The sequence below is a fragment of the Mytilus edulis genome, chromosome 9 (assembly GCF_963676685.1).
Source record: "Mytilus edulis chromosome 9, xbMytEdul2.2, whole genome shotgun sequence".
In the NCBI taxonomy this organism is placed as follows: domain Eukaryota; kingdom Metazoa; phylum Mollusca; class Bivalvia; order Mytilida; family Mytilidae; genus Mytilus; species Mytilus edulis.
The window spans coordinates 47,206,449-47,428,410 of NC_092352.1; the positions used below are offsets into that span (position 1 = coordinate 47,206,449).

The 221,962-nt window shown below is 32.7% G+C and overlaps 11 protein-coding genes, 2 long non-coding RNA genes and 1 pseudogene across 25 annotated transcripts in view; 7 read left to right on the forward strand and 7 right to left on the reverse strand.

Annotated features, from left to right (window-relative positions):
• The window catches only part of LOC139489725 (chondroitin sulfate N-acetylgalactosaminyltransferase 2-like), a 57,215-nt gene extending 27,546 nt beyond the window's left edge, over positions 1-29,669 (forward strand). For 5 of the 9 annotated variants that reach the window (XM_071276469.1, XM_071276470.1, XM_071276473.1 and 2 more), the window contains 3 exons: positions 5,270-5,448; positions 15,819-15,895; positions 27,948-29,669. In XM_071276469.1, the coding sequence (XP_071132570.1) occupies positions 28,020-29,636 (1,617 nt within the window). In that variant the 5' untranslated portion in view covers positions 5,270-5,448; positions 15,819-15,895; positions 27,948-28,019 and the 3' untranslated portion in view covers positions 29,637-29,669. Of the gene's footprint in view, positions 1-5,269; positions 5,449-15,818; positions 15,896-22,546; positions 22,672-26,117; positions 26,404-27,947 lie in introns of those variants that run through there. The other 4 variants (XM_071276475.1, XM_071276476.1, XM_071276478.1 and 1 more) reach the window with 3 other exon arrangements.
• Positions 29,670-38,074: 8,405 nt separating this feature from the next.
• LOC139488503 (uncharacterized) lies at positions 38,075-48,068 on the reverse strand. 4 transcript variants are annotated; one of them, XR_011656018.1, is made up of 4 exons: positions 47,672-48,068; positions 47,058-47,124; positions 46,581-46,796; positions 38,075-38,281 (listed from the first exon to the last, which is right to left on the reverse strand). XR_011656018.1 is itself a non-coding variant. In XM_071274188.1 (4 exons), the coding sequence occupies exons 1-3, from the start codon at positions 39,635-39,637 to the stop codon at positions 38,553-38,555; spliced, it is 453 nt and encodes a 150-aa protein (XP_071130289.1). In that variant the 5' UTR covers positions 39,638-39,665; the 3' UTR covers positions 38,075-38,281; positions 38,546-38,552. The 4 variants fall into 4 exon arrangements, 1 of the variants encoding a protein (XP_071130289.1); XM_071274188.1 differs by lacking the exons at positions 46,581-46,796; positions 47,058-47,124; positions 47,672-48,068 and adding exons at positions 38,546-38,764; positions 39,134-39,200; positions 39,464-39,665; XR_011656016.1 differs by lacking the exon at positions 38,075-38,281 and adding an exon at positions 46,084-46,311 and having other exon boundaries at positions 47,672-48,054.
• On the reverse strand, positions 42,289-43,889 carry LOC139488502 (uncharacterized). The gene is made up of 4 exons (XM_071274187.1): positions 43,681-43,889; positions 43,350-43,416; positions 42,762-42,980; positions 42,289-42,498 (listed from the first exon to the last, which is right to left on the reverse strand). Exons 1-3 carry the CDS (start codon positions 43,852-43,854, stop codon positions 42,769-42,771), a joined length of 453 nt encoding a protein of 150 aa, XP_071130288.1. The 5' UTR covers positions 43,855-43,889; the 3' UTR covers positions 42,289-42,498; positions 42,762-42,768.
• A 2,898-nt stretch (positions 48,069-50,966) lies between the features above and the next one.
• Positions 50,967-53,237, reverse strand: LOC139488504 (uncharacterized). The gene is made up of 4 exons (XR_011656019.1): positions 53,106-53,237; positions 52,607-52,673; positions 51,415-51,621; positions 50,967-51,186 (listed from the first exon to the last, which is right to left on the reverse strand). It is a non-coding gene; the product is annotated as an uncharacterized lncRNA (long non-coding RNA).
• Positions 53,238-59,609: 6,372 nt separating this feature from the next.
• Positions 59,610-90,552, reverse strand: LOC139488505 (cadherin-99C-like). The gene is made up of 15 exons (XM_071274189.1): positions 90,248-90,552; positions 88,783-88,836; positions 73,824-74,047; positions 73,011-73,076; positions 72,361-72,465; positions 71,466-71,579; positions 70,510-70,650; positions 69,686-69,853; positions 66,047-66,155; positions 64,578-64,711; positions 63,914-64,001; positions 63,386-63,502; positions 62,083-62,136; positions 61,216-61,258; positions 59,610-59,829 (listed from the first exon to the last, which is right to left on the reverse strand). The coding sequence occupies exons 1-15, from the start codon at positions 90,327-90,329 to the stop codon at positions 59,748-59,750; spliced, it is 1,581 nt and encodes a 526-aa protein (XP_071130290.1). The 5' UTR covers positions 90,330-90,552; the 3' UTR covers positions 59,610-59,747.
• A 2,803-nt stretch (positions 90,553-93,355) lies between these two features.
• LOC139490342 (toll-like receptor 13) lies at positions 93,356-95,701 on the forward strand. The gene has a single exon (XM_071277159.1). The coding sequence runs from the start codon at positions 93,356-93,358 to the stop codon at positions 95,492-95,494; it is 2,139 nt and encodes a 712-aa protein (XP_071133260.1). The 3' UTR covers positions 95,495-95,701.
• A 4,503-nt stretch (positions 95,702-100,204) lies between these two features.
• On the reverse strand, positions 100,205-110,434 carry LOC139489727 (uncharacterized). The gene is made up of 3 exons (XM_071276479.1): positions 110,332-110,434; positions 102,200-104,354; positions 100,205-100,835 (listed from the first exon to the last, which is right to left on the reverse strand). The coding sequence occupies exons 2-3, from the start codon at positions 104,292-104,294 to the stop codon at positions 100,480-100,482; spliced, it is 2,451 nt and encodes an 816-aa protein (XP_071132580.1). The 5' UTR covers positions 104,295-104,354; positions 110,332-110,434; the 3' UTR covers positions 100,205-100,479.
• A 16,012-nt stretch (positions 110,435-126,446) lies between these two features.
• Positions 126,447-132,229, forward strand: LOC139488506 (heat shock 70 kDa protein 12A-like). The gene is made up of 4 exons (XM_071274190.1): positions 126,447-126,812; positions 128,043-128,261; positions 129,442-129,595; positions 130,587-132,229. Exons 1-4 carry the CDS (start codon positions 126,501-126,503, stop codon positions 131,630-131,632), a joined length of 1,731 nt encoding a protein of 576 aa, XP_071130291.1. The 5' UTR covers positions 126,447-126,500; the 3' UTR covers positions 131,633-132,229.
• A 3,023-nt stretch (positions 132,230-135,252) lies between these two features.
• On the forward strand, positions 135,253-142,783 carry LOC139488507 (heat shock 70 kDa protein 12B-like). Its single transcript, XM_071274192.1, has 4 exons — positions 135,253-135,828; positions 136,585-136,803; positions 139,913-140,063; positions 141,619-142,783. The coding sequence occupies exons 1-4, from the start codon at positions 135,505-135,507 to the stop codon at positions 142,668-142,670; spliced, it is 1,746 nt and encodes a 581-aa protein (XP_071130293.1). The 5' UTR covers positions 135,253-135,504; the 3' UTR covers positions 142,671-142,783.
• Positions 142,784-145,074: 2,291 nt separating this feature from the next.
• LOC139488508 (heat shock 70 kDa protein 12A-like) lies at positions 145,075-152,866 on the forward strand. Of its 2 annotated transcripts, XM_071274193.1 has the most exons (5): positions 145,075-145,425; positions 146,371-146,695; positions 147,187-147,405; positions 149,392-149,545; positions 151,601-152,865. In XM_071274193.1, exons 2-5 carry the CDS (start codon positions 146,384-146,386, stop codon positions 152,644-152,646), a joined length of 1,731 nt encoding a protein of 576 aa, XP_071130294.1. In that variant the 5' UTR covers positions 145,075-145,425; positions 146,371-146,383; the 3' UTR covers positions 152,647-152,865. The 2 variants fall into 2 exon arrangements, with proteins under 2 accessions (XP_071130294.1, XP_071130295.1); XM_071274194.1 differs by lacking the exon at positions 145,075-145,425 and having other exon boundaries at positions 145,938-146,695; positions 151,601-152,866.
• A 3,663-nt stretch (positions 152,867-156,529) lies between these two features.
• On the forward strand, positions 156,530-161,237 carry LOC139489998 (toll-like receptor 13; annotated as a pseudogene).
• An 801-nt stretch (positions 161,238-162,038) lies between these two features.
• LOC139490000 (fibroleukin-like) lies at positions 162,039-178,336 on the forward strand. Its single transcript, XM_071276852.1, has 5 exons — positions 162,039-162,165; positions 174,869-174,999; positions 175,816-175,912; positions 177,399-177,563; positions 178,065-178,336. Exons 1-5 carry the CDS (start codon positions 162,039-162,041, stop codon positions 178,334-178,336), a joined length of 792 nt encoding a protein of 263 aa, XP_071132953.1.
• A 12,110-nt stretch (positions 178,337-190,446) lies between these two features.
• On the reverse strand, positions 190,447-193,975 carry LOC139488509 (zinc finger protein 502-like). The gene is made up of 2 exons (XM_071274195.1): positions 193,865-193,975; positions 190,447-191,761 (listed from the first exon to the last, which is right to left on the reverse strand). Exon 2 carries the CDS (start codon positions 191,642-191,644, stop codon positions 190,463-190,465), a length of 1,182 nt encoding a protein of 393 aa, XP_071130296.1. The 5' UTR covers positions 191,645-191,761; positions 193,865-193,975; the 3' UTR covers positions 190,447-190,462.
• A 1,660-nt stretch (positions 193,976-195,635) lies between these two features.
• On the reverse strand, positions 195,636-199,787 carry LOC139488510 (uncharacterized). Its single transcript, XR_011656020.1, has 3 exons — positions 199,516-199,787; positions 196,889-196,981; positions 195,636-195,874 (listed from the first exon to the last, which is right to left on the reverse strand). It is a non-coding gene; the product is annotated as an uncharacterized lncRNA (long non-coding RNA).
• Between the last annotated feature and the right edge of the window lie 22,175 nt (positions 199,788-221,962).

The window sequence follows — 221,962 nt, forward strand, 5'->3', positions numbered from 1 at the left end:
GCTTGACTAAAATTGAAATTCAGTTTTTATTAGGAAATATATACCGGTAGTCTGAAATATTCTGGATGTTTAATAGAAATAGGAAGATGTGGTATGAGTGCCAAATGAGACAACTCTCCATTCAAATAATGATTTATAAAAGTAAACCCATTAAAGGTCATGGTATGGCCTTCAACACGGAGCCTTGGCTCACACCTAACAACAAGCTATAAAGGGCCCAAAAATTACTAGTGTAAAACCATTCAAACGGGAAAACCAATGGTCATATCTATATAAAAACGAGAAACAAGAATATTCATATATAAATACACAGGGTTTGTAAGAATCTTTTTTTTTTATTAGTGTCTGATGTCTAATTCTTTTTATTTGGGGGGGGGGGGGGGTTGCAGTATGTAATGGCTAGGTTTTACTTTTCTGTGTTGCTCTCTTTTTGAATTGTTCCAGTGAAATGTTGGTCTATGGATTTACAAATATATAACAATCTTTACACATATACTATTATTATAAATGGACTTGATTTAAAATATAGAGGTGTGGTAGGATTGCCAATGAGACAATTATCCACTAGACATGCTAGAGACCAAAGGACTTTGATGTAAGCAACTAGCATTTATTTTTGTTTAGATTTATTTTGTCGGACAACAAATTAAAAAATACATAAGAGGTTCAGGAGATTTGGAGTAAACATCAATGAAGAGTAAATCTTTAAGATATGCATTGCTTTTATGCAAAATGGGTTCAAATTGGGTTCAAATTGGGTACTGTAATATAACAGTCTTCAATAATAGACACTACAATTGATCTCTTTTTCCGGTTGAAAATCAGTACAAATTTTGTTCTCACAGTATTTAAGTAATCTAGACAATTTAAACACGTTAATGCTCTACCAGACTGTACTATTATACCTTTAAGTTAAAAGTCCCTTTAAAAACATAAGATATTTAATCACAATAGTGACTTTAGTGGTCTTGCAAGATATTGAAAGATTTAAAATTTAATCCTATGCTAATATTTGCATATATAATAGAAAATGCTTTAAAATTGCAATATGGAAGGATTGAAAGGCCATATAATGTTATATAAGTATGGGTAAAAGTAGATGTTATAAGTGTGAAGTACCCAGGTGTCTTTGATTCTCGTTTCAGTTATAAATTTGTAATGGTTGACCCTAATGGCCCTCATCATTATGTTGACGTGTAAATTTATCACACTATTAAATTTATATTACATTTTTTTTCTTTAAATTTAGATTAAATGCTTCTTGCTACTTGTATTTTGTAGTTATAGTGCAGTTTAATTTTTATTCAGATTAATCATTGAATGAAATCTTGATACTTGTGTTTTGAAGTTTAATAATAGGGCAGTTTTTTATTCCTAATAAATGTAACGGAAGGAATTACTCTGGTAATCGTTATAGCCTCATATAACAATGCATGTGGTCCATGATCAAAGCTAGAAAGTATACATAAAATTGTAATCAGTTTTGCAACCAGGAGAACTAGATATTTTGAAGTATGCAGTTTGATGTGAAGTGGACAAACTTTGTTTTTAAAGCCTGGAAAAGTACACATTTCTATAAAATTTGGAAACAATCTGAATGGCATCTGAACAACTACCGTCCACTCTGGTTGTCTAGGTTTAAAGATTTTAACCACAAAACTATAACACCTTAATAGACTGGTGTTACTGTAAAATCTGTGTTACTGTAGAATCTGGATTAGTTCATGTTTTCTGTCTCTCTTGTTTGGCAACCTAAAATAATCCACAACTAAAGTCCTTTCTTAGATATTATTTGAGTTCCCAAAACTTTTATTCTATGGCTGAGGGATATTAGATATTATGCTGATATCATTTGAGTTTTCAAAACTTTGAGTGAGGGATGTTGTATATTAAGGTTATAATCTCAGAAACTTTTGAATAAATTTGAATTGTATAATAATGTATGTCTTTTAGCAAACTTTAGAGAACCATGACCTACTTTCCTTGCATGAGCAACTATCATCTGTTTAACACAACAGATGATCAAATTTTCAAAATTCACTGTAAATTTAATCAGTAAAATGTTACCATTTATTTCTTCTCTGTAAAACAACGGTTGGAATATTTCATACTCATGACCTATATTTTCTGTCAAGCTTTACAATATAGGTCAGTGTCATAAATTTTTCTTTCTTGTTTTTTTTTGGGGAATATATATTTTAAGAATTTCTAGTCATAAAAATAGCTGCATTTATCATATTAAACGTACAAAATTAGTTATGTTACCATACATGTATCAACTAAATCACGTTTATTTAGATATTGAAATCAGTTTTGGAAACAGTGAATGCTAAAATTAGCTCTGTTATACAAAACAGCACCTGCATGTATCAAAATACTTGTACTTTACCTAGATTAGACTGGGTTTAACCTTTTAATGATAATACCATGCATGCAGGTGGTGCAGAATGTTAAAACCAGTCAATTTGGAAACAGATTAATTTTCTTTAAACAAAGTAAGCTAAATTTTCTTAAACTGTATAACATAAAGAATAACCATGCATTGTCTAGAAAAATAAAATGTATTTGTTCAGGCCACAGTTAAAAATATTTTGGTTTGCCCAAACTCTACCCAAAGGTTGAGACAGTGGGTAGCATTTCTTTTTTTTTTTTTTTTGAAAAAGAGAAATTGAAGATTCGGGTGTTTATTAGTCTTCATGCCTATCTGATTAAAAAAAAAACTTCTTCAAATCAGGACAATAAAAGAATTTGAGTAGGCAGCTTTTTTTCTGGATAGGTAGCGTTTGGGCAAAAAAACCTATTCTTTTTTATGGCCTCAAGGCTTAGAAAAAAGTAGAATGTGTGGCCTTTGGCAAGCATTTCTATTTGTATTCCAGCCGAGTACAAATAAAATAAATTTTCAAAGTATGTTTGATTGTTCTCTAGACATTTCAACTTTGACAATTGTTCTGAATGAAATACCTTGGGTAAAAACTTGAATGAAATACCTCGGGTAAAAACAATCAGTTTGAATTTGTAATGGACAGCATAAACAAATAAATTAGTATTTTACCATGTAGGCCTTAAAATCAGTGTTCAGACACATAAATTTCATTTATATGTTTTTATTTTTTAAGTGCTAATCATTTCATTCTCGACAGTTATCCTGAATTAGTGTATGTAATATTTGCTGCTGTTACTTAAGCATCAACCAATCAGGGATGCAGTTTCAGCAATTTTTGTTGTACTTCTGTCTTTGACTTTCAAAACCTTTGATTCTGTTCATCTGATCAAGGTAATATGGTATAGCTCTTCGAATGCAACATTTGAATTCAATTTTTTCCAATTTTCACTTTGATTTTGTGCTTTCTTTAAAAAAAAAAATTGAAAGTAGCTTTGAAACTTGATAAGGGGAGGAAAAAAACATACACTTGAAAAGAAAGGCAATTAGTATTATGTGTTTGAACTGACTAGACATCAAGGATTTGCAATGGCAACAAAAGAAACAATTTAATCATGAAAAATGTAAAAAGGAAGTATTATAATGTCTTAAGCCCATTTGATGTATTGTGTTAAAATAACCACAGAAAAAAGAAATAAATGAATGTTTTTACTAGAGAAATGAAACAAATATTTTCTTTACCAAGCAACAGGGAAAGGCGTCATTATGGTAGAATTGATTGATTCTCTTTTAAAATTAGAGACAGTTACAATAAAAAGCTTTTAGAATCAAATGAAATATGTTGTTCTTAATAGAATAAATGACACATTTAAATGTGCACAAATATGCATACAAACGTGCCGAAATTTTAACATTCACCGAAAAAGATTTATATTTCAGTTACAGAGACATCTGATCTGTTAATGATTGTTCACTTTCTTTTACTCTTGGTTTTTGGTGTTCGTTTAGATCACTGGTAATCTTATTTTTATATTATTGAACAAAACTTAATCATTTGCATTCATATTGAGTAATGACATTGCAATTTTTAGTTAGAGACTAATTTTTTAAAGATTTTTAATAGATAAGGAAGTAAGTTGAGTAATTTAAAAGATTACAATGGTTTTCTGGATTTACCCTTTTGGCACCACCATCTTTTATTAGGTTTCTGCCTAAAACTTTTTATCAAGTCATGTCCAAATATATTTCATATGTAATTTAATGAAACTTTTTTGTTGTTTGATACAGAATCTATCAGACCAATCACTGATCCTCTTTCAAAGGCTTCAAAGAGAAAGTTATTTTTGTCTTTGTTTTTGACTTAAGAAAATTAGGACCCCTTCTCTAATGAGGCTAACATTTGTTACTTTGGATTTAAAAGAAAAGAACCACATTAATCATTCTCAATAAAAAAAACTTTGAAAAAATGTCTATTGTCTGTCCTGATGTTTTTGTTGGGTTGCCGTCTCGTTGGCATTTATCCTGCATCTCCTTGTACATGTATTCATTTTTCGAATGGAGTGAATCCCTACAAATTGGATCTCTTTTGAAATAAAATCATAAATATATGGTACATAAAGGACAATTTGGTGTACTACATGGTACTTTAAAGAATATTCAGTGTACAAATGCACATAAGAACTTTGTAAAGACAGGTTTTGGGTTAACAGTGTACCAGTAAATTCTTTCTTGCAGAATTTGTCGTATGCTACATGTATTAGGCATGTTTTTCTTTTAATATTAATATGCATAATTTACTTTTGATTCATGCAATATGCCATACAGAGAGTGTATAGAAATGCCATTGTTCCAAACTGAAAGTAGCTAGGTGACTGCTTGCATATCTTAGCCTACTTTTATAATACGGTGAAAACTATTATAGAATTGGAGTGAGCATCAGATGCATAACCATGCACTATTCATAAAACTTGCAAAAAAGAAAATTTATAGGTAAATTTTTATGGCTTTTTAAATGAAACTGAATAACTATGTATTCAAACTAAGTTTTTGAAGTTTTTAAATTACTTATTTAATAACTTAATTAAATTTTTAATATCTCCATTCATATGGATTATTAGAAAATGGACTTATAAAAATAATGAAACTGTATAACCCATATAGTGTGACGTGTAAATAAAAGTTATCTCCAAAAAGGGAATAAAATTCTATTGTCGTCTCTCAGTTTAAATATAATCTGGTTTTGTAAGAGTTACCCAAGTGAGAGAAAAACATCATATACTACCAGTGAAACTTTCAGTTATATGAATGGGAAAGAAATTGACCATTTCAATTTAGTTAAGGTTGACTTGAGAAGGGATTTAAACTCTTGCTTCATTTATATTTTATCAGAGTGTTGTGTTGAAGCGATAAAATGTACACAATGGACTAACAAGATCTTGTGTAAATAGAGGTCAATAGTTACAACTGACCATATACCTGCTGACCACTTATATTTCGCAATTCCACAGGATGAATTAGTAGAACCGGTCTAGACAAATAAGCCTCGACACATAAGCCTGGACTGCAAGGTAGGCTAGAAGTTTCAATATTCTCTTTCATACAATACATTTAATAGTATTAACTACATCTTAGTCAGAATCGTCAATGGTATTAGCATAAAATTTTATGAGTTGATTTTAAATTTGTATTTTATTCACAGATATACTTTACACAGAAGTGTCGATTTTAAAGTTTTATTATTAAGTTTTGTGTGAGAATCTGTTTGCGGTGATTGTTTGATGTACTTTACTTGAGCATATAACACAATGATAAAAAGTTAAAATTATTACCAATATATATTCAATTTGTATCCATACTTACGCCAGTGACACAGATTTTTTTTCAATATTATACGGTAAATAGTAAAGTTGTTTCTATGAAAAAGAAGATGTGGAATGATTGTCAATGAGACAACTCTTCACAAGAGACCAAATGACACAGATATTAACAATTATACGTTATGTTTATATAGCTTAAGCAAGGTGGGAAACTTTTACTTTTCATGAGATTGTACTTATCCATCATTTTACTGAAAAAGTATAATTTTTACACCACTAAAATGTAAGAATGCAACAAAATCATATTGTTTACTAATGAATCATTAGATGGGTATGCTGTTGGACGTTAAGCAACCAACAATCAATCAAAAATTAGATGGAAAAAAGGAGAAGGGTGTCAGCATAGAGGTAGACGATATGTTCAGGATTTTTTTTTTATAGTTATTCTCTTAACCTCCCTCTAAACAGAAAAAATGGGGTTGAAGCTATTTCTAAAAAATCCAATCAATTGTTTGCAGTGTCAGTTGAAGTTTAAATGCTCAGAGGATAAACAAATATTACAAAAAAAGATATGTTCAACAATAGTTTTTTTTTGTAAGCAGATTATATAGAGAACTATTGCGGATCAAATATGCCACAATGAAATGTAATTTAAGTTCAGTACGAGTTCATATTGTTCACTGGTAGTAATTAAAAAAAAACATGTTTACAGTGCTGTTTTAGATTAGTTTTTGAAAAAGTATAATAATGTTTTATTTTATGAGTGAGATGAAGGCAGGCTTATATATGATCTCTATTTTTTGTAAGAGAGAAATTATAATATTTGGCATTGTAATAGCATTGTTAGGTAATATTTATTGCATTGTGAAATAAAAAAGAAATGAAAAGGTTGCAATTACTTTTAAGTTCTCACATCAAATATTGTCACATATATTGGACTGGTTAACATTGTCTTCTAAATAATAAGTTGTTAAGTGATTGAGAGGTGTATTGGCACCCTTTGCTATCATGTCATGGTGTGATCTTGTAATTTGTGCAGTGAAGAAAAGTGGCTCCATGTCCTTTGACATTTTAGAGTAATTAAGAATTTTGATTGACTTTAGCATTTTTAGACATGAACCAAACACACCCTTGTAATTGTGATCTATTGCCATATCTATAGTATTTTAGACATGAATCAAACTTTCTCTTGAAATTTATATTTTTTGCTATTTGGGTTAGGTGATCTCAATTGCCATAACACTTGAAACCTGTCATCATTTGAACATTTAAGTTTGTTTTTATGGCCCCGCAAGGAAGTTGTAGGTGCCATATAGTTTTATCCTTGTCCGTAATTCCAAATTTCCATAATTCCATAATTCAGTCATTCCATCATTCCGCAACAAACCATTATACAGAGTTTTTTTCTAAACGCCATCAGATATTTGGCTGATTTTTGGTATGTGAGTTAACCATGATGAGTTACAGATCAAGTTTAAGTTTCGTTCTGCTCCACTAATTTTTGCTGAAATTACGGGCTTTGGACTGTGATAAATTGTTGAAATTCACAGTTATACAGACTTTTTTTCTAAACGCTTTCAGATATTGGGCTGATTTTTGGCATGTGAATTACTCATGATGAGTTACAGATCAAGTTTAGGTTTTCTTTCCACTCTGCTAATTTTTGCCAAAATTAAGGATTTACAACTTTGAAAATTGTTGAAAAACACATTTTTCTATACGCCTCCACATTTTAAGCTGATTTTTGATACAGAGACTACCATCATGTTTGTGTCCACATGTGTTATTGAAATTGCAGATTTTTCAACTTTTTGTCGCTTCGATACATCTAGTTTTCTCTTTGACCCCATAGGGTCAATATACAAAAATGTATAATACGCTTTAGTTGGATTTCATTTCTGGGGATTACTCAATTCTATCTGTTGACCAAACCAATGATTTGACTGAATCTTTCAATGGATTAACATAGAGGGAAAATATTATAAATGTAGATAATATATTCCTTAGCAATTACAGAGCCTGTGGGCTTGAACTAAATGAGACTAAAATAGAGTTGTGGTATATACCCAAAAAAAACAGCAAGCCAACAATAGGAAAAAGAAGAATATAATGACAATAGAAAAAAAGATGAAAGACACACAAACAGTTTTACAATATGCAACCCTGAAAATTAAAGGTAAAGTAAAATAAATTAGGTATTAACTTGATTGCTACGGTAGGGTCATCAGTTAATGTAAGGAAAGTTATTTTAAATAAGTAAATAAAATTTTCAAAGTAAATTACAAGACTATCATTTTCAGTGTTTTGTAAACCAATCAAGACCTACAATTTACACTGTGGTTTCTTACTGAACATAGATCAAAGAATAGAATGGTTATATATTTTGACTCTGTTCATGTAATGTAACTCTTCCCATCATGCATGTAGTGCATTGTATTTGTAAATTAAGCAGTCTTTGGGCTAAGAGGTGGATGAAACTGGAACACTGAACTTCACAGTCCATCATCCCTTGCTCTCCATTATAAAATTAGAAACTTTAGAGGGTCATCAGTTCAAATTGTATATTTTATAATGAACTGGAGGTCAGATCTGAATTAATGAACTTAAACTAGCCAGAAAATAGGACTAATGTAAATTTCCTAATTAAAATTATTGAAATGGAAAATGTATTTAAATTTGTCTCTTATTATGACCATACATACATTAAGATATAAACTTGACATTTTAAGTGGACTTATTGTCTTTCTAGATTTATGAGTAATTGTTTCTTAATTGTTTAAGTGATAATGTACCATTGTGTATTCTGGTTCAGTTCATATTTTTGACCTTTGCTGGAAAACTTCCACATGATTTGTCTTGGAAAAAACATTGTAGAATAATGTTTCTGAGAGGTCAGTGCAGCTTTCTATTGTAGATTTTTTTTGTACATTTAAATTGATTTTGATATATTGAGATGAAAAAAAGTAAAATCACAAAAATACTGAACTTAGAGGAAGATCAATTGGGAAAGTCCATAATCACATGGCAAAATCAAATAACAAAACGCATCAAAAACGAATGGACAAAAACTGTCATATTCCTGACTTGGTACAGGCATTTTCAAATGTAGAAAATGGTGGATTAAACCTGGTTCTATAGCGCTAACCCTCTCACTTTAATGACAGTCTCATTAATTTCCGATATTTTTACATTGATGCGTTAAATAAACAGACACAATAAATATAATAGTCAAAATATGGGTACATCAGTCATCATCGTTTAACAATTTTAAAAGGAACAATGACTTAAAATGATTTATTTTCCCTTATTTTTTTATTTCATTAGTTTCTTTTCGTTATCTAAAGCAATTCTTTGGATTTTTTTTACTAATTAATTTTTGATCCATCTATTAGTTAATGAGTTTAGTATGACGTCCATTTTCACTAAACTAATACACATTTTTGTTAAGGGGCCAGCTGAAGTTACATTGGGGTGTAGGATTTTTTCGCTGTGTTTTTACAAACTGTTGGTGTCCTTGGGCTGGTTCCTGCTTTTTGGTCTTGTTGCCTGGTTGACACATTCTAAATATTATACATGAACCCAACATTTCTTTATTTCTGTTCCTTATATCAACCTTTACAAAACTTTACATGATTTTTCTTAAAGAACCCAAACCATACAGCATGGTCAACATGTTTCTTGATGTCACCATACCATTTACAAATGTACCTTACAATATAGAAGTGTTTTTCTGTTGGTCTTCTCACTACCATTTTCAGCTTACCCAACTCAAAGTCATGTCAGCCTTTATCATCACTATATGTCTCTTTTCTGTCATCCAAAAACTTGGGTTAGTTGGAACTAGTCTTGACCATAATCATCATTGTGGTATGTAAAAATTGATTCTGATGATTTTTGCTTGCCATCCAACAAGGCAGTTTAAGGCCAAAAGTTGAATATTGGGGGTAAAATGCAAGTATTGCACGTGATCTTTTAAACTTTTAAAGATGAAAAAAAAAACGAATTTCGGCAGAAATGGGGAGAATATCAAGGTTTGTTAATCTACTGTCCATTTTAACTTAAATTGTCATTGTCCTCCAGGTAAGCAAAGCAAAGTATTAAGAGCCTTTAGTTTTATATTACTTGCATATCATTGCAAAATTTGTATCAAAATACAGAATTAATTTGTATGAAAAAGTTGTAGCTGATTTCAGTCTATTTATTAATGTGTTTTTTTATACCAACTGATATTTATACATTTCAAGTGTCTTAAGTGATCTCCCCAACACCATATTTAGTTAGTTCTTAATTATATGTCAGTTTGACAATCTGTTGTCATTGAATCAACAGACTTATCTTATATCCTGTGTAATGATGGAGATCATATCTCTTTCTCTAAGTGTACATGCTTCAAATTAATTTCCCATACGAACTAGATATAACCAGATATATTGTAAGACTTTCACATGACATTTGTTATAGAAAAGCTGAAGCAAAATGGTGACAGCCATTCATTGCTGTGCAAATGTTAAGAAATTATCAATCAATACAAAATCAGTATAAGGAACATCCATTTGTATAATAGGAAATATGGGTTATAAGTCTATAAAACAGAAACCCAATGACAACAAGCAACCAAAAAAAACATATAGATGGCAACATACAGTCTTCTACTATAGATAGATGACCATACAATATGTCAAGCTCTGTATTGTTTGATTGATTGCAGATGGCTTTACACTGCATCATCACAAAAACGCTATATCTCAGCAAATAGATGAATAGATTTAACAAAAGCAATCAAATATCTGCAATAAACATTCAATTCTCAAAAAAAACAAATATATCTAAGAACTGATGCTTCTTTTTATCATTTTATCAGGGTGTTAGCACTTGCTTTGTTAAAAAAAGCTAAGCTTTTACAACCCTATAAAATTATAAAGAAGCATTCTACATTTTTATGCTACAACCATGAAATTAAACGTTATATCATGCTTTTCTTTTGTTTTTCAATTTTATTATTTTCATTTTGTCATGGAAAACACATTCAGTCATTATAAGCTTTTGTGTTTTTTACGGAAAAAAAATATGGCATGAGATTGCCTGACGATTGTTGTCAGCCAATCAAAATTAAGGATTCAAAGGAAACATACATGTTATATAATTATTAGGATATGACAATAAAAACTACTGACTGAGTGAGGTTCCAGACTTGAGACAAACAAAAGACAATGTGTCTACATGTGTTTTTAGGTGGGGTTTGGTTGATTTTTTGCTAATATGTAACTCTCATCACCTTTTATTCCTATAAACTAAGATGTAATTGATAAAATCTTCCAATCCCAACCAAAATACATGCAACACTGGTGTATACATATCGGCTTACGAATATAAAATCAATTACTTTAATCTGTTTCTTTAGTCTAAATGTTATTTTTGTCCTAAATCAATATCATTGATATTTTTTGTCTGGCATATTGAAAACATATGTAACAGTGCTTAGCTGGAAGAATAGATTTAACAATGCAGATATCATTCTGCGGTTACATAATCTCATTATTAAAATGCAATACACATGATAAATGCGTCTTCCAGATGTAAATAAAGTTTAATGCCAAATTAACAACTGTTTCCTGGTATTTGATGTTTAACACTCAGGAATATTTATGTTTTTGATTACTGAGCTTTTTGATGAATAATGAAATCAGTTTGGTTGATATACTCTCTAACAAAACCAACATGAGAAAAAGATTATAGACAGTTTAGTTTGTTAAATGGAAAAATAACGCTTGGGATTTATATTATTAAATTGAAAATATGAAATATGATAATAAATTATCTGTGTTTGTGCATCCCTTTCAATATATAAATGGATTAAATTCTTTTTTGAAGATGCACTTTCTTGCCCTTTCCAAAATCTGTTGAAGAAACATCAATATATTAAACAAAATGAAAGTCTTGACTGTATGGTCAAAGAGAGACAACTTTTGAAATTTATACAGATTTGAATAAGATTTCCATTGCTTTGTAAGATAAACTTTTTAAATTGATGTATACAATTATTATTAAAATATACCCTTGCAAAATAAGTAACAGAGAGAATATAAGTGCTTTGAATCAAACTAGACTAAATCTTCTTGTTGTCATTTTGCTTTAGAGTTAGTTTTGACCTTGATATACATGTCTTGAAGCTCAAAGTCCAAGCTGATAAATCTTTTTGCAAATACATGTACCTGTTTGGACAAGCTGACACAATTGTGGCTTTTGACTTTTAATCCACTTTAAGAAAGGCATGTGAGATATTGCCATCTCTGAATGGCACCCTTCCAAGAGGTCAAGAAAGGGTCAATTTGGTCAATATTTCTTTAGCCAATTGCAATTAAACATATCAGAAATTGACCTTTAAAAGGTTATTGACTAACTAATGTTTATACCCAGATGCCCATCAGAAATTCATGATTTTTACTAGCATTAGGCTAAAAGGTTTATACTTAAAACACTGGAAAAGATACTCAAGGTTGAAATAAATTTGCATGGCAAACTAGCTATCACCTGATGTTTATGGTTCTGAAAAATCCATCAAAGATATCTCTTTCTTTGAAAGATCAGTTGCTGATTGATGCACCTTCCGAAAGCATGTTTAGACATAATAAATCTGTTAAACCTATGAATCAAAGCTTCTTTATTCTTTTTAAGCATATTTTGAGAAACACTAGTTGAGTATTCTCTAGTGATGAGAGTCATATGAAGTGTTTGAGGGTTTGATGGGTTGATTGACTGCTTTTAGATGAAGTTTGATGGATGAGAATACAAAATTAACACATTATTTTTCTTAAGGCTGATCAGTCAAATACAAAGTAAACATCATTAATTAGGACTAGATAAATAGATAATACTAGAACACAACGGTGATATTGCGGGTTCGTGACTGAATTAAAGTATATAACTATGTGCAAGCCTTATCTTAGTATAAGTACTGTCATCTGATAAAGTCATGCCGATTATAAGATACACAATTTTCGATTATAAGATACACAATTTTCGCTGCTTTCAAATCTTTCTGTTTGAACCCGTCGAACTGGAACTTATCAATTATTGGTAATTTATTAATTATTTGGAAAACAAAAGGTCCTGGAATGGAGTATTTTTTAATCAACAGCATTGTCCTATATTAGTTATAAATAAAGTTGAATTTTTTGATTCGCTGTTTTACGTCATGCCTGCTAACAAATTGAAACTTATTTTTAGTCCAGATTTTTAATATTCGTATTGTTATCTTAGGAAGTCTTACGGATTAAAATACTACAATAGGTAACAATTTGACAATTTAGTAGTGTCAACCCTGTGATTATGACCCGTGTATATAGCATGTTAATCCTGAATACACCGTTTGGTGGTGCGCCTGTCAGATGCGGAACGTACAGATAAGGTAATAGGTAACAGGTGATTATACTATTGGTATCGGTATCGGACTCGACCCGGAACTTCCTAATTATTGTCAATATTAATTACGTGGAAAACAAAAGGGCCTGGAGTGGTGTAATTTTTAATCTACACCTTTGTACTATATTAGTTGTATATAAAGTTGAATTCTTTGATTCGTCGTTTTTACGTGATGACGGCTGACAAATTGGACCTCGTAATTTTAGTATTATAGATACCACCTATACATTGGTAAACTGCAAAATTCAGGCTAGACATTTTGTAATATTTTTTTCTAAAATTTGATTTTTTTTATTTATTATTAAATACCCATGCATAGCCATGGGGTTTTAGAGTTTGGTGCAGACCCCCATCTGAAAATAAAAACAAAGACTAAAAGACTATTACAAACAAGATATGTATTTATATTGAGGTTTATGAACTTGAATTTTTACCCTCCCCTTTTCCCCTTTCGGAGACATTCTGGCTTTTGCCTTCATTGTCTATTAAAACATTCAAGAAAATGCACAAAACTTTCGTTAAAATAGATTTAAACTTAAATAGAGACCAGACATGAATGAACTTTCTGCACTTGCCATCAACACAATCAATTCGAAGAATGTGCTTAGGGGTCAATAACGGGTCTATCATGATGGACAAGCATCTCTACAATGTGTCAATGTCTAAATTCTTCTTCATGTCAACATGCTGCAAATGAATTTAACAGGGACAAAAGATATCTTACGTCAACACTAAATTTGAAATGGACAACTGATATTGAAATAACAATGAATGGCAGATTCTTGTCCTCTGTGAGGCACATTCATGTATGCCAGGGTTGAAGTTTTGTAAATAGTACATCCTCCCTATTATGAGATCAGTTAGAAGAGTTGAAAAAAATAAAGGAGAAAAATGTACAATAAAATTAAGTGTACTTAAATGATATCAGGATTATAGATCACAAAAGACGGAGTTACGTGAATCGAATACTTGATAATTTTAAAAATGAGAATGGAAAAGGGGAATGTGTCAAAAAGAAACCAACTTGACCAAAGAGCAGAAAATAGTACAGTTAGTGTACCACTGAACGTTAAGCAAACAAACAAACAATCAATCAATCAATCAATCATTCATATTGTGTGCTTGCAGTAAGTTAAAACCATGTCATCAAAGTACATTATATGTTATAAAACCATATCTTTTATTGAAATTTTGTACAAATACTATGTCGTAGATATCAATTTTTGTGGATTTAGGAAAAAATGTTTTTTTTTGTGGAAATTTGATTTTGTGGTTTTGAAAAAGTCTGCATATAATCTTACTGAATATTAGTTCTTCACTGTACATTTAAACTTGTGGTTCACCTTTATTTACTGGTACCCCACAAATAATATTAAATCTATAGTAGTTGGTTACAAGCATTCATGCATCTCAGCTTCATAACATTATAGCGTTTATGATGCCCATCCCAACACCCATTTCTTTATTGACTTTGGAAATTTTACTTTGTTCAAATGAGATGTTATGGAATAGAACATGATGGGCTATTGATATATGGTATGTTGTTTTGGAGTATATATTAGGGTAGATCTGATTCTTTACTTTCTCCCAATCAAAGACTGGAACTATACTTTTTCCACTAACTTGCATATATAAATGTAAAGCTTCTGCCCATATTGCACAGTCTTGTTAGTGAAATTTATTAAACATTGTCTAAATGTTAAGTTTTTCATCAAATTAATGTGTTTGTGAAAAAGTACTTTAATACAACAGACCATTTATATTTGATTTCAGCTTAGCATTATACTCATTAATTTTATTTTCAAGCATGTGCACTGCATTAGTGACTTTAGAAGTCTTATATTGTTCAAATAATTCAAAACATAAAATAAATCATTGCCACTTGTTAAGTGGTTTACAGGCATCAACTTGCCAATCTAAAGCAAAATCTTAAACAAGACTGTTATTCTTTTATAAAAAAAACTTTTTCATTATTCAAATATTAGTTTAATCAAGGTTTTGTACAGTAGTAGCTCAGACTATGCTGTATGTTCTTTGCTCATTGTTGAAGGCTGTACAGTGACCTAAACTTGTTAATTTCTGTGCCATTTGTTCTCTTGTGGAGAGTTGTCTCATTGGCATAATCATACCACATCTTCTTTTATATATCTTCTATAAAAATCCTTGGTATAATGCTTTCTGTGTATCCTTTGCAAGTAACTTTTCACTGAAAAAATCAAAAACATAAGCAAAGATTTGTTAAATGGAAGAAAGATTTATGGATAGAATTAACCTTAGCATTCAATTATAAGTTTAAATTATAGCAGAGCCAGTCTGTAGAGTATGACTCTAATCTTACTATATGCTCTAAAAAAATTTAAAAACTTAGGTGAAAAAAACGACACAACGGTGAATTTATATGTCTGTCCTATAATCTCCTCAGCATATAATGATTTTTACAGATGTAAATCAACAGCTTTCACAGTCTATGTTACCTTTCATCTCCTGATTATAGGGTGCAAAGTGATCTACACCATTCAAAATCTAAATCTATGATTTAAAAGGGGTTCATAAGCTATGGAAACCCTCTAATCCAGTGCTACTCATGGATGACAGCTGGCAGTTGCCAGTTATATTATCTTAAACTCTTCATTATGCCAGAATACATGATATTCAGAGTATAGATCAGACCAGATCAAGTGGTTGTGTTTATATTTCAGGAAGAGGCATATTTATACATGGGAAGATGTGAACTTCGTAGAATCTATCACTTATTCATGGACACTTCAAACTAATGGTAAGTACATATGCAGATTTGTGGATGATTTTTTTATTATCTAAAATAATGAAAGATAGTCTTTGATGTAATATCCTTTCATTTCTTTTTAGTATTGTTGTTTTTGAGTTTTTTTAATTAACACTTTACTGTCTCTAAGTTCTCAGTCTCCATTACAATGTCTTCAGTCTGGGTCACAGTGATATTTTTCAAGTTTATTCACTAATAAAAAGTGATAAAAAAAAATACCAAAGTATTGTTGTTTTTGATTTTTAATTAACACTTTTATGTCTCTAAGTCTTGTCTCTGTACCTAAGTATTCAGTCTGGGTCACATTTATATTGTTTAGAGTATATTCTTCCCTATTGGAATTTTGAAAACAAGGAGTTTATTCTTCAGTAAAAGATTTATTAGCTTGCTGCTTTCATGAGTTCCTTATAAAATTAGTTCTAAAGAGAGTGCATATTTTGAAATATTATTTACATTAAATAAAATGTTACTGTACAAATTGTTTCTTGTGGAAAAAAGTGTAGAAAATTCTAGGAACAAATATTATAGCATTGTTTATTATTGAAAAAATTTCTAGTGAAGTTTTGTCCAAAAAAAATTATATATCTTGACACTTTAATCAGCACATCCGGTAAAAGTGCTATGAATAATTTTATCCTTATAACTTTTACTCTATTACAAATGCTTTGCATTCATCTTTTCTTCTTCATAAATTGGTATGTGTTATATATAGATTAGATGGTTGTTTTTCCCATTTAAATGATTTTACACTAGTAATTTTTTGGGGCCCTTTATAGCTTGCTCTTTGGTGTGAGCCAAGGCTCCGAGTTGAAGACCATACTTTGACCTATAAGGTGTAATACCACCATTGATTTTCCCCTATTAGTCTTTGTTTTGATTTTGTACTTTTCAAAAAAATCTGTAGAATTTATCTTTGTTTCAAATAAAGAAATACTTGGCATGAGTAAAGTTTTATCCTGTCCAGTACTATAGAAAAAAAAATCACATAACATTTCATTGCATATAAGAAAATAACCATCTTTGGAAGTTAACCAATCAAATTTCTCCCCTTATTTTATCTGTGTACAAGGTTTCGTCACCATGTTACCTCAAGATTACAAAACATTCTATAGAAATCCCAATTAAAAAAATAATGGTGCTTTGAATGACCCAAGACATATGTTTATGACACAGAAATCTTTTACTGCAATAAAATGTAGGATTAATTACCTACAACTGTCAAATTCAAGGGAAATATTTTTTTCGACCTATTTTCGTATACAACCGGATGTGAGGTACCATGATTTGGTGGTATTACACCTAAATGGTTTACTTTTATAAATTGTGACTTGGATGGAGGGTTGATTCATTGACACTCATACCACATCTTCCTATATCTATATGTATCATAAAACTTTTTTTTTTTCAATTATAAATCAATAGAGACCAATTATCCCATAAATGAAATCTCATCTATATCAGTTGAATGACTTCTTCTAAAAAACAACCCCCAAGGGTGACTGGGGTATAGAAATATGGTCACTTGGTCTTCTCCCGACCGGCAGTAAAACGCGTATCGAAGTGGGGCGTCTCTTTGGCTGTGCGGGATCGTTAAATCCAATGCCTGGTGTAAAGAGAGTGCCATGCTCTTTGCACTTTAAGAACCCTTGCAACAACTCTTTTGAGGGGTCCGTAGGTGGCCTGTTGCAAGGCAAAATTTCTGTCCCTATCCAAGATACCCTCATTTCCAGTGGCAGTCCAAATTTCCCCGACCATCATCCCAGATGGCCTCTATTGTATTAACCTACCTATTGTATTTATTGTGAACTTGTTCTCGTCCTGAATATGCATGAAATATTTGCCACTGGACGTTAAGCAACCAACAATCAATCAATCTTCTAAAAAACAAGAGGTCCAGTTTAAATGCTATGATTTTATTTTACTTTAAGTATAGCCTTGTCCCAAACCTTAATATATTTCATAAGACCTCCCTTAAATTTTGTTTCACACACATTGAAAACCTTGAACTATTGTTTGTTGATAGAATGGCAAGGTTCTGTCAATCATTTGGATTATTTTGATTTTTGATTGACAAAACATTTGTTTATAAACAAATTTACATTTCACATAACCAAAATCCATAACCTGTAACAGATAACATGTAAAATATTTCATTTATACATTTCCCATGACATCTGTAAAAATGTTGGCACATTTTTATTTCAATTTTGCTTTCTGTTCTAGGGGATTAACATGTCTATGTAAACAATTTCTCCTGTCAATGAAAAAATTGCACTGCACATTACTTGGAGTATGGTGAATTTCCTGCTAATCAATTAGGTTTACCTAGATTGCAGAATCTTCCTATTGTATCAATAGATAATTTATAACATTTAAAACTTTTTAGTTAAACTAGTCCTTCAAAATTAATTAAAATGGAAATTAAAAGTTTTGTCATTTTTGCCTACATATACCTCCGTATAAATTTGTATTGGAACTCTTTTGCTAATATTCAGATGCTATTGTTTTAAACTCCTTATTCGTGATATCATCTTGTCATTTGACTTATGACCTTGAAGTACAATGACATTTAAATCCTCCTCTTGGCAATGATGAAGCTGAGATGCCAACTGAAACTTAATGGTACCTGGAAAATTTTGTCCTCATAAGTCATGTTGTGGTTTTGACCTTTGACCTCTGATGTTATTGAAAACTTTCGCTGTGGCAAAGCAATGAATAAGTATGACAAAATTAAGATGCCAGTTAGTCCTTTATTTTGCCTTCAAATTACTGAAAAGGAACTCCAATATGTTAAATCAAGGAGGTTATGCCACTTATTCTTGCAAGGTAATAAGAGGAACTAAAGAAAAACACAAAATTTTGTACTTTTAAATTTAATACTAACTATGTATTATGAATTACCTCAAGGATTATCTTCAGCAAAGACCTATATAATCTTTGAAGTAGATAGTTTATCATTGAAACATTTAAATTTGTAGATAACAATGATGTGTTTTCAATTAATTAATTACAGTATTTTAGAGTTTAAACAATTTACCTCCTCTTGTCAAATTAGCATAGATTTAAGAGAATTACACCTGGGTTAGAAAAGGTGATAAATTCGTTTAAATGATTTCATTCATGCAGGTGCGTTTTTAGATTTTCTTATGTAACATTTGTAAGTCCTTGAAACTGAATAATTTTGGTAGACCAAAGTTTAATTTTGGGAGACGTATATGATCTTAATTTAAACTCTTTATTTCTTCATGTTTATTTAGGTGATCTTAAAGGAGTCATCAAATCTAGACAAATCTTAATTTATTCGGTTATTTCTTCTGTTTCAAAAAATGAGAAATGGAAAACTTGAAACTGTGAACATACATAAAAGTAATATTAGAAAGAGATTGTTATGCAAATTTAGTGCCCCACTGACAATGATACCCATTAGTTAAGCTCTTTTTATGTACTGTGAAACAGATGATCTTTCTAAAAAAATACTGCAAAATGTAACTTATAGTATATGGTGCTTAATGTCTATCTTTTCCCAACCACCTTATTTCAATTGAAGACTTATAAAGATGGTATGAAATTTAACACACCTCTTCGATTATCTTTCCACCCTTGATTTCAATCAGCTTGATTTTAATATATCTTAAAATAAAGTATGTTTTTAGTATTATGTAATACAGGTGGTTTAGTTATTGTTGATTTAGGCGGCCTTGAACTGTAATAAAGTCCTTCACCAGGGGACCAGTTTTCCCTAAGGTACCACTGAAATAATCTGAATTAAATCTATGTAAATGATTATATTTTAGTTTGGTGCCGGAAAAATACATCTATAGAATTTATATTTGTATTTTTTCTATATTATAGATTATGCTTGATGACAAATCTCCAAGATAATCCAGACTCATCCTTCTTGTTTTTAACATTTTGGAATCCATATTTTGTACTCATTTGGCACTATATTCAATCAATGAAGGACATCTTCAATGTTATTTTGATTAATGTAACACCTTGCTAAATCATAGAAGAGTTTTGGTCCAGTTAGTAAAATCACTTTGATAAAATAAAAGGAGAAATGTAAAATGTTGTTCAATGGAAAATGTTTACATTCAAATATGAATTTAAATATATTCACATCAAGAGAAACAAAATAAAGGCGGCAATAAAAGGTGAATGAAAAATGAATGAAAAAGTTAAACGTTTTGACTCTGGTATTCATTCAAAATGAAATGTTCGATGTATTCTTAAGAATGTCACCATGATTAATGATGCTTAGGTTAAGGTAACCTGTTTGTAAATAAAAATAATGAATGAATTTTACTTTTGAGATCTGAAATGGGTGGGTGGTAGGGTGATAGCTTAATGTAACCACTAACATCCTGAACCAATCGTACGATTTATATCAGCATATCACCTGATATACCAGGTAACAATTAGTATTAGGTGGAATCATTGATTACAAGACAGATTAAATATGTTTGACAAATAAAAAAAATGCGTTAAAGGGATTTAAGATTATAGATATTGGAAAATCTTTAATCCTCAGACGAAATAAGTTAGACGCCAAGTTTGTTTATAGGTAGGACAACAGTGTTAGGTAGAATAATGACCATTTCAATAGTATTAAAGGATTAATAAGTACATTTTGTGTCAATAATTCTGTCCTAGTTGAATAAAAGGGACTATATTTTAATTTTCTTAGTTTTAATTTTAGCACAAATTTAAAAAAAGTTTCAATATCTTTTATCATATCTATGTTTTTTGTTTGAATGCGCCTTTGTTTTATGTATTTAACTAACATAACAAGTATTATGTTATCAGAAAAATCTATCTGCCCTGAGAGATATGTTTTGGTATAAAAAAAATTGTACTCTAAAAGTGAAATTTGATCCAAGGAACCAGCTTATTTACTTGTTAAAACCAGACATATTACATAATTTATTCTTTGATCTTAAAATTATCTACAATGCAGACTTACAGGATTTAATTGAAAATAATTAAGATACACACGAAGTACTTCATTGTGCCAAAGGGAGATAATCTTAATTTGGGGTTAATATTCAGTGTTAAATCACTAAGTATAGTGATATTTTATGGTGGAATTAATGATTATGTTACGATAGGTACCAATTTTTGTGGATAGAGAAAATTTAATTTTAAAAGGGATCCTTGATTTCACGGATTTACTAATCTGCATAAACTACTGAGCCTACGGAAAGTTATTCTTGTTTGAATATTTGAAATTGGGGTTTAGGAAATCCCAAAAAGTTACTGGAAAAGGGTGAATTAAAGACTTGTTAAATTAGCCTAAACTTATTCTCAAAAGTGAAATATGAAACAAATCAAAAGAACAGATAAGTAATCTTATTTTAATCCATAATATCCAGAAATAACTTCAGATGAAAATTATCAAGAACTTTATTAATTACAGACATGGATAAAAGGATGTCCAAATGTAATGGCTTTTTTCCAGGTTAGATTATTCCCCTTGCCAAATGTCTTACGTCTGTTGTAACAGGTGACCAGTCAATCATCGCTAATCAATTTGTTATTTTATGTACATAGGTAAATTGATATCAGATAATATATGTTTTATCTCAAGAAAAAGCAAAGTAGAAAAAATATAGGTTTTATTTGCATAGGGTAAATGAACTTAATACCTCTTGAATTGAAGGATATAATTACCAGTAACATATGATAACATATAATTCTGCAAATCAGACACAATGATAATGGGTCAGCAGTGCTGCATGTTGACTGTGGGTTTGGATCCAGAAGTGAACTGACACCCCTGCCCTTGAGGTCACAGTCATGTTATAAAATTGCCTCAGATCACCATGCAGTGCAAATTTGAAAGCATAGGTAGTCCACATTTCAAAATTTAAAATTAAAAAAAAAAAAAGTTCTTTTTAGATATATCTGCAGGTTGCCAGGTTGTTACCACCTTCTTGGTCCTTTTGCTGATTTGACCACACTTGAGCAACATCAATGACATGTTTTGTTTGAAAATATTTTCCTGTAAATTCCCTACTCATATGTTCAATGTGTAATTGTTCTCACTCCAGAGGTTACAACATTTTTTATGTCTGTAAACATTTTATTGTCTTGACTGATGCATGTATGTCAACATATACCTGTTCTGCCTATGACAGAAGTTTCCTGCAAATTTTGTTATAACAATGATATCTGCTCTTCCTGCAGTAACATATATTGTATACCCTTTAGTCTGTATGGAAGAAATACACTAAACTGTACTATTATAGAATATTTCTTCCTATAATGAAGGAACTTCTGTTTTATGACACATATAGATCCTACGTTTTGCAGATCGACAGTGGCATTGTCTGCATTAAGGTTCAGTTTGGGGTTTAAAGTTTTTTAAACATCAATAGTTCTTTTTAAAAGTCATATACTTTTTTAAGTTCAAGAATCTGGTGCAATTATTTTTTTTTAAATTGTCAAAAAGGTATTAAAAGGGAAATGAAACATTTTAAAAGTTGAATAAATGGGTTACTTGGGCACTACACTCTGTAACATCTGTCATTCCATGTTCTCTGTGCTAAGTATTTTAAGTATTATAGTCTTTTCTAATTTTCATGTTAAACTTGACAGTGTTGATTCTATTTATAAGTAGAAAAGTTTATGTTCTTTCTATAGAACATCCAGGATAAGAATCAATGTTGTGTTACTACACGAAGATAATCATTGGAATTTGCATGTTTTAAGAGCTAGAGCATGTTTTTGTAACTCAAGTGATTTTACGTGTGGAATATCTAATAATTGTAAGTAGTTTATGATGTTTTGTTTTCTGCTAGATTAGTTTCTGCCATATACATGCATTCTATATGCTTTGACAAAAAAAGGGGGTAACTTATGGTTAATGATTTAACTACGGTTAAAAATTTAACGGGTAAAATGTAAGATAAAATGTTTTATAACAAACTAGATAAATAGGTTTTTCCTTAAATCTCAGTCCGAAAATTATCCCCAGAAGGAGATCTCTTACTTTGGAGGTTGAAAAGTTGACTAACTGAATGTGCAGTTTAACCAGATTGATGTGATGGCTCCTTGAAAAATCTCCCCAATATATTTGTAGTAAAGATTAGTTCTTTTGTTCTCTTATACATTCAGTTTTTGTCAGATATACCCCTCACTAACATATTTAATATAATGCATAAAACATCTTACCAGACTGCATTATGTAAACAAAGTTCTAAGAAAGTTAACAAGTGCTATAGATATCTTGTAAACAAACTTTAATGTGGTTGTAAACAAACTTTAATGTGGGGTCATCTTTGCAGAGAATATTAAGGAAAAAAATATTTGAAACACTGCTGAAAAAGTTAAATGAAAAATTAACAAATAGTCCACATGCATTTCATGTCACAATTTTATATCACAATTTTATAAATTTGTAAACAACATTAGCTGATTGAGACATAAGACAATATAAAATCCGAAAATATTTTCTTTATAAAGTTGATGATGAAAAAGATAAATCCAAATAGTTTAGTAAGGATATCAAGTTCTCTTGTACACCATAACAGTTTCTCTGAGTTTTTCAATCTTCAGAAATACATTCTTGCACTTTACACATGTTTAACCCCTCTACACCACCAAAAAAAACAAACAAAAATATTTTTTTTTTTCAATTACTTGAATTTTTATCTAAATCTGAACTGGAGGGGTTGTGAATGTCATCAACAAATTCAAAGTGAAAAAAACTGTGATTTATTCTTAATTAATGTCAGTTTTATGTTTTAAAGAAATTTCAAGGCATACTACTATTAAGTGTTATGACCTAAACATTGTACAGATGAGTGGGAGTTTTAATGCTACTTGATTAACTCCTTGATTACTGAGAATTTTAACTAAATAAAATCAGAAAAAGTTGGTTAGGAAGATAGATTAATCGCAACCGGTATAAGCCTACACTTTTTCCTTTGTTATGTTTGTCTGGTTCCTTTGACCTTGTGGACTGATTCTATTAGTTACACAGTGTGTAATTGTCCTAATACGAGAATTTTATTGACCCGATAAATTCCGTATTAGGACAATTGAAAACCGTGTAACAAATTTATCCTGATTTTGTTATATAACATATAATTATATTTAAATTCAATATAAGGACAATATCAACCAAATATATTTTAGATATTTAATCTAAAACTGTGAAAAATTAAAATATTAGGACTATGAAGCAACTCATTTTTTTATTTTTTCATTTTGTCAATGGTATAAGGGAGATAATCCTAATTGACGTAATAAATAAGGGAGATAATTCCTATTGACGTAATGAAAAATTAGACTGAAATTTATTAGAACAATATCAGCCTATCAAATTGCGAGAAATTACACTAAATCAGGATAAATTTGTTTGTAAAGTGATTTGTTTGATTTGTAAAACTGATTCCATTGGTTTTGCATACTGATTCATTTGGTTTTGCAAATAGATTCATTTGGTTTGTATATGTTCATTTTAAAAGAATTCAAAACATGTATTCAAAAAATTTAAGTAAAATTACTGGATGAAATTTTAAAATGTTCTATTGTTTTAGTAACTATAGCATTAGTGAGGGGGGATAGGACCTTTATCGGGACTCCGGGATCGGGTGTTTTTAAGCTCGGGATTTCGGGATTGATCCTTTCGGGATCCGGGAATCCTTTTTTTCGGATTTCGGGATGTCGGGATTTGCTTTATTTAAATTCGGGACCTCGGGATTTCGTTTTTTCAAGTCCGGGATTTCGGGATCAAGACCCCTCCTATCCCCCCTCATTAGTTATTTTTTATTTTATAGAAAATTTAAGAATACAATTTTCAGTATAGATACCACAAAACAGGTTTAATTGATAGATTGCAAAAATGTTAAAATGTTAGCAGTTACACTCAGGATTTTGAGAAGTATCAAGTACTTATAATTCTTCAAATCTTAATTTAAAATCAATGGGAGCATTCCAAATGAGAAAAAATCAACTTAATTTTCAGTATGCACTTGAAGTTTATATTGTCATTAGATTAATTTGTTGATACAAAATGTCAAATTAGCTGTATTATATAAGTTCAATAAGTTTTATCAAGTCTGATCAGATAAAACCATTCAACTTTACTGTCTACACCCAGTTTGAAAGTACCATTTAGTTTTATGTGGATTATTGGCCAATCAAAATGTTTGAAAGTACATTTCTGATTTAATTGGCTTTTAAAAGACAATTAGCAAATCTAGAAAGGGGCATAACATATTTTTCTTTAAAAAAAACTCATCAAAGATACTGGGCCTATAATATAACACCTGTTTCATAGCTCTACAAAAGCCAAACATCAGTTGCACCTAAATCAAAAAAAGTTAGAATGCCAATTTAAATAAATGAAAAAGCTGAAAAGCATGAAGAACCCAAATTGATGAAGGTTTTTTCCAAATAGGCTCTTATGTTGTACTCTTATACCACTGTCCCAGGTTAGGGGGAGGGTTGGGATCCCGCTAACATGTTTAACCCCGCCACATTATTTATGTATGTGCCTGTCCCAAGTCAGGAGTCTGTAATTCAGTGGTTGTCGTTTGTTTATTTGCTACATATTTGTTTTTCGTTCTTTTTTTACATAAATAAGGCCGTTAGTTTTCTGGTTTGAATTGTTTTACATTGTCTTATCGGGGCCTTTTATAGCCGACTATGCAGTATGGGCTTTGCTCATTGTTGAAGGCTGTACGGTGACCTATAGTTGTTAATGTCTGTGTCACTTTGGTCTTTTGTGGATAGTTGTCTCATTGGCAATCATACCACATCTTCTTTTTTATATGAGCTAAGGTAATCTTTTCCTGGGGTCAAAAGCCTTTTAGTGTCCCTTCAAGATAGGTTGTTTGTTTTAACTTAAAGAAATGTTTTATGTTCTTGGCAATTTTTCAAAACAAGAATATACTGAGTGCTGCAGGTTTGTTCAACAGGTTTCAGTCAAATTTTTATCAGATGCCAAATGTTTCATCACTGATTAACAAATCCTTGTCAGTAATCAGTATAAAAATTATAAAATTTTAAAGATTTAGAGCACAAAAAATGCATCAAAGATATTCCAGGCTTATAAGAGATAGAGCAGGTTTTCTGTTCCTATATAAACATCCTGATGGTATAAGATAAACAACCACAGCCTTTGAAGACATGGAAAGCTTTGTTGTTAAGTCTAAAACACCAAGTCAAGTCTTGTGTGTGTAGTATTATGTCATAGATTTAAATCATTGTACAACTTAAAGTGTAGTGCGTTAGCTTTGTTTTTAAAATGTTATCGTTTCATGTAATCATGACTTTGATATCCTCTATCTATATAACTGTAACACAGCCAGTGAAAAACAGAATTTGTTTTGAATGGCAAATTGATTTGCTTATATTGCAAATCTCTTGAGATCGTAATAGAAACATATGCTGAACGAACACAAAATGTGTTATGAAAAAACCTAGTACATTCAAATTAACTATATATTTTATGACTCATTTGTGGGATTATATCTACAGATTTTAAATGGGTAAGGACTGTTAATATTGACTGTTAAGATGAACATTATCTTAATTTTATTGCTTTTGAAATGTATTATGTATTACTTTGATTTTTAATATGCAATTTTAGTTTTTTATATTATTTCTTTTCATGTTGTTTTATTTTGTTTATTTACCTTTTTCTTTTGGAAGTTATGTTTTCAATTGGAAGGCAAGTTTTGTTTACTTTTTTACTTTGCAGTATACCTACACTCTTTTAACTTTTTTAAATTTCTAACTTATTTTCTTCTTTTTTTACAGATACATGTACCTCAAAATAAAAGTCATTTTTACCCCTAAATTCCCACTTTTATTACCCCCTATATGCCTCATCCCATTTTGTTTTTTAATTCATAAATTATTTTTCTGAAAAAATGTATCATCTTTTCATAATATACTAGGAGCATCTGTATCTGTATCTATAAATTTTTAATGTGACCTACATTTTATGCTTCACTGATTTCCTTGCAATTTGTATTCATCATCATTCTTCAAAATAAAATGTCTGAAATTAAAGTGTGAGTTAGAAGGAAAACATATTGTTATCATTAACCTTTCATTAAAATCATAAAATAAATGTTGTCTCGATATTTACCATAATAGAAAAAGACTATATGTGTTCAAATGTGTTCAAATGATTGTATGCCCCACCCCCTTTTCTACCCTAAAGTGTTCCTCATGTATCCTCTTCTCAAGGGAACTCATGCTTTTAAGAATGCTTTGAGACATTACAATTCAATTGAAAAAGCATGCATAGTACTAATTCATATGACGTAGGAAAAACATGTTCTGACCATATGTCATTGTGTCTTATGTCATACCATTCCTCTGAAATAAAACAGTTGTCTAGGTTGTTTCCTTTATCATTGTAGATAATAGATCTGATTTTTTTTTTGTACAGTAGTGTTTATGACTAACATATGGTTCGATGTTTTGTTTGGACTTGCAAATTTCATAAGAATTAACTGTACTTGTCTAATTGTTTGGTGAAATACATGGTTTACCTTTATAAATTGTGACTTGGATGTAGAGTTGTCTCATTGGCACTCATACCACATCTTCTTATACCTATGTATATCTGAAGCTTATTTTTAGAAAGTGTATCTGTGGCAGATCCAGGATAGAGTGTGGAGATGGAGAGTATATGCCCACTATTGATGACCAAAAAAAATCCTCTGTTTATCACAATTGATATGATAAAATTGTCCCAAAAAAAATCAGTATTTATTAACTTTTCTTGAGTTACAGTCTTCCCCGTCCAGTAATAAATCCTGGATCCGCCCTGGTGTATAACGATAGTTTTCAACTTTTTATGACAACACTATCTTCAAGAAAAGTTAGAAGTTGTTATATTTTAGTCCTTTGATGGTTAAACCCTATCCTTCCTTATAATGCCAAAATGACCTTTGTGAACTTAGGCAAGATTAAAATAGCAAACCTAATATGTTTTGAGATTTATATCTGTAAAATATATGGGCGAAATCATTTGAGGAAGGATGTTTAAATTATTCATCTTATTTTTCTTTTATTTCAGACTTTACGATGGTACATGTATATAAAAGATGATTGTGAAGATATAACAAGTTAAACATCTACAGCTTGTGAGATGAAGTTAATGCCAAGATTTCTACTTCTGCTATTTTTGCTATCAGCACTGACCATGTTATTTGTTGCAAAGTGTGGCCTACATATTGACCTAGAATCTAGTCAAACTGGTCTGCCAATACCTGACCACGATCATATCAAATCTAGGGGATTATTTAGTGACGTTATAGAAGAAACTGAAAAAAAGTACCAAAATAAAATTGATGAACTTCAAGAAAAAATAACAGCATTGGAAAAATCTATCAGAGATCAAACTACAAAAATGCAAAATGTCTCAAGTCCGAAACCTAGTCCGTCCGAAATAATAATTGAAGGTGTGAGCGATGTGACCTTTAATCAGGTGAATGTTTCAAATGAAATGCAACAGTATTTTGAAGGGAAATTAAAAGCAGCTGAAATTTTACATGGTGTTGAAATGAAATCAGAATATGAAATAACAGCATTTAATAGATTTACTATAAACCGTATTTATCTTGTTGACCCTGGATTAGGAAAAAGGGTTGTTGAAAAACCCATAGGTCTAAAAAGGAGGGATTTACATGAAGTCTTAACATTTGCTATAAATATTTTAAACAAACAAAGACCAATGGAGTCTAAACAATTTAGTTTTAGTGATTTTGTTGAGGGTATTTATAGGACACACGCAACCTCAGGGACTCATTATGAATTATTTTTCCGAAATTTAGACTTTTTGACTGATAAAAGTAGATATACGAAAGTTGTTATAATGAGACCATTTGGACCACTATTTTCTGTTTCCACAACCCAAGTTAACACTGGACAGGAATGGATTAATTTAATTTTGCCGCTTAAAAATCGCCTAGATTCTTTTATGCAATTCATGACAAGATTTGAAGAAACTGTTATTGCAAAAGATAAAAGAGTTTTCTTAACTGTTGTATATTTTGGGAATGAAGGTTTAATGGGAGCTAAAAATATTATGTCTGCAACTGCAAAAAACACAGGATATAAACATTTACGACTTGTAAATTTAAATGAAGATTTCTCCCGAGGTCGAGGATTGCAAGTTGGAGTTCAGAACTGGAAGAATGGGGATGTTATACTATTCCTTTGTGATGTTGACATTGTTTTTTCACTAGAATTTTTAGAACGTTGCCGTCTCAACACAGAGAGAACAAAAAAAGTTTATTACCCCATTGTGTTCAGTCTGTATAATCCAAAAGTAGTTTACACATTGCAAGGTTATCCTATTCCACAAGAAAAAGACCAACTCGTTATTTCAAAACAAACTGGATTTTGGCGAGATTTCGGCTACGGAATGACTTGCCAGTATAGATCTGATTTTCTCATGACCAAAGGATTTGATGAAACTTTTAATGGATGGGGTGGCGAAGATGTAGCCTTGTATAAAAAATATGTGCGCAGCCACTATATGGTAATGCGAGCCACAGATCCAGGCATTTTCCACTTGTGGCATGAAAAATATTGTGACCCCAAACTACCTACCGAACATTATGAGGGGTGCATCAGATCAAAAGCATTATCAGAAGCATCTCATCCACAGCTTGGATTTTTAGTATTTCAAGATGAAATGAAAAATCGTCAAAACCAAACTAATTTATCTCTCAGGAATAATAATCCAACAGTTAGAAGATGACCAACAAAATAAAGTTGTTTTTTCTAAAAAAAATAGTTTATTTTGTAGTTTAGCTACCAAGCTTTTTTTTTAAAGAATTTCAAAATAGCTAATCCAAGAGTTCAAAAATAGAAAAAATATTTAAAAAGTTCCTGAACAGCACATTAATTCATAAATGCCTGTAAAGCAGAATTTAATTGTTAGTTTGAATTAGTCAAAATTTGAAAAGAAAAGACAAACAGCATGCAGTTTACAAAAACACCACAAAGAGAGCTCAAAATATAGCAACAAAAACCACCACCTTAATCTAAGGGGGTTCATTCTTGATCTCAAGAAGGTGTGGTTGTTCCTGCTCCTTGAGTGGTACATCTAGTAAAAATGTGGATTGTTAGAAATTGACCACAAATATAAAAAAAAAGAAGATGTGATATGAGTGCCAAGAAGACAACTCTCCATAAGAGACCAAATGACACAGAAATTAACAACATTAGGTCACTGTATGGCCTTCAACAAAGTTTATTAACTAAACTGCAGATAACTAAGGGACCTCTTTTATATTTCTATAAAGTTTCTGTCATTTAAAGCACCTCTAAACATTTCAGTTAAATGTTCCATTATAACTGATAAATGAACTAGGTTAAGTATCTGGTTAATAGGTAATCGTCAGTAGATGGTAAATATAAGTAAAGTGGTTTTGAAATTGAAATATGGATACTGGATGTGTAGATACATTTGTATGAAAACTGAAGATGTGTAAAACCATTGTCAAAATCAAAACGAAAAGCAAAGAAAAACAATTGCAAATATGATTTGGAGAAAATTCTAGATAGAGTAACCAAAAAAAAAAACAACAGTATAAAAATAACCAAGAAAACAGGATAAGCAATCTTTAATATATATTATAAATGTAGTGATGTCAAAAGTAACACTTATTTTAATATGCAATAGAATATAAGTTTGAGTGATTAAAAACTACGCTGAAGCAGCCTGCCTAGGAGGGATGACAAAACTGATAACTCAAAAACTCAAAAAAGAATTTGATAACACCATCTCAAAACAAGAGTACTCATGATGAAATATCTCACCTGCTTTACCGTTATGCTTGAATTTATGTTGAATGGTTTTACTACAATTATCACATAAACTTAATAAAATTGAGAATGGAAATGGGGAATGTGTCAAAGAGACGACAACCCGACCATAGAGCAGACAAAAGCCGAAGGCCTCAATGGGTCTTCAATGCACTGAGAAACTCCTGCACCCGGAGGTGTCCTTAAGCTGGCCCCTAAACAAATAAATTTACTAGTTCAGTGATATTGGACGTCATGCTAAGCTCCGATTTATACACAAGAAACTAAAATCAAAAATCATACACTGAGACTAACAAAGGCCAGAGTCTCCTGACTTGGGACAGGCGCTAAAATGCGGCGGGGTTAAACATGTTTTTTGAGATGTCAACCCTCCCCCTATACCTCTAACCAATGTAGAAAAAAACAAACCGCACAACAATACGCATTGTAAAACTCAGTTTACGAGAAGTCGATCAATGATCCATGACATTTAGGTCAAGTTCAAATGAACCATGCCAGACAGACATACACACCTTACGATTAATTCATACACCAAATATAGTTGACCTATTGCTTATTATATTATAGATAACGGTATAGTATCTGATTAACCGACAGAACAAATGAAACTTATCATTGTCCAATGAAAATAGGTCAAGATCGAGTAAAATCTACCAGACAGACATGTTTAGACATTCCAAACACAAAAATGCAGCAACCTTATTGTTTACAATATATTAGAAATATAGACCTTACCATAGAAACGAAACTGTCCAATGAACCGCATGAAATTGAGGTCGAGGGCAGATTCAATTATGATCGGCCGGTCAGACATATACTGCAACACTTTTACAATCATTCCATATACGAAATATAGTTGACCTATTGCTTATTGAATCTGAAATTCGGACTTCAATGTGCGAAAACTTATTTTTTTTTATCACTGTTCCATAAATGACAGACTTCTCGACCCTGCAAGGAATCAATACACCAAATATAGTTGTCCAATTACTCATTATAAGTAAGTATTTCTCATGACCAAATAAATGTAGATTTTGTTAAGCAGTCGCTGTCAAAATGAAAATTAAGTTAAGGGCAACGGACAACTTTGTAGCATAGGTATCTGCATAAAGGTATGAAGCATCCAGTTTTTATACGACCGCAAAAATTTTTAATTTTTCGTCGTATATTGCTATCACGTTGGCGTCGTCGTCGTCGTCGTCGTCGTCGTCCGAATACTTTTAGTTTTCGCACTCTAACTTTTGTAAAAGTGAATAGAAATCTATGAAATTTTAACACAAGGTTAATTACCACAAAAGGAAGGTTGGGATTGATTTTGGGAGTTTTGGTCCCAACATTTTAGGAATTAGGGGCCAAAAAGGGCCCAAATAAGCATTTTCTTGGTTTTCGCACTATAACTTTAGTTTAAGTAAATTGAAATCTATGAAATTTTGACACAAGGTTTATGATCACAAAATGAAGGTTGGGATTGATTTTGGGAGTTTTTGTTCCAACAGTTTAGGAATTAGGGGCCAAAAAAGGGCCCAAATAAGCATTATTCTTGGGTTTCGTACAATAACTTTAGTATAAGTAAATATAAATCAATGAAATTTAAACACAAGTTTTATGAACACAAAAGGAAGGTTGGGATTGATTTTGGGAGTTTTGGTCCCAACAGTTTAGGAATTAGGGGCCAAAAGGGGACCCAAATAAGCATTATTCTTGGTTTTCGCACCATAACTTTAGTATAAGTAAATAGAAATCTATGAAATTTAAACACAAGGTTTATGACCATAAAAGGAAGGTTGGGTTTCATTTTTGGAGGTTTGGTCCCAACAGTTTAGGAATAAGGGGCCCAAAGGGTCCAAAATTGAACTTTGTTTGATTTCATCAAAAATTGAATAATTGGGGTTCTTTGATATGCCGAATCTAACTGTGTATGTAGATTCTTAATTTTTGGTCCCGTTTTCAAATTGGTCTACATTAAGGTCCAAAGGGTCCAAAATTAAACTTAGTTTGATTTTAACAAAAATTGAATCCTTGGGCTTCTTTGATATGAAGAATCTAAAAATGTACTTAGATTTTTGATTATTGGCCCAGTTTTCAAGTTGGTCCAAATCGGGGTCCAAAATTAAACTTTGTTTAATTTCATCAAAAATTGAATAATTGGGGTTCTTTGATATGCCAAATCTAACTGTGTATGTAGATTCTTAATTCTTGGTCCCGTTTTCAAATTGGTCTACATTAAAGTCCAAAGGGTCCAAAACTAAACTAAGTTTGATTTTAACAAAAATTGAATTCTTGGGCTTTTTTGATATGCTGAATCTAAACATATACTTAGATTTTTGATTATGGGCCCAGTTTTCAAGTTGGTTCAAATCAGGATCCAAAATTATTATATTAAGTATTGTGCAATAGCAAGAAATTTTCAATTGCACAGTATTCAGCAATAGCAAGAAATTTTCAATTGCACAGTATTGGGCAATAGCAAGAAATCTTCAATTGCACAGTATTGTGCAATAGCAAATATTTTCAATTGCACAGTATTGCGCAATAGCAAGAAATATCTAAGCAAGAAATTTTCAATTGATTGGAGTTATCTTTCTTTGTCCAGAATAGTAGTTGAATCAACTTAAATCATTGTTTTATACAATATACAATGTATATTCACTTTTACTACCAACTGATAAATTAAAACCATCTTTACCATTCAGTGATAACAAGCATTTTATTTTACATTTTAATATTTTATGATGTATTTAAATGAGTAGTTATTGTTGCAAACTTCATTGGGAATTTGAATTGAGATCAGTTTTGGAAAAAGGGAAAGGGGGATGTGAAAAAAAATGGGGGGGGGTTAGATTTTTCTCATTTCAGATTTCATAAATAAAAAGAAAATTTCTTCAAACATTTTTTTGAGAGGATTAATATTCAACAGCATAGTGAATTGCTCAAAGGCAAAAAAATTATTTTAAGTTCATTAGACCACATTCATTCTGTGTCAGAAACCTATGCTGTGTCAACTATTTAATCACAATCCAAATTTAGAGCTGAATCCAGCTTAAATGTTGTGTCCATACTTGCCCCAACTGTTCAGGGTTCAACCTCTGCGGTCGTATATAGCTGCGCCCTGCGGAGCATCTGGTTTTCGTATACTACTATAGCTCTATACAAATAGTTTACGCCGCCTATGCTGGATTGTAATCCATATGCCTCGCATTCAGTGACTTTTGCGGCAGGCGAGACTACAAAACTTAAAGTAAAGACAAAGAAAAGAAAAACTAGTCTACAAAACTTTTTATATACTAGTATATATGATCAGACTGAGCAACAAATACGAAGAGTGATATCTGCGCAAGAATAATAGTTGGTTGCTTAATGTCCAGTGGCAAAAAGTTCATGCATGCTCAGGATGAAAGCAATTTACCAATAGATACAATAGATAAGTTCTATAATATAGGTCGGGAAAATTTGGGGTGCCATTGGAAAATGAGGATATAATGGATAGGCACAGACATTTGGCCTTTCAACAGCTAGTTACATACGGACCCCACAAAGAGTTGTTGCAAGGGTTCTTAACGTGCAGAGAATGCTTGGCAGAATGCTTGGCATTCTCTCTTCCCAATGTGCAATTCACATTTTAGGCCATTTGCTAAATTTGTTAAAAAAAATGCCTTGAAAAAATAGAAGACATTTTAGGAAATGCCTAAATGTATAAATGAAATGTTCTCTGAACAACTGAAAGTTTAATCAAGTATAAACTAATTCTATTGCATTACTGGTATTAACAAGTACCATCTGCACTGAACCCAATCGTTCATTTTTATACGACCGCAAATTTTTTTTTTTTTTTTGGTCGTATGTTGGTATCACGTCGTCGTCATCGAAATCAATAACATTTTACCACAAGGTTTATAACCACTAAAGCAAGGTTGGGATTGATTTTGAGGGTTTAGGAATTAGGGGCCAAAAAAGGGGTACAAATAAGAATTTTTGTTTTTGGTTTTCGCACAATAACTTTAGTATAATTTTTGTTACCGTTTTCAAATTGGTCACATTAAGGTCCAAAGGGTCCAAAATTAAAGTTAGTGGTTTAAACAAACATTGAATGCTTGGGTTTCTTTGATATGCTGAATCTAAACATGTACTTAGATTTTATTATGGGCCCAGTTTTCAAGTTGGTCCAAATCCAAAATTAAACTTTGTTTGATTTCAACAAAAAATGAATATATGGGGTTCTTTGATAGTTTGGCCTCTTTATGAAATTGGTCCAAATTGAGTTCTAAAGGGTCCAAAATTGAACTTTATTTGATTTCATCAAAAAATGAATTCTTTGGGTTCTTTGATTTGCTGCATTTAACCATGTATTTAAATTTTGGATATTGGACCATAGGTAAATGACCAATTTAATGTTTTTAAGTTCTTAGACAACATTCATTCTGTGTCAGAAACATATTCTGCGTCAACTATTTAAGCACAATCTAAATTCAGAGCTGTATCAAGCCTGGATGTTGTGTTCATACTTGCCCCAACTGTTCAGGGTTTGACCTCTGTGATCGTATCAAGCTGCGCACTGCGGAGCATCTGGTTATTTCATGTTCTTGTAATAAATGTTGGGATGTCAGGATCCGTCGCAATATATCCTGATTTGTTGGCAAACCGATGGTAATCGTCTGGTGTTATATGTGGTATTTACATAAGCACTACAATCAGGTAAGAATTTGTCAAAACTGATTTATTGATAATGTACTTTGTTTTCGAAAAAAGCACCAAAACATACTTCCTTGGTTTACACAAACAGCACTCAAGTTGAATATATGCTTCTATTAACTATGTTCCTTAAAGATTCAAAGTAACATGAGCATATTTTTGCTATTATTAGCAAGTCTTCACAAGATTGAATTCGAAAAGTCGGAAGAATCTCAGACGCTCATATTTTTGCATCACAACCACGCATTAAATGGTGATCTGTTGATATTTGTGAAATTTTGTTCCAACCCATTCCATTTTAACGACTGAACAGGATATGAATATGAAATTCATCTATCGGTCAGTAAAACCCATGCTATAAAGGAAAATGTGTTTGGCTGTACGGTCTGTGTGAATCTGAATTTTTCTGAATGGGGATATTTCATCTGATACCTTATGCAGGGAGAGCACCACGCCCTTAAAGAACTTTTTAGCGGCCTGTTGAAAGCTACATCGCTATCTATTCGAAATACCGAGATTCGATTGGAGATTTCTTGGCCATCATTTCGGTCAATCATTCGCATAACTTGCAAATTTGATTGATTATAAGTATGTGTTCGTCGTTGTTAATATGAAATATTTGCCACTGGACTTTAAGTCTCTTGTTACTCTAATTCCATGTTGAGCAAACGGTAATTCAAATATTTCTGTTTCTGCCGTGACAGTTCAATATCGGGTCCAATTCGCGATCTTTAATCTAACAACGATAATTTTTTATGCCCCATATATATCCTGTTTAAAATCTGTGTTATATATATATATTGTTTGTTTGAATGTTTTTTTTTTTTGTTTGTTTTTTTGTTTTTTTGTTTCTGTAAACATTTGTTTTATCATAAAACAAATTATGTTCCGTGAGATGATTGGAAGGAAAAGTAAAATGAAATCAATGATAATCCGTGGCACTGGAAGAAAACGACCTTCAAAATCCACTCACTGCGGTACTCCCGTCAGTTTTTGGTATTCCAAGTTTAAGAAGTTAAACTTAATAACATTAAAATATTTACAATGTTGAATAATTGTCTGCTGTTTGATCTAGTTGTTGTATCTTTGACACATTCTACATCTTCCTATAAGTTATTGGCCTTGCATGAACTTGCTTTCAGTAACTGAAAATACGCTTATATCGGTGATTTGTGCCTACAATTGCTTTTATGTTTGTATTTGTTCCTCGTACCGATCGCTTGGATTAAGCCAATTGCAACTGATTTGGACATTTTTTTCAGGGCCGTAACTAGCTTCTTTTGACAGTGAGGCAAAATATATTTGCCGAGCGTAGCGAGGCGAATTTTTTTGTTGTTGAGAAGCTGTGAGAAAAATAACGCAAAATCGTGCATTCTGAGCGTTTCCCAGACTCTTCTTGCATTGAAACGGCTTAATTAATTTTTGGCTATTTTTTTCGACAATATTCTGGTCCCAAAGCAAAAACATAGATTCATTGTAATTTAAGACTTTAATGTTCTAGATACAACATTAAAAGACCGATATGTAGGATAAAGCAAAAATAGTAATTCTCATAATTATTAATACCGGATCTGTCTGTCTGTTCTTGTCTCGTATTGTGCTTAGACTTTGGTGATTTTTTTTATAACTAGATTTAAATATAGTGACAGTGCAGTATTATACTTTAAGTACTAGTTCTGCTTAAGTCCACACTAGGGATAATTCTTCACTTTGTTTTACGGTATTATGATTCTCTCAAAGTATTGTTGAAGACCCTCCAGCAACTATCAAGATGAAGAACAGGAACAAAAACTTTGACTATTGATCATTTGTATTTTTTCCTTGTTGTTTTTTTCTTTTCCAAATCATTTGATACCGGGTAATAGGTGACCTTACTTTAATTCAAACCATGTCAGCTATCTAGTTTTATTTACAAAAAAACTGTTTTGTATTCTTTGATATCAATTATCCATACAGAAAGGACCATTTTTTTTTTGTGTCTTACTAGCATCGTATATTTTTAAAATATTTTCTCGCACAATGTCTGGACATCGGTGGACTTCTGCTGTTGTTTTTTTCTATGGTCGGGTTGTTGTCTCTTTGGCACATTCCCCATTTCCATTCTCAATTTTATGTAACATTGCTAAATTACGTTTACAAATGAAAATCAACACTCAGACTATAGTCATAAAGTAAGACAATAAATGAACAAAAGACAAACCCGGGACACAGAAGTACAAACAATTGACCATCAACTCTGAAAACTAACAGGAAAATAGAAACATGGATAACAAAAAACATGCAGGGGCGACACCAAAGAGTGAAGAGAACTTGCGTCTTGAAAGACACTTTCCGTGAAAACAATTTGATATGAAGATAATCTTTTGTTTCAGTTTTTTCAGGGGGGGATTTTTAACAGCCTCATGTGCCTCAATTTAGTAACGGTCCTGTTCTTATGGTGTGCTCTTCAACAACGGTCTTAAGTTATGAAAGGTTGAACTTGAACATACCTTTTAAACCCCACCACATCCTAATATATTCCTGTTCCAAGTCATATTTGAGCAAAAACTTTTAAGAGGAATACACCGGCCATCAACCAATGACAATCTAGCACAATTATATAAGTTGGAACAGTCCTTTGTGTATAATTAACCTCTGGAGTAGTTGTATTACAGATAATAGATAATATATAAGAAATCATTTTTGTTTTCAGCATTTATTTAAATAAGATATTACACTAATACTTTTATAGTGACATGACAGTCTGAATTAACTGGTTCCACTTGGCAAGCCCTGTCATAAAGTAGCTTCAATCTACTTGCCCCTGTACAGCAACACAAACCACAGGAACAGGAAATGTCTGTTCATCTTTCACATATGACATCTTGGTTTAGTATATATGTAAACCTGTCGAACATAAATAAGGAAAATATTAAAACATAAAACAACATCATTGAAGTACACTTTCTCTAAATAGAAAAAATAGAAATACGCTTTGAGAAAAACTATATAAAAAGACACCTTTAGACTAGCGTTTTCTTCATTTTATATACACATAGTTTTATTTTCTTCACATCTTTTTCAGTTAGATATCATTATCCGAAGAAGGTTTCAAAAATTGTATGTCAATAATATTTCCTTTTTGAAGAATAATAAAATTGTTATCCATACCTTAACTTTAAAGAAGAAATCCTTTCTTCATTCCGCCAAAGCCATTACTTTTATTGGTTTTAGGTTCAGCTTTGTTTTCAGCATTGTCAGTGTTCTTTGTATTAGATTTGACAACCGTGTCATTGTTGCCACTGGATGTAGACGGAAGGTTCTGTTCGTCAGTGCTGTTTGAAGTTTGTTGGATCTCAGCTGTTTTCTCATTTACAATGACAACTGGTTCTAAAACAAAATGTGTATAACAATGTTTTATAAGTTGTTGTCTACACAGGCATATGATTCTTGATTTTTTTAATCTGTGGAAATGTTTTTTAATATTTTCCTATTTAACATTATCCAACAATCACCGATAAAGTACCAATACCAAAAACAGACGCCCACAAATCATATGTGCTAAATTAAAAATTCGACATGATTGAATAAATTTTAAACTTATTCTAGAGTATGCCGGAGACTATTAGCTTTCGTTCAGTCACGAATTACATTTTTAAAACTTAATAGGGAATTGAAAATCATTCTACATAAGGATAATCTCATTTTTTTCTTTCGTTAAAAAGTTTACCCTTTTGATAAATAAGAAACATTTAATACCTTCTGTATTAAGCCATTTGTACATTTCCATGGCTCCTGCGAAAAGCTGCATAGCGAAAACAATCATCTAAAAACATAAAACATAAAGTGCATTTAAAAAAAACCAACTATAGGCGTCTTCTGTTTAATTCTTTTTTCTACCAAATATACTGAAATAAAATTTATGTTAACGTTTTTGAAGAAGAAAAAGATTACAACCTACTGACCACACTATATTAAAGAGTTATTAAAACGCTTTTATTAAGTTACTTTTCATTTTATAGTACTAAATTACCGTATAAAAACGCAATGATGCATGATGTTTGTACATTCGGTCAAGCATTTACTTACATTGACGTTATTCGGGGTAAAAGATAGCAGAAAATTCTGGAAAAAGATACAAGTCACGCTGGTGGCAGGCAAACAATTCAGATGACTCTCAGAACTGTGAAACGTCGTCCTTGGTAACAATAAGGAATTGTGACGTCTTTTTACAAGAAAGCATCCCAGTTCGAAAGTAACCATTATATTTTTAATCAGTTTTACTATTAAAATTTTGCTCTATCCTACTCAAAAGGAGTAGACTAATGATTTTGGCCAATATTGGCATATTTTTAGATCTCGATCGGGTCTTACTAATTTATTTTTTTTTGCTGTTCAAAATATCTTTCTTTTTTGTTATTATGGTTTTCAAGATTATGTAGCAAAAAGCACAAAAAAGGTAAAACTTTAATTCATAGAAAATAAATGAGTCTCCATAATAAATAAATCGACGATTACAACTATGTTAAAATATTTGTAGATTTTTTATGCCCCATTTATGGGCATTATGTTTTCTGGTCTGTGCGCCCGTCCGTCCGTCTGTCCCGCTTCAGATTAAAGTTTTTGGTCGAGGTAGTTTTTGATGAAGTTGAAGTAAAATCAACTTGAAACTTAGTAAACATGTTCCCTATGATATAATCTTTATAATTTGAATGCCAAATTAGAGATTTTATTCCACTTTGACGGTCCACTGAACATGGAAAATGATAGTGCGGATGGGGCATCCGTGTACTTGGAGCACATTCTTGTTTTATTTTATTACTTATCAATATGTAAAAGAAGACGTGACAATTAAATGAGATACATGTATCATAATTTGTCAACGCGTCTCTGCTATATCATGTCTCTGCCAGTTATATGCATATTTTCTTATTACAACATTGACAATATACGAAATATATTTAAAATAATGTAGCCGTCAAATGAACGCTAGCTGTCTTTTCTATCATTTAAACACATTTTCTGTATCAATGATCCGGGATACTTGCCACTTTTAACTCAAAACCAAAGAGCAAAGAACCAGCACAAATCCAGAACATTTTTCTCATCAACAGCATATTATCAAGACAATTTCAGCGTTTTCAAATGTACACACGACTCTTACAATAAAAAGGTATGTAAAGCAATTCAGCAACAAACTGTTTGTTTTATTTGGAGCTGACAAACAAACCCATCGGTACAAAATCAAGACACCAGCACCCTTCGGTTCAAATTGCCAGCACAGAACATTTTCTCGCAGAACAGCCTTACGGCACTACCGTGAGTATTGAACGTTTTACACAAACTGAGTGCTATATGCAAAAGAAGAAAGTTGCCAGAAACAAGAGGTCCTCATAAAATGTTTGATAAAAGAATAAAAGGCAACAATTGCAGCAATGTTTTACCAAAAAGTAAGAAAAGGCTCTGCTTTATCCAGATCAACTTTTAAAAACTTGAGGTCATTCACAGACAATAAATCAAATGAATTCAATTTATACGAATTCAATTTTACTGTCCATTTTCAAGTTATATTCTTTTTGTATTTTTACCAGCTCATGATATAAAGTAGAGGGATTTTTTTTCGGCTTATGAGTGTGTCTCTCAATCTGTTCCTTCGTTCGGTTGTTCGTTCGTCCAGTATAAGGTTAAAGTTTTTGTTCAAAGAAATATAATACGATGTTTATTTTTTTGTACATTTTATAAAACTATCGGCCAGTGAAACCCATGCTATAAAGGAAAATCTGTTTGGCTGTACGGTCTGTGTGAATCTGCATTTTTCTGAATGGGGATATTTCATCTGATACTTAATGCAGGGAGAGCACCACGCCCTTTAAGAACTTTTTGACGGGTCTTTAGCGGCCTGTTGAAAGCTTCATCACTATCTATTCGACATACCGAGATTCGATTAGAGATTTCTTGGCCATCATTTCGATCAATCATTCGCATAACTTGCAAATTTGATTGATTATAAGTATGTGCTTGTCATTGTTAATATGAACTATTTGCCACTGGACTTTAAGTTAAGTCTCTTGTTACTCTTATAACGATAATACAAATATTTCTGTCTCTGCTGTGACAGTTCAATATCGGGTCCAATTCGCGGTCTTTAATCAAACAACGATATTTTTTATGCCCCATATCCAGATTAAAATCTGTGTTATTAATATATTGTTTGTTTGAATGCTTTTTTTTTTGTTTTTTGTTTCTGTGAACATTTCTTTTATCATAAGACAAATAATGTTACATGAGATGATTGGAAAGAAAAGTAAAATGAAATCAATAATAGTCCGTGGCACTGGAAGAAAACGACCTTCAAAATCCAGTCACTGCGGTTCTGCCGTCAGTTTTTTGTATTCCAAGTTAAAGAAGTTAAACTTAATAACATTAAAATATTTACAATGTTGAATAATTGTCTGCTGTTTGATCGGGTTGTTGTACATGTATCTTTGACACATTCAACATCTTCCTATAAGTTATTGGCCTTGCATGAACTTGCTTTCAGTAACTGCAAATACGCTTATATCGGTGATTTGTGTCTACAATTGCTTTAATTTATGTTTGTTTTTGTTCTTCGTACCGATCGCTTGGATTAAGCCAATTGCAACTGATTTGGACAGTTTGCTCTTATGGTGTGCTCTTCAACAACGGTCTTAAGTTATGAAAGGTTGAACTAGAACATACCTTTTAAAACCCCACCACATCCTGCATATTCCTGTTCTAAGTCATATTTCAGCAGAAACTTTTAGGAGGAATACACCGGCCATCAACAAATGACAATCTAGCACAATTATATAAGTTGGAACAGTCCTTTGTATATTATTAACCTCTAGAGTAGTTGTAAGTTTTACAGATAATAGATAATATATAAGAAATCATTTTTGTTTTCAGCATTTATTTAAATAAGATATTTACACTTATACTTTTTAAGTGACATGACAGTCTGAATTAACTGGTTCCACTTGGCAAGCCCTGCCGTAAAGTAGCTTCAATCTACTGGCCCCTGTACACCAACACAAACCACAGGAACAGGAAATGTCTGTTCATCTTTAACATATGACATCTTGGTTTAGTATATATGTGTAAACCTGTCGAACATAAATAAGGAAAATATTAAAACATAAAACAACATCATTGAAGTACACTTTCTCTAAATAGAAAAAATAGAAATACGCTTTGAGAAAAACTATATAAAAAGACACCTTTAGACTAGCGTTTCCTTCATTTTATATACACATAGTTTTATTTTTTTCACATCTTTTTCAATTAGATATCATTATCCAAAGAGGTTTCAGAAATTGTATGTCAATAATATTTCCCTTTTGAAGAATAATAAAATTGTTATCCATACCTTAACTTTAGAGAAGAAATCCTTTCTTCATTCCGCCAAAGCCATTACTTTTATTGGTTTTAGGTTCAGCTTTGTTTTCAGCATTGTCAGTGTTCTTTGTATTAGATTTGACAACCGTGTCATTGTTGCCACTGGATGTAGACGGAAGGTTCTGTTCGTCAGTGCTGTTTGAAGTTTCTTGGATCTCAGCTGTTTTCTCATTTACAATGACAACTGGTTCTAAAACAAAATGTGTATAACAATGTTTTATAAGTTGTTGTCTACACAGGCATATGATTCTTGATTTTTTTAATCTGTGGAAATGTTTTTTAATATTTTCCTATTTAACATTATCCAACAATGACCGATAAAGTACCAATACCAAAAACAGACGCCCACAAATCATATGTGCTAAATTAAAAATTCGACATGATTGAATAAATTTTAAACTTATTCTAGAGTATGCCGGAGACTATTAGCTTTCGTTCAGTCACGAATTACATTTTTAAAACTTAATAGGGAATTGAAAATCATTCTACATAAGGATAATCTCATTTTTTTCTTTCGTTAAAAAGTTTACCCTTTTGATAAATAAGAAACATTTAATACCTTCTGTATTAAGCCATTTGTACATTTCCATGGCTCCTGCGAAAAGCTGCATAGCGAAAACAATCATCTAAAAACATAAAACATAAAGTGCATTTAAAAAAAAACCAACTATAGGCGTCTTCTGTTTAATTCTTTTTTCTACCAAATATACTGAAATAAAATTTATGTTAACGTTTTTGAAGAAGAAAAAAATTACAACCTACTGACCACACTATATTAAAGAGTAATTAAAACGCTTTTATTAAGTTACTTTTCATTTTATAGTACTAAATTACCGTATAAAAACGCAATGATGCATGATGTTTGTACATTCGGTCAAGCATTTACTTACATTGACGTAATTCGGGGTAAAAGATAGCAGAAAATTCTGGAAAAAGATACAAGTCACGCTGGTGGCAGGCAAACAATTCAGATGACTCTCAGAACTGTGAAACGTCGTCCTTGGTAACAATAAGGAATTGTGACGTCTTTTTACAAGAAAACATCCCAGTTCGAAAGTAACCATTATATTTTTAATCAGTTTTACTATTAAAATTTTGCTCTATCCTACTCAAAAGGAGTAGACTAATGATTTTGGCCAATATTGGCATATTTTTAGATCTCGATCGGGTCTTACTAATTTATTTTTTTTTGCTGTTCAAAATATCTTTCTTTTTTGTTATTATGGTTTTCAAGATTATGTAGCAAAAAGCACAAAAAAGGTAAAACTTTAATTCATAGAAAATAAATGAGTCTCCATAATAAATAAATCGACGATTACAACTATGTTAAAATATTTGTAGATTTTTTATGCCCCATTTATGGGCATTATGTTTTCTGGTCTGTGCGCCCGTCCGTCCGTCTGTCCCGCTTCAGATTAAAGTTTTTGGTCGAGGTAGTTTTTGATGAAGTTGAAGTAAAATCAACTTGAAACTTAGTAAACATGTTCCCTATGATATAATCTTTATAATTTGAATGCCAAATTAGAGATTTTATTCCACTTTGACGGTCCACTGAACATGGAAAATGATAGTGCGGATGGGGCATCCGTGTACTTGGAGCACATTCTTGTTTTATTTTATTACTTATCAATATGTAAAAGAAGACGTGACAATTAAATGAGATACATGTATCATAATTTGTCAACGCGTCTCTGCTATATCATGTCTCTGCCAGTTATATGCATATTTTCTTATTACAACATTGACAATATACGAAATATATTTAAAATAATGTAGCCGTCAAATGAACGCTAGCTGTCTTTTCTATCATTTAAACACATTTTCTGTATCAATGATCCGGGATACTTGCCACTTTTAACTCAAAACCAAAGAGCAAAGAACCAGCACAAATCCAGAACATTTTTCTCATCAACAGCATATTATCAAGACAATTTCAGCGTTTTCAAATGTACACACGACTCTTACAATAAAAAGGTATGTAAAGCAATTCAGCAACAAACTGTTTGTTTTATTTGGAGCTGACAAACAAACCCACCGGTAAAAAATCAAGACTCACCAGCAACCTTCGAGTCCAAATTGCCAGCACAGAACATTTTCTCGCAGAACAGCCTTACCTACCATGAGTATTGAACGTTTAACACAAACTTAGTGTTATATGCAAAAGAAGCAATCTGATTAAAATATTGATCTCTGATTACGTTATACTGCATATGTAGTATTTTAATTAGATTGCAAAAGAAGAAAGTTGCCAGAAACAAGAGGTCCTCATAAAATGTTTGATAAAAGAATAAAAGGCAACAATTGCAGCAATGTTTTACCAAAAAGTAAGAAAAGGCTCTGCTTTATTCAGATCAACTTTTAAAAACTTGAGGTCATTCACATACAATAAATCAAATGAATTTAATTTATACGAATTCAATTTTACTGTCCATTTTCAAGTTACAGTTTTTTTTGTATTTTTACCAGCCCATGATATAAAGTAGAGGGATTTTTTTTTCGGCTTATGAGTGTGTCTCTCAATCTGTTCCTTCGTTCCGTTGTTCGTTCGTCCAGTATAAGGTTAAAGTTTTTGTTCAAAGAAATATTACTTACGAAGTTTATTTTTTTTGTACATTTTATAAAACTACATGCATGTGCCAAATTACAGTTTGGGTCCAATTTCATGGCTCAACCGATATGGAATAACTCTCAACGCATATGTTTCGCTTGTTGTAACCACACATGTGATCCACCGAATTAAATCTAAAACCTGATTTGTTCTTATATGAGCAACAGGACTGGTGCAGCATGCTGAGCAAGATATATTAGCCCTCCCGGAGCACCTGAGATCACTCATAATTTTCAGTGGTGTTCGTGTTGCTCAGTCTTTTGTTTTTTATGTTGTGTTTTTTTTATACTGTTGGGTTTTTCTTTTGGTTTGGGAGGGTTTTTTTTGGCCTTGGCGTTGTCAATTTATTTTCAACTTACGAGTTTTTCGATTTAAACAATTTTTATTTGTTTTTAAATATATATTTTGAAACAAAAAGGACCAGACACAAGTCATCACAAGTTAGATAGTCCTATTATGAGTTTGCATATCCCTTTGCGACTGTATCTTTCACCTCACGTCACAGAATAAGCAAAATGATATTGCGAGGATATAGTTCTTTCGAAATTTTCAGATGGTCGTGTAATAAAAATATGCATGCATGCTTGAGGAGAACTTATAAAAACGGATAATTGAGAAAATAAATACACCGACTATCAAATAATAAAAAATCAAGCATTCTCTTGTTACAGACAAATTACAAGAATTATATTAGGTTTCATCTTTTATTCAAATAACTAATCATTTTCCTATATACACTTTAAAGACAACGCCATTGACCGGGTCCATGCATACGCTTGGCCAGCCCGCAGTAGCTTCTTTCTACTGGCACCCGTTCACCAGCACAATCACAGGAAATGTCCGTTCGCCATTTGTGACTTGGGTAAACCTTCAAACGGCATGCCAACTTCGTATAGTATATCAAAACTGAGACCTGTTGAACAAAAAATGAGAATGTATTAAAATATATAAAACAAATACATTAAAATACAATATTACTGATAATTTTAAATTCAGAAATACGCTTTTAAAAAAACCCACCTCCAATTAGAGTCCATTACATTTTTTTGTTACTGTCATTATCATCTAGTTTTTGATTTCGTCAACGCTTAACTCTATGCAAATAAATACTATCATCAGATGAAACATACTACAATTATATGACAATTGTATTTTAAAGAAAGTAAATATCTAAACTCATACCTAAACTTTAAAGAAGAAATCCTTTCTTCATTCCACCAAAGCCATTACTTTTATTGGTTTTAGGTTCAGCTTTGTTGTTATTCTGTTTGTTGGGTTTGACAACCGTGTCAGTCGTGTCGCCGGATGTAGATGGAAGATTCTCAGTTTTTGTATCATGATTTTCATCATTTGTGTCATGAATGTCAACATTTGTGTCATTAACAACGGCAACTGGTTCTGAAAAAAATGTGTAAAACAATGTTTTATTAGTTGTTATCTACACCAGAATATAATTCTTTAAAAAGTTCTTTTGACAAGTTGAACAATGTTTCTAATCATTTTTAGGGAAAACGGACCTATAGTTACGTTTCTGACTGTACGAAAGTAAATTAATACTTTATTTTATATAACACAATTATCCCAGTGTTTTTCTTTATTAAGATAATAATATTTTTGATAACTATTATAAAATAGAATAAAAAAAAGAATATTTAATACCTTCTGTGTTGAGCCATTTATACATCTCAATAGCTCCTGCAAAAATCTGCATAGCGAAAACAATCATCTGAAAACAAGAGGCAAACATTAAACATTCCAACCATAGAAATTAAAGGATATCAAAAACAAGTGTATCTCTAAGAAACCTATATGTCATCCTTACTTAAAATAGTATCCTCCAATATTAAAATAATATTTTTCACCGTTATTCGTCTGTAACCTGCTAATATATCAACTACAATTTGAAATCTGGACCGCAATAAACAACCGAGAATGTATGATAGAAATGTATCGAAAAGTTCTAGTACCATCAACAGATTAAACTAGGCATTTCTCATGACTTCTTCTGATTTGTTTTTGTTATTTTGAAGCTAACTCCGTACAGTGATCGTTTCCGTTCCGGAACTATTTTCCTTTACTCCATCAATCAATCACTGCCATGTAGTGTAGTATTCGGACCCGTATGCGGATCGGAACTGGAACTGCCGGGGAGTTTGATTTTGAAGAAGAAACAAAATCCGTGTTATTTATTTTTGTTTGCCTTCAGATATGTTGGTATTGCATTGTCAACTGTTTTACATCTATGTATTGAGATCAGTAAAGACTCTACTTACGTTGGCGTAATTCTTATTTAAAAAAGAAGCAAAATCAGGAACAATATACAACAATCCTCTGAGCTCAATCACGCTGATGTCAAGCAAACAATCCAGATGACTCTCAGAACTGTGAAACGTCGTCCTTGGTAACAATTAGGAATTGTGACGTCTTTTAAAAAGAGTCATCTGATCACCGCGCCAAAGCATCACTGTATGAAGGCAGATACTTAGACACGACCAATTTTCATGAAGTACTAATGCTATATATATTAGAATATAAATTTTAGTTCTCAATAAAGCAAAGATTTTAAAGCTATATTGGCGAAGAATCTGCTGACACTTTCAATACACACCATCAGTTTCGAATGGGTTTGCGGTGCTCAGTCTTCAGTTTTTTTGTAGCGTTTTGTGGACTTTCTTTTTTATATATATATATATTAGTAAGTCTTTAGTTTTTTAGCCATGGCGTTGCCATTTCCTCTTCGTCTTATATATTTTGAATGTTGCAATAGTATCTTTCTCTTGTCTTAATAGTTATATATGATTTTTTCTTTTCTTAAATTTAATTAATAAAAAAAAAGACTAAACATACCGTATAGTCGACTATAAAAAATATGAAAAAATTCAATTGCGAAAACTAACAGCATAATTTATTACAGAATAATCACTGCCCTATGTTTAATAGTTCATTGATCAATTACAGATTAAGCTCACAAGGACTAGTTTGGCAGATTAATTTTTTTTATCTATGTTTATCAAATCTTTTTGTCGTATTTTCTATCAAACGATTCCTGCAATTAAGCTAAGTGAGCCCAAATAGGCTTCTGTAATATACTGTTACGGGACGGGGGTGTCCCAAAAGTAAAAGTTATTACTACGAGGTTATAACCCTGGTTATTATATTCTTGGTAAATTCTAATATAGAGCTGTCAACTCTGGTGTCGAGTTACAAACTAAGTTATACTGGTAGCGTAGCTGGCAAAATGATCAAGACTATGGTAGCGTAGCTGGCAAAACAGTTAAGGCACTGGTCTAAATATGGTAGCACAGAAACTCATTAACATTGACTTACTAATTACATGTACAACAGATAACAAGATTAATAAAGCTTCACAATTTATTATATACAAAACATTCAATACTATTCCAAGTATAAATCACATGAAAACCCAATAGAACATTTAATAAAATATACAGAGACCCCCTTTTCGGTACGTTAATCGTTTGTCAACATCGTAGTAAACGTAGTAAAATATCTAGGTCAATTATGGTTTGGTCCATTTATTCAACGGGGATGCATGCAATAGCAAGGTACATGTATTGCATCGACTGCGGCACTTTTGGTTTGCCTTGGTAAGTTCCTTGGTATCAGGAGTGACTGCCCTGGTAGCGGGACGCAGTCTATCTGAAGACTGTTGTGCACTTGCTTTTATATCTCTGTCCCACCAACGTCTCGTGCCCCTATGGAGAATGTGGGCAAATTACGTTATGCTGATTGGATGCTGATCTCAGGTCATTAGGTCACTGACGTCAATAAACATAGTGATGCAAATGGCGGCGATCGGAATGTTGACATTCTGTCGAGTCGGGAAATGGACAAACGGGACTTATCTAAGCTTACTCTTAGCATGTATGGGCCCCGGTTACAATATATATGCCTAACGCTAATAAAATAACAAGGTAATAAAGCGGGAACGTGTAAAATAAGGGTAAACAGAAGATGGGAACAGTCATTCAGTCAGGGGACCCCCCGTGGTCAAACAATGAAGACGAACTCTATACTATTATTCCCAGAGACCTTACTATAACAATATTTACATACAATAACAATATATAAGTATCCACAATGTTCATTAAATGTCTTTGTATACGCGTTGGCTAACAGTAAACGACGAACGCGAAAATAGAATAGAGTGTTTACTGAGTAGCCTGAAACAGTCGTATGTACAAACCTACAGCTTATACCCTAAACCGTAACAATACCTCTTCCGTTAATGCGTTCGATAATATACCTCTTCCGTTTATGCGTTCGACAGTCATCCTCACGATATTCCGCTGCTTAAGCTTGAAGCTTATGGTCTCTCAACTCCTTCTTTAGAACTGATAAAAAAATACTTATCTAATAGGAAACAGTGTTTTCGAGTTGGCTCTATTCAGAGTTATTGGCAAAATATGTGCACAGGAGTACCACAAGGTTTGTACTCTTGGTCCTATACTTTTCCATATTTTCTTAAACGATATCTTTTACCACAGTTAACTTTACAATTATGTTGACGACAAAACACTTTCTTACGCAAAAAGAGATATAAACACAGTTATTTCCACACATGGAAAAGACAGTTATGCACTTCCAATCAAATTTCAAGCTTTGGCAATTGGCAAAAAAAAAAAAAAAACCAATAGGCAAAAACATTACATTTGATCTGGCAGGTGACGAAACAAAATATGAAAAAGAGGTCAAACTATTAGGCGTCACCATTGATCACACATTTATCCAAAATCTGCATATAAGCATCCAGACAACTGAATGTCTTTAAAAGACTTAGCAAATGTTTGAAACAAGCAAAATTATATATATCACCCCTTCATTATGTCAAACTTTCATTTCTGCTCATTGTCCTGGCATTTCTGCAGCGAAGCAACACTACTAGAAATGAAAAAGTACAAAAAAGAGCACTCTTTTTTATTTTTCAGGATTACAACAGCACATATGAAGACTTACTTTTAAAATAAAAAATGTCACATGCACTTAAAGTAAAACGCATTAGAACCATGGCAATAGAGGTATTTAAAACAGTCAGTTAGAAAAATCCAATATACCTTCATGATCTCATAAGCATTAAAGAAACAAAATATTCTTTCAGACATTAAAAAATAGCTCAGATTCCAGTGGCAGATCCAGAACTTTTCCTAAGGGGGGGGGGGGGGCGCTCCTGTCATGCTTCAATGATTCCCTATATAATTAACCAAATTTTTCCCACGAAAGGGGGGGGGGGCCCGGCCCCCCCCCAGGCCCCCCTGGATCCGCCTATGGATTCCTGCAGTAAGAACTACAAGATATGGCTTGAAAAGTTTTCAATGCATTGGTCTGACAGGTATACTTTCGAAGTTCAACTGGTGTAGAAGAATCGTCGTTTTTTTTTTAGCAAATACCACGACAGAAATTTCCACAGTGAGTTGTAGAACATGATCTTATTAGAGCAGATCTAAGACAAACGTTAGAATTGAAGAAACAAACACAGACAATAAACCAAATTGACTAACACTCTAGCATACTCGAATGTTGCAGTTTTTACGGATTAATGACAAGAAATCATATTTTGTTATTTTTATTTGAATTGACTTATGCTCATCTACACTTTAAGGAAAAATTACAGAGTGGAAAACTAAGTAGCTGGTTCCGTGCAAACTCAGTCATAAAGTAGCTTCATTTTACTAGCGCCTGTACACCACAATCACGGGAAATGTCTGTTCACCATATATGCTTTCATATAAAGCAACTCGATACAGTATATGTGTATCAAAACTAAGACCTGTTGGAAATATAAAAAAAGGAATATATTAAAACACATAACAATTCTTTTCAAGTACACTATAACTAAACATTTTAATTAAGAAATACGATTTGAAAAAAACTCGAAAAAATAGCTTGTTGTTAATATCATTATTTTAATTCATTCGCACCATGCGTATGACTCTAACTGGGGAAAAATAGAACAATTATTTTTCCCTTTTAGAGAATATTAGAATTTTACCCATACCTTAGCTTTAGAGAAGGAATCCTTTCTTCATTCCACCAAAGCCATTAGTTTGATTGGGTTTAGGTTCAGCTTTATTTGCCTTCTTTGTGGTGGATTTGACAACCGTGTCAGTCGTGTCCCTGGATGTCGAAGGAAGGTTTTGCTCTTCTATGCTGATGGAAGTGTCATGCTTTTCATCTTTTGTGTCATTTACAACGGCAGCTGGTTCTGGAAAAAAAGTTTTATTATTGTTGTTTTCTCCACTGGAGAATTAAAGGATTCTTGAACATTTATTTTCATCTCTGTAAGTCATGGATTCGATAATGCATTTAATTATATAACTGATACTTTAACAAAAATCAACAATGACAGAGACAGTATAACGCTCAAAAATATAACTTTACAGTTCTATTTGTTTGAAATGATAGCATCTGCATATTAGACAATGCACACTAAACAGCATATACGTATATGGATATGAGGTTATTGTAAAAGTTGCCCTCGCCGCGCCTCGCATGGAATTTGTCATACTCTGGATGTTATTTTTTTATTCGGAATCCGATGTATCTCATGTTTTTCTTTAAGAAATAATTCTTTCATGCCATGCTCTATGCTCATTTTAACATGGGTAGGCATTATATTTGTTAATATCTTAATACCGAGCGTTAGCATTATATTTGTTAATATCTTAATACCGAGCGTTAGCATTATATTTGTTAATATCTTAATACCGAGCGTTAGCGAGGTATTAAATGTTAACAAATATAATGCCTACCCATGTTAAAATGAGCATAGAGCATGGCATGATAGAATTATTTCGATTCTAATAGGAATATTTTGAACTTTTGTACTTCGAAGCGGACCTAAAGTAGACGATCGAAATGTCGCTATTTTGATTTGATGAACAAAAACGTTATAGAAAAATCAACAGTTTGTCAATAAAAAAAGAACAGAAACATTTAAACTTACTTTTAGAATGTTTTTATTTAATTTCCTAGCGAACAACACCAACAAAAATGTCCATTTTGATCTCTGGTGTTGTTCAAATTCATCTGACGTTGCAATTCAATTGTGACGTCAATCACGTGGAGCCCGTGTTCTATTCGAATTAGAACATGGATTTGTACCCAAAGCTAAAGAAGAACGTCATATTAGAATCCCTGGTAATACTAACAATTTGATAATAATAAATAAAGATAACAGTTTAAAATACCTTCTGTGTTAAGCCATTTGTACATCTCAATAGCTCCTGCGAAAATCTGCATAGCAAGTACAATCATCTAAATATAAAAACATAGTTTGACATTTCATCCGTAGAAATTCAAGGAAAGGAATAAAATTGTGTCTTCGGTAATCTATACGTGTTCTCCTTACTTAAACTAGTTATCAGCATTAACCAACAATAGTGAAATATAATGAATTTTCCTGTTTTTGAAGCAGAAAAAAACAGAATTTAATGACATTAATATTAACAACATTCATGATTTTTGTAAAAGTGACAATTCAAAAGTGAAATCAATATCTTTCAGTATTGAAAAGGTTCAGTCACACAAAGGCCTAAACCACGCTTTTCTCAAGACTCTATACATTTCTGTACTTAGAAGAAAATATTTGTTTGCGTGTTAATTTTATTTGTATGTCTTCAGTTATTTTGATTTTGTATTATGAACTGTATCGTATCTGTGATTTTTTTCACGAAAAACTATACTTACGTTGACGAAATTCTGTTTAAGAAATAGTAGCTAACTCTGGAACAAAGATATAACAATTCAGTGAGCTCAGTAACGCTGATGTCAAGCAAACACACCACTGATGACTAGTTCAGAACTAGGAAGCGTCGCCCTTGGAAATAATAAGGAATTGTGACGTCCCTTGACAGGAGCCATATGCATATGATCGCAGTGCCCAACTTTGTGAGTCAATGAACATCGGTGACGAATACCACTACGTTATGTCGTGTAGCAACTTCGTTATCGTGTGTAGTCTGGGTTCCTGACACAATATTCTCAATTCTGAAGGCCTGAGATATCGAAAAAATCTATACAGAATTCCAGGTTAAAATATGCTTCGGATATGTTATAAAATTAAAACAATTATGAAGTAAAACATTTTTTTTTTCGCTGTTTTTTTTCCAAACGTATGGTAACCTATATATGAAGTTGCTTACTTATATGTCATTTGGTGTCTGGTGGAAAGTGGTTTCATCTACAGTCCTACCACATTTTCTTATTTTGTATGAATTAACAAAATGTTAATATCTAAGCTTTAAATGAAGTTCGTTCCTCCTTAGAAAATAATTTTTTGTATCTTTGTAACATTTTTGTCCAAGAGAATAAAAAAGATGCGGAAGACACCAAGGGGATATTGATAACTCCTTAGTCGAAGAAAATAGGACAACGCCATATATATGCAAATACAATATTAAATCGTGTTCTATCATTCATGTTTTACCTCCTCCTTTAGTCAGTTGTTCATATGTTATGGGTATATTAAAGGATGGTTAAAGAGGTTGGGTTGCGGAATTGAACAGCAGCATACGGTAGCTGTTCCTTTGCTTTTTTTCGTGTGCATGTCCTGGTTTTGTCTCTAGATTGATACATAGTGGCCTTTCTTTTCCATTGTGCTTACATTTGAAAGAATAATAAATGACAGTTGATACAATATTATTCATTTTGCAAATTCAAGCTTTTAGCCCATGCACAATTGAAATCCGAAAAGAAATATTAAATTGCAGATGGTGGGGTTCTTGTTGCTTAGTCCTTAGTTTTCTATGCTGTGTCTTGTGTACTATTATTTAAGGAATCATATGACTGTAATATTTTTTCTGTCTATGAGAAATAACATCAAAAATGTGGTGTGGCGCACTCGAATAACCCGCGTAGAGTGTTATTTTATAGTGTGCACCACATTTTTAATGTTATTTCGAGTAGGCAGAAAAAATATTACAGTCATTTCTTATAATTTAATTCGTAATTCCATTTTTAGAATGGAGTAAATCATGAAAAAACGTTGATGACGTCACGGTCTCATGACAAAATTATGTCTATGAGCTGATAAACAAAACGACGCCAGCCAATCAGAAGACGCGTTTCATCCAAAACTTAATTATTTGTCTGTGTGTTTTTTTCTGTTTTTGCCATGGCGTTGTCAGTTTATTTTTCATCTACGAGTTTGAATGTCCCTTTGGTATCTTTCGTCCCTTTTATAGATTTTGTTTTCCTGAGAAAAAAAAGCAATGTGTGGATATACATTTGTTTAGAACCTTCAATTAAAAATCACGATGCCTTGACAATTTGACTGACTTATACAATGCACCGTATCAATGAGGATCTGGATTTTTGGGGTCCTTCAATTCTTCATTTTTTATTTTTCTCACGTTTTTTAATTCCTTATATTTCGTGTCCAGTAATCTTTACCTTTTTTATATTTGAGAACCATTGTGTTCTCTATTCATTATATTTTAGCATCCTTTTCTTCTCTTTTTTTTTCATTTTTGTCCTGTTTTCCTGTATACTTTAATTTTTTTAAACATTTGTTCTGCATATTTGGCTCATTATTCTCTATTCTGCAAATCCCATCCCAACCCTCATGAATGACACGTTTTTATTGTATGTCTATCTTCTTCCATCTTAATTACAACATATCTGCATTGTTTCACATATGTGCATGACAAATCCCTATAAAACATTGCAAATTACTAAATATGATCTAATAAAAATCAGTATCTTGTGTTTCTATCATCTAAACACACAATAAATTAGTTTTACTGTCAAAAATGTAATTTATAAACACATTTGGAACAAAATAATGGCTTTAGATGCACAATCAAAGATTACCGATTTAAAAGATTATTATATGCAATTTCACGGTTGCAGTTTTAGGAAGACATGTCTTTGATATATAATGCGAACAAGTACTTAAGGTTAACCAAAATACAATAGGCGTTTAATAAAAATACCATTGATAATGAAGTTTATAATCCGTTGAGTGATATAAATCTAATTGAAATTTAAAAAAAAATCCACACAGACGGCATTTCTCATCCAGCGATCTTCTGTAATCTTGTAGATCACATTGAAAACTCCGGTTATTACTCCACTACTGGCAGCATCGAAGGGGACCTTAAATTAGGTTTGAACTCCACCCGTCTGTCTGTCTGCCTATCCGTCAGTCTGGCAAATCAGTTTTCCATACTTTTTTCTTCGTGCTTGAAGATAATGATTTGCAATTGGGTATAAAGTTTTATCATGACAAGTTATAGATCAAGTTCGATTATGTTCTAGTCTGATAATTTTGTGCAGAGTCATGGGCCTTGGACTAAAAAAAAATCACTCAAATAATCAGTATTCAGCACTTTTTATGTCATGCTTGAAGATATTGTTTTACTAAGAAGTATATAGTTTTATCATGACAAGTTACAGATCAAGATAGAATTTTGTTCCGTTCTAATTATTTTGTGCCGAGTAATGATCCTTGGACTTAAAATATTCAATCTAATAATCAGTTTTCCATCCATTTTTTCATCATTCTTGAAGGTATTAACTTGATATTTGTTATAAAGTTTACACCATGACAACTTATAGGTCAAGTTAGCATTCAAAAGGCTCTAAATGTTCTGAAAATTTACAGAATATGTATAGTAACGCATATATGTGTGTACTTGCCTCCGAGTGCGGGAGTTTCTCGCTACATTGAAGACCCATTGGTGCATGGCCTTTGGTTGTTGTCTGCTATTTGGTAGGGTTGTTGTCTCTTTGACACATTCCCCATTTCCATTCTCAATTTTATCAACTGTTTGAAGTTTTCAAATTGGCTGCCGCTAAGTGGCAATGGGGAAGGGTGACAATTCTAGTTTTGTTTTTCCTGAAATCTTCCAGAGGAGTCCGTTGTTGGTGGTTGTTTATGCCCGTTGATCAGTGTCAGTAATACCGGTATTTGGTCATTTCTGTCAGTTTCTTTTTTTGTTTTGTTTTTTTGTATACTAGTATAGGATAATTGATAAATTAATCAACATCCCATTTATCCATTGACAATACTTTGTACGGAAGTTTTGAACTTTATGTCAAAAATTGCCTTTGAATTTTCTTGAATGGATTCTTTTTATTTTACAATCCATAATTTGAAGGCGTATTTTCAGTTCAGACCTGATAAATCTGTCTCATATCTATCGCAGATCTGATCACAATAAGATAATATAGATTTTTTATTTTTCTTTAGTTGTTTTTGGTTTAATATTTATTCTTACGTCATAAATATTGCATTAATTTATGTAAAAAACCCAACAACTTTAAACTGTAAATGTATGGTTACGACAACATTAGAAATTCCCCTTTATTCCATTAGTCTTGATGTGTACAGCATTCGTCAGCGTATTTCACTTTATACAGTCAATATTTTTCGTTGAAATACAAATTGTAATCTTAATTATATTTTCTCTTCTGGTTTTGTTCTGTTTTCTGTTTCTTGCATGAATTGATAATTTTCGTATAAAACTACACGAAGTGTGATATGAAAACCTTCGTTAATTTGATCTCGGCTTATCCAGCATCATAAGACGATTTGACGGCATTTCCATTGACTATTCGTTAGGTCAATGGCGACTTTCAAAGGTTAAGACGATGAACATTTCGTCCATGGTAACGGAAATATGAACATTTTCGATAATACATCTATTGTATCACGTCAGGGAGTCACGTGCAATATTGTTTGCGCGAGCATTATACAGTTTCAACATCGTGCAAACAAACAATGTTTGTTTGAAAAATATAATCTATCTACTATTCGTCAACTCTAACATCTACTTCATATTGCTCTACAGAAAAAGAGACAGAAGATAACAAAGGAACAATAAAAAATCAGAAGTGAAAAAAGACAATGTTATGACCTCAATGAAAAACGACAACAACAAACAATTGTACGATAAAACTTGCCATAGCACAAATATGCATCCCCTCTGACAAGTTCATCCTTGTAAGGGACAGTATAAAAACACTTCAACGATAAATAAAGACTAGGAAGCACGAACCCCATCACAAATCCGGGGATGATCTGCATTAAAGATACTGATTTATGACTTATAAAGAGAGGATTCACAGTGGCGTTGCTTTATCTGCTCACGAGAGGATTCGGATACAAAATTGTTTTTGCAATGTGTCATTTATGTAGATACAGTCGAGTCCATGTTATGCAAGGCAACACCAACACTTCCAACAGGATCGAAAAAGGAGACTTATCGAGATTAATTGATGATTTACAGAAAGCTATTATGTCTGTTATTTTTGTTTACACATCGTTGTCAATATTATGGAATTTGATGCAACTGTCATACAAGTGAGAGGTTTAGCTAGCTTTAAAACCAGGGTTAGTCCACTAGTTTCTACATGAGAAAATACCTGTACCAAGTCAGGAATATGACAGTTGTTATCCATTCGTTTGATTGTTTCAGCTTTTGATTTTGCCATTTGATTAGAGACTTTTCCTTTTTGAATTTTCCTCGGAGTTCAGTATTTTTGTGATTTTACTTCATAAGGACACACATTCAGTCGCTGAGGAGGAACTATGGATATAAAGTGCGAAGTAGTGGTTACAATGTTTGATTGTTCATGCAGTCAAGTAAATTAGTCCTTTAGATTTGTTCTAATAAATTCCTTTTGTTTCTTTGTTTACACTAAACTTCTAGACAGAAGTTAAGTATTACTAAGTTATTTTGTTAAATTTTCAGATAAGAAATTAACCACTGTTTTGGAGTTCGCATTATGGATTAATTACTGTATTTAACCAATCACTAAGGAACAGTACTTATTCAATTGATTTTTCTCCTTCATTTTTTTTGTATAATCTGCTGAGCTCAGTAGTTAGTACTTCAGTAAGGACATGATTTATATCATACTTTTAATTACATTTTCGTTGGCGTGTTTTTCACTTACAAATCATTGTCTTTAGTATTTGTTTTTGAGAGATCACGATGAAGATAACTCAAGAAAATACTGGGAAGCATGAACCCCTTAATTGAACATAGTGGGGATGATTTGCATTGAAGTTACAGTAGTAACAAAGAGACAGTGGCGTTTCTTGGGCTGTTCTGAAGAGGTTTCGGGTGAACAATAGCTTGTGCAATTTGCCATTTTATATGTAGATATGGTTAAGTCCATGTTTTGTTAGACAACACCAACACTTCCAAAAGGTACATAAAGATAAATTGTCGTTGATGATTCCCAGAAAGCTTAAGGACACCCATTCAGTTATTGAGGGAAAAATGAAGATATAAAGTCCGAAGTAGTGGTTTTAAAAAAATGGTTACATAATCATGCAGTCAAGTAAATTGTCCTTTATAATTTGTTCTTATACATCCCTTTTGCCTCTTTGTTTACACTATAGACAAACTTCAAGACAGAAGTGAAGTAGGTTAAGATGCTTTGCTTAACTTTGAGATAAGAAATTTACCACTGTTTCTGAGTTTAAATTATGGATATATGCAATGTCTTATAAATCGCTGTATTTTACCTATCACGAATACTTATTCAATTGATTCTTTTTCTTCATTTCTTTTTTTTTTATCATAATCAGCTCAGCTCAGTATCTGAGTATTAACATGATTAATAACATACTTTTAATAATTTAATTTTGGATGTAACGCATCTTCTGATTGGCTGACGTTGTTTTGTTTATCAGCTCATAGACATAATTGTGTCATGTGACCGTTACGTCATCAACGGTTTTTTTCATGATTTACATCAGTTTAAAAGGTATGAAGAATTAAATATTAAGAAATAACTGTAATATTGTATTTGTCTATTCGAAACAACATAAAAATGTGGTGCACATTTTAAAATTAGTGTGCACCACATTTTTTATGTTATTTCTTCATCGACAGAAAAACAATTATTATAGGTATTCCTTTACAAAATTTTCCGTTGACGAAATATAAAATTATTATTAAACAAGGGTTCCAATTCCTTCGTACAAAGTTGACCTCCGATGAATTTTGCTCGGCTGCGTAGAAACCTTATATTTGGCTTTGAGTGAAGATGACTCTAGAAAATACTTTGGTCGCATAAAATTTATATGGTGTTATTTTCATTTATTGCATGAGTATTCCATTAGGCAACTAATTCAAAAATTTCTTAAAAAAGTTTTTTTAAATGCGTTCTAGATAGATGGCTTGTGTACACAAAAATGTTAAACACATTCTATGTTATGACCAAAATACACCAAGATAACATCTTCACGTAGGCTACGGCGAATGATGCCATACCCTGAGTTTTATTAAAAAAAATCCTCCTCCAAAATTGCCATTTTTTAAATAAGTTGAATGTCAATAATATCACTGCTAATGGTGCTTTCCATCTAACAATTCAAATTGGTTCTAAATACTGGTCATTATGTAACTCGTCATAAACATTGTCTGGTGATTGCATTCCGATTTCATCATATTTTCTGCAAAAAAGAAGCAAGAGCACACTCATTATTTTGAATTGACGTAAACAATTGCTGAAATTTCTTTAATCCTAAAAAATAGTTGATTCTATTGTTAATGAAAATGATGGTATAGTCTGGTTATTCTAATGCAGACATGTCATAAGTGATTCCACTATTATCCCATAAACATTTCATAATTGGCATTTTGGAGTTGCTGAGTGAGTTGGCACTAACATGAAAATAAAGATATTGTTTTAATAAAATTTACTTTCTTAAAACTTTGTTCATCATTTTAAATTAAAGAAGTATCTCCCTCATGCATAATATAGTTTTAATTCCATGTCAAGGTTTGGCATTACCGGAAGACATTTATTGTCAAAATATGCATCTGGTGCAAAACAAAAAATGTTCCAATAGTATCATTTATATAGTTATTGAATAAAAGGGATAAAAGATGTCATCAAAGTCATGAACAAAGTGTAGTAGTTAGCTGAGAACTTTCGCGGGTAGTACGTCGACTGGCCATTCGCTAAAGCGTATGAGACACGGATCCATAACGGTTTCCAAATTTAGAATTTTTCTAAAAAAATGGTGTTTTCTGTCGAAAAAAGATTGCTTCAAAGACAAGACAAATTTAGGAAGTACAAAACACTACAGTTATACGTCATATCACAAATATTTCCGACTTTGTATTCATGGTTTCAGAGGAGTTGTGGCTAAAATCTCGGAAATCAAATAGAAAGATACAATTTTTAAATGCAACAATAAAAACCAAGGGAATCACATGAACTCCAAAGAAAAATTGAAAACAACACGTTTAATAATTTAATGCGTCCGAAGCGCTTTTTTTGGATTTACGCTCAAAGCCAAACATTTGAAATCCGAGGATGTATAAGTACCGAAACCGTTAAAAAGCTATATGTCAAAAATACCTAAATGCGAGACGGGTGCGTCGACAGGGTAAACTTTGACTTTGCTATGCATGCATCACCCGATCTTCCCACTCAATCAGAACGTCAAAATTGGGAATATAACACAAACAATAAAATAACAATTCAGACGCTTAAATGTGTACCTGAAGATCTCTCACCGCAAAAATATGTATGGAAGGCAGTTTTCCCTATTAATGTGCATAAAATGATGTTAAATTTTCTGTTAAATGGCTGGTTTGTAAGACGAATATTCAAATGTGTATTATTTCATATCTGACAGATCATATCAGAATATCTTTGATAAATTATCTCTTTATACCTTTCTTTTACTTTGTTTATCTTCTATAATACACACTGAATCAATCTCCTTTGATATCAACATACACCACTGTAAATTCTTTACTTTTTTCATTTCAGACTAAGGTAAACATCATCAAGTATTTTCTGTTATTCTTATATACTGATACATTACCTGGATGTTTGTCTGCTTTGAATTGTATTTCCATTAGAAAATCCTGAAAGATAAGAAATCATCAGACGTGGTTGAGAACGAGAAGGCAGGAAGAGGTTAGCCATAACGGAGACTTTTTGTTTTACATTTTTCTATAGTCAAAAACATAATTGTGCAGATTGTTTGTGGTATGTGTTTGTGATAATCATAAATCGATTAATCTGAAAAAATCCGGGTCACAAACCGAAACCGAGGAAAACACATCAACTTTTAAGAGGGAAACAACGTAACAACTGCAACCTTAACCAACGCAAACATACGTAGAAAGTCAAACGGACCTAAAAATGCGAGTTATTATTTCGAAATAATAAAAAACCTTTACAGTAACTAAAAGTGATATAATTCAAAATGGAATATCTAGTTGGTATGATAAATAAGAACTAGTAATGTACAATTACTCAAAGCATGTTTGAAAAAAAAGATATCTTTACAATGAAATTAAGACAAATGAGATTTAAAAATAAAGGAAGTGGAATTTGTTTTATTTTCTGAAGCAATAATTGATAATATTACCCAAGTCAAATGTATCAATATGAAACTTTTAGTTTAATATTTTCTGACACACGATGATCAAGTTTTTCATTATTTTTATTCAATAAAAAATTTATTACCAACTTGTAGGTAGACATCCTAGACAATAATATCATGTCAACAGTTATAACCCCTAAACTTATGAGAGAGTACTCTTTCGTTTATGAAAGTGAATTGTAAAAATAAGTATCTTCGAACACTTATTTTTTTCTCTTCCAGATAATGTATGTTATAATGTGTGACAATTTCATGGAAAATAAGAAATGACTTTCACTTCACCCCAGGGTAAGAACGTACCTTCATTTTGGTGTGCTGGAGTTCTTTGTTCTGGTGTTACAATTTCCCTGTCACCTGTACCAAAATATGAATGGATTAAAAGGGTAGCAATATAAAAATGAGCAATAAAGGCCATTAGTGGATAAATAAACTCATCATAGATACCAGGATTGAAATTTTGTATTGGCGCCAGACGCGCGTTTCGTATACAAAAGACTCATCAGTGACGCTCGAATCGAAAATAGTTAATAAAGCACTAAGTTGAAGAGCATTGAGGACGAAAAATTCCTAAAAAGATTTGCCAAATACAGCTTAGGTAATCTATTCCTGAGGTAGAAAAGCCTCTGTATTTCAAAAATTCAAAGATTTGTAAATAGTAAATTTATTATTATGACCATAAAAATGATAATTCATGTCAAAACAAAAGTGCTATTTATCTTTTAGCATAAGCTAGATACAAAGTCGATAATAATTTAACTAATTTAATAAATTTGGTGCGTACGAAGCGCTTTTCTGGATTAACATTTATCAGGAACGCCTAAACCGAAAAACTGAAAAGCAAGAATGTATAAATATCTGAATACGTGACTAGCTCTATGACTAAAACCATGAACGATGATTGAAAATGTGTTTATTTTATTCCCACCAGATTCATACATTTAATTGATTATGGTTTATTGTTCTAATGAACAGAAACAATCCTTTTCGTTTGTGATAAAGTATTGTGTCGTGAGAACTTGACTTGTTGTTATTGATGTTATGATTTTAAAAATGTTAAATAAAAAGAGAAATGCAGTCGTCTCATTTATTTTTATATGCATTTATTGTCTTTTAAAGATTTTAATATGTGATTTTATTGACTTTTGACAAAATGATATTCTCTGAAGCCAATTGCCTATTAAACTACATATTACCCGAAACAGGAGTCTTTTATAAAATTATTCCACATCCAAAGGGAACAGAATTTATATATGGCAACAACTTGCCACAAAAATTGTACATTATACATGTGTACGTTTGGTTTTGTTGCACTGTCCGACTCCCTGTTGTTCCTTTGTTTTTCCTCTTATACTAGTAGTTGATGTGTTTCATTCGGTTTTGTTTTGTTACCCGGATTTGTTTTCTCTCAATCAATTTATGACTTTTGAACATCGGTATACTACTGATGCCTTTAATTAACATTTTACTTGAACTATATGTGTGAAGGCAAATGATTAATAGCGCGGTGAATTTTTCTGAAAGGTAAATAGGCCGTTTTCTTCAAAATCGAATTCATATAAAAAAAAAATATGCTTTTCGTAGAAGATCAATATTATATAATTACCTTGTTTTCTCTGTTTCATTATGAGAGCTATAACAATGGTAATAACAATTGCCAAAAGAGTTCCTAAAACTGCCCCAACTATAAGGGCACCATTACTGCATGGTTTAGTTGTAATCACTGTGAATCAGAATACATGAGATACATTTAATTATTTTTTTAATTCACAAGTTATTTTTTAATACAAGCTTTTTGTTCTATGACTCGTCTTAATTTTGGCTTTCAGACCTTCACTAACTTTAAGTCTTAATAAGTATATTCAGAAATTTACTTTATTGAACTACAAACTATATATAGTAACAAGTCGTGGTTTGATAGCCAATGAAAATGGACAACCATCTAACAAGGTCAATTGAAGTTGATTAAAAAAATAATCTGGATGGGATAAGATTTTCATACATTCTACTAAATAATGTTAGACACAGCTTTATGAATATGTATGTAGATAAATCAATTGCTTTCACAAATTCAACCAATATTGAGTGTGAATCTCAAGTTTAAAAAGTTCAGTTTAACTTAAATATAAATCACCCTTTTCCGAGCAAGAAATATTGGATTGTCTTATGTGTACGTCAATTACAGCTCTATTGAACCGTCTATTGTTTGTCAACTCAGTAGCCTGTAATAAAGAAAAAGAGAAAATTTAGGCTTTCGAATAGTACAGTACTAGGCAAGATAAACTACAAAAACAACATAAAATAACTACGTCGTTATGCAGCAAAATAAAAAATCACAGAAATATTCGTCTGTCATCAGAAAATGTGAGGTATAGATATCAAATATTTTTTTTAAGTGACGATACAAAAAAAGTCAAATATATAGATGAAAAAAAGAAAAAAAGTAATGGCATTATTCTCTCTATATGCGATTCTACCATAGTTCTGAATTTTTTGACGACTTGTGTGTTTTAATTACATGTAGTTTTTAATACGTAATATAGAAAATGAATCTTTTAGTTGTCCATTCGTTTGATGTGTTTTATCATTTGATTTTGCCATTTTATTAGAGACTTTCCGTTTTGAATTTTCCTCTGAGTTCAGTATTTTTGTGATTTTACTCTTTAGTTTATTTACGGTTAACTTTATTTAGTTTAACTTATACATTTTGCGAGTCATATCCACCTTAGTTTTCAGGATATGTCATTGCCTTTTTAATGTTCTGGTATATGTGTCGATGTTCTACTGATATTGATTACCTTTATTATGATTTTCAAAATATTAACGTCATCAGGACCAATAGGTTTGATTTGCGATACTGTAGCACTGGGAAGTGTTCCGTTATTCGTCAAACTATACAGTGCAAACCTATCTTTATACCCAGGAGGCAAAGCTTTATGAAGAATAAAATACATAATCAAGATTATGGTCATGGTATTTATAGGGGACGAAACCGTTCCCATAATTCAAAACTTCCCTTAACTTGCTTGAGGGCCTAAATCGGTTCTTAAAATCCTTCATATCAAATCTAATATAATATTCATGATCTACATTTAAAAATTAAATCAATTCGAATTATATAATGAATAGATTTAACTATCCAGTGTTCTTATTCTGCATCTATGTAGCTGTTAAGAGTCACACCTTTTGAAGAAATGCATAGCTCATCGTAAACTAAATTAAATAATGACGTCTAAGTCAATGTGAACACAGATATTCAACTAAATCAGTTCATTTTTTTTTTGCGGTCTTTTTTGATAGACCGAACAAGACTGATATGGAGCTCTGCATTTTGTCACTATTAAGTCTAAGATTCAAGAGTTGAGCAATCACAAATATGTGTAAAACCCCCGCCACATTATGTACGTGCCTCCCCGAGTTTGCTATTTGATTGCTGTCTGTTATATTTGTTTTTCATTTATTGATATGCCAAAAATCCGGCTTTTGGATTTCCGATTGAAATTTCCCCTATTTTCTTTGGAAATCTTAGATACATTGCGTTTCCCTGAGGATAGGGTTATCTCTGAGTTTATCTTCTTTGTCTGTTATTGTTTCCATAATCATCATGCAAAAACTAAAAACCTAACTTTTGCAAACAAATATTTAAAAAAAAAATTTATGAATAATATAATTAGTTTTTGTTTAAATGAATTTGAATGTAACTATATCTGTTGTGGGGGTTTAAATTATCAGTGACCCAGCTTACATACTAGCGGTGGTATAGCTCGTACGAATTTCGAGTTTCCTTTATTTCACTTACGAAACCAAAAGAAAAAGGACAAGACACAAATTGATTAAACTGAGAACGACTTTTCCTTATATCAAATGCCTGTATCAAGTCAGGAATATGACAGTTGTTTTTCATTCATTTGGTGTGTTTGAGCTTTTGATTTTGCCATATGATAAAGGAATTTCCGTTTTAAAATTTGCTTTGTAGTGTGGTATTTTTTTTTTTTTTTACTTCATACAAATATCTCTAAGCAATACTAAATGTTATAATATAAAAGAAATATAAAATGAGAGGACAAAAATAAAGGCAGCAGTAGTATACCGCTGCTAAAAAAGAAAGGATAATAATTGGCGTGTTCATTAACATAAGTTTACTATCTGTTCATGACATATGCAGAAACTTTCATAACATATGAGAATGCAAAGTACTCAGCAGCCGCAATGCACAATGGAGGATAAGTACGAATTTGTATTTCTTTTATTACACTTCAATACTTACTTTCTACAATACTCAATTGTATACGAGCATTTAATGTGTCCTGGTCTCTTGCTTTTATGGAATCTATAATACTCTGATCTTCGGCTGCTCTTAGAATTAGTTGCGATGCCTAGGGAAAATCACTTAAATAAGAACCATTGGAACATGGAATATCGTATCGGTTAGTCAATTCGTGATAGTGGTCGTGAAAATTACATAGTGCCGATTTCATACGTTCGTCTAATAACTCTGTTGGAGCAGTTTTTGTATAAGGAGCACACATATGTAAATAAACTCGTCATAGATACCAGGATTGAAATTTTATATTTATGCCAGACGCGCGTTTCGTCTACAAAAGACTCATCAGTGAAGATCGAATCAAAAACTATTAAAAAGGCTAAATAAAGTATGAAGTTCAAGTGCATTGAGGACCAACAATTCCTAAAAGTTTTGCCAGATACAGCTAAGGTAATCTTTTCCTGAGGAAGAAAAGCATTAGTATTTCAAAAGTTCAAAGTGTAAACCACTGATACTATACAATTGTGCTGATATTAGCAAAGGGATCCAAAACACAATCATCCTATATAAAATCAAGTAGGAACGACCTGAACCAATATAAAATCGATACTGCTGCTAGTGGGGAAGATGTACATGTTGAGTCTGTGAAAGAGTAACACATTCAGAAGTAAGTGTAATTACCAAAACCATGTACGAGTCATTATGTACGTATTTGGACCGAGTTAAATCAAGGCGACCGTAGTTAACCGTTGTCCAAATCTTTTAAATTGATTAGGTAGAGACAAATCACTGTAACAAGCCAAATCATAGGGAATGCCAAGAACTCCGAAAGAAGCGAAACCGTTAAAACAGTCTAAGTAGTTACTACTGTAATCACTAGCCAGTCAACACTGAGGTGGTGAATTCGAACCCGATCGTGTGGTTGCACTCGACTCCAATCTTAATTGACCAGGATTGTCAGTTTTCCTATCGAAGGTCGGTGGTTTTCTCCGGGCACTCCAGCTTCTTTAGCCAATAAAAACTGGCCGCCACGAAATAGCCCCAAAGTGCTGATTAAAGTGGCGTTATTTATATAAAAAAAACCAAAAATCAAATCAAATCAAAACAAAACTTTCTGGAAAAAGTCCGCTTCATACAAGTTAACGACTGTTCTGTTTGCTTTTATGCCAACATTATTTGCACTCATTGGTATACCGACCGTCCATAAAACTAGTATTATCTTATCATTGGTCACAACCCCCAGCCCCCCTGCCCCCCAAAAAATTAGTGCAGAGACATGGCGATATCTAAAATAATGCCCCGCCCAGCAATTATTTAGAATATTGATTAAAGTTGATATGATTATTTTCTGATATCATCAACCCAGTAGTCAGTACTTCATTGTTGACGCGATTTGTCATTGAAATTGTCATAGTTTTCACAGTTTCGAAGTACCAAGAAGTTTCTACCGAAGAAATAGACGACCTAAGGTTTATTTGGCAAAACCTTTCAGAATTTTAGTTCCTCAATGCTCTTTTACTTCGTATTTTATTAAGCCTTTTTATTTATTTTTTTTAATTCGAGCGTCAATGATGAATCTTTTTGTAGACGAAACAATCAAATGGTCTACAAAAGTTCAATACTTGTATCAGTGCAGAGTTTATATTACCTGCTTGACCAGGATTAATTTCCATAGTGCACATCCTCGGGTAGTGTTCCTGTACTGCGTTATTATTATTTTTCAAGCCATTAAGAAGGAGTTGCTGATAAGGTGACAATGTACACGGACAGAGCAATTCCATTATATCCCCGAACCCACCCTCGCCAAAAAAAAAAAAAAATGTCTGCCAAGATGATAAAAAGTCTGAAAGATATTGATTTTTGTAGAAATAAAAATTACAAAAAAGGGAATGATAGTAATTCAATGTTAAAAGGCCCATCATTTGTTTTGTCCATTTAAAAGAACGGGTTTCGAGTCATACCATCTTTCTAGTAAAGTCATATATTAGAATGGTGTTTAAGAATTCATGTATTTCTTTAAATTTGTACCATAGAGTAACGTGAATAGAATAGACAATGTTAGGCAGTTAAACATTAAACGAAAGAGTGTATAGAAATCATCAGTCAAAGAAAGACAACTTTTTTTTTATCTGAACAGCTCTCATTTGACAAACAGTAATTTATCCAGTCATGTTCTGGCTTCTCAGCTATTGTTTTAGAACTGCCAGAAAAAGTACTGATCAATTCTGAATCAACCGCTAGCGAATATTTCTCCTTTTTAGAAACTAAAGGACTCTGGGTAATCTCATTGTTCGTACACCAAAATGAAAATAACGTTACGCCATTTGTTGAATTTCTTTTGTTTATCACGCTTTAAACAAATTACAACGTTTTGGTGTACAGTTTTGTAAATAGAACCCAGAATGCATCAGATTCTGAAACGACGGATTGTCTGAACAGTTTTATTAACTGTGATGAAGCATGGCGGTTTTCATGCATGCACATCAGGAGACGCTTACACTGTGGATACATTGATCCAGTCTCGCTCCATTGGCGCTCATGTGATTCCTTTAGTTTCTGCTGTAATATTGAATTGTCTTTTCCGTATCGAGATTTGAACATAAGTAAACTACTTTCGCCTATGATCTACTCATATATATGTAAATAAAATTAATACATAAGCTACGACTTTCGGAAATATTCTTTATTTAAGCTCGTTTGTTTAGAATAATGGGATTCTAGTTAACTTTATTTTGAGAGATTAAACCCTTCACACGTAGCTGATGTAATATAGAAGTTCATATAGTAAGACACAGTTTTACTGATTATAAACGAATTAACAAATCGTGGTGAATTACTTGCTTTTTTCATTCCATAAAATTTTAATGGTAAAAAGTAGATATAGGAAGATGTGGTGTAAGTGCCAATGAGACAACTCCCCATCCAAATAACAATTGAAAAAAGGTAAACCATTATAGGTCAATGTACGGCCTTCAACACGGAGCCTTTGCTCACACCGAACAAGCTATAAAGGGCCCCAAAATTACTAGTGTAAAACCATTCAAACGGGAAAACCAACGGTCTAATCGATATAAAATTAAAAAAAACGAGAAATGAGAAACACGTATAAATTACATAAACACACGATAACTACTGTACATCAGATTCCTGACTTAGGACAGGTGCAAATATTTGCAGCGGGATTAAACGTTTCAAAGGATCCAAACCTTCTCCCTTTTTCTGAAACAATAGCATAACATCACAACATAGAAAAACACACGATAAAATATCAATTGGCATGCTTAACTCAATCAAAAAACGTACATTAATACACTATAAACGAATAAATTTGATCTGTCAAAAAGTATCTTTCTGAGCATTTAAATTCTCAAATTCTGGTTAACTTGGAATGACAAGTTATATTTTTTTTGTATTTCGCTTACAAAGTTAAAAGAGGGGCGAAAGATACCAGAGGGACAGTCATAGATCGAAAATAAACTGACAACGCCATGGCTAAAAATGAAAATGACAAGCAGACAAATAATAGAACACATGACAAAACATAGAAAACAAAAGACTAAGCAACACGAACCCCATCAAAAATGGGGGTGATCTCAGGTGCTGCACCACATTTGTACCCGTCGTAATAGTACCAATACTTACAGTTGAATGGGGGGATATATCTGTCGTATATGTTGGATTAAAGCAAACATTATCAACTCGGAAGCAGCCTTGATAGTCAAAAACTGGGCCAAGGTCATCACCGTCTCTCACATCAATAGTCATGGTAACTGTACTTGTTCGTCTTTCAGAAATTACTAATGCCAGGTCCTAGTTAATGTTATTTGCGAAATTATTTACATAATTGACAAACACAAAAGAACAAAATATAGAGATTCGAAAATCACTTTGATGGCGTAATAAATAAAACATATGACTTATCTTTAAAAGTAAGGATAACATTCTATGTTCATGTTAACAAATAATATTTCAGTCACGATTTCAGTTATGTGTGATAGCATTTTGTGAATATTCAAATTGTAAAATAAAGAATTAGAATTATGAAAATATTGAATAGAACTACATACATTGCGTCCTTTTCTGACTGTAGACTTTATTAAAAGTTTGTAAAACCTCCCCATACATTATTGACACATTGTTGAATATTCATGGTTTTTGGATTTCTAGTAATCTGATTGGTTGGTTTGAAGATGGCCCTGAAAAGCGCGTTTCTTTGTTTTGAAAGAAAACGGGTAATGGATTTATAATGGACGGATGTTTATGACCAGTTATAGTTGAAATAGTTTGATAAATTTATAGACTGTTGTGTAGGATTTTACTGTGTGATTTATAAATACATATCCTAATACCTAGCTTTTTGTGTTGTATATGAAACCCAAAGACTGCTTTTACATGTGTGTGTGTTAGTTAAGTTGCTCATTTATAATGTGCAAAATTTCTAAAGTAATACTGTAACATTGACTTACTGTCACAGAAACTGGAAGAAAATATTTTTTGACTCTTTCAAAATCCAGCGGTGACTTTATTGCAATAGACCCGCGTCGCGGTGATAAGATTGTAAATTTCTCTGCCGCATCGTTTGAAATAAAAGGAGAAATAGGTTGCCCCTGGAAAAAAAATCAATATTTTCGAAATTTGTCAAAATGACTAAACTGATCGCTGAAATGTGAAACTTCTTAAACTGGAATAAGATATTAAGAATAGAGAGGATGACGTGTTGCTATCCCAGGTGTTATCTTAACATCAATTTCTCAACTTAGCTGTTTCTATGCTGTAAGTTTTCCAATTTAAAATCTTTCAGTAAAATGTAAATCATAGGCATTACTATAAGCTGACATAGAATTTATAATTTTATAAATTGTGGTTGCTAAATTTGATAGATGCTTTCTGTGCTTCTTTGTAAAATGCTTGTTTTTTTTGTTGTTGTTCTAATTGTGATGATGACAAAGTGATGACTGTTGTACGCCTATTTTGACATTAATACCTATTATGTATGTTTTGTTCACGCATCGTTGTAAATAAAATGAAATTTGATGCATCTGTCATACAAGTGAGAGGTTTAGCGCTATAAAACCAGGTTCAATCCACCATTTTCTACATTTGAAAATACCTGTACCAAGTCAGGAATATGACAGTTGTTGTCCATTCGTTTGATGTGTTTTATCATTTGATTTTGCTATTTGCTTAGGGAATTTCCGTGTTGCCTGAATTTTCCTCGGAGTTCAGTATCTTTGTGATTTTACTTTTTAGATTGCCACGTGCCTACGTGTTGTACAAAACTTCTACATTTTGTTATTGTTGGTACGTAAACTATATAAAATTTCAGCAACATTACAGAGTTGTCTAACATGTATTTGCAAATAATCGTATGCCTTAAGTTAATTTTCATATAATTAATTATTTAGTATGAAACGTTATTTACCGAACTATCAGATTGAACTATTGTAAATTCAAATTCACCATTTAAACCAGTATCTTTGTCCATGACTGTAACCAATTGCACCATTTCACCAATTACAACGCCCACTGGAGTCAACTGTTTAAACATTCCAAAAACATCTTGTTACAAACTTTCACCATACAAATGACAATTGCACATCACTGTGACGCAGCACGATTGTTTTGCCCAATGCATTCTTGGAACAAAATATTTTTCTATCAGATAGAAAATACAGCTTTTGTAACTAAATTATGAAATAACACACCTCCAACATAATCTTAACAAGCAAATTTCGAACAATCTGAATTTGATTTTTTTTGTGTACACAAAATTGACTTTTGTGACAAAAATGACTGTTGTGGCACAACATTGACTTTTGTGTTAAATTTTCACTTCTGTTTAACAAAGCTCAATATTGTCTACACAAAAGTAAACAAAAAATTGAATTGTGTGACAAAATATCAGTTTTGTATGCAAATTAGTTCACAGAATCCAAACTAAACTAATTTGCATCCAAAATACATTTCAATTTAGGTAACAAAAGTATACTAGTCTGTGTTACAAAAATGAATTTTGTCATGACAAAAGTTTCGGCGCCCCGTAGGATTGCGAGTCTCAAATCAAAATTGAATTAGCATTGGTATTTTCAAAAAACCTCAATTTACGATGAAAAGATAAGAAATCAAAAGAAAAATGTGTCTAAGGACATGAATGCACCCGCTGAAGCTTGTTTTTTTCAAATGGGACGTACAGACGGAATGACGCAAGCACAAAAATCGGAAAGACGGAAGGGACGGCCAAGGGTAACACGTAATGCCCCAACGGCTTTGAGACCGGGAGATAAAAAGATTCAAATCAAAGGATTATTGGTACTTACCTCATTCACTGAAATGGGTCGAGGACTTCCTAATAACTGAGGATAGTTATCATTCACGTCAATGATTTCCACGTTTACGGTAAAATACTTTGATACTGAGTCAACCTGAAGTAAAAAAATATCTGAATGAATATAAGAGATGCATACTGTCAGGAAAATAACCCAACTGTATGTAATACAATATAACTAGCTCTCTTTTTTGTGGAAAAAATAATTTTCGAAGTAATTTTTGAAGAAAAAAAGTGCAATAGTGAGGTACACCTAATACACTTGCATCTCAGTTAAACTTTTAGTTCTACTTCTATTGGGATAAACATAGTATGCCATCATCATAAAGATACACATCATAAAGAAGTGTTGTTACTTTATACTGACTCTATTATTCTACGATACGCCTAGGACTAAAACTTGAACTTTAGCATTTGGTCTACTTTTATTCATCTGCATAATAAGTTGCAGCACGCACTACCAAACAGAACCATCTCTTGGGAGTATTGAACGGGACGAGACTGTAATCGATATTTAACAGAACGACGAGCAGTTCAAAAATAATGCTTTCTCTAGATTTAAACGACTTATGATATGAGTCGTCTTTATTTTCCCCTTAATATTTCAATGCTTTTGGAACCCTGACATTACTTTTTACTCACCAGGCGTGTACACTTCAGCATAAATTGTATGCTGTTAAGATCATCGTTTGGCTCATATGAACGACCCTGTAAAATACAAATTTTGACATTAATTTTTCTAAGGAACCAAATGTTGCTAGTTTATTGATTTGTTTTATCCTGCTTACCCTTCATGCGCACATGAGATCAACTTTGGTTTTTAGATGAAATCGTGTTGATTAGTTTTTGGTTTTCTGTGTTCTTTATTGTATTTCGTTTCTGGCCATGGCATTGTCATTAGATATAAGAAGATATGAGTGCCAATGAGACAACCCTCCATCCAAGTCACAATTTTTAAAAGTAAACCACTATAGGTAAAAGTACGGTCTTCAATACAGACCTTTAAGTTGGCTCAAACCGAACAGCAAGCTATAAAGGGCCCAAAAATTGACTAGTTTAAACCATTCAAACGGGAAAACCAACGGTTTGATCTATATAGAAACGAGAAATGAGAAACACTTATGAACCACATCAATAAACGACAACCACTGAACATCAGGTTCCTGACTAAGTACAGATGCAAACAAATGCAGCGGATTTAAACAGTTTGTTTTTGACTAACGAGTTTGAACGTTCCTTTAGTATCTTTCGCCTATCTTTTAAATTTTTTTGACTTACGCAAGGTAATTTTTTTTCTGACTAGTATTTTTAATTTATGACAAAGTATGAGGTGGATTTCTAAATAAACAAATTAACTGCATATGTCGTACGGTGTCGCATTTCGGAATAGTTTTGGACGACAAGTTTATATCATTTTTTTCATATAAATGAAGATCTTAATAAAAGTTCTCCTACGTCTCTGTCTAGTGGTGCATTCAGTCTAATAAATGTTCTTCTTGTATAACCATCCTGTGAGGTAGGAATTGGTTTTGATTCCAATACAAACAGACTATTAACATCAATCTGTGAACCAGTAGCTCCTTGTATCTGTAAGAAAATCCCCGTAGCAGAATCTGTTCCATTTTGAATACCATTGATATGAGTGTCTGTTGTGTATTTGTCTGGATTAGACGAAATATCTGTAATATATTCAAATAATTTAATATAAACAATATATATATATGAAGGTGTGAGTTCGAATCCCGCTGAGGGACGGACAAAAATTTGTCAGTAGAAAATCTAACTCTAACACTGTTTGGTGTAATTTTCAGACTTATATAAATATTTGTATTAACCTTGTATCTATATCACTCTTAGATCCAGTGGACATGTATATTGTATTGTTTGTCACTTGTTTAGACTTGTTTGTAAAATATACTTATTTCTAGTGACTGTATAATGAAATGAATCATGATCCTATATGATATATAAAAATTGTTGAGTTAGATTGCTGACAAATGATGAATACATTGTGTATGAAAATAATAATATAACATCTACACACGCTTAAAAAACACGTGTCTCATGTCTATCTCTAGATTCATCTTCCGTGACAAGGTAACACTACGACTATTGAAGTTATATTTTAATATAGCGGATGTGGTCGAGTGGTCTAGAGCGCTGGACATGAGGCTAAGCGATTGGTGCTGTAGTGTATCAAAGGTGTGAGTTCGAATCCCGCTGAGGGACGGACAAAAATTTGTCAGTAGAAAATCTAACTCTAACACTGTTTGGTGTAATTTTCAGACTTATATATATATATATTCAAATAAACCAAATTGGATAAACCTGAATAAACTTCTAAATATTTGATAATTAACATTGACATTTGTGATAAATTTTCATTTTGTAAGTAATTAAACAAAGGCTTGGCTACCGAGCGTTCAAGGAAAATTGCCGCTCGAGTACCTATTTCTCAGGTTTCTGCTCTTTTCTCTTACTAACACACTCACTTGTAGCATCGGTCGATAGAGTGAAACTAGGTACCAGTCATACTTCTGCAGTTATGCAAAAGGGTCCATGCCGAGAGCGTGAGAACGTCTCATGCTAGTGCTTCAATATAAAGAGTTACGGCTTGTTGCTATTGGTATGAATATCCACTCATTTCTCCCGTATAAGGAGAGGGTCAAGCGTTTTGAATACAAATTAACCTTTGCAATAACTGTACGGTATCTTCAGATAACTTGTTTTTAGAAAAGAATTCCTTTCGCATATCCTGCTAGTTGATGTATAAAAAGTACCCTCAACAATGTGCAAGACATATTCTTTTAGTAAGTTTTTTTAAAAGGCCGATGCATGACCAAGAAACTGAAATGTGATTTAGAAAGGTAAATGCCAGAATAATCATATAGTCTAATGTAAGATGGAAATCCTTAATTCCAGGGTCATCAGACTTTGGACCCAGCAGAGCAAACTGTACGTCACTACTTGTATTGTTATTTATTGTCGCAATATACATTTATTCAGAATGCAAACATGCAGAACATTTTCTGTTATTGTCTTTGCATAGCTTTTGAGTAATGAAGATAACAAATTTTATCATATACTTAGACTAAATAACATACGATTTTAACTGTATGATAATAGCGTTAAATTAACGTAAATTCCATATTATCGAACTGGTGCTTAGCGGGCTGATATGAAAAGTTTATCACATGCTTCGATTGTTATTATGGAAAGCCTCAGCTGTCATATATAAGAGATTTACATAACTTTATGCTGAAGCTTCCATTGTAAAGTTAATACAGCGTGATGATGAACTAAATCATCAAAATGAAAACTTTAAATAATAAAATGCTAAGTTGAATCTGCGTTGTGTTGACTTGCAACTTCAAGTGTTGATGTTGTGAAATCATCGTGGTAAGCCATGGCGTTATGATGATATGCTTATAACACGTAACGTTGAGTCGAAACTACATATTGTTATGCCCGCGTCACACTGTCCCGATTTTTATATACGATGGACACCCGAATGCGAAAATTGTAAGTTCGTACGAAGTTGGTCCCGATCTCGTTAAAATATCAAAAAGTGACCGAAGCAAGTACGATGAATAACGAAGTCTATACGATGGTGCCGAAATTATATACGATAGCAGAAGATGGACATACGAAGGTTAACCGAAGACGGGTATTTAAGCTTCATATCTCAGCCGAAGCCGGCGCGATGGCCATACGATGTCTAAAAGACGTTGTGTACAGCTTACGATGCATTTAAATTATATGCCGAAGGCATCATGCGTTTTAAATTGTTTGATCAATATTGAATATATTTTATATTGTACATTTAATTTCTGGTTTAATCATAAGACGGAAGACCGTGGGCTTGAAGGGTAGAACTTGACTCTGAGTCTCCAATACGTTACATACGAGGGGATGCCACGCTCGGCATTGCCTTGTTTGAACTGTAAAATGTGTGCACTAGTCTGAATAATCACCCATAATTATGCCCATGTTTACTGATCTATCTTAAAGGTAAGGTAATGGGTTCGTTGATCCCTTTTATTCAAAAAGGGCTCTTTCCAGGAGAATATCATAATAATATAGACAAAAGGAAGGATGTGGGGAAAGCAACAAATGCGGCAAAATATGACATATAGAAAACAAAATGGTTATGGAGTAAACATTCGTGTGACAACAACTCAGACGATACATAAAAAATCAGAATAATGAAGAAAAAGTTGGTTTTCCTATGTACGTGTACCTGCAGTGTTGGTGTACGAGGCGCGTTTATGATTTTCATTATGTTACTTGATATGAAAAATTGACAAAAAATAATATTTTACTTGTAAAAGTAAATCCGGAGCCTGTAATAGCTGCTCTTCTTGTTCCATTTGAATTAATAGAAACAACGCTGTCGCCTTTCTTGTTCTCATAGAATCATATGATATGAGCTCCATGTTTTGTGAACGTCTTTCTTAACTGTCGTATTAGACTGACCAGTGCATATCGCGCATGGCACTTTAAATGTATTTTAGCGCGAAAATTAACTTACATTTAGCTGGATTTATTGCCGTCGTAGTTCCATCTTGTCGCCTTCGTACTTTTATTCGATGGCAACACGACGGGATTACGAGGTCTTCACGAAGTCGTGTTGCCATCGTAAGACCTTCGGGTAGCTTCGTGATTCATTCGTGTAGACATCGTAATGCCAAAACTGCCCAATGGAAACGATGGAAACACAAATGCAATACGATGTTCAAAGATGCATTCCCGGTGACATTACGATGGTGAGGATGGTGATACGAACTCAATACGAACCCTCAACATCGGACGCACCTTCGTGGATTTTTTAACATGTTAAAAAATTTAGAACCCTTCCCGAAGTTGTCCCCGAAGGCTAGAAAAAGTGGCCGATGATTCTACGATGGTCAAAGATGGCACTACGAATAGCCCAATCTGGATACGATCAGTCCCGATTTTGAAAATTTCCATAATCGTGTTGCCATCGGCGTAAAAATCGGGACAGTGTGACGCGGGCATTAAGTTGACATTGCACGATGTAAACTTGATACTCGATAAAGCTTAGACGTACTCTTAGATTGCTAGGATAACAAATAAAACAAAAAGTTGAACTTTATGATGTTGACTTATTATTGATGAATGTAAAGTTTAGATATCACAACGTTATATCATTATAATGTCACGATAGGCTTATCATAATGTATGTAGACTTTAAACTACACGATGTAAAGCTAAACTAGCATACTGTTATATTACTTTAATGTCACGATAAGCTAACCATACAATATGCTCACTAGAAATTACACGACGTAAAGTTGAAAGTACGTGTTGTTGAGGTAGGACTGCACAATGTTAAATCAGTATTATGTCATGATAAGCTACCAATGCAATATGCTCACTAGAAATTACACGACGTACAGTTGAAAGTACGTGTTGTTGAGGTAGGATTGCACAATGTTAAATCAGTATTATGTCATGATAAGCTACCAATGCAATATGCTCACTAGAAATTACACGACGTACAGTTGAAAGTACGTGTTGTTGAGCTAGGATTGCACAATGTTAAATCAGTATTATGTCATGATAAGCTACCAATGCAATATGCTCACTAGAAATTACAAGACGTACAGTTGAAAGTACGTGTTGTTGAGCTAGGATTGCACAATGTTAAATCAGTATTATGTCATGATAAGCTACCAATGCAATATGCTCACTAGAAATTACACGACGTACAGTTGAAAGTACGTGTTGTTGAGCTAGGATTGCACAATGTTAAATCAGTATTATGTCACGATAAGCTAACCACACAATATGCTCACTAGAAATTACACGACGTACAGTTGAAAGTACGTGTTGTTGAGCTAGGATTGCACATTGTTAAATCAATATTATGTCACGATAAGCTAACCATACAATATGCTCACTAGATATTACACGACGTACAGTTGAAAGTACGTGTTGTTGAGCTAGGATTGCACAATGTTAAATCAGTATTATGTCACGATAAGCTAACCATACAATATGCTCACTAGAAATTACACGACGTACAGTTGAAAGTACGTGTTGTTGAGCTAGGATTGCACAATGTTAAATCAATATTATGTCACGATAAGCTAACCATACAATATGCTCACTAGAAATTACACGACGTACAGTTGAAAGTACGTGTTGTTGAGCTAGGATTGCACAATGTTATATCATTATTATGTCACGATAGGCTAATCAAACATTATTTTGACATGAAACGACACGAAGCTGGAAAAACGGTCCACTGATGTTGGATCTGAGGTATCTTGCAAATAGTGCCGCATATGCGTAGTAGTTATTTGATATAAAAAGAGAATATATTCAAAATACATTATTCTACTTTCTTTTTACACTGTAACAGTACGGTCCATGTAATATTATCCTTTCAAAATTTGAAAAAGTTTTGAAATTTTGAAATTTTCACCAAATTATTAAAATTCTAAATATCGTTTTTAGATTTGATAGTTTAGATATTTGATCAACTTTTAAAGTACTCTTAACGTGCAGTTTTTGATTATTACGCTTTTGGAAAGTTTGATTTTTGAAAGTTTTTGATAAAGTTTTTGATGAAGATATCAAAATTAGAAAACGGGCGAAAAGAGGGGTAAACTGCAAAACGGAATAAAAGCGGAACGAAACAAAACAAAATGAAATGAAGAGCTACGGTTACTTCAAAGTTAATGTATAAAATAAGTCAAAAGGAAGGCAATTGTAAGCGGTGAAAAATTTGGGAACAAAATAGATGTTTCTTAAAAGCGGATAATTCGTGTTAAAACAAGAAGCACAGCTTTGATTATGATCATTCTTAATTAAGAATAAACCGCACAAAATAATTTTCAATTGCAAAATAAACAATTTAAAGAAGAAGCGTTTTTTTCAAACAAATTGAACATTAACATGAAATAACAGTATCCTGAAATGTGTTAAGGTTTTGCAAATATGGATTTTATTTATTTAAACCGATTCTCTTTTAAAAAAAATCTCTTATATAAGCTGAGCGTTTAAAATAATAGTTCAGAACTATTTTGTTTCCACAGCGCCCAACATTTCAATCTCATTTCAATCTCATTAAAATCCGATGTTCTGATACGCTACCCTCCACTTTAAAATCCGATGTTCTGATACGTATCAGAACATCGGATTTTAATGAGATTGCCAACATTTAGGAGTAACAGTGAAAACTCGCTGTAGGTTAAACAGATTTATACAAGGTTGATTATGTTTATATTTTCTTCTGCACTTTTGACAATTCAATAAAATTCCCTAAAAATTAACGGATTGAAAAAGTTTTACGTTAACAAAACTGATATCCGATGGGAGTCCGTTATGATGTACAGTACTGACAAAATAAAACGGACGCGTAACGAAGGCACAACGGACACACAGAATATGCAACGTACGAGAAACGGAAACGTACAAGACAGAACGGAATGCAAACATACATCCAACGGACTAGTACCGCATACAACGTACACTAAACGGAAGCATATCGGATAAAATGGAAGAACACATGTAATATGCGAAAAAAAAAGAAAGGCGGCAATAATAATACTTGTAAATCGCATAAATATTCAAAAAGTTTCCGTTTAGCTGGTCTTGGTTTGTTTTTCAAAATGCCGCCAAAGGGTAGTGTCTTGCCTGAATAAGAGATGTTTGATAGTGAAGACGTGCTCTTACTCTAAGATCATTTATGATTAATAAGCATTCATGACACACAAGAAATCTGACACACCAATAATTGCCATTTCTGACGCGAAATATGCAATGTCATTTATCCGTTCATCATCCGTTTTCTCATGCGTTTATCGTAAAAATGGGGAGGGGTGTAATTTGTTTCATACCTTTTTTTCTTAAAATTTTCTATTTTTCTATTGATTCATATTTCGTATTTGTATATTAAAGTAAACCAGATGCTCTGCAGGGCGCAGCTTTATACGACCGCAGAGGTCGAACCCTGAACAGTTGGGGCAAGTATGGAGTCCGACACAACATTTAAGCTTGATCGATACAATTTGGATTGTGATTAAATAGTTGACACAACATAGGTTTCTGACACAGAATGAATGTGGTCTAAGAACTTAAACTTAAAAACTTAAACATTTTAAATTAGACATTTACCTATTATGTTCCAATGTCCAAAATCTAAATACATGGTTAGATTCAGAATATCATAGAACCCCAAGAATTCAATTTTTGATGAAATCAAATAATGTTCAATTTTAGACCCTTTAGACCTCAATGTGGACCAATTTGATAACTGGGCCCAAATATTAAAAATCTAAATACATGGTTAGATTCGGCATATTGAAGAACCCCATATATTCATTTTTTTGTTGAAATCAAACAAAATTTAATTTTTGACCCTTTGGACCTTAATGTAGACCAATTTGAAAACGGGACAATACTGTGCAATTGAATATTTCTTGCTATTGCCCAAAACTGTGCAATTGAAAATTTCTTGCTATTGCGCAATTAGATATTTCTTGCTATTGCGCAATACTGCGCAATTGAAGATTTCTTGCTATTGCACAATACTGTGCAATTGAAGATTTCTTGCTATTGCGCAATACTGTGCAATTGAAAATTTCTTGCTATTGCACAATACTGTGCAATTGAAGATTTCTTGCTATTGTGGAATACTGTGCAATTGAAAATTTCTTGCTATTGCGCAATACTTAATATAATAATTTTGGACCCCGATTTAGACCAACTTGAAAACTTGGCCCATAATAAAAAATCTAAGTACATGTTTAGATTCAGCATATCAAAGAACCACAAGAATTCAATTTTTGTTCAAATCAAGCTAAGTTTAATTTTGGATCCTTTGGACCTTAATGTAGACCAATTTGAAAACAGGACCAAAAATTTAGAATCTGAATACACGGTTAGATTTGGCATATCAATATCTGTATTATACCACAATTGTATTTATGTTCATGTATATCCATACTCTCCTTAAGGAGGATAATAAATATATATAAATATATACATGTATATATAATTCATTTTTTGATGAAATCAAACAAAGTTTAATTTTGGACATTTTTGGCCCCTAATTCGTTGGTATCAAAACTCCCAAAATCAATCCAAACCTTCCTTTTGTGGTCATAAACCTTGTGCTAAAATGTCATAGATTTCTATTAACTTATACTGAAGTTATTGTGCAAAAACCAAGAAAAAATGCTTATTTGGGCCCTTTTTGGCCTCTTATTCCTAAACTGTTGGGACCAAAACACACAAAATCAATCCTAACTTTCCTTTTATTTCCATAAACCTTGTGTTTAAATTTCATAGATTTCTTTTTACTTTTACTAAAGTTAGAGTGCGAAAACCAAATGTCGTCGTCGTCGGACGACGACGACGACGACGACGACGCCAACGTGATACCAATATACGACCAAAAAATTTTCAATTTTTGCGGTCGTATGAAAATACTGATATATCAGGAGATACACACCGGCTATTATGTGTAAATTATTAAATAAAGTATTGTGCAATGGCAGGAAATATTCAATTGCATATTATTGCGCTATAGCATAGTATTGCGCTATAGCATAGAATTGCGCTATAGCATAGTATTGCGCTATAGCATAGTATTGCGCTACATCATAGTATTGCGTATTAACAAGAAATCTTCAATTGCACCGAATTGCGCATTAGCATTTACAGGGGCGGATCCAGCCGGTTCCAAACCCATGACAAAAGGGGGGGGGGTCCAACTATATGTCCACATTTAAATGCATTGATCGTCCAAAAAAAGGTGGGTTCCAACCCCCGGAACCCTCCCCCTGGATCTGCCACATCCAAGACATCTTCATTTTCAATCTATTGTGCAATAGCTCAATATTGGACCAGGAAGAAATCTTGGATTGCACATTATTGCGCAATAGCAAAACAAAAAATCGATTGAAATTGAATACAAATATTTAAACCCATTTCAAATTTTAAAGATCTTTCACCACATTTATTATGTGTCAGAAACCTATATTATGTCAAAAGTTTGATCACAATCCAATTTCAGACTGTATCAAGCTTAAATAATGTGTCGAAACTTGCACCAACTGTTCAGGGTTCGACCACTGCGGTCGAATCAGGCTGAGCTCAGCGAAGCATTTTATTTAGTTATTGTAGCACAATCAACCTTGAGCAAAGTACAAATACGCATCTATGTCCAGTCAGAATGGGGCGTGTAAAGAGAGTCAGTGCCACGATCTCTGCACAATGAATTTTGCCATTTTGGCCACACACCAATTGTGCTCTCGAAAAACCAGGACAATGTAAAACGCTGAATTTTTAAGTAAAGCATTTACCTACGGAACGCTCAAAATATTCGAATATTTGAAAGCCAAGTAAATATAAGAACCAAAACAATTTAAGAGGTGTTTGACCAAATGGAAAGTTGAAATATCAAATTCCAACTAAGTAGATATAAGAAGATGTGGTATGAGTGTCAATGTGAAAACTCTCCATCATAATCACAATTTGTAAATGTAAACCATTATAGGTCAAAGTACGGTCGACAAAGTTAACGCGGAGCCTTTTCTCAGATAGAATAGGACCACTTTGCCCAAGGGAGTTGAAACCCATTTTTTTTTTAGTAAAACGACCTATTCTAAATTATTGATTGATGGTTGCCAGTGGCAAATATTACATGTATGTTCAAGATTATAACAAATTAACATGATATACAACAGGTAGAATAGGTAAGAGTCGTATATGCCACTGGAAAAATGATGATATATTGAATAGGGACAGAAATCTTTCCTTGCAACGAGTCACTGCAGGGGTTCTTAACGTGAGGAGTACTTGGTCTGAAATTTGATTGTTGTGCGATAACTTAAAAATGGACAAATTACAAACACGGAACTAGCAAAAAACATCTGGTTCCCTTTATTGGCTTAACAGTGACAGTCCGTCGGAAGGGGACCATAAATTGCTGACCAGTGTTTAAGAGAGAGCCAAATCTCTTGCACGTAAAAGACATCCTTGTAGATCTCGGAAAAGAGCATGGCAATGCCGCTACAAGGCAGCCGACTAGCATCCGCAAAGTGGAAAGGGGTTAAATATAAACTTGTTTAAAATTTCAATTTTTAAAATGCCGACACCTAGCTACAAATAAATAAATGGGAGCTTAATTATAGCGGCAACTATTACATAGATTTGCAAGCTGGAAAATATTTATGGTAAACGTTTATATGATATGAATGTACCGAGCTTTAAAATAAAACCAGAACGATTAGTTGAATGGTAACGTTTACTTTATTTGGCCTTTTTGATTATATTTGATTTGGTCTTTTTAATTTTATTTGTTTCGAGCGTGACTGGTAGGTTTTTTTGTAGACGAAACGCGAGGCTGCTGCAAATTCAAAATTTCCAACCTGGTGTCTATCTATGATCAGTTTATTTACATATATTAAAACAGTTTCCTGGCACCAAGCTACTAATATTTGATCTTTTAGTTACTCTAAGCGGCTAATACTGTAAAACAGATATTAACAACCTCCAACATTCACGGCTAGCACTACGTTCATAGCGACACCATAGATTAAAAATGTCTTCCGTATCAATACTTTGAACTGAAATCAATGATACAAGGCAATATATTTTCAATATGCAATCGATAAAAAAATTGATAACAAAATGTTAAAAATTGCATGAGACCGAAGCGCTTTTTCTTGATCTACCCTTTCAGGAACGTCCAAACCCGAATATTTGAAAGCGAAGGTAATCGTTCAAAATTATGTACTAGTACTTGAATTTCGATAATTTCATTTGCCGACATGATTGCATATATAGTAAAAAGTCATAAAGCAACAAAAAAAAAAAAAAAAAAATGAAATCAAGTATAGAGCAATTTTATTGGTTACAGTTCAATTGAAAATGTATAAACAAGCTCAACCCTACCATACTACTCGGCCTATTGAGAGTTGTCCAGTTTTTACTGTTTTTCCTAAATGAGGAGAGAATAGTTCTGAGTTACATATCTGAAACCCTAAGCTTATAGAAATTTTTTTAAACGCAAATTAACTTTTTCGATGCAGGTTTAATAAGCTTACAACTGCCTGCCTCTGGTCTCATTCTATACATAAACTTTTGAGTAATAATTTGTTCATTTCATTTTGTTTCGTTTTGTTCCGTAGCTGACAGGTGCCCCGCTTTTGCGGCCCCTTTTTAATTTTGAAACTTTAAAAAATCAAACTTTAAAAAAATGGAAATAATCAAAACTTTACGTTAAATTTAGTTCTTTTAAAGATTAATCAAAAATCTAAACTATAAAATCTAAAAACGATATTAATAATTTTAAAATTTCAAGTATTAGTTGAAAATTTAACTTGAAAAATTCAAAACTTTTTAAATTCCAAAATTCTACAATTGGAAAACTTTTCACTATTTTAAAATGATATACGGACCGTACTGTAACATTGTAAATAGAAACTAGAATCATGTATTTTTAATTCATTCTCTTTTTATATCATATAACTACTACGCATATGCGGCACTATTTTCAAGATACCTCAGGTCCTACATCAGTGGTCTTTTTTTCCACCTTCGTGTCGTTTCGTGTCAAAATAATGTTTAATAAGCCTATCGTGACATAATTATGATATAACATTGTGCAATCCTAGCTCAACAACACGTACTTTCAACTGTACGTCGTGTAATTTCTAGTGAGCATATTGTATGGTTAGCTTATCGTGACATAATATTGATTTAACATTGTGCAATCCTAGCTCAACAACACGTACTTTCAACTGTACGTCGTGTAATATCTAGTGAGAATATTGTATGGTTAGCTTATCGTGACATAATACTGATTTAACATTGTGCAATCCTAGCTCAACAACACGTACTTTAAACTGTACGTCGTGTAATATCTAGTGAGAATATTGTATGGTTAGCTTATCGTGACATAATATTGATTTAACATTGTGCAATCCTAGCTCAACAACACGTACTTTCAACTGTACGTCGTGTAATTTCTAGTGAGCATATTGTATGGTTAGCTTATCGTGACATAATATTGATTTGACATTGTGCAATCCCAGCTCAACAACACGTACTTTCAACTGTACGTCGTGTAATATCTAGTGAGAATATTGTGTGGTTAGCTTATCATGATATAATACTGATTTAACATTGTGCAATCCTAGCCCAACAACACGTACTTTCAACTGTACGTCGTGTAATATCTAGTGAAAATATTGTATGGTTAGCTTATCGTAGCATTAAAGTAATATAACAGTATGCTAGTTTAGCTTTACATAGTGTAGTTTAAAGTCTACATACATTATGATAAACCTATCGTGACATTATAATGATATAACGTAGTGATATCTAAGCTTTACATTTATTAATAATAAGTCAACATCATGAAGTTCAACTTTTCGTTTCATTTGTTATCCTAGCAACCGAAGAGTACGTCTAAACATTATCCAGTATCAAGTTAACTTCGTGTAAGTTATAGATATTTCATATCTTTTGGATAGTTTTGTGGTGTATCGTAAATTATACCATAGCTTTTGTTGAAACTCCCGGCAATAACCTCACGAGACGAAGTCGAGTGAGGTTGCCGAGGGGTTTCAACAAAAGCTATGGTATAATTTATGAAACACCACAAAACTATCCAAAAAATATGAAATATCTGTTTTAACCTATCGCATATATTGCTGTTTAAAATGTGTATTTCATATATTTTTGTAAGTTTTTACTTTAAAAACACTTTAATAAGAATCAGTCAAATTACCCTTTTTGGACCTTACACATTAAGCTCCGCCTACTTTCTGAAATAAGCACGGGCTTCTGAAACAGCGGGAACATCAGTTAGACAAGATTTTTCGAAAGCGATGGATGTACATCTACATTGGTGACGGGTAACGTTACAGTCAAAAGAAATTGGATGTTCTGCATATGGCTGCAAGAGATATTTTAAAAGTTTTCCGGAACCCCAGATTAAAAGTTGAACTGCAAAGGGTTAGTGATTTTTTTATTTTATCAAAATGTTAAATGTTCGAAATGTTTAAAATTTATTGTTGATTAAAGGAGTAGGTCCGGTAAGGACTGATTTTGGCCTCAAATTCCAGGTTCATCTGACGAAAGATTTTGACCACTTTTTAAACACTTAAGTGTCTATTTCATTTGAATCAATTAGTTTATGTGAAAGATTTGAACTGATTCAGTCATTAAAAACGATCCGATTCAAGCTCAAATATGAAAAATCTACCAAATATGCCGAAAAATGTCACTTTTCATATGGTTTTTGTCAAAAATGAAAGTGGCCGCATCCGTGTTCATCCTCATCCTCTATATATGTTATGTATTATCATAAAATACAACTTACATTTCAATATTAAGGATGAACACGAATGCGGCCACTTTCGTTTTACACGAAAACCGTCTAAAATTTAACTAAAATGCTTGAATTGTGAAGATTTCAGTAATTTAGCATGACTTAATGGTGCTAGTACCCGATATATATGCATTGTATTGTCAAAAACAGCCCATATCTATGTAGAAAAAGCATTCTACTGTCCAATAAATAACTGAAAGTTTACATTTTAACAATTTTGTAAAACTGCTATATTTTGGGGCCAAAAAGGAGTCTTACTGGACCTACTCCTTTATAATTCTGTGGAAATTTGAATCTCAAGAATCTTTTGGTGAGTTTGGATGAATAATTCCACGTTTTTATTTGTACCAGAACCCCAGGTCGACGCATAAATTAACAGGGAATTCAAAATGTCCACGATTAAAATCGCATGCGATGTATATTCTAGATAATTTAAACAAAATGTTCAGCGTCATTTTAAGGAACCTTTCTATTTTAATTCTCAAACATAATTGTTATTACTTAAGCAACCTCGTTAACAGTTTGGATTTATATCAAATCGGATGAGAATCCAGGATTTTTAAAGGGGGAGGGGTTTAGCAAGTAACATTTAAGGAAAAACTATATTTAAAAAAAGGACTACGCATCTACCATACATGAAGCTCCTTGAAAAGGGCGTGCCTTCCGCTCCTTTCTCCCCAAAAATATGTGCCTCGGCAATTTAAAACCCTTTTACCAAATATATTCAGTCGTGTAGCTGTACAATGGAGGCTATGGGACTACACTCTAAGTAGACATCAGATTCTGAATCATCGAAAAACAACTTATATTTTCATGTATAATTTGATAATTAAATTTTAACACATTTATACCTTTTCTTAAATTTGTTGACAATTTTTTGTTTATTTGAAAATATAGGGACAACGGAGTTGGTGTACGTGGGTTCGATTCCCACCCTAGGCATTCATTTATATCGGCTGGTGCAAAGCGGGCAGTTTAGCTTAGTGGCCCCACATTGACTCTGTTGTTCATGTCAATTTAAAAATTCAGGCGGCCTCCTTTAGGTCTTGCCATCTGTGTTTTTCTTTTCGAAAATCATGCACCACAAAACCATGGTATAATTGTGAAAATTATACCATAGATAGCTATGGTATAATTTTCGGTTATTGAGATTTATACACTTGTTACATTCCCATAGGTTACATTGTACAGCTATAGGTTAATGTCAACTTAACAACATGTAGTTTCAACTCAACGTTACGTGTTATAAGCATATCATCATAACGCCGTGGCTCACCACGATGCTTTCACAACATCAGCACTTGAAGCTGCAAGTCAACACAACGCAGATTCAACTTTGCATTTTATTATTTAAAGTTTTCATTTTGATGATTTAATTCATCATCAGGCTGTATTAACCTTACATTGTAAGCTTCAGCATAACGTTATGCAAATCTCTAATATATGACAGCTGAGGCTTTCCATAGTTATCACATGTCTTTCCGTAACGTTATCGCATGGCATTCCGGTGATAATCGGCACATTCCGGAAAATACACCTTAAAGCTTCGTGTACAAAACAATTATTTGGATAACTAAAAGTATATTGTGTAAAAAACTTAAAATAAAAAATAAAAAACTAATTATTAGATAAATGCATTTTTTTAAAAGCTTCAAACATATTTTAGAAAGTTACTATGAAAAAGTTGACTTTTCCAAACCGTGTTCATTATGAATATTGGTAAATTTTATTTTTTTTTGTCGATTCGTCCATATCAAAATGTTTTTCTTCTCTGTTGAGGCATATGATAGAAAGATTTCATATCGAATGTACTAAATTTGGGGTCCTACGTCCGTGAATTTTTCACTCTTTGAACTTCTTTTTGGGAACCCCGAAATATGATCTTTATTAAATATTTGAATCTGTTATTTTTCTCCATTGTTGAAGCATATGATAAAAAGATCATAACATGTCATTTTTCATATCGCATGTATTATCAGCCCTAGGTTCAATATCATCCCGAGAGCCGCATGTAAGCTATGTATAAACATAAAACAATACCTTCAAGAGTTGCTTCTTCTAATCGTATATTGATTTCATGTTCTCCAGAGCACGCTAAAAGCAAAGATGTACATGATATAACATTATATACGGAGATTCATTAACTACAGTCACATGATATTGTCTTACTAGAAAAATTGTGTAGAATTATAATTTATATATATCAGTCATGCCAAATATGTTGTATAACGAATATTGTATATATTTTCATCTCTGTAACTATGTTATTTAGTAAATGAGAATAAAGATCTAATTTTCTATGTACATCAATGATATCCCCAGGCCGTCTATAAATATTCACAGCACGCTCTGAATAATAACACTTCTAGTGTGACTGCGGCTTTATACATGTAGTATTCCTTTTAATCAAATCATGCTTGCTGCATCAGGAGCGCATAACATGTTTGTTGACAAATGAATGAGAACTGATTTTAGATATATTTTTAAATGAAGGAAACTAGTGTTAAATTTAAATAGGACTTGTAAAAGCATATGCAGGTTCTTAGGGAAAAATTCCAAATCTATTTTCCCATATTTTGTGCATAACAAGCAAAACAGGGGCAAATTAATTAGCACAGTAAAATCAAATGGGCCATGAATTTCAAGTTAAAAGAATTGACTGATACAGGTCCAGTCGGAAAAATTAAACAAAATAAATACAACAGAAGCTGACAAGCGGAATACAAGACCTCCTTAACATAAAATTGTCCTTACTTTGAGCAAGAGAAGATGAACTTTATATCTCAAACTATAATTCATTCACAAGAAAGTAGTGCACTACACTGTTAAGATATTATTGATAGAGCGCAGGTGCGAGTGTTTGCATTTATTGTCCAAAAATTAACAAAAAAACAACCAACAATCAATCTAAAAGAAATTCTCTATAAAATTCCCATAACTCTAGAACAACTAATCTGAAAAGCATAAAAATCGACAGGTTGCTAGTTATCATGGAATCTAACAATCTGTAATAATTTGGTAAGAAATTCGGCTACGGTGAGTTATGTTCGGATAGACAGTTGGTAGAACACAAAATGTATGTCTCCGATAGAAAAATAAACCGTTTCAAATAGGACATATACAGGTGATAAGTGTAACGCCATTAGCTTTACGTTCGATGACCTGTAGGTTAACTTCTGCATCATTTTGTCTTTGGTAGAGAGTTGTCTGATTCGCAATCATGTCATGACTTCTTATTTATATATTTCTTTTATGAAATTGTTTAATAATAATAAAAATCTGAAAGTTTATAAAAGTTTTTGAAAACTTTAAACAAACCAAGTTACCCAATTGGTAATCGACCCATCCATGTCAATTATTTGCACGGGTAGAAAAAAGAATTAGGCACATGTCTATGGAGTAATATATATATATTACTACTCTTGTACTTAAATAAAATGCTAACTAAAGTCAATTATAAACAAAAGTACTTGTAGCATACAATGTAAGTGAAAATCATACTGACCAGAGCTCTGGGCTGTTACATTAGTCGTGCAGAAAACAACCACAGTCTGGAGGAAAGTATATATCACAAGTAATCCCGCCATATATCAATTATATTAAGAGATTATTTTGACCGTGTGAAATGACATACTCTTTTTAAAGTTTACAAACTTTTTTTTAATGTTTACAAGCCTTAGGGTCATCGGACGATCACCTGTACCATCTATAAAGTTTGAAACATCAATTGACCAAATTGAATAGAAAAAGGTCATTTTCCGGTTCGTTGGATGGCGTTTGTACATGTTCCTAGAGTAACCGAGCAGTTTCACTAAATATGAAATCAACACTGAAGAAAGTTTTAAATTCTCACAAATTAAATGTAATTTTATCTTGGATCGCAATCATTTACCAATGTAGTAAAAGGAAAATACTTCAAGTCCGTAATATTAAATGGCGTGAGACAAATAATTTGACCATTCATTATCATAATTATATAGTGGTATGAATAAATGTGTGTTTTTGTTAATTTTATGACTTTTTAAAATGAATGTATATTTAATTTATATACAGTTTCACTTTGATTACCAATTTAGTTAAGCATTTATTCGTGTACATGTATGCCGGACGAAACTGACACATAGTAGACTGGAAGTTGTCTCACTGGCAATCAAAATAGTAATTAATAAGGAGAATATTTACAATTTCAATAATCGCATCACACCCAGTACGTATAGATCTATCGTTTTATAGTGCTGAAGGTTTAATAAGAGTTGCAGCAGATGAATTTGTAATTTGTATGGAGACGCAAGCTACCATATAATGGGATATTCAAACTCATAATTCTTTAACAAACTGATAACGCCATGGTAAAAACACGAAAAAAAAACCCGGCTTAAAGACAAAAAAGTCTTTAACTATTCCTTGTTTCCATTCTACGTTCTGTTCAAAACACAACCTTGAAAACTAAAGACTGAACAACAGGAACCGTACCGAACTCGGGGTTATTTTTTTAATCATATAACAAAATTGTTGATTGATAAGATTTTACGTAATCATAGTTTTGAATGCCAAAAAGCCATTACAGTCAATCGAATTGAAAGGAACCCTCTTTGCACGTTTTTATCACAAACATGCAACGATTGTTTACACCCAAGAAGTTTTTAATGGAAATAAAGATTTCGTAAACAGCACAGAAAGATAACATCAACAAAAACAGAAGAGACGCTGTTTTCCTTTTTTGTAAAAATAATAATTTTTGAAGTTAAGCCATTATTAAAAAAACAACTGATGTTTCAACTTCATCAGAAAAAGGCGGCCTTAGATCGAATTAGCTATTATTTGTAGGTCATATTAATCTAAGTCGGTTCTTATACATCCTTGAATTTCACAAATACTGGTATTTAGCTTTCAGCATTCCTGATAGAAGACAATAACAACAAAGCACTCCGGGCGCATACTGTATTCTCTTTTTAATTTTAAATTACCACAAAACGTTTAAAACATGACTGAATGAGACTAATCCCCAAACTTGTATTTACTATGAACAATATGACGCGTACCAGCTTCCAAAGCTCATGAGAATAACTGTTTGTGTAGTATTGAAAAAATTTCCATCGACAGGGTTAGGTATGAATTTATCGTTATTCGTTGTGGAATTTTATTCTGTAAACTACTACAAAAAACGTTGCAATAATGTTTCTTATTACAATTTCGGCAGCAATATTTTGACATCATATTTTTTTTTACCTTCTAACTTTTTGTTTCGCGTGTCAATGATGAGTCTTATGACATACAAAACTATAAGCTTGGTATCTTTTATGATTCTTTTAAAGAAATATTCTATCAACATATTTTCTTCTTGATGGCATTCATACATACATTTATATCTGTTTTCGTATTTACATTCAAGGTAATGCAATTTAAATTTGACAAACTGAAAGTGATTACTTTCTATTAGATTAAACCATTTCCAAAAATCATCGTTAACGTGGTCTTTTAATTTAATTTAGAAATTTGTTGAGACCTAATGGTATTTTGAAATAGGTTTTCATGCCGTCACAATAGAAAATTCAGAGGAAAACAAGAAAATTCGACGTCATAATCGGATGTTAACCAATGAAGAACTGTGATCAAACGAACCACACGTTGATTATTTTTTTTTATACAATAGGTGCAGAAAGGGATAACTTGATGAAGAATTAGAGAAATATCGTATCACAAGAATATATATTTATCAAACATTCAAAATTCTGGTATTCTTCAAATATATCCAAAAAAATGAATTTATTGTATATACTTGAATGGCTAAGTGTTACTATAAAACATGTGTACATAGACCTTCTTTTCAAAGAAAGTACTTTTATTTTATCAACATCTGCAAAAAAAGTCGTTGCTTTTGATTTTTTGTCTTCCCGTACTATAATTAGCCGACATCTTTTCCGTAAGCAGTGACCTTCACCACTATACCTCTCGTTAGAAATTCGACAATAACATAACGCAAGTGACGAAAGAAAAAGTAAACAAATGTGTTAAGAGAACGGCATTAACCTATTCTAAACGAAACAGCTTAATATACCAAAACCATTTAATATCTGTTATGACAAAGTTCCATTAACAAATTGATAAAGGTTTGTCCGTTTTGAATTTTCCTCGATGTTCGGTATTTTTGTTATTCTACTTTTCACATGACGTCTTTCTAGTTTTCCACGTGCTCCATGTGTTTTTTTTTTATTGTCCAATAAGGACACGATCGACAAACATCGGCACCAACACCTAAACGTTAGTTTCCACAGTTTTCAATCAACATTTCCCGAATGAAATGTTGTTTTGTCGATTATACGTTACTGATTCGTATTAAATGTAAAAAAAAAAATTGCAAATACTAAGTATTTATTTAAAATTTCGTAGTATATCTATGGAGTGGTTCAATAATTTTCTTAACTTCCTAATCATCACAACACGTGTCATATGACTTTAAAGGAAGATAAACTTTGAATTCTTTATTGACATAAATCATATGAAAGATTATCTATTTAACTGTGTACAATTTCATTTCAAACACATTGCGGAAGCATATATTTATTCATATCTAATAAATATTTTTGTTGTGCAGAGTTTCTATCAGTTTACCATGTTTACTGAGGAACACAAAATGCTTTGTTATACGATATTCTATTTTGTTATTAATTTTTATTTTGTCGATGGATCTACAAGTTGTTTCAAAAATTTCTGTCACTGCAGCAAAAAAGATAACAAGACGTCGTGTTTTTCATTAATATTCATTCCTAAGATCCCAGAATATTCTTTTACGCTACAGTTAAAATCGAATACTTTCTTACATCTGGACAGAAATACGTTTCATAATGTAACAGACATCAATATTGCACATTTATTATTGCGAGAAAATGGTATTCTAACCGTAGCAAATGACACGTTTAAATTTCTGAATATCATGAAAGAACTGGAAATTTCATTTGAAGAGAAATTAAATCTATCAACTCTTGAAACATCCTTTTGCAGCGTAAATTCGTCTATCATTGAAGAATTGAAATTCGAAAACAATGGATGGGAAAATGTTCCGAAAACTCTTTTTAAGAATTTAGCTGGAGCTAATATTTCTACACTTTCGTTGGACTCGAACCATCTTTCTACTTTTGATGCAACTTCAATAGAGCTCTTTCATCAAGTGAAAAAAATCACATGTAAAAATAATGCAATTGAAAAGTTGTTTATCACGAACGGTTTACAGACAGTGGAAGAACTAGATATGACTTCGAATCAAATCGTACAGCTTCCGAACTTTTGTTTTAAAAATAACTCAACTGCTGCTCCAAAGCTTAAAAAGTTGATTTTAAATGATAATGCTATTCGGTCGCTTACTTACAGATCTTTCCTGTGTTTGGGCAAATTACGGGAATTAAAATTGAGCAATAATAGAATAAAGGAAATCGGGAATGATATATTTTTACCATTGACAAGTTTAAAAAGGCTTGAAGTAAATCATATGAAACTGATAAAACTTGAAAGTCGTGCTTTCAATTGTGTTTCTTTGCAAAAGTTGGAGTTTATACAAAACGATTTCAGATTTGATAAGTACAAGAGATTTGACGCAAAATCAATTTTTAGATTTTTACCTAATCTCACTACCCTCCAAATGACAAGGAACTATTTGCCAAAAGAAGAACATATTCTTCTTAAAATGTTTTCACCGTTGAAAAATTTACAGAAATTAACATTGCAAAAAACATCGTTGTCTTCATTGCCAGACAATTTTTTCCAAAACAAACCTTTTCTTCATACTTTAATGTTACAAGGAAATAGCATAAGTAGATGGAATTCAACTCTTTTCCATAATGTTACATCTCTTAAAAAATTAAACTTCAATGGTAATTCAATTAATCTCATCAATGAAACTTCATTTCCCGAAAGTATGCTAGCATCATTGGAAAGTTTAGACTTATCACTCAATCCGTTTTGGTGTATTTGCAATCATAAATGGTTTGTGGATTATCTTCGTACTTCCAAATTATCATCAAAACTGGTTAATTGGCCGGGATACTACGAATGTTCTTTTCCAGAGAAACTCAAACGTGTTAAATTGATAAACTACAAGCCAACAGACGAGACTTGCAGTGAATTAGATCCTACCAACACCATCATTGCATCTGTTTTATTAGCTGCCTTTCTTGTAATTTTAATAGGAAGTGTGACTTTGAAATGTCAAAACAATATTCGTAATGCGATATACCTCTATCGCCTCCGTCGACGTCGCCATCTTAGATCGGTTCGCTCTGACTTACCGGAAACTTACGAATTCGATGTATATGTTGTTTACTGTGCGGATGATCGTAAATGGGTCCACGAGGTTCTTTTGAAACGCTTAGAAGATGAAGGATTGAAAGTTTGTATTCACTTTCGAGATTTCGAATTGGGCGAAGGTATTGTTGAAAACATTGAAAGGTTTATGAATAAAAGCTGGAAAATTGTTGTCATCATGTCAAATAACTTTGCTAAAAGTGAATGGTGCCAGTGGGAAGTTAACCTTGTCCAAGAAAGAAGGCGCCGTCGAGGAAAACACGCGATGGTTTTGATAATGCTTAAGCAAATTAATTCAAAACATATGACAAGTGCGCTTCGTACATTACTTTATACAACGCCATATTTATCGTACACAAAGCGACTCGGAAAAAGATTATTTTGGACTGCTGTCATTAGCGGTGTTAACAAATCGTATAACGATCCTCCAATTGCAGTTTCGTACATTGCATAACTTCTGACGACTTTTTTGTATGATAATGATCCTTTTTCTTTGACAAAATGTGTTAACAATTTATTTCACCAGTCCAGAACTGAAACTAGCTCTAATGAATGGTCCCTCTAATCTGTTTGTTAGTTAGAGCGAAAATACAAGGTTGTCTTCTGCTTATGAACATAATCATATCAGCTATTAGTTTCATTAATAGCTAATTACATTCCTATCAACGATGAAATAAACAAATATATGTATTTATGGAAAGCCTCAATTATACTTCAAATCCAGCTTGTAATATAAGTATTGTTTCCGGAAATCTTTTTTTGCTATCATTGTTAGCTATAACTAACAATTTTGTTATCTCTTATGATTTAAAAAGAATGGGTTTGAGCTGTGAATGATTTAATTCTTACTGTTCAATATTTTTTTTCAAATTCTAATATGACGCCTATCAAATGCTTTTGATAAAATACAAATATATTGAATGTCAGCTGATCAAAGACGTTATGGTTTGCTGGATACAATTTACTCTCATGTCGTAGTCAGTTATATGTAAGCATACGAAAACATACACAAGTAAAGAATGAAAAAAATGAGGCGGTACCATTTAATGCCACCTATAATTTTCATCCTATACATGTAAAACCATACTGTTAGACTCACATCTGACGCATGTGTATAACCAAAGCATACCAAACAATGAAAACTAATACATTGACGATTACACTGTTTGCTAGAATTTTCTCAAAAATTCGGATTCGGACTAAAACCTTGAATAAACTAGTTATTAATCTATGGTAGACCATTTTCAGTAATCGTTTGTGCACTTCATAATTATATCTCTCATTCAAATATGTTTTCGACAAAAATGATACTTTAAAAGAAGTCAAACACATTGTTGATATAAATTAGAATCATTTCGCTAACAGCGTTAACAAGACCATTTCCTAACGCGTTCAGGTTATCAAATGACTCGCTGAGATTAGATGACCGTTCATCTGTTATGTGAAACGGTTATTCCATAACGGTCAACCAACTCGTGATGGCGTCCGTTTACCCCGTATCTCATATTATTCATACTTTTGAATTTAAATTAAGAGAAAGACATATATTTTTTTACAAATTGCAATATACAGCTACAGTAGAAATACATGACTGAAACCCAGTTTAGTGCATTGTAAATTGTCACTTGATCCTTATTAAGTGATTCAGTCTATTTTTAGTTTGATACTCCATTTGCTGCTATCGATAACAACAATGTCATGTGTACAGGAATACAGAATTGTTATTACATGATACAAAATTTGGCCCCTAATTGCACTTGTCAGAATTAAGAGGCAAAAAGAGGAAAATTGGGGGTTTTTTTTATTTTTTATTTTGCTCTCAGTTTAAGGTAGATAAATTCATATATGGCAAGCGATGAATAAATCCAATTCTAACTGAGCTAACTATAGATTATACGCACACGAGTGCAAAAGTTATAATCTTAAGTCACACTGAAACAACGAAGAAATGCCAATTATCCCTCATGTAGACGAATCACATGTATTGCATATTCATTTGTAAAGGAAACTAGTTTTGATACTTTTAACAAGGAAGTTTATATTTGTTTTTGCAAAAACTGTATATTTGGGTGTTTAAGGGTTAATTTTGTTTTACACATTTTAGATGTATTGTTGTTCACGTGTTACGTCCAAATAGGTGGACATGGCTAAAATTATTTCATGTTCAACGTAGATTCATTGATTTGTTTTTGTTTTACATACCTGCGAATCCAGTCAGTTCATTTTCACTGTTGTATGCGAGTATGTTCATTGTAGAATAAAGGATCATGGGAAAACATTATTTGTTTACGTTTCTGATGTAGAATTTTCGAAGATGCGATGAATTTTTATTGTAGATTAATGTGATAATTAGACCTGCAACAAATGAAAAACTTATTAGATTGCTTTAATATTTATATCTATTTAAAACTTATAAATAGATATAAATATTCTACATCAGAAATGAATGCCATACAGTGATAATTCATCGCATCTATAGTGAAAATGGATCGCCTTTAATAATTGATATTCTATATTATGTTGCTTTTATAACACATATTTGAACTTTAATACATTTATTTTACATTAAAAAGACACATCATAATGAAAATATGTTAAAATTTAGTTTCAAATCAATTATTTTGGTAATTTCAAAACGTAAACAAATAATGTTTTCCCATGATCCTTTATTTTGTATCATGTAATAACAATTCTGTATTCCTGTACACATGACATTGTTGTTATCGATAGCAGCAAATGGAGTATCAAACTAAAAATAGACTGAATCACTTAATAAGGATCAAGTGACAATTTACAATGCACTAAACTGGGTTTCAGCCATGTATTTCTACTGTAGCTGTATATTGCAATTTGTAAAAAAATATATGTCTTTCTCTTAATTTAAATTCAAAAGTATGAATAACTGGAGATATGGGGTAAACGACAAAGGGACAACAACCCAAAGACAAAAATAACATTTGTTTACGGACAACATATACTTCATTGATCTTCATCAAACTTGTTTATTTACGTTATATGGTAACTCGACAAACAAAAAAAAAACTACCACGATAATACTGATACAAATACATGCAATTCATGTTGAAAGAAAATAACCCTTAAGAACCCTTTCTTGTATCAATTCAAAAAAAAGCTTATTCCTTTGTTTTATACAATTATATAATATACAATTACTGTCTTTTGATGAGGTAAATGTATAGTTTTATTGACTTTTGAAAAACTGATATTCACTGAGGCCAACGGCCGAAGTGAATATCAGTTTTTCAAAAGTCAATTAAACCACATATTTACCGAAACAAAAGACAGTAATTGTTTTATTCCATATTCCGAGAGAAATGTATGTATTAGCAATTATTAACCAAAACCAATTGTACATCAATCGTTTTTTTACCAAAATAGTGCAGGTAAAAGCACGCGACGTTATGCGCGGTGAATATCCTTTTTCAGCAGGTGAATATGCTTATTTATTCAAAATCCCATTCATATAGAAAAACCTACTAAAGTTTTATCAATATGGAATAACTACTGTTATTTTATTTTGAGTTACCTACCTGATTCGATCTGACTCCATGAATACATTTGTACAAAATTTGTAGGCTATGACATATTCATTATTTATCCTCCAACTTACCCTTTCAGTAGGACTGAATATCTTCATTAAGGAGTATTGCCAAATTCTCTAGTGTTTGTTTCACTTACTGGGTCAAAATCTCCCTCTGGACATAGAATACTAAAGAGTCTTTATCTTAATATACCTAAAACATCCTTGGTGTACATTTTTTTCTCCACAAATAATATTTTCCACTGCTATTTGTATCACTGTATACATGCTTTTCTTCTATTTATCAAAACATTGTTCACAATATGCAGTCTATGATCTGTACATTATCTATTCTGCGACGTAATTTCGAAGAGAACATTATTAGTTACATAGTGTGCTCGAATCCCCATATGGAATTTACTGACCCCATATATACCATATTACGTCACTAGCACACTATGTAACGAATTTATCTTACCGACTATCTTAACGTGTAAAATTTAGACCACTGATCTATCAAAATGAGCAAGTCTTCAATAGATTATCATTAACACGATTACTCCATTGATCCTACCAAAACAGATGTCAACAATGTTAAATGTGTTTTATGAATTTATTTCAATCTTAATCATCAATGTCTTTGTCTGTTGAAACCTTTAAGATTTTTTCTCAGTACTGTTTTGTTTATCTAAAGGGACGTAACACCACTACTAACCGTGTATGAAATAAGCCCCGCCTCCCTACTACCTTATATGGAATATAAAGGGACGTATCTCCACTACTAACCGTGTATGAAATAAGCCCCGCCTCCCTACTAACCTAATATCAAATATACACGGTTTCCACGAGGTCGCTTTTAACCAATCACATTCCTAGAAATGTATAGGAGGTAAGATAAAATATAATGTGTGTTTCTAGTGACTTGTTAAGACTCAGGCTTAAGATGCTCTGTTGTGTACGTCATTATGATTTCTTGATATTAATGTTTTCCAATCTTTTTAAAACTACACCGTGAAAAAAAAATTAAAGTTGATTATATATCCCATTTATGAATAATTTATAGGGTTATACGTTTGTACTGGTTTTTTTTCACATAAGATTAACAATTTCTATAGATAGTACATTGTAACTGCTGAACGAAATACAGAAAATAAAGGGCCCAACCAAACCTTTAGTTGCCGACCATTCAACATCATAGGGAAACGAGAGAAAAACACATACACTATGTTTACACGAAACTAATATTATAATTTGAAAAACACGACCCCAAAACAACCTAGGGTTACCACAGGTGTTCTGAATGGGTTTTCAAATTCATCTCCCTGGTTGAAACTTGTCTTGAAAGTTATTTCTCGAGTTTGATCCATGTGACCAGAACGTGATTTTAAAGTTTCTTCTCTATATTAGATTTTAGACAAGGGAAGATCTAGACCCTGTTAAAATATAAAGGGCATCTGTTTATTGCTGCAAAGGTATGTAGGCCCGTCATTTTGTTATTTGTGTTGTCGTGTTGTTGTATAATTGGCGACCACACTACATATCCCTTTATCTATTACAGAAAACACTGATATGACAAACAAAATCATAGAATATTGCTTCTGCACCTTTCTTAAAAGCAGTGAATATCAAGATCAATCATGATTTAATCAATTTCGTTTGAAAGTAACAAAATACGCTCATGTTATTTAACATCGTATAAGATAGTGCAATATGAGAACGAGTTTTACTTATTAACTTTTGTAATGGTCACGTGTCGTTTAATAAATTACAAAATTATAAACCTGTGACAACATTTTCTGATCTGCTTCTTTAAAGTTGAACATCAATATGTCTAGTGTGACGATTGGTATTTTACATAACACATTTTCATTGTATTGTCACGTCTTGAGCTAAAATATTCACTTGTCTTCCCGAACGTATATAATATCATCACCAGGTGCATACAACAAAGCCCGCTTCAGTCTGCTTATTTCTTGAATCCTTGTACTTTCATCTGTCATATCTAAATATGTAATATTTTTCAAACAATCAGGATACTGCTCATCTGACAACGGTTCCAATAAAAGGGGAATGACACAGCTATCTTTATCATTAATATGTCTTACTAATGCTCTTTCCATTTCGTTCTCACACCAAGGGCTCGCAACAAAATTTCTTGTTAGCACAAGGATTATCTTACAGCTTTTACTGATTGCTTCTGTGATGTTCCTGATTATAGTTTTTCCCGGAACGAAATCCCTGTCCGCAATACAACCTGAAAATGATTTACACAATTATTACATATATATACGTTGACAATACAAGAATGGATGTTGTTCAGATATTGTCGATGACGTTATACCAAAATCTCATTTAGAATGCGTTACAAACAAAAACTTTCTTATATTGTTCACTTTATTTCCTTCAAAACTTCAATGACAATGTATCAAAAACAATTACTAGTTCAAAAATTCAAGTATGGAAAAATATTCAGCTCGTGACCGCACAACACTGATAATTAGTTCATACGTGAAATAATGTCTGGTTCGGTCAATCGTTGAATATTTGTTCTATATTTGAATTCGTGGATAAGAATTTCTATGACTCTTATTTATTTGAGCTAAGAGTTATCAGATACCCAAATTGTATTCACCATCAGATATATTTGCTGGTTATAATCGACAGGAAATCAATTATTATCATGTTAAATAATAAATTAAATTATAAAATATTTGTTTTTTTTTTTGTACTTTAGCATGTTTAGGAAGCAACCATTAAGGTGGTACCTAACACTACAGGGAGATAGCTCTGTAAAGTCAGCTAAACGTTTTAATTACGTTGTGTTGTAAATGGAATATTAAGCTTCTCATTGATCAAAATTGGTGTTTGTCAAACTGCTATATAACCAGTATAATTTTTCTGACAAAACGGTTGGTTCAAAATTTTTGAAATTTTTATATTTTTGTTAAAGGGTCAAAGTAAATACTTTGACATAATTTTATGAAAATTAAAAGAGCCAAATCAATTTTAGTGAAAGTGTTGGGTACCACCTTAACTTCAAAAAAGGGGGTATGTTTTTTTTTGTCAGAAAATATTTATTTTTTATTTTTTTGGACGCTATCAATCAAATCGTTTTTTTTTTTTTTTACCAAATTTAACACTATAAGGTATGGGGAAAACCTGGATTCAGAATAATTTTATGTAATCTGCTTGACCACAATATTTTTTTCATCAAATTGAGGATCAAAATATTTTTTGGGGAAAAAACCACACCCCCCTTTTCTTCATTGCCTGAACACGAGAGGTCTTTAACATTATTCGATACATTTCTTTCTTGTAAGCAGACGAAAGGTGAAAACATTACATTTTTCTATTGATTGATGGTTTGTGGTTAATGCAATTGTCAGCACTCTTTGTCATGTCATGACTACTAGTTCATGTTTAGATAAGAGTGGTGTATCCGGAATAAACCACGCACCTTCGACAGGAAAATAATCAATCAAAGACAATTCAGATCGGGAAAAACTAGCACCTTGAAACGATCGGAGTTTGAACACACAACAATAGTGTTGACAGCTGGCTAGCGGTAACTGTAGATTATCTACGAGGCTCTTTTATCTTTAGAATTCTATAAATTACCTTTAAAAGCTTCGTCTTCGTCTGAAAATTTCTTTTCTAATTCGAAAAGAAGCATATTGATAACCCAGTCACTGTCTCTCTTGCTATGAGATATGAAGAAACTGTATTGATATCCTTCGGGTACCTGTTGAGTCTCTAGAGAAATCGGAATAGGTGCTGAAGATTTTTCAAACTCTTCTTCGAGATCCATTTCAATATCGTCTTGTGGAACGACATTTGATATTTGTTCTTTGAACTGTTCAAGCTGCTTCTGTTGTCCTGTATCTAATTTTTTTATTGCTGTGTCACATTGCAAGATTTCTGTAATTATATCTATACCGGTTTGTTTTAACAATTGTTTTACCGTTACCACGTCGTGTATAAGTGAACACAAGTCGGAGTAGTCGTTCCTGATCATGTATTCATACACTTCATTCGTATTTGCCTGCTGTTTTTGGCATTTAAGCAGTATGTAAATTATTTCTCGGAGAATATAGTAGTGTTTGTCACCTCCATTATCATTGCTTTCAACGCCATATCGTTTTAGAAGATATAAACAGGTAACTTTAAAGTCATATGTCTTAACATATGAGGATAATGCTAACGCTCGTTTCATCCACTCAGCAGCTGTGACGAGTTCATCTAAGTCGTATAAACATGATGCCATTCTTTTAGCAATGTTGTATTCGCTTGGACCTGATAAAGCTATTCCGTGTTGCAAATAATCAAGAGCGTAGTGAAGAAACTCTTTATTCTTAACCACATAGGCGCCATATTTGTTGGTGAATGGGAACTTGGCAATCTTCTGACATATTCTTGCCAATATTTCCATATCAATTGCAGATCCCTTAGATTCGAAGCATTGATTTCCATCTCTTAATGCTGCTTGAAAGTATTGCCAAGACAATTCTCTGTTTGTCGTTAAATGCAAATCTCCTAAACTTTCGGTAACTTGCATACGCGTACTATAAGCGAACCAGTTCATGGTAAAACATTCTATTGATTTAGTAAGTATTGCCGCAGCCATTTCAAGTCGCTGTCGTTTTTCATGCGAATCTTTCTCTTTCGAAAGATGGAATAAGGCACGTCCATATTTATTCATTACAAATGAATCGGGTATTTTTTTCTGCATGTCATATGCCTTTCTTAATGGTATCCTTGGGTCTCTGATATATTTGACAAATGACTCATCTTTAATGAACTCAAAATCTGTAGGATTATTTTCAAGTGTCTTGTGGCGTTTTATTAATATATGGCCTATTTGTGCAAGTGATCTTGAAATGTAAGTTCTTTTCTTATCAATGTCATCTGTCATGTTTGCAACATTTAAAAACATTTCAATCGCCTTACAGGTAGCATCCAAGACATCTTTTATTCTATGTTCAGTTTTTTGCCTTTGTAGTGAATCGACATGACGATTCCATGCCTCCCCAATGTAATACGACCATACTATTTTGTATGGATATTTGCTGCAGATGATTTGGGCCCTTTCAAATTGTTGAAGGGCTGTAATTTTGCGGAGAAAGTATTCGTTTGTTCTACTGCATTGGATAGATTGTTCTAAATTACTGATAGTTTGTTTGTTGTGGAAAACACATTTTTGAAGCACTAATCTTCGTTCTTTTTCGCTTCTTTGGTGTTCTGCCTGCAGCAGCTTGTGTGCATCAGTTAATTTGCTGCTTGCAATGTTTTCGATATTAGCTGACATATCGTGCACCAATGCATACCCTTGTTCCAAAAGACAAACAGCTTTATTAACCATGTCTTCTTCTTGGGTGCTATTAATGATTTTTTCCATGCGTTGTTTACATCTTTCTGCGTCCGATAGTCTATGCAATCCCTTATAAATCTGTTCTAGATCGGACAATGCGTTTAAATTGTTTTTATTTTCCCTTAGAATATGTTCAAGCTTTTCTTTTGCATAACATCGCAATCTTGGTATTTTTGTTTTCAAAATAGCAATCATATTATTGAGAACATTATGTACACACTTATGCTCAACTTGCAGTCGTATTTCAAGTGCTTCTATTTCATCATAAATCATTTGGATGTCTAAAACATACATCAGATTAAGATTCAGCCCAAATAATCCTGGTATGATGGTACTATCCATCATGTTATGTATTCAAATACTATGGTACACTATTTGCCATAATACTCCTTAATTCTGACTCATCTGTAAAAAAAAAATTGCCATATAAATAATTATCATTGAAATGAATGTTTACAAAATTCCATGCACTCTGCTTAAGGTACAAATAAATATAAAAACATTGAATAAGATATAACAATTATCTCGCAAAAATTGCGACTAAAAAGCTTTTGCATAAAATAAAAACAACCGCAATCGAAAATGCAAAACAAATTATAGATTTCTAAATGTACAGTATGTCAAATGGATCATAATGAATATTTGTCATGTACTGTGTGGACCTATATACTGGCAGATACTTTCATTTATAATACCATCTACAGTTTTTTGTATGTTTGTTTTGTTTTTGCACGTCTCAGTGTAATTGTCGGGCTAAATCATGACAGAAATTTTAATGTTTGATTTCTTTGCCAGATTTGTTTCGTTGGTAATACTCTATTGCATTATTCTTCAAATTATAGTTGTGGCGTTCTTGATGTAGGTGGTATATAATCAAACCAAAGTTATAGTATTGGATTTTAAAATATTTTCGTATCGAACATGACTGAGGAGACATTGAATGCCGAAATGTACATCTGGTGCAGCAATATGTTTACCTTTAATATTGTTATTTGTAATTTTGTAATGTGTTGTTATAAATGAAATAAACTAGTAAATCAGTATATTTTGTATGCACTTCAAATAAATGATTAAACTGCCTAGTATGTACATATTGGTTTACAAACCTCACATTTGCTACTGATGCCAGACAATACACGACATTTTTTTTTAAAGATAGAAATCCAGCCCTTGGGCATGATGATCGTACTCAGACTCAGATATCAACAGCTATCAAAAGTAAAATAACAAAAATACCAAACTTCAAGAAAAACGTTCCTCAAAGGGCAAAAACCAAAAGCTCTAACACATTAAACAAATGGAAAACAACTGCCATATTCCTGACTTGGTACAAGCATTTCCTAGTGTCAAAAATGGTTGGTGAAACCTGGTTTAATAGCTAGATAATTAGAACCTCTCATTCTCATAAAAATCCATTATATTGACAACCATGTGTGAACAAAATCAAAATACTATGTATTTGTTGCTTCGAGCACACTTTTGTACTCCCGAGTACTGAGTAAAGTTTTATGACCGAGAGCCAATGAATGTATTAATTCATTTTTGTTTTCAACTTTTCATCTATAATTCATGTGAGCTTATCAATCATTTTATCATACATTCATGTGCAAGAAATATATCATTTCCATTATCTTTCTCTTTCTTATGAGTAGTTCTGACATTTGGGTAAATTTATTTATATTACTTTTTAAATGAAGTTAATTTAATGTGTAACCCCTTTTTGGTGGTATTACATGTAGTTGCCGATATCATGCCAATCAAGTCAACTAAAAATATCTAATTTTATTTATATACTTAAACGAATATCAAAATCAGACATGGATCCAGTGGTTAGCAGGTAGATTTGTTTTTAAAGATATGATAATCTTTTATCATACATCTAAAAACATGTACATGGTCGTTTTATTTTAAAACCATTTTACCTAATGAATTGCTTCCTTAGTTGCAGACTTCCGTTTTATAGTATCCATTACTGTCGAATATAATATTCTAATCAAATTGGCAATCGATCTTTCGTTTTTTTAAAGGTTTGAGCGTTCCGTATAATGGAATACAGTAAATCGGTAAGAATGCACACAACTTATTAAAAAAAGTGTTGATATTCGAAAAAAAATCTAAAGGAGTTTGCATATATATCAATTGCCTGTTTCCTGCCCTTATTCAGCATACACAAATTTCTATGGACATTCTAATTTTCCGAAATCAATCGTTGATCACATACTTTTCATAAGCTGACTATTTAAAGGTTTAATTTGTTATCGTACTTACATGTATAATTCTAAGAGTTATCAGTTATCATAAAAAAAAAGTTCAGAGTTTGGCAATTAAACCAGAAAAAAGACAAGATAGTTCAGCAATTCATATTTTGATTATGCAGTAATAATGTATTAATTTGATGACAGAAAAATAGACTTCATTCCAAATCAATAACTACAAAACATCTTCTTAAAGTGTTACTGCATCTGTAAAATTTGAGATGATGACACGTTTCCTGTTTTATCCAAAAAAAAAAAAAAAAATAATCACAAAAATACCGAACCCCGAGGAAAATTCAATCGGAAAGTCCCTAATCAAGCGACAACTGTCATATTCCTGACTTGGTACAGACATTTTCAAATGTAAAAAATGGTAGATTGAACCTGGTTTTATAGCGCTAAACCTCTCACTAGTACGACCGTCGCATCAAATTTCATTATACATGTATTGACAACGATGCATGAACAAAATGTCACAAATAGGGGTACAACAACAACACGAACCCCACCAAAAACTGGGGGTGATTTTGTAAAGCAAAATTATATCCGGGTGAAATTTTATCCGGAGGAAAAAATGTCACAGTAGTTGTTGTTATTTTTTTATCCTGAGGAAACTATTTCCCTGGGATATTTTATCCTTTGCCGTGAAATTCTATCTGGGTTGTTAACTTATTGAATAGTTATTAGAAAAAAATTATCCTTTAAAAATACAATGAAATAATAATAGTGTATTTGAAATAAAGCGAAATTGTTAAAAAATATATATCATAATGGGAAATAATTTCACAAATTATCCTTGAAAAAATTTCCTGAAATACAAAAAAATGTATTCAAGTCAATATCATCCTTTTAAAAAGAAAATTATCATGAAACATAGGGAAGAAAATCAGAAGTAATTTCAAAGATCGTAATTGTGAAAATAATATCATGATTAAATAAGGTTAGTGAAATTCATGTAAAAGTGAGTTGTTTTCAGATCTCAGTACAAATATATATGGATATATGGAAATCAGATAAATCATAGCATAACAATATATTGGAACAATAGTATGTTTAACAGCTGGATAGTTTTTACCTGTGAAATGTTATCTGTCTTATTAAATCAAGTTGTAAGTCATCTTTTTATATAAATGAATATATAAAAAATAAGATTCAAATAAAAATTTCGCTATAAAATAGATTCAGAAATATATTATATTAATGTCTTTAAAATATAAATTGCTCATAATTACCACCCTTTGATTAATCATGCAAATTTAGTCTACCTTTGTGAAACATTTTATAATTATAGTCAGGTATATATTGATTGTGAGTAACTTACATAGTAGTTAATGGGACTCTTTTTCACACGGTTCTGTGAAATAGATTACGGCAAATATATACCGGTACATTCTATCCGCATAACACAGATAGATTTTCACTCCTCTGGAAAAAATCAACCTGTGAAATACCATGCCTGGAAAAAAATTACCGGGACAAATTATCCTCAGGATAAAATATCACAGAGGAAGAAATAAACCGTTACAATTTCAGGTGCTGCTCCACATGTGGCACCCGTCGTGTTGCTCATTTTATTATAAAGCCGGTAAATAGTCTAATTCGGTAGGTCACATTCGTGAAAAGGGAACAGGGATTGCTCTTTTTATAACAAGAGAAAAGATAAAGCATTTATACGCAATGACGGGGTCGATAGAGACACTTGCTTTGATGTCTTTAGAAAGTATTCATATAAGCCGGTGATTTTATAAGTAAGGAAAGGGTCGATAGAGATTCTTTGGTGCCTTTAGGAAGGAGTCATATCAGCAGGTGATGTTATAAGTAAAAAAAAATGGTCGATAGAGACACTTTCTATGATGCCTACAGGGAGGGGTCAATCAGCAGATGATGTTATGAGTAAAAAAAAAGGTCGATAGAGACACTTTTTATGCTGCCTATAGGGAGGGGTCATATGAGCAGATGAAGTTATAAATAAGGAAGGGGTCGATAGAGACACTTTCTTTGGTGCCTATAGGGAGAGGTCATATCAGCAGGTGATGTTACTAGTAAAGAAAGAATACACTGTTTATGATGCCTATAGGAAGGGATCATATCAGCAGGTGATGTTATAAATAAGGAAAGGGTCAAAAGAGACACTTTCTGTGGTGCCTATAGGAAGGGTGACATAACAGCAGTTGATGTTATAAGTAAAGAAAGGGTCAATGGAGACACTTTCTATGGTGTCTATAGGAAATGTCATATCAGCAGGTGATATTATAAGTAAAGAAAGGATAGAAAAAGATACTTTCTATGGTGCCTATAGAGAGGAGTCATATCAGCAGGTAATGTTATAAGTAAGGAAAGGGGCGGTAGGGACACTTCCTATGGTGTCTATCGGAAGGGGTCATATCAGCAGGTGATGATATAGGAAAGGAAATGGTCGATTGAGAAACGTTCTATGATGTCTAAAGGAAGGGGTCATATCAGCAGGTGATGTTATCAGTACCAAAAGGGTCGATAGAGACACTGTGTGGTGCCTATATGGAGGGTTATATCAGCATGAGATGTTACTAGTAAAGAAAGGAAATGTAGAGACACTGTTTATGATGCCTATAGAAAGGGACCATATCAGCAGGTGATGTTATAAATAAGGAAAGGGTCGAAAGAGACACTTTCTATGGTGCCTTTAGGAAAGAGCCATATCAGTAGGTGATGTTATAAGTAAAAAAAGGGTCGATAGAAACACTTTCTATGGTGCATATAGGGAGGGGTCATATCAGCAGGTTATGTTATAAGTAAAGAAAGGGTAGATAGAGACACTTTTATGATGCCTATGGGGAGGGGTCATATTAGCAGGTGATGTTATAAGTAAAGAAAAGATAGATAGAGACACTTTTAAGGCGACGATAGGAAGGTCGTATCAGCAGGTGATGTTTATATTAAAGAAAGGGTCGATAGAGACACGTTCTATGGTGTCTATAGGAAGGTGTCATATCAGCAGGTGATGTTATAAGTAAAGAAAGGGCCGAAAAAGATACCTTGTATGGTTCATCTTTCACAAAAAAATACATAAAAAATTGAGAATAATTGTACATTCCATTCAACATATTTAATGCAAAGTATATTTTTATCAGATCTACATCAGGATGTCATCTTTAGTCATACTGTATGATATAAGAGCAAAGTCCTTTAAAACCGCTTTTAATATTTAAAGAATGATGATATTTGCATTAAGCCCAAAGGTGACTCAGGAACAGAAATATGGTCACTTTTGGTTTTTGATCCGACAGTAAAGTTAACGTGAATGTTTGAGTGTCCGTTTGATCGTGTTGAATGAATAAATGCGCAGCCACGTCTGGTCAAAAAGGAGATTTTTCTTCCTTTTTCTCGTGAAGAGATAGAGTGCCAGCTCTCTGCACATTAAGAACCAATGAAAGAACTCCTTGAAAGGTCCGTAGGTGGGCAAGTCTAAATTTCAATTTCTTTATTCAATATACTGTCATTTTCTAGTGGGATTTCCAATTTCTCGACATTCATTTTAATTGATTAAAAATATTTTGTTTCCAAATTAATTTATGTATTCTTATTGTGAACTATTAAAAAGACAAAACTGTCTACAGTGTATTCCAAATTTTACAAATCATTTAAATTCTTGCGATCTCACATAATTAATTTGTAGCTATTATTTATCTTAATTTAATTAATAAAGTAACATGGGATAAATTTTTCAATTTGTAATCGGTTAATGTACAAAGGGAAGCAACTTTAAATTTGCAGGTGAATGAGGCAAAATCAGCAGGTGCCGTATCAGCAGATGAGTGATCTAGACCCGTCTCTATTTACTTATCACTTCTATGTAAATCAGATGTAAACGTCTCATATCATCAGGGCTGACGCGGACGCAGACACGCCAAGCTTACATCTAATACTAGGACAGGTGACATTGCCATAACAATAATTAGTAATACAAGTATTGTTACTTATGAAATTTTGACTAATTATTGTACATTAATACATGTAGGACGTGAAAAAAAATCAGACGTCAATTTATATTAAAGTAAAAAATAGCAATCAATAGAACATTGTGAAGTTCATATTAATGAAATAATTATATAATCGAATAATAGAGGAAATAAATTTATTATACATACATGACTTCCTGATAGATTACGTGTTTTATTATCCGGTTATAAGTTTACATAACTGTATACTATACATGCTATATGTTTTCTGAAAACCAGTATTTAGGTCATTAAATCGATATTGTGCATAGTCTATTTAAATGCTCTGTTTAGTCTAAAACATGTTTAATCAACCTATTTTTACAGTATTGTTCAAGCTCGTTCCTTTATGTGAAATTATTATTTTATAATTTAATGAATTAAGTCAGATATTATATAATTTGTAGGTCATCAATTTTACACAAATACATATGCATATCATATGTGTACATTACTATGCATTGATTCATGCATTTGTAGGTGCCAATTTAGTTGCACGTTTATTTCTTTGCTAAATATATTATTATGTTCATAGCTGGAGATTGCTAAAATAGTTAGGTAAATAAAAAAAGAAGAAAAATGGTCACAAAAAAGAGAAAAAAACCCCGACATTAATGGACTGTAGATGGTGCAATCTTAATTGTATCTGTTTTTCTCTCATCAAATTAATACCATTATCCCTGCTTTTGTTTGCCAATATGAATTCCTTTACCATCTTGTATTTTTCTGGTTTGATTTCCAAAATCTGAGCTTTTTGCTTATACATGGAATAAAATAATTTATGAAAGATACAGCAATGCCCTTTGGTCGCTTTCTAAATTATCATGAATCATATAGAATAATGACATGGCGTACATAAGGGACACCAAATCGGCTAACGCCTCTTGGATACACAAAGTGCTCGGATGAAGATCATATCGTGTTTACATATTAAATTTTACTCTGAGTACAGATACGAGCACAGATAAAACCTGTGCAATTGGAAATGTTTTAAGGGATGCTGGAATGTAGAAGAATAAAACGTATATATATTTTGTGTTTCCCAAAATTTAAAATTTGAGTGTATTTGCTTTTTGTTACCTTCGCCCTGTCAGAATTTCTCTATTTATAGCAAAACTTTCATTTAACACCTATGTTGTATTTTAAGGCATGTCGGATGAAACTATAGGATTCCGAATATCTGTCAAAAAGTCAAAAACAAGAGAAGCAAACATCCTTAAACTGTGAATTTGAAAGCATGTCGTACTACAACATACATCGCATATATATATAACATCGTGGCCACAAGTTAATTGTTTTCTGTTTAGTATTAAATTTATATTAAGATCCATTTTGTTACATCTTGTGATCAATTTTATTTGGCAATCGCCAATGGCAGTCAGCAGGGTTAAAGAACATCAGTTGTTCGACCTGTTAGTCAAATGCGTTTTGTTTAAATATACTTCTTCACTTTTTTTGTTTTTTGGAAAATGTTGTTTGTGCTGTATTTAGACCCTTCTCCAACGAAATTTGTTTAACATGTACACGTATAAAAATTGCGGTTTTTATCCAACGCAATCATAGGTTTGAACGTAGTTTTCAATTTAGACTCGTATATATATATAGATAGATATATCCATCGAATCGCCATCAATGATGGTGATACATGGCTGTGTACATAATGTATATACAACTCGTCTAAACATCAACCCAACAATGTTAGATCTGTAAATTTGCTTTCGCAAATTTTTGGTTCTTCCCTCGCCGGGATTCGAACCCATGTGATATCGTGACACCAAATTGCCTGCACTGCAACCGTTTCGCTAGACCACACGACCACCTGGGCTCTCAAAAAAAGAGCTTTCGCTGGCCGTGTGTTACCTTTCCTCGTCAGTTTTAATCTAGCGGCGTACTACAGTACATGATATATAAGGCATGAAGATGTTATTGTTACAGATCAGCTAAATTATCTATAGTAAAGGATCGTACAAATTAATGTAATATACAGTCACAGAAAATAATTCTATTTATAAGAACGTCTGAGTCAGTGACAACTAGATTAAAACTGACGAGGAAAGGTAACACAAGGCCAGCGAAAGCTCTTTTTTTTGAGAGCCCAGGTGGTCGTGTGGTCTAGCGAAACGGTTGCAGTGCAGGCGATTTGGTGTCACGATATCACAGTAGCATGGGTTCGAATCCCGGCGAGGGAAGAACCAAAAATTTGCGAAAGCAAATTTACAGATCTAACATTGTTGGGTTGATGTTTAGACGAGTTGTATATACATTATGTACACAGCCATGAATCACCATCATTGATGGCGATCCGATGGATACATCTGTTGAAGAGTTGTCACTGACTCAGACGTACTTATAAATATAATTATTTTCTGTGACTGTATATTACATTAATTTGTAGGATCCTTTACTAAAGATAATTTAGCTGATCTGTAACAATAACATCTTCATGCCTTATATATCATGTACTGCAGTACGCCGCTAGGTTAATCAGCAGATGATGTTATGAGTAAAAAAAAGGTCGATAGAGACACTTTTTATGCTGCCTATAGGGAGGGGTCATATGAGCAGATGAAGTTATAAATAAGGAAGGGGTCGATAGAGACACTTTCTTTGGTACCTAAAGGGAGAGGTCATATCAGCAGGTGATGTTACTAGTAAAGAAAGAAGACACTGTTTATGATGCCTATAGGAAGGAATCATATCAGCAGGTGATGTTATAAATAAGGAAAGGGTCAATGGAGACACTTTCTATGGTGTCTATAGGAAGGGTCATATCAGCAGGTGATGTTATAAGTAAAGAAAGGATAGATAAAGATACTTTCTATGGTGCCTATAGAGAGGAGTCATATCAGCAGGTAATTAATGTTATAAGTAAGGAAAGGGGCGGTAGGGACACTTTCTATGGTGTCTATCGGAAGGGGTCAAACCAGCAGGTGATGATATAGGAAAGGAAATGGTCGATTGAGAAACTTTCTCTGATGTCTAAAGGAAGGGGTCATATCAGCAGGTGATGTTATCAGTACCAAAAGGGTCGATAGAGACACTGTGTTTGATGCCTATAGGGAGGGTTATATCAGCATGTGATGTTACTAGTAAAGAAAGGAAAAGTAGAGACACTGTTTATGATGCCTATAGAAAGGGACCATATCAGCAGGTGATGTTATAAGTAAGGAAAGGGTCAAAAGAGACACTTTCTATGGTGCCTTTAGGAAAGAGCCATATCAGCAGGTGATGTTATAAGTAAAATAAGGGTCGATAGAAACACTTTCTATGGTGCATATAGGGAGGGGTCATATCAGCAGGTTATGTTACAAGTAAAAAAAGGGTAGATAGAGACACTTTTTATGATGCCTATGGGGAGGGGTCATATTAGCAGGTGATGTTATAAGTAAAGAAAAGATAGATAGAGACACTTTTAAGGCGACGATAGGAAGGTCGTATCAGCAGGTGATGTTTATATTAAAGAAAGGGTCGATAGAGACACGTTCTATGGTGTCTATAGGAAGGTGTCATATCAGCAGGTGATGTTATAAGTAAAGAAAGGGCCGAAAAAGATACCTTGTATGGTTCATCTTTCACAAAAAAATACATAAAAAATTGAGAATAATTGTACATTCCATTCAACATATTTAATGCAAAGTATATTTTTATCAGATCTACATCAGGATGTCATCTTTAGTCATACTGTATGATATAAGAGCAAAGTCCTTTAAAACCACTTTTAATATTTAAAGAATGATGATATTTGCATTAAGCCCAAAGGTGACTCAGGAACAGAAATATGGTCACTTTTGGTTTTTGATCCGACAGTAAAGTTTACGTGAATGTTTGAGTGTCCGTTTGATCGTGTTGAATGAATAAATGCGCAGCCACGTCTGGTCAAAAAAGAGATTTTTCTTCCTTTTTCTCGTGAAGAGATAGAGTGCCAGCTCTCTGCACGTTAAGAACCAATGAAAGAACTCCTTGAAAGGTTCGTAGGTGGGCAAGTCTAAATTTCAATTTCTTTATTCAATATACTGTCATGTTCTAGTGGGATTTCCAATTTCTCGACATTCATTTTAATTGATTAAAGACCTTCCGATTGTACTCATTATGGATTTGTTATCATCATGAGCATGCATGAAATATTTGGAACTACTTTTTAAAGGAATATAAGTTAATTTCCTTCTATAAGTTCAAATATTTTCATTTCACCTATTTTTTTTCACTTTGTAAGATTAAAAATATATTGTTTCCAAATTAATTTATGTATTCTTATTGTGAACTATTAAAAAGACAAAACTGTCAACAGTGTATTCCAAATTTTACAAACCATTTAAATTCTTGCGATCTCACATAATTAATTTCTAGCTATTATTTATCTTAATTTAATTAATAAAGTAACATGGGATAAATTTTTCAATTTGTAATCGGTTAATGTACAAAGGGAAGCAACTTTAAATTTGCAGGTGAATGAGGCAAAATCAGCAGGTGCCGTATCAGCAGATTAGTGATCTAGACCCGTCTCTATTTACTTATCACTTCTATGTAAATCAGATGTCAACGTCTCATATCATCAGGGCTGACGCGGACGCAGACACGCCAAGCTTACATCTAATACTAGGACAGGTGACATTGCCATAACAATAATTAGTAATACAAGTCTTGTTACTTATGAAATTTTGACTAATTATTGTACATTAATACATGTATGACGTGAAAAAAAAATCACATGTCAATTTATATTAAAGTAAAAAATAGCAATCAATAGAACATTGTGAAGTTCATATTAATGAAATAATTATATAATCGAATAATAGAGGAAATAAATTTATTATACATACATGACTTCCTGATAGATTACGTGTTTTATTATCCGGTTATAAGTTTACATAACTGTATACTATACATGCTATATGTTTTCTGAAAACCAGTATTTAGGTAATTAAATCGATATTGTGCATAATCTATTTAAATGCTCTGTTTAGTCTAAAACATGTTTAATCAACCTATTTTTACAGTATTGTTCAAGCTCGTTCCTTTATGTGAAATTATTATTTTATAATTTAATGAATTAAGTCAGATATTATATAATTTGTAGGTCATCAATTTTACACAAATACATATGCATATCATATGTGTACATTACAATGCATTGATTCATGCATTTGTAGGTGCCAATTTAGTTGCACGTTTATTTCTTTGCTAAATATATTATTATGCTCATAGCTGGAGATTGCTAAAATAGTGAGGTAAATAAAAAAAGAAGAAAAATGGTCACAAAAAAGAGAAAAAAAAAACCCCGACATTAATGGACTGTAGATGGTGCAATCTTAATTGTATCTGTTTTTCTCTCATCAAATTAATACCATTATCCCTGCTTTTGTTTGCCAATATGAATTCCTTTACCATCTTGTATTTTTCTGGTTTGATTTCCAAAATCTGAGCTTTTTGCTTATACATGGAATAAAATTTATTTCTGAAAGATACAGCAATGCCCTTTAGTCGCTTTCTAAATTATCATGAATCATATAGAATAATGACATGGCGTACATAAGGGACACCAAATCGTCTAACGCCTTTTGGATACACAAAGTGCTCGAATGAAGATCATATCGTGTTTACATATTAAATTTTACTCTGAGTACAGATACGAGCACAGATAAAACCAGTGCAATTGGAAATGTTTTAAGGGATGCTGGAATGTAGAAGAATAAAACTTATATATATTTTATGTTTTCCAAAATTTAAAATTTGAGTGTATTTGCTTTTTGCATTGTTACCTTCGCCCTGTCAGAATTTCTCTATTTATAGTAAAAAATCATTTTACACCTATGTTGTATTTTAAGTCATGTCGGATGAAACTATAGGATTCCAAATATCTGTCAAAAAGTCAAAAACAAGAGAAGCAAACATCCTTAAACTGTGAATCTGAAAGCATGTTGTACTACAACATACATCGCATATATAATATATATAACATCGTGGCCACAAGTTAATTTTTTTCTGTTTAGTATAACATTTATATTAAGATCCATTTTGTTACATCTTGTGATCAATTTTATTTGGCAATCGCCAATGGCAGTCAGCAGGGTTAAAGAACATCAGTTGTTCGACCTGTTAGTTAAATGCGTTTTGTTTAAATATACTTCTTCACTTTTTTTGGTCTTTTGGAAAATGTTGTTTGTGCTGTATTTAGACCATTCTACAACGAAATTTGTTTTCCATGTTCATTACGTAGAACCGAATTCAAATTTTCGGACAACTTTTCTAGGGCACGATAATTTGAGTTAAAAAAAAATGGGGGGGGGGGGGGGGGGGGGGGGATGGATTTTTCCAAAATTTGATTAAAAAAAAATCGGGTCATACAGATGATTAGAATTAACAAATATTCTGAATCCAAAGTTTCCACATACATTATAGTGTTAAATATTTAATTGGTACCATCGAAAAAAAAAATATATAAACTCTCGCGAGAAAAAATTCTGACTCAGAACCCACCCCCTTTTTTTGAATTATAATAGTTGCTCCTTTAAGAAAGGCATTTTTGATGATTTGCAGTAGTTTAAAGATGTCTCGATTACGCATTAAAAGCGTAGGCTGCATCAGCGTGCTCACTGACGAAGAAAAAGAATTGCGATGTTTAGGATCACTACATTTCTTTCTTTTCTGTTTGTTTCAAATGTTATTTTTTCTCCAAGGAGTATTTGGCAAAGGCAAAGAACGACCATTTGACTATAAAAAAAGGGGGATGGATTTTTCCACAATCTGATTAAAAAACTCGGGTCAATCGTTGTTCAAATAAAGACTAGTGGCAAATATTTCTGTCAGTGTGTACGTCCGGTCGATTCGGGAAGAACTTTCCAAATGAATTATGTGTTCGGAAATGATGATGGATGAGTCTTGATCTGGGGTTGATAAGGCTACGTTTAAAGAGTTTATATAACAAATAGATATATCAAGTTTAGACAAATATTTCTGTAAAGAACTTTATTAATAAGTTTTATAAGTATCAATTTGATATAAAAATCGATTTTTTTTTTAAATATGTAGGACTCTAAAGTGCGATGGGGACGCTAAAGTACGATGGTCACGCTAAAGTGCGATGGTCTACGCTAAAGTGCGATGCTTCCATACGCTAAAGTCCGATGGTCCGAAAATATAGACGTTAGAAACGTAGTTCAATAATGACGTTAACACTCGTTAATAAAACCTAAAAATGAACATGCCGGAAGATAAAGATAAGGAATATTTGAATAACAATTTTAACACCAAATGTCCATGACTTACTAGTAATTGATTCTTTGTCAGCTGAATCACAATGTTTTTTTTTCGAGTCCTGGAAGAACGACTACAGTCGACCATTTTACTACAATTGTATATAAATATAATACAGTATACGCATACTTATCCAGCTTCTATTTGAAGCGAACGGATACATTTGAATCATTGTTTATGTGGCAGTTTACTTTGTGATCTCCGTTAAATAGATGAGATAAAATGAAACACTTCAAATATACTTGAAACTGTTGAAAACGTCTTCTATTTATTTTTATTTACATATGAACTTAACCAAACCAAATTAGACAAATATAATGTTACCGCTGCTTTCATGCATATAATGCTTCAAGTTTTGATTTAGTATTTTATGATGTTGAAGAACAGGTTGAAAGGGTTGTGGCTTAAAGACACATTTTATGCTTCCACCAATTAATATTAAGGATTGCTTAATATTAAATGAAAATCAATGTACTATTTGAATACACATGTATCAATGTACCATACCCTGTATTATTCTAAAATTGTATTTGTATGAGGAGTAAGACGGAAAATCCTTTTACCGACCAGCATTATTCAACATTGTGTCAATTGAAGAAATTTAATTAAAAAAAACTTCTACTTGTTAATGTCTGTGTCATTTGGTCTCTTGTGGAGAGATGTCTCATTGGCAATCTTATCACATCTTCTTTTTTATATCTCGAGAAATTGTTAAGTAAATCAAAATCTTTATAATATGCATACCTTAAGTAAAATGATATTATACCCTACACGGAATTATACCGTTTAGTGTGAAACCGTTAAACAGACCACATGTGTATTATAGATCAGAATAACCACGATAACTATTGATTTTATTTTTTTTACATATCAGTAGATGTCTGCTCCTGCATGCTTTTTTCATACATATAATTATAGACAGAAGCAAAGATTTGTATTTAAATGCATGTTTAAAAATGTTAGGCCGTGTTCTCATTGAACTAAACTCGGTGTTGTGTTAGTGTTACTCACACATAAACTAAACATAATTACGTTCCCATTGATAAAACTCAATGTTTACATGTAGTGTAAATCATGTTTTGTCTACATGCAGTCGATAGTCGATGTAGGCCTTGTGTAGGTTAAGTGTACACAAAACTAGGCATTCAGAACTTTAATTTTTCCATTTATATTTGAAAAAGAAACAATTTTTATATAAAATTGATACTTATAACACTTATTAATAAAGTTCTTTACAGAAATATTTGTCTAAACTTGATATATTTATTTGTTATAAAAAAGCTCTTCATAGCCTTATTAACCTCTTATCAAGACTCAACCATCATCACTGCCGAACACATAATTAATTTGAAAAGGTCTTCCCGAATCGACTGGACGTACACAACACTGACAGAAATATTTGACACTGGTATTTACTCAAACAACGATTCACTCATAAATGCATTACTGAAAAAGGGTGAGGTTAATTGTTTGTTTGTGTAGTATCTCAGATCCGTTAAGATTCAATTAGAAATAATAAAAAAAAAACATAACTCCCTCCCTTTGCCAAATACTCATTGGAGAAAAAATACCATTTGAAACAAACAGAAATGATAGAAAACATCGCAATTCCTTTTCTTCGTCTGGTCTGTAAGCAAGCTGATGCATGCAGCCTTCGTTTTTAATACGTAATCGACACATCTTTGAACTACGGCAAATCATCCAATATGACTTTTTTAAAGGAGCAACCACTTTACTTTTTTTTTAAAGTGAGGGGGGGGGAGGGGGGGGGGGGGGTTCTGAGTCAGAATTTTTTCTCGCGCGAAAGTTTATATTTAGTTTTTTTTTTCGATGGTACCAATTCAATATTTAACACTATAATGTATGGGGAATCTTTGGATTCAGAATAATTTTTCATTCTAATCATGTGTATGACCCGATTTTTTTTTAAATCAAATTGTGGAAAATCCATCCCCCCTTTTTTTACAGTCAAATGGTCGTTCCCTTACTGCTAGAAACGTTGTTTGAAAATTTGAATTCGGTTCTACGTAATGAACATTTAAATGACATATAGTTTACAAGTGTGAACAAATCTTATGTACAGGTAGCTAAACAAAGTGTATAGATGTGAACAAATTTAATGTGAAACTAGTGTAGATTACATTAAACCAAATGTGAACATGTTTACTGTACACGGCCTTAATGTAGGATTTCGTTAATTAAGGCCGTGTTCACACCAAACGGCGTGTACAGTAAACATGTTTACATTTGGTTTAATGAAATGTACACTAGTTTCACATTAAATGTGTTCAAATATATACACCTTGTTTAGTTACCTGTACATAAGATTTGTTCACACTTGTAAACTGTATGTCATTTATATGTTAATTACGTAGAACCGAATTCAAATTATCGAACTACTTTTCTATCAGTTAGGGAACGACCATTTAACTTTTAAAAACAGGGAGTGGATTTTTCCACAATTTGATTTAAACAAATAGACTAGGGTCATACAGATGATTAGAATGAACAAATAGTCTGAATCCAAAGTTTCCCCATACATAATAGTGGTCGATGGAAATATTCCGAACCCCAATTGGATAAAAAAAGGTCCTACAGATGATACAAAAATATTCTAAATCAAGAGTTTCCCCATACATTATAGTGTTAAATGTTGAAAAAAAAAATTGATTACCAGCATCGAAAAAAAGACGGAATAAAACGTTTGCGCAGAAAAATTTCTGGCTCAGATAAATAAACAACCCCCTCCCCTTTTTTTTAAGTTAAGTGGTTGCTTCTTTATGAAAGCCATTTTGATGATTTGCAGTAGTTTAAAAATAATAAAGATGTCTCGATTAAGCATTAGAAAACGTAGACTTGCAGCAGCGTGCTTACAGGCGAAGAATATATATTTTTATTCTCATAAAGCCAATGCATTACATCGGTACAGAGATTGAAGGAGAAGAAGGAATGATATACTAGGGATCACTATATTCCTATCTTTTCTGTTTGTTTCAAATGATATTTCTTCTCCAAGGAGTATTTGGCAAATGGAGGGGGTTATGTTTTTTTTTTAGTTTTAAGGGTTATATAACGGATATGAGATACATGTACTAGACAAACAATACATTTACCTCACACTTTTTAAGTAATGCATTTATGAGTGAATCGTTGTTTGAGTAAAGACCAGTGGCAAACATTTCTGTGCAGGTCATGTCGATTCGGGAAGACCTTAATTTTTAAATGAATTATGTGTTCGGCAATGATGCTGCTTTGAGTCTTGATAAGGGCTTAACAGAGCTACGTTAAGTTTAAAAAAAACAACAAATGAATATATCAAGTTTAGACAAATATTTCTGTAAAGAACTTAATTAATAGTTGTTATAAATATAAATTTTATTCAAAAATTGTTTCTTCCTTAAATATGCACGGTGAAACAAATGTTTTAAATGCCTTGTTTTGTGTACACTGAATCTACACAAGGCCTACGTCGAGTATCGATTGCATGTACACAAAACATGTTTTACACTACATGTAAACATTGAGTTTTATCAATGGGAACGTAATTTTGTTTAGTTTACGTGTGAGTTACACTTACACAACACCGAGTTTAGGTCAATGTGAACACGGCCTAAGATAAAATACATGTATACATCATGATAGCTCCACTGTTAAGGTTGCAGTCTTGTAATTGACTGCTCCATGGGCTTACATGCAAAACAGCTAATCTTTGAAAATAAAAAAATAAAAAATGCTACATAGAAATTTTTTTTCATGTTCATATCATGTATGTACTAATGTGAAATTGTGATTTAATCGAAAAAAAAGTGGGTCTTGCCACGAAGAATAAAAAGTTACGTAATCCTGAAGTGAAAACATTTTTTTCTACTTTCTGTTTGCTGTTTTTACTAGGCCGCACCACTTCCAGTAAACATGATATCCTTCCACTTTCCTGGATTGATATCCTCCAAAAGATGCAAGATTTTTTAAAAGTCTATATATATGTTTCAATTCAGCATAAACCTATAATCAAGCAGAAAAAATTGAGTTCAGAAAAAAATTCAGAAAAAAATGCACTATTTTGTTTCCCTCCATGTACCGGACGGAAACTGGAGTTGTAATACAAGGCTGGTACATTAAAAGCCTAAGCTATGATTACTATATTTAATTAATTTATTCATTTTACCATTTCAGTGGCATGGAACCTCCATGAAAATGATGCGTGCCAATGCGACAATTTTTTTTGTCGATATCTACATTCTTTTTGAGTAGAAGCAATATGAAATGATTGTTAGGAATATGACATTGACCTCATTTTCTTAGTTTGGACACACGTACCTCAAATAAAAGGACTGTAGGTATCACCAGCCAAGTAGTCAACACTTCGGTGTTAACATGAATATCAGCAATGTGGTCATTTTTATAAATTTCCTGTTTACAAAACTTTCAATTTTTTGAAAAACTAAGGATTTTCTCATTCCAGGCAGAAATTATCTTAGCCGTATTTGACACAACTTTTTGGAATTTTGGATCCTCAATGCTCTTTAACTTTGTACTTGTTTGTCTTATACATATTTTGATATGAGCGTCACTGATGAGATTTATGTAGACAAAACGCGCGTCTGGCGTACTAAATTATAATCCTGGTACCTTTGATAACTATTTACACCACGTGGTCGATGCCACTGCTGGTGGACGTTTCGTTCCCGAACCTAGTAGTCAACACTTCGGTGTTGACATGAATATTAATAATGTGGTCAATTTTATAAATTTATCCTGTTTACAAAACTTTGAATTTTTCGAAAAACTAAGGATTTTCTTATCCAAGGCATAGATTACCTAGGGCGTCACTGATGAGTCTTATATGTAGACGAAACGCGCGTCTGGCGTACTAAATTATAATCCTGGTTCCTTTGATAACTATTTATACGGATAACGGTTTATGAGTTACAAAAATAAACCGACAAATTTATTTGGTAAAAGTATATAACTCCTGTAAGATTTTACTGGATTGCTTCGATTCAAATCAGCCCAAAATGAGGACAAAAAAATTGTCGATATGGTTATGATTATGGAGGATATGCACATGATACACAGTAGACAGGGAGGTAACTTGTTCACGGAAAATTGATTGGCTAAATGGGGCCAAATTTAAAAGCGCATAAACTGTATGATAAAATGAATGAACTATCTGAGCGACATATATTGCACGTGGAAAAGTAATTCTTATTGAAGATACGTTGAAATGGGCATAATAAGCTAATCTCAAGATTTGTAGAAATGTAAAACACTGGATTTTTTTGATTTTTGATTATTTTATTTATTTTTTACATTTTATTTTATTTTTCTATCTTTCCCATTGTATCCTGTGAGCAGTTTTTATATTCTTCTCAAAACAGTTAGCTTATAATATCCTTTTTGCTTCTTAAGACATGTTTACTGACTTTCATTACTCCAATGTTTTATTTGTAATTTGTGTTAATTTGTTACGTGTAATACATTGTTTCACCCAGTACTCGTTTTATGGTAGGTTCATAGTAAATGGAAATTGTTATCTTCAAATTTATCCATAAAAAATGTATTGCTTGGTTGTAAGATTTCTATTGAATTACATGCATTGTGTAGCTATTGGCTGACGATATCTATAAATTTTATATATAGATTTACGATCTTATCATCCAATATTTCTAAAAAAAAAAAATTATTTCAACTATTTCAATTTTACATAGAATGTTGTTTATCTGTGAGTTTTAACAGTAGAACCTTAATTGTACATTTGATTATGACTAAGTGCCTTTTTAAATTAAGAATTTGCAACTAAAAAAAGCTTGGTTTTATATTTTGAAATTTTTATAAGAAAAAGTTCATAATTTGTTGGAAAAAAATGTACGAAATGATGACAAAGCTACTTTAATTTTTAATTGAAGTACAAAGTGCAGAGCTTTTCCCAACAAATTCCAAATTCATGTATATACTGCACAACAACAAAAAACGCACGACCATCATTAACACATGTATTTTAAATATATTCACATCTATGTCTTTTCAGTATGCTTTTATATCGAGAATCAAATTATTATTTTGTAAACTGATGAAATACTGAAAGTCAATTCTTTGCTTTGTAAACTAAAAATGATATCTCGTGTATAATGGGTATAGATTTCTGTTTTTCTTGTCGTATTTCTTGTATTTCCTCTAAAACTCTTTTTTTTTTAAGTATATATAATCACTGGCATGAATTTGGAATTTGTTGGGAAAAGCTCTGCACTTGTACTTCAATTAAAAATTAAAGTAGCTTTGTCATCATTTCGTACATTTTTTTCCAACAAATTATGAACTTTTTTAATAACAGAAAATACATTTATATTCTTTGTTCTAAACTCTGACAAATAGTGTATTTTGTGAATTGAAAATATAATAACTGTAAGAACAAAATTAATATCATAATATTCTAAATCATTTATTTTGTAACCCAAAATCAAATTTTTTAGTGTTAAAATGTGTTTTCCAAGTTTAACATTTTCTTACAGATTAAATATGTCTTTCCAACTTTTTAATTTATTTTCTTTCAAATAATTATGAACAAATTTTAGTATGTTTTGAGCTTTATTTTCTATGTTCTCAAAATTTAGTAGTCTCTTCAATTTGTAAAAGCCAATTGGCATTTCTTTATCTTGTTCTAATAATATTTTGTATATTTTACTTGTTTCTAATTTATTTATATTTTGTTTAAAGTTATCTTTGTCATAAATATACACAACATTATCTGTTAGTACATTAGTTGTTCTTGAACATTTTTCAGCTAATATTTTAACCCATTCTTTTGGTATAGCTTTTTTTAATTTTAAAATTTCAGTAATTCAGTTTGTCTTTTTATTAAGCTTTTGTCTAATAAATCTTTCTGTTAAATTTCCAGATTCATCTATGATATCATTTATGTATATTATGTTGCTATCTTTCCAGTTTTGGAATAATAATGTTTTTTTCTTGAAATTTTAATATTTCTTCAAAGGTAATATTATGAAACTACCTGTTTTTAATGTGGCGTGATGCGGATACTTTAAAAAAATCAAAAAGATATTTTAGCGTGATTACAATTTAAGACTCTTTCGTCATGCAATAGTATTAAAACATTTGAATTTTCTACACTTTACACAAATATTCCCGATCAAAACTAAATGACCAATTAAAAGAGTTGTTCCTGCTTTGTTTTATACAAAATGGCCAACATAGATACAGTTATCTAGTCTTACGGGGGGGGGGGGTGGGGGGATACATCCGACTTTGTAAAAAATCACTCTGATTCAAACAAAATATTCTCTTAATCTGACGCTTTATTTCTTGATTGACAACTTATCTATTACGTTTTTGAGGACGCGCTTTTCAACAAACAATGAGTATGAAACCAATTGTGCCCTTCTTCTTGCCAACTTGTTCCTTAATTCACACTGGGCTGACTTAATACAGGAACTTCTGAAGCAGAAGGGAAGAAGTAAGCAGCATCCATTAACTTACTTGCCACTATATAGAAAATGTTATGTCACGAAATCATTTGGTAACCAATTTGAACGCAACTATCCATCGAACTTGAGATAACGGATACAACATATACAGTTAATAAGCCAGATGTCTTGATTAAATCTAGAAATTTACAACAGGGTCGATTAAAAACAAGACAATTGTGAACTTTCCATTTCTATATAGCAACATTCAAGTCGCTACGATATTCGAAGGCTTTTTGTCCTACCATGCTTTCCTTAAGAGAGGGTTGCTGTTAACAAGGAAGCTATTAAATCAACAATTCCAAGTGGAGAAGTTGAAATCATCCCATCGCAAATTTCTTATCCTTTTCACGAATGTGACCTACCGAATTTTACTTATTTACGATTTTCTACTAACATGTGGACCAGGATATAGTTACCTTTCTAGAACACTTGAAATCATCTCCAGGTTTAGGTAGAGATTCTTTTTTTCAGTCTTTAGTTATAGGTATATTAATGTTAACTGATAATACAGATTTAATAAAAGTTTTAATTCCGTATTTGTTCTTAAGCCCCTCTTTTTTAGAGACCTTTTCACTGTGTGACGTTCATGCGTCACGTTTAGAATTTTCTAACGTTCAATAAGAAAGCTTGCTAAAAAATTTCGACAATTGATCATTTTATTTTTTAGCCATGACGTTTTCAGTTTGTTTTTGAGTTTGAATGCCTCTGATATCATTAGCCACTCTTTTAATGATAATTTGTCTAGTATAAACAGACAAAAGAGATTACGAAAATGAAATTTGTTTAGGAAATGTTTTCCTGTGTAAATTGTAAATATGTCATTATATAGAAGATAAAGTAAAAAGATTGATAAGCATTTCGTATACGTCTTTGTCCTTCTGGTTTGTGGTTGTTTGGGGTTGTCAATTGCAGTATGTAAGTCTTACATAGACGAAACGCGCGTCTGGCGTACTAAATTTTAATCCTGGTACTTTTGATAACTGTTTACAGACGTAATTGTGTGAATGAATTACTTTGTTTGTTCTTCATGGTTATTTGTGATCACTTACATTGTTTTTCGTGATGACTAGAAAGAAATCTAAAACTAAAAGGCTTTTTGTTACATTACTTAGATGTCTTATAATTCCTGTTTGATTGACAGAGAAAAATTAAGTTGTATAAATTTCTAAATAAAATTAGGAGATTCGGTATTAATTCTAATACTTCCTATCAATCAACGATAACAAGATACGAATGCAAACAACTTGATCGTGAAATCATTTTAAGAACGAATCGCGCCTGTGTTTCACACATGATTTACATTGGTCAACGATCTTGAAGATATAAACAATGTGGACAAAGACAAAAACATTTTAAATAACGCAAATATAAATAAACTGTTAAATTTGAGGAGTCAAACATTTATCAAAACATAGTCTTATTGATAAAAGTACACTAATACTACAATTTTCTTATTTGTTATCATATTTTGATTACGTTTAACACATAATGTGTCCTTTTTGTCCTTTACCTCCTCCAGTGGACTATTTATAACATACCACCATTTTGTTTTCTTATCTTTAGCATATAATCTAAACGAGAATGTCCAGTAACTCAAATTACCTTCTCGTAGCTGCTATTGATTTTGGAACAACATATTCTGGCTATGCATTTTCCATGAAAGATACATTCAATAATGAGCCGATGACTATCCATACGAATCAGGCCTGGAATGCAGGAGGAAAACAACTGCTATCATTAAAAACACCAACATGTTTGCTGTTAGATTCTAACAAACAGTTTGACTCGTTTGGATACGAAGCTGAGGAGAAGTATGCAGAAATTGTGATGGATAACGACCAAGACAACTATTATTATTTCCACAGATTTAAGATGTGCTTGCACACAAATAAGGTAGTGTTGAATTTTAATTATATTTGAGAAAATATTTGGGGAAATACTTTAAACTAGGCAAAAGTGAGAAAACTCCTAATAGTATTTAATTCTATAAAATAAGTCATAAATAAATCGCATGGTTCGAAAGCATTTATTCTGGATTTATCTTCATCAGGAAAGCTAAAACCAAAACCTTTTTTGAAACAACGGTCGCGAAATTACACTGCAACGTTATATACTGTATGACTTAAAACCGAAAAGCCTTATTTATCTACGATGAACTTTGTCTGAGGAAGTTTGAGTAATAACATTAACGGTACCAATTTTCCTGCGCCAGATGCGCATTTCGACAATATATGTCTCTTCGGTGATGCTCGTGGCCAAAATATTTGAAATCCAAAGCTTATATAAAAGACGAACAGCTATAATCCAAAAGGAAATCCGTGAAAGGAATCAGAGCTTTGCATGAGGGAGATGCATTCCTTAATTTATAATAATTTCTAACATTTTGTAACAGCAAATTTTAATAATACAAAAAATCCGTATTTTCATGCCAGTGCCGAAGTACTGGCTACTGGGCTGGTGATACCCTCGGGGACTAACAGTCCACCAGCAGAGGCATCAACCCAGGGGTAGTAATAACATTAATGGTACCAATTTTCCTGCACCAGATGCGCATTTTGACAATATATGTCTCTTCAGTGATGCTCGTGGCCAAAATATTTGAAATCCAAAGTTTATATAAAAGATGAAGAGCTATAATCTAAAAGGTCCAAAAAGTATAGCCAAATACGTGAAAGGAATCAGAGCTTTGCATGAGGGAGATACATTCCTTAATTTATAATAAATCTAAGCACTTGTAAGGAAAGGCTTGGTTGTGAACATCTTACATTATAAAATGTTGTCTTATGTCTGATGTGTCTCCCGTTTGCAGTTGGAGGCTTGTGTTAAAGATGCAAACACAACCGTCAATAATTTTTGTAACAAAGAATCTGACAATATAATATTCAAGACTTTGTATGTCCGTCAACTAGATTTTGTTATTACATTCCAAGGGACATTTAAAGTGCGATACTTCATTCTACCAACGCTAAACTTTTAGATTATACCACCAGTACCAAGCGGTTACGTTTTAATCTTTTGATCTCAAAAGAGTACCATGACAGAGAACCACATTTATACAATTTATGCTAAACATATTTAAAGAAAAAGAACAATATTTTTCAGTACGTGTGTTGTTTATTTCAGAAGATCTCATTGGAAATGTTACTAGAGGACATAACAGGGAAATCTATATCAGCAATTGATGTTTTTGCATTATCTATAATGGCACTGAAAAATCATCTAATGGCATCACTGGTAACACAAGGTACTGGAGTAGAATCGAGTGATATTAGATGGGTTTTGACTGTTCCTGCCATTTGGACAGATAATGCAAAGCAATTTATGAGAGAAAGCGCAGAAAAGGTAATACATGATGTACTTGTGTACTGAAATATTATTCATATGATAAAGAAGATGTGCCATGTGGTATAAGAGCCAATGAGTCATAATTTGTAAAAGTAAACCATAAAAGTACGGTCTTTGATACGGAGTCTTGGCTCACACCGAACAGCAAGCTATACAGTTTGTGTGACTGAAAGTTATAGTTCTGTTCTTTGAAATTGTCTTTCTTTCTGATATTTATTGTAGTATGGTAATGACTTGCCATCATTTACCAATATTACATATTTAATTGAAACACGATACCAGTTAGCTGAATTTGTTTGATGATTATATATAGCATTGTTAAAATGTAGCTGTAACTTTAGATTCACTCTGTAAATCAAAGTCAGAAATGAAATTTAAAAAAAAAGTTGGATTTGTTTTCAAAAGGTTTTAGTTATAGGTTTTTTTCAAGAGTACAAGGAGTATTTGGCCCAAAACTTACTGCAAATTTACAAGTTATCATACATATTCTTAAATTACTGAAAACTTGACTTAGGTATAAGGTACTAAGAAAAACAAAACAAATTTGAAATCGAGCACGTTACCATGGCAACAAGTCATGACTTAATTTGCATATTTTGTTAAATCTCGTGATTTTCCTTGTTTTTCATCAAATTTTAAGTATATTTTAGATTGAAAAAGTATGTGCGCAACCAAGAAACAACTTTATATTTGGTGAGATTATGCCAATAGTTATAATAAAGCTGCTGTTAAATTATTTTGTTGTTTCTCGGCTGCGCAGGATGTTTCCACAACGAAAATACAGATAGAAAACTGCATAAGTTCTGTATTTTTCATCGTTTTTGTGAAAATAGTACACATTATGACGTAATTGTGATGTCATTAGATAAAAATATTTATGTTTTTTATTTATATTTCTTGACCCTATGCATTTCTAAACATTATGTGCCTATTTGAAATAGTTATGAAACATTTTATTTTCTTGGGCCAAAACTAGGCATTAATGCCCCTACTAATAAAAGGACTTGTATAACTCGATAAACTTGATAATTGTCTCATTGGCAATAATCCCACATCTTCTCTTTTTTTAAGGAATCATGATACTTCGAATCGATAGGCAAAACTAAACGACATTTTAATATTTTACCAATTTCATTAAAATAATTTTTTTAACAGTACGTATTCTTTTCTTTGAAAGGCTGGTATACCAAAGGATAAGCTCCTCCTCGCCTTAGAACCCGAAGCGGCTTCCATATATTGTCAATACTTGCCCACAGACAAGCTGACTGGTATAGAACCGGGCTTCACAATGTCAGAACCAGGGACTAAGTATATGATTGTAGATCTAGGAGGTGCTTATATTGTTTTATATTATATCCCTACGACTCAAACATAATCATCTTTAATCTTTTCAATGAAAAAAAGTAAGAAAAAAACACGAACAAAAAACAAAACAAAACAGTACAGAACAAGCAAAATCCATATAAACATCAATTTGGCTATACTGAAGTTAAAACGTATACATTGTACAAATTGACTGTCCACAACTTCTTTGAACGAAGGATTTTAAAGTACTTTTCTAGAAACTTTTACCAAGTATCACAATATAATGGTTTTGCAATTGACAACAAAGGTTTTGCAATTGACAACAAAGGTGTGTAGTACACATTCGATGTGTGTCTGTTTACAAATCATAAAATTATTGTTTCTTTTTCTCTTCCTTACTCCGAAATTTTAAACTGAAAGTCCCTTATCAAAATCAAAAGCTAAAACACATAAGACGAAAAAAAGCCAAATATCATATTCCTCAACTGATACAGGCATTCTCTGATGTAGAAAATGATGGACTAACCCTTATTGTACAGCTAAACAACTGTCGCCAACAATTCCATAACAGTTATAACAATGTGTGAACAAAACAAACAGACATAATAGCACTCATACCACATCTTCTGATATCTATATAATAGGTTCAAATGTGAAAAATAGGGATACAGCAGTCAATATAGTGTTTAATCTTAATCACTATAAATCAACAAATAAAAAGAAAAGCATATAGACAAAGCACATCAGCAAAAAAGAAAGACAAGAATACAAAAATGTACACTAACATTATAACACAATGACGGGATGTATAAGTATCGAGCCACGTCAAATGTATATTGCCAAAAATAGACTAAACAGTAAAAATAATAATTTGCATAGATAAATAAAAGAACTCTAAAACACTTCGTTAAGATGATAAACAAAGTCAGAACTTTTTGGTTATAAAAGACCGAGACGTTGTTTGACATATGTGTGATATTGATGAAAACGGTTTTAAACGAATCTCAATATTTTTAGGTGGAACAGCAGACATCACAGTACATGAGAAGTTGTCAGACGGTTGTCTGAGGGAATTATGTAGAGCTACTGGTGGAGACTGTGGCGGAACTGGTGTTGATGCAGAATATATACAAGTTTTAATTAAGATAGTTGGTGCGCCTCTCATTGAATTGATGAAACGTGAAAACCCTGAATCATACCTGGACTTTATAAGGGAATTTGAAACAGCAAAACGGAACAGACCTTCAGACAATAAAAAAGTAAACATGATAATACCATTTACAACTTTAAATACGCTTTGTAGAACACATTTGAAAGAAGACTTCAAAACTGCTATTGCATCATCACCGTTTTCAAATTCCATAGTTATAAGGGGCGATAAAATACGTATTGACGTTAAGGTCTTCAAGAAAATGTTTGAAAAAACTGTTGAGAATATTCTCCAGCTTATTCGGGACATTTTTCAAATGGAAATCGCACGCTCGATCAATCAAATTCTCCTTGTTGGTGGATTCTCTAACTGTGTTCTTGTTCAGGAAGCTGTGCGACGGGAATTTTCCAATTGTCGAGTTGTAATCCCATTTGACCCAGGTTTGTCAGTTTTGAAGGGAGCTGTTTTGTTTGGTCATAAATCAGACGTCATTTCATCTCGCATAAGTAGATTCACATATGGAATTTCATTCAATCCAAAATTCGACCCAGCGGTTCACGACAAAAAACATCGTCGATTATCTGATGGTGTTTGGCGATGCAAAGACGCATTCGATAAGATATTAGAAAAGGATTCAGTCATTCCAATTGGAACAACAACACGAAGAAAATATACAACACAAACAAATGTCAGTAGAATATGGTTTAGGGTTTTTGCAAGTGAAAATAATAATCCGGTTCATACCACCGATGATGGTTGTTCTTTCCTTGGTGATATTGCCATTGACATTTCTGATTCGTCGAGTCGTCAAGTTTTAGAAGTAGGATTTACATTCGGAAACACTGAACTTAGTTTGACAGTGATTCAATCTGCAACGGGAATCAAATGTGATGCACAGTTTACATTGGTTTAAATATATTTTATTAGTGAAATGAATATTTCTTAAAAAAACAGTCATTTTGATTTCTGTATCATTTGAAATGGATTAACATTACCAGTTATTTCAGTCGTTAAGAGCAAAAGCTTTTTTTATATATTTTCCTGGTGGTTAATCCACCATTGTTGACTTAGAATGACTTCAGTTTTGCTCAGTCACTTTTGAGACTATTCAGAGGTCACTGACTTGCTTATTAAAAAGCCGCTTACAAAATCTTTTATAATAGACCGAAAAGATCATAATTTAATGAAAATTTTGGGTATAACATAATTTAAAACATTGGATATTATTGAAAATTATATGAAAGGATAAACATAACTTATTATGTTTGTCCAGTCTTTCAAGTCTTTTCAGTCTGTTTCAAGATCTGCTTAGATTGCATTGAAGTTCACAGCTTGAATTCTTGTGATTTGCAATCAATCTACCTAAGTTGACTATCAATCTTAATCTAATTTACTAAAACAATTTCAGTAAATAGGAGATTCTCAAACGATTTAACTGATCATAAGAAAAAACTGATCATAAAGAAGAGGACTGATCATAACGATGATGAATTGTAGTAAAATGTAGTGTAATGTAAATATTATTAACAACAATAATAAAAAAAATAAACTACTACTACTACTAGACATATTCACCATAAGCCGATACCGAAAGCGAAAACAAAAATAGTAGAAAGGTAAATGGTAAATGTTTATAATGTTTAATTATCTTAACCTTTTTAATCCATTGTATTATTTGAATTTGAATACACTAAATGGAATACTTTTCCTCTGAGTTCAGTATTTTTGTGATTTTACTTTTACTTCTATTCAACAAATTTAAAATTCAACGAGTATCAATCATGAAGTTTCGTCGATGGGAAAGAAAAGTACGTAGTTCTACAATGATTTTTACTACTTACCAGCAATGTTTCAGACATGAATTCGACTTCTTCGGAACTACCGGTGAAACAGTACAGAGTTTCAATGAAGCATATATGATTCTCATAAGAACGCTAAGCAGAATAAGGCAAAGGAACAAAGAACAAAGAAGCGGTACTTATAAGCTGGCAAAATGAACTTTTTATGGTTTTGATTTGGTTAAGATGTTAGCAGAACGGTAGGTCATAAAGCTATCCATGAAATGTGGCCAATTCTTCACCAAGCTTTTAATAGAATGATAACATAGCCTGCAGCTGAAGAATGGCAATCTATGAAGGATGATTGGCCAGAATTAGAAGAAGCAGTTGGATCTATTGATGGCACCTCCCATAGAATAAATCGCCCAATCGAAACCCAGGCAATGTTTTATAGTGGACATCGTCATATACATTGTATTCATACGCAAGTCATAAAAGACACTGGAAAAACAGTCAGATACAACAAATCTGGTTTTCTTGGTCATCACAATGACGCGATGCCTTACAAATTGATAGATGCAATCGATCCACACAAGAAATAACTGTTTACTCTTGATATATTGTTACTAAATTTGCGATACCATATATCCATCTGAACATTCTATTGTAACGCCATTTATCGCTATTTTGTGCATTTTTCCTTTGATATTTTTTTGTGATAATTTTCATATCATGCTTCTCGCTTGATATGGAAAAATTATCGCTAGAAACTAAGGAGGCCACGTGGTGTTGCTAACGAAATTGACATTGAAATTGACAACGTCGTCATAGGTAAAATAGCGATAAACAGATTATCATTGGTCATCTCAACTTGATTGCTTTTCTCACTTTCGCTGTACCAGCTCAAGCGAGAAAATCAATCTCGTTGAGATAATCAACGATAATCTATAAATATTGTTAGGCAGTTAAGCAATCAAAAAGCAATAAAACTTGTCAATGAAATGATTCGTGCAAGAAGAGTTTATCATGATTATGTAGAAATTCCATAAGACGAATGTAAATTTAAAAATAATAGGTTTTCTTTATAGTCAACATCTTAAATTGTATATTACTTGCTCTAGTTTATTTAATACTGGTTGAATACTCCGTCTTATGTATTAAAATGTTAAACAATATAATGAATTAATGGAGTTATATTAACAATATAAACATTTACCATTTACCTCACTACTATTTTTGGTTTTGGTATCGATCTCGGTTTTGATTTCGGTATCGGCTTCTGGTGAACATGTCTAATACTACTACAACAACAACTACTACTACTACTACTACTACTACTACTACTGCTACTACTACTACAACTACTACTACTACTACTACTACTACTACTACTACTACTACTACTACTACTACTACTACTACTACTACTACTGCTGCTACTACTACTACTACTACTACTACTACTACTACTACTACTGCTGCTACTACTACTACTACTACTACTACTACTACTACTACTACTACTACTACTACTACTACTACTACTACTACTACTACTACTACTACTGCTACTACTGCTACTACTGCTACTACTACTACTACTACTACTACTACTACTGCTACTACTGCTACTACTACTACTACTACTGCTACTACTGCTACTACTACTGCTACTACTACTACTGCTACTACTGCTACTACTACTGCTACTACTACTACTACTACTGCTACTACTACTGCTACTACTACTACTACTACTACTACTACTACTACTACTACTACTACTACTACTACTACTACTACTACTACTACTACTACTACTACTACTACTTCTAATCAAATATAAATTATATAGATTTTATACAAAAGTACCAAATAAAGAACTAAACAGAAAGTGATGTTTGAAAACATCCCTGGCACACATACACAAAAAAACTTTCTATCATAGGAATATATATAGGAATATAATTTCATATATTCTTTTAAATCGTTTTATTTTTGGCCTTTGTATCTTTTTTATTACAGCATAACTGATGAATCTCTTAAAAACGAAACGCGTGTCTTGCGTTCATTATTTACCCATGGTATAAACGATAGGTTTATACACAAGGAAAAGATTGAATTTTAACATTGCTTTGAAGAGATCTTTTATTTATTAGATTGGTTAATTTTTTTTTTATAATTTTCTCACTTTCAAGTGCATGTCACCTTTCATAAGCAATCCAGAATTGATTTTAATAATTACACATGGCACTCATAATTAACAAAAGTGTACTTCGTGAATGACAATTTTAAAATGCTAATTCCTAAACACAACCATTATATTAAACCTTTTTTTCACATCATCATGTGCCGTTTTAACAGAAGTTATATGTCACTTTTAGAACAAAACTACTGATCCTGTCGTAGCTTATGAGTTCCCTCTCAATTTTTGTATGATTATAAGTATATGAAATTGAGAATGGAAATGGGGAATGTGTCAAAGGGACAACAAACCGACCATAGAGCACACCAGCCGAATATGTCTATTTTACTTTAATCATTTATTCTTAATCCCCCTCTAAAAACAACAATCAGTTATCACACTATCTTCTAATTATTGTCGAATATATAATTTTGACAAATTACTAAAACGGATTAAATACTATATTTATATGATTTTTTGAAAACATAGTGTTCATGTGAAAACTAAGGAGTGCACAGGTAAAAATAGTCTTAATTCTTTTCTTGACCCAGTTCTAAATATAGATAATTATCTGCATTTAAAATTGTAGTAAGCAACTTTGTTTGAAGCGTATCCGACGTGGTGTCAAAGGGTAAACTACTTTGAGTTTAAACCGAAAGTAAAAATGTTCGCATTATTTTGGTTTGTCTTTTTCACTATGAAAGGAATATCGAAAACACAGCAATATAGATACAGTGGGAAATTATAATTCAAATTTTATGTGATTTTTGGATATTAGCAAAATTTGTTTTCTTATACTAAGGGATATTAACACACAACAATATGGCGCAATACATTACTGAAGACGATAACTACCTAATTGTAGCAGCAATTGACTTTGGAACTACCTATTCTGGGTATGCATTTTCAACTCGAAGTGACTTCAAGAAAAATCCTCTACAGATACAAGCTAATACAGCGTGGAATGCCGGAAGCAGACAACTCATGTCACTAAAAGCACCAACATGTCTTTTACTAGATTCAGACAAGAATATGGTAGCATTTGGATACGAAGCAGAAAACAAATATGCTGAACTTGTCATGGATGAAGAGCATCATGATTGTTATTATTTCCACAGATTCAAAATGAACCTCTACAATGCAAAGGTACTTGCAGCAAAAATAATTTATCTTACTACTTGTAAATCTGAAGAAAAGAAAAATTGTAACGGAAAATATTGCAACACACACACGTGAACAAATACAGAATGAGTGATAACAGTTTTAAAACATATGTTTCAATTATGTATTATAAAAAAATATACTGCTTAACAAAAACAAGTATTTAAATTGTTGTAACGAAAAGGAAATAAGCCTTATGCCGTTATGGTGCAATTCTCACTCATTGCAATCATTTCATTTGATACGCTGATTTATCTAATTTATGAATGATAATTGCAATCTATAAAGTGATATTCATCGTAAAATGATATGACATACTGATAAGAACAAATTATTTAGATGGACATGTCTCAACATATGCTAACATTGGAAGTTTGTATTTATCTTGTACATATAAACAAAACACAGTAGACGTTGTTACAACAAATGACGCTTACTGACAATCCGTTTTTTAACCATCTTAAAGTTCTTTCTACAAAATCAGAAAAGAACAGTTATCAAATCACCGCTAAACAAAACAAAACAAAACAAAACAAAAAGTCAATGGTTGTTCACTGTCGAGTATTCCGGAATACTCATACCCAGAAGTCGCCGTCTAATTAATGCCTTCAAAGTTCTGAAGATCTTTTATTTTACTTGTAAAATGATGGTCAAACAAAACAAGTAAAAAACAACTATTACTAAACTTTCTTACTTACTTTGATTTATACTCATATAATTATTTTTTTAAATATTTGACAGAGTGTAAGCAAGGAACTGATCATAGAAGATATAACAGGGAAGAGTGCATCGGCTTTAGACGTATTCTCTTTGTCCATCAAAGCCCTTAAAGACCATTTACTGAATTCTATTAGACAGCAGCTTGTTGATATACAAATGAACGATATCCGTTGGGTTCTCACTGTTCCCGCCATATGGTCTGACGGTGCAAAGCAGTTTATGAGAAGGAGTGCCGAAAAGGTATTATGAATATCACATTTTTTTTATGAATACCTATTTAGAATTTACATATACATATTTCATGTCAGGTTGATGTGCTTTTTTTTAGACTTTTGCTGGTGCTTGAGCATATTAGTCAATTGAAAGATATCAAAAAGATATTCAAAAATATCAGTCGAAAATAAGCTGACAACGTCACAGCTATAACGATAACCCGAAAACCCAGACAAACAACAGTACACAAAACACAACATAGAAAACCATACGACTGAGCTAAATACATAGACATTTAAAAACAGTTACTTTACTTATAAATGAATCCAATTGTTCAACATATATGTTAGAAGGATTGACAAATGCAAAAAAAAACAGAACAAAAAACCTCAAACAATATCCTTTCATTCACATTCAGATAAATATATTAATCGTGGCAATTGTTGATAAAATTATAAACTTGAACTTGATATGAAAAATAGGATATTATGTTTCCCATAGCATTTGGCAGACAAAGCAATATGACGTGGCCTGTAATATGATAAAAAAAAATATTATATAATTAAAAAAGTTTGAATTGTAACATTATCATTTCACGTAATCTCAAATTTTAACAACAAATCACTTTTATGTTTGAGCTTTATAAAAGGCAGAAGATAGCATGGGGAAATTCAGTCGAGAAAAACTGACAACGCCATGACAATGAAAACCGAAAGACGACTAAAAGACAAAACGCTAACAAAACAATCAATAAATTATTAAAGATTGAGTAGTACGAATCCAACTTAATTCTGGTGGTGTTTTTTTAATATTTCTATTTAGGTTTTAAATAGCTCTTTACTGTCGTGACAATGCTACATGTAAATGAAATTCTAAAAGAAAGAAAACTCTAAAAGTATTTGCTATTGTATGCGACTACATTGATTTCTGTATGAAATTATTTTCTTTTGATTTGTGCAGCGTTTTAAGGACGTTTGATCTTCTTGTTTGTGAATTTTTGTCAGATATTAGGCATTATCCATGTTGTGCTGTTCAAAACAAATTTCCCGCTAACTCCTTTCTCTTTTCATGATTTTATTACATATAGCTAAACTGCCATATTTGAAAATCATATAAAATTATTGTTATTTTTTGCATATCTTTTAAAAGAAAGGGTGCCAATGTTGAATGTATGAAAAGTCTAGAGAGAATTATTTCCCGCTGATTGTTTAATGGCTAAAGCCTCGGTCACACCTTAGCTCGAACGGACGCCTAACGGATAACTTTTTTTCAATCCGTTCATGTCCGTTAGACGTCCGTTCTTATTCGTTAGACGTCCGTCCATATCCGTTGCATGTCCGTTAAGCGTACGTTTTATCCGTCGACGTCCATTCTGTCCGGTGGAAAACTTTGAGCATGTTCAAAATTTTGAACGGACGTCCAACGGATAAAATGTCCGTTTAACGTCCGTTAGGCGTCCGTTTTGTACGTTACTCGTCCGTTTTGTTTCCGTTTTGTATCTGTCACGTGTCCGTTATACATCCGTTGGAGGTCTGGAAGATAAATTCACCAACGGACTTCTACCGGACAATTAACGTATAAAACGGATGTTGAACAAATGAGAAACGGACTAATACCGGACGTATAACGGATAAAACGGATGATGAACGGATCTGAAACGGGTAAATGCCAATTGAAAATTTCGCGCCAGAAATGCCAATTATTGGTATGTCAGATTTCTTAAGGTTTATGAATTCTTATTATTCATAATCGATCTTAGAGTGTAGGCACGTCTTCACAATCAAACAGCTCTTATTCAGGCCAGACACTGCCTTTTGGTGGAATTTTGAAGACCAAACCAAAACCAGTTACACAGAAAGATTTTGAATATTTATGCGATTTACATGTATAATTAGTGTCGCCTTTGATTTTTCCGTATATCTTGTTCATCTAGCTGTGCTAGGAGAGCTTGGTAGATTCCCTTTACTGTATGATACCTATATGTGTAACAAAAACATGTTTAATAATAATATTGAATGCTGGTATTCATCCATACATTTCATTTTTAAAAAGCTGAATATTCATAATTTGGAGGTGAAGCTCAACTTTTTTATCAAGTCAGTTAAGCAAAAACTTTGTAATAGTTTTTTAAAATTTTGGAACACAAAAAGAACAGATACACAGAATAGTAAATTAGATACTTATTTCAAACTTAAAACTTGTTTTTCGAAAAAAATGTATCTATCTTTTAAACAATTTTCAATTGAGAAGTGCTATATGTAAAATTAGAATCAGTGCACATGATCTCAAAACAGAAAGAGACAGGTATAAAACATTATATATAGAAAGAGATCAAAGGCTTTGTAAGAAATGTACTCTAAATCTGGTTGAAGATGAACAACATTTTATAACTAGTTGTCCAGCATACAAAAATGATAGGGAGATATTTTTCAAGGAGATAAACTGTATTTGTCCTAATTTTATACATCTTTCAAATGAGGCAAAATTTGTTTGGTTATTTACTAATAAAAATTTGTCTGTACTTAAATATTTAGTGAGCTATATTATTGCATGTCTAGATCTTAGACGAAATGTTTATTAATGTATGTAATAACAATGTTATGCTGCCCATCAAGGGCCCTTGATTGGAATAATAAATATTCTATTCTATTCTATTGTTCATCCGTTTTATCCGGTATGCTTCCGTTAGGTGTCCGTTTTATGCGGTACTCGTCCGTTGGATGTACGTTCGACATCCGTTCTGTCCGTTACGTTTCCGTTTCTCGTACGTTGCATATCCGTTGTGTGTCCGTTATGCATCCGTTACACGTCCGTTTTATTCGGTCAGTACATCAACGGACTCCCAACGGATAACAATTTTGTCAACGGACAACTTTTATTTTCATCCGTTAGGTGTCCGTTCGTGCTATCCGGTAAGGTGTGACCGAGGCTTTATATCTACGAAACAAGCAAACAGATCCTTCATTTTTTATGCTTATTTAGTTAATTAATTCATATACTATCCATTCAAAACATTTTTTTAAAAGCTTATTATAAGGAAAAGAGCAGTGAACATCATTATGCAAGATTCGTAACAGAAAATATGATCTTATAATTATAAGGATGCTAACTGAATCATTATCAAATTTATTTACAGGCGGGGATATCATCGAATAAACTACGAATAGCCCTGGAACCTGAAGCTGCATCGATATACTGTCAACATTTGCCTACAGAAAAACTAGAAGGAGCAAAAGGATTTGCAGTCGCTACCGTTGGGACAAAATACATGGTTGTTGATTTAGGAGGTAACTACATGTAGTAATAACTGTCATATTTTTTTAAATAAAACAATGAACGGATAAATCTGATCTATGACACAATGTAAATACAATATCAATGCAAAAGGGTTAGATATAAAACAATATCAGAAAGACAACTATAACCTTGTAAAAAATGGCATTAAATTAAATTACATACACAGGTGAATATACTGACCGGCTTTGGAAACGTAGCACTTTCTTTTCCATTTTCCAATATGCAATATTATTAATGTGGTATACACTGCACCATCTGATCTGGTCTTTGTGCAACTCATTACAGTGTGTGTTGGAAATTATGCGGGTGACAATTTATGGCTTGGATGTTTTTCTGCAGTCGATTCTTTGGCATTTCACTTTGTGGTAAACATTTATGGCATGAATCTGTGTGCAATGGCATTCGGCAATTGGGTTTACAGTAGACATTGCGGTCGTAAATATCTCTCGCAAATGACGTTGCGTAATCATATTATATTGACATTGCATTTTCACTACATGTTGATTTGGTCATTGGTAATCATCAACAAATCTCGTATGCAGGTATTGTTGACGAAAGAACAGTAAGACGAGTTTCTGACGTAAAATTGTCTAGAAGCAGCACGTTAACGTTTTTCTGTATTGGCTAAATTATTTTATTTGTTCCTCGGTTTTGGAAATATGGAGAGGTGTGGTCATGGATTGAAATAACTGTTTCACGAAGAAGAAAAAACGGATTTTTTTTATGGGTGCCAAATTTCGCACCATGAAATTCTTGCGACTTCAATTATCTTGTAACCACAGGAAAGTCAGATGTTGAGTTTATCTTAAAAGGAAGAAGTAGAGTAAGCATGAATAGTAGTTGAACGATGATTACCCATGATTTGGTTAAAAAATCAACAAAATGAGTGTTGCGCTATTAAAGTCACTCAGTATATAATAATTCGAATTCGTTGTAAGTACAACATTGAGTACAGAAATATTTTCAGCGAAACAAATAAATTGCTACATATTCAGGAGGACATCTTCATCCAAATGCCAACACATTGAAAAAGGGAGTCAAAAGGTTCCAAAGGGACATCCGAACTCATTTATCGTAAATAAACTGACAATGCAATGGCTAAAAACGAAAAACAACCAAAAGACAAACAACAGTACACAAAACACAACGTAGAAAACTAAAGACTTAACAACACGAACCTAACCAAACCTCGTGGGTGATCTCAGGTTCTACGGAAGGGTACGCGAACCCTGCTCAACATTGGCTCAAGTCGTGTTTCTCATGTAAGAACAAACCTTGTGATAAGTTTAATCTGCTTCCACCACCATACTCAATCTGGCCTCCATTCTTTTGAAAATATGCTGAAGTGATGTAGTCCCAAAAACGAAAAACTTATTACATAGTAGATCGAACATCATACCATGTCTTTTCGTAAATATGTGTTATGCTTTTGGGCATTATATATTGTTGAAATTGATACTTAAAATGTATGTTCCAGTTTTAAAGGTTAAAAAACGGAAAAGTTATAATTAAAAAAAATAATGATTGTATTAAAATTTGTTTTAGGAGGGACGGTTGATATTACAGTTCACGAAAAAAGAAACGACGAAACCCTTAAAGAGATTTGTCGTGCCTCAGGTGGGGAATATGGGGGAACAAGTGTTGACCGAGAGTTCATGAACATGATAGAGAATATCACTGGTACTGAAGCGATGAATGCTTTCAAAAGAGAAAGTCTTGACTCCTACCTCGACTTATCCAGAGAGTTTGAAAACAGAAAAAGAAATCTTCGTGTCGGAAAATCGGGGACAATTAATATGACGATCCCGTTTACAGTTTTGGATGATCTTTGTGAAGAACACTTGAATAAAAATTTCAAATCCGCTATTGAGTCGTCCAAGTTTCATTCAGATATTTCAATTGTTTCTGATAAGATACGTATAAAGGAAGAAACCTTTCTTTCCTCATTTCAGCCAACTATTGCCGGCGTACTCGGAATAATTGATGAAATTTTGAAGAGAGAAGGTGATGATGGACTTTCACAAATTATTCTTGTCGGAGGTTTTGCAGAATGTGTCTTTCTTCAAAAAGCAGTACAATCTACTTTTCCAGATCAAGATGTTATTGTTCCAACAGATAGTGAGATGGCTGTTTTGAAAGGAGCCGTAATATTTGGTCATCAGCCCAACGCAATTTCTGAAAGAATTGCTAAGTATACCTATGGATTCAGTAAACGGAAAAAGTTTGATCCACTGAAGCATGACAGTAGCCATTTAGAAATAGTAAACGGAGAAGAAAAATGCTGTCGTTTGTTCGAACTAATTGTAAAACGCAATGAAATACTTCCTTTAGGCAAAAAAGTAACTTCAACAGCAAAATGTAAACAAGAAGACAACGGATTGTTTACACTTAATATCTATCAAACCGAACGAGCAAATCCCATGTACACCGACGAAGATGATTGTTCGGTTTTAGGAACAATAACAGTGCAATTAACAGGCGCTGGTACGGGTGACAAAATCAAAGTCGAGTTAATTTTCGGAGAAACCGAGATAAGAGTTAAAATCAAGGAAACAGCCACTCATAAAAAGTGCGAGGCGACAATAGAAATGATATAACGAGTATTTTGAATTAAAAAGAAACAGGCAGTATCAATGAAATAAATAATTATCGATCAATTGTTTTGAACCATGATCTACATGGTTGTGTAATACAAAAGAAACAAAACTTGTTTTAATCTTATTGTTTTTCTCTCACATTTGTTTCGACATACTCAAACATGTGTTTGCTCTGAACTTTACAAGCTTTGAATTTGATAATTTTTGGATGATGTGTGAATAAATTTGATATACAAGAGGCTGAATATACAAACGGGACATAAAAAAGTGAAAAAGTCGAAGACAAACTGATAACTTAATGACAAATAAACCCGCGATAAACAACAAAAATACTGAAAGTTATGTGTACAATTTAATCATCTAAAGACTGAAAATTACTAAACCAACTAAAACTATAAGTGTTGTTTATGCTCTCTCAAGGGAGGTTTAATTTTCTTCAAATGTGGCATCAATCGTATTCTTCATTGTAAGTGAAATTTTGGTGATGCATCTAATTAAGTGATTTCACAATCAAGGAAAAATACACGGGCTTACCTAAGGCAACAGAAGTATACCGGTGTTCAAAAGTCATAAATCGATTGAGAGAAAACAAATCTGGGTTACAAACCAAAACCAAAAAATGGTGATATAAACCATATATATAGTCCAAAAACATGTATTATAACTATATTACATTTGTACCTAAACAGGCTATTTATTAAAGATATTTTGGACAAGTTCTTGTGATACAACTATATACAAGGTCGAGTAAAAGCTGAAATATCTGTATAAAAGAAACCAAATGACAAAGAAGTAAACAACTTTGGGTCACTACACGTAATACAACTGCAATATACGACTTTGTATATTTATTCAAGCACCTGATTAAATATACATAATGCAGTTACTCTTTTTATTAAATATTAATTATTTTTTTACTATAAAAATGTCACAGCATATACCTTGATGACACATGTCAAATTAGTAAAACGCTACCAAATAATTTAAAATATAAATAAAAATTGGTTTCAATATTTTGCTAAATTGACCAACAACTATACTAAATTCTAGGAAAAGCTCAACATATGGATAAGTAACTTGCCTTCTGTTAAACATCTTTTTAAATCTATTGATGTCTTTTTTTGTTTAAAATGATGTTGGGTTGCTGCTTTAGTATATCCTAATTTCAATCACTACCGTTTGCGCCATTTAAAACACGAATGAAATTATTAATCTTATTTGATAGAAAGAGGGATTTAGGATTTCCGGTCTGCGCTTGCATCTTTCATTCATTTGTCCGTCTCGTTTTAGAATAATATTTTGCTGTTTGAAAGGTGAAGTGTTTTGTTAGGGAATTTACAATGAAGATTTGGTTAAAAAAAACTTGAAAACTAATACGCATGTCAAGTATGATATAAACATTATTTGTAAAGTTAATGTTTTGAACCAGATTTCAATATTTACTGTTCAGGAATTGTGATATTGATGTAGCTCTGCTGGTGTTCTATTGTTTTCTCTAATATTTGCACAGATTTAGTCTTGGAATTGCAAAAACGTTTTCCTATCGTTGTCGACGTTGTTGTATGAAAATCATTGGTGTTACAATGAGAGCATTTACAAAAAATGCTTTCAAATGCATCTTTTGTGGATGTATCGGCTTTTTTGCTCGATAAAACGCATGCCCTCATTGACCTCCTTTTCTTCAAGAACGTGATATGATGGCCAGGAGCTAACTAGTAGAGACAGTTGTCTTTAAAATGCAACTGGCGAACAAGGATTGTAATGCCGATCGTCCAAGGGCTGTATAGCCAATCAGGATCGTTAAAAACTTCCATATGTTGGATCGTAATGGTGCAATGTAGATAAATCTATCTTTCAAGAGCTAAATTATCAGCAGGCTATCTCTACAAGGGCTTACATTTTTACTATTACTAAGTTGCCATAATTCATGGGGAGTTAATTACGACGAAGTAGAATCCTGATTGCCTTAAATCTTTTCTTTGTGACTTGTTTCTAATGCTGATTGTTTTTCAGTGAATATACGAAGACATTTATTGAAGCTGTTCTACCTCAGAAATAGATTACTGATTTGCCTAGGTCATATATTCACGGATAACCTCGACGGATCCACTACGGATTAAATCTTCGTACTGTATTTGACCTTTTCAACTGTTATGTTTTGTTTCGATTCGAGTGTCACTGATGAGTATTTTGTAGACTAAACGCCCGTCTGGCTCAAATACAAAATTTCAAACCTGGTATCTCTGTTGAGTTTATTAATGGTATAATACAGATTTGTTGACCATGAAAACATGAAAATGCCAAACTAAATGATATCAGATTTCTCGTTTATCTGTAATCTTCTAATTGGATTTGCGTCACGATCGTATATTGATGCCAAAACTATATTACGGGTACCCCACGACAAATCTGATATGAGTCAGTGTTAGCACATAGTATACGCGTACCAAATTTAGGCATAAAACTTATTCAAAATCAGGATTACTTTATGTAATATATGTTTCTCTTATATAGAAATGAGTCTCATATTAAGAAGTGACAAAAGTGAAAGTTATGTAAAAAAATCTTTTGTCTATACCTCGTACATATAATTGGATTATTTACAACAAAGTATTAGATTTTCTTAAAGATGTCTACGCTTCGATGATTTTTAATTAGATTTAAATTGGCTAAAGTGGAAAACAATAACAACAGTGATTGTTTTGTTTGTATTTTATTCGATGTATGCTTAGGAAGTATTGACGATTAGCATTCTGTAAGTGTTGTTTAAATAGTCTTAGTGGGTTTCACATCTTTTATTTTGGCTCACGAAACAGATATAAACAAGCCACACTCATAAGGCGTATGTTCGAACATTCCATTAATTTAGTCAAGTAACTCTATTTAATCGTTTGTAGGCCAACAAACACACACAAGTCTCTATATAGATAACTATTTCGAAATAAAAAATGTCTTTTTAATATAAAAAGAAGATGTGGTATGAATATCCAAGAGACAATTCTCAAGACAAAAACAACAATACATACTCATACATTTCCACATAACGTCTTTTAATACCAGTGCTACTGAAAGTAATATACAATTTCAAATTAACAAAAAAAATATGCATATGGTTTTTTTCTATAACTAAATGGCTTTTTTTAATAAAAAAAACCAACTTATGTACATAAAACTTTTTCTGAACAAAATTATCTAATTTGTCCGCATATTTAAGAAACTTTCTTTTTGTTGACTTCCAGATACCAATTTGCCGACTTGTTTTTCGTATGCAGATACATAAGCATGACTTTTCTCGTAAAAATGCGGTGATCGCAGTTCGTTAGTGCTCAGGGAAAAACCAAAGTGGCAGAGAGAGTCAGCAAACGAAACATCGCTCCGTCATCGAATTAAACTATATACATGTTATATTTGGGCTTACCAGACTATCAATTTGCTGATTGTTTACACAGGCGACACTCGGTAAAGTTCGGCTTCAAAACACAACCGTTATTTAGCTGCCATATTTTCATAACACTGACCGAGTGAAATATTTTCTTGAAGAATATATACGAAATTGATGCATGAAAAGGAAAAAAATCGTACACAGGAGATTAAGTTTATGAGTTATATGCATTCAAAACTTGAATTTACATTATTTTTCAACAGTCACTCGTTTCATATTACTTTAATATACGATTCTATTTATATTTTTGTTTACCAGGTATTACATTAAAATGGCCATGAATCCAAATTACATACTTGTAGCCGCTATTGATTTTGGCACAACGTATTCCGGCTATGCATTTTCGATGAGACACTCGTTTAAAAATCAACCAATGACAATTCATACGAATCAGTGCTGGAATGCTGGATCACAACAACTGATATCATTAAAAACACCAACATGTCTGTTATTAGATGCTAACAAACAGTTTGACTCGTTTGGATACGAAGCTGAAAACAAGTATGCAGAAATTGTGATGGAAAAAGAACAACACAATTACTATTATTTTCACAGATTTAAAATGTGTTTGCACAAACATAAGGTATATGTAAAATGTCTTAGACAATACGGAAATTAGATAACCAAGTCACATTTACTTTATAGTATTACATGTGTAGGATTGTATGATTGATTGCTTGGTGTTTGAACGCCACTTTCAATACTATTGTGTAATTCGTGTCGGTCATTCGTTTTCGGTAGGACAATTTAGTCAAGTAAGGTTGCAGTCGAGTATACCTGCCCCGTGCAGGACTCCAACTCATTACCTAAGTCTAAACAGGATAGCTATACAGTAGTTCGACAACTTAAACCACTCGACCACGAGTAATAATAGTTAATAGTTATCAAAAGTCATTAACATATGATATGACGAGAAGAAGCAAGAAGCGTAAATGAAAAATAAATTAACAGAATGACCTACCTCACGACTGCTTTTGTTCTTTTTTTTTTTTTTAGATAACTACGAATGTACGATGCCATTGTATAAAAGTCTGTCGTAAGTTGATATTTAAGTTTTTCAAATTTGTTTTTCAGGATGTCTCAATGGAACTGTTACTAGAAGACATAACAGGAAAACCAATGCCAACAATTGATGTGTTTACATTATCCATAATGGCCATGAAAGATCATCTGATGTCATATTTGATAAAGCAAGGCACTAAATTAGAATTGAATGATATTCGATGGGTTTTATCTGTCCCTGCAATTTGGACAGATATTTCAAAACAATTTATGAGAGAAAGTGCAGTAAAGGTAAAACTATGTATAATGATGAATATGTTTTACTTATAAAAAGCATACCCCCCCCCCCCCCTTGTTTTATTGATTTTGTATTTACATTGCATCATAGATCAAATTTATTCGTTCAATGTATGTTCACTTGTGTTAATATGACTTTTGATTGAGTTAAGCCATTTCAATTGATATTTTAAAGCGTGTCTTTCTATATTGTGATGTTACACTATTTTTCAGAGAAGGGGGACTGCTGGTACTAATTAAAACTTCTAAACACGCTGCAATTGTTTGCACCTATGCTAAATCAGGAATTTGATGTTCAGTTCTTGTCGTTTGTTGATGTTGTTCATATGTGTTTCTCGTTACTCGTTTTTTGTATAGATCAGATCGTTGGTTTTCCCGTTTGAATGGTTTTACACTAGTCATTTTTGGGATCCTTTATAGCTTGCTTTTCGGTTTGAGCCAATGCGCCGCGTGAAAGACAACTCTTTGACTAATAATGGTTTACTTTTTTCAAATTGTGACTTGGATGGAAGATCTAACATTGTTGGGTTGATGTTTAGACGAGTTATATATATATATATAAAAGTCTATAAAAAGCACCAACCAGCAAATTTACTATGTACCGGACTGTCTAGAATAGGCGATACTATGCAGATAAGGAAAAAATAATATCAGTCTAAAAATTTGCACAACGGTACTGATATAAGATGTTATTATACGAAAATGTTGTTATTAAATCGTGTTGACAAATATTTCGGCTCAACAAATGGCCTTCTTCAAGTGTCACAAGTTTTAACAATACTGATACATAATGTATAAGGTGTAAAAATAGATCAGTAATAATACAGGTGAGTTTTAGTCGATTAATTTTAATCCAAAATCCTGAATATCATAATATAAACAAAACACTATAATTCAATATACGAGACTGTGTATATTAACAATAAAAATGAGTGAAAAACAAAACTGTTAGTATTTCTTATTGATGCCGTTTGGATGATGTACATTAAGTTCCTTTATCCAAAAGCTTTCCCGGACCTGTCTCTGGGCATCACTCCAGTATATGTTCTGTTCAATTACTAGAATTTTTATGTGGTTAAAGTCATCAGGTTTGTGACCCGACTGTATGAAGTGCTGAGAAACTGGGAGAAGTGACTTCTTAGAGATATCACTCCTATGGCCATTGAGGCGTTTGTGAAAAGGCTGCTTAGACTCACCAACATATTGGAGGCCACAAACCGAACATTCTAGTATGTAAATAACATTCATACTTTTGCAGGTAACATTGCAAACTATCTTATAGTTACTTTCGGTTGCCTTACTGTGAAATGTTGATGAATGCTGCATCTGTAGGCAGCATTTGCAGCGTTTTTCTTCACACGAACGACATTCTCCAGAAGTTCTTCTATTATCAGACACTTCAGCCCGCACAGTCGGGTCACAAACCTGATGACTTTAACCGCATGAAAATTCTAGTAATTGAACAGAACATATACTGGAGTGATGCCCAGCGACATATAACTCGTCTTAAACATCAACCCAACAATGTTAGATATGTAAATTTGCTTTCGCAAATTTTTTGTTCTTCCCTCGCCGGGATTCGAACCCATGCTACTGAGATATCGTGACACCAAATCGCCTGCACTGTAGCCGTCCCGATTTACATTTGGCTATGCAATGTAATTGTGTTTTTTAGAGTATAATAACAATTCATCGTAAAAAATGTAGGAATCTTCCAAAATATTTGAGACAAATTTAACATACTAATTTCAAGACTATTAGACTACACACATGATTCAGAACCTTATTCATTTTGCTTCTTACTTCTTAGCGGTATGCATGAAATGATTATGAAAGAATTTTTAAATGCTGATGATTTGTGAAATTCCGGTTTTAGGAAATTATTCTGGTTATATTACAAACAAATGTTCATTTTGTGATTGATGTTTCTTTATATTGAAGTAAAAGGATATTAAACAGCAAATATTGACTTTTTGACAGGTTGGTATATCAAAGAGTAATCTACTCCTGTGCTTAGAACCAGAAGCTGCTTCTATATATTGCCAATACCTACCTACAGACAAACTGACTGGTATAGAACCAGGATTCACAATGGCAAAACCGGGGACTAAGTATATGATTGTAGATCTTGGAGGTACTTATTAAGTTTCACTATTTGTTTTATACACGATTTTAAATAGTTAACAAGATACCAAGTGGAATATCAGAATCCGAAAGACAAAGTCATTGTAAAAAAACAAGATTCAAATTATCATTAAGATAAACAGAGGAACGAAAATTTCATTTGATACAACAGTACCAAACCCTTTTAAGAAATAACATTTATTGTATTAGTACACTAAAATTAGTTGTTCTTCTAAATATCACTAATCGATCTTGTAAATAAACTCATCATAGATACCACGACTTAATTTTGTATATACGCCTGACGCGCGTTTCGTCTACAAAAGACTCATCAGTGACGCTCGAATCCAAAAAGTTGTATAGAAATTGCTCTACTTGTATATAACATAATACATATGTATTCTAAGGTTTAATTCTAACTATCCTACTTCCTGTTATGTATTTTCCTATTTGAAGTTTCTCTGGAGTAAAGGATATTTGTGATTTTACTTTTTTCAATAATTTTATTTTTGTCATGTCTTTTCTGACTATCCATGATGTAAACACACTAAATCACTTGGGTCTGTTTTCGTTGAATTTAGTCTAGGAGACATTATTTTTATATTATTCATTGATTCTGGCATTTTACTAGATGTCAGTATCTACGGGTACTCTGAAATCCTACATTCATGTTAATTTGACCTGATGATATAGTTTGTAATGCATTTTGGTCATTCAATGTTTCCTTGTTTTGTGTTATATTGTATTTTAATGACGATAAATTATTACTTCTGTCCTAGTACTCGTACTGCATGTTCTCCTTACAACAAAATCTTTATATTTACCTGTGTACGTTATTTGAATAAACGCCATTTTGTCCAAGGTCATAGTTGTCTTTTTAATATTGTGTTACATCTCATCCCCCTTCATATTCATAATATACAAACTTTGTGCCATATATCATATTTATTCGTTCACTTTGTGTTACTTGTTTTTGTTAAAATGTCATTTGATTGAGTAAAGCCATTTGAGTTGATATTTTATAGTGTGTCTTTCTGTTGTGATGATACAATCATGTTACGATGAAGGATGGCACCTGTTAAAACGTTTACACCCGCTGAATTTGTTGGTTCAATGGTTGTAGTTTGTTGTCAATTGTTGATGTGGTTCAAATCGTTACTCGTTTCTCGTTTTTTGTTGTGGATTAGACCGCTGTTTTAACCTTTGAATATTTTTACACTTGTCATTTGTGTGGCCCTTTATAGCTTACAGTTCATTGTGAGCAAAACTTTAGGCTCTGTGTTGCAGGCATGACTTTGACCTATAATTTTTACTTTTTACAAATTGTGCCTTGTATGGAGGGTTGAATCATTGTCACTAATACCACATTGATTAATATCAATCTCTCTGCACCGAACACTTTGATGCACTTTAGTGTTCTCACTGTTAATAACAACCATTCAAACATAAAGTTGTCAATATTTCCGAAAAATCAGGTATTGTGTTTTAAATATGAGTGATATTGATGCCAAAAACAGACTGAACTTTGAAAAGATTGATCGAACCTTGTCTTATAGCTTGATAAACCTCTCACTCGTATGACAGTCGCATCAAATTTCATTAAATCGACTACGATGCGTGAATAAAACATACAGACATAATACTGGGTAAAAATGTCAAAAAGAGGCACAGCAGTCAACATTGTGTGATTATCTTAATCCCTATAAAGACAAATATGTAAAACAGAAGCACAAAAGTGATATATCAAATTTAACAACATCATTCATTGCTTTTTTATCATATGATTTTATTAATCTATGTTAAATCCAACCATAAAGGAATGAAAAAATTTAAGTTTGGGGACAAAATCCCTACTCTGACAGGCACACGGTTTAATCGATTTTAACTTTTAGGAATTTTGGATCTCAATGCTCTTCAACTTTGTACTTTATTTGGCTTTTTTAACTTTTTTGGATTCGAGCGCCACTGATGAGTCTTTTGTAGACGAAACGCGCGTCTGGCGTATATACAAAATTTAGTCCTGGTATCTATGATGAGTTTATTTAAATTAACCTTTTAATTTTAGGTGGAACAGCAGATATCACGGTACACGAAAAAATGTTAGGTGGTCATTTGAAGGAATTATGTCGAGCTACCGGTGGCGACTGTGGCGGAACTTGTGTTGATGCCGAATATATTCAGTTACTGATAAAGATTGTCGGTGCCCCTATCCTCAAAATCATGAAACAAGAATATCTTGAATCATATCTAGACTTACTACGAGATTTTGAAACAACAAAGAGAACAATTAAACCAGGCTCAAAAAAGGTCAGAATGGTAATACCATTTTCAACACTGAACACACTTTGTGAAATGCATCTAAAAGAAAACTTTCGAAGTGTCATAAAATCATCATCATTTTCAGATTCCATTGTTATTCGTGGTGATAAAGTGCATATAGATGCTAATGTTTTAAGGAAACTGTTCGACAAAACAATTGCAAATATCCTATTGCTTATCAAAGAAACACTTCAAATGGAAAGTGCAAGATCCTTAAATAAAATTATCCTTGTTGGTGGATTTTCGAACTGCGTTCTTGTTCAAGAAGCTGTGAGACGAGAATTTCCAAACTGTACAGTAATTATACCGTTTGATCCTGGTTTGTCTGTCTTACAAGGTGCTGTTCTGTTTGGTCATAAATCGGACGTCATTTCATCTAGGATTAGTAGATTCACGTATGGAATATCGTTTAATCCAAAATTTGACCCAGCTATCCACGATGAAAAATATCGTTTTTTATCAGATGGGGTTTGGCGATGTAAAAATGCTTTTGATAAAATATTAGAAAAGGATTCGGTAATTCCAATTGGAACTGTAATACACAGAAAGTATAACACAAAAATTAATGTGAATAAAATAGGGCTTAAACTATTTGCAAGTGAACAACATAATCCAGTTTATACAGCAGATGATGATTGCTTTTCTCTTGGTAATATTGGCATTGATGTCTCGGATTCGTCGAGGTGCCAAGTTTTAGAAGTCGGGTTCATTTTTGGGAACACTGAACTGAGTTTGACTGTGATAGAAGCTGCATCGGGTAACAAATGTATGGCACAATTTACATTAGAATAGCAATTTTTCGTAATAAACAAACATTTTGATGCGATCATCTTCTAGAATAATTCTATAACAAATAACTCTTGTAATGTTAACTACCATTTTAAAGTGTACTATAAATCTTTAAACACATTTTGAAAAACTTGTTTATATCGGATTTTATTTTTTATAAAATAAGAAGACGCACAACTTTTTTCACTCTCACTGAGGTAGGTCTTATATTAACAAATAGATTTACCATCATGTTAATAAAAGGTGTAAAACCAATATCTTGGTAATTTTGGTATCAAATGAAAAGTGAATAATTGGTGATCATTAAAGAACACTGTTTAAATTTTAGTTTTAGATAATGAAAGAAAAATGATGAATTTGAAATTAGTGGGTACATTTTTTCTGTTTGTACGATCTTAAGTACCTGTTTTTGGTAAATCAAAAGTTCCGGGAATTAGTTCTCTCGTATGCCCAGTTGAAGGTATGTTTATTTTTTTCAGTACGATTCACCATAATGTGTTGCTTTGGCATGCAATGATCGTCACATTATTTGAACTTAAGAAAAAATGGCTGTGGTTTTTTTTTTAAATTGAGGAATTTAATATAGATAGCAAATGGGTCGTGAATTAATGGTTTACTGCTAATATGTTAGAGAGTAGAGAAATTAACGATGGGTACTGCAGTTCAGGTGGCTGGTTCACCATTCTTTGGGAAAGTTTAAAATGTGTTCATGTCTATCTTTTGCATTTTAATGACAAGTTATGTTAATGACAATAGAAAAGATGTGTGATTCTGATAAATTCTTTGCATAAAAATGACGGGTTTTAAATACATAGCGAATAATACATGGCAAAATACGTCTCATATGTCGTATCATCCCGAGACACCAATATCAGTCCAAGGGCCTTTAGGCCCGAGGGATGATATTGGTCGAGGGCGATACGGCATGTGATACAGATTTTGCCATGTTTTATACGCTTTATCATATATTTCAACAGAAGAGTATTATATTATATGAACTGTTTTCTGATCCATAGCACTGGGTTACCTTCAGTTATACTTTTGTTTTGTTTCAAAGGCCTTAAAAGAACTGCTCAATTACTTATCCAAAGCACCAAGTAGGTTATCTTACAATTTGCGTGCTGTTGTTTTAAAAATATTTAGTTTATTGTTGTATTTTTTTGAGTGTTTTTGTTTTGTATTCTTTATAGTTCCGTTTAGTGTGCCCAAAAATATGAAAACTTGACGTTCGTGAAGTCACATACCAAAAAATGACGTCATTCAATAAATTGCGTCACGTCCGAATGACCGTTCTATTGGACCTATTTTGAGGAAAAACTTTCTTAAGCAAAAAAAAACAACAAAAAACTGACTTTATGTAAAAAAAAAAAGTAGGGGTGTGATAAAGGGTATGCGATAAAGGGTAGGGATGTGATAAAGGGTATGCGATAAAGGGTAGGAGTGTGATAAAAGGTATGCGATAAAGGGTGCGCATCAAAGTTGCGCGATATGGATTAAACAGCAGGCTATTTATCAAATATGCAAAACTACTGTACTTACTACTAAACATATGAAAAATTATTTTTATCGAGATTTTAAATCAACTCTGCTTAGTATTCATTCACAAACAAATATTCATAATAACGTTCAAGACGCCCGACCACCCGTAAAAAGGAGAGCACTCTTCTTTCTGTATAATCAAGTCGTAAACATGTTTGTTTGTGAAGAGAGGCTAACATTCTGAAGAATTGGAAAATATGTGATCACTTAGAAGATAGAAAGAAGTTAAATTAAAATATTGCGAACTTAAACAGTTAAGTGTCGTGATCTAATGCCAAACAAAAATAAGTGGTAAAATTTTGTCAGGTGGTGTTTTTCTAATTCCAAATTATATGACCAATTTATTTCGTCCGTATAATGTAAAAATGTAAAAGCTGTCCTAGATTTACTTCATTTTGAAATTTTGGTACGTTGTTGTCATCGTCGTCCATGAAATAAGAAAAGTCATATCATCTCGTAATACATATTATGCTTACATTAACATACTGTTCACCTTTTTTAAAAATCTACAATACAATATGAATGAGTTTATATTTTTCATTTAAAATCTTTCCGAAAATGCGTCAACAAGAAGAAGAAGCCTATTATATTTCAAATAAATACGACCATATGGAACAATACACCATAAACAATTACACAATAAACAATTACACAATAAAACAATAACAAAACATTAAAGACAGAGAGACATAATTACCTGATTGATGATATGATATAAATGCACAAAATTGTTTTATATACCAATAACAAATACCTTAAAATACATTATAACTTATCTATTCATTACAATTTCACGGGGCTAAGAACTGGTTATAAACAGAGGTGCTAGTCTTGTACAGAATTTTCATTTAATAGTCGTATTTCGCCCTTTATGATTTATATAGGTATTTATTCATATATTATGAATAAAAAACCCATGTATGTCCCTTTTTATTATATTTAGGTATTCATTCATATAATACGAATAAATATATCCCATATATGTCCCTTTCCATTTCATTTAGGTATTCATTCTAATATTAAGAATAAAAGAGAAACAAAAAACATATCTGAAAACTTTCGGAGCATTATTATTATTTTGCTATACCGGTATCGCATAACCTTTGATGATGATTACGAAATTGATGTAATACACGTACTTTGAGGATCAGAACATACAAATTAAGATAATACAATTAACACGGCAACTACTTAAAAGGTAGATACTATCTGAGGATTTTGACTATTCAGCTATACAATTTACTATTTCTGGCACAATTGTTTTGCATTTGTTACAAGGGAATTAAGATAGTTAATCAAACTTAGTATTAGGCATAAGATTCATTGCGTTTAATAATGATAGGGATAGATAAAATAACTATTTTTGCTATTTAAGATGGTGTGCGTTGGTATTCAAGTGACCAGCGTCTCCTTTTTGTCTTTTATCACCATAGGTAAACGTTTCGGCAAATAAGCTTCCGAGTATAACAAAATAAATTCGTAATTAGAGTTCTAAGAAGTCAATCATAGATAATAGTGTAAAATTGCGTAAATGGTATTTTGATCAGAATTATTCAAAATGAGTTATTCCTTCCAAGCAATGTTATTTGCCTTCTTCACAAAAACTTCTTCTAGAACAAATATAATTTTCAATAATGATGGCGTTCGAAGATCTCTAGATAATTTCAATCACCATAATGCTACAAAATCTCTATGACGAAGTTAAGTAGCAACGAACGACTTTAAAAAGGTTTTGAATGATTACCGTAGCTTTCTTCAATTGTCGATATTAAAAAAGGATATGCTAATTGTTCCTGTATTATTTGTCTCTAAAAGAAATATCTACTCCTGTTTCAACTGTAATGCTAATGAGTGTATATAATATGCTTAACAATGTGCACATAATATTAACTCAAAACGACATTCAACTTCATTTCTGCTGCTTGAAAAATTAAGATACAAAATTTAAACATTAACATGATTTTTTGTCAAAGAGAAACCAAATTATAATCCTGGTACCTTTGTTAACTATCGTCAAATTTTTAACGAATGACGATACTATATTTTTTTTTACCCCAAATGAATAATTTGAATAACAAATGAATAATTTGTATCTTTCCTTACATTCGAATATATATTAAGTATAATATGTGTACTTAAGGATTATTACAATGATATGGTTTGTTTCTATACAGACAACCAAATGGTATCTGAAAATAGCCATAACTGAAACCAAAACAATACTCCCCCTAGAAGTGGAGATTTTTGTAAAAGCACTTCAGTGAAATTAAATCAGGAGAAATTGGCATTACTTCTTTATTCTGATTCCTCTCATGTATAACAACCGACATAATTTTTCAGTATATAAATGACTAGTGTCTCTTCATTAAAGCTGGAGATGGAAGAAACAACATCTCCAAACAACCTAATAAAAAACACTGAACCGGTAAAACAAAACAAAAAAAAAGTTTAACTCAAACAAAGAATCAAAGCTTTATTTTATCTAATATACTTTCCAAAATTTTGTAAAAACAAAACTAACCAATTTATATAAACTGCAACGGTATGTCACGGTTCTTCACAATAAAACACCTATATAATAACTTATCTAATTTTAAATACAGAAAATTGTAAACGAGTGATCGAACAAACCATTTAATCGGGAATGTGCAACGCACATGAGTTAATTATCGGTGTTGTTCGGTCACTTTGTATTACATTGACCCTAAAACATTTTAATAAAATAAAGTACAAAATGAAAGGAAAGGAAATGTATCTAGTTCTCATTTGTGTTGATACCATGTCATCGACAACGCCATGAAATCACTAACTGCTGTATATTGCGGATGAGTGAAATGATCGGATTAATTTAACATGTAAAATTATCGGGTTTTTTCATTGGAAACAACGGTTATTAAACACAATCAATTTACTATAAATAGATATTTGTATATTTGACTAACCTAATGTTTATGCGAAACAGGAAAATGAGATAAATTTAGACGAAACGCGCGTCTGGTGTATTAAATTATAATCCTGGTACCTTTGATAAACATTTACACCACTGGGTCGATGTCATTGTCGGTGAACGTTTCGTCTCTGATGGTATCACCAGCCCAGTCAATACTTCGGTGTTGACATGAATATCAATGATGTGGGCATTTTAATAAATTTCCTGTTACAAAACTTTGAATTTTTAGGAAAACCAAGGATTTTCATTTCCTAGGAATAGATTATCTTAGACGTATTTGGCATAACCTTTTTTTAATTTTGGTTCCTCAATGCTCTACAAATTTTCACTCGTTTGTCTTTTTAACACTTTTTGATATCTGAGCGTCACTGACGAGTCCTATGTAGTCGAAACGCGCGTTTGGCGTATTAAATTATAATCCTGCTACCTTTGATAACTATTGACTCGAAATTTTAACAAAAACGCTTCATTTTTGTATTGAAAAACATTGATGCGTGTATGACAAAATAAAATCGTTCAAATACCATCATAGTTTAACAGTCCAGTAGTCAGCACTTCTGTGTTGACAGGAATTGTCATTGATATAGTCATAATTATAAATTAGCTGTTTACAAAACTTTTTCAAACGTTAAGGATTATTTACTCCAGGAACAGATTACCTAAGTTGTACTTGGCAAAACCGTAAGGATGAGTCTAGTGTAGACATAATGAGTACCTAGCATTCAAAATGATAATTTTGTATCGATGATGAACACATTTAACAAATATGGTATTTGAAAATACATGTCAGTAGATGGGGAAAAAGGAAGAAATTATTTTGAAAGTTACAGATGAATATCCTTTAATTGAATTTTAATTTACAAAAAGAACTTTTATTCAATTATTATAAGCAGGAAGAAGAAATTGGTATTTTTATGACCGAACAATTTCACACAATGTATCTTATAATGAAGAGCAAAATAATAAAAAAAAAAAAAAAAAAGAAGTAGTAGTATTTCCCCCCATTTTAAGGAAGGTTGCGTGCTTCAATCTTTAAAAATTACAAAAAATATATTGAATATGATACTTTAATTTTATACGATTGCAATTTAGATAGCTGCAGGAAGCATATATCATTCATTTTTCACATTATTGTTTGTTACACATCGGTTTAGTGAGGAGTTTATAATGGTTTGTGTGTTAAGATTTTATTTTGTGATTTATCTAATCGATGGAGCTACATGTTGTTTCACAAATTTCTGTCATTGCAGTCGAAAAAGCTTAAAGACATCGTGTTTTTCATTAACATTCATTCCAAATATTCCAGAATATTCTCTAACACTACTGCTAAAGTCAAATACTTTCTTACATCTGGACAAGGATACGTTTTATAATGTAACCGATAATAACATCAGACATTTTTTACTGCAAAATAATGGGATTGTGACGGTAGCAAATGACACGTTTAAATATTTGAATACCATGAGAACACTTGAAATTTCATATGAAGAGGAACTTGATTTATCGACTCTTGAAACCTCACTTCGAAGCGTAAACTTGTCTACAATTGAAACATTGAAATTCGAAAATAATGGATGGGAAAAAATTCCAGATACTCTTTTCAAAAATTTAGCTGGAGCTAATATTTCTACACTTTCTTTGAACTTCAACATTCTATTGACTTTTGATGCATCATTTTTGAGGCCCTTTAATCTAGTTGGAAAAATTACATGCAGAAATAATCGAATTGAACGTTTGGTTATAACGAATGATTTCGAAAATGGATCTAACTGCAAATCAAATAGTGATTATTCCGAAATTTTGTTCCGCAAATGAATCAACACTTGCCCCAAGTCTTGAAAAGTTGACTTTATTTGACAATGCTATTAGATCGCTTTCATCCAGATCTTTCAGGTGTTTGAACAAATTACGGGAATTGATACTTGACAATAATAGAATAATTGAGATCGGCAATGATATATTTTTACCATTGACAAGTCTAGAAAGGCTTTCAGTTAGTCATTTGAAACTAAGAAAACTTGAAAGTCGTGCTTTCAATTGTATTTCTTTACAAAAGTTACAGTTTATTCAAAATGATTTCAAGTTTACCGACTTGGACAGATTTGATTCAAAGTCAATTTTCCAATTCTTGCATAACCTCACTAACCTTGACTTGACGAGGAACTATTTGCCAAAAAACGAAACTATTTTTCTCCAAATGTTTGAACCTTTGGACAATTTACAGAAATTAGTTTTGCAAAAGACTTTTTTTTCAACCCTGCCAGACATGTTTTTCCAAAACAAACCATTTCTTCGTATTTTGATATTACAAGGAAATAGTATAAGCAAATGGGATCGTACACTTTTCCACAATGTGACATCACTCAAAATTTTAAACTTCAATGGAAATGCAATTAATCTAATCAATGAAACGTCATTTCCCGAGAGTGTTTTTGCATCTTTGGAAAGTTTAGATTTATCATACAATCCATTTTGGTGTACTTGCAATCATAAATGGTTTGTAGATTACCTCCGTGCTTCAAATTTATCTACAAAACTGGTAAAGTGGCCTGACAACTACTTGTGTTCATTTCCAGAGAAACTAAAGGACACTAAAATAGTTGACTATTTGCCAACAGAAGAGACTTGCAGTGAATCAGACCCTTCTGACATTTTTATTGGGTCTGTTTTATTCTGTGCTGTATCAATTATTTTGATAGGAAGTGTGACTTTGAAATGTCAAAACAATATCCGCAATGCGTTATACCTTTATCATCTCTATAGACGTCGCCAGCGAAGATCTATTCGGTCGGATTTACCGGGAACTTACGAATTTGATGTCTATGTTGTTTACTGCGAGAAAGATCGTAAATGGGTTCACGAGGTTCTTTTGAAACGCCTAGAAGACGAAGAATTTAAAGTTTGTATACATTGTAGAGATTTTCCGGTAGGCGAAGATATTGTCGACAATATTGAAGAGTTTATGAATAAAAGCTGGAAGTTTATCGTCATTATGTCCAATAACTTTGCTAAAAGTGAATGGTGTCAATGGGAAGTTAACCTTGTTCAAGCAAGGAGACGCCGACGAGGAAAAAATGCGATGGTCCTGATAATGCTTAAACAGATTGACTCAAAACATATGACAAGTGCGCTTCGTACATTACTCTATACAACGCCATATCTATCGTACATAAAAGGAATTGGAAAAAGATTATTCTGGACTGCTGTGATTAACGGTGTTAAAAAGTCGTATGATAACTCTCCTGTTGCAGTTTCCTTTATTTCATAATTTTCCGACATACTTACTGTTTAGCTAAGTTATACAATTCTTACTTGTCTTTCTTTATTGCATTTGCCCTTAAGAAAATGCTCCTTTTAATAATGCTTATTATATTTATTTAGAAATAGAATGAACTTAGGATGAAACACGATTGCTTAGTTTACAGTTAGTGACAGTTAAACAAATTAATCCTGTTAAACACAAATCTTTGATTGACATATATAGTTATCAAAGGTACCAGGCTTATAATTTTATACGCCAGACGCGCGTTTCGTTTACATAAGACTCATCAGTGACGCTCAGATAAAAATAGTTATGAAGCAAACAAGTACAAAGTTGAAGAGCATAGAGGACCCAAAATTCCAAAAAATTGTGCCAAATACGGCTTAGCAAATCTATGCTTGGAATAAGAAAATCCTTAGTATTTTGAAAAAATCATGCTTTGTAAACAGGAAATTTATTAAAATTACCATAGAATTGATATTCATGTCTTCACCGAAGTGCTGACTACTGGGCTGGTGATACCCTCGGGGACGAAATGTCCACCAGAAATGGCATCGACCCAGTGGTGTAAATAGTTATCAAAGGTACCAGGCTTGTATACGGGATACAAAAAAGGGCAAATTTAAACTTTTGTGCAAGTTCTTAGCCATTGTCCTAATTTAGGAAATTGGTTTGATAGCAAAAGATAAAAATTTATAAGGGTTTCGAGTTTTGTAAAAATTCTGGATGGTTTATGAATCTAATAAATGTTTTGAAAACTTAAACTGCATACTGTATGTAATGTAAACTGGGGGGTTGGGGGAAATAAGTCTATTTATAAGTAATACATCGAAAAACAGGAAATATTTTTATACATTTTTTACAAATTTCCTTTTAGATACTGTAGTCCGGCCAATCGGTGAAAATGATTGCTCAAATAATGAGGAAAGCACCAATTCTTGCATGATTGTACATTTTTGTGTACTGAGAAATATAAGCTATGGACCCACCCTCAAAATTCAATATGGCGGCTTATTTCAAAATGGCTGCCGTACGTTCTAACATATTTTCCAGTATTGCACAAACCACAGTGGATTTGATGCTGGAAGCACAAAAATCAACATATTTGATTGACTTTGAATAATTAGCAGGATTTTGTTTTGATCTATCTTTGAAGTACAAAATGGCGGCTATTTTCAAAATGGCCGCCTTGAAAAATAAGCAAATTTTCATTATTGAGAATTGACCTGAATATAAGCATTTTATTGATGTATAGTGTCATTAAGTATCTGTCCCAGTTCTGTCCTTTTTTATTTTGCCTTGCTTGTCATTTCATACACAAAGTAGTAGCTTTCATAAAAAGCTGCAGTAGAAGCTTTCATTAAAAGCTGCACTATTTGTTGTCTAGGGTCACACATAAAAGCTGTGATTTGGGATTTATCTGCCTTAAAATATTATTCAGTGCCTATCTTATTTCTTGGGTCACAATATTTTTCAATTTGAGATATTAAAAACTTTGAATGAAGAATCATTCAAACCCATGTCAGTGAAATGGCAGGAATTGAGGACAACAAGGACAAGAACATTGAAATGGCAGAAACTGAATCACTTTGGCATATGGAGAAACCCACAGCTGAAGACGCTTAAACAGAGGACAGCTCAGAAATGACTATTAAACAATTGTACCAAGAATGTTTAGCAGATAGAAAATCTAATGCTCAATGCAACGAACAGATGAGAGCAATATCTCAGCAACTTCAGCAGTCTAAAGACAGGATAGACCACAAGGCTAGTAATACTTGCTTGGTGGAATTGATGGTCAGACCAATAAGATATTCAATGGTGTGGTGAGACGAATGGACAAGCTGACAACAACTGACGACTGACACAGTTCAATTTAAAAGTGCATTTGAACAGCAGGGTACCTTCCAACAACTGGCATCTGTTGTAAATGAATTAGTGGACAATCGAAATAAAGAAGTTAAAATTTCTGCAATGGACACATCATCTAAGCAAAAATTTGACCTTAGCCAGTACAACGCAAGTTTCAAAAAGTACACAACAAAATCCATGCCTTGGGTCTTTCCCCAATTGTAGTTCGCAAGGACCATCAACCGCACCAATTCTGTTGAAGGTGTCTTCACCTAAAGTCAAAAGTCCTATGTCCGGGCCCTTGGCCGTTCAAATTATTCAACAACAATCTCTATTTAAGAACATACTATAATCCTCTAGTACTAATCAAGGATACCAGCAAAATGCTTATGTGTCTTCTTACGCACACTTACCATCTACTATGAGTCAATAATATTTGGTTCAGAGCAGCAAACCATTACAGAAACAATTGGCTGCAAGTGGATTCTATCAAGTTTCTCCAATGCTGAATGCAGTGCCTACTTAAGGTATCATCCCCGTCGAGACAATGGCAAATCCCACATTTATTACTCCAATTATGACAACCTCGTCAGCTCCTGGAGCTCTAACAGGCTTCCCATAAGAGGAAGTTGACTCCACTGGCCGATCAAGGAAAGGGCAGAGGAAACCAAAAGAGTGTGGCAACACCTCTTCTTCAAAATATACCCGATGGCAAGAAAATCTTGGTGCAAGGGACCGGAGCCGAAGCCCACAGCTCCCAAAAATGCAAACGGGAAGGATTGTGCCTGATATTCATATGATGAAATCATAATCTTTTAATCAGTTTAATTGAAGTCTGGAGCTGGTATGTCAGTAAACTGCTAGTAGTCTGTTATTATTTATGTATTATTGTCATTTTGTTTATTTTCTTTGGTTACATCTTCTGATATCAGACTCGGACTTCTCTTGAACTGAATTTTAATATGCGTATTGTTATGTGTTTACTTTTCTACATTGGCTGGAGGTATAGGGGGAGGTGGAGATCTCATAAACATGTTTAACCCCGCCGCATTTTTTTGCGCCTGTCCCAAGTCAGGAGCCTCTGGTCTTTTTTAGTCTTGTATTATTTTAATTTTAGTTTCTTGTGTACAATTTGGAGTTTAGTATGGCGTTCATTATCACTGAACTAGTATATATTTGTTTAGGGGCCAGCTGAAGGACGCCTCCGGGTGCTGAAATTTCTCGCTACATTGAAGACCTGTTGGTGACCTTCTGATGTTGTATTTTCTATGGTCGGGTTGTTGTCTCTTTGACACATTCCCCATTTCCATTCTCCATTTTATAAAAACTCAATCGAAGAGGATCCATGACTTGGTAGGTGTTCATTTACCAATTTGAACGAACTGCCGTTAGATGACAATCGCAAAACAGGAAAAATGTGTGTAGGCCCCAGATTGCCAGGCCGATGTTGGCTTTCAATACACTCTTAAGGTAAACGCAGATTATGATTCCAAGGCCTTACAAAAAAGCATTCATTTGTAGCAGCGCTTCAGCAAGAAAAACGATCAAACCAGATTGGAACCGAAGCATACCGTCGAGGATGTAAAGACAAAGATTCTTCAAGGCATGTACTAGAGAGGAACCAAGAAACATTCAACAAGGCGTTAAAACAATTGTAAAAACCTCAATAGAATACCAGATGGCGATATATGGACCAAAAAGTGCCAATTATGACCATCGACAAGTCTACTTTGCTGATGGCGCAATATCACCGACCGATAAAAAAAATATGAGCAGTCCTTTGGTTAATGAGGTGCATAACCTTACACGAATTGTCACAAAACTACCTGATGTTATGCTTTCAACTAATCAGCATAACCGTGGATTGGCCGATCAATATAACCTCGGTTCTTCTGATCAAATAATCATGGAAGATCACAAGTTCAATAGAAGATCACCTGATCAATATACACGTGGAAGATCTCCTGAGCAATACAATCGCGTATGATCGCTAGATAGAAATACACCAAAGCTTAATGCCTATCGATCAGCAACACCCCCACTACGCTAGAGATCATATAGACCCTAAAGACAACGGTTAGCATCTCCGAGGACAAACTCCAGAAATCCCAGTTATTTCAGACAACGGTCACCTTGACCAGGATACGGAGCAAATCATAGTACAACCCCAACAATGGAGTCTTTAAACAGCAAGTAGGCCAACGCACGATTCCAAAGTCTATTGGCAAAGTCACATCACCTCATCGCAAAATCGATGAACCATTTGAAAGAGCTTAGCAGTAGAAAGTACTATACATGACCAGTATGTAAGCATGATTGTGGACACTGCTGTAATGATAACATTAGTAAATGAGAAATTAATTCCGGCAGAAAATGGAGATTTGGAGAACGTAACGCTACGTGGTTTGGGTTAACAGCTTGTTATTGAGAAGATTATAAAGAACGACTCTCGATATTAATAGAATTAACATACAATGGGATGTGTGCAAAGAGCCATTAACAGACGATGTTATACTTAGACTTCGGATATACTGAGCGCAGTGATAAACCTGAATACTCCCACAATTACCACCAACAATACAGTGATAAATGCGGCATTTGTTAACAGTGGAAACGAGATTTCAATAAAACGAACCATCACAGTTCCGCCAAACTCAAAAATAACTGTTACCATTAAAACTAATAACAGTGCTGGCCAGGAGTGCATTTTAGGACCATGCTCTCTGAATAGTTGCGAATTTGCTTCGCACGTAGTTGGAAAAGGAAATAGTTGCCCTTTAACCATTTTAAATGATGGCAATCGTCTAATCCGCCTGAAGAAAGGTACACCTATTGATTACATAGAATAATTTGACGATGTAGTGAGTACGGCAGATGAAAACGCGATAAGTGACGTAAGACGTGACATTGAAGAGACACATACAAGGTGCCCTCGGCACTGCCTCAAAGTTCAGATGAGTAACCTACTATTCCACCACATTTAACCGACCTATATTACCGTTCAATCGACTCGTGTCAACCTATTTAATTCCAACCATTACAATTACAGAACAATTACATATTGATTAACATTTTTGAATTTCACTATATTTTTTTGCATATGCAGCCATATTTGCAAATGTATGTGTTATAGAAATAAGCAAATTATTTTTTTTTTTATATTTTAAAACTAATTGATAACAAATTCAAGAACATGAAGTCCATTTTTAAAGAATCAGTAGTTTAATTTCCGAAATTATAAAGAATACCTTAAGGACAATCTTGATATTTAAACCGTTTTTCCGCCATCTTGAAAATGGCAGTCATATTGGATTTTTCAGAGTGGGTCCATAGCTGAAATCAAAGGGTATATAACCAAGAACTAATATGCAAAGTTTCATGCTTTCCTCATCAAGTGAGCAATTCTGTTCTATATCTGCACCAATCGGCCGGACTACTAGCTTTTGGTCAATAACAAACTTCTGTTACAAGTTTGGTAGAAATCCAGGATAGTTATAACAATTTCAAAAACTTTAACCACAGAGTGAATATTTGAGGACGCCACCAACGACGACGACGACGACGACGGATCACTATGTCTCGCTTTTTCGACAAAAGTAGCAGCCTGGACAAACATCAGTTGGACAGGACTTTACTCTTCAGATCGACACCAATCCCAAAACCAAATTACCAAACAACCAAAAGACAAAGTACACATATCTAAAAGTTCAATATCAAAATTTCAAGTTGCTTTCTTCTTGAAAAACAACACTGATTACAAATACAAATAAACAGAGGATGGTATCGTTAAAATGTTGAACTTTTTTTTATCGATAGCATATACTTGTTCGGCTTAATGGATCAATATTTCAATCACAAGTGGTTTTCCAATGGGTACTTGACCGAAATGCTTGTACTCTTATGAAATAGAATTCTGAAAAATTCTTTCTTAAAACCAAGCCGGAAAAAATCTTCCAGCTGAGAGGCAAAAGATACCCAGGGACATTAAAAACTCATAAGTCGAAATAATCTGCCAATTCATGTTTAAAAGAAAAAATTAAACAGACAAAACATTGTGCTTCTTCTTAAAAATACGTTGAACAGTATCCAATGATATGGTATTACAAAATAGCGGATTGGTAATTGATATATAAAAAAGAAGATGTGGTATGATTGTCAATGAGACAACTGTCTTCAAAGGACCAAAATGACACAGAAATTAACAACTATAGGTCACCCTACGGCCTTTAACAATGAGCAAAGTCCATACCGCATAGTCAGCTATAAAAGGCCCCGAAATGACAATGTAAAACAATTCAAACAAGAAAACTAACGGCCTTATGTATGTTAAAAAAATGAACGAAAAACAAATATGTAACACATAAACAAACAACAACCACTGGATTACAGGCTCCTGACTTGGGACAGACACATACATACATAATGTGGCGGGGTTAAACATGATAGTGGGATCTCAACCCTCCCCTTACCTAGAACGGTGGTATAACAGTACAACATAAGAACGAACTATAAAAATCAGTTGAAAAAGGCTTAACTCATCAGATGGACAAAAATATAAGTGGACGTGGCCGGGTACTTATACATCCCAACAACAAAAAGACACTAGTAACAGATCTGAGCGTACTTGCAGTTATCTGACAGCTAGTTCAAAGCCTCTAACAACTAATAAAAAAATCATGCATCTAAGACTAAATTATCAATCCGCACACATCCACATCCAATGGATTTAGTGTAAAGACTTCATAAACAGTCAGAGAAAATAGTTATCAAAGGTACCAGGATTATAATTTAGTACGCCAGACGCGCGTTTCGTCTACATCAGACTCATCAGTGACACTCATATCAAAATATTTAGAAAGCCAAACAAGAACAAAGTTGAAGAGCATTGAGGATCCAAAATTCCAAAAAGTGGTGCCAAATACGGCTAAGGTAATCTAAGCCTGGGATAAGAAAATCCTTAGTTTTTCGTAAAAGTCAAAGTTTTGTAAACACCGGTATAAAAAGTTAAATTAATAAATATTCAGAACAACTCCGATGAAAATTCAAACCAAAAATTCCCTTATCGAATGGCAAAATCAAAAATATGGAAAATTACAGATTAAACATTGTTTAAAGGTTTTTAATTTGCTTCTTTTCTATAACATAAATCTTAAACTTATGGCAAACACTCTTTAGTTAAACATTGATATAAACATTATTTAGTTAAATCAGTTTATCTTTAAATGATGAATAGAACATTATGTAATTTTGCCAGTACTTCGGTACTGGCTTGATTTAAAACAACCCTTTCTAAAATTGCCTGTTATTAATTTAGAAATCATAAAAAAGACTGGGATCTCAACTCGCAAAGGCAAAGTTGACGTTGGATGAATTTTCCTATTTAAGGTACTTTTTGATTATTTAGCTCTTCCAGTGTGTCTGCCTGTTCTTATAGACACTTCAGTTACAAAGTCCTTGGCCGTTACATTCGTTTATCTTATTCGTCGTTTTGATTCGTGATACCATTCGAAATAAAAACGACCCGGGCCATGTCATATGTTATATAGCTCGAATGCATTTTTCTTTCATAATACATCCTTATTCGTATGATTGAACGAAATTATGTTGACTGCAACTCACACCCTACAACTGGTTATTTTTACAGCAGATGTAATAGGTACAAATGTTATAATCTGTCGTTCATGTCAGGTTTTTTTTATAAATAGCAATCGATCTGCAAGAAAACAGACCCAGTTGTATCTGGCATGAAAATACTAGTACTCTGTTGTAACACGTCCAACTGATAGCCAGGCGTGTTCTATGTGAAATCAATCTCAAATATGACATATGAAACATTGGGGAAAATATTGAAAAGTCTAACTGATATATGGTTATCTTCAATTGGATTTAACGGAACTTTTATTTACCTTATTCACAGATTTTTTTTGAAAACAAAATCGGTAAATCTATGGGAAACAAATCTTATGGAACATGTGGAACAGGGATATTGTTTTTGTTTCTCATATTCGTCAAGTATTATAGATAACCGGTTATTCACAAATTGTGTCAGAACTGTGTATAACTATTTGCATACGAATAGTTTTCTTTATTTATGACAATTGATACATTTTGTTCCTTGATTGTAACATCACCAAATTGTGTACTAAACATGAGCAGTACAATGGATGTCATTACTGGATTAGAATCTCCTCACTCTCTCCCCTCTTCCATAGCACCTCGTATCATCCCCATTTTTTTTTATAAGGTTTGTGTTGCACAATCGTTAGTTTTTAAACAAATTTGTAAACTTGCTTATCTTTTCGTCATCTTTTGTTAGAAGTTAATGCGTTCTCTGCGACTTTTGTTGAAAAGATACGTGGTCGTTTTGAGAGACATCATTGAGAGAAAGTGATGTCTATTAACGATAAGCAAGACTGCGTCTACGTCAATAAAGGCAACAGTAGTATACTGCTGTTTCATAACCACAATTCGATTAAACGAAAAGAAATCAGAGTTGCAAACTTAACCGAGAGAACCAAATCAACTATAAAAGGAAAACAACGGAACAACAGAACCGAATTAAACCATAAGCAAGTAGCAAACAACCTGTAGTTCAAAGGTTTTCAGCGTGTCCATGATAGTCATATGCTCAATATATTAGAGTTGAAAATATCCATTCCTTTCACTGAGTAACAGAAAGGATAAGATACGATATCTCTAACTACCCTGTTAGAAAACTGAAGTTGTAACTCCCCAAAAGAAGATGGACCTCAAACTTTTTTACCGTTATGCTAAGGCTATAAGATTCTTTAATTCTCTCACATGTTTACTATTTTAATGTTGCCAAACTTTAGATATGTAGCGAACCTGATGATGGTCTATACCAGAAACTCAGTTGTGCGCATGCCATAATACCTTACGATTATTGTATTTGAAAGACAATTTTCTCTTTGACCCTTGTCATATTTTATAATTGAATATAATATCAAATATCGTATGATATTTCCTATCCTACAAATAGAATAAGAACGCTGTATCAAATATCTAATAATAGTTTCATGTTTCTCTATGGATAAACAAAAAGTTATACACTACACGCCTTTGTGAAATACTATCTGACGAAATGCATAATTTACATCCTCTGTGATTTATAAACCTTTCTTAAATTATCCGTTCATCAATTTTGAAACTCGCTCAGGTCAAGTTAACATCCTTGATTTTTCCAAGATTTGACTTTGAGCTTTCTAGTGAAAGTGAATCCAAGAATGCGTTTCCAACACATCCAATGTATTACTAATTGTTCTAACTAATTTCGCTCATTTTTGAAGTCCGTCCGTTGACCTGAAGTTGTTTCATCAAGTTTATTTGGTTTCATAGTGTATTTGTTCTATTGGCACAAAACCACATACATATTACCTTAAAATCTATAATAAATCCTTTTAGTCGTCTGAGGTCTTAGATATTTTCCTTATTTGGGATGAAAAGAGTAAGAGGTCTAAAAGAAAAGTAATAGACAAATATATCTGTTTTAATTAAATACTAAACCTGGTGTCTCTGAAGAAACTTTCTTTCATGTTTTTATTCAGGACTTGAATTGGTTAATGTTATAAGCATATTAAGCAGATAAATTTTGCGAAATCCTATCTATAGAAATTGACACCTTATGGAGATAGTTACCAGGCTTATAATTTGATACGCCAGACGCTCGTTCCGTCTACATTTGACTCATCGGTGACGATTAAATCAAAATAGCTAGAGAGCCAAACAAGTATAAAGTTGAAGAGCATTAAGGACCCTCCTTAAGCTTAAAAGAGGGGCGAAAGATGCAAGAGGGACACTCAAAACTCATCTAACGAAAATTAACTGACAATGCCATGGCTTAAAAAGAAAAAGACAAAGAGACACATAATAGTACACAAGACACAACATTAAAGCCGTAGCAACACGACCCCCACACACATAAAATGGGGGTGATCTCAGGTTCTCCGGAAGGTTAAGTAGATCCGGCATCACGTGCTGTAAACGCTGTTAAAGATCTAAGTAAATCACAGCATCGAATACAACAATTATGTGAACCTATGAAAAAAATTATTAACTGAATCTTGGGTTCAATTCTGATATCTTCTATTGCAAATAATGGTCTAGTATAAAAATGTGAGCGCATTGTTCAGTATTTAGATAATGCAATCAAAATCTAATATACAAATATTTGTAGTTTTGTGAAATTTATCTCATCGCAGTTTTTGCAATGATGAAAACATTGCAAATTACAGGAATCATCATGTATTATAATTATTTTAATTTTCTAAGACATTTTTATTTATTTAAGTGTACAGTGAAACCTGTTTAAACCGAACCTCTTCGGGAAGTAAGATTTTGTTCGGTTTTGGCCGATGATCGGTTTTACCAGATTCACCACGCATACAATTTGATATGACCGTGCTTTAGAACATGTGTGGTTTATCCAGGTTTTCGGTTTATGCAATATTTGATTAAGCCAGGTTTCACTGTATTACTATCAGGTCATAACAACAACATTTTATTTTTCTTCCAGTTGACGAGAGTATTTTTTAAGTTCGGACATAAGTGGTTTTTTTTAATGTTGTACGATATGTTTCATGTTTCATATAGAAATTTGTTAATTTCAAAAATTTGTTTTTGCATTTCATTCTTCACTAGTTTTTACATTTCAGAGTAATTTGATTCTGCTATATTCTTTGGTCTGCCGTTTGTTTGTTTTTATTTTTAAACTGATGTGTTAGTTATAAGATCGTTGAGAAGACTCTTCTCAACAATAACATTGTAGGATTGTATAATTAATTTTATTGTGAACTTGCACGTTGCATAATAGCTGCAAAATAATTTAATAACTGTTTAACAGTATAACTTCAGTGAAAATATTTCAATACTGAGAAAATGCTTTTTATGATACTAGCTGTGTTGACATTGTTACAGCATGGTGTTGCTTGTGTTTATGTGAAAATAGAAAGTTTTGACAAACAAAGCGGAATACAAATAATTTCAAATTTTTCAATAATTGAAACAAAATTTGCTCGAACTGGGGTTGAATGTGCTGTCCTTTGTACGAATGACGACAACTGCTGTTCCGCCAGCTTCCTTTCAGCTTTGGAACAATGCCAGTTTACTGATGCGTGTTGTCCTGACACAAAACAAACTAAAGGAGCCATTACAATACGAAAGAATTGTAATCAAAGTATGTCTTTTTAAGATAAAATATCAAGAACAATATTTAAAGATTTGTATGATCAATTAACTTTACGTGTAACTAGTTACTGTAGTTAAATAAAGGCAACAGTAGTATAACGCTGTTCAAAAGTCATAAATCAATTGAGAGAAAACAAATCCAGGTAACAAACTTAACACAAACACTGCACTGCAGTGCAGCATATAACAAACGCCAACATACATAGCAACGAACTATAAGATAACAAAAGCCAAATTTCTGACTTCTCTAGCCGAACCCCTCGCTTATATGGAAATGTTTAAGCATTTGAATACCGCCATAATCATGATAATTGTTTTGACTAGTATTGTGAAAGTAATGAATGACTTTCAAGATTATATATTTGTTACAAAAAACGCCACGGTTTGTTGCTATTCTGCGGTATGCCTGATGTAACGACTTTTATGTGAATCATTTGTATGTTTCTCTGTGCTGCGTGGTCATGCATTTGTTTGTGCTATATTTCCTTCACGTATTGTTGTCATTTTAGCGTAATAATCATTTGGGCTAAGAGAATACTTGGTACCTAGAAATTAATTCGACTATACTGACAAATAAGACATGTTTCAACTGTACCTTTCAACCAAAACTACAACAAAGAAATGAATGATAATTAAACACATTAACGTTGGATGCACAAATACCGAGACACGTCGAAAAGCAGTGCAAATTTACACTCGGCAAAACAGTCAAAATCGGGAAAAGTTCACGTTCGGTATTTAGAAGACAGACGACATAGATGTTAAACCACAATCTAAGACGTGGTAGAAATGTCACTAATTCGTTTAAATATAGACAAATTGTACAGATCAACCAATTCGTGATGATGGCCATAAAATTTACAGAGAGTCATTTTTTATTTTTCCTCTTTGTAACTCTGTTGGAATAGTTTCTGCGTAAGGAGCACACTCCTGTATACGAAGCCCGTATAGTATGAACATTAATGAGCATAACGTATCAGTTGGTATATTTAATATGTTTAAACATCATACCACAGATCATGTTACTAATGAGAAATGGGAAATTGATAATTGAAGAGTTAAAATCGTCGCGTTTGTCATAGATTTTAGAGTAAAGTCGTTGATATGTGTCAGTTCTGAGGAAAAGATCATGGTACAAAACAGTCATTTTATTTTTAATAGAATCCATAATTTGAAGTTCACTGGGATATATCAGTTTCAAATACTGACTGAAATATGGGTTATGCGCAAACTAATTAAATACCAGCGAATATATTCATAATACAGATTGTCATATTACGTTCAATTATAGATGTGTTTAAAAGTCAGTGGACAAAACTAGACCACAACTAATGATATAAGAACAATAAAACTTGTACATTGAAATCCTCGAAATGTAAGGTATAGGAAAAGCATTCAAATGTGATGAATAATGATTTGCGTATGTGACTTTTTATATTTAATGGTATTACAATTTATATATTTAAAGATAAAACGGCCGATACCTATTTGTGCCAAAACAAAAGCTTTTTGCGCCACAAATTCTTTGCGCTAATAATACATCTGTGCCAATCACTTTGAGGACTGCTGGTTTTATTCTCACCGATAAAACAATCATATTATTGCTCAAATCTAATCAATTCGGTTATTTTTAATAATTATTCATATTTTCTCAACTATTTTTTAAGGTCGCTCAGATAACGCATGAGTTGATTTTCGTTCGCATGCTGTTCTCAAAATCTGTCTTTCTAATTTTTGAATATTTCCACAATGTTCAATATTTACGGTCATCTGTCAATATCATAGCTTAAAATTACTTCACCATACATCACTATCAAATCTCTCCATTATTCCTTAGTAAATGGCTGATGGAATTTATAATCTTCTACAGCGACGAGGTTTTGAAATACTAAGGCTTTTCTACCTCAGAAATATATAACCTTAGCTGTATTTGGCAAGCCTTTAGACATTTTTGTTCTTCAATGCTCTTCAATTTTGTACTTACTTTTTTTTTGCCTTTTTAATATGTTTTGATTCGAGCGTCACTGATGAGTCTTTAGTAGATTAAACGCACGTCTGGCGTGAATATAAATTTTAATCCTGGTATATTTGATGAGTTTATTTACAACCACTGGGTCGATACAACTGCTGGTGGATTATTTATTCTCCGAAAATATCGCCAGCCCAGTAGTCAGCATTTCAGTGTTGACATGAATTAGCATTGACATGGTCAAAATTATAAACTAATTGTTAACAAAACTTTGAAATTTTTAAATCCGTAGGTTTTTTATACCTCAAAAAAAAAATTTGACAATGCTCTAGATCTTAAACTTCTTACTTTATTTTTCCTTTCTAACATTTTTTTAATCAAGCGTCACTGACGAATCTTTTGTAGACGAAATGCGCTCCTGGCGTAAATACAAAATGTCAATCCGAAAAAGTATGATGAGTTTGTTTGTTATCCTCTATTAGACTCTTTTTTTCTTGGAAAATGCTCATACATCTTTACATGTGAAGTAAAACTAGTCTATTACTGAACAATTTATTTATTGCAGAGTTTCTTAATTTTGATGAGTGTTCTGTTTATAAAAGTCGATTGGTTAATAATGTTACATGTTGCATGAATACACCTTATCGCTATTTGTCCGCCGTTACTGGACATCTCAAAGGTTTCCGTATAATTTTGACGTCATATTACAAAACATCTGACGCCACAATGGAAAAGTTATTGTTGTATGACGTCAATATTCAAGCGGGGAAGATTCTTTGATCAACCAGGACAGATTTCTAAAAATCGATAAGGTATATGATATAGGGGGAAAAAAGGTTAAATGTGGAGCAAGTTGGTTTCATTTATATCGCGAAATTAATATAATCAGAAAAATAAAGTATGTCACATTTGATATCTTTTCAAGATTGTAAATTGATTCTGGCCGGGAATAAATTATCATGACAACCTTTGTTTTCATTTCTCATTGTCAAGATTCTTACAAATGATGCAGCATCGACAAATAATTAAATTATTAATTTTCACTTATATTGAAGATTTATTTTAAGTAAAAGATCTCTTATCCTGTCACTCAGCTGTGCTCGCTCTATTGTAGTTCACTACGGGATTCTTTTTAGATGAATTCGTGTTGCTTAGTATTTAGTGTTCTATGCTGTGTCTTGTGTACTATTATTTGTCTATTTGTCTTTTTGTGTTAGTCATAGCGTTGTGAATTTATTTTCAATCTATGAGTTTGAATGTTCTTCTGGTATCTTCCACCCCTTTTTTAATGGATTTTGACATCGGCAAAATACTGTTCCTTATTATTCATGACATTCTTCACTGGTAATGTAGATAATTTCCGCTATATTGCGCATTGCTGGGATATGAAATATTAGAAAAAAAGTGGTTTGTCATTTTCAAAAACCATTATTTTTTAAATATATTACAGATGTTATTCCCAATAGGGACTGCAGTGACTTACCATCAGGGAGTAAGAGCGGTGTGTATACAATTCACCCTGCAGCAGGCAATAATATATCAGTGTTCTGTGACATGGAGACGGATAATGGAGGATGGACAGTGAGTCATTGATAGACTGTTTAAGAAATCCGTTTTTGAATTGTATCTATGTTTCGAAATTGAAAGACCTAGGTTGATATCAGTCTATCAGAAGCAATCATTGTGCATTGGTGGTATTCTGACCACAAATATGAAAGTTCTTTGTTCCATTCACGATCGTTTTTTCTAGTTTTAGCGATTCCTCCAGTTTGCGTTTGTTACCCCTATTTTTAAATAATCGTTTTAAGATATTTGAACAGGGTTAAACTTGTGTCGCTTTAATTATTTAATCCTCGAACGTTTCAGTTTTCAGACTCATTCAAATGTGTTATGTCCTTCTCCTTTGTTTCTCGCGTTGTACTTGGCCATACAAGCAAACGCTTTTCAGTTCACAAAAGGAATAGTGTGTACGAGTTCATTATGTCACCACACGTTCACAAATCTTTCAATACAGGCAATCTTATCGATCTAATCAATTAACATTCTAGATATTCATGTATATGTAAACAATTATGTTGCATTTCCAAATGAAATGAAACATGTATGTGGTATGCATAACAACGTTACAAGGCATGCGTATAAACTCACAATTTTAAATCTAAAAAACGAAAAAGGTATGCTTTATATATGTAATTTGATAGGATTGCAAAGCCGGTTATTGTTTGCTCAGTTAAATAATGTAATTTCTCAGTCTGCTCCTTATATAAATGATTTACCTTTTTCACCGCATTTGTTGTAAAATAAGATGTCTGAAAAAAACGTTTTATTCCATAATAAATTAAAATTGAACTCACCCATGAAATTATTTATGATAACATTTATTGTCGTGTTTTACAGGTAATTCAAAGGAGATTTAATGGAACTACAGACTTTTTCAGATATTGGGATTACTACAAAAATGGGTTTGGAGAAATTTCCGGAGAACATTGGCTCGGTAGTATTTTTTAACCTGTTTTCAAATGACGAAGTTTTTTTTTTTGATTATACTGACGCCTTTTTAATTGCACCGTTGTCAGAATCATACAAATTATTATGGGAGTTGTGAGTCGACCTTCTATAGAACGTCTATGTAGGTGATTGTTGATTTAATGCCTTTGATTTATCACAGATATATGTGTCTAGCTTAAAGTATTATTAAAGTAGCTGGGTCGATGCCACTGCTGGTGGACGTTTCGTCCCCGAGGGTATCACCAGCCCAGTAGTCAACACTTCGGTGTTGACATGAATATCAATAATGTGGTCATTTTGATAAAGGAGTAGGTCCGGTAAGGACCGATTTTGGCCTCAAATTTCAGGTTCATCTTACGAAAGATTTTGACTACTTTTTAAACACTTAAGTGTCTATTTCATTTGAATCAATTAATGTATGTGAAAGATTTTAACTGATTAAGTCATTAAAAACAACCCGATTCAAGCTCAAATATGAAAAATCTACAAAACTAAAACTAAGGATTTTCTTATCCCAGGCATAGATTACCTTAGCCGTATTTGGCACAACTTTTTGGAATTTTGGATCCTCAATGCTCTTCAACTTTGCACTTGTTTGGCTTTATAAATATTTTGATATGAGCGTCACTGATGAGTCTTATGTAGACGAAACGCGCGTCTGGCGTACTAAATTACAATCCTGGTACTTTTGATAACTAATGGCACGAGAAATAGTTATTTGTTCCCTTACACAAAAAAAAAAGATAATCATTTTCAATATGTATGTTTGCCGGTTTTATAGATTGTCTTTATGAAAGATTTACAGAACGCAATCTATGAAATAATACTTAACACGGAAATAATATTGCAACTTACTACATGCATGAAACATTGATGTTTTGAAAGCGATATTATTTTTTTTTTTAAACAAAAAAACAATCAGAACAATACTACATAAGAAGAGTGATTTGACTCAACAACGAAACTAAATGTTTTAATAGAAAAATCAAAATTATTTTGACATCTTTCAATGCGTTCTTCCTAAAATAAATCGGTACATAAAGGGAGCCAACCAAAAACATGTGAGTGATAGACAGACAACACAATTATTTAAAGCAAAAGAAAAAAGACGAACAGCACTACACAAATCAAACAGTGTGTTAAAAATAACTGAGCAACACTAATCCAATCAAAAACCGTTGAGATATTCAGGTGCTCCGTTCCTGTTACACCATTCAAATTTTAATCAAATAAATGATGTTACCTTATATTCAAAGATGTAAGTAGCAACAACGTACCAGTATTATGTGTTATGTTTTGATCTGAGTGTCACTGATTAGTCTTATTAAGACGAAACACGCGTCTGGCGTATAAAAAAATATAAGACTGGTACCTATGATAACTACTATCACAAAAATGTAACGCACCGACTTTAATATAATGGATTCATATTTGGGAAACAAAATAATTACTATATTCTCATTTTTCTTCAGGTAATGATAATATTTACCTTATTCTCAAGCATAAAGCCTACAAAGTAAGGTTCGACTTTGAAGCTTTCACAGGAGAAACAGCATATGCAATCTATGACACATTTAATGTTTTGGACGAGACGACAAATTATACACTGCACATCTCTGACTATTCTGGAACTGCAGGTACGTATGACTTTAACTCTGTCAGGTCAAATCTGCCGGTCCCAAGCCCGTATAAAAGAGGAGGGAAGTAATAAAAAACAAATATTGCAAAAGCGCAAATGTCATATGAAAACGAGCAAACGTCCCGCGTCGGTTTTAATAATAAATGGAGAAATTAATTACTCCATTGTATTGTTATTACCTTTCGTTATCGGAAATAATTTGTTGATTAATTCAACTTATTTTTTGTAGTTTTATTTTTAGCATTTTGGGATACTTATATCATCCTCTTGGTCTCTTTATCCCATATCAACACTAGAATCCAGTTTGCCGATTTTAGATCATCTAATGCAGTATAATTTACACCGTTAATGTTAATATAAACACAAATGTAAAGATGAAGCCTTTATAACCGACTATACAGTGTTGCTTTTACTGATTGCTAACACAACTTGGTTTCTAGCATGTTTTATTTTGAAATGAACAATTGTTAATCATATTGATTTCCTGCGTTCTGAACAGGTGATTCAATGAAAGATGTTGATGGAACCAGAACCAATGGTTTAATGTTCTCTACACGTGACAGAGACAATGACATGGCTAGCAATCAACGTTGTGGCATTTACAAAAGAAGTGGATGGTGGCACGCACATTGTACCTGGGCAAATATCAACGGCATTTACAATACTGATGCGGACCGAAGTGTTCATTGGAAGTCTTGGTTAGGAATGAAAGGACTCAGAAAAACAAAAATGATGATAAAACAGAAGACATTAAGTGGGAAAATGCATTAAAAGCTTCACATTTAAATTTTTTTGGTGAACAAATTCTATGAATTACTCTTTTGCGAGAATTTTAATGCTTTAACTAGATTGATTGGAATTAATAAACCAAAATCAAGATAAAAGCTGTCAATTATTTCTTACCGTCTACATTAATTATATTTATATGCACATGTCTTAATCTTGGCCCTTACCATATTTAACCCCCAGAACCGGTTTATTTTTGCATTGTATTCCTTGGTTTATACACACTATATAGCTTGTTTATGTTTATTGAAGTAACACCATTAGGCAAATGAAATTATTGGTGATATAAAACTTACGATTGTTTTAATGTGCTTTCGTAAACATGTGTATTTTATCTGATTGTTCCAATTTAATGCAAAATATATGGTACCACCTGTGAGTTTACCACGGATTTGTAATGTATTACAAAAATGCCAAGTCATATTCAAAAAAAGGGAGTCCATAAATACTTACAAAGTTAAACGCTATCAATCAACGGCACCAGTGAAAAATCACTGCCATATACCTGACCTGGTACAGACATTTCCTGAAGAAAATGTTGAGTTTAACCTGGTTTTATAGCTAGCATACGCTCCCACTCACAAAGTTGCTTATAAATTCGTTATATTGACATTATTGGGTAAACTGTGGTACAAGAATACCTTTAATATATTAAGGCAGAGAAAGCCTGGTTGAAGTTATAGTTGTTTGTGGGAGACAGAGCAAGTGATATATGCGTAGTTGCAGCCCAAGAGCTTAACATACAGAATGATGACTGGTGTGGCTTTTCAACATAAATTTGGAAAGATACTAAGGAGGGGTAAGGGAAAGTATAATAGGTCTAGATGTGTGTCCGCTAACGGTTAATTGGAGTACGTATATACAGTGTTGTAGTACTTAGTAGAAATGTTGTATTTGTCTACAGGGTACTTGTTTCCGATTTTGTCAGAAAACGCCAGGATTTTGGATGCATCAGTAAATTACCCTGTAGTATATCAGCGTTTAAGGTAGCACAACTCAAAGATTTTATACCTCAAATTCCCCAGTTTTAAAATGCTGTAACTTTCTTTTTAATGCTTGAACATTTATAAAAGGATAACAGATTATTCTTTCAAATTAATGCTAGTAATGTAGTATTATACAAAAATTATGTTATCAATTATAAGGTTAACTGTGTTTACAAAATTTTACAAGGAATTTTTACTTTCAATTGAAATTAGCTTCTTTGTGGATATCCCAAGAGGGTTGATTTTATTATATGTTGTTCCTAGAGCAATATTCTACAAAAGGGTGTCTCAGATTTTGGATAGAATGTATAGATCAAATTTTACACCTAATCAAATATTATCTTCTTTTATGTGGTAAGAATGTTTACACTAATTAGAGATTTATGAGAGAATGGAATACGACAGCGATAATTTGAGACACCCTTTTGTAGCTCCTGTTGTGTTGAGTAACATTTCGTTAAAACTTCCTAGTTTATAATTATAGAGATGAAAGATCTAAATTCATTCAAATGATCTGACCAAGATTTTGCCATTGTTTGCATAATAATTGATTACATAATGATTGCATAACAAAAATATTGCATTCATTTAAAAGATTAATCTTTTATCAATCTATATATACCTCTTTTTTTTTAATTTATATGCATTTTTAAGAAAGTAACAACATTTTAAAGGTTAGAGGTTGGAAGTCAAAAAATCTTTGTATTGTGCTACCATAAGATGTTATTTGTCTACTTCAAGTATTTATGAAGGGAAAACGTCCCACAGTTATCGATCTGGTTGCGCGATAACAATAACCTTGTCTGGTTTGGCAGATAATTTTAATCAGGTAATGAACCATATTCTCATTGGTTGATAGCTTTGGCGGAATTACACGTGACACATCCTTGTTATTTGAATATTCCAATGGCTGGTATGTTAAGGCCTATAACTGGTCAAACAATGAATTTTGCCTGTTTGGGTAATGAGGTCCTTGATATTTGCAACCTCTCTCATCCGTAAGTACCTAAACATGGATAATTTTCAGCTTTAGATTTCGTTATTGGTATAGCTTATGAAAAAGAAGATGTCGTATAATTGCCAGTGTGACAACTCTTCACAAAAGACCAAAAAGACACAGAAATTTACAACTATAAGTGACCCTCCGGCTTTAAAAAATTAAATCAATTTTTTTGTCTGTTGAAACCTTTTAAAGATTTTCCGACAACACCTTGTTGTTTTATAAAGAGACGTAACACCACTACTAACCGTGTCAGTGAAATAAGTCCCGCGTACAAACGCAATATGGAACCCTACAACTTAATATGGATTATACACGGTCTCCACGCTTGCTATTAACCAATCAGATTCCTTTAAATATATAGGAGGTCAGATAAAGTTGTTTACATCTAAGTCACTTAGTATGTGATGAAGAGTTGTCTCAATAGTAATCATGATCGATTGTTATAACACCTAAGGGGAAATATAAAATGAAAATTTGACTATACATTAATAGTTTAATATTCATCTCCCAAGGCATTTTAATACTCTGTTAAGGAATTATAGGAACTATAAGACGTATTACAGATTTTAGATGAAATATGAAACTGTTATATCAGGTTCCTGTAATGTACATTTGAATGAATTTTTATACGTCTATCAATAATAAATGGTGTTTTGAATTGATGAGAAAGTTGGGTTTTTTCACTCATTCCTCTAGATCAGTTTTTTTCCAAAATATTCATTTGAATTGTTTCACATTGTTTTTATATCGGAGCCTTCATTAGTATGCAGTATAAGTTTTACTCACTGATGGAAGCCTTATGGTAACTTAAAGTTGTTGACATTTAAGTCAGAAGTCCCTCATGATATAATTACATGAATGGACACTTATAAATGATAGCCATGACTAAAAAAGAGCATACCAACAACCAAACATACCACAACGTACATATTCCAATTATAAAGATTGATCCAAAATTAACCTAAGTATTTAAATCAACAAAGCAGCACAATGTCCCAAAATTGATGAGATAAAGGCTCACTACAATGACAAATGGAATAAAGCAATTGAAAATGTATCACTTTCTACGTTATCAGTTGACAATTCAAATTTTAATAGTATAGTAATTTAAGTCACAAAGCTATATTTAAATGATGCCTCTGCCAGGTTTGTAATAAATCACATGCAGGTAAGTAATAAAACTAGTGTCTAACATGTCTTGTACTTATCAACTTATGTTTGTACAGCCATTTCAAACCTTTGATTTATGACTGAAAAGTTTTAGTAACACCTCCTCCTCCCCTATCAACACCACCATCAAAATCGTTGTATCCTGTATATAAATAGCTAATATTACCCCAAAAAGGTAAGGGTATTCCAATTTCACTTTGTTATAATCGCACCGAAAAAGTCATTGCTGATCTACACAGAATTCCTACTTACAGACATTGAAAGTACGATCACCAATGTAAACAAAAAACAAAATGAAGGCTTTTTAAAAAATAAAGATCTAACAGTCCGACGATCGATATGGGAGTTAAGTTAGGTGTTTAGATGAGTTGATCTTATCAGACCTGCTTAAACTGCCCAATGATGTCACTCATCATTACATTTCTATTTTTGATGTCAATTGGAAACCATCTTTATCCAGTCAAAGCTGATTCAAAACGAAATGAAGAAAGTCTGCATTTGAAACAACACCTTTATACAGTGGACATGCATTTAAAACTTGACAACAAACATGTGTCATTACACCAACTTTTGAAAATAGTAAAAAATAGAACTGTTGTTAATCAAAAAAGATACAAGGGAAATCTGTTTTATACCTATCAATGATTCTTCTGTCAGTCTAAAATGACACCAAACTGAACCCTGGTCGCAGTGGCTCAACAACAAACACTACTTTAAACACACGTGGGATATGTGACAAACCCGTAAACTTGGGTGACCGAGGGATAGTCTATGACACTGTAACCAGTAGTATCATGTCTATTACCAATCGTTAGATACAAAATATTACCTAGAACATGTTAATGTTTCTGCTATTGCCTGGGACTGAGTTATGTGTGGATGTCCAAGTTATTCTACGTTCTGTTTCTTACTCGTCTTCAGTACGCCAAACCATTTCAGTGTACTCTATGATACAACATTTGATAGCCCCGTTCCATCTAGAAATTTAACAGTACATTCATCAACACCAGACTTTCTCCCAAAAGCATAAATCAAAAGAATAAAACACCTCACGAATACTAAATGTAAACTTTCAGTCTATCAAACCCAAACAAGGCCAATTGTACAACCTGCTAGACAGTACAAAACCTGATATCATCTTTGGAACAGAAACTTGGCTAGACTCCTGCATCAAAGACAGCCAAATCTTTCCGCCAGGTTATAATATCTATAGAAATGACAGAAATTTAAATGGTGGGGGTCCTTATTGTAGTCCGGGATAATCTCATCAGCTTACCTGTACCAGAATTGCACACTGATTGCGAAATAGTATGGTGTAAACTATAACTTGTTGGTCACAAAACTTTCTACCTGACATCATATTACAATCCTAAAACATCTAACGAGGAAGGATATATGCAATTCGAACTCATTTATTATAGCAGCAGGTGATTTCAACTCACCTCACTGGGACTGGAAAGCCTAAAACCGAACATATAAATAGACATCACAAATTCACCGATATACTAGACTATCATGGCCTAGCACAACAAGTTGAAGAACCAACAAAAGATCAAACATGCATCTAGACCTTACAAACTACACAGAAAGCTTTAGTAGAACTGAAATTATACTAGGAATATCTGATCATGACATTGAATATACAGAGGTTAATAAGATACCAACAAAAATCCACCAAAAACCAAGAGAGTTCCCACTCTACAAGAAGGCAAAATGGGAAAATGTAGAAAATGACCTGAAAAAGTACAAGCTAAGATTATTTCATTATTTATAAAATTTGCCAGCGTGGAGGTCTTATGGGAACTATTCTGTAAAACAACTGATGACAACTTAAAAAGAAATATTCCACACAAAACAGCTCGCACTAAAAATGGTTTCCAATGGATGAAAATTTATTATTTTAATTAGTATGACGAAGGATATTTCAAAAGGGAACTAAGGTGAGGTGAAATGTAAGGAGAAATATCAGAATTATAAAATGCCAAAGGAGTAACCGAGTACTGAAATTGTACTCGAGTACTCGGCCTTCCAAGCGAGTACCAGAGTACTCGAGTACTCGATATCATCTCTAATAACAACAGATATCCGTAGACTTATCAGGAAGAAAGACAGAGCATATAAAAGGAAGAATAAAACCAAATGACTCAAATGACAACTCTTAGTAGAAAGAACTGAAACGTGAGGCACAGAAACAAATACACAAGGCATACTGTAGATATATTGAAGACATAGTCACACCAAGCAGTGAAAGTAATAGAAAATCAAATTATATGAAATGTTTTTGATCATATATAACACATAAAAAAATCTGATGGAAGTAACATACCACCACTGAAATCAGATGGCCTACTTCATAAAGAATCATCTGGTAAAGCCAATACATTAAACCAGCAATTCAAATATGCATTTTCAAGTAAAGAAGAATTAACCTGTTCAGAATACAAACAGAGATGCAAAATGACTGGGAACTTAAAAACAGGAACATACATAACCATAACAAACAAGAGGCTCTCAAGAGCCTGAATCGCTCACCTTAATTCTTTTGGTTAAATCTCTCATCAATGATTATTTTGGCTTTTCAATTTATTTAAATGTTTTTTAGATCGTCCTATTTTCTTCAAAAGCCAAAAAAAATAATCATTTTCTCCTATGTTCTATTTTAGCCATAGGAGCTATGTTTCTTGACATACAAGGATATAAAATATAAAATTTATACTAGATACTCTGAAACTCATTTAGCCTAAGTTTGGCTGAAATTGATACAGCAGTTTCAAAGGAGAAGATTTTTTAAAGTAAGTCAACATGATGAACAAATTGTGAAAAAAGTCTTTAAAGGGCAATAACTCCTTAAGGGGTCAATTGACAATTTTGGTCAAATTGACTTAATTGAAGATCTTACTTTGCTGAACATTAATGCTGTTTACAGTTTATTTCTATCTATAATAATATTCAAGATAATAAACAAAAACAGCAAAATTTCCTTAAAATTATCAATTCAGGGGCAGCAACCCAACAACAGGTTGTCTGATTCATCTGAAAATTTCAGGGCAGATATAAATTGACCTGATAAACAATATTACCCCATGTCAGATTTGCTCTAAATGCTTTGGTTTTTGAGTTATAAGCCAAAAACTGCATTTGACCCCTATGTTCTATTTTTAGCAATGGCGACCATGTTTGTTGATAGATCATAACTTCGGATACAATTTACAAACTAGATACCCTAAGGAACATTCAGTTAAAGTTTGGAAGTATTTGGCACAGTCGTTTCAGAGGATAAGATTTTTGTAAAAGATTACTAAGATTTACGAAAAATGGTTAAAAATTGACTATAAAGGGCAATAACTCCTAAAGGGGTCAACTGACCATTTCCGTCATGTTGACTTATTTGTAAATCTTACTTTGCTGAACATTATTCCTGTTTACAGTTTATCTCTATCTATAATAATATTCAAGATAATAACCAAAAACAGCAAAATTTCCTTAAAATTACCAATTCAGGGGCAGCAACCCAACAACAGGTTGTCTGATTCATCTGAAAATTTCAGAGCAGATAGATCTTGACCCGATAAACAATATTACCCCATTTCAGATTTGCTTTAAATGCTTTGGTTTTTGAGTTATAAGCCAAAAACTGCATTTGACCCCTATGTTCTATTTTTAGCAATGGCAACCATGTTTGTTGATAGATCATAATTTCGGATACAATTTACAAACTAGATACCCTAAGGAACATTCAATTAAAGTTTGGAAGTATTTGGCTTAGTAGTTTCAGAGGAGAAGATTTTTGTAAAAGATTACTAAGATTTACGAAAAATGGTTAAAAATTGACTATAAAGGGCATTAACTCCTAAAGGGGTCAACTGACCATTTCCGTCATGTTGACTTATTTGTTAATCTTACTTTGCTGAACATTATTCCTATGTACAGTTTATCTCTATCTATAATAATATTCAAGATAATAACCAAAAACAGCAAAATTTCCTTAAAATTACCAATTCAGGGGCATCAACCCAACAACGGGTTGTCTGATTCATCTGAAAATTTCAGGGCAGATAGATCTTGACCTGATAAACAATATTATTCCTGTCAGATTTGCTCTACATGCTTTGGTTTTTTAGTTATAAACCAAAAACTGCATTTGACCCCTATGTTCTATTTTTAGCAATGGCGACCATGTTTGTTGATAGATCAAAACTTCGGATACAATTTATAAATTAGATACCCTAAGGAACATTCAGTTAAAGTTTGAAAGTATTTGGCCCAATAGTTTCAGAGGAGAAGATTCTTGAAATAGTTTACGACGACAGACGACGGACGACGACGGACGCCAAGTGATGGAATAAGCTCACTTGTCCCTTCAAAGTAAGCCACAGCCTCCTGAAGTAACGAATAAGTAATAAGTAACCAACTTGACGACCAGGTGAGCTAAAAAAGGAAGAAAAAAGCTATTTTTAGCTCTCAATCAACATAAAGCAGCAAGCCCAGATAACTTGACACCAAGAGTACTTAAAAAGATGCTTGACAAGTAAGACCAATCTTAACAATGATAAATCGAAGATCATATGAAACTGGAATAGTACCAGCGATATGAAAAACACCAAATGTATGCCCAGTTTTTAAGAAAGGCAAACGATTTAAAGTCATCATTTATAGACCCGTATCTCTTACCTGCATCTGCTGCAAAATTATGGAGCATATCGTCACCAGCCACATAATGGATCATGTAGATATAACATCCTATACAAAATGCAGCATGGGTTTAGAAAACAATTGTCATGCGAAACCCAACTAGTGGAGTTTGTTGACGACATAACGAGAAACCTTGATAATGGACAACAAACTGACTGTCTTATCATGAATTTCTCGATGGCATTCGACAAAGTAAGCCACAGCCTCCTGAAGTAACGAATAAGTAATAAGTAACCAACTTGACGACCATGCCTCCTGATCTATAAACTTGACCATTATGGAATTAAAGGAAACACAAATGCTTGGATAAAAGTATTTCTCTCTGATAGAACACAGTGCGTTGTCGCAGAAGGAGACAAGTCTGACTTCATAAATGTAGGGTCCGGAGTCCAACGGGGATCTGTACTAGGACTCACTGTATCATCAGAAAGCAACATCCTAAAAAAGAAGACCTAAATAAGCTAGCCACATGATAAGGCAAATGGATGATGCAGTTCCATCCTGACAAATGTGTTGTTCTTCCAATAAACAAAGGGAAGGACCCAATACACAATAATTACATCCTCCAGGGCCACAACTTAGAACATGCATCATCAGCCAAATATCTAGGAGTCACCATAACATTTAATCTAAAGTGGGGTGCTCATATAAATAACATCACTTAGAAAGCGAATAGAACAATAGGATTTCTTAAATGTAACTTAAATATAGCCAACAGTGAGATCAAGGACAATGCATATACAGCTTTAGTAAGACCAACACTTTGGGATCCTCACCTGCAAAAAGACAAGCATACAAGACATGATACAGCGAAGATCAGCAAGGTTTGTAACAGACGGGTACCACCACACATCATCAGTTGAATCCATGCTACACAAACTAAAATGGCCAACACTAGAGGAGAGAAGAATTAACGCAAGACTAGCCCTCTTATATAAAATCTCAAACGAGGAAATAAATAATGATGCTGGCGACAAACTAATACCACCAGATAGATTATCAAGACATATTAACGCTCACTCTTTCCAAACACCATCTTGCAAGACAGCATCAGAAAAGAGTCCTTCTATCCACGTACAAGAGATTGGAGAACCTTACCTGCCTCGGTGACCGCTGCAGAAAGTCTTGGCTCGTTCAAGAGACTACCGCATGCACATTAAATTGCAAGTCCCATGTTTTTATTTGCACCATGTACAATTGTTATGTACAGCACAAAATTTTTCATTTTCGTTTATATTCTTTTTGGACTTGTTTTGGTTTGCAAGCGCACACCAAACAGTGACAGGATAGTCAGCCTAATGACGGTGGTCACTTAGTGGTAGAAGTAGAAGATATTACTCTACAAGTTTATGTTACAAAAGTAAATTTAAAACAAAAATGTTTCCATAATACACAGATTGATATGATCTAATCTCAATGCCAAATTATGAGTTTTTACCCCAATTTCACGGTCCACTTAACATAGAAAATTCTTCAGGTTAAAGTTTTTGATGAAGTTGATAATTTTTTATGCCAAATTAGAGTTTTGACCAGAATTTAACGATCCATTGGATTGGTCAAAACTATAATTTGGCATAACAAGAATGTGTCCTCAGTACACGAATGCCCCACTCGCACTATCATTTTCTATGTTCAGTGGACCGTGAAATTGGGGTAAAATCTCTAATTTGGCATTAAAATTAGAAAGATCATATCATAGGGAACATGTGTACCAAGTTTGAAGTCGATTGGACTTCAACTTCATCAAAAACTACCTCGACCAAAAACTTTAACCTGAAGCGGGACAGATGGACGAACGAACGGACGGACGAACGGACGCACAGACCAGAAAACATAATGCCCCTCTACTATCGTAGGTGGGGCATAAAAATTAGATCATATCATAGGAAAGATGTGTACCAAGTTTCAAGTTGATTGGACTTCAACTTCATCAAAAACTACCTCGACCGAAAACTTTAACCTGAAGAATTTTCTATGTTCAGTGGACCGTGAAATTTGGGTAAAAACTCATAAGTTGGCATTGAGATCAGATCATATCATAGGCAACATGTGTACTAAGTTTCAAGTTGATTGGACCTCAAATTCATGAACAAGAGTGCACACGCTGAAATGTCTTGCATTCATTACGAACCATTGATACTAGCTATATATATATAGTATGTTGATATTCCTAAATATAACAGTTTACTACAACTATCACATAAACTTGAGATGATCCAAGAAAATGAGATCAAGGTCAGATAAACCAAGCGAGAAATATATGTACACCTTACAATCATTCAATACACTAAATATATTTGACCTATTGCTTACAGTTTCTAAGAAACAGACTTAACAAAGAAAAATATACAAGGCAGACATTTTCACCTTACAATCAATCTATGCATTAGATAAAGTTGACTTCCTGCTTATAGAATCTAAGAATCAGACTTAACTATGGTAATAACATTAATAACATTAATTTAACATTGACCAATTAATCACCAAAATGAGGTCAAGGTCAATTGATACCTGTAAGACAGACATATACAGCTTACAATCCTTCCATACAACAAAAATAGTTGACATATTGTTTATAGTTCAAAGAAAATCAGACCAAAATACAAAAACTTAACTCTGAGCAATCAACTGTGAAAATGAGGTCAAAGTCAAATTAAACTCGAAACTGACAAGTTCATCATACAATACTTCAATACACCAAATATATTTCACCTATATTGCATACATTATTAGATAAGAAGACCATAACTCAACCAGGTGCTCCGCAGGGCGCAGCTTTATACGACCCCTGTGGTTGAACCCTGCACAGTTGGGGCAAATTTGGTCACAATATTCAAGCTCGAGTCTGTCTGAATTTTGGATTGGGATCAAATTTTTGACATAATATAGGTTTTTGTTACAAAATTAATGTGGTCAAAGATCTAACAAATCTACTGCACAATAACGTGCAATTGAAGATTTCTTCTTGAAACTTGAAAAAAAGGAGCCCCCCCCCCCCCCCCCCCCACACACACACTTTTTGAAACCCCCTTGGAGCAATAACCCTTAAACTCAATCCCATGCTTTCCATTGCAGTATTGAACCTTGTAGTACAATTTCAGAGAGATTCATACACTTAAACACGATTGTTTAGAAACTAGAAACATGCTTCTTTTTGGCCCTTTTTTGGCCCCTTATTTCTAAACTTTGGCCCCATAACCCCTTAAGTCAATCCAAACCTTCTACTTGTGGTTTTAAACATTGCGGTATGATTTCAGAGCAATTGAAATACTTCTACACAAGTTATTATCCTGAAACTAGAAAAATGCTTTTTTTGGGCCCCTTTTGGGCCTTTAATTCCTAATCAGTTGGGACCATCATCCCCAAAATCAATCCTAACCTTCCTTTTGTGATATTGAACCTTCTGAAAAAAATTTCATGAAGATCCATTTACTTAAACTAAAGTTATTATCCGGAAACCAATGTGTCTTCGGACGACGACATCATACCATTATACGATCCCAAAATTTTTTTTGGGTCGTACAAAAACCTACCTTTGACCACTGAACCATGAAAATGTCAGATGACACCTGCCAGATAGACATGTACAGCTTACAATCCTTTCATACACCAAATATAGTATGCCTATTGCATACAGTATAAGAAAAACACAAAAAACTATAACCACCGAGCCATGAAAATGTGGTCAAATGACACCTACCAGTTGGACATGTTCAACTTTCAGTCCTTTGATACACCAAATATACTAGACCTTTTGCTTATAGTAACTGATATATGGACTTGACCACCAAAACTTAACATTGTTCACTTATCCATGAAACTATGTTGAGGTCAAGTGAAAACTGTGTGATTGCAAGGTACGCACATACCAAATATAGTTATCCAATTACTCTTAATAATATTACTAAAAATCTTAACTTTTTTTCAAGTTGTCACTGAACCATGAAAAAGAGGGCAAGGACAACGAAAATAACAGACATCTATATACAAAGTATGAAGCATCAAGGTCCTGCAGCTTCTAAAATATAAAGCCTTTAAAAAGTTAGTTAACGCTGCTGCCGCCCCCAGATCACTGTCCCTATGTTGTGCTTTCTGCAAAAACAGTCGCAGGCTCAACAAAACTACCTAGACCAAGAACTTAAACTTGAAGCGGGACAGACAGACGAACAGGCAAACAAACAGTCCCACAGACTGAACAACAAAATACCCATAAATTGCCCATAATAATAAAGTAACAATAAACAAATATTTGTTAGTTATTTATTGCTGACCAGATGCACACTGTTCACAAAAATACATCTTCAATTCTTTGCTATCAACATTCATAGTATGGCTCTGCAAGTCACTTATCTTAGGAAAACCTTTATGACATATATCACATTTATAACTTTCCACTTTTTCACAAGCGTGTTTATTCATATGAGTTTTCAAACATCTTTCTTGATTAAAGGTTTCACCGCAAACATCACAATTATACGGTTTATCTCCTGTGTGTTTTCTCATATGAGCTTGGAGGGCTGTGTTGAAATGAAATCCTTTGTTGCACACACCACACTTATAGGGTTGTTCACCAGTATGAATTTTAATGTGTTTCTTATAGTAATTTTGTCGACTAAACTCAAGACCACAAAAATCACATTTGAACGGTTTTTCACCGGTATGAATTCTAACGTGTTCTCTTAGAATTTCACTTTGACTCATCTTTTTTCCACAAACATGGCATTCATAAAGGTTTTCACCACTATGCTTTGAAATATGATTCTTTAAGTCGCCTTTCCAACGAAACAATTTACCACATTCCTCACATTTATAGGGTTTTTGGCCAGCATGTATTCTGAGATGCTGCTTCAATGAACTACCCTGTGTAAACTTTTTACCGCAGACAGTACACATAAAGGGTCGCTCACCAGTGTGTATTCTCATGTGTGACTGTAAATTTCCGCTTTGATGAAATGATTTACAGCAAACATCACATTTATAAAGATAGTCTTCACTATGAATCCTCTTGTGTGTTACCAATTTAGATTCATGAGCAAAACTTTTATCGCATATGTCACATTTATGTTGTTTTTCACTGGTATGAATTTTCATATTATGGCGCTTTAAGTCTTTATCACTATCGAAAAATTTACCACATTCATCACACTTACAAGTTTTCCCATCAGTATGCATTTTTTGGTGTTTTAAAAATGAATTAGAATAACGAAATGTTTTAAAACATACCTCACATTTATAAGTTTTTGAATAAGAATATCTTTCCTTTTTTGTTCCGATTTCGTCAATAGTCTGTATATTGTTTTCATCGTCAGTGTTTGTTCCTTTTTCATCAATGGCAGGTTTATTGTTTTCATCTTCATGAGTGTTTGTTTCTACGTTCAATTGTAAATGTCCTTGACATTCTTGTTGACCACATATATCGCATTTATTTCTGATTTTGTTCATGACTTTATCATTACACAAGAAACGTGAGGAATAAATAATGTAGATATCACTAAAATAAAACCAGTATTGATATTTAGTTTTCACCAAACAATTTCCACATGAGCTGCAGAGTCCTGCCTAAAAGAAAATGGAAAACTTTAGATAATTGGTAATATATGTAGAAAGATAATAATGGCTGTTTAAGGGGGCTCACGGGTATAAATCAATTTTTTTTTCTAATATTATAGGATTTCTCTATATTTTTTTATAAATGAACTTTATCATACACTTAATAGAAAAATGAAATAAAAAAATGGGGTCACCGTTCATTTAAGGTCACAATCTGCCTCCGAAAGAAGCATACATTTTTGTTAATGTCCTTTTTTTTCTGTTGAACTAATAAGAGAAATAGAGGTAATTAATATAATATCGAAATAAAAAAAGAACTTAATTACAATGTACAGAAATTGCTTAAATTTTACTATTATTTAAATGTAGTTTATGTACAACTTATTTGAAAACAATAATAAAAAATATAGGTCACCAATGAGTTAAAAAAGATATTTCAGTTTTAATGCCAAAAAATTGCATTGTTGCACCAAAGGGAGATAATTTGGAGCTTTTTCAATGATATAAACATTTTAAAAGTCATCTGAGGCCAAACTGAATCGATTATTATAGGTGATTTTTGCACCATATCATATTAAAGAGGCCCCTCATGGGGGGGTCCTAGTAATCACATAATCACCATTTTTTTGCCAATATAATCACATAATCATTAAATATTTGCTTATCTTTAGTAATCAAATAATCATAAACTAAAAATACAGTCCTAGGTAATCAAATAATCATGAAATATTTGGCTTAATAATCAAATAATCATTAAAAAAACGGCCAAGTAATCACATAATCAAAAACCCCATGAGGGCCCTCATTAAAGTAATAACTAATAGTGTAATAAATAAAATGTGTAATGAAAAAACAAATGTTTCATTTTTTGCTGAAATTTTTGTACCTGTGAGCCTCCTTAATATCAAATTCAACAATAACATGCATATTATTTGATAAGCAATGTTATTTAATGCGACATAATTATGAACTTGAATACCAAACACAGAAATAGAAATTCACAATTGAAAAATTGAAATCATGTATTCATTGTTAAGTTAATAAGTCCTTAAAAAACCTTATTTGTCAATTTGCATCTTTTAGTCAAGATAGGATTAAACTGTATCTGTGGTATCTTTTATTTCAAAGTGATTTTGTCAGATGCAGTCAACACAGTCACAATACCTTTCAAGCAAGTTAAACCATCATCTATAAATATATAAATATGATGAAGCAGAAATTTAGAATGTAAAGTAAAAGGTCAATGCAAGCTTCTTTTCATCTTTTATTTAGCTCCTGAAAGAGGTCTGCCTAGTTAAAAAGATTGTTATAAATTTGCAAGAAAAGGGGCACAGTTAATTAGTTCCCATAGAAATGTCAATTCGCCGTTTCAGAATCTAATGCATCCTGGGTAATATCTTTTTAAGTGTACACCAAAACGTCGTGATTGGTTAAAAATGTCATAAACAATGGAAATTCAACCAATAGTGTGACGTTATTTTCATTTTGGGATACGAAAATGAAATTACCTGTGATTCTTTAGATTCTGAAACGTCCAATTGTCTGTTGAAAACAGGTCCTTTGAATGTAACAAAGATGTTATCAATCAAATAGATTTTTTATCACCTATCATATTGCTGTTTTCTTATTGTATCTAATCTCCTAAAGTTTGTAAGGTAATAGACAATAATGTTAAAATTGTCACAAAAAACAAAGTAATTTTAGGGAAACAACTCTTGCTAACATTTGTATTAACTGATTAATGAAGAAAATCAGAAGTTTTTAATTTTTATTTATATTCTTAATTTTGGCTTTCCATTACCTTTGAACGAAATAAATACATTCATATTAAACTAAATACCATCTAAGATTTAATGATAAAGATGTATTTTAAATGTAACTAATAATGGGGACTAACCGCCCCGTTGACAAATCCGGGGCGTACATGTTTGGGACGAACTGACCTGTAGTTACTACTGTACCATCTTTTCTTTAGATTTCATGTCGTGTTTATTTTGCTTGGACTACAACCACTTTTACAGTTTGCATTTATTTCTCAATCATTAAAAAATATATTGAAAAGATGATTTCTGCTGTTTGTGCTGATAAAACATTAAAATGTTATAAACTTACAAGATTGTCATTTCAAGCTAAGGCTTGTAAACAAAGGGAGATAAGCGAAATAAATTATTAAATTTTTACGGCATGCATGTTACGACATAAGTTTGGGTCGTTTAGTTTCGGAAGGGTGCGCTCTGTTTCAAGTTTTCCGTTTGCCAGTAGCCGGACCCGCTCCTCAGTGTCATGCTTCAGTGATTCCCTATAAAATTAGCTAAATTTTCTCTAATAAAGGGGGCGGGCTCCATCCCCCTCCATGATCCACCACTGGTTCTGTTAGCCTAACGCTTGGTTTCGTTTCTAGCCTTAAAAGTATGTTTTACATTTAGAAAAAGCATGCCTTTGGCGAATCTTCAAAATAAGGTGATAGCAAGTATTTGTTTCTTGCAAACTTATTCTTTTTGTCGAGCCTTCGACTTAAGTCGAAAAAGCGAGACCGTGTGATAGCGACTCGAGGATAGCGATCCTACATTCCGTTGGCGTCGTCGTCGGCGGCGTCTGATTTCTACCAAACGTGGACAGTTCTAGGCTTGTTTATGATCATAACATAGACCCCCCCCCCCCCCCGGCCTCCAAAATAGTATCCAGAAGTACATTTTGTAAAAATAAAATTCCATTTTTTTCTGTACTTTAACAGTCTCCGGGACAAGTTTGCAATTCCGCTGAGTGCAAAAGTTGTCACCTTAATTTTTGGAGTTAAGTCAAAACAAAGTTGATAACTTGGTTGGTATTGGTTCTCTGATATTTGTCCTAAAATTTTTTGGATCTAGCACCACTGTTGAAAAAGTTATGCCCCTTTTTTCAACAATTTCCTCAGAGGAAAAGTACTTTTCCTCAAGGGAAATCAAATTTCCCTGAAGGAAAAAGATTTTTCCTCAAGGGAAATTGTTTTTTCCTCAAGGGAAAAAGATTTCCCTTAGGGAATTTGCTGCATAATTATTTCCTTTGAGGAAATTCTATTTCCTTAGAGGAAATTCTTTTTCCTTAAAGGAAATTCTTTTTCCTTAAAGGAAATTCTTTTTCCTTTGAGGAAATTTGCAGCTTCAAATTTTCCTTGGAGGAAATACTTTTTCCTGTGAGGAAATTTGTAGCTTCAAATTTTCCTTGGAGGAAATACTTTTTCCTGTGAGGAAATTTTTGACAAACACTTTTCCTTGGAGGAAAATTCAAGACAACAAATTTCCTCTAAGGAAATCATTGATCTTCAAATTTCCTCTAGGGAAATTTCTGAACATCAAATTTCCCTTAAGGAAATGTTTTTCCTCTATGGAAATTTCATAACAGTACAAACAGTATTAATATATTTTCTCATAGACTGAATTATTGATACAAAAGATAATTAAAACTTTAATACTGTAATACAAATTTTCATGGTGAGTATTAAACATACAAAAACAAAAGGCTGACTGTTTAGCATGTTTAAGACAATACAATAATAAGCAAAACGCTATGAATATCATACCATTTGTGATGTTATTAATATTGTGCTCATATTTGCATATTAAATCAAATAAACACTTTTCATGTCAAATTAACTTGTCTTCTGTTTCAGCTGCTGTGTATTCGACCCCCTACATAACTGTTCAGTGCATAAATAATTCAATCCACAAGACATCTTCCTTCAATTGGTTGAATAAATTTTGGCAACATATGTTCTTCAAACATCTTCTTTGTATATTTGATATGATGGAGCCATGTACATGAATGGATAAAGCAGGTGTTTATTTCGACAATAAATATGACAAAGATACTATTTTTTTTCTTAATTTCTCCATAATCCATCAGTTAATATGAATGTAGGTTGTTACATTTTACACAATTGTGTTTTTTGATAGTACTCCATTTTGTTTATAGCAATTTTGTAGGATTTTTTCTATTTCTTTTTCCAGAAAAACACACAGTTGAGTTCATTTCACATTAATAATCCAATTAGCACATTATGTAGAAAAGTATTAACAATTAAGTTTCCTCTTCAGTATAGACCTGCAGGACCTGTTGATGATCATAAAAACCAAGATATCTGACCTATAAATACACAAAATAAAATAAAAATGTTATAAATGGAGAAAAAAACAGCAATATAAACATGATAAATAAGCTTATTTTATCATGTTTTAATGAACATTTTGAGAAACTTTCATTTGATATTCTTACTTGTCATGCTTATGAGTTCTCTTATTTCAGTGCTTTGTGTCCAAGATTTAATATTCGTTGTTTAGTGCCTTGCAGTGATATTTAAAGTTGAGCCACTTGCAATAGTTGTTATAGAATGTTCATATGTTGTGTTAATATTTGAACCACTGTCCTATATTATGGTCAGGTTGAGTGCTCACAGACATGAGGCCTAAATTAATATATTGTTTTTTTCCCTAATCCCTATTCTGACAAGCCAGGTGTGGGTAGTTAGGTAGGTAAATAATTTTATTTTTCCCAAAAGCCTGAATATTATCGGATGATCCGGCAAGCCCGAAAATCAGAAATGAATAAAATAATATTTGGCTTAGTTTTGACAATAAAATTTTATGAGTAGGGCCATTTTTGCAGGGTCGGTCAGGACTGGAGAAACAAACAATATTTTATATTAGGCATGATTTTTTTTTATTAATTGTTATTGACTTTGAACATGTTGAACTAAATTGGATTGTTTAAATCTTTATATGTTGAGATCTTTAATGGATGACCTATAAAGGAAGTGTTTTCTCATTATTGAAGGCAGGCCCATGATTGGCCTTTAATTTCTTGCATCCGCTTCATTGAACTCTGGTGGATAAGTCACTCATTTACCATACCACATTTTCTTATTTTTATATGAGTCATCATTCAAAGGCAATTTCTTTTATTACTGTAATTCAGAAATTATCGAAACTTTTTAGTAATTATGCGAATAATGTGACTGGGTGAGTATCGCAAAAACAGAAACATATATATATATATATATCATGTAACTATATAGATCTTTATGCAGATTTTTTTTGTAATCACAATAAGTTGTCCATTCCCTGAAAAATCTGAATTTATAGTATATAGAAGTGGTCTTACCATTTAGGCCTTGTTGTATTCTGTTTATCTTGTTTTGCGCTCATTTCTATTTTAACTGTTTATATTTTTCATTATTTTTCTATATTTCTTGTCCTATAAAACATAAAAAGGGTAAAAACTATTATAAAACATCAGTTTGTGTTTTTCTTTATATTCAGTTATATTTAAAAAGAATGGAATATTTGTGCTATTTCATTTCACAAACTTTTTGCCAGTCATGACTTTCAAAGACTTTCACCCTGGTCAATAGTTTAAAAAACAAACATTCCCATACTTTTTCTTTGTGTTCGTACTAATTTTTCATTTGACAACAAAGACATGATTCAACTATTCTTCTAAAATTTGTTTCGCTTGACTACGTTAAACTCTGAAATATTGTTAACAGTATAATCTGTATGTGTCTCACTTGTCAAAATTTCAAATTAATATATAAATAACCAATAAAAATGCTATGCATGGCTCAGTTTGATACAAACGTACAGGTTGAACCCAGAACAGTTGGGGCAAGTATGGACACAACATTCAAGCTCGATAAACTCTGAATTTCAAATTTGGATTGTGATTCAATAGTTGATGCAGCATAGATTTCTGACACAGAATGAATGCGGTCCAAGTACTTAAAAATTTTAAATTGACAATTAACCTCTAAAATGGTCCAATATTCAAAATCTCAATACATGGTTAGATGCAGCATATCAACATGATCAAAGAACCCCAATAATTCATTTTTTGGTGAAATCAAATAAAGTTAAATTTTGGACCTTTTAGAACTCAATGTGGACCAATTTGATAACAGGCCAAAATATCAAAAATCTTAATGAATGGTTAGATTCAGCATATCAAAGAGCCTCATATAATCAATTTTTGTTGAAATCAAACAAAGTAAAATTTTGGACCCCGATTTGGACCAACTTGAAATTTGGGCCCATAATAAAAAAATCTAAGTAAATATTCAGATTCAGCATATTAATCTGAACACCAAGAATTTAAATATTGTTAAAATCAAAATAAGTTTAATTTTGGACCCTTTGGACCTTAAGGTAGACCAATTTAAACAGGACCAAAAAACTAGGAATCTAAATACACAGTTAGATTTGGCATATCAAAGAACTCCAATAATTCAATTTTCTATAAAATCAAACAAAGTTTACTATTGGCCCCTATTGGCCCCTAATTCATGTAATTCCTAAACTCTGAACAAAAACTCTGGTCACAAACCTTGTGCTTGAATTTCATAGATTTCTATTACTTGTACTAAAGTAATTAAGCGAAAACTAAATGTCCTGGGACAACGACGACTACCTGATAAAATTGAGAATGGAAAAAGGGAATGTGTCAAAGAGACAACAACCTGACCATAGATTCGAGGGTTGGAATCCTTTTCTTTTACCGAGCAATGCATTTGAATGGGAGATATAGTTGGAACCCCTCTTTGCTCTTGGTTGGGACCCCCCTTTTAAAATGGCTGGATACGCCCCTGAGAAGCATTATAGAAAAATCTATAAGCTTTAACTCAAAATAAGGATAATTTAATTTTAAAGGGCAGGCACAGATCCAGAGAGGGGTTCAAGGGATTGGAACCCCCCTTTTTTCGGATTATCAATGCATTTGAATAGGGACATGTAATTGGACCCCCCCCCCCCTTTCCCCTTTTGTCCTGGGTTAGAATCCCACCCCCACCCCTTTTTAAAATGACTGGATCTGCCCCTTAAGGGTCTATAATTAAGTTTGACAACATCAGACATACTACTTTATCCAAAAAAAAAATGCCACATTTCATCCAATTTAATTTCATCCCTTACTTGCTACATGTATTTCATCCATAATATTTAAAGAAATAAATTTGGGAGGAGTATGATTTTAATTTGCAAGTTATTAACTATCCAAACTAGAGACCTAATAGAGTAGATATATACTTGACTAATTTAAATCAAACTTGGGGTGACTGGGAACAAAGATTTAAGGGAATAGATGACAGTTTACCTACAATGACCTAGTTTCATAGCAATAGCATACATTAATAAAGACTACATGGTCAATCTTATGTTTAAACGTGGTTTAAACTTTGTGTGTTCATTTTTTAATGTTTAACATGTTTAAAGCTAACAGTTTCAACTACATACATGTATCAAGATTTGATCCTACATTATTTAAATATTGAAAAAAATAGCTTTTTAAATTTGGATCTATATATAATTGTGAATGTCACATGGATGTATTTTAATGTAAAAGCATCTGAAAAATCATTAGCCGTCTCATATTTATTTCAGTTCTTCAAAAGGCAAATTTATATGAGCTTATGCTGAAAATAGAGATTTCTTATTAAGGAGAAATCCCTGCCCCCCTTTTTGTGTGAAAAATTTTGTTGATTATATAGGGAATCACAGAAACATGACTGAGGCAAGCATCCCCCATCTGAACCCCCCCCCCCCCCCCCCCCCAATGAAAAGTTCTGGATCCCCCCGTCAACCTTTCACTCAGGTCATTGGTGAAGAGTTGTCACATGTTTGTTTACCTTGTGTAGGTGTAAGTCAGTAAGCTGGTAAGGAGGCAACCATTTGATGTGTAGGCCGGGTGAAAAATGTGATTAATCTTGCTTTGTAAACTTGTGCTTTAAATAAAATTACCAATCCATTAAAAAATCTGTGAGCCCAATCTCATCCAGTGAAATAGATTATAGTCTGTTTTCGAAGTTATATGGAAGTAAGTTAGTAGTCCAGATAATTATGACGCATTGCAAGGCATTTTTTCTAAGGAGAAGTGTAGAATGGGGGAATGGAACCAATAAATTGATCGGATCCGAAATGTTCTTCCCAGTAAAGGAGCACCTATTATTTTGTAGGTAATTATTATTAGTGTCGGTGGTCTCACAAGTAAATCAGAGTGAATATTGCATGCACATTAAAATTAACAGAGAAGAGACAATTATCAACTTGTGTATTATTCATTTTCTCGCAGTTATTTACGGTAAATCAGCTATATAATAGACATAGGAAGATGTGGTGTATGTATAAATATCCCAAAACAGGTGTTCGGTTCTAGTACTATATAGTGGCTATAGTATTTGACTTTTAAATAACAATTATCAATTATATCTGTATTCTGTGGCGGGTCGAAGGGGATGGAATCCGGGGTTGGCCTCCCCTAGCATTTTGTGAGCAAGCATTGCATAAATGATAATCTCGGGAATCCTCTCAAGTTCCTATATACAAGGTGATAGGACGTTCCGTTGGAATAGGTTACCTGTGCATCAGGAAAAGTTTTAAGGCATAGCGTGAAAAGGTAACCTATTCCAACGGAACCGAACGTCCTATCACCTTGTATATAGGAACCTTAAAAATATGTGAATAGGTCGGGAAAAACTCTTTTGACACTTAGGTATGCTTAGACACCCCTTATTTAATGGAGACATGTAGTTGGAACCCCCTTTATTATGGCTGGATCCGCCCATGATTTTACATGTAAATCAAGCCCCGGGTATTTGTTGGCATAACGGTAACCACGAAAGGGGGGGGGGGGGGGGCTAATTAAAAGCACGAGGAATTATAAATATACAATTCATCAGGGGTAGAGTGCATCGAGGAATGGGAATTAAAATTGTCTCTTCACGATGATCGAAAAAAGTATCTTGGACGTTATTTTCATCATCTTGTCTGAAACACTCTGAATAATGAGCTTCAAGGCGAAAACAAGGCATGTTAAATACTAATAACATACACTTCTTTTTTTATACGTTGTATGGACAAACCCATAAATCCCTCAACAAAAATTGCTTGATTCATGTCATATCAAATAAATTACAGCGCGGAAAGGTAACTTTAATTTAATATCAAAACTAAATTTTTGTTATATTTTTCAATAAATTTATAAATCTTAATTAGGCATGCGTTGCGTGAGTTCCATTTCATGAGACCTACACAGATTTCTATAAAACAAATAAAAAATTATAAATACAGTTTTTCAATTCTTTCCGGCATAGATAAAAAAAAATATGTAGATAATCAAGGATTTGTATAGTAAGAAAATCCTTGATATAATCTATATACGATTTGGTTGAATTATTTCACTTCATTATAATGATAAATCCTTTAGTTCTTAAATTTTTAATTAAAATGAATTTATCATTTTGATATCTAACGATAAACTTTTTAAATTGAAGTGACATGGTCAGTAACCTAATTAGTTGCATGGCTGATTACCATCTTACAGGTGACACAGTAATTTTCCATATGACAGTAGCGTGTACCCTCGGGGTTATATCGGGGTGTGTATAACTTATTTTCTGGGGAACATCCTGTCCACGTGTAGTACTTAGCATATATTGCAACAGATGACATTAAACAAATTTTCTTTGTAGCATCGGAGGCAATTTCATGTTCGACCACACAAAATATTTCACAAAAAAGATATGATAAAATCAAAAGAAAAAGATAAAGAAATATTAACAAATAAAGGTGGAATTGGGTAAACGGGGATTCGTGTTTATGAGCTTATTTTCAGTGGACAACAACAAATGGAAGTTTTTAACGACCTTGTGTGACCTATAGTTGTTAATGTTTGTGTCATTTTGGTCTTTTGTGGATAGTTGTCTCATTGGCAATCATACCACATCTTTTTGACTGGCTATATACATGATATAATATATATAGCACTTGCACGGTCGGTCCAGTGGACATATTTCATACTAGATATTGTCCGATCTGATACACGTACCTATAATGTACAGAATTTTCAACAGCTTCAAATATATGGGGTCCGTAGAAACACCGCAAAGGACCTCCTTAGTGCACTAAGAACAAAAATGTGCACTAAGGACCTGATGGAATGATACAACTGTCACAAAGGATATGGCATATAGAAATAGACTTTGTAAAAGGAGAAGGTCCGGTAAGACACCTTTTTGGCCCCAAAATATAGCAGTTTTACAAAATTGTTAAAAGTAAACTTTTAGTTATTTTTTGGACAGTAGAATGCTTCAATCTGCTACATAAATATGGGCTGTTTTTGACAATACATGGCACATATATCGGGTACAAGCACCATAAAGTCATGCTAAATTGCAAAAACCATCTGAAAAGTGACATTTTCCGGCATATTTGGTGGATTTTTCACATTTAATTGAGCTTTTAATGACAAAATCAGTGTAAATCTTCCACATACACTAATAGAATCAAATAAAATAGACACTTAAGTGTTTCAAAAGTGGTCAAAATCTTTCGTCAGATAAACCTGAAATTTGAGGCCAAAATCGGTCCTTACCGGACCTACTCCTTTCATAATTTTAAATTATATTTTTTCTAATGTTTTCTCGACACGTGCCTCAAAAAGTTGATTGCCACCTTTAGTATAATCGATAGCAATTCATGTTCGCTCAACCTTGGCCCGTGATCTACTAGTATACTGATTAAACATGTAAATGGTATTTCAAATTGTTCTCTATTTTTTTTTTTCATTTGTTTGTTTTTGCCGTCTTTATTCTGTCTGCTATATTTTTTACTTCTAAATTAATAGCGTATTTTCAACTCTTTTCAGTTTGGGAATTTTTCATCCTTTTAATTTTAAAAAGACAAATAATTGTGAACACTTCACGGAAAAGTGAGGATTGATATTTGGTTGCTTAACGTCCAGTTGCCAATACTTCATTCATTTTTCTAATGTTAAGAACTATGCCATTTATCAATATTTCGATTTGAGCGTTACTGATGAGTCTTGTGTAGACGAAACGCGCGTCTGGCGTACTAAATTATACATGATCCTGGTACTTTTGATAACTATCACAGCAATGTTTTTAAACATGTTTAGGAAAGGAACATATTTCTGATTCGATGTTTATATACAAATGCATTACAAGTATGTATAGGTTGATGTTTAGTCCCTTCGATGTTTTAGACTGTAAATAAATTATGACCAATTTATTTCTGACATCTTCTTCATTTTTAACTTTTGTGGATAGGTGTTTCATTGACAGCCGTACCACATCTCCTTTCGCTTATTTTTGTTGTATATATTTTTTAATTCACTTTCCTTGTCTTTTAAAATATATTTATTCCATTATTTTTATTTGATGCCGAAAATAAGAATACGAAGTTATTTGTTAAATGCTATAAATAAACGAAGTAAAACAACCGTTAATAATTATGTATATGAGCATTACAGGGGCGGATTTAGGCGGGGTGTGGCGGGCGTGCGCCCCCTCCCCCCACACCCCTAAATTTTGCAAAGCATGGGTTGTCCGGACGTAATAAAGTATCCGACGAAAGCTAATGTCGTCGCATTCAATCTGTCTTAACATTCAAACAAGTATTACTATATAAAACAGTAATTTAACAGAATCATTTAACTTGATTACTAATCAACTGACCTTTTGTTTATTTAAGTTCTATAAACATGTTACACTTCAAAGGAAGGTGTCAAAAGCGGTACTGCGTTTGATGACAAATATCATAGGCTTTTAGCAGTTAGAATAAAAACAATTGTGACATTCTAGTTGCAGTTTTAATAAACAATTTCTTTGATAATCGAAGTTCAAAAACATCCCTACATCACTTTACCACGAAGAAGGTGGGAGCCCTACCCGCTATTTGGGTAACCGGTTGGTTATTTCATCATACCAAGAAAGCAGTGTAAGTTAGATTCTTTCTTAAGGAAAGATAAAGATTATGGTTCAAGCGAGAGGTTAGTTTGTTAATTTGACTCATTATTTAATATCTCTGTGACAATACATGATTTCTCACTTGCAACATGTAAATTTTGCCGAAGCATGCATAAACGGTCAAGGCCCAAACCCGTAGGTACTACCGTATTACATGGGATCCCAAGAAAATAAGCACAATGAATTGTTTAAGGATCTCATTTTGATTTTAGTGGTTAACGGCCATTTTTGTTTGTTTTACAGTATGTAAAAAGTCTAGCACGACCTCCGAAAATAGAACAAAAATAAAAACACGTATCATGAATTGACAAATAAATTGTACCAGTAATCATTTTCGTTTTCAATACCTTATATTGGTCAGAAGAGCTATCGTCATTTGCTTCGTCTCACTTTTTTTATATGGAGAATCAGTTTGTGTACTCAGAATTGTTTCTATTCTACTTTTGTTCAGTCCCGTTTTCTGGTAAATATATAGAGGTAGTCAATGAACAGAAACTAAAAGATTTTTTGTTAATTATGGTTAATGTAGATTGTCATTTAAATTATGCGGTTTTAGATTGAAACTTTAATTTCTCGCTCATTTTACCACAAACCTACTCTAGAAGAATATTTCAATAACTTTGATAATTTTAACCTCAAAAAAATTTTCGAAATTTTATTCTGCGCCCCCCTAACGTCAAATCCTGTATCCGCCCCTGATCATTATATCTATTTATAAAATATTTTAAATACAAGCAGACATACCATTTGTGACACCAATTTCATTTATTTCCAAATCTTAAAATCATACATCTCCGTTCTTTAGCGTTTCTTAATAATGGCAGAACGGGCTTAAGAGTCATATGATTAAGTTAACTAAATAATTTAGTTCTCCCACATCATTAGCGGATTTAGGGGGTTAAAGCGAGCCCACCCCCGGTTGAAAATCTTAAAATATTTTTTGTATTAACCATTTCTTGTTTTAATGTTATCTTTACTATAATTTGAATATCTAGCACTGAATAGAGTGACACGTTGTCGCTACACTTCTTTAAATATACACAAGTCATAATAACATTGGCCAGAGGGTAACTTGATAATTAGAGGACCAAAGGATTTAATTAAGACAATCCAAGGCTGCTATCTCTATATTTTATTATATATATCTTTATTAGCCTCCCTTAGAGTGATACAACAATTGCAAAACGGGTAGATACGATCTGTAATCAAATAATTAAACTTATAAAATTAATACTTAAAATTTTATTTAGAGTAACCATATGCCGGATGAACAAAAAGTGTGCCATTTCTTGAAAAACATATGGTTTGGTATAACATGAAAACTTCTCTAGTGTTTTAAACATTTCTCACATAACCCCTCCCCCAAACCCCCACTTCAAGCTCTGGATCCGCGCCTGCCCATAGTGCTTATTACATTATAAAATAAAATGGTATTCATCTTCAATTGTTGAAATAAAGATGAATTGTTAAAAAAAAAGCATTGACACCAGTTTAAAGTTATCGTTCATAGAAGACAGTTATTATTTATTCTATAATTCTCTTTTTAAAACGTAAAATAATTTTACCTCTTGGAGTTTTTCTATATATTACTTCTGTAATCGGATTTTGAAGAACCCCATGGACACCACATACTCTCAAATGTCTTTCAAGGAATAATGATAGTATGTAAACTCTTGTGTTGTTAGTAAGGAAATGAAATATCAAAAGCATTTGTTTCTCAATTTTAATCTCAAAATAGGGTTCTTTAAATTAAAAAATAGCTTGCATAGCAATTTCCTTAAAAACTAAATATATATAACAAAGGCAAAGTTTTAAAACACAAAATTTATTTTTTATTTTTCTTTCATAAACTTGAATTTATACCACGCTAAACCGTTAGGTTAACAACCATTGATTAATCAATAAGTAACGATCAAAAGACAATTGTTTATTGGATTAGGTTGATTGAACATGATGATTCGGGAATCTGCAATAAACCGTTGGTCACGTGGCGAGTGGCAGGCGTTGATTAAAAAGTCATTTAACTTCAAAATTACAAAATCTATTGATACCTTACTTTATAGATTTGAGGTATTTAATCATATCCTCTTATATTCATGTTCGCTGTGATCTTAAAACATCGTTTTAGTGTCCTTAATGCAAAAACTTTCTTCTTAGTGCACTAAGAAGTCTTTTGCGGTATTTGTACACACCGAAATATATGGCCTTATTATTGGTAATATACCATATTAGTGTCACTAATGGCTTAACGTGTTACCAAATAATTAAAAAGAAGAAATAGACTCAAAACCGCATTTTTAACTTTAGATTTTTTTTCAATCCCAAAATAGAGAAGAGGTCCGGTATACAGACTTATTAAAAAGTCCAGATGAGAAGTTTAACTTGCTTTTCTATTCCCGGCACTTTTAACTGTTTCTTGACGCATGCAAAAAAAAAAAATGCAGTACCTGGTTACAGTTGCGCATTGACAAATTATAATCTTTCGATTAAATGATCTTAAATCTATATGGTCTTAATTTTAAAAGTTATAAAATCTAAATGTGAAGTGATCTAAAATGTTCAATATTAATGAGTATTTTCGCTGTGAAATGAATCTAAGGTCGTCTAAAAGTATATACATGTGTATTTGACCCGACTACTGACTACATAGTAAACTATTCATTATGTACCTATAAGGGGTGTCTGAGCGGGACTCGAGATTGTCGAGGTGTATTTTTTGTAAACGTGACACATGAAAGTCAAATTATGAGGGAGAATAGGAGGGGTACTGATCCCGAAATCCCGAGCTTAAAAACACGAAATCCCGAAATCCCGGGCTTAAAAACACGAAATCCAGAGGTCCCGAAATTCGAAAAAAAAATTATCGTATCCCGAAAGGGTCAATCCCGAAATCCAGAGCTTAAAAACACCCGATCCCGCAGTCCCGATAAAGGTCCTATCCTCCCTCAAATTATTGTGCCGTGAAAACGCGAAATGAAGTTTAGCGGGACATGGGAAACTACAAAAATAGCAGAATTGTTCACTTACATAGTGTAAGCGGGATGGCATCATGCGAGAATCTAAAAAAATAAGTAGTAACTAAGCGGGATCCGTGAACAAAACCCCCAATGAGACCCCCATTAGTTGTGGCTTATTTTGGTCTTTTTAGTTAGTTTCTTTCCCCTACATTACTTGACCGTTTTTGTAAAACAACAGCACTCGAGGTCTGACAGTATTTTACCAAGAAATGCACAAAATATTCAAAAAAAGGCCTAGAAAATTTAAATATTGGTATGCACACATACTCCCCTATCAGCACAGACAATTATATTTTTGTAAAGGCGCCAAACTCGTTTCTAATATTTATAATAGAACCGAAAAGAAAATGGAAATGGAAATGGGGAATGTATCAAAGAGATAACAACATGACCAAAGAGCAGATAACAGCCATAGGTCACCAATGGGTCTTCATTGCAACGAGAAAATCCCGGAACCTGAGACTGGGGTGGATCTAGTCATATAAAGGAGGGGTTCCTCACCCAGGACAATTTTTTTTTGCGGGGGGGGGGGGGGGTGTCCAACTACATGTCCCCATTCAAATGCATTGATCGTCCAATAAAGAAAGGGGGTTCCAACATGTCCAACCCTCAGCCCCCCCCCCCCTGGATCCGTGCCTGTGAGGCATGCTTTAGCTTGCCATTAAACAAAAATGTATACTAGTTGAGTGATAATGGATGTCATACTAAACTCTTCAATATAAAAAAAAGAAACTAAAATAAAAATCATACAAAGGTCACAAAGGCCATAACTTCTGGCTCCTGGATTAGGAAAAGTGCAAAATGCAGTGAGTGAGGATAAAAGCCTTTACTGTAAATTCCTGAAATTACAATTATATAAATCATCTCACATCTTTGTGCATTTCTTGAAATTGGTCATATTAATAAATGCATGCAATATTTTCAGAAAATTTCAATATATAGGCTTTTAAAAGTCAATCTTGTGCATGATTATCAATGATTATACTCGCACAATTAACACATGTGGTTCTCAAAACTCAGAGGTGTCTATGCTATTTATGACAACATTTTAATCAAGTATAAATTTACAAAATTTGTTTAGAACTATATGATTTTTAGGTTTTTAAGCATAGATATAGTAGGTCAGGATCTGCGAACTCTCACTGACTGACTGAGCACATGAATTCAACACTAGTTTTTTGGTGATGTTGGTGTTGCTTAGTGTTTTGTTTTGTTTTTCTTTTCTGCATCTTATGTTTTGCCTTGGCATTGTCAGTTTCTCTTTCATTGCCTTTGGTTTTTTTTGTTATGTTAAATAACAAGTCACAAGAGAGAAAAAACAATAAAAATATGTGAAAAAATGGCTTAGTTCAGTATATATTAAGGAAAGAGATAACAAATAGCTAAATAAGAAAAAAGAAAATTCCTTTTCTACAGTCAATTGTCTGATAATCTAGAAGATAGCCTGATTTGGTCTAATTCTCCTGAATTCTAGCAGGTACTTTATTCCAACTTTTTTAATTCAAACAAACCATGACTGTCTTAGATAGTCTTGGAATTAGAATACATTAATCATAAAATTTTCATAATACTTTGGTGACTTATCTATTGATATAATCATGATAATTAAGCTCCTTTTTAATTTTTAGGGATTTTAAATTTTTGATTTAAAGTTAGGGATTTTATTCATAAAAGGGGGGATTTTTCCAGTACGTATACTATTAATAATGCTTTGAGCAATTTTCATGAAACTTGGTGAATTATTTTTGTATAACATAAACATGATAATTTTCCTTTTAATTTAAAAAAAAATCTGATTTATGTCATTGTACTATCATGACTTGGGATTAGGATAGTCTCAAGAATGCTTTCACAAATTTTTATGAAACTTTGGTGAATTGTTTTTATATCTTGACAAACTCCCTTTCAGGTCAGGTGAGCTTTTCTCATCACTTATCGTCCGTCGTCCATAAACTTTTACAAAAATCTTCTCCTCTGAAACTACTGGGCCAAATTCTACCAAACTTGGCCACAACCATCCTTGGGATATCTAAATTAAAAAATGTGTGGCGTGACCCGTCAAACCAACCAAGATGGCCGCCATGGCTAAAAATAGAACATAGGGGTAAAATGCAGTTTTTGGCTTATAACTCAAAAACCAAAGCATTTAGAGCAAATCTGACAAGGGTAAAATTGTTTATCAGGTGATGATCTATCTGCCCTGAAATTTTCAGACGAATCGGACAACCTGTTGTTGGGTTGCTGCCCCTGAAATGGTTATTTTAAGGAAATTTTGCAGTTTTTGGTTATTATCTTGAATACTATTATAGATAGAGATAAACTGTACACAGCAATAATGTTCAGCAGAGTAAGACCTACAAATAAGTCAACAAGACCAAAATTGCCAGTCGACCCCTTAAGGAGTTATTGCCTTTATAGTCAATTTTTAACAACTTTTCATCATTTTTTGTAACTTTTCTAAAAATCTTCTTCTCTAAAACTACTTTGCCAAATTTAATCAAACTTGGCGACAATTATCATTGTGGTTTATAGTTTAAAAAATGTGTCCGATGACCCAGCCTACCAAACAAAATGGTCGACATGGCTAAAATTAGAACATAGTGGTAAAATGCAGTTTTTGCTTTATATCTTTGAAACCAAGACATTTAGGGCAAATCTTTCAAGATTTTAATGTCCATCAGAATAAGATATATCCCCTCACAAATTTTCAGTTGAATCGGACAACCTGTTGTTGGGTTGCTGCCCTTAAATTGGTTATTTTAAGAAAATTTTGCAGTTTTTGGTTATTATCTTGAATACTATTATAGATAGAGATAAACTGTAAACAGCAATAATGTTCAACAAAGTAAGATCTACAAATAAGTCAGCATGATCAAAATTGTTAGAGGACCCCCTAAGGAGTTATTACCCTTTAGAGTCAATATTAAACAACTTTTCCTCATTTTTGTAACTTGTATAAAAATCTTTTCTAAAACTACTTGGCCAAATTTAACCAAACTTGGCCACAATCATAATACTAGGGTATCTATTTTTAAAAAGAGTGTCTAATGACCCCGCCTACCAACAAAGATGGTCGACATCAGTAAACACATTAACAGGTGAGCGACACAGGCTCTTGAGAGCCTCTAGTTATTATTATGACCCAAAGTGGAGGGGGCATAATGTTTAACACTTGTCAGATCGTTTGTCCGTCTGTCCCAAAGTTGTTTTTTGTTCTCTTACAGTACTTTAATTTGCCTCAACCAAATTCAATTAAACTTTTACAAAAGCTTGTTATCACAATTCTCAGATCAAGTTTGAATTTTGGTGATGTCAGTGTTACTGTACTAGAGTATCAGAGTTATGCCCCTTTAGAAATGGGGAAAATATGCTGAATTTTTGGTTTCCTGTTCTCTAAAATTTAGTTTGTCTCAACCAAATGTTATGAAATCAATACACAATGCTTATCATCACAAAATACAGATTAAGTTTGAATTTTGTTAGTGTCTCTTTTACTAAATTCTATAGTTATGTTCTTTAAAAATGGAAAAAATTGTTTCGGCCTTCTAACTTAAGTTTTCCTCAACCAAATTTTATTAAACTTTAAAAAAATACTTTTTATCATAATTTTAATCAGATCAATTTCAAATTTTGGAAGTAAAACTTTTACCGTTCTTCAGTTATGTTCCTTTAAAACTTTGAATAATATGCAAGCTGGAGTATCATTCCCTATTTATCATGTATATTTTTTATAAGATGCAGAGTTAAGGAACTTTAGTTGTTGCAAAGTTATTTTAAAATTGTCCATTTTCAAAAACTTTGAAAGGTTTTTAGAAATTTATGTATTTGTTAAAAAAATCGCAGCCTTAAACTTATAGTCACTTGAGATATATATCTATAAATGGAGCCAAATTATATACATGTTTTATGTCAATAAATACCACTGTTTGTGCATGTTTTGTTTTTTTTGGAGGGCAGGGGTCTTATTTGCACAGTGCTCATAGTTTTTTAGTCGATCATTAAAATTCATTTAAAGCTTAAAGACCAGCTATAAGGGCAAGAAGCTTATCAAGTACTCACGGTTTAGATTTTTATTAAACACACATTAATATACATAATGTACATTAAACAGAAAAAAATATTGATGCAAGATGTCATTCAACTTTTACTCTTTTATGTATAGGACAAGAACTATAGAAGATACAGAGAAATTATATACAGCAGAAATGATAGGCAATGTAAAATTTGCAGAAGCCAACTAAACCTAAATGGTAAGGCACCTTTTAATATAAAAAAGTTATTGAACTTGAAAGATATTTACTAGTATCATGATTACTATAAAAATTAAAAGATGTGGTATATTAAATATGAAAACTATCATGGCTTTGAGAAAGCAATTGTAGGCCTGTTATCAGCCTGTTATGACCTTCAATAATGAGAAAATCCATACCCTATACTATAGTTAAAGTAGGCAGCTATAAAAGACCTGAAGATGAAACATTGAAACAATCCAAACTGTAAAACTAATCATGGTAATTGCCTAGTTTATAACAAAATAAATTACAAAAAATAAATATGACCGGTATGAAACAACAACAACAACAACCACTAAATTTTAGTGTCAGACTAAACTGACAAAAGCTACAGGCTCTGAACTTTGGACAGGCACAATAGGAATATGGCAAGGTTATATAAAAATAAGATGTAGTATGATTGCCAATAAGACAACTCTCCACCAGACAACCAATGATGTAAATTTCCTGCAAACAAGGACTTGACTTCTGTAAATCAACTAATTTTTCGTGAATACTTTATTTGCCATTTTAGACTTTCTAGTCTACATCGCAGTTATTTATTTTTCTCGAGTTCAAGTTTACTTTATGTATATTAATAAGGAAAGATACACATGAAAAACATTTATTGCTGTTTCTCTCTCCATTTATAACATTTTATTTGTTTATTTTGTGTATTTATAGGTGATCAGACATCTTGGTTTTCATGATCAATAGGTCATTACTGAAGAGGAAACTTAAAGTTGAAATTTATTTACATAGTGCATAATTGGATTAATTTGAAATGGAATGTGTGCTTTCCTGCAAAAAAGAAATAGGAAATTTCAACATTATCACATGATAATGACCATAAACAAAATGGAGTTCTATCATAGATACACAAAAACACTATTGCATAAAAGCAACAACATATCTTAATCAAAAGAAAGGAGAATGCTGAACAAATACTATTTTGTTGTTGAAAAAAGGAACACCAGTTTTATCCACTCATTTACATCGCTCCCTCATATCAAATATACAGAAGATGATCATTGAAGAACAAATTAATTTGCAAAAATGATTTCTCTTAGAATTGAAGGGAATTGTTTAGTGAATGGAATAATGTATTCACTGAATTCTTACGTAGTGGATTAAATAACTGTATACAAGCTGAAACAGAAGAAATTCTAATTTAAAATAACACGAAAAGTGTTTATTTTATTATTTAATCTGCAAATATATAAACAAATTCTTTAGAACACCACAAATGGTATGACATTCAAATTGGTTGCTTATTAATGTATCGCATTGAAACAATTACAAAGAAAATAGAAGCATTTGCTCCAAAAAAAAATATAAATCAAAGTTAAATTTATATAAAAAGTATAAACAATACCTAGATCTAAACAGTCAGACTGTGTTTATTTTCAATGTCATTAAAATGTTGAGTCAAACATTTATTAAAGTTTTAAATATCATTTGCATCAATTATACAGTCTTGTAATAATTATATTCATACTGTTTGTATACATGGTGTAGTGAAGAAATGTTTAACAAGTAAAAATAAGGGAAAACATTTCCTTAAGGGAAATTTGATGTTCAGAAATTTCCTTAGAGGAAATTTGAAGAACAATGATTTCCCTAGAGGAAATTTGTTGTCTTGAATTTTCCTCCAAGGAAAAGTGTTTGTCAAAAATTTCCTCACAGGAAAAAGTATTTCCTCCAAGGAAAATTTGAAGCTACAAATTTCCTCACAGGAAAAAGTATTTCCTCCAAGGAAAATTTGAAGCTGCAAATTTCCTCAAAGGAAAAAGAATTTCCTCTAAGGAAAAAGAATTTCCTCTAAGGAAATAGAATTTCCTCAAAGGAAATTATTATGCAGCAAATTCCCTAAGGGAAATCTTTTTCCCTTGAGGAAAAAACAATTTCCCTTGAGGAAAAATCTTTTTCCTTCAGGGAAATTTGATTTCCCTTGAGGAAAAGTACTTTTCCTCTGAGGAAATTGTTGAAAAAAGGGGCATAACTTTTTCAACAGTGGTGCTAGATCCAAAAAATTTTAGGACAAATATCAGAGAACCAATACCAACCAAGTTATCAACTTTGTTTTGACTTAACTCCAAAAATTAAGGTGACAACTTTTGCACTCAGTGGAATTGCAAACTTGTCCCGGAGACTGTTCTTTACTTATAAATGGACTTAGTTTTTCTGTCGAAACATTACATTCACTCTGTGGTTAATAATAACTTTCTTAAAACTATCCTGGGTTTGTACCAAACTTGGACAGAAGCTTCTTCTTCTTTAAGTTTTCCAGTTTTCCATCTGAATAAAGATGATTAATAACTGGTGCATACGTGGCCTATTTATTAAAATTAAGTTATATTTACAAACAGTGCAAAGAACAGATGTAGTGATTAAAACTATGTACATGAGATGAAGTTTTTTAAATAATAGTGGAGAGAACAGCATATGTTAGCTGATCTCTGAAAGAGTCGACTGTCTGTGTATTTACTACTGTGGTTGGTAAAAGATTCCATTGAGTTATTGTGTATGGGAAGAATGAAAATCTGTACGAGTCTTTTGATGTATAAATATGTCTGAAGGTGTGAGAATGATGTTTTCTGGTTCTTGAGTCTGATGGAATGAGAATTGTGCTAGATGGTATAGCAACAAGTTGATGTGTAATCTTGTACATCATAACCAGTCGTGCACGCATTCTGCGTTGTGTCAAAATAGGCCAGTTTAGTGTGTTCAGCATGTTTGATACACTACTAGTATTATGATACCTGTTGTCACAAGTTATAATTATAAGATAGTATCCAGAAGTAAATTTTGCAAAAATAATTAAGAAATAATTGATGCAAGCTATACTTTATTTAAAACAACCAATAAAGTATTTCGATTCTGATTAGGACAATTCAGGTCATTTTTATGTCCGATGTGTATAAGGGTAAAGCGATTGTATAAGGCTCTTCCGTGAACTTCCCTTTTTTGTTTGTAAAGAAGCAAACAGCTAACACTGTGATTTTTCAGAGGGAGGAGTTTTGGAACAGCCAGCATGAACGGTTGTCGTATCTAGGTCCGCATATATGTCAATTTTGGAATGCAACACATTATAGTCATAATACATGAATTAGTAAAAACATGTGTATCATTTAAGAGCTTGGAAGAGTTTTAAGTTTATGAAATAATTAAATCCATCAGGTTAATTTGATAAAATTCATTATTTTGATGTAGTCAATATGTACGCATGTGCAGAAAAAAATTATTGGATTTAGAGCATGGGTTTATTCATAAAGCGAAAGAAGCACGTCGTGTTAGAATATTCCATTTTTTCCGTATTTTACTTTTAAATGGACTTAGATTTTCTGCCAGGAAACAACACATCAGTCACTCTGTGGTTAAAGTTTTAAAATTTTTAATAAGTTTCATGTACTTTTTTGGATTTGTACCAAACTTGGACAGAAGCTTGTTTATGATCAAAAGCCAATATCTAGAAGGAAATTTTGTTAAAATGTTGTACCTGACTGTCCTGTGAATTCGTATTTTACTTATAAATGGACTTAGTTTTTCTTCCAGTTAACATAACATACAGTCTTCAGTTAAATTTTTAAAATCATTTATCAGATTCATAAACTATCCTGGATTTTTACCAAACTTGGACAGAAATTTCTTGGCAATCATGACAATCAAAAGATAGTATCAAGAGGAATACATGTACTTTTATTGATTTTTTTTCCTGATTTTAGTTGGGCCTGCGATGAACAGCAAAAGTAGGCGAGACACTGGGTTCCGCGGAACCCTTACAAATTTTTTCATGATAGTGACTATGTTTGTTCATGTCCGTGACATTATTCGCCTGACCCCAATTAACTCAAAACCCTACTATAATGTCGCTGGCGTGATCAGGAGATATATATTTTCAAAACTTTCATGATTAATTCACACTCTTTAGGGTTAAAACATGTTCATGCATTTAGCACAAATTTCTATACATCCTATCCATGAAATTTATCAACGAATTTTATCGATGCTCAACAGGCGCGGATCCAGGGGGGGGGGGGGGGGGGTCCGGGGTTGGAACCCCCCATTTTTTGGACGATCAATGCATTTGAATGGGGACATGTAGTTGAACCTCTCCCTCCCCCCACACATTTTTAAAATGGCTGGATCCACCCCTGCTCAGATATCCAAGTTACAAAATGAGATGTATAATGTGTATATATTACTATACACATATACGATTGTTTGTTTTTAAACATGACTAGGGAGCCCTGAGTGGAATAGAAATACAAGTACACTCTCTAATCAAGCTCTCTTACATACTTACGTGTGCCAGCCAGTAATCATCAGAGATGATTGAATTGGTACCGTACGCATGACAAAATACAAATTTTTTTTTACTAGGGTGGTGAAACTCTCTGTGAATCAACAGACGTGCTGGAAAAGGTAGGTTAGTGTGGCAGAGTACGTAGGAATTACAAGTCTGGGAGGCGAAGACGTTCCTAGTCCATCCCTTGTCTCAATGAATATAACTTAGATTTCCTGTTGTTTCATTGGCCAGTGACAACAGAAAAAAACAATATTAGTGTCACTTAATCCTATATCAATACTGTCTGCTGTTACATCTGTGACAAGGAGTGCATAAAAACGGTTAAATGGCGATTATCGGGTGGCGTCTGGTAGACGTAGAAGACACTGGAGAAACGAGTGAGATGAGAAACAAGTCGATGGTGTTAGAGATATCAGTGCGTACGGTATATGTTATCCTAAACTACACTTCTGTTCACACCTACATGACCTAGCAACAACAAGTTATCATATTTCAATAAAATTGAGAATGGAAATGGGGAATGTGTCAAAGAGACAACAACCCGACCATAGAGTAGACACCAGCCGAAGGCCACCAAAGGGTCTTCAATGCAGCGAGATATATCAACTTTACGTAACCTTTTTCTCTCCAAAACAAACTAGTTCATATACACCAAGATTGCATATTGCTGCAGCTTTTAGTGTTATTGTTATTAGTACCATCGATCGCTACAATTCATACTTTTTTGCCTTTTAATATATACCCAATCTAATTATAAAATTAAATCCTTGAATTGCAAGAAGCGCGCCATATCAGAACAAGTGCACTCCTTCAAGGATTTAATCTTTATAAGATTGCCTTTTACCATGTTTGATTCGACCTTAATTCACTGACGAATCTTTTTGTAGACAGAAGGCGTGTCTGGCATACACAATGATGAACGTAACCTTGACGATTTTGTTTGTTAACTTAGACTTATATGCTCATGCATATTTCATTGCATTTAATAAAAATCCATTGTTAAATTGCAAAGTATTAAGTTTTGTCCCAGTCAATTATGAAAGTAAGGCAACAGGTAAAGTACACGAAAATAAACAGATAAGGATAAGCATTATTAATTAATATTACCTGAGCATAAGTCAATAAGGTCTATGATACACTATTTAAGGATGAATTTTTCTGTAGTTATAATTAGCATGCCATTGAAAATAATACATCCTGGGATAAAAATGCGCTTTTGTTTTCGGTTCAATTTACTTTTTGTAGATTACAAATATTACCAGTATTCCTAAAGTTCAATATTCTCGTAGTTGGATTCAGTCAAATCCATGGATTCGTGTCATTCATTCTATTTGGGTAAGTGGATTTTGTGTACAGACATGTATGTTCAATAATATATCTATATACTATTTCTTGTCCATCTTGTATTTAGAGAGCAAACGTAAGTAATGACCCGGTCACAACAGATCGTACGAATTTTTGTCGTGGAAGAGCTATAAAATAGTTGTTGTGGCACTGTCGTTCAAAATGTCAAAAAAATATTTCGAGTGGTCACATCAGCTAGGACATATCCACGATGGTTCCACGATGGGTACACGACAGAAAAAAAAATTGTAATTGTACTGTCGTGGGCTTGTCGCAAGTCGGTCGTGCGACAGTCGTACGACAATCATGAGTTGTTTTGGGCTATTTTTTTTAGGTTTTCATGTCATGGGATGCGCGTGTCACTATCATGTCACTGTCGTATGACTGTCTTACAACAGTCGTGGGTCACTCGCGCGTTTGACTCCGTGAATACAAGTATATATAGAAGGCACGATTTATTGCAAGCTCTTTGCAGTTTGCTTTACTTTAAACATATTTTATTTTAAAAAAATCATGTACATGACATACACATATATATGTTACAGTGAATTTGTATAATCAGGGATTATGTAGAATCCCTAAAATTTTCAGGGATTATTCATAATCACTGGTTAGTTCAGGGATTATATATAATCACTAAAACTTTCAGGGATTATGTATAATCACTAGAAAAAACGTCAAGGATTATACAGAATACCTGAAATGATACTAAAATATATAACATATTGAAATATCTTAAAAGTTAACCTAAACATATCATAATAATAACCTTAATATTGTAAAACGTTAGGCATAATTTATTAATATGAAAGACACAAAAATATTGAAATGTTATACACAAAATAATTAAATGATAAGCACAATATAATTAAATGATAGCAAAATATATATAGAATAATTGATGTTTTGTTTTAATACTGACTTTATCAGTAATAATATCAAGCGAGCCCTTTTTGATATTGACTGTATCTATACTATTAAACGAGAAGACCTCATTTTTGGTGTCGCTTCTCTTCTTTCCACAATAAATTAATCAACACGCCTCTGTGTCTTATAGGTATACAGTGCATAGTCGCATTTGTCATCCATTCATATGATTATTCAGATTGAGTTATTTTGGGAGAAAAACGAGAAAAAAGGCATCCGGATATTGTCCCGTCATTGGACGAAATTTTAAGTCTCATTAGACTTCCGGTTTGCGTTTCTCTGTATACTGTATTTTTAAAATTCTATCTGCTATCATTTTACAAGTTTACTATCTACGGCGGTCACATAATTTATTAAATAGAGAGGGTCTGTATACTATATCAATGACCACCATGGATCGATTAGTAAACTTAAAATTGAAAGTAAATACACTATATTTATATAGTAATGAATGTTCATAATATACATGTTTATATAAGCGCTAAAATTATTCATGTGAACTTTTGATACCTTTTCTAAAATTCTCCAGTTATTAAATCTTTTACAAGAAGATGTGGTATGATAGCCATGTTGAGACAACTCTCCACAAGAGACCAAAATGATACAGAAATTAACAACTATAGTTCACCGTACGACCTTCAACAATGAGCAAAGCCCATACCGCATAATCAGCTTTAAAAGGCCCTGAACTGACAAGGTAACACAATCCAAACCAGAAAACTAGCGGCCTTATTGATGTACACAAAAATGAACGAAATACAAATATGTAACACATAAACAAACGACAACCACTGAATTACAGGCTCCTTACTTAAATGTTCATAACATACTCAATGTATTATGTTCATATTGAAATTGATAGAAAACCAAAAATTGGGAATTTTGGAAATAAAGAAGGAGGGATATAAAAAAAACATTTTCCTGTCCCCAATAACCTATGACTTATGATACTTTTGCTGAAATTCCCTACTAAATGTATTATGTTCATATTGAAATTGATAGAAAACCAAAATTGGGAATTTTAGAAATAAAGGAGGAGGGATATAAAAAAAAACCACATTTCCCTGTCCCCAATAACCTTTGACTTATGGTACTTTTGCTGAAATTCTCCAGTCATTCAATATTTTACATAGTTCTTTCAACAACACTTTACATACTATAAACTACGCTCTGAATGCCCGCGATTTCGCGGGTGTGTTCTAGTTAGTATTAATAATATCAAGCGAGCCCACACGGGCGGGTTGATGAAGTCAGTATGAAAATATTAAATTGCATAATGATTATTCTTTTTATTATCGTATTGTTTTAGCAATTGTTTTTAGGTTGAGAATATGAAATAAAATGAAATTGCCGTTAAAACTATTTTTATGCGTACAGTCGTTTTGATAAATGTTAATGTTATGTATAATATTTTAATATTAAACATTTTATTTACAAACTAAATTTGGATGGCATCGACTATTACACATTTGCCCTGATTTTCTACAGGCATATCTATCAAATTCACATCTGTTTTTACCACAATATCAACATTTAAAAAAAAAACAACCTCGTCCTCAACATCAAATCAGATCATAGTTTACGGCACATCTCAGAGAAATATAGAGTTTTCAGCACAAACATCTGAAGGTACAAATTGTACCAATGAAGGGAAATCAGCAACCTCAAACTGATTTCTTGTATTAAAGATCCGAGCAGGATTCCATGCTATATAGCAAGGCGATATCCTGAGGCGATATCCTTCTTCAGTCTTTTCGTGAATATTGACCATTAGGTTTCTGGGATCTCCCTTTCCTGGAACCAAGGATTTGTATAGTAAGACTATACAAATCCTTGCTGGAACTACTAGTGTAATTGGTTTGAGATATCATCTTTGAAGCTTTTAATTATTGATAATCCCTGAAATCATATTAGGGAATTTGTAGAATAATAATTAAAATTATCAGTGATTATATAAAATCACTGGTCATTTTCAGGGAATCTATATAATCACTAATGATTTTAGTGATTCTACATAATTACAAATTCACTGTAACATATACAGTGATAAAATATTACAAAAGGATTACAAAAGGATTCGGAAACAAGGTTTCCCTTATATTAATCCGTCTCCCTGTAGAAAAAAGATAAAGGGAAATAACTGCAAATAAAAAAGTTGATTTTTTTTTCGTCAGATCTTTCCTATATATATATATATATATGTACCGGCGGCGGAGTGTGTTTACAGGACTTTGTCAAGACTGTCTCACCCAATTACGATCCCAATCAGGCACGAAGGATGCTATAAGCCAAAACGCTTCGAATCTACATAAATTGTTGACCAGACTCAAGCTAGCAGCCACTCGCCAGCAGCCACTTCGCTAGCAGCCAGTTTTCAGATATGTCTATAAACCCAAAAGTTGCAAGAGATTCAAACGTACTTTAAATGTTTTTATCAATCATATAATCACAAAATAATCTGTTTTTATATATGAGTGAGCATCCGAAGACACTATTTAATGTTTTTTTTTTCTTTCAAATTAACATGTAATTTCCTGATCATTACTTTATTCGCTTTTCATATACCAAAACAGCGTAATGCGCGTAATTTTAAATAGTGTTTAAAGAATAGTAAATAGCTATGCACTTATTTAAATGCTGGCAAAATTGTTGTTACATGACATCGACGTTTCCATAAGAAATCAATTTTGTGATATTGTAAGAAATAGCTTTCCATAGTCTCGGCATCCTGTCAAGTAGTTCCTAAAAAATATCAATAGTTTTGCATTACAAGAATAGAAAATTGCACTCGTGCTTTGATATTTTTGTGTCAGACAAATTCGTTTTGACAAAAGATTCTACTTCTGAACAAGCGGAATGCGCTCACAATTGATTATACGAAAGGTTTATTTGTTGTACTTAATGTATGGTGTGCACGGAAAATATAAATTAGCAATTTATAAAAGAAACCTACCTTTGGACCTATGGTGAAATTTTCCCACCTGGGCCATTTGGGCCATTGGACCTTAGACCCTTACCTATCATTTGCACCTAGTGGGTAAAAAAGTATTGCCGTAGGGAATTTTTGACAGACTTTTGAAAATTTGGGGTAGGCATGTTTGACCCTTAAGACCTAAGTTCGGACCTATGGTGAAGACAAACTATGAGTTGTCCCACCTGGACCTTTTGGACCATTGGACCCTAGCCCATTAGCTACCATTTCCACCTAGTGGCTAAAAAAGTATTGCCGTAGGGAATTTTTTACACTCCTTTAAAAATTGGGGTAAGGCATTTTTTTTAAATCTAACTTTGGACCCATGGTGAGGACAAACCATGAGTTGTCCCACCTGGACCTTTTGACCCATTGGACCTTAGACCCTTACCTATCATTTGCACCTAGTGGGTAAAAAAGTATTGCCGTAGGGAATTTTTGACAGACTTTTGAAAATTTGGGGTAGGCATGTTTGACCCTTAAGACCTAAGTTCGGACCTTTGGTGAAGACAAACTATGAGTTGTCCCACCTGGACCTTTTGGACCATTGGACCCTAGCCCATTAGCTACCATTTCCACCTAGTGGCTAAAAAAGTATTGCCGTAGGGAATTTTTTACACTCCTTTAAAAATTGGGGTAAGGCATTTTTTTTTAAATCTAACTTTGGACCCATGGTGAGGACAAACCATGAGTTGTCCCACCTGGACCTTTTGACCCATTGGACCTTAGACCCTTACCTATCATTTGCACCTAGTGGGTAAAAAAGTATTGCCGTAGGGAATTTTTGACAGACTTTTGAAAATTTGGGGTAGGCATGTTTGACCCTTAAGACCTAAGTTCGGACCTATGGTGAAGACAAACTATGAGTTGTCCCACCTGGACCTTTTGGACCATTGGACCCTAGCCCATTAGCTACCATTTCCACCTAGTGGCTAAAAAAGTATTGCCGTAGGGAATTTTTTACACTCCTTTAAAAATTGGGGTAAGGCATTTTTTTTAAATCTAACTTTGGACCCATGGTGAGGACAAACCATGAGTTGTCCCACCTGGACCTTTTGACCCATTGGACCTTAGACCCTTACCTATCATTTGCACCTAGTGGGTAAAAAAGTATTGCCGTAGGGAATTTTTGACAGACTTTTGAAAATTTGGGGTAGGCATGTTTGACCCTTAAGACCTAAGTTCGGACCTTTGGTGAAGACAAACTATGAGTTGTCCCACCTGGACCTTTTGGACCATTGGACCCTAGCCCATTAGCTACCATTTCCACCTAGTGGCTAAAAAAGTATTGCCGTAGGGAATTTTTTACACTCCTTTAAAAATTGGGGTAAGGCATTTTTTTTTAAATCTAACTTTGGACCCATGGTGAGGACAAACCATGAGTTGTCCCACCTGGACCTTTTGACCCATTGGACCTTAGACCCTTACCTATCATTTGCACCTAGTGGGTAAAAAAGTATTGCCGTAGGGAATTTTTGACAGACTTTTGAAAATTTGGGGTAGGCATGTTTGACCCTTAAGACCTAAGTTCGGACCTATGGTGAAGACAAACTATGAGTTGTCCCACCTGGACCTTTTGGACC

Coding starts and splice junctions, on each gene's coding strand:
- LOC139488503 (XM_071274188.1), bottom strand. CDS start 39,637: ATGGTTACTTTCGAACTGGGATGCTTTCTTGTAAAAAGACGTCACAAT. Junction 39,201..39,463: donor TTACCCCGAATAACGTCAAT/GTAAGTAAATGC, acceptor TTATGTTTTTAG/ATGATTGTTTTCGCTATGCA. Junction 38,765..39,133: donor CAAATGGCTTAATACAGAAG/GTATTAAATGTT, acceptor ATTTTGTTTTAG/AACCAGTTGTCATTGTAAAT.
- LOC139488502 (XM_071274187.1), bottom strand. CDS start 43,854: ATGGTTACTTTCGAACTGGGATGTTTTCTTGTAAAAAGACGTCACAAT. Junction 43,417..43,680: donor TTACCCCGAATTACGTCAAT/GTAAGTAAATGC, acceptor TTATGTTTTTAG/ATGATTGTTTTCGCTATGCA. Junction 42,981..43,349: donor CAAATGGCTTAATACAGAAG/GTATTAAATGTT, acceptor ATTTTGTTTTAG/AACCAGTTGTCATTGTAAAT.
- LOC139488505 (XM_071274189.1), bottom strand. CDS start 90,329: ATGGCGGGATTACTTGTGATATATACTTTCCTCCAGACTGTGGTTGTT. Junction 64,712..66,046: donor ACAATTGAGTATTGTAGAAA/GTAAGTATTGAA, acceptor TTCTTCATAAAG/CTTTGCCTCCTGGGTATAAA. Junction 61,259..62,082: donor TCCAGCACACCAAAATGAAG/GTACGTTCTTAC, acceptor CTTATCTTTCAG/GATTTTCTAATGGAAATACA.
- LOC139490342 (XM_071277159.1), top strand. CDS start 93,356: ATGTTTACTGAGGAACACAAAATGCTTTGTTATACGATATTCTATTTT.
- LOC139489727 (XM_071276479.1), bottom strand. CDS start 104,294: ATGATGGATAGTACCATCATACCAGGATTATTTGGGCTGAATCTTAAT. Junction 100,836..102,199: donor CGAAGACGAAGCTTTTAAAG/GTAATTTATAGA, acceptor AATCATTTTCAG/GTTGTATTGCGGACAGGGAT.
- LOC139488506 (XM_071274190.1), top strand. CDS start 126,501: ATGTCCAGTAACTCAAATTACCTTCTCGTAGCTGCTATTGATTTTGGA. Junction 126,813..128,042: donor TGTGCTTGCACACAAATAAG/GTAGTGTTGAAT, acceptor TGTTTATTTCAG/AAGATCTCATTGGAAATGTT. Junction 129,596..130,586: donor TATGATTGTAGATCTAGGAG/GTGCTTATATTG, acceptor CAATATTTTTAG/GTGGAACAGCAGACATCACA.
- LOC139488507 (XM_071274192.1), top strand. CDS start 135,505: ATGGCGCAATACATTACTGAAGACGATAACTACCTAATTGTAGCAGCA. Junction 135,829..136,584: donor TGAACCTCTACAATGCAAAG/GTACTTGCAGCA, acceptor AATATTTGACAG/AGTGTAAGCAAGGAACTGAT. Junction 140,064..141,618: donor CATGGTTGTTGATTTAGGAG/GTAACTACATGT, acceptor AATTTGTTTTAG/GAGGGACGGTTGATATTACA.
- LOC139488508 (XM_071274193.1), top strand. CDS start 146,384: ATGGCCATGAATCCAAATTACATACTTGTAGCCGCTATTGATTTTGGC. Junction 147,406..149,391: donor TGAGAGAAAGTGCAGTAAAG/GTAAAACTATGT, acceptor ACTTTTTGACAG/GTTGGTATATCAAAGAGTAA. Junction 149,546..151,600: donor TATGATTGTAGATCTTGGAG/GTACTTATTAAG, acceptor TTTTAATTTTAG/GTGGAACAGCAGATATCACG.
- LOC139490000 (XM_071276852.1), top strand. CDS start 162,039: ATGACTATTAAACAATTGTACCAAGAATGTTTAGCAGATAGAAAATCT. Junction 175,913..177,398: donor TTCCGGAGAACATTGGCTCG/GTAGTATTTTTT, acceptor ATTTTTCTTCAG/GTAATGATAATATTTACCTT. Junction 177,564..178,064: donor TGACTATTCTGGAACTGCAG/GTACGTATGACT, acceptor CGTTCTGAACAG/GTGATTCAATGAAAGATGTT.
- LOC139488509 (XM_071274195.1), bottom strand. CDS start 191,644: ATGAACAAAATCAGAAATAAATGCGATATATGTGGTCAACAAGAATGT.